The 224,892-nt window shown below is 38.6% G+C and overlaps 2 protein-coding genes, 1 non-coding gene and 2 pseudogenes across 3 annotated transcripts; all 5 read right to left on the bottom strand.

Annotated features, from left to right (window-relative positions):
• Window positions 1-3,581: 3,581 nt before the first annotated feature.
• Window positions 3,582-3,688, bottom strand: LOC128578754 (U6 spliceosomal RNA). The gene has a single exon (XR_008377887.1). It is a non-coding gene; the product is annotated as a U6 spliceosomal RNA (small nuclear RNA).
• Window positions 3,689-29,161: 25,473 nt separating this feature from the next.
• SYTL5 (synaptotagmin like 5) lies at window positions 29,162-157,922 on the bottom strand. Its single transcript, XM_053579914.1, has 17 exons — window positions 157,804-157,922; window positions 131,023-131,232; window positions 112,847-112,962; window positions 109,904-110,012; window positions 106,950-107,084; window positions 91,039-91,180; window positions 86,740-86,869; window positions 75,485-75,591; window positions 63,405-63,497; window positions 62,707-62,772; window positions 59,432-59,610; window positions 57,372-57,471; window positions 55,596-55,757; window positions 37,872-37,980; window positions 36,503-36,650; window positions 33,230-33,438; window positions 29,162-32,171 (listed from the first exon to the last, which is right to left on the bottom strand). Exons 1-17 carry the CDS (start codon window positions 157,920-157,922, stop codon window positions 32,029-32,031), a joined length of 2,277 nt encoding a protein of 758 aa, XP_053435889.1. The 3' UTR covers window positions 29,162-32,028.
• Window positions 157,923-203,120: 45,198 nt separating this feature from the next.
• On the bottom strand, window positions 203,121-203,570 carry LOC128578489 (huntingtin-interacting protein M). Its single transcript, XM_053581139.1, has one exon. The coding sequence runs from the start codon at window positions 203,558-203,560 to the stop codon at window positions 203,186-203,188; it is 375 nt and encodes a 124-aa protein (XP_053437114.1). The 5' UTR covers window positions 203,561-203,570; the 3' UTR covers window positions 203,121-203,185.
• Window positions 203,571-205,232: 1,662 nt separating this feature from the next.
• On the bottom strand, window positions 205,233-207,384 carry LOC128576771 (heterogeneous nuclear ribonucleoprotein L-like; annotated as a pseudogene).
• Window positions 207,385-207,447: 63 nt separating this feature from the next.
• On the bottom strand, window positions 207,448-213,165 carry LOC128576770 (N-alpha-acetyltransferase 25, NatB auxiliary subunit-like; annotated as a pseudogene).
• Between the last annotated feature and the right edge of the window lie 11,727 nt (window positions 213,166-224,892).

Raw genomic sequence — 224,892 nt, 5'->3', positions numbered from 1 at the left:
CAAACCCACTGCCGATATCGTATTGAATGGAGTTAAATTGAAATCATTCCCACTCAGATCAGGAACCAGACAAGGCTGCCCATTGTCTCCACTGCTCCTTAACATTGTAATGGAAGTTTTAGCCATCACAATTAGGGAAGAAAAGGCGATCAAGGGTATCCATATAAGGTGAGAAGAGATCAAACTTTCTCTCTTCGTAGATGATATAATTGTATACCTGGAAAACACCAGGGATTCTACTACAAAACTCTTAGAAGTGATCATGGAATACAGCAGCTTCTCAGGTTATAAAATCAACATTCATAAATCGGTAGCCTTTATATATATCAACAATAGTCAAGCTGAAAAAACAGTTAAGGACTCTATTCCATTCACAGTAGTGCCAAAGAAGATGAAATATTACGTGAAAGATCTGTATAAAGAGAACTATGAAACTCTAAGAAAAGAAATAGCTGAAAATGTTAACAAATGGAAAAACATACCATACTCATGGCTGGGAAGAATCAACATTGTTAAAATGTCCACACTACCCAAAGCAATATACAATTTTAATGCAATCCCTAGTAAAGCTCCACTGTCATACTTTAAAGATCTTGAAATAATACTTCGTTTTATATGGAATCAGAAAAAACCTCGAATCGCCAAGACATTACTCAGAAATAAAAACAAAGCAGGAGGAATTACGCTACCTGACCTCAGACTATCAGACTATACTATAAATCGATAGAGATCAAAACAGCATGTTACCAGCACAAAAACAGAGAAGAAGATTTCTGGAACAGAGTAGAGAACCAAGAGATGAATCCAGCTACTTACCATTATTTGATCTTTGACAAGCCAATTAAAAACATTCAGTGGGGGAAAAGATTCCGTATTTAACAAATGGTGCTAGGTGAACTGGCTGGCAACCTGTTGAAGGCTGAAACTGGACCCACACCTTTCACCATTAACTAAGATAGACTCTCCCTGGATTAAAGATTTAAACTTAAGTCTAACTAAGGTAGACTCTCACTGGATTAAAGATTTAAACTTAAGACATGAAACTATAAACATACCAGAAGAGAGTGCAGGAAAAACCCTTGAAGAAATTGGTCTGGGCGAGTATTTTATGAGGCGGACCCCCAGGGCAATTGAAGCAACTTCAAAAATACACTGCTGGGACCTGATCAAACTAAAAAACTTCTGCACAGCCAAGAACACAGTAAGTAAAGCAAGCAGACAGCCCTCAGAATGGGAGAAGATATTTGTAGGTTATGTCTCCGAGAAAGGTTTAATAACCAGAATCCACAGAGAACTCAAACGTATAAGCAAGAAAAGAACAATTGATCCCATCACAGGCTGGGCAAGGGACTTGAGGAGAAACTTCTCTGAAGAAGACAGGCACATGGCCTACAGATATACAAAAAAATGCTCATCATCTTTAATCATCAGAGAAATGCAAATCAAAACTACTTTGAGATATCATCTAACTCCAATAAGATTAGCCCACATCACAAAATCCCAAGACCAGAGATGTTGGTGTGGATGTGGAGAAAAGGTAATACTTCTACACTGCTGGTGGAATGCAAACTAATACATTCCTTTTGGAAAGATGTTTGTAGAACTCTTAGAGATCTAAAAATAGATATTCTATTCAATCCTACAATTCCTCTACTAGGTATATACCCAGAAGAGCAAAAATCACATTATAACGAAGATGTTTGTACCAGAATGTTTATTATAGCCCAATTCATAATTTCTAAGTCATGGAAAAAGCCCAAGTGGCCACTGATCCACGAATGGATTAATAAATTGTGGTATATGTACACCGTGTAATCTTTATGGAGCCTTAAAGAAAGATGGAGACTTTACCTCTTTCATGTTTACATGGATTGAGCTGGAACATATTCTTCTTAGTAAAGTATCTCAAGAATGGAAAAAAAAGTATCCACTGTACTCAGCCCTACTATGAAACTAATTTATGGCTTTCACATGAAAGCTATAACCCAGTTATAACCTAAGAATAGGGGGAAGGAGGAAAGGGAGGGGAGGGAGAGGATTGGTGGGCGGAGGGAGGGTGATTGGTGGGATTACACCTGTGGTGCACCTTACATGGGTACATGTGAAACTTAGTAAATGTAGAATGTAAATGTCTTAACACAATAACTAAGAAAATGCCAGGAAGGCTATGTTAACCAGTGTGATGAAAATGTGTCAAATGGTCTATAAATCCAGTGTATGGTGCCCCATGATCGCATTAATGTACACAGCTATGATTTAATAATAATAATAAAAAAGAAATAAAGTAAGGCTTACAAAGAAAAAATTAAAAAAAAAAACATTCACTTAAAAAAAAAAAAAAAAGAATCCCAGGAAAATCTTGGAACTTTTGCTCCATTTTCAGAATATCAGTTTAGCTCACAATCTATTCCTGAACAAAATGACTAAATGAATGATAGGAAATGCAAAGTACAATATACAAAGGATTAAAAAAGGAAGTAGATTTGATGATTTTTTTTGGAATATTAGGCAGAGAGACTGCTAAACTGTCACAAATATGATGTTTTTCCAAAAGCATACTGGAAGGCACTCATTGACTCTGTCTCCTCTGGATGTCCTTGATAAAAGTCAATGGTATGCCTAGTAGAGAAATGTCAAACAGTGAACACTTGGAAGCCATGAAAAGTTCAAGAGATCATTTGTCACAATTAACTAAACACGTATCAGCCATGTCAAAGCTCTCTGTCTTTGAAAAGCCAACCTGTACACTTTGATTCAGGCTTAAAGGTGCAAGCCTTGAAGATGAGCTGACATTTAAGGAACTGCTCTGATTTGTTCAAACCAATCTTCCCAATGAACTTGGAATGTTACATGTACTTTGTCCAAAAAGAAAGATACATAGACTATTTGAAGATGAATGAATGTGCTGTGATATTTAAAAATTAAATACACTACATCACAATTTGGGGGCATTTCTGAAGATTAATTAATAAGCTCTTTCTAGAGAACTGGTTGCTCACTGGAAATCTTGCAGGACTTTTCCATGTACCTTTTAGACCTCACAAAAACAATCTGCAGTTCTCCTGCTCACCCTGGTACATCAGAACTTTGTGTGTGTGTGTGTGTGTGTGTCCAGGGATGGGAGAGGCAGTTAAGTGGGCTGAACTCAAAGGGAAAACCTGTCTCCCTTTTTGTAGATGGCAGATGAAGACTCAGGCTGGTTCCTTTAAACTAGCTGGACTGCTTGGAATCTGTCTCCACTCCCAGCCGGCACATGCATGGTTCAGCAGTCAGTCAGAATTGTAGGGAGCTTATATGCAGAATTTGAGGCTTCCCCATCAGGCTATCTCTTTTCTCAAATTTCCCTCCTCACTTCTCCATTGCTATGTTTGCTCTTACTTTCTCCTCCAGTTCTTCAAACCAGTAAGACTGCAGATTTTTGATATTTAAAACTCCCACTTCCCCTAGCCCTAACATGGTACATACTACAGCCTGCCCTTAGGCAACTCCCCCAAAACATGATGAATCAGGTTTATTTGCCTTCTGCCAAGTGATGACTGCCTTCTAGGATCTGCCTGTGTTTTGTTCTCTCTCCAATGTCTTCAGGAATGGAACTCTTCATGAAATCGCGTGTCATTCTTGCATAGGGGCCATGCTAATCTTTTCTGTAACATTCCAATTTTAGTCTATGTACTGCCAAAGAGAGCACAGTAGGTTTTTTTTTTTTTTAAACTTTAGCCAGATGTAGTTGTTGTCTGTGGGAAGTTGTTCCAATAGGAGTCATTATCAGAAAGTTAGTGAAAGATGAACCAAAAGATGGAAGAGTCTAGGCCATTCCTAGAGAACTCCATACTTCGCCTCTACTAACTCTCAACTTTTGAGCTTGAGACTAGATAAGTGGTGGGATATAAAGAGAAGAAAGGCAATGAGGTCATTCAAAACACATTGAATAAAGGATTAATGCACAGGATGCTGATATCTGTATAAATCATCTTGCATTAAAAATTACCTCACAACATAGTGGCTTAAAACAACAGCAAACATTTATTATCTCTTACAATTTCTGTGTGTCAGGGATTGGGGAGCAGCTTAGGTGGCCAACTCTGGCTTGATGTCTCTCAGTTGTAGTCATATGTCAGCTAGGACTGCAGTCATCTAAAGGCTTGACCAGAGCTGAAGGATTGATCTACTTCCATGGTGGCTCACACACATGACTAGCAAGTTGGTGTTGACTGTTGGAAGACACCTCCATACTTTCCCAGATGGACTTCTGTGCAGAGTGTTCTTATAACATGCAATTGGTTTCTTCTGGTGGAAATGATCCCAGAGAGACCAAAGTGGAAGCGCAGTATCTTTTATTACAGAATCTCAAAAGACATACACTGTCACTTCTAGAATATCTTTTTTTTTTTTAATTTTTTTATTAAATCATAACTGTATACAATGATATGATTATGGGGCATCATACACTCACTTCAGAAACCATTTGACACATTTTTATCACAGTGGTTAACATAGCCTTTCCGGCGTTATCTCAGTTACTGTGCCAAAACATTTATATTCTACATTTACCAAGTTTCGCAAATACCCCTGTAATATGCACCACAGGTGTGATCTTACTGGTAACAGAGGGCAGCTCTATTCAACATGGGAGAGGACTACAGAAGGGCATGGGTACCAAAAAGCAAGGATCGCTGGGGCCCATTTTGAAGACTGTCTTCCACTGGGGCCCATTTTGAAGACTGTCTTCCACTAGTTGCCACAGCTTGTGGCAACTTCTTAATAGGGAGCCATGGCTTCTTGATAATAGTGAGTTTGAAATGCTTCTTGAATAAACAAATATAATTGTGGCTTTCCCAGCCTTGTAGGCAAATTCCTAATTTTATAGCTTCTTGGAAGCCCTTTTGCCAGTCCCTGGTGCTTTATGAAGTTGTTCTTGGGAACTCAACATATAGTGTATTTTTTTAGCCCTCCACCAGATAGGGAGAAAATCTTTTTTTAAAACTAGCTGGTGGCAGTTCTAGTTTCTGCAATTAAGCTCTAAGTGACACAGACAGCAAAATTAAAAGTCTAGTCTTTGAATACCAGATTTCTTGGGGTTTCCTTCCTAGCAATTCTAGAGTTAATAGAGATTTTTTTTTTTTTAAAGACAGAGTCTCACTTTATTGCCATCAGTAGAGTGGCATGGCATCACAGCTCACAGCAACCTCCAACTCCTGGGCTTAGGTGATTCTCTTGCCTCAATCTCCCAAGTAGCTGGGACTATGGTGCTGGCAACAACACCTGGCTATTTTTTGTTGCAGTTTGGCCAGGGCCGGTTTCAAACTCACCACCCTTGGTATTATGGGGCCAGCGCCCTACCCACTGAGCCACAGGTGCCACCCAGAGTTAATAGATATTCAAGTACCTCTTGGAGAAATGTCTTATAAGCCATGATGAAATTAATTCAGTAAAATTGATCATTTTCTTCAGAAATGCTTAGTCATCATGTGGTGGAATAGAGAAGGGATATTTGACGAAGAACTAATCTAGGGCTGGATGATTATAGAAAAGTTGTCCTGGCAAAACAAAAGTGAGGGAAATGATCATAGGATTGAAAAAATGGATCATCTGATGATCCACAAGGACCAGGATCAGCCTGAAGAGATAAGAATAGTAGTGGGGCCAATAGATTGAAAAATATAGGGAAGAGAGAATGTGGTTGAAGAATGAGTATAATATGTATAAATACAGGAGAAATTTGGAAGACAGGAAGAAAACATCATTGTAGTTGGGCTGTTAGGGAATAGAGTGAGCTATCTACCTGGATGATGAGACCTTCCAGGATACTGGAAAGAGTTAAGGCACAGAAGATGTGAGAATCAGGTTTCAAGGACAAATATCAGAGGGGAGGAGAGAACTGAATGGAGATAGGTGACTATAAGGGGAGTGTGGTGGAGCGCAATATGGTAGATGGCAGGAACATCAGACAGGGTCTTATGCTTACACTGGGAAAGAATGATTGATTAAGAAGGGCCAGTGGCAACATTATACGGAATGATGAAAGCATTCCACCTAAGAACTGTAACAAGACAAGGGTGCCCACTGTCACCCCTTTATTCAACCTAGTACTGGAAATTCTAGCCAGAGCCATCTGACAAAAGAAATAAATAAAAGGTATTCACATTGGGAAAGAACAGATTAAACTATTGCTTTTAGCTGATGATATGATCTTGTATCTAGAAAATCCCAAAAGTTCCACCAAGAGACTACTGGAATTGATAAATAAATTCAGCTAAGTTTCAGGTTATGAAATCAATTTACACAAATCAGTAGCATTTCTATATACCAATAACTGTCAAGCTGAGAGTCAAATCAAAGACTCAATGCCCATTTTAACTTAATTACCACTTTAAAGGCTCTCCAAGTATAGTCACTTGGTAGAACTTCAACACATGAATTTATTTTTGTTTATTATTCTATTATTATATTTTGTAGAGATTAGATCTCACTATGATTCCCAGGCTGGTCTTGGACTCCTGGCCTCAAGCAATTATCCTGCCTTAGCCTCCCCAAATTCTGGGGTTATAGGCATGAGCTACAACATCTGCACAATGCATGAGTTTGGGGTGGTGGCGTACACAAATAAGCCCATAACATTGTCACATTTGGAAAAACTTCTCCCAAATTTATGAGCTAAAATATTTCAGTGTACATTAAAATTTTCCCTGTGCAGTGATTGATCTTAATTACCGAGAGTTGCTAACATTTTAACTAGTTTTGTGTCCATATCCTCATTATCTTGGTTTGTTGCTTTATCTTTATAGATGTCAAAGCAGAAAAAAGGGGATACATTTTCTTATAGTTTATTTTTCCTCATTCTTTAGATTTTCAAATAATCCAAGCATCTGCTATTACTTCTATTTGAAATTTGTCACTTTCTCTTAATGAATTACTACTTTGGGAGTCCTAATGCAATATGAATAATATCCATATAAGGAGTGGAGATCTGGACAAAAACAACACAGAGGAAGAGCCATGCAAGCACAAAGTAAGGAGCCTTCCATCTGTGAGCCAAGGAGACGGGCTTTAGAAGAAGTCAAATCTGCCTAACATGTTGATCTTGGACTTATGGGCTCTAGAATTTTGTGAAAATAAATTTCTGTTGTATAATTCACCCAATCTGCTGTAATGTTTTGTTACAGCAGGCCTAACAAACTAATTCAGACAATAATAAAAAAAAAATCACTTAATGTCTCCATTAACAAGTCATGAAGCCAGAAGAAATTTCTCATCTATCAACAATAAACGATAAACTTCAATCAACCATACCAAAGACCAAAGAGTCCTTCTATTCTCTCTAAATATAAATCATACTAGTATGAACCTAATAAATGTAAAACAGAAAGTGTTAAAGAGCTGTGTAGGAAGGAAATTTAAAAAAAAATTATTAAGAAAAGACTCAATACCATTCTCAATAGCTACAAAGAAAATAAAATACTTAGGTATATTCTTAACCAAGAAGGTGAAAAATCTCTACAAGAACTATGAAAAATCACAGATGACACAAACAAATAGAAAAACATATCATGCTTATAGATCAGTAGAATCAACATTGTTAAAATGTTCATACTGCTGAAACTGACTTATAGATTCAATGTAATCCCCATAAAATTACCAAATCATATTTTTCATATCTAGAAAAAAATAATTCTATGTTTTGTTTGGAACCAAAAGAACCTGAATAGCCAAAGCAGCAAAAATAATGAATCTGAACACATGCATCACATTACCAGACTTCAAAATATACTACAAGGCTATGGTAACCAACATAGAGACATAGACCAATGGAACAGAACAGAGAACCCAGATGTAAAACCACCCACCTATAAGCAACTGATCTTTAACAAAGCAGACAACAGCATACACTGGGGAAAAGAAAACAGACTATTCAGTAAATGGTGCTGGGAAAATTAGATAGCCACCTGCAGAAGAATGAAACAGGATCACTATCTCTCACCACTCACAAAAATTAATTCAATATGGATAAAAGACTTAAAAGAAATTCATAAAACCGTAAGAATTTTAGAAAAAAAACTTAGTAAAACTCTTCTACATTGGCTAAGGCAAATAATTTATGACCACGACCCTTAGTAGCAATTATAGAAACAACAAAAACAAATAAGTGGGGCTTGATTAAATTAAAAAGCGTATGCACAGCCCAGGAAACAATCAACAGAACATATAGACAACCTTTACAATGGGAGAAAATATTTGCAAACTATACGTGCAATAAAGGGCTGATATCCAGAATTTACAAAGAACTCAAACAAATTAGCAAGAAAGAAAACCAAACAACCCACTAAAAAGTGGGGAAACGACATGAACAGAAGTTTTTCAATAAAAGATAGACAAATGGCCAACAAAGATGTGAAAAATGCTCAAAATCATCAGGGAAATGCAAATTAAAAGCATAGTAAGATACCATTTTACCCTGTCACAATGGCTACTATCAAAAAGTAAAAAAAACAATAGATGTTGATTTGGATGTAGAGAGAGCAGAAAGTTTATATACTACTACAATCTCAATGGAAAATAGTGTGGAGTTTCCTTGAAGAACCAAAAGCAGATCTACCATTTGATCCAGCAATCCCACTACCAGGTACTACCCAAAGGAAAAGAAGTTTTTCTGGTTTTTTTTTTGTTTGTTTGTTTGTTTTGTTTTTGAGACAGAGTCTCACTATGTCTCCCTCAGCAGAGTGCAGTGGCGTCACAGCTTGCAGCAACCTCAAACTCCTTGGCTTAAGCAATTCTCTTGCCTCAGCCTTCCAAGTAGCTGGGATTATAGGCGCCGGCCACAACACTCAGCTATTGTTTTGTTGTAGTTGTCATTGTTGTTTACCTGGCCTGGCCTGGTTTGAACCCACCAGCCCCGGTGTATGTGGCTGGCGTCCTAGCTGCTGAGCTACAGGAGTCAAGCCAAAAAGACGTTTTTATCAAAAGACACTTGCGCTCGTTTACTGAAGAGCAATTCACAATTGCAGTGACATGGGATCAACCCAAGTGTCCACCAATTCATGAGTGGATCAAGAATATGTGGTATATGTATACCATGGAGTACTAGTCAACCATTAAAAAAATAAATTAATGTCTTTTGCAGCAATTTGGATGAAACCAGAGACCATTATCCAGTGATGTATCTCAAGAATGGAAAAATACACAGGACCTTCACTCCCTAATATTAAAGTCAAACTAATCAATGGGCACATAGGAAGTAAAAATTATCAGAACCAAGTGGGGGAGTAGGAGGGAAGGTGCAAAAATCTACCTATTTGGGTGATGGGCGCCCTAATAGCCCTGGCTCAAGCATTACAAAAGCTATCTATGTAACCAAAACATCTGTATTCCTGCAAAATTCTAAAATGAATACTGTAAAATAAAATTAAAAAATGGTGGAAAATGCATTGTACTTTGGTAAGCACAGAAATTATTAAAAACACATGTATTTAAGGGTCAAAATTTAATAGTAATAAATTTTACTGTTTCATCAGGGACATTCTTAAATAAAACTGGCATTTTATATTTTTGCTGTGAGTGCATGATGGTAAATAAATATGCTGCCTGAATTCATTCAGTTTTGTGCAGTGAAAAGAGCAAATAAAAAAAGATAGTTTTGTGGCGGAGCCTGTGGTTCAAAGGAGTAGGGCGCTGGCCCCATATGCCGGAGGTGGTGGGTTCAAACCCAGTCCTGGCCAAAAGCTTCAAAAAAAAAATAAATGAAAAGATAGTTTTGACTTTGCTGACCCCTTGAAAAGATCTCAAGACACCGAGGGGTCTGAAAACCAAATACTGTGTTGCTTTAAACTGAAGAGCACTGATTGTTAATTTGATTCTGGAATGGTAATGGAACCTTGAGTAGAAAGGAATGGAAGAAAAAAAGATTGGCTTCTTGCTCAACTCTGGCAGAATTCGTGGAGACTGTCTCTGTAGCTGTGTGCCTTTGTACAGACCTCGTATGAAGAGAAAACTTCAAATTTGCTGTATCTGCTCCCATTCTCTGCAGCTATCTTCTTTTTATAAGTTAAAAAATTAATTAGCTAAATCAATCAGAAATGAATGGTATTGGTGAGTGATTCTTTGCCCCATCATGAATCCAAACTGTAGGATAATCACTTCCTGTTGTCTCCTAATCAGCTGTGTTCTTTAAGGTAAATCATTCACTTGTCTCCCTGAACCTCTCCCTGTCATTTCGACTTCCTTGAATTGACTCAGAAATTAATTGTCCGTAATCAATTGTGTTTTCAAACTGATTTAATTATCGATTGTGTTTCTCTGCCTGACTCAGTCATCAACTATGTGCCTTGGAACGACTCAGTAATCAGCTGTTTTCCCTGAACTGACTGGATCATCAACTGTGCTCCTCAGACTGATTTGGTCATCAACTATGTGCCCTAGAATGACCCAGTTGTTGACTGTGCTCCCAGGACTGACTTAGTCATTGACTCTGTTGCCTAGACTGACTCAGTGCTCAACTCTTTTCCTTCGGTTGTCAACTGTTTTCCTGGGATTGAATCAGATCATGTTCCTTGAACTCATTAAGTCATCAATATATCACCTGAAATGGCTACTTTTGTCAATTGGTTTGGTCATCAACAACTGTTTTCCTGGGATTGAGTCTGACTGGGTTACAGTGAACTGATTAGGTCATAGAACTATGTGCCCTGGAATCACTCAGTAATCAACTATGTGCCCTGGACTGATTCGGTCATCAACTATGTGCCCTGGAATCACTCAGTAATCAACTATGTTCTCTGGACTGACTCAGTCATCAACTGTGTTCCCTAGAATGACTCAGTTGTTGACTGTGCCCACTGGACTGACTTGTTCATTGATTCTGTTGTCTGGACTGATTCACTACACCACTGTTTCCCCTGGAATGACTCCCATGTCACCTGTTTTCCTGGGATTGAGTCAGATTGTGTTACTTGAACAGATTCAGTCTTTAACCAGGTGCTGTAGAATAACTCAGTAATCAACTATGTTCCCTTGACTAACTCAGTTATCAATTGTGCTCCCTGGACTCATTTGGTCATCAACTATGTGCCCCATAATGACCCAGTTGATTGTGCCACCTGAAATGACTTGGTCAATGACTCTGTTGCCTGGACTGATTCAGTACCCAACTCTTTCCCCTAGAAGGACTCAGTTGTCTTGTTTTCCTGAGATTGAGTCATACTTGTGTTACTTGAACTGATTTGGTCATCAGCTCTGTGCCCTGGAATGACTCTGTAATCAACTATTTTCCCTGGACTAACTTGGTCATTGATAGTTTCCCTGGACTGATTTGGTCATCAACTGTGTATTCTGGAATCACTCAGCAATCAACTGTTTTCCCTGAACTGATTCAGTCATCAAATGTGTGCCCTAGAATGGCTCCTACTCAACTCTTTCCCCTGACATGAGTCTGTAGTCAATTATGTTCCCTGGTCTTACACACTTGCTATGGACCATGCTCCCTGCCTATCATTCCACCATCACCTGTTTTCCTGGCAGTGACTCAGTTATGCATGTTTTATATACTGGGGACATCTCCATGTCATCCCATCATCAAATTTTTCCCTGGACTGACTGGGCTATCTATAGTTTTCCCTGCACTGTTCACAGAAACTCTCCTCTGTAATAACTCAGTGGTCACTATTTTCCCTGGTGTGACCCAGTCATTGCCTTTTAAAAATAAACTTGGAGGATCATTGCCTAAAAAAAAAATCCTAACTGTAACACTGCACTCACATTATCTCATTTAATCTTCACAAGCAGTTACACATATTTTTTCTCCTCCCATCTTCCTTCCTTTCTTTTTTTTTTTTTTTTTTTTGCAGTTTTTGGCCAGGGCCGGGCTTGAACCTGCCACACCCAGTGTATGGGGCCGGCACCCTACTCCTGCAGCCACAGGCACCACCCTTCTCCTTCTATCTTCACTTTCTTTCTTTTTTTTTTTTTTTTGGCCAGGGCTGAGTTTCAACCCACCACCTCCGGCATATGGGGCCAGCGCCCTACTCCTTTGAGCCACAGGCACCGCCCTAACAGTATTAAAGTTGGGACTTACACTAACAGAAGACGGGACGCTGAGAGTTTCTTGTACGGCTGTGCCCTAAGGGTTACCATAGTAGGAAGGGCGTCTGTGCCAACACCACCTGAAACCATCACACCATTCCTCTCAATACCCTTCATGTCTTAATCTTGTATGTGCCTGGAATTACCTTGGGGAGCTTTAAAAAACACAAATGCCTTGGTGTTACCTCTGTCCTCCAGATTGTGATGTAATTGGTTCAGGTGCAGATGGGGTTTAGAGGATGTTAAAAGGTTCCAAGAAGATTGGGATGTGTAACCAAGGGTGACAACAATTGTTATGGGTGAGGGTAGAAAGATGATGGGTATAATCAATGACAGGAGCATTACCATCCTCCTTTGTAGAAAGATGTACCAGTCATTGCTTCTCTCTGCCTTTGGCCAATATTTAATGTTTGTATCACAAAATTAGAATTATGCTCTACTCATTTAAAATATAGCACATGTTTCTTCTTAGGAAAATGGTACCTAAATGATGCAGAGGTACCTACCTTTGTTAACCAGAGCCAATTTTACTGGCGAATGTGCACTGTGCAGATGCATTGCCATTACTATGGTGTCATTTCTGAAGATGCTTAACAGTCTATGGGTCTGTCTCCCTGTTTTCTCTATGGCTGCCTTGGAGCTTGAAGGAAATTTAATTTCTGTGCACAGTGTTTGGAATTTAGTGTTTTCTTTTTCTCCAAGTATATCAGAAATGGCAAGTTTCCATGAAAATTGTCCTGTTCTGGGTGGCACCTGTGGGTGAGTAGGGTGCTGGCCCCATATGCCGAGGGTGGTGGGTTCAAACTCAGCCCCGGCCAAACTGCAACAAAAAAATAGCCGGGCGTTGTGGCGGGCACCTGTAGTCCCAGCTGCTTCGGAGGCTGAGGCAAGAGAATCGCCTAAGCCCAAGAGTTAGAGGTTGCCGTGAGCCGTGTGACGCCACGGCACTCTACCCGGGGGCGGTACAGTGAGACTCTGTCTCTACAAAAAAAAAAAAAAAAAAGAAAGAAAGAAAATTGTCCTGTGCTTAGGCAGCAGTGCTCTGAGACTAACAAATTGATTTCACATGGAACTCAAGTGCTATCACCTGATCACACATCAAATTTAATTCTCTCTCGAGTATCTTCCAATGTGTATCTCTGTTTCATGAAATTCAATTTGGCTCTTAGGCAGCCTGATAAGTGGATTTCTGATGCCCTCTGAGACTAAGAAAGGAGTTACTTTTCTCTTGGAAAACGGGAAAAGAAAGAAATTCTTTTATTTCTCAACAAGTGGCAGCAGTTTATAAGGCAAACTTGTGAAGAGACTGAACTCTAAGACCCTCTAGCCATGCTCCTCGGAGTGTGGTCTCTTACTGGTTGCTGGTCCATGGACAATTTGTTCCTGGTTCACAAAGAATAAAGAGCGTGGCCAAGAATGTAAATCAACAATGTCAATAAAAACATTTAGTTCAGCTGTATTTTTGAATAGCCAAACTCTCAGTAAAGATAGCATCACATCAATTTGCATTCTGATGACAATTCCATACCTTCTCTTGGGCCAGCACTCTCAGTAGTATTTTTGCTAGAGGAGGGCCAGAAGTGAGACACTTGTTTCTTTGTCTCTATAGGGATAATCAGGATATTAGGAATTAATAAAGAAATTGGTAATAGACTTTCTCTTTTTTTTTTTTTCTTTTTGTGGTTTTTGGCCGAGGCTGGGTTTGAACCCACCACCTCCAGCATATGGGACTGGTGCCCTATCCCTTTGAGCCACAGGCGCTGCCCATGGTAATAGACTTTTTCAAAGGTACAGAGGCTCTTGTAGGCTGAGAAGAATCAGTCATTACTGTTGTTTTCTGTAATAAGACAACTTATGCAGTTCTGATAAGTAAGCAGTTTTGCTAAAAGGTTGGCAAGTTCTAGACAGGCAGCCTGGACTGCTACAATATAATGTCTTAGAAATAAAGGTGGTGGGCGGTGCCTGTGGCTCAGTGAGTAGGGCGCCGGCCCCATATGCCGAGGGTGGCGGGTTCAAGCCCAGCCCCGGCCAAACTGCAACAACAACAAAAACAAATAGCCAGGCGTTGTGGCAGGCGCCTGTAGTCCCAGCTGCTGGGGAGGCTGAGGCAAGAGAATCGCGTAAGCCCAGGAGTAGGAGGTTGCTGTGAGCCGTGTGACGCCACGGCACTCTACCCGAGGGCGGTACAGTGAGACTCTGTCTCTACAAAAAAAAAAAAAAAAGGAAAGAAAGAAATAAAGGTGGTAAGGAAGACCCATGTCTTTTAAAAATCTGGCTTGGCTACAATATCTTTTTTTCTTTTTTCTTTCTTTTGAGACAGAGTCTCACTATGTCGTCCTCAGTAGAGTACTGTGGTGTCACAGCTCACAGCAACCTCAAACTCTTGGGCTTAAGCGATTCTATTGCTTCACCCTCCCAAGTAGCTGGGACTACAGGCACCCTCCACAACGCCTGGCTAATTTTTTGTTGCAGTTGTCATTGTTGTTTAGCTGGTCTGGGTCAGGTTCAAACCCACCAGCGTCGGTGCATGTGGCTGCCGCTGTAACCACTGTGCTACGGGCACCGAGCCATCAGCTACAGTATCTTTCAGTGGTCTCACAGGGAAGTGAATGTGAGTTACTACAACCCCTGAGGTATTTGATGTGTTCCCAAATTGGTAGAAAGTTCTGAACTCAGTCCATGAAGAGTCATAAACAAAAATAACTTACATTGCTTTGCAAAAAGCAAAATTGTACCCATGTTTGTAACATTTGCTTTGGAATTATCTCATTTTATAAAAAATGGAATGACTAAATAGCATTTCAATGTTTTGGCCCTGATATAACAACTAGGAGTCCTGGGAAAGGCCATGACTTTCTCATTAGTCACCAGAATCATGTCTGAGAAAGAGCATTGAAGTACTTAGGAAGAAGCAGTATTGATTCTGATGTCTGAAGTTCATTCTGAACAACGCTTTATCATACCACTACTCTACATTGGTCTTTGAGATGAGTTGCACTGTGGCTGCTAGCCCCTCATTCTTTTTTCTTCAGGAATATATGGCCAACTAGCATAGTTAATTGATCCTAAGGTGAACATTTTTTTTTTCTTTCACATTTTAATATCTCAGAAGTGGGGAGTGTCTTACAATGAGTGATATTCTTATAAATCAAGGTCCTGATGGAAAACATCACAGAATTAAATGTGAATCGAGGAGGAAATAATTAAAGGATTATTTATAATGGCAGCATGGTAAAAATAACTCAGTGAGTGGTGTTGAAACACTTCAAAGCTAGGAACATCAGGGCACATTTTCCACCCTAGGCCTGAAAGGTAAGGGGAGCAAGTGATTACTGGAACCCAGAGGGAACTATGGGTATAGTTTAGGAGGGAGCATGGGAAATAAGTGCCTGCCCTTTCTCTTCTTGTCCTCTGCTCCCCTGCTATTGGCTGAAATTGGTCAAACTCAACTTAAAACCAGAGGGCAAAGGAGGGAAGCACAAAGCAATTTGGAAAATCATGAAGAGTGGGTCTGGTGGGGCAAACAGAGAATATCTACCACAGTTCATCCATTTCACCCTATCTACTCTTCTCTTTTTTCTGAATAAAAGTCTCATGGCCCCAGTAAAGGGAACACAGAATTTCCCCCTCATCTGCTTCAGAAGTCAGGAAACTACAGCCCACAAGCTGGCCATCTGTTATTGCAAATCAAGTTTCAACTGGAACACAGCCAGGCACATTCTTTTATTCACTGTTTATAGCTGCTTTTGTGCTGCAACAGCAGATATGGGTAGTTGTGACAAAGACCACATGGCCCCTGAAGCCTGAACTATTATATCCTTGCCAGGTATGATTAGTTCCATTATACCCCCATGAAACCTAAAACTTTAGCTACCACCAGTTCTTTTCACATACAATAGCTTGGGAAGAAAGAGGTTGGAAGAAACAGTTAATCAATATGAAACAGAGATGTTTCAGTCTCGCTTCTGTGTCTGGTCATGGGATCTGAGCTGATAATCATTTCATATTCTCCTTTACTCTCTACCAGTACTTTAGCTAGTTAAATTTCTTTACTTGGGGGACTGACACAAATCTTTATTCCTGTAATACACAATTCATTAATGGCCTTGTTTTTAATGGTTTCTGCAGTTTCCCACTGACTAGGATTATTGATCAAAGGGGTAGTAAGCGATAGCTCAGTAAATAACCTGACCTTTAGACATAGTACTCCTTGCAATCGTTATGTATGAACAACCCAATTTCCTCTTGATAATCACTCCAGAAAATAAAGGAAACTATTTCTCTACCTGTCAGTTCACTGGCATGAAGAATCCAAAATTTTTAAGAGGCATTTTCAGATTCCAATGAAATAGAGTCATGACTGTTTCCTACATAAACATTCCTTCCTTGGATGCTGGAACACTTAGACTCATTGAACCCAAGTTTATGGAGATAATGTAGGAAAAGTTCCTTAAGTAGACTGTTAGGTATAATCATAATAGGGCCCATTTCCAGCTCCATATCTTAGTTTCTGAACCCATGGTTTTTGGCTGTGAGGGAGACAGCACTATATATTGACTTCTGGTTTAAAGCATATACCTCATCAGATAAGTTATCACCCCAGCCTCACTAAGTATTTTCTATAAGCTGATTTTGTAACTGAGATTTGAGCAACCCATTCCATTGTTCCATTAAACTATCTATTTTTGGGTTTTGAGGCATGAGGTAATGCCAATGAATTCCACAGCATGAACCCACAGATGTGCATTCTTCACTGCATACTGAGTTTCTTGGTCACATGCAGTATTATGTAAGATATTCCTTGGATCTAAGTATGGTGGTGCATTCACATGATAGGGAGAACAGTGTATTTTCTTTCCTTGCTAAAGGCCTATCATCTCTCTTGCTCTTTGTTACAATGTACTCCAGAGGGAACTTGATTGTCTTTACATAGAGAAAAGTATGCTGATTCATCACGTTGATACGAAGTTTATTATGGTATCTTTACTAGAGCAAAACAATAAAGTCTCTAGTACATGGTGTCCATTTATTGACTGGGAAAATGCTTTCTTTTTAATTCTCATCAGCAAAGATAATCAGAATCAGGATGTTTGATTTAGAGACCACAGAAATATTTTTGAGGGAATATGTCTTTAAATGATTGTCTTTTGATTTTGGGCTACCTGATAATTCTTGCAGTGAATACAGGCACTGAGATTGAAAGAACTTTTTCCTTTCAAACAAACTAACATTTACTGAACACTTAGTACTGTGCCAAGTGCTATGAATGCTTCTCAAATATGTGAAAGTACAATGTAAAATTGTATTTTGAGAAGCTGCTTCCTAGGAATACTTCTCATGCAAATTATCTTGTCAATTAAGGGTCCAGAAAGAAACAAATGGAACACAAACTGTGGCTATGGCATTGGGGAAGGTTAACAGAAGGACTATTTATAAAGATGTGTTTAGAGTTGGCTTGGTGCCTATAGCACAGTGGTTAAGGCACCAGCCACATACACTGAAGATGGAGGGTTCGAACTGGCCTGGGCCAGGAACCCGGCCGGAGCCAGCTAAACAACAATGACAACTGCAACAAAAAAATAGCTGGGCTGTGGCGGGCACCTGTAGTCCCAGCTACTAGGGAGGCTGAGGCAAGAGAATCACTTAAAGCCCAAGAGTTTGAGGTTGCTGTGAGCTGTGATGCCACAGCACTCTACTGAGGGAGACATAGTGAGATTCTGTCTCAAAAAAAAGGTATGGTTAGAGGTAAGAGAAAGTGATGAGGGATGGTGAAGCTATCTACAGCTGGGAGTCTTTACCACTGTAGGCCTGAAGGGGTGAAGGGCAGGAGTGATTACTGTAGCTCTAGGTGTAGGACACTGTTTTTCAGCCTTTTAAATTTTTATCTCACAACACACTTGAACCTATAGTTAAACTTCCATGGCACACTTAAATTATGTTGATCAAGAAAAGAGTTGGAAAAAAAGAATATACTTACTATGCTTTGAACTTTTTTTTTTTAATGAGATTGAGTCTCACTTTGTCATCTTTGATAGAGTGCCGTGGTGTTGTAGCTCACAGCAACCTCAAACTCTTGGGCTCAAGTGATTCTCTTGCCTAAACCTCCCAAGTAGCTGGGACTAAAAGCACCCTTCAAAATTCCTGCCTATTTTTAGAGACTGGGTCTCACCGTACCTCAGGCTGGTGTCGAACTTGTGAGCTCAGGCAATCCACCCACCACAGTCTCCCAGAGTTGCTAGAATTACAGGCGTAAACCACCATGCCCAGCCCATAGTGCTTTGAACTTCTTTAGAAAATAATTTAATTAATTAACCTTTACATTTTTTTGTGGCACACCTAAGATCCTTTCATGGCACACCAATGTGCCGCAGCACACCAGTTGAAAATCACTGCTGTAGAAGGCCACCTGACAAGAACTATAGTTCTGAGTAGAGGAATGTAGCCATTGTTATTGTCTGACCTGGCAGGAGCGAGCCAGGGGAATAACTATATCAATCTCACTTTCCTCCCACCATTCAATCTCCTACTGGTGCCTTCATTTGTCCAAACCCAACCAAAATCCAGAGGGTAGGAGAGCTCTACTGAAGCAATTCAGTAAAGGGGACTAGAACTATATGAAGAAGAGTTAAGAGAAAATATGCAGGGATGAGGAATAATATCCAGAACAACATCTTACAATTATAATTGGCAGCATTTGTTTCTTTCTTAGTGTTACGTAAAGTAAGGCTGCATCTTACAATCATCTATGATGTTTAAGAATCAATGAATTCTATCCAGCATGTGTTAGAACTCTAGAGCATTTAGGGAACTTGGATGTCATCTAGTGCAAGTCCCCCATTTTTATGATGAGAAAACTGAGGCTCAGAGAGAGGAAATGTGTTGCTCAAAATCCATAGTAAGTAGCAGATCTCGGGGAAGGAGTTTGTTTGGTCTCTTAACTATTATCCCAGTGCTTTTTTTTTTTTTTTTTTTGAGAGACAGAGTCTCACTTTGTTGCCCTTGGTAGAGTGCCATGGCATCATAGCTCACAGCAACCTCAAATTCTTGGGCTTAAGCAATTCTCTTGCCTCAGCCTCCCAAGTAGCTGGGACTACAGGCACCTGCTACAGCACCCAGCTACTTTGGGGTTGTAGTTGTCATTGTTGTTTGGCAGGCCCAGGCTGGATTTGAACCTGCCAGCTCCGATGTATGTGGCTGGCGCCCTAGCCACTGAGCTACAGGCGCTGAGCCCCCAGTGCTTTTTATAATGCATGTGAGTTACCTTTGTTCAAAGTTGGATTAACCAAAATGTAGTCCTGAGTATCAGCCTTACATTTTTAACTGGCCTAAGCCAAGTTGGTATCCAAATGCTTTTCTCTAAGAGTGGTCATCAGTTGCAACACAAATGCTGAATCTTAACTGAAAACAGAAGATACAATCTAGGAAATGTTTTATTAAGATTACAGAATAAAGCTTTCATAATAATGATTAGTGTTGGAGAATAAAGGCTCTATTTCCTCAGGTTTAGAAGATATTTTATGCAGATTTAGTTGGTCCTAATTGTATTCGGCAAGTTGGAAGAATCATTTAGAGTAAACAATATCCAGGTCTTTTATTCCAAGTACTCTAAAACAAGATAAGACTATACACCAGTGATGTGATGTCTTCAGGATAGTCACAGGAGAACACACACACACACATGCACCCACACACAGGACATTAGTAATCAAGCATGTATATGTGGGGAGAAATCAAAGAGGACCAAAGACTGTCAACTGACTGTCAAATGGGATTTCTTGGGCCAATGTTCACATCAACTAAAACTAACGGGCAATAGTCTAAAGGATCAAGATCAATTTTGCCACTTTCTCTACATAAATGCTTCCCAAACTTCATTTTCCTAACTTATCATAATGAGTATTCAGTTCGGTGGTTATGGGATGGGGTCCCCCATTCTGCATTTCCTAGCATGGATTAGCTCTGAGGTAATGCTAATGCTGTTTGCTCATGAATCCTACTTTGAGAAATAAGTTTTCAGATCAAGACAGGCATAGAATATCTATCTGGGTTGCAATTTGGTGGAATTCAAGAGAACAGGTTCTGGGATCTGAACTAGGAAGCTCCGTGCGGAGTGATGCTCTATTAATTAAATACTCTTTGCAATCTCTCTGAGCCTCTTAGGTCTTTTGTAATCTTTTGCCTTTTAAAACACAGCTTTAAATGCAATAACAAATTGTAAAGCACTTGACACATAGTAGGTGCTCAATTAATGTCACTTTTGATCAGTTCTCTTGTCAGTACCCATGTGTTACTGAGGGGAGGGCAGAGGGAGTGATAGTGTCAGAGCTCAGGCTTGTGAGAAGATAACAGAGCAGAAACTAAAATGATTAAATACCTGAGCACTGAGAAGAAAGTTGTTCAATCTTATTCTAGCCTTAGAACCAGAAACCAGATGCTCATTCAGTCTATGTGTCAATCCAGCAAATGTGCTTTCCCCCAAAGACAAATAAGGATAAAAGCAGGAGGAATGGGTGACACATGTCTTCAAGGATATAGAATCTATCTTTAAGAGCTCAGAAATAATTCACAATGGAACATATTAGAGATATGATGACAGTGAATTTAATGAAAAAGTCATTACAATTTACAGCAAGTACAGGGTGGCACAAAGTTTTGGGTCGTCACAGTAGGCATGGTAAGCATTAAGTATTGCTACTAATTTTGGACTAAAAAATGGTGAAGCAAGCAAATAGGAACAGTTGTTTGTAGCCAGCAATAATAAAAAACAGCTAGTAAAATGAATGCAGACTTTCTATAACCTGTTGGGACTTAAAAAATTGTTACTCTTTTTCCTCAAAGTTTTTCCATTATTCCCTGTCTTTCTTAAAAACAAACAAAAATTCTCCATTATACACTTAAACATTTTTAAGAGAGTAGATCTCATATTCAGTGTTCTTACCACAAGAAAAAGGAAATGAGCACACAAGCCACAAAAGGAGACGTGGAGAAACCCACAAAAAAAGATGTGATATGATATGTTAACCAGTTTGATGTAAACATTCCAAATTGTATATAAAATCAGCACATTGTATCCCATAAATGCAGTAATGTATACAGTTATCATCTAATACAAAAATCAGATGTGATAAATTAAAAAAAGCAAGCCTGAAAAGGCTACATACCATATTATTCTAACTATATGACATTCTGAAAAAAGGCAAAACAATGGGAAGACTAAAAAGGTCATCGGTTGCCAGGGTTTAAACCACAGGGGATTTTTAGGGTAGTGAAACTATTCTGCATGATAATGTAATTGCACATATAAGATAGAATGCATTTGTCAAAACCAGCGGAACTATAAAACTCAAAGAATGAACCGTGATGTAAACTATGGTTTTTAATTGATATTAACATTTCAACATTGGTTCATCAGTTGTAACAAAAGTACTAATGCAAGGTGCTAATAACTGGGGAATCTTGGGGGGTAGTATAGGAGTACTCTTTGCATTTTCTTCTCTCTTTTTTTTTTTTTTGGTAATCCTAAGAAATAAATCCTATTAACTAAAAACAAAGACAACCAACCAACTTTCTGTAAAAGCAAAAGTTGAGGAGGCAGCTGAAACAGGGTGCTGAGAGACAACAGAAATGAACAGACTCGTGTAGGTGACCCAGCCTATGGCAGAATTTGGAAAATTACCACCTTTTTTTTTTTTTTTTTCTTACCTCTTAACGGCATCAGGAACCCAGGCTTTCATTTTTCTATACCACCATTTTCAGTACTGGTTTCTTTTTTTTTAAATTAAATCATAACTGTGTACATTGATGCATTTATGGGGGTCAGTGTACTGATTTGATATACAATGTGAAATGCTTACATTGCACTGATTAACACATCCATCACAATTATACTCATTTCTTAATAGTTTTGAAATGTACCATTGCATCATGCACATTAGGTGAGGTCCCCCGACTCTTATTGATTCCAAAGGAATGGCCCTATTCCAACGTCCGAGTGACCCAGTGATTCTTAGATGTTCTTAGTTATTAAAAGTGTGTCTTTCTTGTCTTGCCCATTAAACCCTTGGACTCATCATCAGGCCTCAAAGAAAAACCCAGTTTCTCAAAACTACTCAATCCAGGAATGGTGACCTAGCACATCCACAGAGCTGGGCCAATACTTGGGCTCAAGATGTGGTGAGCTTCTCAGATGCTCTTTAGGTGTTTGTTCAATATTTACTTTGAGGTACATCTAACCTACCTGGAGGAATGGACACAAAGGGAAGTCCCCAGTGAAAGCAAAGTCCCCCTTTTCCTATGCCCTTAGAAATTCATGTCTTGCTCAAACTAGCACTTCATATTCAGTGAAGCAAAAGCCCCACCTCCAATCAGGCCTGTTCTTAGAAGGCAATTTATCAACCATCAATTGCTCCTCAAGTATGGGGTCTCACCTCATTTATCTAACTCAAGCAGACATTATTTCTTCCTGCTAATACCATATTCTCCTAAGAGTTCTCCACCTCATTACATTTCCAGAGATGTTTAGTCCCCTTATAATTTGGCACCCTAGGAAGCTGCCAGGGCAGCCCACTACTCAACCTGGCTCTGCATATTCAGATGCTTTGCAAGCAAATGACTGTAGCAGAGCTAGGTTTGGAGGTGACAGGAAGAGCTGAAAATGAAGAACAACATTTCCATACCCATGTGGAAAAAGCATTAAAGATGCTTCCTAAGGTTTAGTGTATACCCCATCAGCCAGAGGAACAATGTAAGAAGATATTTAAATATTATGGAAGACAATTTAATTGGGAAAGGTGGGGAAGGTCAAAAGTAAAAATATTCAAGAAAAGTCCAAATACCTCTTTCTTCAACTGAAAGCCAATGATCTGTTTTCAAAATCATCCATTTATGAGTAATGAATACTGAGACAGGATAGAAATGAAAATATATTCCCAATCCCCAATTATTTCAACTGAAGTTCAACCATAAGTGATTGACATAACTGCTCTGTGATGGTTCCTTCCCTTGTTTCCAAATGAGAAAGTTTTTTCAAAAAAAGTTTTATTGTGGGTACTCATCAGTTTCTGTGGATTGGCAGAATAAGTTTCCACTTTCTGAAAACAAAATGAACCATTGGCTAAGTAGAAAAAAATGGTTGGAAAGAGCAATCAGATTCCTTCCCAAAAGTAAGTGTACCCAACAATAAAGAGGTAAAAATAAAATATACAGATTTAGACACAGATTTAGTTCTTTGGCCTCTTATAAGGAGACATTATTTTTCCACAGTAAATTCCAATGATTTTAACTTTTGCTTTAATTGCTTTAATAAAATATTTTATTTAAGTGTCATATTAATGTTTGCCTTATTCAGAGAAAAAGGAAAGCAGAGACAAGCCTTGCGCTGAAATACTAGAGAGAAAAGTACTCTCTTCTATCTCAAATGAGTGTTTTGACATTTATAGGTGATACTAACTGTATTTCTGTTTTCCTTTTCCAAATATGAAAGAACTCTTCCCCCAAAATAGTTTGATAAATTCCAGTGAGGTAAATGAAGTACAGTTGACAATCTTTGAAATGTTATGCATTACTCATAGTGGCAATAGGAATTTGTGTTTTTACTTAATGTGTTTTGACGGAATGGTAAATTTCCTTCTGTAGAATTCAGAACAACACTCCTATGAGGAAAGCAGGTTTCATCTCCCTGATATAAGGAATGGACCATAGAAAGATATGGTCATTACACTAGAAGACAGTGTTGAAGAAAGATGGTTGGCTTGCAGTTTCCACAATCTGTGGACAAAAACCTGCCCACTGTTTTTCTCCCATTAAATTATGTAATCAAAATGTGTGTAGTGTTATAATATTATTTTTTTTAAAAGACCTGGGGCTATTTCCTCTAAGTCCAAGGTTAGACTCTTTCCTCCTCACCATGGTTATATCCTGCAATTACTATATTTTGCCATGTATAATGCACTCCCATGTATAATGTTTACCCATGTTTTGGGTCTAAATTTTCAGGAAAAAGAAACTTTTAATTTTAATATTTAAAGGAGGGTGGAAGTGGCCATGCAATGGTGCCTCCTTTCCTTGAGACAGGCAAGAGGCACAGAGGTTGCCTTTATGGAGAAGCTGGGAGGGAGCCCAGGCAGCAGGTGAGAGTAGCCTGGATGACTTGAGGGCCTGACCTCCTCCAATGTGTCCCCTCCTGGCCCACTCTCATCACCACATACTCTCATTTTCTATTCCCACTCTTGTCTGTTAGTGGTAATGTGGCCATGGCCAGAGCCCTCTGTTGAGAACTCTGGCTTTCCTAGGAAGCAGGTGTGGGGCCAGGGATGGCTCTGCCTGCCCTGGGCTTCTAATGGTAGATCCCTGCCCTTTTTGAGCTGCCTCATCTCTCACATGGCCGACCCCATTCTGAGCCCCCTCCCCACCAGCTGAGGAGGAAGCCTTCCCTGATGATACCTTTAGTGACTACATCATGACCTTCTTGAACCATCCAGAACTTGGGCATTCAGTAGTGGTTGCTAAGGGCTCTTTCGGGCTTGACACCCATCCTGTTGCCCTAGAATGTTACAAAGTATAATGCTTGCTTGCTAACGAGCTACCAATCTTATCTAAGCATGAAGTTGCTTGAACGCTTGTCTCTGGGCTGCAAAACATCTTCATGCCGGCTAGGAGATTGTCTGGCTCCCAGCACCTTCTTCAAGTGCCAGTGGCCGCTTCCATAAGCCTGATGCTCAGTCTCTTACAGGACTAGTTAAAATGGGACTCCCAAACCACATCTAAATATATGGAATCAATTCTCCCAAGAGAAAGACCTGGGCATCCATTCCATTAACAAGCATCCTCGATGGTTCTTCCTACTAGCAAAGTTTGGAAATTATTCTAACTCAACACTTTGGGAGTTTGGACAAGTTATAGACTCAAAATTATAATGTACAGGCTCAGGTATCTCCAAGTTTTATGCTTCACTGCCAGGTACCCTCGCAGACAGAAACATCATGGGGAATGAGGCTCAAGGACACAATAGTGGGCTACTAGCAGCACCAGGTCTCAGAGCCCAGATCTCTCAGAACCCATCTCAGGGATCTCCCTTCTTAACATAGTGTCCTGGGAGTCTCAGAATGGGGTGAGCTGCTCAAGAGACGAGGCAACCCAGAAAGGGCAGGGATCTACAGTCAGGACTCCAGGGCAGGTAGGGCCAGCTCTGGCCCCTCACACCAGCTTTGCAGGAAATAAGCCTACTGGGGTTCTCAGTAGAGTGGTCATGACCATGTTGCTACCAATAAACAAGGGTGGGAATAGGAAATGAGAGGCATGGAAATGAGGGTGGGCCTGAGGGACAGTTGGGGGACGTTGGTTGTCCATGTCCTCCAGGCTACTCTCACCTGCTACCTGGGCTTCCTCCAGACTTCTCCTTAGCAGCTGGCTCTGCCCCTCACACCTCTTATAAGAGGAGGTATCACTGTGTGGCTTCTGCTGGTCTTTCACCAAGTCCTGACGCTAACCATCACATTGTTACCGTCAGTGGTATGTCTGCTTCCAAGATGTTGTGGTAGTGGTGTCTTAGTTACAAGATGGGAGGCTCCTGTAACTAAGGTGCCTGCCCAGTGAGGGAGCGGTCAGGGAGAGGGAGTGTGGAGGGGATGCAATGACCATATTACAGGTATTATTTTGTATATGGCTATCATTACTGCTTTCTAGAGTTATACTTTTAACACATGAGCTTAAATAAAAAATTAAAACATCGTAGAACTAGTACTACTCATGCATAATACACATCCTTGTTTTTCCCTCAAAAATTTGGGCAAAAAAATCCTTATTATGCATGGCAAAATATGGTCATAATCTCTAGGTTATCGAAAATAGGGACCATTCCAAAACCAAATTCAAGCAACTGTCATCAAGTAGAATTGGTCTGAATAATACAGTTGAGATAATTTGTTCTCTAATGCAGTGTTTCTCGAACTATGATCCCATTGTATTAGAATCACTCAAGAAGCTTGATAAAAATTATGGAGATTCCTGGAGATTTTGTTCAGTAGGCTTGGAACAATGCCCTGAAATCACTGTTAAATTTATATATCACATGATCTAGATACTCCTTTGGAATCCTTGTTATAGTGCTCCTTCCCTGGCTATTGTTTAAATATGGCCAGATCCAAATGTTATTAGGCCTTTGCCTGTGTAATCTTCTTACTATTTCTTTTCTTTAATTTCAGAGACTAAATGACACTAGTGTAGGAGGAAAACCCTTCTGCCAACTTCTAGAGGCAATGTTTTGTTAAATGTGAAATATCTACATGGAAGAAAAACAAACATTGATCACAACCCAAAATGCTACAGTTTCTCACTCTTACATGCCTCTGGGACATGATATTTTGATCCGTTCTGCTTCTACAAGGGGGCTTCACCCTTATTTCTTCTGTGACTTTCTCCTCTCCCACGAACTGGAAACTTGAAGTATCTAGTGATGATAGGACTACTGTTACTGTGTATCAGATGGGCAGAATCCATTTATTAGTTACTTATGTACTTAACGATCATTAGTAACACATTTGTGTATGTTGCTTAAGAAAAAGAAGGCCAAGGATATGAATTTCCATCAAAATAATTTTGCTTTTGGTGTTTTCTGACCTGGAAGATGTACATCTTGATGAATCCAGTGACAGTAGCAACGTAAGTGAAATGGGAGATGATTATCTGAATCTTCCATGGCCTGCTATTTACATACTGCATGGATAAAGTCAGGCTTTTGAACTTACCTGTGTCCCTTTATAACATGTTTGATTCATCTGAGGGAAAAAATGAAAGTTGAGTACCATGTTCCAGGCAAGGCCAGAGTCTCTTCTTCAGAGAAGCTGACATTCTGGGCTGGAGGGAGAGCAATCATTCTACAGTATTTGTGGAATGATACTGTAGAATGATTGCTTTTTAAAAATTTCATTTACTTTTAAACTGCCACATAAAAATTACATACACCATGGGGTATGATATGGTGTTTTGATACCTGTGTACATTGTGCAATGATCAAATCAGGCTAATTAGCATATCTGTCACCACAAATATTTATCATTTCTTTGTGGTGAGAGTATTTAAAATCTCTTTTATCTGTTTCTAAATATATAATACATTATTATTGCCGAACAATCAGCACGCGAATTCAGAGATTTTTCTTGATCACTTGAACAGTTTCCTTATCTGTTCATTGGGAGTTAATATGTTAATTGGGAAAATTGTGGTTTCTAAAGATGCCTTACTGATCTAACATTCTATGCTATCACTTTTTGTTTTCACTTATTCCACAAATATTGTTGATTACCTACTGTGAGCCCAGCACTGAGGATAGAGCTGTGAAAAATTACAAATATTGTCTCTGTCCCTCTGAACCTTGCATTCTAAGGACATGGCAGGGAGGTAACAGATATAGACATTAATGTTGTCATTACATGAAAATTTTATTATAATTATGATGTGTGCAGTGAAGGAGAAATAGTGGCAGGCTGCTATGACCTAATTCAGCAGAAGGGTAATCAGGTGAGGTTTCCCTGAGGCGGTAACATTGGAGACCTGGTTGTCCATGGGAATCAGGCTGATGAAGAGAAAGACCAAGAGAATTTCCAGCAAGGGCCATGAGGTGGGATTAAGCCTGGCACAACTGAGAAACAGAAAAATGCACTGTGTGTCTGAAGAGAAGGGGAGGGGAGGTATGGTTTTGAGACAAGCTAGTGAAGAGGCATTGGCCAACTTATGCAGGGCCAAGAGCAAAAATTTATATCTTATTCTCTTAAGAATGGCAAGCCATGGTGGTTCTAAAGATCACTCTGGGGATGGACAGAGAGATTGATAATGACAAGCAAGTAGACTCAAATGCTAATGATGGAGCTGAATTTAGGTGGTGGGTATTAGGGTGTTCACTACAAAATTCTTTCAACTTTTCTGTATGTTTGAACATTTTTTTTTTTTTTTTTTTGTAGAGACAGAGTCTCACTTTACTGCCCTCGGTAGAGTGCCGTGGCGTCACACGGCTCACAGCAACCTCCAGCTCTTGGGCTTATGCGATTCTCTTGCCTCAGCCTCCCGAGTAGCTGGGACTACAGGCGCCCGCCACAATGCCCGGCTATTTTTTGGTTGCAGTTTGGCCGGGGCTGGGTTTGAACCCGCCACCCTCGGCATATGGGGCCGGCGCCCTACTCACTGAGCCACAGGTGCCGCCCTGTTTGAACATTTTAAAATAACATATTGGGACAAATCCCTCTGGCTATAGTAGGAAGAATGGATTGAGAGAGGACCAAACTGGCTCCATAGATAGCAGCTAGGAGACTGTTGTAATCATTGAGGGGAAGGGTGATGGTGGCGTGGACTAGAGTAGTGTCATGGAGATGATGAGAACTGGACAGGCCCTAGAGATATTTAGAATGTAGAATTGATATGATTTCCCAACCAATTTTGCCTCAGGGTCAGGGAGAGGCAGAAATCAAAGATTACTATCATGTAATCTGGTTTCTATAACTGGGTAGATGGTAGTACCAGGTACAGAAAGACGATAAACTAGAGCGGAAAGACACAGATGTGAAGGAGAAGCATATTTAAATATGCTTAAATATAAATTGTGCTGGTGGAGATACCATATGGGTAGTTGGATCTGATTTAGGGGCAGATAGGAAGGGTCTGGGTTGGAGATGTAAGTTTGAAGTTCTAAGTGTACTGAAATCATGAGAGCATGGTTCATGATAATGCCTGGAAGGCTGTATGATGTGAGGAGGAAAGAAAGGACGAGCACTGAAGAATCTAACTTTTATTAGTTGTGTGAATGAACAAAGAAAGAAGAGAGAAGGAGCATCTATGAAACAGAAAAATCAGAAGCACGTTAACATTACACAAAACCTCTGTTGATGGGCTTTTGAGTTGTTTGCAATATCTTGTAATAAATGCCCTTGTATGTACTCACTTCTCATACATGCATTTCTCTTTGTAAGGTAGATAGCCAGAATTGAAATGGCTGGGTAAGATATATATATTTCATGTTGAATTTCAAAGTGTTTATTTTTGAAAGAAAAGATTACTTAGAAAAACCACCGAATAAGTTAGTCATGTTTAATGTGCCAGTTGGTAAGACTAAATAAATAAATTGGATGCATCCTTATAAAGTAACATCCTGTAGCCATAAAGACAGAATGAGACTTTCAATATATTCTGATATGGAAGGGGAAAGAATAATACTTACTTTTTACAATTTTGAACTATTTGAACTCTGTGCCATTCACACACATTACCTACTCTTAAAAATATTATTTATATCTCTATATTATTCTTCATAAAAGACAGTTACCTAAATACTAATTTGCTTTTTACTTCCAAGAGCAACACCAACAGGTATCTGGTAGACTTTTGCATACTTGGGTTTTGTGTTACAGAAACACTTAGATGTTGGATTTTATGAAACCAGGAATCAGAGAATGGTTCTAAACCATGATATGAAGATCTGAACACATCATGCTCTGCTTGTGTTCAAGTCATAAACTTTGAAATTTATTCTTTTGCTACATTTATTATTAGTGAACAAATATACTTTCCTGTGTCTACTTCAGAGATAATCTCCAGACTTCACCATCATCACCCTCTCACCATCCCTAAAAATGTCACTGAAGATGTAACGAGTTACCTTAAGTCTAATTTATTTTTGTGTTTGGGAAGCAAGTAGTGATGATCTAATAGTTTCAGTTTTCTGTTTATAAAAAGGTAAGAAAGGGATATGAGCATCAGGTTTTTTTAAAAAATGGTCATCATACCTACTAAGCTACAGTAGACCAACAATTTAATTTTTTAGAATTAGATGACCTATTTCTGAATAATATTGAAGATGGATTGCTTATTCCCTCACTGAGAATATTACTAAATATATTCCTAAATCACTTTTTTTTAAATTGAAGAAATCTAGAAATATAGAACAACTAGCTAGAATAAGCCTGAAGTTAATTCTAGCTCTTCTAATACTAAAATTCAGTTTGTATACGTTTAAAGATTTTTTTATGAATTCAAGTGAAAAAAAATGAGCTGAGGAACTAGAATGTGACTCCAGAACATACCTGAGTACATTATGTTCATGCTCAAGTAATCAGACTTGGTTCCACCTTTCTTGACATGTGCCCTCCTATCTACCTGCTAAGCATAGGATCGTGCCAAGGACTGCAGTGGAAAGAACACTTGCCTCAGAATTGCACCCTGGATTTAAGTCTTGATTTAATCACAGCCTCTGTATAACCTTGTGCAAGTCATCTCGGCTCTCCTGGCCTTCAGGTTTGGACTCTGTCTCTTCTAGTTTTAACCACCTTTGCATCTAAGTTTCGTGGTTCAAATATCTGGAATTCCAGGTGACAAAAGGTATCAGAGACTGAACTACTGGCCTCAGTTCTTCATCCCTAACTGTATTCTTACTCAGTCACGGCTTCACTGTGGGGAGAGCATATAGCCCTGCCTCTTGATTTGAGCGTGGTTCTGACTTTCTTTGACCAATGGGGTATCAGTGGACATGACACAACCTGGGGCTCAAAATGCACTTGAGCAGTGGGGCTCATCTTAACACACCTGCCATCATCATTCTGTGGCTATTCCTTTGGCCTAGAGAGGGTGAGACATGAGCAGCCAACCTAGACTCCCAGGCCTGTAGCAGGAAGCAGAGATGCCCTAGTCAATCTCACAGGGGTCCTCAAACTTTTTCAACAGGGGGCCAATTCACTGTCCCTCAGACCGTTGGAGGGTCGGATTATATTAAAAAAAAAACAACTATAAACAAATTCCTATGCACACTGCACGTATCTTATTTTGAAGTAAAAAACCAAAACAGGAACAAATACAATCACACCACCTCATGTGGCCCGCGGGCCGTAGTTTGAGGACCCCTGCTAACCATGAGAAGAAAGGATTGCTATTTCAAGCCACTGACATTTGGGGTGGTTTGTCACTCAGCGTTATCATGGAAATAGCTAAGCACTGCAAAAGGAGATAACACAACTCAGGGAAGGAGAAAATAGGGGAGAGAGTGAGCAAATAGAATCTATGACTCTCTCATAACTGGGCAGAGGAGGGGCAGAGGTGAGACAGCAGAGTATCTCCTTTTCATTAAACTAGTCTTGTCAAGGAACAGAATGCAAAAAGGTACATCAATTGACCATTATTTCTTATTCACTTTGGTTAATGGCTTAGAACATTTTATAAAATAAATCTTTACAACAGGGCCCTCTAATAGCTAGGATATCATTAAGGTGACCCTACATCCCAACATTCACAGGTCACAGGTTAGTTCTAGTTTATATCTGTTGTTCTGATATAATTATGTAGCTCTCTTCACTAGCAAAAATAGGCTGCTTTAGATATAAATCTATAGTCGCCACAGAAAGTCCTGTCAGTCCATCTTGAGACATTACTTGGTTAATTCAAAAGTTTGCTATAATAACAAGACCAACCCCTTGCACTAACAACCATCCCCACCACTCATCCTTGGATCACAGGATCCCTAGGGAGAAAAGGGTGGCCAGTATCCTTCCTCTTACTCTTCAAGTGATCTATCTTTTCAGTGATCCTCTTTCTCCTTAAATCATTTGAGAAAATATAAAGTAACTCATAATTTGATAAAGGATAGGGACCTCAAATCTCAATTGTAGGTTCAAATAAACTCACGCCATTTCTCTTATGGTTTAAACCATATGAGCCATTGCACAATTTGCTCATTGATAGGATGGTGTGGTGCACATGCTATCATCCAATTGAGAAAGTGTTCACAGGCATATAGAGGTACATGTAGTTGTAGGCACTCAGCAAGATCTTAAATGTTCATACTGACATATGTTCCCTCACGTCCCAATACTGTCAGGTGAGAAATGGCGGGGTAGCAGAGTTCTAGGTCCTAGCCTGCTGCTGGTAGGAAATGGAAGCCAGCTAGTCCCCAGAGGCCTCATTCTTGGAGAACTGGTTCCTTCAGAGCCTACACTTTCCCATGCTAGAACGCAGCATGAGTACACCCTTGATGGGAGTCCCAGGGTTGTTGGCCATCATTTGCCAAAGGCGTTGCTCTTCCCCCTGGGAGTCCATCCAGTCCACGTTCTTCCCATGGCTCATACCTGAAGGAGGGAAAGGGGAGCATTACACTTCACACATGAAATGCTTTGATTGCCTAAAAGGCATCTATGAACCTCTGATGGGGCCTTCCCACCAGAAAGCCTTTCATTGGCTTGTTCTCATTAGTGTATCTGGTAAGTGGTTTTAGAATGGAATCAATCCTTTGCAGCCTGCACTACTTTCTTCTGCCTAGATGATGTGAGATAAATCAGGATGGCCCTGCTGACCCATTTCCTCCCCGTTTTGGTGGTTTAGCTGACAGCTGGTTCATCTGGACTGAATTAACATGACAGAAAAACAGGCTGAACTGGGCTCAGAGGCTCTCTTTTCTTAACAAGGCCACTTTTCTGACGTGAGGGGGGGTTCATTTTAGAGGCATAGATATCCCTGGCTCCCCTTAATCTACAAATAAGTAAAGAATCATAGGGATGGGGTATTTCTCAGCAGAAATGGTGACCTTCGTATATGCAGACCATCTATGTCTGGCCTAAGCCATGGGGTAATGAGAGTTTGGGAGGCTACATGTGGCCTACCACAATAAGACCATGTATCTAATGAATCCAATATTAGATTCATGTTGAGGAATGAATCTAAGGAAAAAGAAAAGGGTTTCCTTTCAATTCAACCAGCGTGAATAATAGCTGCAAGTGCTGAACAGAACTCCGAAAATGACGAAGTCAAGTTGATCTTGCAAGTTTATCTCTCCCCTGTCAGAAGCCTGTGCTATCTTGGTGATCCTCTCCCAAGCAAAACCTGAAACAAGGCCCAAGAAAGTACCTGAAATTCACTTAGACTAAAGTGTAAATGGTTAGTCTATGAAATATAAATATAAACATTATACTCACCAAACTTGTAGCCTAAAGACACGAAGTTCCAGTAGTCATGTTTATATTTTAACAATGAACAGATCCTTAGCTAAAGGAGTGGAGCATCTGTGGGAGTTCTAGGATTCAGGTACAGCTGAAACTACAGATACATCTACTGCACCTCACACCTGCGGGAATCATGCCCCTGCCCCATGCCCAGTCGCGGACCATCCCAGAGTCCCCAAATCCCTCACCGCTTCCAGAATTCAAACGAACTCCTCCCAGAAAGATGTTGCTTGAAAAGGCCTCCTTGTCCCAGATGGTGAGTTCTAGGCAAACATTCTTTATATCCTGGGGATATAGGCCACGGAACATGAAAGTATGATTCCACTGAGGGTTAACGCTCTTTTTTATTACCAGAGTTTTGTGCTTGGTGGCTTTGTTATCATCGGGGAGCAGGTAGCTGCAGGAGAAAACAAATCAAGTCACCAGTGCGACGGCAGGCAGGAAATGTCATCCTTGAGTAGTCATTTGTATTTCCTGTAATTCCTAGTGTGTGCAAGTGTGATGTGTGTATTTGATTGTCTCTTCTAGGTTCATGTACACTCAAATCTGGATTTATTTATAAGAATGGCTTATACTTTCTTTCAAGAGGAGCAAAAGTAAAATGAGTTCCTTTCAAATCCTATCTCGATCCTTCCCCCATCTTGAAAAGAAAAAGATCTCCCGTGATAGGCACTATTGGATGCTCTGCTCGTATCTTCTCGGCCCTCCTGTGAGTGGATTTACACTACAGCCAAGGTAGGTAGTTCCTTGCTGGCATGATTTCAGTTGCCCAACTCAAGCACCTGTGTCTCTTGTCTTCTCTAGTTAAGGACCTGACACTGTGTGAGCTGGCTCAGCCTACGTGCAGGGAACTCAGACATTGAATGCCTCTACCAGCAACCTATAAGCAATGAATTCTGTAATTTGGTGGATGAGTCCCCTAGCTTCCCTGCCCTTCAAAGGAATAATCCCAAGGTACCTTCCACAAAGTTCCTCATTGCTTCCCCAGTGGAATTGAGCCCCCATTGCCCACAGTGGTAACTTTCCCATTAACATATCTTTTTATCAGCTTCCCTCCTTCCTTCATTGTTTCATTTTCTCCGCTCTCTTGCTGGTGTTCCCTAAAATCTCTTCTCAAATAAAATGCCTGTATCCCAGACCTTCTCTACTATTGTTGAAATACTGTACTTATCTCTAGGTATGTGATGAATATGATCTTTTCCCCTCTTTAGGAAGCACACTTTATGGTAGAAGCCAGATGTGTGTATGGAATAATACACGAAACAAAAATGAAAAATCCCACAAGCAAATGGCTTTACAATAACAATCTGTTAGGTCACGTCAGATTTCATTTCATGTAGCAAGCAGAGACTGATTATCTCCTAATATCCATTCACCCCTTATTTTTCTCAAAAAAAAAAAATCACAATATTTCTTTTAGGCACAAGGTTGCCCAGAATAAAGACTATGTCCCCCAGCCTTCTTTGCAGCTAGTATCCCCATGTGACTGAGTTCTGGCCAATGGGATCTGAGAAGTATTTCTGTGTAAAACTTCAGGGAAGTGTTCTGCCAGCTGGAATTTAGATAGAATAGCTGAAACTTGAGCTATCCTGGCCCAGGAGATGGATAACATAATGAGATAGCAAAAAAACTGGGTCCCTGATAATCATGGTGTCATGATGCTTCCCTAGCTGCCCAGGATACCTTACCTTCAGTCTGCGTCTACATGTATGAGTGAAAAAAAAAACAAACCCTTTTGTCTTGTTTAAACCACTGTTATTTTGGCTCACAGACATATGTAATGTTAATTGACATATTTTGTAATATTAAACTTTACAGAAGGGTCTATTCTTGCTCTCTTACTCTTTTTTTTAATCTCAGGTCTTTTTATTTATGTTTATTTATTTCTGAGACAGAGTCTCACTTTGTCACCCTCTGTAGGGTGCTGTGAAGTCATAGCTCACAGCAACCTCAAACTCTGGGGCTCAAGCAATTCTCTTGCCCCAGCCTCCCAAGTAGTGGGGACCACAGGTGTCTGCCACAACACCCGGCTATTTTTACAGATGGGGTCTCACTCTAGTTCAGGCTGGTCTTGAACTCATGAGCTCAGGTGATCCTTCCACCTCGGCCTCCCAGAGTGCTGGGATTACAGGCATGAGCCACCATGCCCAGCCCTCTCAGGTCCTTTCAAATCACCTTAACGTTTAAGTATAGCTAAAGAGAGAATTAATTAGAAAAAAATTACTGGCTTGGTTTTTTTTTTCTTTCTAGACTAAAGATACTGCCCTTCATTTTTTTCCTGCTTCATAGAGTTTCAACGTGATAAAGCAAAAACTGTTTTAGAAAATATTAAATACGCCTGAAAGCCTCAGGGAGGCCACAGGCTAGGAACCATGCCCTCATCCCACCAGACCATGAGCAGCAGCGGCCTGAACTGGATGGTGGGGCTGCTGAAACAAACTGCAGCCGCAGGATCCAAACAAAGCTTTTCCTCTATGCTTATGTCTACTGCAAGGTAGCATGAAGCCCAGATGGCCTGGGATGCAGGCCTGGAAGCCTCCCAGACATCTGACTCTCTCCTCATTGTGGGCTTTACCAAAGTTAAAACAGGTGAGGGTAAAGGCTTGGCTCATCTTCTTGTAGAGAAAATATATGTTTCTAAGACAGCTTGAGGAGAGGAACAGTATCATCAATGGACTCAAAGAATGAACCTCATGGTGTAGCATCATGGGAATCTGTTTTACCCGATGTGCTTTACAGTGTTCTGTGAGGGCAGGGATTATATCTTATTTAGTTTTGAAACCACAGCACTTACTACTTGGTACATATGCATTTGTGTGTTTGTTTGAATGAATTTAAAATATCCTTCCAGTCCTAGTTCCTCTAATTCCAAGAGAAAAATCTCCAATAGTCAGAGATCAAGAGGGATTTGCTGTTTGGCTTGCCTATAATTGGGCAAGGATATTCGTTTAAGGGGCTGTATTCCCTCAAGTAACTGCACAAATGCTCAGCAGGCAGTCCCAGAGCCTCCGTAAAGTGGACAAGTCCAGGGAGAATGCTTTGACACCTCCACTTTTTACAATTTTCCCCAAGACAGCAAAACATCAGAGATATTTTGGTTGTTGTTGCATATTGCCAGTACTAAATGACGACAACGCACAACATCAAAAATTACATGTAAACAAACATACGCCCCCCTCCCCCACCTTTGAGAAATGAATCTCACGGGAAAATTCCCAGTCTTGAGGGTAAGAGGGATGGGAACTCCTGAAATATGCTGGAAACAGTGACAGCTAAAAAAAGGATGTTCTCGCCACACTTGTATTGTTTTAGATGTCAAAGCCAACACTTAAGGCTATTTCTCTCCTGAAACATTTCCAGTAAGCAGAACATAGAAGTCTCACAGCCACCATTGGCTTATGAATCACAGATCTTTTCATCTCCCATTAAGTATCATCTGAAATGAGCTACAACAAAATTACCCCTTCACAAAGCTATCGGAAGTGCCTCCTGACTTCACTGCTGTCAAATTCTTTGCCTCTTTGATGAACACTTCTAATATTCCTCCAGAGACTACAGGCAACTCCTTCTTCTTTCCCTTCTTAAAGGTCTTCTTTCCTTTATCAGCCACTGAAATGAGATTGAGGTGGAGAAGAGAGAGAGAGAGATCATGGGTTCGATTTCAAAAATCTACAAAGATCATCTCTGAAGATATACTTCACTTGCTGACCAGAACAACCCTTTACATTGTATATTTTTTTATTCATGGAAAAATTTTACCCCATTGGCTTCCTTCTGGATAAGTCTTTCATTTGTGTGTGTTGAAAAAAAAATGAACAAAAGAATTTCAAAGTTTAAACAATTCCCCAGAAAGCACATATTTTCATAGGGTGTGAGAGTATGGAATGCAAAGGACCCTAGGAGTTTCTAGGGCACCATTTCTACTCTTAGAAATGGCTATGATGAAAGCCACACACAAGTGTCAAAACTCCAAAAGAGAAAATTTCTTTCTTTTTTTTAATTTATCTTTTTCCCTCTCTCTGCTCTTCCTTTCCCCCACCTCTCCCTTCTTCCAAAAGAGAAAATTTCTTAACATCTTTCTTTAATATTTTAGTCTTGTAAGTTGTAAGTTTCAGTTAGGACCAGCTCTAGAGGCTACAACCCAGGAACGATGACATTTTAGGGCGATAGAAAAGTCTTTTCTACCACTTGACATTTTTATTCTGATGAAATATGCTTAACATGAATAACGTCAACCACCACCATGACTGCCACCTTTATTTGGTACTGTCTTAAGCACTTCACATGCATGAACCTATTAATCCTCAAAACATCCCTTTGAGGTGAGAAAAGTGAGGCCAGAAGATAGCAAGTTACTTGCACAAGGTCAAACTGGAAGGTGAAACTGAATGGGAAGACTGAGGAGGCTGCCTGTGGGAGCTGATGGAAAACTAAGGGCAAGAGGGAGTTCTAAGTTTATTCTATATGGAATTTTCCTTTGCATTCTATGTTCTAGGTCAACTACTTCCCCAGGCCTCCCTGAATAGCTGTGAATGTCATAAATCCATGCAGCAGCTTCCTATACTCTGCTCCCAGAAGACTGTCCCCACATGCCAGGGAAGACCTGTATCTCTGGACTAACAGAAAAAACTAAATCTTGCCATCAAACCTGCTTTCTGAGTATGAACTTTGTCTATTCCTTGCAAGAATCTTGTACTCTTCCCTTATATACTTATGTAATTATATACTTATGTAATGCAATAGCAACATAGTTCAATCAATCTCTGATCCAAATTCCCATACTTCTAGAAACAGAATGCCATTGATAAAAGTCATTAATTTTTATACTACCTTGACATTGTTCTAGTGGAAGCATCAGGTTCTCTTCTGGGGGAATGTAACGTAAAACAACTGTTAGTTCTCCTTTGTACTGAAGGCCAATATCAGGAGCAAACTCCACCTGGCCAAGGGAAGACAGTTGAAAGCAAAAGAATAAGAATGCTTGGCTTAGTATTTTGCAGTCCTCATGAGAGTTCACAGTATTTATTTGGTGGCCTAAATGTGACAATTCATCCCTATCTCAACGAGGTTGGCTCTTATTAGTTTAAGAGATGCCTTAGGTAGGAGAAAAGAAAGGCTGAAAAGCTCCTGGAAGGCATTTACATATAACTTTTAACAAGAAAAATGGATTTGAAAGAAGACATATAACACAAATTTGGTCAGTTAGTAGATGTTGAGTGCCTATGTTGCCCTGAAGACTGGGCCTGTCACTGAGTGTGCACATATAGTTTGGTGTAAGAGCAGAAACGAAGAAGCCACTGAAAGTAGCTCCAGAAGTTACTTCTCCCTGTTTATCCTGATGTCTAAAAACTTTCCTAAATAGCCAAGGGGTGGGGAACATAGGTAGCAATGCTTGATTCATGCTGGGCTGTCAGACACTGGTTATTAAAAGCAATATTGGTACTTCACATCATCAAATTTCAACGTGCAGAAAGTGATTTACTCAAATATTGCTGGTGGAGATGTAAAATGGTGTAGTCTCTCTGGAAAACAGTTTGCAAGTTTCTTTTAAAACTAAACAGGCAACTACAATCCAATTCAGAAATTGTACTCTTGTACATTTGTCCCAGATAAATGAAAAATTATCTGTAAATGAAAAAACTTATATACTAACATTTGTGTGAGATTTATTTGTAATAGTAAAAAACTAAAAACAATTCTAGATGGCCTTCAATGGTGCATGGTTAAACAAACTGGGATATATCTGTACCATGGAATTCTACCCAATAACACAAAAGGAACAGAATATTGATACATGCCACAACTTGAATGATTCTTGGGAGAATTATGCCAGCTGACAAAAGCCAGTCTTAAAAGGATATATACTGTATGATTCTATTTATGTAACAGTTTTAAATGGCAAAATTATAGAGCTGGAGAATAGATTAGTAGTTGCTAGAATCTAGGGAGGGGGGAAGTGGAAGGGAAGGAGTTTTGGTTATAAAAGTTCAACCTGAGGAACACATTTGGAATTGTGCTGTGTCTTGACTATGGTGATGGTTTCACAAACCTACACAGGTGATAAAATTGCCTAAAACTACATATACACATACAAACGAGTACAAGTAAAACTGAGACACCCGAATAAGACTGGTGGATCATATTAATGTTGATATCTTGGTTGTAATTTCATACTACAGTATTGCTATATGCTACCATCGGAGAAAACCATGATCTCCTTGTATTATTTCTTATAATTGAACGTGGATTTATAATCATCTCAAAATAAAAAGTCCAGGTTAAATTCAATGTGCAAATACACTCAAAGCTTCTGTTCCATAGGTCTCCCATTTGCCACTGAGTCAATTATACTTTGAGCTTTCACAGATAGAGTAGGAAATCAGGCTTTTCCTTTGGAGATCCAACTTCTGAGTCAAGGGCAGAGAACTGCTCTCCTCTGAGAGAGGGCAGATGGAAAGAGTTCTGAAATCCAGCCACTCATAGCAAAGCCAGAGGCAATTCAAAGCTCAGCCATAAATAAATAAGTAAATATTAAAAATAAAGTAAGTACTGAAACTATTACCGATAAAAGGAATCCTTGCATGATATTCATTCCTGTTGGTGGTGGTGGTAAAATTTATTAGTCAGGGTGGTAAAAGGACTTGAAATATTATATTTGATCTTCTTACCAGGTTAAAAATAAGATTGGTGATATGGTGAAATAGACTATCCATGTAATATTTTCTTACTTTGATTATTTTAGATCAAATTCCTTGTAAAAGGGCTTTTATTTTTAACAATTTTAGTAAATTTTAGTTTATATGGATGCCATAAATAGAAAATGATAATGTATATTATGGTATATTCATGATGCCCATTACTTTTTGGTACTATTATCAATGAGACGTGGAGTATTTGTCCCCTATTTTTGGGTCTGAGTGGGGTCTATGATTGATTTAATTACTAGGAGAATATGAGAAGTGACAATGTGCCAACAACACACAAAATGGTGAAGAGACAGTCTCTTCAATAAATAGTGTTGGGAAGACTGTCTTTCTACACGCAGAAGAATAAAACTGGACCTTTAACTCACACCATACATAAAAATCAGCTCAAAATGTATTAAAGACTTAAATATAAGCCATAAAACTGTAAAACTGATAGAAAATACAGAAGGAAAGCTCCATGACATTGGTGTGAGCAATGACTTTCAGGATATGATTCCTAAAGCACAATTAACAAAAGCAAAATTAGGGTGGCACTTGTGGCTCAAGGAGTAGGGCACTGGCCCCATATACAGGAGGTGGTGGGTTCAAGCCTGGCCCTTGCCAAAACTTCAAAAAAAAAAACAAAAACAAAAAAATCAATAACAAAAGCAAAATCAGACAAATGGGATTGTGTGAAACTAAAAAGCTTCTTTGTACAGCAAAGGGAACAATCAAAAGAGTAGAGAGAGAAAACCCATGGAATGGCAGCTAATATTTGCAAATCATACATATGGTAGAGGGTTAATATTCAAAGTACATAAGGAATTCAAACAACTCAATAGTAAGAAAACAGTCCAATTAAAAATGGGCAATGGATCTAAACATACAGTTCTCAAAAGGAGATATACCATAGCCAACAGGTACATGAAAAAATGCTCAGCATCACTAATCATCATGTTAATGCAAGTTACAACCTCAATGACACATCACCTCACACTTGCTAGAATGGCTATTATCAAAATGAAAACATACAAGTGTTAGAGAACATGTGGGGGGAAAGGGAATCCTTGCACACTGTTGGCGAGAATGTAAATTAGTATGGCCACTATAGAAAACAGTATGGAGGTTCCTCAAAAAAATCAAAAATAGAACTACCATGTATATGATCTGTGAGGAAATGAAATCATTATGTTGAAGAGATATCCAAAGCTCCCCATGTTCACTGCAGCATTGTTCACAATAGCCAAGATATAGAATCATCCTAAGGGGTCATCAATGTATGAATAGTGAAAATGTAATATATACATACAATGAAATACTATTCAGGGGGGAGGGAGACAAGATGGCGGACTGAAGCCAGCTTTCAACAGAGGCTCCCGTCCAGAAGGAGAGTTAAGGGACAGGAAATTAGTAAGTATCCTGGTGGACTTGAGCCTCACCAAGAGAGAAGGTTGAAGAACGCACGTCGCTGAGGCAAGCTGTGATCACAAGGACGCAAACAAAAGGTACAAAATCCACCACCAAGCAGACGGGAGTCCCCTTCCCCCATGAGACCGGCTCAAGAGCCCCACAATTAAACAAGCGGGCAGAAATTAAAGGCCCTCCCACTACACTCCGGGGGAGAGACCTTCTAAAAACTGGACCTACCTCCCCTACTGGGGTGCCGTGGCGTTCTCCTGCCAGGCATAAAACTGAATAAAACTTTGGGAATCCTTCGCCGGCAACCCTCCCGGTGCTCCCCTCCTGCCCCCTGAGGTCTGGAGGCCTGTCCCCCAGGAGTTCGGATCCTTGGGTGATTTCTCAAGGGGAGTGGACAGTCCCCGAGTTGTGACTGGTCAGCATTGACTCTGAGGCGCGCGAGTGAGGAGAGGGCACCGGGCTGAGGGGGAGTCACGCCTCGCGGCACTTCCCTGCGGTGCAGTGCAGCAACCCTCCCCGGGCAACATTACGGGGCACAAGACTGAATAAGACTCTAGCTTCCCCGCTGAGAGCTGAGAGCCCCTACTCTCACTCGGGGTCTGAGGGCCTATCCCCCAGGAGTTCGGATCCTTGGGTGATTTCTCGAGGGGAGTGCACAGTGCCTGAGCTGCATCAGGTCAGCGCTGACTCTGGGACACGTGAGCGAGGAGAGGGCACTCTGCTGAGGGGAAATCAAGCCTTGGCAGCACTTCCCTGCGGTGCAGTGCAGGAGCCCTCCCCGGGCCGTATTGTTGCGTAAAACTGAATGAAACCCTAGCTTCCCCCCCCCACTCTCAATCGGGGTCTGGGGGCCTATCCCCCAAGTGTTCTGATTCTTGGGGGATCTCTTGAGGGGTGTGGACCCAGCACAAACTGCGGCCGCTCAGTGCTGACTCTGGGGTGCGAGACAGAGGAGAAAAGGGTCACCTGAGTGCCCACACCAGAGCAGCAGTTCCCTGGAGGTAGATCAACAGCCGTTTTTTCTTTAACGGCAGAACGCTCACTTCTGGATATTCTGAGGCCACACCCCCTGTCTCCCTGGGCAACCAGAGGAGGCCACCAGTGAGCGGGGGATTTACTGACACTGCTCACAAACCCGGGAAGCTTCCAGGGCGAGGCCGAGCCAGAGAGGTGATCGGACGCAAACCTCCAACAGCAAAGACGTTTGAACTCAAAATAGCCCGTCTTCTGTAGGCGATTTCGACAGGAACAGAGACAGAACCCCGCAAAGTTGTCTGTTCTGTTCTGTTCTGTTCTGTTCTGTTAGCAGCATCCATCAGGGACGGGGCTAAGCCTGAGTGAACACCTCCTTCCCATCACCTGCATCAAACACTCAAAGACGGCAGGCCCCATCTCCTCCTGCTAGATAGTGGCAGTCTGCGGGGGCCTGGCAAACTTCCTTGTGATTCAGGCAGGTGCAAACCCCTGGAGTGTCTGTTCACTGCAGGCAACTGGGTTAGCCATCTGCGGAGATACCAGTGACTGGGTCCGACGGAGGGGCAAAGTGGGGAAGGAGACATCAACCTTCCCAGACTGCTCTGTTTGCTGGGAGGCTCCTCCTGACTCCACGCTGCACTGGGGTGAGCCGTGTCAGAGGATTCACCAGGCCCCTGTGATTCAGTTCCCAGAGACCTCTTGAACTCTCCCACGCGAGACAGGTGCCGATTGAGACAGGTGATTTGGACCTTTTGAACTGGGCTAATAGACTGAGGACGTTTCAGGTGGTGCCCTGGGTGTGTGGTTGTAGGAAGGTTTGATTCTCCTTTTCCAACTGGGGCCAGAGGTGGGCAGGCGGGGTGACTTAATTGCTGATTTTTCCACACAGCTGAGACTTCAAGCCAGAGTAGAAGTTGCAATAGGATCGAACAGAAACCAGCTGAAAACAAGACAGAACCACTTTGCTCCACCACACCAGACAGGGCCCCAGTTTCTCAGGCCACAACACTGTACGGGCCCTCGATAAAACCCCAGGGAAAAAACAAAAGGGAGTAAAATAACCATGGGGCGGAATCAGCGGAAAAACTCTGGTAACATGAATAACCAGAATAGATCAACCCCCCCAAGAAAAGATACGGCAGATGTGATTGAAGATCCCATTCATAAACAACTGGCTGAGATGTCAGAAATCAAATTCAGAATTTGGATGGCAGACAAGATTAATAAAATGGAATTAGGAATTCGAGGAGAAATTCAAAAATTGTCTCAAGAATTTAATGAATTTAAAGACAAAACCACCAAAGACTTAGACACACTGAAACAAGAACTTACAGCCCTCAAAGATATGAAAAATACAGTAGAATCCCTCAGCAACAGAATGGAGCAAGCAGAAGAAAGGATTTCTGACATTGAAGATAAAGTCTTTGAACGCTCCGAATCTCTCAAAGAGGAAGAGAAATGGAGAGCAAAAACGGATCACTCACTCAGAGAACTCTCAGATTAATTCGAAAAAAAGCAACAGAAGAATTATAGGGATTTCTGAGAACGATGAAGTGGCCTCCAGGGGCACAGAGGCCCTTCTGCATGAAATTATGAAAGAAAATTTTCCAGACATGCCTAGAGAATCTGAAATTCAGATAGCAGACAGCTTCAGAACCCCAGCACGATTCAACCCCAATAAGTCATCCCCCAGACATATCATAATTAGCTTCACTAAAGTTAACATGAAAGAGAAGATTCTCAAAGCAGCCCGGCGCAAGAAAACTATAACGTACAAAGGTAAGAATATTAGAATAACTGCAGATCTCTCTGCTGAAACTTTTCAAGCCAGAAGAGGCTGGTCATCAACTTTTAATCTCCTAAAGCAAAAAAACTTTCAACCCAGGATCTTGTATCCAGCTAAACTGAGTTTCATCTATGATGGAGAAATTAAATACTTCAATGACATTCATATGTTGAAAAAATTTGCCATAAGTAAACCAGCTCTTCAGGATATTCTCAGACCTATCCTCCACAATGACCAACCCAATCCTATACCACAAAAGTAAACTCACTCAGAAACTTCGGATCAAACTCCAACTTCCACACTAGCGAAAGGATTAAAAATGTCCACTGGACCTTTGAAAAACTCGATACCCAAAATTCCACCAGACTTATCAATACTCTCCATCAATGTGAATGGCTTAAACTGTCCTCTAAAGAGGCATAGGTTAGCTGACTGGATACAAAAACTCAAGCCAGATATTTGTTGCATACAAGAGTCACATCTCAACTTAAAAGACAAATACAGACTCAGGATGAAAGGATGGTCATCCATATTTCAGGCAAATGGTAATCAGAAAAAAGCAGGTGTTGCAATTTTATTTGCAGATACAGTAGGCTTTAAACCATCAAAAGTAAGGAAGGACAAGAATGGTCACTTCATATTTGTTAAGGGTAATACTCAATATGATGAGATCTCAATTATTAATATCTATGCACCCAACCAGAATGCACCTCAATTTATAAGAGAAACTCTAACAGACATGAGTAACTTGATTTCCTCCAGCTCCATAAACGTCGGAGATTTCAACACTCCCTTGGCAGTGTTGGATCGATCCTCCAGAAAGAAGCTGAGCAAAGAAATCTTAGATTTAAACCTAACCATCCAATATTTAGATTTAGCAGACATCTACAGAACATTTCATCCCAACAAAACTGAATACACATACTTCTCATCAGCCCACGGAACTTACTCCAAAATTGACCACATTGTAGGTCACAAGTCTAACCTCAGTAAATTTAAAGGAATAGAAATTATTCCATGCATCTTCTCGGACCATCATGGAATAAAACTTGAATTGAGTAACAACAGGAATCTGCATACCCATACAAAAACATGGAAGTTAAATAACCTTATGCTGAATGATAGCTGGGTCAGAGATGAGATTAAGAAAGAAATCGCCAATTTTTTGGAACAAAATGACAATGAAGACACAAACTATCAGAACCTCTGGGACACCGCAAAGGCAGTTCTAAGAGGGAAATTTATAGCACTGCAAGCCTTCCTCAAGAGAACGGAAAGAGAGGAAGTTAACAACTTAATGGGACATCTCACGCAACTGGAAAAGGAAGAACATTCCAGCCCCAAACCCAGTAGAAGAAAAGAAATAACCAAAATTAGAGCAGAATTAAATGAAATTGAAAACAAAAGAATAATACAACAGATCAATAAATCAAAAAGCTGGTTTTTTGAAAAGGTCAATAAAATAGATAAACCTCTGGCCAACCTAATCAGGAAAAATAGAGTAAAATCTCTAATATCATCAATAAGAAACAACAAAGACGAAATAACCACAGACTCATCAGAAATCCAAAAAATCCTTAATGAATATTACAAGAAACTTTATCTCAGAAATATGAAAATCTGAAGGAAATAGACCGATACTTGGAAGCACGCCACCTTCCAAGACTTAACCAGAATCAAGTGGAAATGTTGAACAGACCCATATCAAGTTCAGAAATAGCATCAACTATACAAAACCTCCCTAAAAAGAAAAGCCCGGGACCAGACGGTTTCACGTCAGAATTCTACCAAACCTTTAAAGAGGAATTAGTACCTATATTACTCAACCTGTTCCAAAAGGTAGAAAAAGAAGGAAGACTACCCAACACGTTCTATGAAGCAAACATCACCCTGATCCCCAAACCAGGAAAAGACCCAACAAGAAAAGAAAATTATAGACCAATATCACTAATGAATATAGATGCAAAAATATTCAACAAGATCCTAACAAACAGAATCCAGCAACACATCAAACAAATTATACATCATGACCAAGTTGGTTTTATCCCAGGGTCTCAAGGCTGGTTCAATATATGTAAATCTACAAATGTAATTCAGCACATAAACAAATTAAAAAACAAAGACCATATGATTCTCTCAATTGATGCAGAAAAAGCTTTTGATAATATCCAGCATCCCTTCATGATCAGAACACTCAAGAAAATTGGTCTAGAAGGGACTTTTCTTAAACTGATAGAGACTATCTACAGCAAACCCACAGCCAATATCATATTGAATGGAGTTAAATTGGAATCATTTCCACTCAGATCAGGAACCAGACAAGGCTGCCCATTGTCTCCATTGCTTTTCAACATTGTAATGGAAGTTTTAGCCACTGCAATTAGGGAAGAAAAGGCGATCAAGGGTATCCATATAGGGTCAGAAGAGATCAAACTCTCGCTCTTCGCAGATGATATGATTGTGTATCTGGAAAACACTAGGGACTCTACTACAAAACTCCTAGAAGTGATCAAGGAATACAGCAGCGTCTTAGGTTACAAAATCAACATTCGTAAATCGGTAGCCTTTATATACACCAACAACAGTCAAATTGAAAAAGCAGTTAAGGACTCTATCCCATTCACAGTAGTGCCAAAGAAGATGAAATATTTGGGAATTTACCTAACAAAAGACGTGAAAGATCTCTATAAAGAGAACTATGAAACTCTAAGAAAAGAAATAGCTGAAAATGTTAACAAATGGAATAACATACCATGCTCATGGCTGGGAAGAATCAACATTATCAAAATATCCATACTACCCAAAGCAATATATAATTTCAACGCACTCCCTATTAAAGCTCCACTGTCATATTTTAAAGATCTTGAAAAAACATTACTTCATTTTATATGGAATCAGAAAAAACCTCGAATAGCCAAGACATTACTCAGAAATAAAAACAAAACAGGAGGAATCACACTACCAGACCTCAGACTTTACTACAAATCGATAGTGATCAAAACAGCATGGTATTGGCACAAAAACAGAGAAGTAGATATCTGGAACAGAATAGAGAACCAAGAGATGAATCCAGCTACTTACCGCTATTTGATTTTTGACAAGCCAATTAAAAACATTCAGTGGGGAAAAGATTCCCTATTTTACAAATGGTGCTGGGTGAACTGGCTGGCAACCTGCAGAAGACTGAAATTGGACCCACACCTTTCACCATTAACTAAGATAGACTCTCATTGGATTAAAGATTTAAACTTAAAACATGAAACTACAAAAATACTAGAGGAGAATGCCGGGAAAACCCTTGAAGAAATTGGTCTGGGTGAGTATTTCATGAGGAGAACCCCCCGGGCAATTGAAGCAGCTTCAAAAATACACTACTGGGACTTGATCAAACTAAAAAGCTTCTGCACAGCTAAGAACACAGTAAGCAAAGCAAGCAGACAGCCCTCAGAATGGGAGAAGATATTTGCAGGGTATATCTCTGACAAAGGTTTAATAACCAGAATCCACAGAGAACTCAAACGCATCAGCAAGAAAAAAACAAGGGATCCCATCGCAGGCTGGGCAAGGGATTTGAAGAGAAACTTCTCTGAAGAAGACAGGCGCACGGCCTTCAGACATATGAAAAAATGCTCATCATCTTTAATCATCAGAGAAATGCAAATCAAAACTACTTTGAGATATCATCTAAATCCAGTGAGACTAGCCTATATCCCAAAATCTCAAGACCAGAGATATTGGCGTGGATGCGGAGAAAAGGGAACACTTCTGCACTGCTGGTGGGAATGCAAATTAATACATTCCTTTTGGAAAGATATATGGAGAACACTCAGAGATCTAAAAATAGATCTGCCATTCAATCCTGTAATTCCTCTGCTGGGCATATACCCAGAAGACCAAAAATCACAACATAACAAAGATATTTATACCAGAATGTTTATTGCAGCCCAATTCATAATAGCTAAGTCATGGAAAATGCCCAAGTGCCCATCGATCCACGAATGGATTAATAAATTGTGGTATATGTATACCATGGAATACTATGCAGCCTTAAAGAAAGATGGAGACTTTACCTCTTTCATGTTTACATGGATGGAGCTGGAACATATTCTTCTTAGTAAAGTATCTCAAGAATGGAAGAAAAAGTACCCAATGTACACAGCCCTACTATGAAACTAATTTGGGACTCTCACATGAAAGCTATAACCCAGCTACAACTTAACAATAGGGGGAAGTGGGAAAGGGGGGGGCTGGTGGGTAGAGGGAGGGGGATCGGTGGGATCACACCTGTGGTGCATATTACAGGGGTATTTGCGAAACTTGGTAAATGTAGAATGTAAATGTTTTGGCACGGTAACTGAGATAACGCCGGAAAGGCTATGTTAACCATTGTGATAAAAATGTGTCAAATGGTCTATGAAGTGAGTGTATGATGCCCCATGATCATATCAATGTATACAGTTATGATTTTATAAAAAAAAAAAAAAGAAATACTATTCAGCCTTACAAAGGAAGGAAATACTGTCATTTGTGACAGTGTGAATGACGCTGGAGGATATTATGTTGACTGAAATAAACCAGTCACGGGAGGACAGTATAGCATGATCTTCCTTATATGTGGCATCTAAAAATGTGAACTAACAGAAGTAGAGAGTAGAATGGTGCCTATTAAGGGCTGGGGTGGGGTGGGGGTTGGGGGTGGGGTGATGTTGGTTTAACTATATAAAATTTCAGTTAGACAGGAGGAATAAGTCTGAGAGCTCTATTATACAACATGGAGACTACAAGTAATAAAAATTTTTTGTATTCTTGAGAATTACTAAGAGAGTAGATTTTATATGTTAGCACCAGAAAATAAATATTTAAAGAAATGCGTATCAGGTGGTGCCTGTGGCTCAAGGAGTAGGGCGCCAGCCCCATATACGGAGGTGGCAGGTTCAAACTTGGCCCCGGCCGAAAACCTGAACAACAACAACAAAAAGAAATGCATATGTTAATTAAATTGAGCTAGCTATTCCACAGTGTACATATTTCAAAACAACATGTTTTATATGATAAGCATATGCAATTTTTATGTGTCCATTCAAAGTATTCATGAACAACATTAAAAATAAAAACAAATGCATTTGACACATGTTTGTATGTGGGTGATTTCTGTGACTTTCTCTATTAACTGACCTATTATTGGTCATGATGGCTGGGAGAAGAGAATTTCTACTGCACAGAAAGTTCAATGTCAGAGAAATGGTGACGGTTGCTCCAATATAAGTACAAAGAAATTACTGTAGGAAGGAGATTTGTCCAAATTGGTGTAAGGAGGTGGCCCTTGCCTGGTCCTTAAAGGATGGGATCTGAAGACAGATGAAGATAGTTGGGGGAAAGGTTACCCTAAGTCAAGAAGGCTGCATAAGCACAAAATACTGGGGACTATGTTAAATGTGGTTATGGACTGGTAGAAAGTCAGATGTGATTAGGGAGGAATGTGTGTAGGGAGACAGTAGTAAAACGGGTGGAAATAAGGTGTCCATGCTGGGTTCCCTAGAACACTCTAAGACATGAATTTAATTTCTTTTTTTCTTTTTATTAAATCACAGCTGTGTACATTGATATGATCATGGGGCATCATTCACTAGCTTCACAGACCATTTGACACACTTTCATCACACTGGTTAACATAGCCTTCCTGGCATTCTCTCAGTTACTGTGCCACACATGAATTTAATTTCTAATGATTTTTTTTTTTTTTTTTTTTTTTAGAGACAGAGTCTTACTTTGCCACCCTTGGTAGAGAGCCACGGCGTCACAGCTCACAGCACCCTCCAGCTCTTGGGATTAGGTGATTCTCTTGCCTCAGCCTCCCAAGTAGCTGGGACTACAGGCGCCTGTCACAACACCCGGCTATTTTCTTGTTGCAGTTTGGCCGGGGCCGGGTTTGAACCCGCCACCCTTGGTATATGGGGTCGGCGCCCTACTCACTGAGCCACAGGCGCTACCCCAATTTATAATGATTTATTAGAAAGATAGTGGGGAACTGTGACTGACAGTGATGAAGGCTTAAGGGTGCGATATAAAGCAAAGTTCTATGGAGAGTAACTTTTATTCAGTCCACAGGGGAACTCTGGGGATATAATAGATCACCTCTCAGAGTTGTTCTAATCAGAGGCAAGGGAGTTGGGGTGTTCATGCTCTTTCACCCATCAGTCATTTATCAAGGGCTCTGCTCACCTCCAGGAGACTTAAACATCTAGACCTCTCTGGCTGTTTATTCCCACAGACCACATCCATTCCAGCAGCCTGAGGACTCTCCTCCCGCAATGACTGGCAGGGGTTGGCAGATGTGTGTGAAAGCTATGGGAGCCATGTTTGCATGGGTAGAGCACTGACATCCTTGGTTGCTCCAGAGGGCTGGGCCATATCAGGGGAGAACTGAGTGCCAGGTGATGGTTAGCATTTATTCAAACCATATCCAAAAACAATAGGTAACATTGATATTATCTGAGCAAGAGTGTGAAATAAGCAGATGAATCCCACTATCTCCTGCTTTCTGAAAAGCGAGCCACTTTCCTTTGTTGTAAGGGAGAGACCTCCAGTTCATTTACAGGGGTAAAGTGGAGTAAGAAATTACAAAAGTCTACCCAAACTGCCAAATAAAGATACAGCCTTTAATCTTGCTAATAATTCCACAGAAACTTACATTTTCTCTCTGCCTAAAAGCAGAATAAAAGAATGTTTCCCTGGAAAAACAAGCTTGCTGTTGATTTTCAAAAGTCCTTGTTTTTATAATATATTATGGGAAAGCATGAAAAGCAATTCATATTGACAAACCCTTCTTCTCTACCTACTTAACATGCCTTTCAGAAGGATAACGAGTTATAGCTAATAAATAAACCCATGTCGTACAGTAAAATGGAAGTTACACTGTGAAGGTACTTTACAATACGTTTGGTATCTTGAGTTCTTTCTCTGTCTGTATCAGCCTTCTCACCTGCCTAGTGTTGTAAGCCCTAACCCATACAAAGGTAGGTATTGAGAAACTATCACTGACACTGACTCAACAAGCAATAAGGCCATGTGTCTTTCCAGCACCCCTTTTGAGCTGCAGAAGGATGCCAGTATTTCTGAATGCTTAAAGACTATTAATTCCAACTGCCTATTACTTGGGAAATCAGCCCTTGTAGTTCACACTTCACCTCCTCAACTGCATAAGCTACAAGAAATGTCATGTCTCAGGATGGCTTGCAGTACATCTGCAGCTGATGGAGTGACTACTGCATTGAAATGACTAAGACAATAGACTGAGACTGAAGTGAGACTGAAGTGTCACTGCACATAGCTGGCTGATAATGAACTGCACAGAGCCGAGCTCAGCCTGGGGATGAGGCAGCAGAGACAGCACGCCTTTGCGCCTGCCCTCCCCATATTTGGAAGACCCGGTATCTAAGCAAGTCTCAGTCTGCAGCCTTTTCCCACGTGGCAGAGGAAGCTTGACAGAAGAAGATGGTGAGGATTAGAGACATTAACTTCTGTTGGGTTTCCCAGAAACCAGTTCTGAGGTAAGGCTTCTTATGCAAGTGATTTATTAAAGAAGTGCTCACCAGAGAGACCAGGGAAGGGGTGGGGGAAGCAGGACAGGGATGGGCGCAGTCTTGGGCAAAGTTCCGCCAGTTCGGCCTGCTCTGACAGGCGCACTCTGGGTTTTCCCACTCTCGGTAAGGGAAGTGTGTCTTCATACGCCCCCACCTATGACTTGTTCACTAAGGGTTACCTTGTGGCACAGAACACAACTCCCAGGACTTTTGGCTCTCTGTTCATGTGAACAAGAGGCTGCAGTAACCTGAAGGCTGGCTTCTGAAGAGAGTCTGAGGTGGAGGCTGTCGTGGCAAATCTAACAGACACAGTTGGGAGTCTGAGGGGATCTGCCAGAGGACTGATATTGTTCCTTAGTGAACACACTCAGAACTTCCTACCGTCAGCAGGCTCAGAGAGCCCCAGAGCTGCTTCCCTCTCATGGTAGAATGTGAATAACACAGTCATAATGTGGAAGTGATTCCTATGGAAAATTGTTGGTCCCTGAGCACAAAAGAGGCCTGGGGGAGAGGTCTGGGAGAGCCTACATAATATTCCAGCAAAATCTTTTGACCATTTCCAGGAAGCTGACTGGAAAGGTACTATTTTTCTTTCCAAACTGGTTTCCAAGAGCCCCCATGTGCTTTAACGTTAACCTTATGACACATAAATTAGTGTTGTGTACTAAGATGCATGTACTGTGTCGTGCATCATATGACTTCTGACAATTAAGTTTGTGAACTCATCCTAGAAAAAGTGGTACGTATTTCATTGTTGATTGTCACCATGGCAACCTTTAAAGTATTCCCCTCAGGAAGCCATGCACAGATACCAGCTTTGAGTTCACCCTTCAAACTAATTTTGAAACTTTTTTTGGAATAACCATCAGAGGTGTCATTCAAAGGTGTCTAGAGTGACATTCAGCAATGAGGCATATAGCACTTTTTCTAGGATGATTTTGTGAGCTTAATTGTTAGTCTGCATTATGATGTCTTGGACATTTTCTAAATATGATGCTTGTTGATATTACACAAAGGAAATGACTAACAGGAGACTGCTAAGTTATATTAAGTGCTACCTTTTACAGTGAGGATTTTCATTCAATTCCAAGACACTTGATGCTTTGATGGCTAAATCATTTTTATATAATGTCAGGGAGATATACGCTATTGTGGACTTGTTTATTTTTAATACTGCACTTCCTATCTCCATCACATTTACGTCAGTCATGGTCTTGCAAGTTCCCTTATGCTGAAGGAATTTTTTAAAAATTTTATTATCAATCTTACCCATAGCCTAAACATACCACCCCAAATTTTCCATGAGTTATTTACACCAAGTTTAAAATTAACAGTTACAAAACCCCACCAGCAAGTTGTACATAACTTTTGAGTCTCAGTTTCCTCATCTATAAAATGGGACTAACGATACTTACCTGATAGGGTTGTTGTAACCATTAATTGAGAACAATACTGCTGTTGATAAAATGGAGGGAATCGTTTGTTTTTGCTGTCTAGTATCCCTCACCATTCCTTTAGTTCCTGGGCTCCCTTTGGGGCAATCCACCTTCACGACCATGGTACATCCTCTTTATCTTAAGCCAGCTAATGCAGTTTTCCATCTTGGCCACAGTCATTAGGCTCAGGATAGAAATTTTGTAATTAGAATTAGGAGAACAAGACCCAAGGTGCTGGTTAGAATTTTGGAGGAGAAACTCTCTCCTCTCTTGGACAGTTGGTGCAAGGATGAAAGGCCGGCAGCCCCTTAGCCGTTAGAGCCCAGGAGAGGCAAGCCTGGCGCTAGTGAGGAAGGCCAATGCTGTGTGGAACTTGAAAATGAAACCAACAAAGAGAAAAGGAGGAGAGACCAAGAGACTATAGGGTCTTGCTAAGATTTGAGTATCTGAGGTTGACCACAGTGGCTTACTCCTGTAATCCTAGTATTCTGAAAGGCCAAGACAGGAGGATTACTTGAAAATAGGGTTCAAGACCAGCCTGAGCAAAGTGAGACTTCCATTTCTACTAAAAAATAGAAAAGTTAGCCTGATGTGGTGGCACGTGCCTGTATTCCCAAATACTTGGGAGGCTGAGGCAAGAGACTGCTTGAGCCCAGAAGTTTGAGGTTGCTGTGAGCTAGGCTGCCATGGCACTTTAGCCTGGGCAACAGAGTGAGATTCTAAATTAAAAAAATAATAAAAAAAGATTTGAGCATCTGGATCAAGTCCTATCTGATTACTGATGGCCAGTAATTCCCCTTTATTTTTTGAGCACTATGATCTGGGCTTTCTGTCAATTGCAGTACAATGACTCCTAAGTAAAATGTATACTACCTAACATTTATCAAGAGCTTACAATGTTCCTGATAGAATGCTGACAGTCTCATGTAAAAATGCTTATTCAAGCCTCACAACAGTCCTAAAAGCTACATCCAATGATTATATTACAAATGAGAACACCAAGGCCTAGGAAGTTAAGTAATTTGCCCAGCATTGCATAGGCAATCATGGAACCAAGTAAGGGTGATTTGAGTCCACAATCTTTATCATAATGTTCTTTTGCCTCTCTGTATATAAAGAACAACATTTGGCTGCATAAATGTGACCATTTTTACCTCCCTGTGTCTTTAAAAATTCCTGTAAAAAGAATGTTCATTGCAGCCCAATTCATAATTGCTAAGTCATGGAAAAAACCCAAGTGCCCATCGACTCATGAATGGATTAATAAATTGTGGTATTTGTACACCATGGAATATTATGCAGCCGTAAAGAAAGATGGAGACTTTACCTCTTTCATATTTACATGGATGGAGCTGGAAAATATTATTCTTAGCAAGGTATCCCAAGAATGGAAGAAAAAGTACCCAATGTACTCAGCCCTAATATGAAACTAATTTATAGCTTTCATACGAAGGCTATAACCCAATCTCAGTAGAAGAATATGGGGAAGGGGGCAAGGGAGGGGAAGGGAGGGGGAGGGAGGGTGGAGGGAGGGTAATTTGTGGGTCCACACCTAGGGTGCATCTTGGAAGGGTACAGGTGAAGTTTACTAAGTGTAAAGTATAAGGGTTTGAACACAATAATTAAGAAAATGCCATGAAGGCTATGTTAACCAGTTTGGTGAAAATATTTCAGACTGTATATGGAACCAGCACATTGTACCTCATGATTGCATTATTGTACACAGCTATGATTTAATAATAATAAAAAAAGAATTGAAGGCATAGTCCCAAGCTGACTTTCAGGTGGTATAGGGCTACCATCATGATGACTCCAGTCTGGAATGCACTACACACGGGGTGTGGGAATACAAGCTCTGCCATGAGACAGGCTTGAGCTCAAATCTTGGCTCTGCCACTTACTAACTGGATGACTTCTTTGGGTTCCTTATCTTCTCTGGGTGTCATTTCCTCACCTGTAACATTGGGTACTACTCACATGGTTATTATGAGGATTAAATAACATAATGGTAATAAAAGGCTTAGCATGGTAAAAAAAAAAAAAAAATTCCTGTAAAAAGAGAGACCTCAATTGCTTAGAGTGAATCCAAGGCACGGTTGGTCTAGATTAGAACATGCCATACAGCATTATCATTTAATTTCTATAGCCAGCTCTCAGTATTTTGTAAATATAACTCAAGACCTGGGTTAAGTATACCAAAGTAGAAATGTAAGAAATCAGATACTTTAACCATGAGTAGTATTCATCCTGCTTGTAGTGTGAAATGTAGAGAATGAGAAATAGAGATAATGTTTTGAGATTGGTCATGTTCTATGGATTTGGTTTTGCCTACCTGAACTAAAGCCTTTCTCCTTCCATTAGGATCATAAAATCCATTCCTTTTGTTTATCCATGGAGAACATCAAATGATTAATAATTTTTTCATGAGAGAAAATGAACGATTATGTGACTTGCATTATACAGACAATCTATATTGACAAAGAACTTACAAAATTCCAAAACAATGAATTTATAGTTATTATAATATTATTCCAGAATTTTCTGCACTAATCTTTGTTGATCATCACTTGAGATTTGGAAGTCTTCAGATTCTTAAGACCGTGACATAAATTTCACTCCTAACTTGTCTCATTGCATAATTGTTTGACTAATCTGGAAGCATTTCCTACCTTAGGCTGAAGCACAAACCACTCATCAGTTGGATTTTCAAAGTTCCATGAGTCAAAAGGAATCTCTACCTCCCCAAGGAAGCTGTTACGTCCAAATCGATCGTAGTGCCAGACTGAGAGCTGAAGAGTTCTTGTTTCCAGCTGGGTATGGCTGATGGTGTACTGCAATAAGATTACAACATTATACTCCACAAAAGAGGCTATATCCAATTTTAGGACGGGTTGAAATTTACTTCCAACATCTTTCAGATCAAACAACATAAAGAAAAGATTTCCTTTTCCTTTGTTTCTGCTATGATTGAGGTCTATTCCATAAACTCGTTTGGTGCCAAACTTAGCACTGAAAGGTATATAAACACATTATGTGAGGGGGAGTTAAACTCTGGATACTGTATAAATAGTGTTAGGGAATGAAGTTTATCCTCTTTCTAATTTTACCTGTTTTTCATTTGCCTAATTATTTTTTTCACATTTACTTTGTAAGCTCAAGATTTACTGTATCAGCTCTTCAACTTCTCTGTCTTAATCATAATGAGAATCCTCAAATCTAGCAAAGTATTAACAATGAGGAATTTGCAAACCCTGGATTTCATAAAGTGAGTAAGTGCAGAGGTGAAAAGATGTACGTGTATAATGAGCAGAAAGAAGATATTGCTGGGCTAGTTTTTCCTTTTCCAACAGAATGTTATCCAGGGCCACATGCCCATACGCCCTCCATCCTTCTGCTTGTTCTATGCAACCACCATCTGGGATGTACTTCAGACTTACAGATTCCTGATTTTGGATTTGTGTTTCTTCCTGTCCTTACTGTTACTATCATGATTAACCTTGGCTCCCCGCTTCCTGAATCTACCCTCTCGCTGTGTTTACCTGTTTGTTTGGCTTGAGCTCATCTCTGCTAGCCAGTTATGGCAGTTGAATTTGCTTACTACCTGTATTTATTCATTTTTAGTTTGATCTGTCTTGATATTGGCTCCTGCTTCCATATGTGCCCCCACTGACACATATGACCATAGGGCTTTCTGCTCTCACCAACTTCCTGCTATGGTGGACTCTGACTATATTCCTCTGGGGCATTAAGCTCATAAATTTCCCTAGGATTGGTAATCACTTCCACATTCCATTCTCGCTGGATCTTTCTTATCAGGCTAGATTGGCCCAGGGTAAGAGAAAGGGGTTGTTACGTGGAAGCTCACTGGCTATGGAAATTTCTATAGGAATAGGTCATATTTTTTTCTAGACTATTCTCTTTGAGATTTCTCAAATCTGACCCCTCAACTACACAGTTCATTAATCATATGCCTAAATTTAGCCAAATTCTGAAAACTCAACAAGAAGCAGCACATATCCCTGCTGTGTTAGCAGAACAATGAATATGTGGTAAGTGGCTCGTTAAGTTGGTGTCAAAACTGTGAGAAACTTCTTTTAAGGTCAAGAAAAGCACAGTTTGCCCAAGGGTGAAACATACTTTTTGACAAGCTGCATCAGCTGAGATGTAATATTGGTAGATCATTGCTACTTAAAATACAAATTCAGCAGCAGCAGTGCCCACAGAGAAGTAAACAGAATAAGAGTGGTTGGTTTACATTATTTTTTTCCAAAAGGTGTTAGGAAAGCCAAGGGTATTATGCACATATGATAATTTATTCATATTCCAATTTTCTAAAACATATACAAGCCTTGACATGCAAATCAACGATTCTCTGTAGTTACTTCTAAACCAATGAGGTTGTGAACAGTATCACATGGGGTTATGATGACAGACTATTAATTTACCTTTAGTGTTTCATTGAATTCTGGATTGGTGCCTGTTCTGATTTTTGTCTTGCGCTTATTGTTTCGAGACTTATCAGGAAGAAGGTATGACTTGACATAACTGCAGATGATAAAATATGAAAGTAACTATCAGGGAACATCTATTTGTAAGAAATGCTCAGAGACTTCAGTAAATAAAAGAGGCAAATGGCCGGTGATCATAAGAAACAGGACCAAAGCTTAAAAAGTTAACTCTGGGACTTACAATAAGAGAGAAGCAGTAAAGTGCCCCGGTAAAAGAGTGTAGGGTCTAAACTCAAGTCAACTGTTTTGAGTCGTTCCTTGCCTCATAGGTTTTGGTGACTTCAAGAATGTACCTAACCTTCTTGTGGCTCACTTTCCTCATCTGGGAAAATAACAATATCTAACCCATGGTATTGTGAGGATTACATTAGTTGACACAAACATGGAGCTACCATATTGTACTACTCAATAAATGTAATCTATTATTATTATTATCATTATTATTATTATCAATGGTCTCCTAAATTCTCTGGGGTTATATACCTCTCTTGTCTTACCATCCTGTCTTCCAATGTCTGGAAGTGGAGTCAATGGTAGTGGGCAAACAAAAGAAAATGGTGAAATAGAAGGAATAGAAAATAACAACCTGAAATCAAGATGGAAATTCTATCCAACACCTTACTTTGAACTATCTCAGGAGCCCATTGGAGTAGGGGCTTCACAGTAGACTCAGAAATACATAAGATGTACATAATTGAAATGCACAAAATGTTACTAGAGTTTGGAACCATATCTTCTGGAGTTTTAGATGTCATCTTTCTATGCCAGTTAGAATAACCATATTGGTCTCATAGCCCTCTGAAATTTAGTTAAGGAGGCAGGTGGACCTATACGTAGTCAGAGTTCATTTATTTGTTTATCTTAGGAACCAGCTTCACTGAGTTATTTATTGGACCTAGGTCATGTATTGTACAGAAAAGAGTGAAAGTGGGTACCCTTCTAAATACCTATTTGCAAGGTTTGGGCCTTGCAATCCTTGGTACCAGACACCACCCAAGAATTTGGTGGGGGTGTGGTCCTAGCATTCCCAGAACGGACAAAAGTGGCTCACTGTGCCCAGACTGTTTGTACAAATAGTGTGACTTATGCTGAACATGTTCTTTCCCTCTGGGAGATTGGTAATACGGTATGTGATGAGCTAAGTTTCCAACAAGCTTCCCTGGTAGACAGAATTTCACACCAGTTGTCACGACTTATTGCTGGGGGGAATTAAATGCATCCTAGGTGACTTAATTGGGAAGGACCTTTAGAAACTTGAGCCTGGTTTCTTCAGGACTTTGGTACATATACCTTTTCTCTTTGCTGATTATAACTACAAGCAGAGTCCTGTGAAAACTAATGGATCATTGAACCTGACAGTGGTCTTGGGGACCCCAACACCTCTTTATATCTAGCTTCTCTCTACTGTGCCATGGTCCATACTGCCTCCTCCTGTTCTTTGAAGGCTTACCCTTAGAATCCTAAGAACCTGATTATTGGCCGTTTGAATTGTTCAGTTGGGTAACACCATGGTAATTTTCTCTGGAGGATTTTCCTCAACAAAAATCAATAGACGGGTGGCACCTCTGGCTCAAGGAGTAGGGCGCCGGCCCCATATACCGGAGGTGGTGGGTTCAAACCTGGCCCCGGCCAAAAATTACAAAAAAAAAAAAAGAAAGAAAGAAAAAAGAAAAAACATCAATAGGATACTTTTGTACATCCTGGGTGTGCCAACATGTCAGCTTTCTACCTTAAAGAGCTGCCTCTTGTGCGAACTACAAATATATCAGTTCCAAATCATGTTGAGTAAGGGCTTTTAAAAAATCAGGTAACCAAGGACACAACCATTATACATGTACTTTAGAGAACATTTAGAAGTGGGGGATAGGAAGAAAGTGACAACTCTCTGAGTAGGCTTTGAATCAAGAGGACCACTAAGACTTTTCTGAAAAAGAAAAACACATACAGACAAAGAAAGCAGTGATTGAAATAGTCTGAAGAACATGTTATATGCTTACGCATCTGTCCTCTGTTTCTTTTCATCTCCTATGGCCAGATTTCTACAATTCTTGACAAAAATGGAGAGCCCTCCGGTCTTGTAGCAGTAGCTGATATGGAGAAGGATTTCACCACTGACTTTCACGTTGCCATAGTCTCCTGTTTCACTGTAAACACTCATCATGCTGTTAAGGCTGGTCTGGAAAATATAAACAAGATGAAAAGAAGGCATCCAGTGTTATTCCAATGATCTCTTCACAGAATCAACCCTCTTAATTCAATTTTAATTCCTGTTCTTTATAATAAGCAAGGAAGTCTAGGGTAAGGAAAGAAAGCAAAAGTCACTTGTTTTGCTTGTATTGTATAAAACTCCAGCCTGAGACAAGATAACAGATTTAGTACTATTAATAAGGAAGGCAGGAAACTTGCTGAGAGGGAAAGCATTGTCTTTCTGGTTTAGTGAATAGCCTTTGTTTATTCGCTTCTAATGAATATGGTGTCACTGAGGCATATCCAATCCCACTTCTCCTCCATCCCTGTAGCTTTTTCCTTTTTTCACTGGTAGCCTTGAGTTCAATCTACTTTAAGGTCTAAAATACATTGATCAGCACAAAGAATATCTGATCTCATATTCTGTGCTAGCAGGAGCCCCACACACCTACAGGGAGCATCTTATCTGTCTCTGGGGAGCCCTGGCTGCTGCTTTAACAAAGATTTGCCAGAAGAACATCTATACACAAGAGTGCCGTGATTTCCCCTCAAAGGAGTAGTTGTGTGGCCACCTAAGTGGTATAAGACCAAGCCTTTGTAAATCTCTGCAAAATTGCGACCCACAAAATATAACACTAAACAATAAAATCACGCACCAAAGAATCAACAAAATAATTTTAAAAAACTGGTCCAAATCAACCAAAATGAATGAAGCTTTTGACAAGGCACTAATGATATGAAATATATTTTAAATTATAGTAGTTCCCGTTATCACATAGTCTCACTTTCCATGGTTTCAGTTACCTGTGGTTACCTAAAGTCCAAAAATATTAAATAGAGAATTCTAGAACTAAACAATTCATAAGTTTTAAATTGTGTGCTCTTCTGAGTAGCATGTGCCATCCTGCTTCACCCTGCGCAGGATATGAATCATCCCTTTGTCCAGTGGATCCATGCTGTCCCAGCCATCACCTTGTTGTCTTGGTTATCAGATCAACTGCCCTACTTTCACAGTGATTGTGTTCAAGTTATCCTTATTTACTTAATGATGACTCCAAAACTCAAGAGTAGTGATTCTAGCAATTCAGATATGTCAAAGAGAAGCCAAAGGGTGCTTCCTATAAGTGGAAAGGCGACCTTGGAGTTCCTTGGTTAGGGTTCCCTACTATACATGGTTTCAGGCATCTATGGGGAATCTTGGAACATATTCCCTGCAGATAAGGGTAACTACTGTAAATGTAATAAAATCATCCTTTAGCTCTAAAAGCAAACATTCTGTATCTTATTAACTGTCACAAAAGACCATCTTGGAAGCTTTCATGAATGACCTCTTAGCTTCAAAAGCCCTCTTCTATGAACAACTGGGAAGAAAGGACTATGGTGAGGACAAAGGCAACTTAGACTTTTTCTTTCTTTCTCTCTCTCTCTCCCCCTTCCTTCCTTCCCTCCTTCGCTCCCTCCCTCCCTCTTTCCTTCTTTCTTTTTTGCAAAAGACATTATGTTCCTCTAATTGCTCAGAGTTGAGATTGGTCAAACAACTCATGTGGATGATGTGGCTTGTATCTCTTCTAAGCTTAAGTCAAGGGCAAGAACAAACAAAAAATTCCATAATCATTTGAAAACCACAGCTTTAAGAGAGCCAATGAGAGGTCTAATTTTTCTCTCTTATTCCGAAAACAAAGAAATAGAATGTTCATGTTTAGCAGGTGACTTTGAGTAGTGCTTTTCAAACTTTAATTGCATGTATATTATCTGGGGATCTTTTAAAAGGAAGATTCTGATCTCTTTAGTCTGGGGTATGGTCTGAGCTTCTGCTTTTCTAAAAAACTCCTAGGTCTGCAGTTCCCAAACTGTGTTGAGGTACCCCAGAGTGCTACAGAAAACTTGCAGGGTCACCATAGGATATTTAAAATTTTTAGGGAAACACAAGGACATCTATAAGACACCATGCAAACTACTAACTAATAGTTCACAATGTTAACATTGAACCACACTTCATTCTCTTCAGTGAAATCATATTTAAGTGAAGCTGAGTTTTTGGCATTTACTACAACCAAAAGCAAGTATTGCATAAAAATCAATATAAAATAAGAAATAAAAATGGTGATGTCTGATCAGATGGTAATATTTAAGAAGCTCAGTAGGCACACATACATAAGTAACAGGGACTATTTAAGAATGAAATAAAAATTCAGTGTACCTGTATTATTATTTTCAAATGGCTACAAAGTTGTTAGGCTATAGGTACTTATTAAATTATTTTGATCTATTCTTAAAGCCTTTGATACTCCAAGCATTGCCAGGTATTACTTTTGGCCTAGAAGTGCCATGACAGAATTTCTGAGATGCTAGGGGCTTTATGAACTATGAAAGTTTGGGCATTTCTGTTCCAGGTGATGCAATGCTGCTAGTCCATGGACCATGTTTTGAGGATCAAAGGCTTTAAGAATAAACCCCAATCTCTTCGTGTATGGGGAAACTCTGGCTCATACAAATTTTTGCCAGTTTCAAGACATAAAGCAAGATGTCCAGGTTTCTAGTTTGAGGACCTTCACACCATACCTCACTACCTCTTTATATCACTGACTTATGTCTACACTGCATCTCCTCTGTAGCCACATCATCAAAGAGGATCCTCTGTAAACAGAAGGCCCCTACTGATAGAAGAAAGTTTAAGAAGACACAGATGCTGAAGTTTGTGAGAAATTAAGGCAGTTGTGGAAATTTTACTACTAACCAAACTTCATACTCTTATCCAAGCCAAGGCTATGATTTAAAATAGAGATATTTACTCCAAAGGTCTTATTAGAGGTAAGTCTTGTTAATGGTAATCCCACGTATCTTTTGACTGGCACTCAGACTCTTAATATTTAATGAATTGGAATACTCGGGCTCTGATAACTGCATTAATATTTTCAAAAAGAACCTCTGGTCAATTATACACTAGTGAGAAAAAGATAAGTGTGGGAAGAATTGCCCACCTACTCATGTTTTCCAGACCATGAAATTTATCAAGTATGGTTAAAAAGAAAGAAATTTATCAAGTATGGTTAAAAAGAAAGAAAAGGAAAGGTTGAAAACTCACAGTATCTGAGTCAGCATCTGGCACATTTAGATAGGTCCACTTCTTGTCAGAGCATGCTTGAGAATTCTTTAAAAAGGTCACCCAAAGATCAAAAGAAAAAGAGTATTAGAGCAACAGAAATCAGAGAAACCAAGGAAAAGACTTACAGGCATATGTAGATAGATATGAGGATACAGGGGCTCCTAAAGTCTTCCTTTCAAAAAGGGCCTTGAACACTAAAGTAAGAGGTAAGCAGGCAGTGGTAAGCTATAGATGATCTGAGTGGGGGAGAAACCTGACTGTGTATGTGTTTTAGGAAAATGACTGGTAGTGGTGTGGGGGACAGCTGGGCAGTTAAGAGAATGGTGTCAGGGAAATTTGTCAGCAGAGAAGTGAAATCATTCCCAGGCTTCAGCTGACTGAACCTGAACTAGGGAGGGGAGGGAGGGGAAGGAGGGGAAGGGAGGAGAGAGGAGAGTTTAAAACCTGGGTAAGGACTGTGGAAGGAGAAAGAAGAAATCAGAAGCCTTAGAAAAAGCCCACACAAAATGAAACTGAAAAGTACTCAGTGGACAAAGTGCAAGCAGGAGCCTACGATAACTTTTAACTTATCACCACACATTTTCCTGAAAACATTCATCTCTCCTTTGGAAATGCACAGAAAATCAACAAGCAAAAGAAGGAATTTTCTTTTCTGCCCGTGCTAGAGAACTGCTTACGGTTGAAAGGCCACTTGCCAGACCGTGGGTGTTTGTGGAAAACCGAGAGGACACTAAGGCATTAACACCTTTTTCAGTTTCTTCCAAGGAGTCCTAAGAACGGAAGGAGAAATCAATGATTTGGTTTATTTCTTTCCTAGATAGACTTTTCAATTGAAAAGCTGCTTTCTTTCATAAATATCTGAGAATCCGATAAAAAATATTAAGAAATCACTTCATTTGTAGGTTTTGCTCTTTTCCCCTCCAGTCCATCTTAATTATACCTTCAGAAGAGTGAAGGTGGGTGGAGGGTGAGGTCTTCTTAATGTATGGTGCTTGCTTTAGGGAAAGGACACTAAATTTGGAATCATACAGACCAGGGTTTAATTCCTACCTCCTTGACCTCTAAGGTGACATATGTTGGAAATGTACTTATTTTAAATTATTTTTTAAAATTTTGTGTGTGTATACATGCACACATTTACACTGCCAAGATGGCAAAATATGTCTCAAAATTTTCTTCAATAGTATAAACTGGAAACTGGACTTTCATCCAAATTTCTTTTTTTTATTTTTTTAAATTTTTACATATACCTGTGTTTATTAGGTTTCCATTTCTTTTGCCTTCACAAAATTTAAAAGGCTTAAAATTTAATAACAATAATAATGTTTAAGATAAGGACTAGAAACAAAAACTTCTTTATGATAAAATCTTTTATTTCTGGTTATTAAGTGACATATTTTTATGACAAAAAATCTTAAGCAATATGGATAAATATAAATTAAATACTTAGCTCTCCTATTAACATAATAATGACTGAATTTCAATATTTTTGATGGCATATATATTGTATATATAGAACACAAACACATTTATATACATAAGTAGATTATATAATGCATACTGTTTTTAATTATGAACAATTTTTTGCTTCTCCCCTCCCTTCCCCTTCTCTCATCCCCAGGTGAAACTAATATTTACCATCTGCTCTACATAGAGAGGGTGCCAAAAAATGTATAGGTATTTTAAGAAAGGAAAAAATGGTATTAATATTGTAATACTCAATATATACTGATAAAATTCATTATCTTGTATATTGTATTTTGTATCTCTTATAATTGCAGAGGTCAATATTTGAGCATTACAATTTTAATACAGTTTTTTCTGTTCTTGAAATTTGTATACATTGTTTTGGAACCTTCCATATTACATTCCATGTTTTTCTCCTTGTTTATGTGAAAAATCATACATTATAAAACAACCGTACCACAAATTTGAGTAGGCATTCATGAGAATATCTTTCAACTACTGTTTTAAAAATCAGTATTGTTATATATAGTTGTGCACTTTGCTTTTAATAGCAATCCCCCCCAAATAACCTTACCAAAATGGGCAAAGGAACTGAATAGATATCTATCCAAAAGACAAACAAATGGCTAATAGGCATTGAAAAAAATTCTTGACATCATAAGGAAAATGCAAATTAAAGCTATAATGAGATATCGCCTTACATCTGTTAGGATGGCTATTATCAAAAACCAAAAGATAACAAATTTGTGTTTAATAGGTACACAGTTTTTGTTGGGGAAGTTGAAAAAAGTTCTGGGGAAGGATGATGGTTATGGTAGTGTGAATACAACACTACAAATGTAATTTATGCCCCAGAACTGTACAATTAAAAATATAGAAAATGGTAATTTGTGGGCGGTGCCTGTGGCTCAAGGAGTAGGGCACCGGTCCCATATGCCGGAGGTGGCGGGTTCAAACCCAGCCCCGGCCAAAAGAAAAAAAAAAAAATGGTAATTTGTTTGTTGCATATATTTTATCATAAGAAAAAGTTTGCACATGTATAATATTTACAATAATATCTTTAAAAGTTTCATAGAGCTTGCCAGTAAAGTCATGTGTGTCTCAATTTTTCTTTGTACTGTCTGCTTTTATTTCATTCATCATGTCAAAAAAATTCAGGTTTTAAAAAATTTCTTCTTGAACCAGTTTCGGCTAATTGTAGTTTTCTAGAAATTTGTTCATTTCATCTCTGTTTCCAAAGGTTTTCACTTATAATTGTAAATATTAACTTTTAAATCTATTTTATCTGTACTTAGGTTCCATTTTTCATAATATTATTTATTTTTTTCCCTGTCTTTTTCCTTAGTAATTTTCTCAAAGATTATCTGTTTTGTTAGTTTTTCTTCAAAAACCAACATTCGTTTTGTTGTTCTCTATTTTACCTTTGTTTTTAATTGTACCTTTCATTTAACTTCAAGTTTAGTATGCTATTCTTCTCCTAACTAAAAGTTAAATTCAAAATGAATAGTTTTTGATCCTTTCTCCCGTCACATGTAAATATTTAAAACTATAAACTTTCCCTTGAAGTAAGACTACATCATGCATAAGTTTTTTGTATTATTTTTATTTTCATGTAGTTCTAGGTTTTTCATATATTCATTATAATTTGTGCTGAAACCAATAATTATTTGGTAGTGTGTTTTCAATTCGCAAACTTGGGGGAATATTTTTAACTTATACTCATGTTATTAATGCCTAACATACTTGTGCTGAGGTAAGAGAACATGTCAAGTATGATTTTCAACAGAATTTAAAGTCTGAGTTATTGTGCATATGTCCCCCTTTTCACTTCTTTGACCTTAGATTTATATTTATTAAGATGACAACTTTATGTAATAATCTTTACTTTTTATATTCCTTGCAACAGCTCCTGGATTTCTTTCTTTCTCTTCTTAAGCATTTCACCCAAAACTATTTTCAATGTGGGTTTCTGTGTGGCACTCTTTTCAAGTGGGTATAAAATTCTATGTTCAAATTGTTCTCCTTCAATACTTTGAAAATAGTACTACTTTTTCATCTTGTATATAGAGTTGCTATGAAAAACTCTGATATTAATTTTACCCTTGTTTATTTGTATGGAATAGAATTTGTTTGTAGGCATTAAAAATTTTTTTCTTGTTTGTCATGTTCTTAGATTTCAGTATAATATGTTTAGGTGTGAGTTGTTATTTATTTCTCATCTTTGACACTTTTAAAATGAGACTTTTTTTGAATTCTGAGAAACATACCCCTATTATTTTTTTTCAAATAATCTCTTTTCTATATTTTTATGATTTGCTTTTTCTGGGAATGCAATTACCCAGTGGTTAGTGCATAAACTACTAGTCTTCATGTTCATTAACTTTCTTTTAAAAAATTGAATATTATGAAAACTTTCAGTCACAGAAATAGAAGAAATAGTATCATAAACGATTTTAACTGATCATCCAGCTTTAAAAATCATCAATATTTTGCCAAACTTTTCCCAGCTATTTTCCTGCTATTTACATTTTCTCACAAGTTATTGAGGTATAATTTACATACCACAAAATTTACCCATTGTATTTGTATAATTCAGTGATTCTTAGCAAATTTACATTGTGTAAACATCAAGGTACTTCAGTTTTATCACATTTATACCAATTTATTAAGTTCCCCCATGCCTGCTTGCAGCCAGCACACATGTAGCCATCCCTAGTAACCATTAATCTGCTTTAATTTCACTATCTTTTTTCTTTCTTAATGCTTTATATAAACATATTTAAGTTTCTTTCATTTAACATAATTTCTTTTTTTAATTCAGTGCTTCATTGCTTCATTCCTTTTTTTTTTTTGTAGCTGAATAATACAACAGAACATTTTATCTTTTTTTTTTTTTTTTTTGAGACAGTCTCACTTTGTCACCCTCGGTAGAATGCCATGGCATCATAGTTCACAGCAACCTCAAATTCTTGGTCTCAAGTGATTTGTCTTGCCTCAGCCTCCCATGTAGCTGGTTCCTGAGTTTGTTGATGTGCTTTCTTTCTGTTTTTCGAATGTAGGCATCTAATGCGATAGATTTCCCTCTTCAGGTGGCTTTTGCTGTATCCCACAGGTTTTGGTAACTTGTGTCTTCATTGTTGTTATGTTTGAGGAATTTAATGATTTCTTCTTTTATCTCTTCCTGAAGCCAACTATTATTCAGCATAAGGTTGTTTAATTTACAAGTCTTTGTGTGGGTGTGAACATTTTGGTTGGAGTTGAGTTCCACCTGTATTGCTTTGTGGTCTGAGAAGATACAGGTATAATGTCTATTCTTTTAATTTTGCTGAGGTTTGATTTATATCCTAGGGTGTTGTCTATTTTGGAGTATGTACCATGGGCTGATGAGAACAATGTATATTCCTTAGATTTGGGGTGGCGTATTCTGTATATGTCTATTTATCCAGTTTGTTCTAGGGCCATATTTAAGTCCTTTGTGTCTTTGTTTAGTTTCTATTTAGAGGATCTGCCCAGTTCTGTCAGAGGGGTGTTAAAGTTCCCAACCATTATGGTATTATGGTATATCATATTACTTAGACCAATCAAGATTTGTTTCATAAATCTTGGAGCATTTAAGTTGGGTGCATAAATATTTAAAATTGAAATGTCTTCTTGTTGAATTGTTCCTTTGACCAGAATAAAGTGTCCATCTTTGTCTTTCTTAACTTTAGTTGCTTTGTTAAATCTGCTTGTATCTGAAAATGAGATTGCAACCCCTCCTTTCATCTGATTTCCATTTGCTTGAAATACTGTTTTCTGTCCCTTAACACTGAGTCTTGATCTGTCCTTTAAGACTATGTGTATCTTCTGGAGACAGCATACGGATGGCTTGTGCTTTTTTATCCAATCAGCCAGCTTGTGCCTCTTCAGTGGTGAGTTCAGTCCGTTGACATTAATTGAGAGAATTGATAAGTGTGGTGGAGTTCTATTCATCTTATTTTGTGAAATTCTGTTGTGTAGTTTTATCCTTTGTGCCATTGTGGAAGCTGTGTTTTGACATTTAGCTTCTGGGTCTTTACTTTGCTGGTGGTCCATTGTGGTGGTCAGTGTTGAGAATAGGTCTAAGTATTTCCTGTACAGCCGGGTCTTGTTGTGGCAAATTTCCTCAGTGCTTGTATATCTGCAAAAGACTTGATTTCTCCATCAATTTTGAAGCTTAATTTATCAGGATACAGAATTCTGGGCTGGAAAATTGTTTAATTTAAGAATGTTGAAGGTGGGTGATTATGCTCCTCTGGCTTGGAAGTTTTCAGGTGAAAAGTCTGCTGTCATCTTAAGGCTCTGCCTCTGTAGGTTAGTTGGTGCTTACTCTGGCTGCTTGTAGAATTTTTTCTTTCATCTTGACTTTGGACAGGTTCATCAAAATGTGTCCCGGAGAGGCTTTGTTTGTGTTGAAATGACCCAGTGTTCGTTATCCATCTGAAAGGAGTGTGTTTGCGTATTTAGTAAAACTTGGGAAGTTTTCCTTTATGATGCTCTCCAGTAGGGCTCCATTCCTTTAGGACAATCTTCTTCCCCTTCAGGAATCCCTATTCTTCATATATTTGAACACTTGATGGAGTCTTGTAATTCTCTAAGTGCCTGTTCTGCTTTCTCTCTTTTTTTGCCTCTTGAACTACTTAATCTTCTAGTTCTGAGGCTCTTTCTTCTCCATGGTCTAACATATTTTTGATACTTTCTACTGCATCTTTACATTCCCTGATTGTCTCCTTCATTTCCTTAATCCACCATATCCTTCTATATTCTACACATCTCTTGTCTAACTTTTGGTTCTGTCTTTCCATTTACGTGTCCATTTCTTTTATTGTCTTTATCATCCATATTTAAAATTCCCTGTCAAGTCCATTAATTCTTTATAGGTGGAGTCTTCTGCAGTAGCTGCCTCATGATCTTTTGGGGGAGTTCCTCTATTTTGGTTTTTCATGTTGCCTGAATTTGTTTGTTGGTCCCGGCCCCATGTGTTCTTTCTTCTTGTTCACTTCCTTGTCCTCCTTTTTACTTCTCACTGCCTCTTTTGTTTTAAACAGACATCCTTGCTCTTGATGATGGTATATTGCAATATATCACCCGGCCACCAGGTGGCTCTGTGGTTTTTTTAAGGAGAAAGCACAGCCAGCAACCTCTATGGCCCTCATTCCAATCTTAGTTGCCTTTGGTGATTGCCTGATTCTTTCCTCAGCACTCAGACCCCGCCAAGTTGGGGTTTTAATGCTCACAAGAATCCTTCAGTGGCAGGCCTCACAGTACCCCCTTATTCCAGTTCCTGTGGAGTGTGGGAGTCCCTCACCCTGTCCCAAGAGTGGCATTCTTATCCCGGCAGGCAGAATTAAGATGGCTGTGCTTTAGGCCCCTCCTAAGACCTTCTCCTGACCTTCCCACAATGGCAGCCCCCGGCCTCCAAGACCTTCCCTATCTGGCTGCCTTACCAGCCACCAAACCTATGGCAAGTCCACACCAGCCGGTAGTCAAGTCTGGTTACTGTATAGTGTTTGAGTCTGCCCACTCTTCTAAGCTTTCCACTTAACAAGCAGCTTCCCCCAACAACTGAAAACTCTGGATGGCTTCTTCCTGTCCCTGGCCTCTAGGGGCAGCCAGCCAATCAATTTTTTTTTGAGACACAGTCTCACTCTGTTGCCCAGACTAAAGTGCCATAGTGACAGCCTAGCTAACTGCAACCTCAAACTCCTGGGCTCATTCAATCCTGCTTCAGACTCCTGACAAGCTGGCACTGCAGGTGCCCACCACAATGCCCTGGATAATTTTTTTAATTTTTAGTAGAGATGGGGTTTTGGTCTTGATCAGGCTGGTATCAAATTTCTAACTTCAAACAATCCTCTCACCTCGGCCTCCCAGAATTCTATAATTGCAGGCATTAGCCACTGTGCCCAGCCCAGATGGAAGATTTTATTTTTTATTTTTTTTTTTATTAAATCATAACTGTATACAATGATATGATTATGGGGCATCATACACTCACTTCATAAGCCATTTGACACATTTTTATCACAGTGGTTAACATAGCCTTTCCGGCGTTATCTCAGTTACTGTGCCAAAACATTTACATTCTACATTTACCAAGTTTCACAAATACCCCTGTAATATGCACCACAGGTGTGATCCCTCCGATTCCCCTCCCTCTACCCACCCCCCCCTTTCCCACTTCCCCCTATTGTTAAGTTGTAGCTGGGTTATAGTTTTCATGTGAGAGTCCCAAATTAGTTTCATAGTAGGGCTGTGTACATTGGGTATTTTTTCTTCCATTCTTGGGATACTTTACTAAGAAGAATATGTTCCAGCTCCATCCATGTAAACATGAAAGAGGTAAAGTCTCCATCTTTCTTTAAGGCTGCATAGTATTCCATGGTATACATATACCACAATTTATTAATCCATTCGTGGATCGATGGGCACTTGGGCTTTTTCCATGACTTAGCTATTATGAATTGGGCTGCAATAAACATTCTGGTACAAATATCTTTGTTATGTTGTGATTTTTGGTCTTCTGGGTATATGCCCAGCAGAGGGATTACAGGATTGAATGGCAGATCTATTTTTAGATCTCTGAGTGTTCTCCATATATCTTCCAGATGGAAGATTTTAAATAACTTAATTCAATGTCTTTACTTATAGATCTCTCTTCAGATTTTCTATTTATTTTTTCTTTTCTTTTTCTCTTTTTCTTTAGTCTGTTTTGGTCATTTGTGTCTTCCCAGGAATTTGTCCATTTCATTTGATTTGTGTTGGCATACAGTTCTTCATAGTATTACTTTATAATCATTAAGGGATCTGTTATGTTGGTAATGGTATTACCTCTTTCATTCCTGATTTTGGTAATTTGTGCTTTCTCACTTTTTTATTGGCCACTCTAGCTCAGTGATTTTCACCTGGGAGTGATTTTTGTCCTACAGGGAACATTGGTAATATCTGGAGACACTTGTAATTGTCACAACAGGAGGACTGCTACTGGCACATAGTGGGTAAGGACAAGGGATGCATCCAAATATCTTATATTACATAGGACAGCCCCTCACAACTAATCATTGCAGCCCAAAATGTCAATAGTGCCAAGGTTGAGAAATCCTGGCTAGCTAAAGTTTGGTCAATTTTGTTGATCACTTCATAGATCAACAAAAGATAGAGTTGCCTTCATAAAAACTCTGAATTCTGATTATTTATATTCCTGAGGGTTGCTGTTGTTGCCTCTCTGCTTGTTTGGTTTTGGGTTTCTTTAGTAACTTCCCTGGACTAATCTGTAGAATCTGTTGTCTGGCTAATTTATGCCTAGTAATGTCTCTGTACAATTTTTTTAATTAAAAAAATTAAGCCAGACTTCTTATGAATCACCCCTGTATGTGCATAGTGTAGTGGCTAGTTAATGATCATGAATAGATTGTGCTCAAACACCTAAAGCCACCCTCTTTCAAAGGATTTGTGTGTTGTTGTTAGAATGCCTTCAAAATCAGGCATTTTTCAAGTCTTGCCAGCTGTTAGTTCCCACTGGGAATTCACATATCTTATTTGTGCATGTGGTCAGGCTCATGGTGAGCCAGGGGTGCCTGAATAGTTTGCACCCACCAGTTTTTGCCTTTCCCCCAACCCCTGTAATAAATGCAGGGAGAGCTTATCAAGGCTGTGTATGACTGTATTGATTGGATTTCCTATTAAATTTCTAGCCAGTTCACAGGTCTACTGCTTGTCCCCAAAAGGACTACAAACTCAGATTATTTGAGCTTTTGGTATTTCCCAAACCTCTTCTTAATTCTAGTAGATTTTATTACTAAATTACCTAGAGTTTTCTTGATATACCAGCAAAGTATTAATAAAAAGTATTAATTTCATATCTTATTTAATATTTATAAATATCATTACATTTTATTGTTTTACTGCATTTTCCAGAACCTTCAGAACAATGTTGACTAGTAATACTAATAATGACAGTCCCTGTTTTGTTCTTGATTTTAATGGGAATGTCTTTATCATGTTAATAGTTAAAATGACATCTACTGTGGCTTTTTTGATACTTAGCATTTTGAAAAATGTATTTAAATGATTTATATTCATTTTCAATTTTTAAATCAAGGATGACTATAAAATATTATCTAAAGTTTTCAGCATCTATTGACAGTTTTCATTTTCTTCTTTAATATATTAATATATTAGCATATATTCTTATATAGATAAATTCTTCCATTCATACCTAGAATAAAATTTACTTCTTATTGCAGTTTTTTATTCACTGCTAGATCTTACTTGATATTGTATTCAAATTTTGCATATATATTCATAAATTAATTTGATTTGTAATTTTATTTCTTAAGCTAATTTTAAGATCAGGTGTAAGTCTTAAGATTATACTGGATCATCAATGTACACAGCTATGATTTAATAAAAAAAAAGATTATACTGGATCAATACTATAAATTTAAAGATTTTAATTGTTTTCTAAGATCAAGAATAGTTAAGTAACATTAGAATTAGCAGTTGAGAACAAGTAAACTTTAAAACCACTTGATTCCATTGTCTACCTCCCTTGTTTTTAGGGTGAATTTTAACTTCCCACTTTTTTATACTGTAGAAAGTAACATTTCATTTTAGAACTCTAAATTTCCTGGTTTGAAACGTTAATAACATTTTATTTGTGCTATGTATTTCTTCCAAGGAGTTCAAATTTTATTATATCAGTTATAGAAAGCAGAACATCAGTATATTACCATGGGAAAGAATCTTAACGATAATCTAATTTAACCTTCTCATTTTATAAATGAGCTCACCAAAACATTAATTTTCACATAATTTAGTCTCAGTTGAGAAGTTTATTGGAAGTAGCTGGAGATAGAAAATTTTTTACATAAAATATATAGTAATATAAGTCTAGTAATAAATATTTGGCTTAGGAAATGTTGTAATCTGTTGTCTCCAAGATTTATATTAAGTGATGAGTTTTTATATAAAAATTGAAATCTTTAGCAGGCTCTTAAGGATAATCTTCTTTCACTATCCTGATTACCTGTAGTCTTTTCTTAATCATTCTCTTTTTATACATGGAAAAACTATGTAAATAGTTGTACTATACTTTTTATTTGTATTGTTTTTCATTGTTATAGTTATTTCTTTCATTAAAAAGTTTAAAATATTATGGTAGTACAAATGTTTTTGTTGCATGAATATCTTTTATAATGCTTAAGTTGGGGCTTTCAGTGTGCCATCACCAGAATAATGTTCATAAAAGCTAATGGATAAATTTTTAACCTCTCACTCCATCCAACCTCCCCCTTTCTTGGTTTCCAATGTCCTTTACATCTCTTTGTGCCCATGCGTGCCCATTGTTTAGATCTCAATTATTAAAGGGTACATTTGGTATTTGTTTTTCCAACCCTGAAATTAACTTAGGCTTACGGTCTCCAGTTGCATCCAAGTTGCTGAAAAGGACATATTTTATTCCTTTGTGTTGCTAATTGTGTGTCTGTGCACACTCACATTTCTTTATTCACTCCAGAACTGATGAGCACTTAGTTTGATTCCACATCTTTGCAATGGTACATTAAGCAATAAACATTCAAATGCAGGTGTCTTTTTGATAAAATGACTTCTTTTCCTTTGGGTTCATACTCAGAGGTAGGATTGTTAGATTGAACGGTAACTCTATATTTACTTCTTTAAGACATCTTATTCTTTTCCATACAGGTTGTACTATTTGCAGTCCCATCAACAGTGTATAAGCATTCATTTTCTGTGCTTCTATGTCAATATCTATTATTTTTGACTTTTTTAAAGTTTCAGATTAATCTGAGGTACATATGATTAGGTTACATTGTTTGCATTTGTAAGGTAAAGTCTAAGTTGTGGTGGTGCTTCACCCAGGAAGTGTGCCATATACCCATGCATTGTTCCCGGTAGCTGATGATCTCATATCTGGATATCTGAATCTCTGGTGATACTGGGGATGTTTTTTTCCTAATAATTCCCTTGAAGGAATTAGGTTTTCCATCCTTTTTTCTTTTTCCTCTCTCTTTCAGGGATCCCTATAATTCTTATTTTGGCCCACTTTGCATAATCCCATAGTTCTGAGCGATTGTTCATTCTTCTTTATTATCTTTTCTGCATTTTTTTTTTTTGTAGTTTTTGGCCAGGGCTGGGTTTGAACCCGCCACCTCTGGCATATGGGGCTGGTGCCCTACCCCTTTGAGCCATAGGTGCCGCCTACTCTTTTCTGCATCTTTGAGTGGGTTAGTTCAAAAGCTTATTTTGAGCTCTGAAATTCTTTCTTTTCCTTGGTCTATTCTGTTGTTTAAGGTTTCCACTGCATTTTGAAATCCCCCAAGTGACTCATTCTTTAAATTCTATTATATCTTTTCTTATGTTGTCTATCTCTTTAGTGAATTTTTCATTTTTTCTTTCATGTCCCAGAATATTTTTTGAATATTTATGTTGGTTTTTATCTTTCTCTTCAATTCCATTTATCTTATTTGCCATTCACATTCTGAACTCCATCTCTGACATTTTGCCAATTGCCTTTGGGGGGTTGTTCATTGCTAGAGACCTACTGTAGTTATTTGGGCATATTAAAATAGTATTTTTATGTTTTCAGAGGATTTTTATTCTGTTTCCTTCTTATCTGAAATTTCTTCTCTCAGCTTAAGACAGAAAAGCTTGCAGTGTAACTGTTCTCTTCTGCAGGGAACTCTCCCACTTAGTGCAAAGAAGTACAGGTCCCTGCATGATGTAATTATATCCTATTCTGGAGGATTGACCAGGCATGAGATGGGTGGAAGCACTGTGATCATCTCGTGCCTCACCTTTCCCCTGTGGTTGTCAGTGGCAGCTTCCACATTGCAGTGAGTCAATGCCACACCTAGTTCCACTAGCAGAGGCAATTGTCAGCCTGACTCTGCTTGCCAGGTGCTTTACTCAGATATGTGATCACAGCCCTGCCCATGGTTATTATATGCTGTGGGAACTTTCCTACTCTGATCTGTGGGTGGCAGGATTTGTTGCCCTGTGTGACTTGAGCATAGTCCTGCTTGTACTCTGAGGCAGCAGTAATTGTCAGCCCACATGAGCTTGAGAACTGACTCATTCCTTAAATCATTCACTCAGTTGCTTTTATATGTTAACTGTGAAACTAATGGGAAGATGATTGTATATTCTCACTGTAGTCTCAACTCATCATCACCTAAAAGTGGAACCACTTGGAGCAAGATCATACCCTTCTTTTCTCATATCATCAGATTCCCTTCCATATCTAACTCACCAAGTCTTTATCTAAAGCTCCAGGGACAGATTTGCTTCTTACACTTACAGCATCCTCTAAGTCTTCTGTAAATGATTCACTGAAGTCTAACTCAGATTGACTCCAGTCTGGAGGGAGAGAAAAAAGAAAGGCATGAATCAACTTATTTTGGTAGAAGATTTCATTTATCACTGCAAATGTTTCATCATTATTCCAATTCTTTTTAGGCATACAGTATAGGAAATGTTATGAAAGCAACAGTCAGTCAGTAACTTCATCCTGTTTATGTTAACATGTTTCCATTTTTATAGCATTTTGGAAATTGCCTTGGACCGAATTACTAACACATACATGTTTATTTCTCCTTTGAGCACAGGAGGTAAATGCTGTACCAAAAAAATGCCAAATTTTAAAATGTTGAAGACTTCCTTTTTGCTCCTAGATTAAAAAAAAAAAAAAACTCTCTTAGAATGGGCTTTTAAGATTGGAAAAAAGACCCAATAACCATTTTTGGTTTCAACATTTAGAGTATTCACTATGTTTTTATATTTGACATAAAATGCAAGTCCACCAATTATAAACTGCCACTTAAAAATGATATAGGATGTTCCTTTCACACAAGAAAGTAACAGCTATAAATAAATTGAGAAGATTTTCTATTCCATAAGGCACTAGAGCATTCTTTCATCAGAATAATATCTTGCTTTCAGTTTAAACATATAAAACTGGAAGCATGTATATGGAGCAATATATCCCTCAGTAATGCTATGGGTAGCTTACCAAGACAGGTAAGTTTATAACCACACAATAGTCACACACCAAAGCCCTACTGAAATAGATATATTTACTTATAAATAAGAAAGATAAGAGAGAGTAATCAAGTTTGTAAGTTTGAAATGGTAATGGAAATAATGCAGAAGTGCTTAGCATAATGCCCAACAGGAGCTGTTGGGTAGAAGCAGGAGAAGCAGACTCTATGGTGTCATCTTCTAAGCTAGTTTATAATTTTTCATTTAACAAGTGAATTGCTTTTCTACTCCTGGGAAAAATACAGTAATGACAAGAGACATTTAGAAAACTCTGCGGGAGCTGACTGGCTAGAAGAGACAGCTCAACTCAACACATAGACTCTTGCCTTAGGCTTTATACGAATATCATCATCTGAGAAGATTGAACTTCTTAATGTCAAGGATTTTATCATGATTTTAACTCTATATAGGGTGGCCATTATGCCACTGACCACACGCACCAAGGATGGCAGGTTCAAACCCAGCCCAGGCCAGCTAAACAACAATGACAACTGCAATAAAAAAACAGCAGGGCATTGTTGTGGGTGCCAGGCAGGGCATTGTTGTAGTCCCAGGTACTTGGGAGGTTGAGGCAAGAGAATCGCTTAAATCCAAGAGTTTGAGATTGCTGTGAGCTGTGATGCCATGGCACTCTACCCAGGGTGACATAATGAGACTCTATCTAAAAAGAAAGAAAGAAAGATGGACAGAAGGACAGACAGACAGAAAGAAAGACACACAGACAGACAGAATGAAACAAAGACAGAAAGACACACAGACAGATAGAAAGATGGACAGATGGAAAGACAGAATGACAGACAAACAGAAAGACAGATGGAAAGATGGACAGAAAGACAAAAAGACACAAAGAAACACAGAAAGATGGACAGACAGAAAGAGAGAAAGACAGAACAACAGAGACAGAGAAACAGAACAACAGACAGAAAAAAAAGACAGACAAAAAGACAGAAAGACAGAAAGAATGACAGAGACAGACATACAGATGACAGAAAGACATACAGATGACAGACAGAAAGACAGACACAGTCAGAAAGACAGACAGATGGAATGATAGACAAAAAGACACAAAGAAAGACAGAAAAGAAGATGGACAAACAAAGACAGAAAGACAGGAAGACGGACAGACAGAAAGAAAGACAGACAGAAAGATGGACACGGCTATGATTTAATAATAAAAAAAGACAGAAAGACAGACAGATGGAAAGATAGAAAGACACACATCTGTCTTTTTTCTGTCTTTCTGTCTGTTTCTCTGTCCTTCTATCTTTCTGTCTGTCCTTCTGTCTGTCTTTCTGTCTGTTGTTCTATTTTGCTGTCTGTCCATCTGTCTTTCTTTCTTTCTGTCTGTCAGCCCTTCCATCTGTATGTCTGTCTGACTTTCTGTTTGTCCTTCTGTCTGTATGTCTTTCTATCTGTCCTTCTGTCTGTCTTTCTGTCTGTCCATCTGTCTTTCTGTCTGTCCACCTATCTTTCTGTGTGTCTGTCCTTCTGTCTGTCGCTGTCTGTTGTTCTGTCTTGCCGTCTGTCTGTCCATCTATCTTTCTGTCTGTCCTTCTGTCTGTCTTTCTATCTGTCTGTCCTTCCATCTGTATGTCTGTTGGACTTTCTGTCTCTCCTTCTGTCTGTATGTCTTTCTGTCTGTCTGTCCATCTGTCTTTATTTCTGTATGTCCTTCTGTCTGCCATCTGTCTTTCTGTCTGTTCATCTGTCTTTCTGTGTGTCTTTCCTTCTGTCTGTCTCTCAGTCTGTTGTTCTGTCTTTCTGTCTGTGTGTCTTTTTGTCTGTCTGTTGGCCCATCTGTCTTTCCGTCTGTCTGTCTTTCTGTTTGTTGTTCTGTCTTGCTGTCTGTCTGTCCGCTGGTCTTTCTGTTCATCTGTCTTTTTGTCTGTCTGTCCTGTCTGTCTGTCCATCTTTCTTTCTGTCTGTCCATCTGTCTTTCTGTCTGTTCATCTGTCTTTCTTTCTGTCTGTCCTTCCATCTGTATGTCCGTCTGACTTTCTGTCTCTCCTCTGCCTGTATGTCTGTCTGTCTGTCCATCTGTCTTTATTTCTGTCTGTCCATCTGTCTTTCTGTTCATCTGTCTTTCTGTGTGTCTGTCCTTCTGTCTCTCTGTCTGTTGTTCTGTCTTGCTGTCTTTCTGTCTGTGTGTCTCTTTGTCTGTCTGTACTTCTGTCAGCCCATCTGTCTTTCTGTTTGTCTGTCCTTCTGTCTGTCTTTCTGTCTGTTGTTTTGTCTTGCTGTCTGTCTGTCCATCGGTCTTTCTGTTCATCTGTTTTTCTGTCTATCTGTCCTCTGTCTTTCTGTCTGTCCATCCGTCTGTCTTACTGTCTGTCTTTCTGTCCTTCTGTCTGTCTCTCTTTCTGTTGTTCTGATTTGCAATCTGGCTGTTCATCTGTCTTTCTTTCTGTCTGTCCTTCCATCTATCTGTCCATCTGACTTTCTGTCTGTCCTTCTGTCTGTCCGTCCATCTGTCTGTCTTTCTGTTTGTCTGTCTGTCTGTCCATCTGTCTCTCTTTCTGTCCATATGACTCTGTCTGTGTGTCTTTCTGTCTGTCTGTACTTGTCTGTCTGTCGGCCTGTTGGTCTTTCTGTCTGTCTGTTGTTCTATCTTGCTGTCTGTCTTTCTGTCTGTATATATTTCTGTCTCTCTGTCTGTCTGTCTTTCTGTCTGTCTGTCCTTCTGGCTGGCTGTCCATCTGTCTGTCTGTCTTTCTGTTGTTCTGTTTTGCTATCTGGCTGTCCATCTGTCTTTCTTTCTGTCTGTCCTTCTGTCTGTCCATCTGACTTTCTGTCTGTCTGTCCTTCTGTCTGTTGATCTGTCTTGCTGTCTATCTTTCTGTCTGTTGTTCTGTTTTGCTATCTGGCTGTCCATCTGTCTTTCTTTCTGTCTGTCCTTCCAACTGTCTGTCCGTCTGACTTTCTGTCTGTGCTTCTGTCTATACGTCTGTCCTTTGTCTGTCCGTCCATCTGTCTCTCTGTCCGTCTTTCTGTCTGTCTGTCCATCTGTCCTTCTGTCTGTCTGTGTGTCTTTCCATCCTTCTGTCTGTTCATTGTATGTCTTTCTTTCTTTCTGTCTGTCCATCTTTCTGTCTGTCTTTCTGTGTATCGTTCTTTCTGTCTGTCTTTCTGTCCTTCTGTCTGTCAGTATGGGTGTCTTTCTGTCTGTCAGTTTGTGTTTCTGCCTGTCTGTCGTTCTTTCCCTCTGTCCATCTTTCTGTCTGTCTCTGTGTCTTTCTGCCTTTCTGTCTGTGTGTCTGTCTGTGTGACTATCTGCCTGTCTGTTGTTCTTTCTGTCTGTCCAACTTTTTCTGTGTCTGTCTTTCTGTCCGTCTTTCTGTCTGTCTGTCCATCTTTCTTTCTGTCTGTGTGTCTTTCTGTCTTTCTGTCTGTTCTGTCTTGCTGTCTGTCTGTCCATCTGTCTTTCTATCTGTCTGTCCTTATGTCTATCTGTCTTTCTGTTGTTCTGTTTTGCTGTCCATCTGTCTTTCTGTCTGTCCGTCGGTCTGTCTTTCTGTTGTTCTCTCTGTCTTTATGTCTGTTGTTCTGTCTTGCAGTCTGTCCATCTGTCTGTCCTGTCTCTGTCTTTCTATTGTTCTGTCTTGCTGTCTGTCCATTGGTCTTCTGTCCATCTGTCCTGTCTGTCTATCCTTATGTCTATCTGTCTTTCCATATGTTGTTCTGTCTTGCTGTCTGTCTGTCCATCCATCTGTCTTGCTATCTGTCTGTATGTCTGTCTTTCTGTCGGTCTGTCTGTTGTTCTGTCTCTCTGTCTTTATATCTGTTGCTCTGTCTTGCTGTCTGTCCATCTGTCTGTCCTGTCTCTGTCTTTCTGTCTGTTGTTCTGTTTTGCTATATTGCTGTCCCTGTCTTTCTTAATATCTGTTGTCTTTCTGTCTGTCCTTCCGTCTGTCTGTCTGTCCGTCCTTCTGTCTGTGTGTCTGTCTGTACATCTGTCTTCCTGTCTGTCTGTGTGTCTTTCTGTCCGTTTGTATGTCTTTCTGTCGGTCTGTCTTTGTGTGTATCGTTCTTTCTGTCCTTCTGTCTGTCGGTCTGTGTTTCTGCCTGTCTGTCATTCTTTCTCTCTGTCCATCTCTCTGTCTTTCTGTCTGTCTGTCATTCTGTCTGTATTTCTATTTTTCTGTCCTTATGTTTTTCTGTCTTTCTGTCCTTATGTCTGTTTGTCTGTCTTAATGTCTGTCTGCCTTTCTGTCTGTCTTAATGTCTGTCTGTCTTTCTGTCTCTGTATGTCTATTGTTCTCTCTCAAGGTCTTTCTGTCTGTCTGTATTTCTGTCTGTCTTTCTCTCCGTCTTTCTGTCTGTATGTCTGACTTCTGTCTGTGTGTCGGTCCATCTGTCTTTCTGTCTGTCTTTCCATCTGTCTGTCCATCTGTCTGTCTTTCTGTCCTTCTGTCTGTTTTTCTGTCTTGCTGTCTGTCTTTCTGTCTGTTGTTCTGTTTTGCTATCTGGCTGTCCATCTGTCTTTCTTTCTGTCTGTGTGTCTATCTGTCTTTCTGTCCTTCTGTCTATCTGTGTCATTCCCTCTGTCTGTCTGTCCATTTGATGTCTTTCTTTCTATCTTTCTGTCAGTCTGTCTTTCTGTGTATCGTTCTATCTTTCTGTCTGTCTTTCTGCCCTTCTGTCTGTCAGTCTATGTGTCTCTCTGTCTGTTGGTCTGTATTTCTGCCTGTCTGTTGTTCTTTCTACCTTTCTTTCTGTCTGTGTGTCTTTCTATCTTTCTTTCTGTCTGTCTGTGTCACTTTCTGCCTGTCTGTTGTTCTCTCTTTTTGTTTGTCCAAATTTTTGTCTTTCTGTTTGTCTTTCTTTCTGTCCATCTGTTTGTCTTACTGTCTGTCTGTCTTTCTGTCTTTCTCTGTGTCTTTCTTTCTTCCTTTCTGTCTTTTTGTCTATTATTCCACCTGTCTTTATGTCTGTGTGTCCTTCTGTCTGTGTGTCTGTCTCTCCATCTGTCTTTCTGTCTGTATTTCTGTATTTATGTCTTAATGTCTGTCTGTCTTTCTGTCTGTCTTAATGTCTGTCTGTCTCTATTGCTCTGTCCCACTGTATTTCTGTCTGTCTGTCCATTTGTCTTTCTCTCTGTCTTTCTGTCTGTATTTCTGTCTTTCTGCCCGTCTTTGTTCTGTCTTTCTCTATGTCTGTCTTTCTGTCTTTTACAGACAGAAGTACAGATAGTAAGATGAACAGACAGACAGACAGAAGGACACACAGACAGAGAGACATAGAGACAAAAAGACACACACACAGAAAGACAAAGAATGAAAGACACACAGACAGAATGACAGAAAGAAAGATAGATGGAAAGATAAAAAGACAGACAGAAAGACAAAAAGACATAAAGAAACAGAAAGATGTTCATACAGAAAGACAGAAAGACAGACAGAAAGAAAAACAGACAGAGAAACAGATAGAAGGACAGACAGAAAAAAAGACAGACAGAAAAAATGACAGAGACAGAAAGACAGACAGAATGACAGACAGAAAGGCAGACAGACAGACATAGAGTCAGAAAGACAGACGGAACGATAGACAAAAAGACACAAAGAAAGACAGACAGGAAGGAAGATGGACAAACAGAAAGAGAGAAAGACACAGAAAGGCAGGAAGACGGACAGAAAGAAAAAAAGACAGGCAGAAAGATGGACAGAAAGAGACACAGACAGAAAGACAAAAAGGTGGAAAGACAGAATGACAGGCAGAAAATCAGACAGACAGACAGACAGAAAGACAGACAAAAGACAGAAAGATAGACAGAGAGAAAGACAGAATGGCAGATAGGCAGAAAGACAGAACAACACACAGAAAGAAAGGCAGACAGATAAACAGAAAGACAGATGGAAAGATAGAAAGACAGACAGAAAGACAGTAAGACACAAAGAAAGATAGGGAAAGACGAGGAGATGGACATAAAGACAGAAAGACACACAGAAAGAAACAGAAAAGCAAAAAGATGGACAGACAGAAAGACAGAACAACAGACAGAAAGTCAGACAAAAAGAAAGACAGAAAGAAAGATGGACAGACATATAGACACACAGACATAAAGACAGAGAGACAGAAAAACAGACACACAGAAAGACAGAAACATGGACAGACAGAAAGACAGAATGACAGAAAAATCGACAGGAAGACAGAAAGACAAACAGAATGACAGACAGAAAGACAAACAGCCAAGGACAGGAAGATGGACAGAGAGAAAACATCACAGGAATGGAGAAGCATTTGTATTAATCTGGATGGAGGTGGAACACATTATTCTTAGTGAAGCATCACAGAAATGGAGAAGTATGAATCCTATGTACTCAACTTTGATATTAGGACAATTAATGACAATTAATGACATGGTGGAGCATGGGGGAAGGGAAGAGCAGACAGAAGGAGGGAGGGGATGAGAGAAAGGAAAAGAAAAAAAAAAAGAAAACAGTGACTAATTCTCATATAAATTGGATTTAATTTTGACCAAAGCACATTACTTAAACATTAATTTTTAATGTTTCTGTCAGTCTGTCTGCCTTTCTGTGTATCGTTCTGTCTTTCTGTCTTTCTATCCTTCTATCTGTCAGTCTGTGTGTCTTGCTGTCTGTTGCTCTATATTTCTGACTTTCTGTCGTTCTTTCTCTCTGCCCATCTTTCTGTCTTTCTGTCTGTGTGTCTTTCTGTCTGTCTATGTGACTTTCTGCCTGTCTGTTGTTCTTCCTTTCTGACTGTCCAATCTTTTGTCTTTCTGTCTGTCTTTCTGTCCGTCTTTCTGTCTGTCCATCTTTCTGTCTGTGTGTCTTTGTCTTTCTGTCCATATTTGTCTTACTGTCTGTTCGTCTTTCTGTCTTTCTGTGTGTCTTTCATTCTGTCTACCTGTCTTTGTGTCTTTTTGTCTATTGTTCCATTTGTCTTTCTATCTTTCTGTCTGTCCTTCTGTCTGTTTGTCTTTCCGTCTGTCTGTTCTTTCTGTCTGTCTGTCCGTCTTTCTGTCTGTCTGTTGTTCTGTCTTTCTGTCTGTTGTTCTGTCTCTCTGTCTGCATTTCTGTCTGTCTTTCTGTCTTTCTGTCCGTCTGTCTTTCTCTCTGTCTTTCCGTCTGTATTTCTGTCTTTCTGCCTGTCTTTGTTCTTTCTGTCTTTCTTTCTGTCTGTCCTTCTGTCTGTCTGTCTTTCCATCTGTTCTTTCTGTCTGCCTTAATGTCTGTCTTTCTGTCTGTTTCTGTCTGTTGTTCTGTCTCTCTGTATTTCTGTCTTTCTGTCTGTCTTTCTGTCCATCCATCTGTCTGTCCATCTGTCTTTCTGTCATTCTGTCTGTATTTCTGTCTTTCTGCCTGTCTTTGTTCTTTCTGTCTTTCTGTCCATCTTACTGTCTATTCATCTACCTTTCTGTGTCTTTCTTTCTTTGTGTCTTTTTGTCTATAGTTCTATCTGTCTTTCTGTCTGTCTGTCTGTTTTAATGTCTGTTCATCTTTCTATCTATTGTTCTGTCTTTCTGTCTCTGTCATTCTCTCACTGTCTTTCTGTCAGTCTGTCTGTCTGTGTCTTTCTGTCTGTCCATCTTTGTCTTTCTTTTGTCTTTCTTTGTATCTTTTTGTCTATCGTTCCATCGGTCTGTCTTTCTGTATGTCTTTCTGTCTGTTGTTCTGTCTTTCTGTCTATGTTTGTCTCTTTCTTTCTGTCTCTCTTTCTTCTGTCTATTGTTCTGTATTTCTGTCTGTCTGTTGTTCTTTCTGTCGGTCCTTCTGTCTGTTATTCTGTCTTACTCTGTTCATCTGTCTTTCTGTCCATTGTTCCATCTGTCCATCTGTGTTTCTGTCCATCTGTCTGTACGTCTGTCTTTCTGTCAGTCTGTCTTTCTGTGTTCTGTCTTTCTATCTGTCCGTCTTTCTGTTTTACTGTCTGTCTGTGTCTATTTCTGTTGTTGTGTCTCACTGTCTTTCTGTCTGGCCTCTGTCCTGTCTTTCTGTCTTTCTTTCTGTCCATCTTTCTATCTTTCTGCCTCTTTCTTTCTGTCTGCCCATCTTTCTTTGTGTCTATTTGTCTATTTTTCAGTCTGTCTTTCTGTCTCTCTGTCCATTTATCTGTCTGTCATTCAATCTGTCTAGCCATCTTTCTGTCTTTCTGAAAGATGGACAGACAGAAGGACAGACAGAAAGACAGACAGACAGAAAGATGGACTGACAGACTGAAATACAAATGGACGGACAGACAGGCTGAACGATAGACAAATAGACACAAAGAAAGATGGGCATACAGAAAGACACACAGAAAGACAGAAATATGGACAGACAGAAGGACAGAACAGACAGAAAGCCAGCCAGCCAGACAGAAGGACAGACAGAACAACAGATAGAAAGAAAGACAGACAGACAGACAGATGATAGACAAAAAGACACAAAGAAAGACAAAGAGAAAGACAAAGATGGACAGACAGTAAGACAGACAGACAGAGAGACAGAACAACAGAAAGATAGAGAGAAAGACAGACATAAATACAAACAGACAGAAAGACAGTGAGGCAGAACAACAGACAGACAGACAGAGAGAAGGACCGATGGACATTAAGAGAGATAGAAAGACAAAAAGACAGAACAAAGGCAGAATGACAGACAGAGAAAGACAGATGGACGGACAGACAGACAGACTGAATAATACACAAGTAGACACAAAGACAGACAGACAGAAAGACACACAGAAAGACGGACAGACAGAAAGAAAGACAGATGGAAAGACACACAAACAAAGAGAAAGAAAGTTGGACAGACAGGATGATGGACAGAAAGACAGACAGAGAGACAAAAAGAAAAAATTGGACAGACAGAAAGACAGAATAACACAGGAAGAAAGTCACACAGACAGAAAGACAGAAAGACACACAGAAATAAAAACAGACAAACTGACAGAGAAAGACAGACAAACAGAAAGACAGACAGAAAGACACACAGAGAGCAAGAAAGAAAGACGTATAGACAGACAGAAAGACGGATAGAAAGACACACAGACAGAAAGACAAAAAGATGGACACACAGAAAGACAGAACAGACAGGCAGAAAGTCACACAGACAGAAAGATAGAAAGACTGACTGAAAGGCAGAAAGATGGACAGAGAGAAAGACAGAATGACAAACAGGCAGAAATACAGACCGACAGACAGAAAGACACAGACGGACTGACAGAAAGATGGACAGACAGAAAGAACGACACACACAAAAAGACAGACAGACAGAAAGAGTGAAAGACAGACAGAAAGACAGATAAAAAGACCCAAAGAAAGACAGACAGAAGGACAGAAAGACTCACAGAAAGACAGACAGAAAGGCAAAAAGATGGACAGAGTAAGCCAGAACAAGAGACAGAAATACAGACAGAGAAAGACAGAAAGACAGACAGACAGAAAGACAGACTGACACATGGACAGACAGAAAAACAGAATGACAGACAAATCAACAGAAAGATAGACAGATTGAGAGACAGAAAGACAGACAGAGAGACAGACAGAAAGCTAGACAAACAGCCAAAGACAGGAAGATGGACAGATGGAAAGATAGAAAGACAGACAAAGACACAAAGAAAGACAGACAGACAGACAGACAGAAAGACACACAGAGAAAGAGAGACATACAGACAGAAAGACACACAGATGGAAAGACAGAAAGATGGACAGACAGAATGGCAGACAGACAGAAAAACAGAAAGACAGAAAGAAAGAATGAAAGAGAGAAAGACAGACAAACAGAAAGACAGACAGGCAGAAAGATGGACAGACAGAAAGACAGAACGACAGACAGAAAGAAAGAAAAACAGATGGAAAGAAAGACAGAAATACAAAAAGACACAAAGATAGACAGAAAGAGAAACAGAAAGACAAAAAGATTTCATGATTATAGCAAATTTTAATAAAGAGTTTCCTTATACATAGGTAATAAAATATCAAAATAAGTAATACCTGCTTGAGAAGACTGTTGTGATAATGAAGCAGAATATACATAGGAAGGTACTATACAAATGGAAGCAGCAGTTATTAACACCTTAATGTTGTTTGCAAATAACTTCTTATTTAAACCATGGAATGTTTTGTCTGGATATTGGGAACTTTTGACCACCATATAAATTCAATTGCCATTTCCTTGAACTCTGGACAAGAGTTCTTGTTTGTCATATCAAACATATTCCCATTTGTATTCCCTATACTACTATACAGATAGTCTGATATAGCACTGAAACTTGGCAATGATGCCTAACAAGCATATACACTCTGTGTTTTTTTTTTCCTTTTTTGAATGCAGGAGGCCCAAAGCATCACCTAGGTACATCTTCAAGCAGTTCTCATGGTGCGGGCCTATAACAATAAGTCAAAGAATAGATGCTTATATTTTTAAGGCAGACATAGCCATTTAATGCCACAAAGAACAGTCAATTCCATCTGGTTTAGTAATTTGATTTTTGCAACAGGGTAGTCATGCTATAAATACTCACCTGAAGAGAGGGAGGCTCCAGATACTGCTATGGAAGGTGTGCCTGAAATGTTTCTGTGATGGCGTTTTCTGAGTTCCTCAGAGGTGCTTTCATCGGTAGCCAAACCCACAGAATTTTCAAAACCATGTTCCTTCTCACAAAGTAAAAGTGAAAAAAAAATCAACATTATACTGTCTAGAATCTACTTTAAATCTTACCATATAAATATAATTTAGTATAAACATGTATAAATATAATTTGGTATAAACATCTCCTTCTCTCTTTGGGAGACAGTAATTGACCTTTGAAGGATCTTCAACAGGAGTCCATATAACTCCAAAACTTAATATCATCAATAATTCCTATCTAAAATCTATTCCAAGAGGCTTCTTAATTAGCACAAAAGGTGTCTGAATTATTTTTATTCACATAACAAGTGAATGTTCTAATATATATGGTTAGCAAGAAAGGTAATGCAAGTACCTCCAAATCTTATATGAACTATGTATAAGAATCTGTCAAGCTTTCCATCCTCAGAGTAGCACTGAGGCTTAGAACTCTTTTATGTATTTGATTCTATGTTTGTCCCCACTGTCAACATCCCCTCTTATATTTTCTTTTTTTTTAATTAAATCATAGCTGTGTACATTAATGCGATCATGCGGCACCATACACTGGTTTTATAGACCATTTGACACATTTTCATCACACTGGTTAACATAGCCTTCCTGGCATTTTCTTAGTTATTGTGTTAAGACATTTATAGTCTACATTTACTAAGTTCCACACGTACCCTTGTAAGATGCACCGCAGATGTAATTCCACCAATCAACATCCCCTCTTTTCAACCACTCCTTACGTCCTCCACTCCTATTTGACAGAAGATCATGCAGCTTTTCTATCTAGAAGGCTGGCTGATCAGAATATGGTTGGTTATATCTACGATGGAGTGATACTTTCATGCCTGGTGCTTACCAATGTTTATAAAAGGATAAAGAGTGGGGACCTCCCCAGTTTACAGGAACAGGTGTTTTTGTCTGTTTTGTAGTGTCTTCTTATTATTTATTAATGCTTGTAAATGTGGCAGAATTCAGGCTGAACTTGCCTTTATTGTAACCCATGATATAGGAAAACTCTGTCCCAACTGTGCCCACGCCCACAGGGCCTTGACTGCTACATTATCTCAAGCTTGCTTTAGCATTAAGAAACTGATTTTGGACTGTTCAAAAACTTGGCTGAGATTATATATCTATGCAAATGATATGATGTGGTAATGATCAAACCTAAAAGAGACTTTTCAATTTTCCTTTCTGCAAACAATTAAAAAGTGTCTTTCAAAGTGCCACAGGAAGGAACCCCCTATGAGTTGCCCACATCTGACATTCAGAAATACTTTGATGAGCTCACTCCAGAAAGATATGCTCTTACTTGCTTTACCTGCTAATCAGTTCAGCTTCAGTGTGATTACTTTTAGTCTGATTATTCTCCAACACCATAATACCTGCAGCAGGAGGTATAGCGTTCCTAGCTCCTCTAATTGCCATAGACTACCTAGGTTTATCAAAAGAGTGTGACAGAGGTCAAATTGCTAAATTAGTTTAGGTCAGTTTTTAACAGCTCTCGTGAAGCAAGACCAAGTTCCTTAAGACAATTATGTTGATGGCAAATTTTCCCACAGGTGATTTGGGAGTATCATTAACATTGAGCACTCATCAGCCAATTAATATTGTATAGTCATTAACGAGAAATGCATGTTCTGGAGGTTCAGGATGTCAAGCCTAATATTAACAGATTATGTCACAGTAGAAAACAGGTTAGAGATCTCCATGTTCTCTCTTCTATGTTAAAAATTATTTCTTCTGTGCTAAAGCAGAGAAGAACATTGAAACAAACAGATGTTAGGAAATGAGAGAAATTGAGAAGTTGTTACCTTGGTCATCATCTAACAGTATATGCTCTTTCCATTCATCATGAAAGAGCAAATGTTTTTCATAAACTATTGTGCTGTCTTCTTTTTATCCAACAGAAAATAGTTATCTTTATTTCTCTTTTGCTCTTAAAAAAATGTCATCTTGGACTAGCTAGAATGCAAGAGCGAGGTCAATATAGGCACTGCCTATTTATGTACATATCCTTAACTCAATTGCAGGGAATTTCTGTTGGGGAGATGTAGTTGTTTAATAAAGAAATATTCAGGTAGGGGCTGTTAATTTTGAGGGTATTAGCACATAACAAGGGCGAATTTTCCCCCTAATAATATCAAATGGTAGTTGGGAAGATAATCTTTGTTCTGAGAACAAACTTGATTAAGTTAGCGGTTATAGATTATCAGCTGCTACCCATTGAGACAGTTGTACCAGCTGTTCAAGATTTTTTAAATACTTCTGTGTCCATTGATAAAAATCACTACTCCAGGCCACCCTCCTTTCCTGTTCTCTTCCTCATCCACAACCCGAGTTCCCCATAATCCAGGTTAAGCATATGGTTCATAAAAGAGCACCCAAGGTACTTCCCTAGACTTGTGCCAGTGTTTATTGCGGCTGCTCTATGCCCCCTGCCATAAATATTTTGAATATAATTTCTTTTTAGTTTGTCAAAGAAACACATGCACCTTTCTGGTCATTGAAAAGAATTTGTTTGTGAACTTAGCATAAATTTGTATGAAATTTTAAATATGACTTTATCTCATCAACAACTACAATTTAGACTGCAAATGTTTAAATAAATGTATTACTGTTACTCAATCTGTCTGAATGCCTTTTAGCTCTTCCTTAAACACATCTACAGAATCTGACTGTTCACCACCTCCAGTACTATCTTCTTATTCCAAAGCTCAATCTCTTGCCTGGCCTATGGCAATGGCCTTCTAATTGGTCTCCCGCTTCCACTCTTATTCTCCTACAGCTGCTTCTCAGCACAGCCCCGTGACCCTGCTTAAACAGAAGCCAGATTGTGTTACTCTTCTGCTCAAAACCCTCCAACTTCCCTCTTCTTAATCAGAGTGAATGCTGAAGTGCCTACAACCATCTTCAATACCCTATACAGCCGTACGATTTCTTTAAATTCATTTCCCAGTACTCCTCTTTGTTCACTCCCAACAGCTGCATTGATCTTGTTCTTTCTTAAATATAGCAGGTATGCTCCTGCCTCAGATCTTTGTACTGGCTGTTTCTCCAGAGGCATTACAGATATTTTAGAAATTAATTGTGCAAGGGCACTGACCATTCAAGATGGAGGCCAGCTGTAAGTTAGTGGAGCAGCCTTCTCCATGTGTACTTGCCAAATATCAGCACTATCTCTGCCTGGAAGAACACTTTGTCCCAAACATCCACCTGGCTAATTCTTTCACTACCTTTAAGTCTTTGCTTAAGCAAGGCCTGTCATGTAGTAAGCTCTCATTAAATATTGGCTGAATCACACAGTTGTGGTTCATATATAATGATTTCTTAAATATAGATGCCAGCAGTATGTATAGTTTCCTGCTTAATCAAAAAAATCTAAGTAGGTGCTAATTCATTCCAAGGATGACTCCCAACAGAATATTTAGCAAAAGAGAATATTTTCCATCAAATACTTTTTCCATCTTCTTTCTTAAAAGAGAAATCCAACAAAAAGTATAATTTATCATATATAATGCGATTTAAGTCTTCACTATGTGTTGACCCCTTATTTTAACAGATTATTTTAAAGAATTCAAGGTTCTAGTTTTCCAGATTTAAATCCATTTGGGAAAACTTTTGTGCAGTCAACTTCTCTGAGAAGTAACATGTAGGATCAAAATCTGAACCTTTAAAACATTCTGTATATTTGTTTAAACCGCATAGCTATTTAACACCCCCACCATACAAATGTTGACCTTGAACCTGGTCTTTCCCTTTCTTTTTTACTTTGGTTCCATGCCAGAAGCAAAGGATGTAAGACACTCAGTCCTGATAAAGAAGTTTCTACCATTAAATAGCATAAACAGGGGTGGCGCCTGTGGCTCAGTGGGTAGGGTTCCGGCCCCATACACCAAGGGTGGCGGGTTTGAACCCAGCCCTGGCCAAACTGCAACAAAAAATAGCTGGGTGTTGTGGCAGGTACCTGTAGTCCCAGCTACTTGGGAGGCTGAGGCAAGAGAATCACCTAAGTCCAGGCGTTGGAGGTTGCTGTGAGCTTTGACACCACAGCACTCTACTGAGGGTGATAAAGTGAGACTCTGTCTCAAAAAAAAATAGCATAAACATGTGCTCTGAGATATGGAGAGTTCAAACCCAGTCCCACTGTGCTAGCAAGGCTGACTCCAAGAGGCTGGATATCCTTTTACAATTGTGCACTTACTCTAGTGCTGACTGAGGTTACACTGAGGGTGCTTGGGACTGGCGACCTCTGAGTACCTGGGGTTACATCACTGCTCCAGCCGCTCTTCGGGGTCCCAGGACCAACATCACGGTCATTGAGATCTGATGAACCAATGCTTCCCCTAAAAGAAAAAGTATACCCTGACTTTAACCTGGAAGGAGAGCAGCAACCAAAGACACAGGCAGGAAAAAGCTGACAAGGGAAACACTGAAGATATGTGAACCACACCAAGTTCATAAGAGCCACTGGAACTGCTCAGCAACTATCCATGTGACCCTTCTCCTCAAAGCCCTTCTATACCTCACTAGGTTTGACCCCATTTGCCTGACTCCAGGGACGTTGCCATTGAACTTTACCCTGTCTTTCTTTGTTTCCTTTGCTTACCAGCATTCTCCCAGCCAATCCAGGTTCCATACTATTGTCTCAACTCACCGTGTTTACTTGCACCTCCTAAGATCTTTTGCTCACTTTCTCCCCATTTGATATACCCTCTTGGCCACTCTCCATCTATGGAAATCTACCCCAGCCTTCAAGGGCAGATGAAGTCCACCCTTCCCCATCAGGTCTTTTCTGTCAAAAACAAGCCTTGTTAACCTCTGCTTCATGTAGTTCCTATTGACTTACAGTCTTTGCCAAACTACTGTGTTTAGTACTTGGCTACATAATGTCTTACTTGGCTTCCTGAATGATCCATATATGTGGGCTCTGGTGCTTCTTTCAACTGTGAGTTCCTTGGCAACAGAATTCATGTCATATTTACCATGTATCTCCAGCACCTTCATAGTGTCTTGGTCCAAAGAAGACACTCAGTACATGTCTATTCAAAGATGGGGAATTATGTTGCATTTCTCTGTATTGCTTTAGTGTCTGACTCATGGTGCACATTTAATAAATGTGGTATAAAGATAATAACATTTGGTAAATGGACTTGAATCACTTTCATGTTTGCTAAAATGATTCAATTCCATTCAATAATAATAAATGAAAAACACAGTTTCTGCCCTTCAGGTGATCACAATTTTCTTATTAAATGAAGTTTCATAAGTAAACATAGGTTTTGACAAATTAGAATTTAAGAGAAGTGTTAATTCTGATTTTATTCCTTATCCTCAGTAAGCACAAAATATGCTAAGTGGTAAAATATAAGCTTTAAGTTTCATTGTCTCAGTTATGATCTGAATAAGTTACAAGCGCATCTATAATAATAAACATCTTATTGGTAAAGCACCCCATATGGGCTCGGCTCAGGAGGGACCTTTGGCTGTATCTGAGTATATCTTCACTCTGACAAGAGAATATAATTTTGTGATTTAATACATTGATACAATTGATTATTTAAATTAAATTAGATTGACACAATAGATTGCTATAACTGATACAATTTGGAATTCTAAGTTCCTTGATTTTCCTAAGCCCTCCTACTTCAGGTGATACTTTTCTACACTTGATAACAGTTAATCATATTTAAACCATTCCAAATATTTCTCTTTTTTTTCCTTTTTTAATATTTAAAACAATTCAGAATATTAGGGGGTACACGTTTTGTTTACATACTTTGTTTTTGTACACATTGAATCAAAGTTATAAGTGTTCCCTTCACCCAGATAATGTACACTGTACCAAATAGGTATTAATTTACCAATCCTCTCCTCAGTTTGGTTTTCATTGAGATTTACTTTGATATGTGCCTCTAAGCGTTAGATTAGTTACGATTAGTTGTGATTTTGTATTGAGTACATGAGTTTGTTTCTCCATTCTTGTGTTGTTACACTTAGAAGAATGATTTCCACTTCGATCTAGTTGTCACAAAAGATACTAGATCACCACATTTTTTACTGCTAAGTACTCCATGCTATACATATACCACATTTTATTAATCCATTCATGTATTGGTGAGTACTTGGGTTGTTTCCACATCTTTGCAATTGTCAGTTGTGCTGCTAAAAACATTTGAGTGGAGGTGTCCTTTTTATAAAATGACCTTTTGTCCTTTGGGTATATACCTAACAGTGGGATTGTTGGATCAAATGGTGGGTCTGCTTTAAGTTCTTTGAGTTATCTCCATACATAGAGGTTGCACTAGTTTGCAGTCCCACCAACAGTATACAAATGTTCCATTCTCTCTGCATCCATGCCAGCATATGTTGTTTGGGGACTTTTTAATACAAGCCATTTGCATTGGAGTTAGTTGATATCTCATGGTGGTTTTGATTTGTATTTCTCTAATGATTAGAGACACTGAGCATTTTTTCATGAGTTTTCTGGCCATTAGTATATCTTCATTTGAAAAGTTTCTATCATGTCCTTTGCTCACTTTGTAATGGGATTGTTTGGTTATTTTTGCTCATCTCAGAGGTCCTACTTAGGTGGGGCACAGAGACATCCCCAGTGATGCTGCACAGTGACCATAGGCTCTCTGCTCTCAGAACAATAATACCACAAAAATATCTGTAACTATTGTTTTAGGTAAAATCTCCTTGATAAAGAAAGGCTAGGGGTGAATCTTGTAGAATGAGCCAACAAGTTATGAACCAAAGGGATGGACATGTGAGTGTTTTGTGTTTGTCTGTGTGATGAAAGGCCTGCTAGCACCAGGTGGTCCTGATAAATGCCCCATCATGAATTGGCCTTGGTGAAACTAAAAGTCCTATTTATGTAAGAGCTTTGGCAGAAGTTGATTAATTGCGGTGATGACATTTAAAATGCTATCCTGTAATAAGGAAAAAATTCTTGTGATTATAAGTCAGCTACTGTAAATTATTGTTGCCACAGCATTATCTCAAAAATGACATATACTTTCACATTTGTCCCTGGCATTTACTGTGAGCCTCTCAAAAATATTTTCCTTTCAGTTGATTAGTCTAATACAAGGTTTACTCTTATGACACATTTCCTCATAAATATTTGGGTGCCAATTTTCCTAGATGTTATATAAAATGTGACATAAAATACGTGAACCATTACCACTTAGGAGGACGGTAAATGAGTCTAAATTAAAGTTGGGGAGTTTAAGGTTCAATTAAGAAAAAACTATTTTTTTGATTCAGATATCACGTAACCCATATTTATATAAGAAGCATTAGAAACCAGCGCCAATAAACCTTCAAGCTAAAATGTGGTTAAGTAAAAATTGGCAAGAAAGAGAAACATTTATCCCATTCTAATAGGGCCCAAGTGTAGGTATGTGACACTGGGAAGCTTGGATATTGTGAGTTACTGAAAGAAACACTTTCTGTGTTTAAAAAAAAAAAAAAAGAGTTATATACTTTAGCTTATAAAATATACTTTTAAAACCCTTCCAGTTTGTTATACCTAATTCTATACTGCCCCAAAAATCTTAATAATAACTTCCAAGATATATATATTTTAGAAAGAGAATCCAAAGATAAGAAAGAAGAGACTACAATTTAATGAGTTGTTTTCTGGGTTACATAATAATCTCCAGGAGTTGTAGCTGGGAAATAATTGTCCAGGATCTTACCTTCCCAAAATGGCTGACAATGTTGAGCCTGTGCCTGCGTGGTTAAATGGCTTCTCCCCAAAGGCAGCACTGACCTGACAGATCCTAAAACTCACAGAGACCATGAAGCTAATGACTAGCATGACACAAGGTCGATGCACAATATTCTTTAGGAGATTTATGAACTTTCCCAACTTCTTTTAGTTATTTCAGGTCTGAAATGAACATGTAGGAAAGATGGGCAAGGGAAGGTTGTGGTTGGAAAATGAGACAATCCTGTTAAATGGTAAAGAGACAAAAAATGAGAAAGAAAAGGGGCCAGGCATGGTGGCTCATGCCTGTAATCCCAGAATGTTGGGAAGACCAGGGTGGGAGGAATTTCTTGAGGCCAGAAGTTTGAAGCTGCCGTGAGCTACACAATTGATCCTGCCACTGCGCTCCAGCCTGTGAGACCCCATTTAAAAAAAAAAAAAAAAAAGAAAAAGAAAAAAGAAAAGAAAAAGAAATAAGAAGGAAAAAAAAAGAGAAAAAATCGAATGTTGCTCAACTTTCTGGTCTTTGGTGATCCCCAAATCCTATGTCTTTGTCAATAGTCTTATGTGAGATGAGTAGCCTTCACCCTTGGCTGAACAATAGAAACACTTTGGAGAGGGCTATTAAAAATCCCCATGTCTAGACCATATCCTAGACTAACTACATGTGACTCTTTGGGCATGGAACCCAGGCATTAAAAATATGTTAAAACTCTCCAGGTGATTCCAATATGCAGCCAAGGCTAGAAAACACTGTGCTAACCTATGGATATAAGTTCATTGAGCTCAGATTTCTCTCAACCTACATTGTCCTCTCCCTTTCTACCACTATTTTCTTCATTTAGCATAGTGCTCACATAAGACAGTCTCACAACTCAGATTGTGATAAATGGAAGGGCACTTAGTGTGTTAGTGAATGAATATGTCACTGTAGGGGTTAGTAAACAATAGTTTTTACATTTTTAAGTGGTTGAAAAAATAAAAAGAATAATAATATTTTGTGACATATGAACATTATAGAAAATTCAAATTTCAGTGCTCATAAATAAAATTTTATTAGAATGCAGGCATGCCCATTCATTTATATATTGTCTATACTGCTCCAATAGATTTGAATAATTGAGACAGAGACCATATGGCCCACAAATGTCAACTATCTTTACGTTTACATAAAAGGTTTATTGATGTCTATGTGTGTATGACCATGCACACCAGTACATATACATGTTTCCATTTAAAAACCAAATCCTTTAGAGAGGCTAACACATCCCAAAGAAATGAATTTCGGGTACTTTGTGTGTGTGTGTACGTATGTATGTGTCTGTATATGTCTTAGGTCTAGGTGAACTGTCAGGGGAGTTCTTGAAAGCAGAATTAGGGAAGCAGAGAAATTAGGAAGACATGGAAAGTCATGAGGCAGCTTTTCTCATTGCAATGTACTCTTAAGTCACAGGCCCTCTACTGCCTAATTTCACATATCTTCTGTCCTTTTTCTCCTTTTTGGAGAGGGGACAAAGTGGTGGGTGCTTAATGAAATAGTGTTGAATGAATCTTAGCATTGATTATATAAATAACCTTTATATAATAAATTTTATAATTTGACTTAATAAAACAAAAGATGATTTTGTTTGGAAGTTTTAAAATGTTTAATTTTTCCTTAATGAATCTGTTTCTTTAAGAAGATTCCCTCTACAATGGAGGAGACAGTTGCCACGAGGGAAGGTCTCTGGTTGGGTATGAAGAAAGAGAAATTAAGAACAGATAGTACTGTCAGTGTGATAATATTTTTGGTCCATTAGAATAACAATAAAATTCTAATTATGAGTCTTATTTCTAAATAATGATAACAAGTCATTTGGCCGATAGAGGTTAGCAGCCATGAAAAATCTTGGGTCAACTACAAGTCAAGGGCAAAAAGAAAGCTAACAGCCTCCCTCTATATACACAAAGAAAAGCAAGTGTTTGCTAGAACTCAGCTTTCAGTAACTAAACGGAACAAGTACTTACTCTGTACTTAGTATTTCAGATTTGCTAAACTCTTGTTCTTCCTGAGATGTTACCTTGCATATAAGAAGAAAGTTATCAAGGTATCCAAATCCATCCACATTCTGGTCCAACTTATCTCTCCATCTCAATTCTTATATACCACACTTCAAATTTTACACTCTAAAAACCCTGAATAGTTTGTTTTCTAGTACACACAAGGTTGCTTTATTCTTTTATACTTTTAATTCCCTCTGTCTAGAATGTTCTTACTATCTTTCTTCATCTGGCCAAGTCCTCCTCATTCCTTCGGAGTTTCTTAAGGGTCATCTTCATGAAGATTCCCTGAATCCTCTAGAAGAGTAGATGTCTGTCTTTGATTTGCCACAGCATCCACACAAAACATATGTGTATGTGTGTGTGTGTGTGTGTGTGTGTGTGTGTATTTATTGTACTGATGCAAGGTTCCCCCTTTCAGGTCTAGACAGGGACTCCCCCATTTTCCAGGCTTAAGCAAACAGAGCTTTTTTCTCCAAACCTCACTCTCTGAATATAAGCAAAATAGGAAAAAAGCAGTTTGGCTAGTATTTCACATAGGAATAGGCAGGCCATTCCTGAAGTGGAAAGTATACACCCTGCTGCTTGGCCCAAAGCTAGAGGGACTGCATTCATTTGTTAATATACTCATTCCCTAATCAACATTGGGAAGCTATTTTCTGTTTGCCAGCTCCTGGCTAAGTGTGATTTTTACTCCTAAGACCTCCCTGTTTACAAATGGTATATAATCCCCTAGACCCACACAGGGTTTCCCACTTGGGTCTCCCCCTCTCCTTTGCTGGAGTTCTGTTGCCCTTCATTCTTTCTGTATTCCTTTCTGCCTAATAAATTCTGTCCTGTCACTGATCTATGTATGAGGTTTGTGAATTCATTTTTCAAATCTCTGAGATTAAGGACTCCCTGCTGAAAGAAATTCCACCAAAAATACTATCATATTGTATTCAAATTATTTGGTCATTCCATCTCCCTGCTAAATTGGATGTTTACAAAGGGGTGAAACAATATCATTGCCTAAGAACTTCCAGATTGACCATTTGGTTTTATGTATGTTGAACCATCTTGCATCCCTGGTATGAAGCCCATTTGGTCCTGGTGGATGTTCTGTTGAATTTAGTTTGATATAGTAAGTACTAGATAAAAAATGCTGGCAGGTCTGTGTGTTGAATTTATTTGTATAAATAAAATGCTTAGGTTAGCAAGTCATGTAGCTCTAACCCAACGATTTGCAGAAGAAAGGCCATCTATTGTATCTTGGCTAGGTTGAGAATGGAACACATAACATTAGGTAGCAATGAGTAAAAGAAACATTTACTACATTGGAGGAAGGAAATGTGTAGACTTAGTTCATAGAAATAGATTATTCCAAGGCAGTGAATCCATAGGAAACAAGTGAAGGAACAGACAAAATAGACTTATAATCTATAATCTATAATAGACTGATTAGACTTATAATCAGTTCACCACAACACTGAGGCAAGTCAAAAATCCAGTTGTAGTTCAACGAAAGTATAGAGTCAAGGGTGTGGCTGAACTACTTAGATTGATGACATTATAATGAGGAAATTCACATGCATATAAGGTAAACAGAAATCAGGGGTTGAACAAGTGGTGGTCTGACAAACTATACTTTTAAAGGAGGTCTGAGAGCAGTTTGGGAGGGATGTTGTTGCAGACCTCTGTCAGTGTCCCTGCCTATTTCCCCTCAGCACTCATCTCTACCCACAGACCCTTGCTTACTGGGAACACCCACAACTCCCCCCTGTCTGAGAAATTTTTTGGATCCCAGGGGCATGAAGCTCCTGTTAATATACCAAGTCAGATAATATACCAAGTCAGAAAGGCCTGGGAGTTTATGCCCCAGAAGCAGCTCTCAACCAATGATGAACAGGGATCTTCTATAAAAATATCCCAGATTCCTCATCTTTGGACTGGATAACTCTGAGGTGTGTTCTACACAGTTTCCTAGCACTGTCCATTGAGACCAAGTTGTCTGCAGTAGCAACTGTCTTAATGATACACCCTTTTTGCCTTCTTTCCTTTCCCCCACTCACTTCCCCACTCTCCTATATCTGTTCCCCTACACTAGATTCAAAACAAATTGCTTTCTCTTGAATCCTTATTTCAGGGTTTTCTTCTAAAGGAACCCAAATCAAGTGTATATAGATGCATTATGGTGGGCAATGGTTGAGTTTTTAAAAGGATGGTTATTAATAGATTTATTAATAGATTGACTTATTAATAGAAGTTTCTAGATAAGGAAGTTTTTTGAAACTCCAGACCTTGTCTATCCTCCACAGATAAGGTCATAGTCCGACTAAATTAAGTACTCTGGTGAATCCATGTTTCTCACCTGTTCTATAATGTGCCTGTTGCTTCATGGAAGATTCACTTATCTTGGGCCACTATGGTTTTTTGAATTGCTTTAGTTTGTCAACAACTGTGACAGCATGTGGTTTTGATTGCCTACTCCTTGTTGCCTCTATGGAGGGCTGAGCTTACTCAAAAGAGGTTAAAATAGAAGAAAAGAAATTAGCAGCACTGAACAAAGGAAGTTAAGGCACAGGAAAAGGGTGACAATTTTCTTTCAGAGGAAACTTTTTATAGCCTTTATCTTCTTGAGTCATGAAACTATCATTCATGGCAAGTATTATGGAATAAAATTTACAACCTTTCAGAGATATACTACAAGTGAGAACTTTTTTTTAAAGCTTGATAAGGAAAAGAGTTTGCTAACAGCTTTAGCAACAAGTTATATAGTGTTTTATCTAATACACAAAACAAACCAGTATTGACTTTGTGGATGCGGTCCTGACTCAGAGCTAAAACACTTCTATTTTTCTACATTCAAAAGATTTGTAAGAGGCTGCTGCCAAATTGGCATCTTTATTGCAAAGATGTCGATGAAAATGACATTCAGAGTAGGGAAATAATTTTATTTCTAATGGAAAACAGAGAAAAAAGGAAGTATCTTTTAAGGATGAAATGCGTTTAACAAACTCACTTTGCAAAAATAATAGATACCAGAAAAGAATGATTTTTTTTGTCATCATGGTGCCAAAAACACCAAAAATCCCATATTTTCTAGTGGGAAGAGGGGGTGAGAAAGAGAGAGGAGAGATAGAGAGAGAGAGAAAGGGAGCTCTTGAAATGAAGACAAGAACTAGCTAAGGGCTGGCTTGAATGGTGTTGTCTCTGTTGTTGCATTCAGAGCCAAGTACAACATCTTGTGAAGCTTCAAAGAAACTGTGACAATCAGCCCCAGGCCTCTTGGAGAGCAATTAAGAATAACCGGATAAATAAATAAATAGGACATAATCAAGCTAACAAGCTTCTGCTCAGCTAAGGGTACAACAGCTAACACAAACAGACAATCTTCAGAATGTGAGATGATATTTGCCCACTATGAATCTAACAAAAGCTGATAAATAAAGTTTACAGAGAAGTTAAGCTAATCAACAAGAGCAAACAATCTCATTTACAAGTGAGCAAAAGACATGAACAGAACCTTCTCTAAAGAAGACAAATGGCCAGCAAACACATGAAAAATGCCCATCATCCCTAGTCATCAGAGAAATGCAAGTCAAAACCACCCTGAGATATCACCTAACCCCACTGAGAAAAGCCCACATCACAAAGTCTCAAAGCTTCAGATGCTGGCATGGATATGGAGAGAAGGGAACACTTTTACACTGCTGGTGGGATTGCAAACTAATGAAACCCTCAGGGAAAGAAATATGGAGAATCCTCAAAGAGCCAAAAGTAGACCTCCCATTTATTTGATCCTTCAATCCCATTACTAAGTATCTATCCAGAAGAAAAATAAAACTCATTTTACCATAAAGACATTTGCATCCAAATGTTTATAGCAGGGTAATTCACAATCACAAAAGATGTGGAAACGACCCAAGTGACCATCAACCCATGAATGGATTAAATAAATGTGCCATATGTTTACCAAGGGGAACTATTCAGCCACAAAAAGATGGATCTTTTGCATGTATTTTCCTGGATGAAGTTGGAGAACATTCTCCTAAGTAAAGTATCTCCAGAATGGAAAAGCTTGCATTGCATGTACTCAATACTAAGTTGAAACTAGTACATCAACAACTACAGGCCCACATGAGAGAAAAACATAATTAAATACAAGAATGGAGAAAGGGAACAGGTATCATGTAGGGGCATATGGCACACCTCCTGGGTGAGGACTCAACTACAACTTGGACTTTACCTTACAAACACAAACAATGTAACCTAATTGTATGTGTCCTCATATTAATTTGAAATTCTAAAATGGATAAAACTGGTGTGGGGCTGGGGTAAGGAAGAGAGAAGAACGATGAGAACCTAGCTGGCTCTGAGAATGAACAAAGTCGCATAGTAAAAGGCTTACTATATCCTCCAATCACATGATCGAGACCATTCCGTTTCTACTGAAGAGAATACATTTTAGGTTCAAAGTTCTACATTTCCTCTGTTTTTTTTTTTTTCAGGGAATATTGTTGGTATCTCACTAAGATCCCTTTTATCAGACTCAGTGCTTGTAGCTCAGCAGCTAAGGGGCCAGCCACATACACCAGACCTGGCAGGTTGGAACCCAGCCTGGGCCTGCCAAACAACAATAACAACAACCAAAAAATAGCTGGACATTGTGGTGGGCACCTGTAGTCCCAGCTACTTGGGAGGCTGAGGCAAGAGAATCACTTAAGCCCAAGAGTTTGAGGTTGCTGTGAGCTGTGATGCCACGGCACTCTACCAAGGGCGACATAGTGAGACTCTGTCTCAAAAAACAAACAAACAAAAGATTCCTTTTACCAGCTCTGGATGCCCCTACCTAGGTTCTGAGTGCTTTTCTGCTAATGGCTCACACCTACCACCTTGGGAGATTTGCCCTTTAGCACGGGAACTAAAGGCCTAGAAATTCCCTGAAATTTGTCCACTCCTCTTTTCCCCCGAGTAAAATTGTCAGATAAAATACAAAACTCCCAGTTAAATCTGAATTCCAGATAAACAATAAATAATTTTTAAGTATAAGAACCAAACATTGCATGAAACATACTAAAAAAACATTGTTTATCTCATTTAAATGTACTGGGTATCCTGTATCTTTCTTTACTAAGTCTGGAGACCCTATACAAGGAATGTGTTGTAAATAATTGACTGGTGTAGGAGTTCCACAGTCCAGCGCCTTAAAATGGAAAAGTCTCAGGGATATAATCTGTGCTAAGGAGTCTCCTGCAGTATCAGGCTGAGTACTCGGAGTTCACCTGCCATGGCACCAATGCTTAGCTTATTATCCTACTCTGTTCTGGCTCTGCTACTCCCTTACTGGTTTCTCTTGGAATAACATGATTAATAAATCACTTGCCTATGAATTCTTGCTTGAGAGTCAGTTTCTGGGAGAGCATGGCTTAAGATAGTGATGTCACAAATCATACCCCAGCAACAACTCATCACAACTTAGAAGTGATTAAGAATCACTGCCTTGCATAGCATTCTGTTATTTAACTATAATTCACATTTATAGTCTTTAAAAAAAAAATCTCCTTTTCTCCTATGTCAAGTCCCTAGCAACCAGTGAACAGACATTGGACGTGCTCTTCTGAGAGGTTGCTGGGCTTTTCCTAATGCATTCATACTTTCCCCTCCTTTGAAACTACTGAAAAGAAATAAAGCCAAGCAGACATGTGATAAAACATCATTTCTTCTCTCATACGATATGAGTTTTTAAAAGGAATGCCCAAGCCCAGCTGCTCCCGGAAAGGATCAATGAGCCCTTAAAAAATGCATTGTACTGGAGAAAAGGGAGTAATTACTAAGCTGGGCAATAGACCACAGAAACTAGGATCTTACAATCTCTTTAGATGATTGGAATTAAGAAAAGATGGGCTACATCCTGCCCCAAATTTCTAAGGACTCATTTTTGGATAATGGAATTCATTTCACTGTGACAGTCCATTAATGAGTCAACACTGTGATAAATACATGTTCCAGGAAAAGGAGATTTTGCTCTACTGATCTACCAAGCATCTTTATTCTCTTTCTTAATGGAAAAACATTGTTATTGGCATGCATAAGCCAAAGCATCCTTAACTACTATATTCTGATTATCTCTAAACCATTTCAGGTATTTACAATTTAAAGTCTACTAAGGGACTTTCTTCCACATTACAACAAGAATGACAAAATCCTGGGTCAACATGCCAGTATTTGGTGAAACATGTCCGTATGGCTTTACGGCTTTATTTTATACCTAGCAGTAGATAAGACACAGGGAGTAAACCCAAGCAGACAGAGTCAATAATGGCACAAAGACTATGCTACTGGAAAACATGTATTGTACTCTTGTTGAGTAACTGTAAATAAAATAACTTAAAATGTCATGATTTAATGTTGTTTGTTAGGCTAGAAGACTTTTTCTAAGATAAGAAACTCTGTCTTCTCTTCATATGTATTGTCTCTCTTAAATGCTACTCTGAAGTATAATCCAAGATGGTTTACCAATAGAGACCCCAGGAGGCTGAGCAAAAAGATTAACACCAAAATAGCTGCTTATCATCTCAAAATAATTTTGATCACTATTAAACTAGAGTCAGGAGTCCAACAATCAAAAAAAAAAAATGCTAAGATTCTTATAGAAAGTTTTCCTGGGGCATGTAAAGCCAAATAAAACTATTTCAAGGACAAAGACAACTCTGGCTTAATTCTTTTTTAATTACTAAAGGAATATACTTGCATTCTTGAAAATTAGGAAAATACTGAATACAGTGATGATATTTTGATAGTGGTTATAGATAATTTATTTTATGCTTTCCTATAATTTTTTTCTGTACAATTTTATACGAAGTGACTTGCTTGCAGGAATGCTATAGGAAAAAGAGAAATCGGTATGGAGAGTCACCATAAAAATAACCCAAACATCAAGGTGACCCCTCTAGGGAATTTTTTTGGTTTATATTAAAAAAATTGTAGGGCAGAATGCAATTCTGCTTGAAGAACTTAAGGAGAAAAGAAAATCTAGTAGGTGCTGTGGCTCCCGCCTGTAATCCTACCACTCTGAGAGGCTGAGGTGGGTAGATTGCTTGAGCACACAAGTTCAAGACCAGCCTGAGCAAAAATGAGACCCTATCTCTACTAAAAATAGAAAAACTGAGGCAAGAGGATCACTTGAGCCCAAGAGTTAGAGGTTGCTGTGAGCTATGACATCACAGCACTCTACCCAGGGTGACAGCTTGAGACTCTTTCTCAAAATAAATAAATAAATAAATAAAAATAAAAGAACGAAAGTCTGCCAGTTTTATTGCCTGGCTTAGCAGAATTACTACTGCTCCAAGAAAACAAAAGGGAGCTGGCAGTTGGACAAACCAGTGAAACACAATTTTTGATCTTTATTTTTTCATTGCTAGCTTTGATAATACACTAATCATAACAATCAGCCTTGATCATGCCCCAATAGGATATAGAAAATCAATTCTAATATGAAATGACTTATGCTCTTGTCCTTTTTATTTCTCCTTACATCTCTTGACAAGTAATACATAGGGCATTCTCACTTGGCCCCAGTGATAATCAGTTAGATGAGGTAGAACTAGAAGAAAATGAAGTTTATGAAAAATTACCTGATCAAATTTGAATGATAAAATTATTAATATTATTATTATTATTTTGTGTGTGGTTTTTGGACGGGGCTGGGTTTGAAACTGCCACCTCCAGCATATGGGACCGGCGCCCTACTCCTTGAGCCACAGGCGCTGCCCTGAATGATAAAATTATTAATATTATTTTTAAAAGGTGCATCTCAGGATACAAAATCAAAGCCCCCAAATCAAAAGCCTGCATATATGCCAATAACAGTCAAGCTAAGAATAAAATAAAAGACTCTATAACTTTTATAGTAACTACAAAGAAGACAAAATACCTGGGAATATATTTAATAATGGACATGAAAGATCTCTATGAAGAGAACTATGAAACCCTGAGAAAAGAAATAGCACAAGATACTAACATATGGATGAATATACCATGTTCATGGCTGGGAAGAATCAACATCGTTAAAATATCCATATCCCCAAAGCAATCTACAGATTTAATGCAATCCCCATCAAAGCACCAATGTTATACTTTGAAGATCTTGAAAAAATAGTACTTCATTTCATACGCAACCAGAACAAAACCTGAATAGCCAATACAATTCTTAGAAATAAAAACAAATCTGAAGGCATCACGTCATCACGTCAGGTTATACTACAAGTCTATAGTGACCAAAAATCATGGTACTAGCATAAAAATAGAGAAATAGATCTATGGAATAGAATAGAGCTGTGGTTCTCAACCTTCTTAATACCATGATGCATTTTCATTGTTTCAAAGGGGTTGCGACCTACAGGTTGAGAACCACTGAAGTAGAGAATCTAGAGATAAACCCAGTCACATATCATTATTTGATCTTTGATAAACCAAACAAAAGCATGCACAGGGGAAAAGAATCCCTATTTAATAAATGATGCTGGGTGAACTGGTTAGGCCCATGCAGATGACTGAAATTGGACCCATACCTTTCACCATTGATAAAAATTGATCCTCTCTGGATAAAAGATTTAAATTTAAATCATGAAACAATATAAATTCTAGAAGAGATTGTGAAGAAAACGCTTGAAGGTGCTGGCCTGGGAAATACTTTATGAGGAAGACCCCCTTGGCAATTGGAGCAACACCAGAAATAAATAAACTGGATTTTATCAAGCTCAAAAGCTTCTGCACAGCTAAGGGTACCACAACCAAAGCAAACAGTCAGGCTTCAGAATGGGAGAAGATTTTTGCATGGTTATGAATCTGACAAAGACCTGATAATTAGAATATATATAGAACTCAAGTTAATCAACAAGAAAAGAACAAACAATGCCATTTAAAAGTGGGCAAGAGGCTTGAATAGAAACTTCTCTGAAGAAGACAGATGGCTAACAAACACATGAAAAAATGCTCATCATCCCTAATCATCAGAGAAATGCAAATCAAAACCACTCTGAGGTATCACCTAACTCCAGTACAATTAGCTTACTTCACAAAGTCCCAAATCTGCAGCTGCTGGTGTGGATGTGGAGACAGGGAGAACACTTCTACACTGCTGGTGAGATTGCAAACTAATACAACCTTTATGGAAAGAAGTACATAGACTTATTAAAGAACTAAAAATTGACTTTCCATTTGATGCTGCAATCCCATTCCTAGGTTTCTACTCAGAAGAACAAAAATCATTTTACTACAAAGACATTTGTACCAGAATGTTTATGGCAGCTCATCTCACAATTGCCAAGTTGTGGAAGCAACCCAAATGCCCATTAACCCAGGAATGGATTAACATACAAACAATTATATGTCCACACGAAAGATCAAACACAAATGTAGTCTAGCAAGGGAGAGGGGAATGGAGAGGAAAGGGAGGTGGAGGGGGAGGTTGATTGGTGAGAGGAGGGTGGGTGATGGGCGGGATCTCATTTAATGTGCACAATGTGAGGGTGTTCAGCACATCCTCTGGGCCAAGGGCTCTTCTACAACTTGAACTTTCCCTTGGAAGTGAGAACAATGTAACCTAAAAATTTGTGCCCTCATATTAATTTGAAATAAAATAAAATAGATTATAATTGCAAAAAAAAACTGTAAGCTGCAAGGAATATATATGACATTTAAAGGTTTCTTTTTCAGGAGCTTAACCAGAAAAAGATGAACAAGCCAATGAAATTAATTTGCTGGCCTTGTACATCTCCATTTGAACTGTTGCCTCAAGTACCAGAATGTAAAGTCTCCTTCCTGAAAGAGACACAGACAGTTCCAATAGCTATAACTCCAAAAGGAGGGTAAGTGTGTTCCATTTTCAACTAAAAAATATCCTCCTGATTTTTCACACTAGGTATTAAGAGTCTCCAAGTGGTAATACTTTTGTTTATTTATTTATTTTTTAATTTCAGGTTAATGCGAGGGTACAAACAACTAGGTTGCAATATTTGCATTTGTTGGGTAGAGACCCTCTTGTAGTTGTGTCCTGCCCCCAGTTATGCCCTATACCCTTACATCGTGCCCATTAAGTGGGAGCACACCCATTCCCCTCCCTCTTCCCCTTTCTCCCCTTCCTTGTTCCCCCCTCCCCATCTAGAATTGAATTGAGTTTTTCTCTTATGTGGATGTGTATGAGATCATCTGATGGCTTCATATTAGTATTGAGACATTGGATGTTTGCTTTCCCACTTTTGTGATACATTACTACATGTGGTAATACTTTACAGACACCTAGAACCCTCTTTTGGATGGGAATGTATCAACTTTATCCTCAGGCTATATCATTGTCCAGTCTGTATGTCTCTTACCTGTCTGAACGGGGGGCTGACTTCAAACTCCGAAAATTTTGGCTGTCTAAGTCCAAACTGTAGCTCCGTCCACTTTCAGTTTTTGGACCTATGATTTCTCCTCTGGTTGCTGATCTGAACTTGCTAAGAAGAAATCTGAAGTTGTATACATAAATGTATACAAGTACGATAAAAAGAGAAAGCATTAAAAGATTGCAAGAATACAGTTTTTAACACTTTCAACAATAAAAGATGCTTCGGTAAAGGAGTCTTGGGATGGAGAAGTTCTTGGGAGTTCCCAGGGCCTATGCAGTATAGTGTCAAGGGTAGTAATGGAGGAGGTTATGACCTTCTGCAAAGACCAATACCACTTGCTGGTAATGCAGGCCTCTGTCCCTGCTAAGCAAAAGACAACCAATTTGGGAACTCACTCCTGTGACCAGAGAATGGAGAAATATTCCCTGACCATATTTACAGGGATACTGAGAATAGGGAGCTTGAACACACCTTACTTAGAGAGGGAAGTTAGGATGATCCTCTGGGACAAATTGAGGTAACCTTTTATTAGACTGCAGCTCCATGTTAACAGTTACTGTGTCTCCCATGTCCTCTACCAGGTTCCCTGAGCCTAGAATGATGCCTGACACATACTATAACTCACTCAACTCTTTTGGAATGAATGACTAACCTCACGTGGTAGAAGCCATCTTGATATTGTCCATGACACTTCTCCCTGAGGTAATAAAATTTGAATAGTGCAGTGCCTCATGTTGGATAAAATCTGACTGATTTTCACTAAATTGTTTGAAACTTATGCAAAATTAGCCTTTCTGGAACCTAGACTAAAGTTCTGATCTGGAATACTGAGTGCCCAAACCGTGACTGTTTCTAATCACTCTTTAATTTAAAAAAACAAAACTGTATATACACCAGTGATGTCACTGGGGGAGAACAATTCATTTCCTTTATATTTGACAGTTTTCTAGAGGAAAAAAATGGATTCTAAAGATACTGGCACAATCTTAATAGAATCTGCCAACTTGTCTCTATTTCAAAGACCCCTGGAAGATAATCATTGTCAAAGTGTCAGAAGCTTCAATCTACTGGAAATTTACATTTTTTTGTGAGACTAGAACTTAATATACCGTCAATCTACACTTCTCGGAGAACCATCTCGTGCATGTTCCCCACCTCTGCACCTCTATTTAAGGTGTCTCCTCTGCCTGAAATCACTCTTCTTCCTCTGGCTATCCTGAACCTCACATATTTCAAGCTCCTCATCAAGTCCCACTTACAATTTGATGCCTTTCTGGATGGCTCCTGTCCCCAGGTAGCATTTATTATCTAGCCGCTCATTCAATATTTAACCACTTATCGCCTTATGACATCTCTTCTGGTTAATTAACACCCCGCTTTATTTTAGAAAGCCTTTCAGGTACTTCATAATGTCATCTTACATTTTCCTGAAATTCTTTTATATTTACTAACTTTTCAGGTACGTACCTATTCTCTCCAGCTCGATGTTATATTCCTTGAAGATTGAAAATCATCACATCCCAGCTTTCAGATCCAGCAGGGCTCAGCCTAGTGCTATGACAGTTTGAATGATCCGGGATTGGTATAATTCATTGCGCTGGCGAGTTCGTTATTGTCCCCCAGTCCCAAGCATACTCTTCTGTAACCTACTCTGTGATACCTGAGCTGAGGTCTGCAAACTATAGTTCCTAGAAGCATGTGTGGACTTGGAGTTACTTATTAAATTAAGACATCAGTTGTTTTTGATGTGCCAGGCACCATGCATGATACTGCAACACAAAAGCAAAAAAGCCACCGGTTCAGCACTAAAGGAGTTTGCAATGAAATGTGCATGTGTGTGGCGGGAGGAGTGGTGTGGAGTGGCACAGATTGCAATGTGATGCATGATGCATAGGTGTAAGGCATTGTGGAAGCCCCGAGGAGTGAAAAATGGATTCAACATGGTAGAAAGGATCAATACATGGAATAGGATGCATAGGACACTAGTCTAGGCTGTCTTGCCCATTCATGTCTGCTAATTAATGAAGACATGGTTTCTCATGAGAGACATTTTAGGATTCACTTCACACTCACAGGTGAGGACACTAACTCTAGACTTATTGTGGAGCCAGATAAAGGCTCAAACCCTCTCATGTTGCCTTCTGCTGAGAGAACAAAACAATGCTGCCTGGAAAGGACCATCAAGTGACTTGGTGCACATTAAAACTCTCCCTAAATTGGCCATAAAAACTGGCCAAAATAGCTGCCTGTGAAAGAAAAACCTGCAAAATGCAGGGCTATAAAGCTGCAGTTTGCCTTTTGGTCTTCGTAGCCTGTGTTCTGGGGGCCACTTTTCTCCCCTGATAGAACCTTTCTGCCCTTGGTGCCAGGGCCATCTGGCATCGGGTTCCCTTATGTACCTTCCATGGTTCTCAGTACTCAACACACACATTTGCTCACCAAATTGTTATTGTTAGCTATTGGGGTTGTCAAATGTTATATTTTTTTTCCCTCAAGGAAGTCTAAATTTTAAACAAGGGATATTATGCTTGAAGCTCAATTAATAAATTGTTAATTTGGATATTTTATATATCATCATACCTGTTGAAGAAGACAGGTACTGATATTCTACAACAAAAGGAATTTTCACCTCTTTATAGACAAGAATGGCCCTGACATAAAACCTTCTACTTATAAGTAACGGGAAATATATATAACCAGATAGGTCAAATGAAAGAAAAACTCTAACTTGCTGAAGTCAGAGGGGATGTTTATTTCCATGTTGAAGGTCATTAAAAGTGCATTTCCTGAGGAGAATGATAAGTAAGTGTTACCTTCATTGAATTTCTGGCCTCCTCAGCGTCACTGAAGTGAAATCAAATTTGAAAAACTGAGGAGACTTTATTTTAAAGGTGTCTGGAATAACTGTCAAAAATTCTCCTGGAGAGGTTGTGTCTTACCCTTTTCTCTTGGGCCCGTCATGGCTGGCCTTCTGCCCAGCAGAAGGTGAAGTGTCTGACTTTTCCACATCCTGACATGTTTGCTCTTGGCTTTGTACTTCCTCAGCTCCTCATTAAAAACAATCAGAAGACAAATTTGCATACAAAATGTCTAGAAGTGACAGTAAATTTCAATTCTACATTCACTTTCTTAGATCTGCTTAGGACCAAGAAGTCTATAACAATTGGCAATGCTGTTTCAATCCTAACTTTTCCAGTCACACAGTTATTTCTAATTTGTTGAGTGTTCCACAGTTAACTGAGGACTAAGATCCAGAACTTGTCTACAGGAGGTTTGCTAAGATAAGCTTTCTAGGGATTACTGTAGTGGAAGAATGAATTCATCATCTATCCTTCAACTGATTTTTTAAAATTTTGTTAATTTCAGGTTAATTTGAGGGTACATAGAAATGGGTTACAATGTTTGCATTTGTTAGATAGAGTCCCTCTTATAATTACATATTGCCCCTAAGAGGTGTGACATACACCCTAACATTGTGCCCATTAAGTGGGAACACACCCATCCCCCTCCCTCCTGCCCTTCCTCCCACCCTCATTCCCCCTCCCCCGACCTTGAATTGATTTGAGTTTTCTCTTATGTGGGCATGTATTAGATCACCTACTGGCTTTATATTAGTATTGAATACATTGTATGCTTGCTTCTCCACTCTTGTGATACTGTACTAAGAAGAATATGTTTCAACTCCATACAGGTTAATACAAAAGATGTAAAGTCTTCATCTTTTTTAATAGTCGACCTTCCATTTGATCCTGCAATCCCATTTCTAGGTATCTACCCAGAAGGACAAAAAGCATTTTACCACAAAGACATTTGCACCAGAATGTTTATTGCAGCTCAATTCATAATTGCCAAGTCGTGGAAGCAACCCAAATGCACATCAACCCACGAATGGATTAACAAATTGTGATATATATATATATATATATATATATATATATATATATGCCATGGAGTACCATTCAACTATAATAAAAGATGGAGATTTTACATCTTTTATGTTTACCTGGATGAAGTTGAAACACATTCTTCTTAGTAAAGTATCTCAAGAATGGAAAAATAATATCCAATGTATTCAATACTAATGTGAAACTAATACATAAATAATTATATTCTCATAAAAATGATAAAACAGAACAATAGTCTAGCAAAGGGAGGGGCAAGGAAGAAGGGGGAGAGGTGGGGGAGGGTAGTTAGAGGGAGGAGGGAGGGCATTTGTGGGATCTCACCTAATGTGTACAATGTGAGTGTATTCAGCACACCCCTTGGGTGAAAGGCTCTTCTACAACTTGAACTTTACCTTGGAAGTGAGAACATAATAACCTAAAAATTTATACCCTCGCATTAATTTGAAATAAAAAAAGAAACCCTGTAAAGAGATTTTCTGTAACAGGGAAAAATGTTACCCTAGTTTTTGTTTCCTAGGGTTAATTCATTTCCTTCCTCACAACCCTTTACCCTGGACTAATTTATAAATGCTTAATCAAATAATATCACTTTGAGTAAAAAGCTATGACTGAAAGAAAGGAAAGTTATAGAAGTGATATACTGGTTTCTGAATATATAAGTCTGACTTCCTGGGAGAGCAGGCACTTATATGCATACCTTGTGACTTTAGAAACAGTCTATGCTTTGAAGGTGCTGAGATTTGAGTGGAGGAAGAGGCCAAAGATGACTGCCTAGTTGTAATTCCACTCCATTCCTCTGTGGTACCATACCTGCTGTTACCTATCTGGAAAAGCCCTTCCTGGTTAGTGCTACATTCAGTAGTACTGGAATCAGTTCCAAGCTTCCTAGTCTTACCTTTCAGACTTAAAAACAATGGCACTTATCTCCTGTGTAGAAAAGATAAGATGGCCTAAGAACAGGCCAAAAGATGCCTGTTCCATTTTTACTGTACCATATGTGAGAAACCTGCTCATAAACATAAGTTTCACTCAATATATAACCAATTATCAGCTGTTAGAGGGTATAGGGAAAAAAGTAGTCAATTAAATTATAGTTTGAATGTACTGAAAAGCATTCTCAAAATGGGGTTGTCATTTGCATTTGGTGCCAGTGAACAAATGACTGTTCTGTGCTACTTACTCAACTCAATCATGTGATAACCAGAAATGCCCCCTTGCATTTCCAAATGCTTCTGTAAGGGGGCAGAGTACACAATATCAATTCTTAGTAGAATTAGAAAAAGTACTATTTAAAAGAAATCTGAAGTAAATACAGTTGAAAATCAAGGATAGCTTTCACATTGTGAATCATGTAATTCATCTGTTTTATGTAGCTTTTTTTTTTTTTTTTGAGACAGAGTCTCACTATGTCACCCTCAGTAGAGTGCCATGGCATCACAGCTCCTAGCAACCTCAAACTCTTAGGCTTAAGAGATTCTTTTGCCTCAGCCTCTCAAGTAGCTGGGACTACAGGTGCCTGCCATATGCCTGGCTATTTTTTGGTTATAGTTGTCATTGTTGTTTGGCAGGACTGGGCTGGGTTCGAACCCACCCGTTCTGGTGTATGTGGCTGGTGCCCTAGCCACTGAGCCACAGGCGCTGAGCCGTGTTTTATGTAGATTTCTTTAATATTTATTAAAATATTGGAAGAACCATCTATGATGATGGAGATGATGATAAATGGTTTCTTTGAAAATCTCAGTGTGTTAAATAGAAAATCGTGATGTATGGAAAATCACGATGAATTTTACTTTTCACTGACTTGCTCTTCCCTTGTATGAATTGCAGATTTAGATTTCATGCTACGAAGTTGTGAAAATGATCTAAAGGATTCAGGAAATTCAATTGTGCTCATTTGCTACATAATGCAGGGAAATTATTTAGCCAGACAAAATGAAGATTAAAACAGTTTTGAAACCAAATAATTTCTTTAATTACCTGGACTTCTTCTTAAGATGGATTGTCGGATAACATCAGTGCCGAGAACATTGACTTGTTTGAAACGTTTTGCCTTTTCTTCAAAAAACCATTCACCAGTCATAATCCTTAGCTGCCTACTCAAGGGAAGAAGGAGAACATTAAAATTCAATTATTTAGCCATATAATTAACTCTCAAAAATTTCTAATTAAGTAAAAGAAGCTGTTTATTTATAGAGTCCATCTCAATCTGTGGAGTATTTTCTGGTGATAATGACCATTATTAATTCAATATATACTATCTCCTAGGTATTTCCTACTTGTTCTTCATTCTTCATATACTTTTATCCATAGAACAACATTATGTAACATTATTATCCCATTTTATAGATAAGGAGACTGAGGCTTAGAGTAATAAAATGAGGTGCCTCATATGACACAGCTGGTGAATAGTATAGCCAAGATCACATCCTAATAAGTCTGGCCTAGGGCTCAAGTTCTTTTTTTAATATAAAATAGTATAAATGTTTATTTTTTGTATGATTTACTTAGTTGTCCTGTTTTTACAATATAGACAAGTGTATTCTTTGAATGGCTCTAGTAAATATAAATTTAATCTTTCTACTTTGGGATATAAATAGAGCTTAAAAATTACACACCCAACCCTCCCTGAATAGCTTTTATAATTGTTGAATTAATGTGGCTACTCCTCTTGGTCAGCCATTTGATGCAAATGCCAAAATACAAAAAGTTGTTTAGTAAGTACTACACAGGAAGGAAATGGCTTAACATTTTAGATAGCTTCTTGAAAGTCAGACAAATTAGTAGCGTTTGATTGCACCTTCAAATTTTTACAAGCAAAACATTCTTAAGCAATGCCATCATACGTAATCTACAATTGTAATTAAAATTTCATAAACATTTTCTGTACACTGTATATAAATATACATCATAAGGGTGCAATTAGAGTTAACACAGAATATGTACAAAATGGACAAAGTTTAGGTTTAGACCAAAAACTTAGTGTAATCTTTTGAAAAATAACTTGATTAGATATTATTTTATCCTCTTACATGTATTTACATTTATACAAATTCTAATTAAACCTAATAGATTGAGGTGCTAAGAATGTTTGCACTATCTACATTTAAAGTTACTGCATTTCCTACAAGGACTCTATAGTTTGTATGTAGTGTGTATATAAGTTCATATGAACATGCAAGATATAGGTAATAGAAATTAAGAGATCCAAAAAAGGATTCCATTATGTATTAAAGTATCTTCCTTTTGAAATGGGGCTCAAGTTCTTAACCACTGTGTTAATGGGTAAACGATCATCAATGCAAGCAAAGGGCAACAACTAAAGATTTTGAATGAGAAAGGGGCCATGTTCAGACTCTATTTTAGAAAGATTCCCTGGTGTAACATGAACACTTGAGTGTCAAAGGAATGGGACAAAGAGACAGGTTGGCCATTGCAATAGTCCAGGAGAGAGATTTCAAGACTCATGATAGGACAATGGTAACACTAACAGAGAGGAAGAGATAAATTCACAATGCGGATGGTAGAAGTGCTTTCCTGGATTTTGCAATCAATTAAATGTTAAAGGTGAGAAAGAACAATCCTTGAATAGTCATATCCATCTTTTAAGCCTCACCTGAAATGGCTACATCAAACCACCTTCTGGGGGCAAGACATGATTGCAAGAGGGACTTTACCTAACAAATGCAATCAGTGTAACCTGGCTTATTGTACCCTCAATGAATCCCCAACAATAAACATAAATAAATAAATAAATAAAACCCACCACCCGTCCCCATCCTCCTTCCTGAAATGCCTATAACACTCTTCTTTGTCTGTTCTTCTACCATTCTCCAGAGTTATTTCAGCCCTGTCCCTCTCCTGTCTATTGGGCTACAATCTCTCTGAGGGCCATTCTCTCTCTGATCCATCATTTTCTCCACTTGTATCTACAAGAGAGTCTTTCACAGACTATGCTTTTACGTTTAAAATGAAGAATTGACTACTTCCCCATCACGTTAGCACATTACCCCCTTTTTTTTTTTTTTTTTTTTGTAGAGACAGAGTCTCACTGTACCGCCCTCGGGTAGAGTGCCGTGGCGTCACACGGCTCACAGCAACCTCCAACTCTTAGGCTTACGCAATTCTCTTGCCTCAGCCTCCCGAGCAGCTGGGACTACAGGCGCCCGCCACAACGCCCGGCTAAATTACCCCCTTTTTTATATCCTCATAGCCCTCATTACAATTAGTGACACAAATGCAGGAGCTTTGGTTGAGTGGTTCATCATTTCTAGGATTAGCATCTGGCTCTGCATTCACTAAATATTTGTAGAATGAATTAGGACATCTAGAGTTCAACCTATATCAGCTGTGCTGCCACAAAGTTCATTTTCAGGCTTATAACAAGGATTTTAACTACTATAGAAGTTATTTAGCAGCTTAAATATATATCTAATTAAAAATAAAGAAATTATTTTAGCTAATTAAGATGAGCATTTCTATTCCAACACCTCTATGGAGCATGTTCTGAGCATGGTAAATAGGCCTGTGTAACTAGGGTAAAGGGTTTGTGGAAGAGTCTAGTGGAAAATGAGGTTGAAAGGTAGAATTAGGGCTAGGTAATGAAAATTGTTGAATGTCATGCTAAGAAGCTGGAATGTCATCCTGAAGGTGACGGAAAACTCTGACTATTTTATAAAAGTTCACGTTGAATCATATATAATCTCTAGAGAAATATATGGAGAATATTTTTTTCCATTCCTGAGATACTTTACTAAGAAGAAATGTACTCAGTACTACTGTGAAACCAATTTTTAATCACTGACACTTGCATATGAAAAATGAAACACAACTATAGCCTAGGATGAAGGAGGGAAGGGGAGGGAGAGGGGAGAGAAGGGGGATGGGTTGATAGAGGGAAGGTTAGTAGGGGGACCACACCTATGGAGCACATTGCAAGTACAAGTTGGATCTATCAGGTGTAGAACACAAATGTCTTAATGCTGTAATTGGGTGAATGAGGTGAAAGCTATGTTGATCAGTAGGATGTAAGCACTCCATTTTGTACAAATAATCAACACATCGAATCCCATAATGGCATAAATGTATTTATGATCTATGTACAAATGACTTAATAAAAAAAAAAGAAAGGAAGGAAGAAAGAAATATATGGAGAAGAGAAAAACCAGAAGCAGGCAAGCCCATTAGAAAGTTATTACAATACACACACTAAGAAATAATGAAGATGCAAATCAGCATATCACATAAGAGTGAATGGCTGACAATTAAGGACACAGTGGGGGTGGGGAAAGGTGAGATCAGAGAGAGAAAGAAGGAGGGAGGGATTGGGGAAAGGGATAGCAGAGAGAGGGAAGGAGGGAAGGGGGTGGGGCCTTGGTGTGTGCCACACCTTTTGGGGGCAAGACACGTTTGTAAGAGGGACTTCACCTAACAAATGCAATCAGTATAACCTGGTTTCTTACACCCTCAATGAATCCCCAATAAAAAAAAAAATAAAACTTAAAACAAAAAAGAGTGAATGACTACAATAATTAAACACAGAAACGTGTTTGTTCTAATACTCACTCAGGAAATGACTTGCATAGGTCATCACAGGGTAAACAAGGAAAATTTAGAAATGCTATAGGACAGATGTAGGCCTGTGGGCCAAATCTGACCCACCATCCATTTTGCACAGCCCACAAGCTAGAAATGGTTTTGACATTTTAAGTGGTTGAAAAAAATCAAGATAAGAAATTTTATGTTATGTGAAAATTATATGAAATCCAAAATTCAGGGCACATAAATAATAGTTTTATTGGAAGAGAGTTACGATCAATTGTTTATTATTTTCTCTGGCTGTTTTTGTGCTATAACCGGAAAGGTTAGTAGTTATAGCAATAGACTATATTGGCCCCCAAGATCTCAAATATTTATTCTTTGGTGTTTTATTTAAAAAGAGAAGTTTACAAACTTCTGCAATAGGGCAAAGAATTTACACAAAACGAAACAAGAACAAGGGGGGAATAACACAGTTCATTGATTGAAAATCATTTGTTGATGTCATGCCAAGATCTTAGCTCTCTTTTTCTGTATATTTTTGGAATAGTGATGGGACGGATAGCATATTGACGGCACTTTCATGTGTCACAGGAGAGAGTGGACATATTCGGTCTACATTCCCCAGGAAATATGTCTCCAGATCACCTTTACCACATACACGTAGAACTGCCAACACCTAACACAAATAAGATCTTCCCAGAATAGTTAGTCATTACTTCTTGCTATCCTTGTGAGAACAATAACTATAAACCTGGTATTTGCTCACCCCGGATATGCACTTGAGTCACTTGTCATTTTAAAGTTTGGAAACATCAGAACAGTCTCTTGAAATTATACTTTTGCTACCCTCTAAGGTCCTGGAAATAGGCAGAAGATAGAGCTGAAAACTAGTACTAAGTGAGTGCATACCAGGTACAACATAATGTCTATAATCCTCACTGTAAGCCACGAAGTAGCTATTATTCTTCTCAATATCTTACCCCAAATAAGAAAAGTATTATGGCAAAGACAAGATGTATGTAGAAGCCCAGATGCCTCATATTTGGCAAAATTGTCAGAAGAAACCTCACACATGTCAGACATAAGAAAGACTTTGATACTTTGAGAAACAGTGAATGCCTACAGCAGCCAAGGAATAACACACAGCATTTTATATGATTGGTTGCTGGTGTGTGGTGTGTGTGTGTGTGCGCGCGCGCGATGGTTTTCTAAAGTCTGAGAAAAGTAGGACTCAGACTCAGAAAAATAGTCTGAGTCTATTTCGACTCAATTTCCTCTAAATCATATTCTGAAGAATGAGTTCGACTGAAATTACAATGAGATATATTCGTTTGTGAATAATGATTAGTGACCATTCAGAATTTGTAAGGCTCTAACTACCTTTAACATTAAACTCTGGGGACTTTGAACCTTCACTTGGAAGCTTATATAAATGTGAAGTCATGGGGATGGTCTCATTATATTCATAGGAAAAAATAGATAATCTTATCCTAAAAAAGTGACTAAAAATTCCAATTTACTCCTTTAACTTCTATTAACTCTTGGAGATAATGAGATAAGGTATGTTTATTAGTTATGCTTAAACATGATACTAGATCCCTTCTATTATTCATAAGGAAACTAAGTCAAATTATTCATAGATTTATTTGTTACACAGCCAATATTTGTTGCATTCCTTCTATGTTCTAGGGCTATGCTAGGGTTAAGAATAAACAGATTAAGAAGACAAAGACCCTGCCATCTAGAAATAATGGTTTAGATTTATTCCTTTTCCCTTTCCCAAGAAGGAAAAGTGAAAAAAAAAATCATAGACACATTACAATGAACTTAGAAAACACTACAGACAGAGATCATCTTAAAAATGAGCTAGGGAGAAAAAAACAAAAACAGATTTACAGTGGTTCTCAACCTTCCTAATTGCGGCCCTGTTACAAATGGAACAAAGGGGTTGTGACACACAGGATGAGAACAGCTGAATAAGGAAATGACAGAATGGCAGTTGACTTTTAACAGCAATAATGAAATCCAAAAGCCACTGAAATGGTATCTTCAAAGTTCTGGGAGAAAATAACTATCCAGAGAAACCACTGTTCAACAATAAGGATGAAATAAAGAAATTTTAGCAAAATAAAAGTGAAATAATTTATCATCAACAAATTCTCAGTGAAGGAACTTTTTTTTTTTATTAAATCATAGCTGTGTACATTAATGTGATCATGAGGCACCATACACTAGTTTAGCTCACTTCCAGGGTAAAGTTTCATTTGAAAACATTTTCTTCAAGGAAAAAAAAATAAATAAAGATTATACCTCAGGAGAAGATGAAACAGATCTGAGTTATAAAAAGGAATAGTGAACACTGAAATTGATAAAATGAAAATAAATCTAAAATAAATATGTATAAATAAAAATTATAATATAAACATTGTTGGATTAATCAATAAAAGATGTCTGAAACACAGGACAAAAATATCATAGACCAGTCAGGAAAAAGAAGTTTAAGAATGACATGTTCCTTTTATTGATTAGAAGAAAGATTAAAAGTATTGATTTGCAAAGTTAAATATGAATGTTGCAATTTCTAAGGTAACCACTAGAAGTCATAAAAAACAAATGTATACCTATAATGTCTGTACCGGTAGAAAGGATAATATGGAATGATAAAAATATACTTCAATTAATCTATAGATAATATAAATAAATGCAAATATTATAGTAAACATGTGTAAAGAGACTAAACCATATAAGAAAAATAAAATATTGTCAGGTTAAAATTTAAATTGCACGTAATATATATTTATATTGTGTATCTATAGATACAGTGCATATATGGTATACATAGCATGCACAGCTACTGTTTTTATTGTTCTTACTTTTTGAGAGAGAGTCTCACTCTGTTGCCATGGTAGAGTGTCATGCTTCATAGCTCACACCAACCTCAAACTCTTGGCCTCAGACTATCCCCTTGCCTCAGCCCCCTGAGGAGATGAGACTACAGGAACCCGCCACAATGCCCAACTACTTTTTCTACTTTTAAAGTAGAGACAGGGTCTTGGTTTTGGTTCCCTCAGGCTGGTCTCAAAAGCCTGAGCTCAGGCGATCCACCCACCTCGGCCTCCCAGAGTACTAGGATTACACATAGGAGCCACCCTGGCCGGCCATAGCAGATATTTAAATATGTATAACATATACAGTAGTTTTAAATACCATATATGCCATATACAAAAGAATCAACTGAAACATATCAACACAGAAAGGTTGAAAGTCAAATGGTGGAAAAATATGTACTATACAACTATTTTTTTTTTCTCTCTCTCTCTTTTTTTATTGTTGGGGATTCATTGAGGGTACAAGAAACCAGGTTACACTGATTGCATTTGTTAGGTAAAGTCCCTTTTACTATCATGTCTTGCTTCCAAAAGGTGTGGCACACATCAAAACCCCACCCACTTCCTCCTTCCCTCTCTCTGCTCTTTCTTTCCCCCACCCTCCTCCCTCCTTCTTTCTCTCTCTGCTATTCCCTTCCCCAATCCCCACCATGTCATTAATTGTCATTAATTGTCCTCATATCAAAATTGAGCATGTAGGATTCATGCTTCTCCCTTCTTGTGATGCTTTACTAAGAATAATGTCTTCCACTTCCATCCAGGTTAATACGAAGGATATAAAGTCTCCATTTTTTTTAAATGGCTGAATAGTAGTCCATGGTATACATATACCACAGCTTGTTAATCCATTCCTGGGTTGGTGGGCATTTAGGCTGTTTCCATATTTTGGTAATTGTAAATTGAGCTGCAATAAACAGTCTAGTGTTAAGTGTCCTTATAATAAAAGGATGTTTTTCCTACTGGGTAATGCCCAGTAATGGTATTGCAGGATCAAATGGCAGGTCTAGCTTGACTTCTTTGAGGTTTCCCCATACTTCCTTCCAAAAAGGTTGCAGTCCCATCAGCAGTGTAAAAGTGTTCCCTTCTCTCCACATCCACACCAGCATTTGCAGTTTTGAGGTTTTGTGAAGTGGGCCGTTCTCACTGGGGTTAGATGGTATCTCAGGGTGGTTTTGATTTGCATTTCTCTAATAATTAGGGATGATGAGCATTTTTTCATGTTTGTTAGCCATCTGTCTCTCTTCTTTAGAGAAGGTTCTACTCATGTCTCTTGCTCATTGATATATGGGATTGTTGGCTTTTTTCATGTGTATTAATTTGAGTTCTCTATAGATCCTAGTTATCAAGCTTCTGTCTGATTCCAAATATGCAAATATCCTTTCCCATTATATATATATAGTCAATTTGCTTTGGCTGTTGTCTCCTTAGCTGTAGAGAAGCTTTTAAGTTTAATGAAGTCCCATTTGTTTATTTTTTTATTTTTTTCATTATTTATTTATTTACTTTTTATTAAAATATAGCTGTGTACATTAATGCAATCATGGGGCACCATATACTGTTTTTATAGACCATTTGACATATTTTCATCACACTGGTTAACATAGCCTTCCTGGCATTTTCTTAGTTATTGTGTTAAGACATTTATATTCTACATTTACTAAGTTTCACATGTACCCTTATAAGATGCACCACAGGTGTAATCTAACCTATCACCCTCCCTCCGCCCATCTTTCCCCCTCCCTCCCCTCCCTCTCCCCCTTCCCCACATTCTTAGGTTATAACTGGGTTATAGCTTTCATATGAAAGGCATAAATTAGTTTCATAGTAGGGCTGAGTACAGTGGATACTTTTTCTTCCATTCCTGAGATACTTTACTAAGAAGAATATGTTCCAGCTCCATCCATGTAAACATGAAAGAGGTAAAGTCTCCATCTTTCTTTAAGGCTGCATGGTGTACACATACCACAATTTATTAATCCATTTGTGGATCGATGGGCACTTGGGCTTTTTCCATGACTTAGCAATTATGAATTGGGCTACAAGAAACATTCTGGTACAAATATTTTGGTTTATTTTTGTTGTTGTTACAATTTTCACAGCAGTCTTCTTCATGAAGTCTTTCCCCAGGCCAATATCTTCCAGTGTTTTTCCTATGCTTTCTTTGAGGATTTTTATTGTGTCATGCCTTAAATTTAAGTCCTTTATCCATCTGGAATTAATTTTTGTGAGCGGAGAAAGGTGTGGGTCCAGTTTCAGTCTTTTATATGTGGCTATCCAGTTCTCCCAGCACCATTTATTGAATAGGGAGTCTTTCCCCCAAGGTATGTTCTTGTTTGGTTTATTGAAGATTAGGTGGTTGTAAGATGTTAGTTTCATTTCCTGATTTTCTATTTGATTCCAAATGTCTATGTCTCTATTTTTGTGCCAGTACCATGCTGTCTTGACCACTATGGCTTTGTAGCACAGCCTAAAGTCTGGAGTGCTGATGCCCCTGGCTTTGTTTTTATTACTAAGAACTGCCTTAGCTATAGGGTTTGTTTTTTTTTCTGGTTCCATACAAAATGCAGAATCATTTTTTCCAACTCTTGAATGTACGATGTTGGTATTTTAATAGGGATGGAATTGAATTGGTAAATTGCTCTGGGAAGTATGGACATTTTAACAGTGTTGAATCTTCCAAGCCATGGTATGTTCTTCCATTTGTTAATATCCCCTGATATTTCCTTTGTTAGGATTTCATAATTTTCTTTATAGAGGTCCTTAACCTCTTTTGTTAGGTATATTCCTAGGTATTTCATTTTCTTTGAAGCTATGGTGAAAGGAGTTGTGTCCTTAATTAGCCTCTCATCTTGACTGTTATTGCCATATTTCAGAAAGGTTGAAATTCAAATGGTGGAAAAATATGCACTATACAACTATTAAACAAAAGAAATTTGATGTAATTATATTGATAACAGACAAAATAGGCTTTAGGGCAAAGTGTTTTTAGAGATGAAGGTAGTCACAAATTATACTTTAAAATTATAAGAAAAAGACCAACAACCTAACAGAAAATCATTCAGTACACATAAATAGTCATACCACAGAAAAGGAACCACAAGAGGTCAATAAATACATGAAGAGATGTCTACTCTCATGAGTAAACGGACTGAATGCAAACTGAAATGATAGGGAGATATCCTTTGATATCTATTGGTGTAGAAAAAATAATTTTGTGATATCAAGTGTTGGTAAGATCATAAAGGAAACTTTTATATAACCCTAAAGGAATTTATATGAAAAACATTAACATTATTTTGTAAAGCTGCACATCCTAATAATATTTGTCCTGCAATTTCATGTCTAGGTGCACATCCTAACGTGTCTTCTCAAACACTTTTGGCAGAGGTCACAGTAAGAAATACATTTTGCATTACACTTTAGAGCATAAAAACATGTGTGTGTGTGCATGCATAAGTACATGAATACGTATGTGTAGATTTATATGGATACTAAACGTATTCTATTCTGTTTCATTTTTTTTTTTCTTTTTGTAGAGACAGAGTCTCACTGTACCACCCTCGGGTAGAGTGCCGTGGCGTCACACGGCTCACAGCAACCTCTAACTCCTGGGCTTACGCGATTCTCCTGCCTCAGCCTCCCAAGCAGCTGGGACTACAGGCGCCCGCCACAACGCCCGGCTATTTTTTGTTGCAGTTTGGCTGGGGCTGGGTTTGAACCCGCCACCCTCGGCATATGGGGCCAGTGCCCTACTCATTGAGCCACAGGCTGGTCACAATCCACCAATGGGTCATGACTAGCACATTTAAAAATTCCACGGGGGTTGTACACACTTGCACATGTTTGTCCGGCCATGTGTACAAGAATGCCATAGCAGCATTTCTGTAACATTATAAAATGAAACAATCTATATGTCCATCAATGAGAAAATGGATATATTAAAGGAATATGATAATAACAGTGAAGATAAATGTAATCCTATTCTCACAAACATGGACACATTTCATAAAAAAAGTTGAAAAAGTTGAGCCAAGAAAGTCACAGAAGAATATATACAGTATTCTATTTCCATAACATCCAAAATGCATGTTTATATATTATTATGGACACAACCAAATGCATTAAAACCATAAAGTAAAACCAGGGATTTAAAAATAAGAATGTTTTTGGCCAGGGCCAGGTTTGAACCCACCACCTCCGGTATATGGGGCCGGTGTCATACTCCTTTGAACCACAGGTGCTGCCCCCCACCCCATCGTTTTTTTAAGACAGAGTCTGACTCTATTGTCCAGGCTGGAGAGCAGTGGTGTTATCATAGTTTACTGCAGCCACCAATTCCAGGGCTCAAGCGATTTTCCTGCCTCAGCCTCCCATGTAGGTGGGACTGTAGGTGTGCACCACCAAGCCCAGTTGATATTTTATTTCTTTTTGTAGAGACACAGTCTCAGTATTTCCCAGGCTGAAGAAAGTTCCAATTCTTAAACTGAGTGATGAATGAATACACAGGTGCTCTTTTAATTATTGTTTAAACCACACATATGTATTATAGAGTGTCTTTCATATGTGTGATATATTCATATTTAAAAACATTTTACTAGTTTGTGTAGGTATTAAGGTACCATGCCCACAGTGAACAAAGCAGTAGCGCCTCCATAGCTGACCACCTTCCTACACTGACCACCTCCTTAACTTGACCTAATTTTCACAGACCAGACATGTACCACATGTAGGTATTAGGACAGTAGGCCTAGCTCCTTATGTTGACCACAACTATATGTTGATCAGTTTGTTACCATCCCATCAATGGTCAATTTACAGAGGTTCTACCGTAATTGCTAGATGATACAAAATAGCAAGCCTAGGAACTCAAAATAGCTTCTAACCATTCCAAAAATCTCTGGGTCAGTGTGGGATTACTGGGATGTGAATCTCTTTCTTGCAGTTGGATTTTAGGAATTTGCTAAACTTGAGGTGATTTTGAAATGACTATATACATATAGTGTATTGCCTTACACCCTGAGCACACCCAATCTCATCTGAAAAAACTAAGCAGCAACTGTCAATACTCACGAGGCCAGTGATTACCAGGAATTCATCTATGGTTGATCAAATTGAGATTTTTGCCCACTGCAATGAAGGAAAACACACATCATGAGGAATCATGATGAGGAGTCTCATTTGGTAAGAAGTTATTTAAAAGGATTTTCTATAGGATTTAGGTTTATGTTAGGTAATTCAAGGGAGCAGGAAATCTTCTCAGGATTAGATAATGTCAGGAAGTAGGAACAATTCTATCATTGCTATCTTGATATGTTTTATCTAGAAGGGTGGACTAGTCCTAGGCTGAAGCTTTCATTGGTAAGGAACCAGCAGGTTATTCACATTTGCCTACAATGAGAGTATTTGATACTTTGTGTCTTGAAAGCTCACCTTGTTCTTCTCAGTGCTTAGACAAAATATGAAGTGTTCTTGTTTTGTCTCATTTTATTATGGCTGTAGAATGATCTAGTGGGTTGCTGGTGCCCTGACATGGTTTACGTCCAACAGTTGACCTACCTATGAGTACCAGGTCAGCTCCTAACAACATCAAGGTCTACATACATGTTGTCCATAATGGACACCCTGTGTAAGTCTCACACCAGTTTCCAAATGTCAGGAGTTGTAGTTCTGTTTCTCATACATTCCTTCCTACACTATGCAAATTCTATCCATTGCTACTATCTTTTACAAGTTAACTGATAGAACCCCTTACATTTTATCTATTTAAGTTATATTTCATCTATTGCAGTGATCATTTTATCAATTCATCAAAACCAAAAGTTTCAGGCTCCTCCTACTTTAAAGAGACAAAGAGTCTCACAAGCAGCATATAGCAGCATAAAATGTTGCAATGAAGCATGAACAAAAGATTAATCCATCAATACCATATTTGAAGTATTTCACTTCTTGGTTCCCTCTCATGTAGCTTTTATCTTTTAGGTCTTTCTGAGTTCAATGAGGGTGCTAATTAGAAAAATGATCATCATGACTGTCTCTGAGTTAGGTGGCAACTACCTTGACTATCATAATCAATGTGGAATTCTGTAGGTCTTATTAAGATAGCAAATTTAATTAACTAGGAGGGTCAAGGTCCCTTTCATTGTAATGCTATTGAATTAGTTTAAAAATGAGACCTATAGCAGCCAACTTATTACAATCATAAGAGGTTGGAGAAAATGTCAGGGGCTCCTTAGCCCATTATAACTGATAGCCTCTCTCTAACAGTCCTTGCTGTAATTGTTACAGTGCTACAGCAATAAAACCTCTTTACTTTTATCCAATCCAAAGTAAATGACAATAAAGGTTGTTCTTCCAACTGATTAGAGAATGAGTCACCTTCTGACGCATCTCATCTCTTAGAGGTCAGGGTGGAAATTTCAATTTTATGGTCTATTAAACATGGAGACAGCCCAGTGAGGCTTTAGCATTCTCTCACAACAAAGGGTGTTCACTGCCAATAAAATATCATTCACGCTTCCTTTTGAAAGCCACTCCATGAATAGCAAACAAGATACTTCTAATACTGATAGATAGTTTGTCTCTGAGAGCACACAGACTAGTAGTGAGAATATTGGAGAAGCTTTAAATGTGAGAAGGAATTGTGATAGGTCAAATTAAACATTCATCACATAAATTTACAGCTGTCACAAAAGGATATAACTATAAGTTGTTGCACAGAACTATAAGAATCATACATCAAAATATGTTTCTTCCTTGGGATATTTTAATGCATCAAGACAAAATTTCTTTTGTGAATGAAACAATAATTTAATAAACTGATTCTCCTCCTTAGATTGTGAAACCACTGAGGGTAGCCATGTTCCATTCAATGTGGTTTCCTTAAGCTCTGTTTACCAACAGGTTATCAGTAAATGTGTAGAAGGGAGGAAGTGAGGGATGGATAGATTGATTGGATAGGTGGATGGTTGGTTTTATTCAATTATTGTTTTGTCAATAAAAGGGTATCACTGAGTCGGAAATTCTGTATTTATTGAAGCAGAAACATTTCTCCAGGAAGTCACAGAACTTACTTTGTTACTATTTATTCTTATACCTCTTGACAACTTGTCTTATAGTTATATCTTTCTATGACAATTAGAAATTTACTTTGTTCAGAGGTCAAATGCATTTGGTATGACTTACTTTTTTCTTTTTGAGACAGAGTTCTCACTATGTCACCCCAGTAGACTGCCATGGTGTCGCAGCTCACAGCAACCTCCAACTCCTGGGCTCAAGAGTAGCTGGGACTACAGGTGCCCACCACAATGCCCAGATTTTTTTTTTGTTTTAGCAGGCCCTAGCTGGGTCCAAACCCACCAGCTCTAGTGCATGTGGCTGGCACTCTACCCATTGAGCTATGGGTGCCATCCAAAACCTAAATGCTTTAAGTAGAAGCTGGTCACTCATTCATCCATTCATCTGTACATTTATTAATCTATCCATCTATCTATCCATTTAACAAATATTGATTGAGTACCTACTATAATATTCTTTTAGGCACTAGAACATCAGTAAACAATATAGATAAAACTCCCTGACTTCATGGTTACTAAGTTTATAATATAGTGGAGGAAGATAGATATGTATCAGGGAATACATATAGGAAGGGGCTGTATTAGTTTGGGTAGACTAGGTTCTATAACAATCTCCGAATTTCAAAGACTTATCATGTTAAAAGTTAACTTCTAATTAATACAATCCAAAGTTAATCTGACAAGATTTAGGGAGAAAGTTTGAGTGAATTAGACCTGCTCTTACCATCCATACTAATAAACCAATGAGTTGATGAGAAAATGTGTGAATACACAATCCCCTTGAGTTTTGTATTAAAAAGTATGCTTCAGTAATTGCAATTGGAATTTAGAAGTTAAAGATCCAATTCCTCTCCCTATACAGAAGCTTGAGGCAAGTTAAGACAGATTGAAGGACTCTGAGTCACAGTCTGCAGTTGCTGTTGTCTGAATGAATGAGATATAAAGAAGAGGATGAACATAAATGGAAAAAAACTAAGGGTTAAATACTAAGGGTCAAATAAAATGGTAATGCATAAGAATTAGAAAAATTGTTAATGAGAAATTCCCCATCAGTTCTTAGATTCTGCATTTGGAGGATCAGTAATTTGTTAAAATTTCATTTCCTTATTCATTACCTTGAAATGGAAAACCTCACCTTGGCAGAGTCTGGTGGAAAAACATCTGGATGAAGAAACACATATAAATAAACAAAACTTTGATATTCATCCCAACTTTACCAATGCACATTCTAACTCTTAGTGTTCTTGTTTCCACTGTCTATAAAATATAAAATCAATTGCCTCTCTCACCTAATAACTATGTTATAAGACCCTGAAGGACTATTCCCTAGGAGTAAATGTGATCCAGAAAACAGATCAGGCCTCATAGGCACGGAGGCCCCAGTTTTTGAATTAATTTAATCTCTGACTTGATTAAGGTAATCTTAAATTGCAGTAGCCCTATCCTAGCTTCTTTCCAGAAGAAAATGTATATTCTCAGTAGATTCATATTAGATAAATTCTCAATAAACTTTACCATTTTTCATAAACATTGAACATCAATCCAAACCTACCAAATTTATGGTAAGAGAGGCATGACAAAAACCAAGAAAAAGAACAGACAATACAAATAGTCCCATTGGAGACTCAGATAATAGAGCTATAATTCAGACTTTCAAATAACTACAAATAATTATTTCAAGAAATTACAAGGAAACAATGAGAAATTCTTCGGATAATTGGAATACACAGCAGAAGTAAAATAAAAATTCTAAAAATGAAAAATACAATAAATAGACGTGTTTAACAGCAAATCAGATATAGCCAAAGGCTGGACTTGTGGACTAGAAGATAGGTTAGAAAAAAAAGCACAAACTAAATTTAGAGATATAAAAGGATAAGAAATACAGTAAAGAGCATAAGAGATATGAAATAGTTTGAATATTATTAAGATACATATTTGGAATACTTGGAGTAGAAGAGAAAATAATGAGGAAAAAGAGATAGCATTTGAGAGATTTTGAAATATGACAGAAGATACTAAGATAGTAGATTCAAGATGCTCTAGGAACCCCAAGGGGGTTGAATTGTTGAATACATACAAGGAAATCAGACTTAGCCATATTATAGTAACTTGAAAACACTACAGAAAAGAGAAAAATACTAAATATGGTCAAAGGAAAGTATGACCTTCAAAGGAACAACAATGTACTAAGAACTGATTTCCTAACAGAAACACTGGAAATCAGAAGCCAGTAAAGTATTCAAATCACTGAAAGTTAATAACTCTAACCTAGGATTCAATAACCAGTGAAAACATAATTGAAAATTAAGAGTGAAATAAAGACACGCTAGGAAAAACAAAAATTGAGGGTACTCATCCCTAGCAGAACTACACTAAAGGAAATACTAAAGGGTACCATTTAGACAGGAGATTATTCCAAATGGAAGCATAGAGACATAGCAAAGAATAAAAAACAATGGAAAAGGTAACTATGGAGTACATCTAGAAATATAAAGCAGATATAATCATTATTAAAAAGATAAATAGAAAATCCATCATAACTATTATGGGAGTTTAGCATACCTCTCTCAATATGCAGGTTAAAAAGTAGGTAAAGATAAGGAAGATTTGGGAAACACAATTAAACATTATTTAATAGACATATCTAGGATTCTCAAATCAACCACTGCATAACACTCAATCAGTTCTTAACTCACATCATCCACAAAAATAAGTTTCAGGTAGATTCTAAGTCTAAAGGTAAAAGATAAAACAATTACAAAAGATCACATAAAATATTTTCATGATTTGAGAGTTAGGGATAGTATTCTTTAAAAGAATAGAGAAAAAATATCACTAATCATATAGGGAAAAAATAACTAATGGAACTACTAAAAAAGAAGAGATTTCTGTTCATCAAATGGCACCTTTAGGAGCATGAAAAGCCAAGTCAGAAGTGGAAGAGGATGTCTGCAGTATAGGTAATCAATATAACTTGTATGCAGATTACACAAAGATCTCCATCAAATCAGTAAAAGGCTACACTGAAACCCACATGTCTATTTCATCAGTATTCATCCTCATAGGTCTGGCAAAGGATGTTTGCTAATGATAGGAAGGAAGCATAAAATATTTTTTTTCTTATGTGGGACAAAATATTGAGGATGGTTGCTTAAGTAAATCAAAGTAATGTATCTAAAATTAGTGCTGAAGAACTCCAGCCGTGCAATCAGTTAACTCATGGTACTGATAAAATGAGTAATGAAAGAACTTAAACGGTTCATTTCTTTAAAACGGTTTATCTCAATCCAGTGTTGAGACACAGTATGAATTGCTCATTGCTATGTTCTGGATTACCGTTATGAAACAGAAAAATAACATTGCCCACGTAAAGCAATCACTGAATATAGGCATCTTTGACAGATCAGTAGTTCTCAGAGAAGGCAGAAATTAAAGGTCATTTTTACTGCACACTATTCTCTTTCCATCCTAAGACAGCTTCTTAACTCCTATAACAGGATGAGTTAGAGGAAAAATCCAACCAAGCCAAACCAATATTGGAGTGATGCTTCCCTCACTTCAAGCATAGGCAAGATAGATCTCATTGAGTTGTCTTAAAATGACATTATAAGACATTTCCCAGAGTAGAGGAGACAATGTTATGTTAGGAGGGAAAAACATACCAGATGACTGAGTGGAGACTTCTTGAAAGGATGGGAGTTTAGAAGGCCCTAGGAGAAGTAGAAATTGAATCATGCTTAGATTCCGATTTAATGTAACTGAGAAAACTATGATGCTTGACTTGCACTCAAGTTGGTGAAATGAAATTCAGGCCCACTACATGCCCTCAGGCTAAACAGAGAGGTCAATGGAAAGGTTTTCTCCCTTTTTCATTTCTCAAGGAGAAAGTAGGTTTGGAGGAAATTCAAGAACTTCTCTAGCTTAGCCGCTCATCTGAGGTACAGAGCAAGCTAGACAGTTGATACCCCCTTGCTAGTCACTCTGAGTGTCTAAGGATGTATCAAATGAATTGTCTGTGCCTTCTGAGAAGACTTGTGGAGGCAAGGGGCTGTAAGAGAGGAGAGATAATGGGTGGTTTTCAAATGTAGAAAGAGACCTGATTCTGTGAGGCTTTTGATTTTACTGTGCTTCATGTTTTTTTTTAAACTCTGTCTCTGTGTCCCCCTGTCTCTCTTGCTCTTGTGTGCATAGGCTCCTCTCTCTCCCTTTCTCCCTCTCCCCCCTCTCTCATTCTCTCTCTCTCTTCCCCACCCCCCAATATACACACATCCCAGACCATTGCCAGGGAAGGTATTGCTGCGCCTGTAGTTGGGCTGTACTTTTAACCCCTATGCTCAATCCCTAAATTTAAGACACCTATAGTGCATCTTACAAGGGTACATGTGAAACTTAGTAAATGTAGAATATAAATGTCTTAACACAATAACTAAGAAAATGCTAGGAAGGCTATGTTAACCAGTGTGATGAAAATGTGTCAAACGGTCTATAAAACCAGTGTATGGTGCCCCATGATCGCATTAATGTACACAGATATGATTTAACAATAAAAAAAAAGAAAAAAAAAGAAAATACTCTTTTTCTTTCTTGCATTCCCCACTCCAATCTCTTCAGTCATCAAATCTCCACTTTCTATGAAAGGCAAGAAACTCACGCGACTTTGGTACAGACAGTGCACTTCCAGCTGCCATCAAGGCCTGTGACCCGACACTCACTGCACACCCTTAGTGAGCAGGCCTGGCATGGGTCTCCACGGTCAAAAATTAGGCCCAGGTTTCTCTGACAGTGAACACAGACTCTGCTGGCCTCCTTTTGAGTCTTTCCACTTCTACATTTTGCTTCTAAGAGTTCATTTTTCAACTTCCTGGAAGGAAAGAAAAAAAAATCACTTAAAAAACAAAAACAGAGGAGCAGCACTACCTTTAAGAGACAGTTTCACTTAGAAGAATATTTGAGTGAAAGAATCAGAGCTAAATACTTTCAGGAAATACAATTTCTCCCTCCAGAATCAATAATCCTTTGATATCAGTAGTTGAAAATTAAGACATTTGTTTTTACCTTTGAATTTTCGCATCCTTCACTAGCACTACTATTTCACTATTAGTATACATTCATTCTGACTTCTCCAGATTATCTTTGACACGATAACACTGAGGCATGGCCCTACTCTAGTTGTATGCACGATACCATGTTCTTTACCTGCCTAGACACACTGCATGAGGCAAGAGTGTGAAATCAAACTCAGAAACATTGCTAATTTCCTTAAGTGATCCCATGAAGATTATGCCTGCAAAGACACTGCCCACCAATTTGGATCTAAATGTTTCTCCTTAGTTGTTGAAAGTTTCCAACAATCTCCATTAACCTATGGCTATGCCTATCTTTGGATCCAGGTTCTATCATGAATTAACTGTCCAACAATAGGCAATGATATACCATGATATATCAGTCTCTGCATTTCTAAAATAAGAGTAACAGTATTCTCCCACAGCTGTTTTTAAGATTAAATAATATATGTGAAGTTCACAACATGGTGCCTGGCATATAGATAATAAACAAATCTTAGTTCCATGTTCCTTCTTTTGCTACTTGACATGTAATGTATATATCTAACCTTTGCAAATTTACTATTCCAAGTGTGGACCTTATTCTAACACCATAAGCATCACCTGGGAACTTGTTGGGACTGCAGACCCTCGGGTATAACCTTAGACTGCATTTTAACAAAATTTCCAGGTGATTAAAGTTTGAGGAGCTTGGCTTTGGGACATTAGTTCTCAAGTTTGGCTATGCATTGGAATAACTTGGAAAGTTTAAAAAATACTGATACCCAGGCCTCACTTCCACAGATTCTATTGTAATTAGTGTGGGATATGGCTTAGGCAATGGTATTTTTTAAAGCTTCCCTATTTATTCTAATGTAGTGTACTGCTGAATTTGGAAAATATAGTTCCAGAAGATAGATTCTTCCCCATTTAAATGCTTCACAGACATGTCATTTCTTTACACTATTTATCTTTAATCCCTTCAAAACAAAAACTTTAAGTTCCAGAAAAATATTCCAGATTCATCTCATATAATCACCTTTTACATGTATAGTACTAAACTGTGTCATACCCATCTAGACTAGCATCTTCCTAAAGGTAGGAATGATTACTTTAGTACCTTGTATATACTGTTCAGAATCCAATTCCATGCAAGATTATACAGCAGATGAATATTTAAAGCTATTTATTATTTCTTTTGATTCTTAAAACTAACTTGTGGGGCATTATTAGTTTCATATTAAAGATAATAAGCAGTATAGATGGAGGCAGAAACTGGGTCTTTTAATTTCCAGACTAATGAGAGATTCATAATTGGAGAATTTTCAAACAGTAAAGTTTCCAAAATCTGTGAATCATTGTTTAATTCGTCGATCCATAAAAATGAGTGAAAACAGGATATTTACAAAGGATTACCCTCACCCTTGATGTTAGTCAAGAAGAAAACAAATAACACACGTACATCCCCACACTCTTGTCCATCTAAGCACAAATGACAAGAACAAATGGCACATTTTCCTAATCCCTAATGTAAGCTTACAAAATACCCTTATGTTCTCAAAGAGAGTACCCGGCTCATGAAATTGGGTATAAGGAAAGCCTTTCACAATTTATTTTTGAAAACTTATAAAAGCTACAAGCTTTAAAATAACAGAGTTCATTGTGATTTAAAGACCACAATTGTATTAATTGTAGGATCACAACAGATGTTTGAACACCTCACAGCACAGGAGGACTAACACGTTGCCTAGTCAAAGTCTACAAAAAATTATGCAACAGTGATAAAAAAACAAAGTGATTAAGATGAGTAAAACAAAGCCAGCACCCCTAGATAGCAGCCCTATCTGAATAGGTTGGTGTGCCAAAGAGTAATAAACTAAAAAAATGAGGGGATTGGGTGATATTTCAGAGGCAAATTCTCTCCCAAAGAGTCCATGATCAGGTGCCTGAAATTTAACCACTTAGCAGCTCCTTAAACTACAGTGGCTGAGACCACTTGGAGAAATTATTACTATAAGTTAGTCAAACATTTCTATCACATCTCTCTTTGTGCTCTACTTGACAGGGCTTTATTTAGCAATCACCTTTCACACAGTTCACAGTTTCAGAGTCTGAAAGAGCCCAGTATAGATCAGGTCACAGGAAAGCAAGAATTAAGACTCTGGTTGAGCAATTTTTAAGGCAATTGGTGGTAATAGTCACAAATATTCTGGCAACTATTTCTGAAATATGTAGGGGAAAGCTAAGAAGAATTCCATAGGCTGGAACAAAATATTAAACAGCTTAGTGATTTTTCAGACCTGTCTGAAAAATTGTCCTAATTTAATCACATCTAGGAGACTCTCCATTAATTGGACACAGCCATTTTTAGACACTCAAAAGGCAGAGCAAGGGCAATAGGAGGGAAAAGAAATGCATGGTTAGAGAAATAGTGCCAAAGGGAAAGAGAAGTACAAGGAACTAAAGGAGAGAAACAGATTGAGAAACGTCTCTGTCCTCAGTATTATCAGCTAGCACTTACAAAGTAGGGTGAGCCATTTGGTTCCTGCATTGCTGGCCCAGCCTCAGGAAGGTATCTGGGGAAAGTGAGGTTCTAGGCTACAAGCACAGTACTCACTGATACATCTCATAAACAGGAAAGCCATCACATAACTAGAGTTGTTTCTCGTTTCAAGTAACAAGCTTAAAATACAGGTTTCTTCCCCCCACACTTCCTAGAACAAGAAATCCAGAGTTAGGCAGTTGCTTGCACTAGTTCTGTTGCAAAATAACATCACTAGGAAGTCAGTATAACTTCCATCCCCTGTGCTCAAAGTGTGGTTTATCGTATGAAAAAGGCTAGGCAGTTTCAGTATAACATTCTTATTTAAGGCAGAAAGAAAATGGAAAGGGCACCAGCTGCATCTGTGTCTTAGCAGAAGAGCAAAAGCTAACCCAGAAGTCCTCCCATCAGACTTCTCTTTAGGTTTCCTTGCCCAGATAGTGTCACATCACACCAGCTGCAACAGAGGCTGGGAAAGTGACATGTCAACCTCTATAAGGGAAGGAGGCAAAGGATAAGGGTTGATGAATGACTCCACCTCCTGGGGGATTACCTTACACAGCATGGATTCTACAGAAGGTAGTAGTCCCCCTTTCTTATGGATAACAGCTAACTTTAATACATTCTACTGCTCATTTCACATCATATTCCTGTGCTCACTTTATAGGGAAAAAAATGCTGAAAAAATATATGGCTCCATATTACAAAAACAACCAATCTTAGCAGTCTTCATTGCATGCATGACCCAGTTTCTTTTCAAAGCAGGCATAAAACTGAATAAAACTGTATATATTCTCTACCTGCAATTCTGACCTCCCAGCACTCCCCTCCCCTCTCACTCTGAGGTCTGGAGGTCTGTCCCCCAGGAGTCCAGATTCTTGGGTGATGTCTCGAGGGATGTGGACAGGGCCTGGACAGCAGCTGGTCAGTCCTGATTCTGCAGCACGGGAGTGAGGAGAGGACAGTCAGCTGAGAGGGAACCATGCTGGAGCAGCGGTGCCCTGAGGTGAGGAGCAGCAGCCTTTTTGGCAACAATAGGGCTCACCCCCGGATATTCTGAAGCCATACCCCCTGTCTCCCTGGGCAACAAGAGGAGGCCCAATCTTCTCAGGTGGCAACCACCACGGAACAGATCTGGGACTGAAACGCAGACCCCGTGAATAAAGGGTTTGCCTGAGGCAGTACCGGCCTGGGTGGAGCGTGGGGACTAGAAAATGCATGCACAGAGCCAGGAAATTCCCAGGGCAGGTCTGACCCAGAGGACCACTTTACTGAGCCTAAGATGTACCTGGCCCTTAGGGGATCATCAGCCTATAGACAAAGGAAGGCAGGAGGCTAGAACTGATAGATAACCAGGCTGTGAATACAAACCTGCAGGAACAAAGACAGGGCCTGAGGCGCAGGTTCTGGGAACTCAAAACAGCTTCTCTTCTGCAGGAGAATTTAGCAGAGACAAAACAAAATCCTGCAAAGTTGTTCTGTTCTGTCAGTAACATCAATCAGGGGCAGGGCTGGAACTGAGTGAACACTCCCCAGCCTCCATCAAGCGCCCAAGTTTGTCAGGCCTCACCTCCCACTGCTGGACAGAGGCAGAGAGCAGTGGCCTGGCTGAGCAGATAAAGATTTTCTTTGTGATTCAGGCAAGTGCAAACCCCTGGAGTATCGGCTCATTGGACGCAACTGAGTCACAGTCCTGTGGGGCTATCAGTGACTGGGTGTGACAGAGTTGCAAGGTGGGGAAGAAAGCATCAACCTTCCCAGACTAATCTATTTGCTGGGTGGGTCCTCCTGACTTCACGGAGCACCAGAGCTAGTCATATTTGAGTTGTCAGCAGACACGTGCAATCCAGTTGCCAGATACCTTTTAAACTCTCCCACCTGAGACAGATACTGACTGAGACAATTGATTTGGACCTTTTGAACTGAGCCAATCACCCAAGGACTATCCAACTGGTGCCCTGGGTGTGTGGTTGTAGGAAGGTTTGATTTTCCTTTTCCAATTGTTGCCTGTGGGGGGCGATGTGACTTAATTGCTTGTATTTCTCCACAGCTGAGACTTCAACCCACAGTAACTATTTCACTAGGGTCGGACAGAGACCAGCTAAAAAAAAAGACAGAACCAATTAGCCCCACTACACCAAACAGGTCCCCAGTTTCTCAGGTCGTAGCACTGTACGGGTCTTTGACAAAGCTCCAGGGGAAAAGTCAAACAGTGTGAAATAATCATGGGGCAGAATAAGCGGAAAAACTCTGGTAACATGAATAACCAGAATAGATCAACCCCCACAAGGAAAGATATGGCAGAGGTAACTGAAGATCCCATTCATAAAAAGCTGGCCGAGATGTCAGAAATCGAATTCAGAATTTGGATTGCAAACAAGATTAATAGAATGGAGGAAAATTTGGAATTAGAAATTTGAGGAGGAATTAAAAAGTCGGAATTAGAAATTCGAGGAGACATTCAAAAGTTGTCTCAAGAATTTAATGAATATAAAGACAAAACCACGAAAGATTCTGACGCACTGAAGCAAGAATTTGCAGCCCTCAAAGATCTGAAAAATACAGTAGAATCCCTCAGTAACAGAGTGGAGCAAGCAGAAGAAAGGATTTCTGACATTGAAGACAAAGCCTTTGAACCTCCCAAACTCTCCAAGAGGAAGAGAAATGGAGAGCAAAAACAGATCATTCTCTCGGAGAGCTCTGGGCTAATTCAAAGAAGGCTACTATCCACCTCATTGGAATCCCTGAAAGTGATGAAGTGGCCTCACAAGGCACAGAGGCCCTTCTCCATGGAATTATGAAAGAGAATTTTCCAGACATGCCAAGAGATTCTGAAATTCAGATAGCAGACAGTTTCAGAATCCCAGTACGACTCAATCCAAATAAGACATCCCCCAGGCATATCATAATTAACTTCACTAAAGTTAATATGAAGGAGAAAATTCTGAAAGCCGCCAGATGTAAGAACTACATTACCTACAAAGGGAAGAATATTAGAATGACTGCAGATCTCTCTGCTGAAACTTTTCAAGCCAGAAGAAGGTGGTCATTGACTTTTAATCTCCTAAAACAAAATAACTTTCAACCCCAGATCCTGTATCCAGCTAAACTGAGTTTCATTTATGATGGAGAAATTAAATACTTTAATGACATTCATATGTTGAAGAAATTTGCCATAACCTAACCAGCTCTTCAGGATATTCTTAGACCTATCCTCCATAATGACCAGCCCAATCCTCTACCACAAAATTAAACTCACTCAGGAACTTTTGATCAAACTCCAACTTCCACAGTGGCAAAAGGATTAAAAATGTCCACTGGCCTTTCAAAAAACTCAATACCCAAATTTTACCAGACTTATCAATATTCTCCATTAATGTGAACAACTTAAACTGTCCTCTAAAGAGGCACAGGTTAGCTGACTGGATACAAAAACTCAGGCCAGATATTTGCTGCATACAAGAGTCACATCTTATCTTAAAAGATAAATATAGACTCAGGGTGAAAGGATGGTCGTCCATATTTCAGGCAAATGGTAATCAGAAAAAAGCAGGTGTTGTAATTCTATTTGCAGATACAACAGGCTTTAAACCAACAAAAGTAAGGAAGGATAAGGATGGTCACTTCATATTTGTTAAGGGTAATACACAATATGATGAGATTTCAATTATTAGTATTTATGCACCCAACCAGAATGTGCCTCAATTTATAACAGAAACTCTAACAGACATGATCCACTTGATTTTCTCCAGCTCCATCATAGTTGGAGATTTCAATACTCCTTTGTCAGTGTTGCATAGATCCTCCAATAAGAAGCTGAGCAAAGAAATTTTAGATTTAAACCTAACCATCCAACATTTGGATTTAGCAGACATCTACGGAGCATTTCATCCCAACAAAACTGAATATATATATACTTCTCATCAGCCCATGGAACATAACTCCAAAATTGATCACATTTTAGGTCACAAGTCTAACCTCAGTAAATTTAAAGGAATAGAAATTATTCTTTGCATCTTCTCAGACAACCATGGAATAAAAGTTTAACTAGGTAACAACAGGAGTCTGCATACTCATACAAAAACATGGAAGTTAAATAACCTTATGCTGAATGATAGCTGGGTCAGAGATGAGATTAAGAAGGAAATTGCCAAATTTTTGGAACAAAACGACAGTGAAGACACAAATTATCAGAACCAGTGGGATACTACAAAGGCAGTCCTAAGAGGGAAATGTATAGCACTGCAAGCCTTCCTCAAGAGAACGAAAAGAGAGGAAGTTAACACCTTAATGGGACATCTCAAGCAACTGGAAAAGGAAGAACATTCCAACCCCAAACCCAGTAGAAGAAAAGAAATAACCAAAATTAGAGCAGAATTAAATGAAATTGAAAATGAAAGAATTATACAACAGATGAATAAATCAAAAAGTTGATTTTTGAAAAGGTCAACAAAATAGATAAACCTTTGGCTTACCTAACCAGGAAAAAAAGAGTAAATCTCTAATTTCATCAATCAGAAATAACGAAGACAAAATAACAACAGACTCCTCAGAAATTCAAAAAATCCTTAATGAATATTACAAGAAACTTTATTCTCAGAAATATGAAAATCTGAAGGAAATTGACCAATACTTGGAAGCACATCACCTAAGACTTAGCCAGAATCAAGTGGAAATGTTGAATAGGCCAATATAAAGTTCTGAAATAGCATCAATTATACAAAATCTCCCTAAAAAGAAAAGCCCAAGACCAGATGGCTTCACATCAGAATTCTACCAAACCTTTAAAGAGGAACTAGTACCTATATTACTCAACCTGTTCCAAAAAGTAGAAGAAGAAGGAAGACTACCCAACACGTTCTATGAAGCAAACATCACCCTGATCCCCAAACCAGGAAAAGACCCAACAAGAAAAGAAAATTATAGACCAATATCACTAATGAATATAGATGCAAAAATATTCAACAAGATCCTAACAAATAGAATCCAGCAACACATCAAACAAATTATACATCATGACCAAGTTGGTTTTATCCCAGGGTCTCAAGGCTGGTTCAATATACATAAATCTATAAGTATAATTCAGCACATAAACAAATTAAAAAACAAAGACCATATGATTCTCTCAATCGATGCAGAAAAAGCTTTTGATAATATTCAGCACCCCTTCATAATCAGAACACTTAAGAAAATTGGTATAGAAGGGACATTTCTTAAACTGATAGAGGCCATCTACACAAAACCCATAGCCAATATCGTATTGAATGGAGTTAAATTCAAATCGTTTCCACTCAGATCAGGAACCAGACAAGGCTGCCCATCGTCTCCACTGCTCTTCAACATTGTAATGGAAGTTTTAGCCACCACAATTAGGGAAGAAAAGGAGATCAAGGGTATCCATATAGGGTCAGAAGAGATCAAACTTTCGCTCTTCACAGGTGATATGATTGTATATCTGGAAAACACCAGGGATTCTACTACAAAACTCTTGGAAGTGATGAAGGAATACAGCAGCATCTCAGGTTACAAAATCAACATTCATAAATCAGTAGCCTTTATATATACCAACAATAGTAAAGCTGAAAAAACAGTTAAGGGCTCTATTCCATTCACAGTAGTGCCAAAAAAGTTGAAATACTTGGGAGTTTATCTAACAAAAGACGTGAAAGATCTCTATAAAGAGAAATATGAAACTCTAAGAAAAGAAATAGCTGAAAATGTCAATAAATGGAAAAACGTACCATGCTTATGGCTGGGAAGAATCAACATTGTTAAAATGTCCATACTACCCAAAGCAATATACAATTTTAATGCAATCCCTATTAAAACTCCACTGTCATACTTTAAAGATCTTGAAAAAGTAATACTTCATTTTATTTGGAATCAGAAAAAACCTCGAATAGCCAAGACATTACTCAGAAATAAAAACAAAGCAGGAGGAATCACGCTACCAGACCTCAGATGATACTATAAATTGATAGTGATCAAAACAGCATAGTACTGGCACAAAAACAGAGAAGTAGATGTCTGGAACAGAATAGAGAACCAAGAGATGAATCCAGCTACTTACCGTTATTTGATTTTTGACAAGCCAGTTAAAAACATTCAGTGGGGAAAAATTCCCTATTTAACAAATGGTGCTGGGTGAACTGGCTGGCAACCTGTAGAAGACTGAAACTGGACCCACACCTTTCACCATTAACTAAGATAGACTCTCACTGGATTAAAGATTTAAACTTAAGACATTAAACTATAAAAATACTAGAAGAAAGTGCAGGGAAAACCCTTGAGGAAATCAGTCTGGGCGAGTATTTTATGAGGCGGACCCCCCAGGCAATTGAAGCAGCTTCAAAAATACACTACTGGGACCTGATCAAACTAAAAAGCTTCTGCACAGCCAAGAACATAGTGAGTAAAGCAAGCAGAGAGCCCTCAGAATGGGAGAAGATATTTGTAGGTTATGTCTCTGACAAAGGTTTAATAACCAGAATCCACAGAGAACTCAAATGCATAAGCAAGAAAAGAACAAGTGATCCCATTGCAGGCTGGGCAAGGGACTTGAGGAGAAACTTCTCTGAAGAAGACAGGCACACGGCCTACAGACATATGAAAAAATGCTCATCATCCTTAATCATCAGATAAATGCAAATCAAAACTACTTTGAGATATCATCTAATGCCAGTAAGATTAGCCCTTATCACGAAATCCCAAGACCAGAAATGTTAGCATGGATGTGGAGAAAAGGGAACACTTCTACACTTCTGGTGGGAATGCAAATTAATACATTCCTTTTGGAAAAAAGATGTTTGGAGAACACTTAGAGACCTAAAAATAGATCTGCCATTCAATCCTTTAATTCCTCTACTAGGTATATACCCAGAAGACCAAAAATCACATTATAACAAAGATATTTGTACCAGAATGTTTATTGAAGCCCAATTCATAATTGCTAAGTCATGAAAAAAGCCCAAGTGCCCATTGATCCACGAATGGATTAATAAATAGTGGTTATATGTACACCATGGAATATTATGCAGCCCTAAAGAAAGATGGAGACTTTACCTCTTTCATGTTTACATGGATGGAGCTGGAACATATTCTTCTTAGTAAAGTATCTCAAGAATGGAAGAAAAAGTACCCAATGTACTCAGACCTACTATGAAACTAATTTATGGTTTTCATATGAAAGCTATAACCCAGTTATAACCTAAGAATATGGTGAAGGGGGAGAGGGACGGGAGGGAGGGGGGAGGATGGGTGGAGGGAGGGTGATTTGTGGGATTATACCTGCATCTTACAAGGGTACATGTGAAATTTAGGAAATGTAGAATATAAATGTCTTAACACAGTAACTAAGAAAATGCCAGGAATGCTATGTTAACCAGTGTGATGAAAATGTGTCAAACGATCTATAAAACCAGTGTATGGTGCCCCATGTTCACATTAATGTACACAGCTATGATTTAATAATAAAAAAAGAAATTGCTTTCATTAAAATTCCTATCACATTTATGTGGCATTATTTTTTTCTTTTGTTAGCCTGTCTAGACAAAATTTTACTGAAAGCTATTTTGCAGCAAATAAGGTAGGAATTTTAGAATCGAAACAATTAGCCACTTCAAAGAGGAAGTTATGAATAAACAAGTTATAAAGCTTCCTTGATTCCTTGATGCTTTTAAACAATCTGAGCTAGCACAGCACATTAAGGTCCAAGGGAGATAATGAGCAAGCAAGGATGACATAGTGGCTCAGTGAACAGTGCTCCGAAGTCAGACTTCTTTAGTTCCAGTCCAGGATATGCCACTTATTTCCTCTGAGACCTTCAGGCAATTACTTAACTTATCTATATCTCAAGACTCAAGAAGACTTAACCTCTCTCTGTAATGTAATACCCCCTCTGTAAAAATAATCTCATAGGGTTGTTGTGAACTTGAGTAAGACAATATTGGTAAGTATTTAGCACAGCTTGACACATAGTAATTATAGGATAGACGCTTCTGGTATGTCTCCCAACATCTATTCTCTTTGTCTAGTTAGGCTTATAGCCACTCAGAATAAATACTAGATTTCTCAGTGTCCCTTGCAGTTAGGTTTTGTCATGAAACTAAATGTTGGCCAAGTGAATATGATTACAAGGAATATGTGCAACCTCTAAATTATGCCTTTAATGAGATAGGGACCATCCCATTCCCTTGACCTCTTCTTCCTTCACAAAGGGTGGGATATGAACATAGGAGTGAGTCATCCTGAATTAAGACCTAAACCCTCAAGATGGTGGAGCAACAAAAAAACAATGAGCTCAGAGCTCCCACAATAATACCACAAAACTGTCAATCAACCCAGACTTTTACATTAGAGAGAAATACATTTCCATCTTAATTCATTGTTATAATGTATCTCTGTCACCTGAAGCCGGACCTGTTTCCCAAGAAATACGATAAGAATTCAGTAAATGTTAGTTGTTATTATGTTGTAACTTACAGAAATGTTGCTATCACGTTTTGCTTCAGCCTCTGCTTTAATGCTTGTAAGCTGAATACTTCTAGAGATAAAATTTCATATTCCATTAAGAGAGCAAAGCCAGAGTGACTGATGAAGTATATTGTCGAGCCAAAAGCAATCAGACAAAATTCCTGGAAATAATATATGCAGGCAGAATAATGCCACAGCAGCCTGATGCCTATGGCTGCACATCTTTTAGCGTTCCCATCTCTTGTTCCCATTCAGAGGCAATGTCATCAACACTAGTGCTATTTCATATTTGCCTGAGAAAAGTTCAAGGCTGACCAGACTGCCTTTCTGTGCTCTGGTTACAAAAATCTTACCATTTCATTTTGATCGAAGCTTCTGCATGCAGAGCCTATTATTAAAACCCAAACAGCACAATATTTAGCCACGTAACGACAGGCACTCTGCTTTACATGTCATGTCATTAAACTTTGACAACAACTGATGAGAAAAGAATAATGTGATTCACATTTTGTGGATAGGGAAGTGGGATCCCGGAGAGGCAAACTGAGGGTTTGTTGTGAGTCACAGAGCTACTCAAAGGTGCAATCAGGATTCAGACTCAGAATTTTGTATATCAAAATCTGGACTCTTCCCACATTCCAGAGGCCTCTTGCTGGCTCCTCATCTATTTAAATGTTTTCACTGTGAAAGGACATTGCATTTATTAATGATTATTTCCTACTTGCACAAAGCCATGCTAAGGACACTCAAAGTTATGCCTCAGTAAACATGGAAAGTTTCTTCTGCCTGCCCTGCTTCTCCCACCATATGACATCTGCCCACGTTGGAGCATTTCACAAAATCTCTCAAACAAACTTTGCCCAACAGAGCTGTTCTTCAACAAGCACAACTCTGACCCTAATAAACTTTATAAAGCTTTTGATGAGTTTTCATATCAAAGGCTGTTAAAAAGAATCAAGACCCTCTGAGAATTGGGAAAAAGGTTTTGACTGAATAGAAAGCTGCTTCAGACAAAGAAAGAGCAGGCATGAAAGAACACTTATTTGTCTAGATAAAAAAGTTTTGTGAATTGTGCAAATTTCATGCTTAGCGATGGTCTTTATGAAAGAGGGCATTGTGAAATCTTCTTATCTGTAGATGATACCAACCACTTCTTGGTAGTAAAACGTTTGGCTCACAGGAGATCTCAAAAAGCTATATGAACGCACAGGCAATTAACAAAATAATATTCTCTCAACCAAAAATAAAACAAAAAGTGGAGCAATAAAACTGAAAAATAATAGTCTTAGGTAAAATAATTAAAACACAGGAATACAAGGAAGAGCCTAACCAACCCATTATAACACAAGAAAGTAATCAATGAATTATTATGGACTTTTGAGAAAGATTAAACAGCCTCCTTTTTAGAAAAGACAACAAATACGGCAAACACTATCTGTTCCTGTGAAATCATGCTGAATGTTCTTCTGCCAAACTTTGCCTGGCATCCCACCCTTACTTGGCTCCTTCATCTTCCCTGTCTTGCTTTCTTATTAATACTCTTTGGTTTCTCTTGAATAAATCACTTGCATACTGATTCTGGGCTCAGGGTCTACTTCTGGAGAACTAAACCTAAAAGAGGGATCTCATAAATCATAGAGAAGGACAACTCATTATTCTAAAGGAGTTAGGAATCAGTGCTATTTTTCACTTTGGTGTTTATTAAGTATAGTCTTAAAATCATAGCAGAACGTGATCTCACATGTAATTAACAAACCCAGTTTTCTAAATGGGAATACCTTAAAGGAACTATTGTTTCAATTTCCTGGCCCATCAAGAACAAGGATGTGCTTTGCTAATCTGAAACCCAAAGGGTACCTCTTTGAGTATCAAAACCAGCAGAAAGCTCCATTGTCAATAAGATAAATTACTCATACAAAGTGGAGGTGGAGATAGAATCAGTACAGCAAGAAGTAGAAAGCTGCATTTCTTTTAAAAAAGAACAAGGATAATAGTGGGCTTTTAAAGACTATTGCTATGACAATTCAATGATAGAATTGACTTGATGGAGGGAAATAGGCATTCATATAAAAAAGATACTTTAAAGAGAACACATTGCCCTTGAAAAATTCTTTGAAACCACTTCTGCTGCTAAATACAGGCACATACTAGAGCAGTGGTTCTCAACCTGTGGGTCGTGACCCCTTTTAACTGCATTAAAGGTTTGCGGCATTAGGAAGGTTGAGAACCACTGTACTAGAAGGTTTTAGTTTAAATTTTTATAGGTATATAGCTATAAGTTTATTTCTAAAAATGTCTCTGAATTTGTGCAAACTAAATTATTTAAAATGTAGCAAGGAATGAGTTATATATTCTGGAAAGGCAATTATCAATTCTGGACTTTTCCTGTTTCATTTTTTTCAGGTGATGTTTATGGGGAGCCCATATTTTCATATGTGAAGGTTATTATAAAGTATACTTCTAGCAGTTTTCTTAGTTGTAAGTATTAGCATATGATAAAATAAATGTCCAGTCACTATTTCTTTGATATTTATAGAGGATAAATATAAACCTTTTATATGCTATTTTTTCTTATATGCTTCATTGACAACCATCAGTGACAATCAAATACTTTCAGATTCTATAAAAGGAAGATGAGATTTATGCTGAGCAATAAAGAAATCTGATCCATAACATGGTTGATCTTAATTGAATCCACTATCTTTGTAAAGATCTTTTGCTGTAGTTAAGTATATTCCTGGGGTATTTTATTTTCTTTGTAGCTATTGTGAATGTTACTGAGTCTTTGATTTGACTCTCAACGGTTATTAGTGTATAGAAATGCTATTGATTTGTGTACATTGATTTTGTAACGTGAACTTTCTGAATTTATTTTTTAATGTTAGGAGTCACTTGGTGGAGACTTTTGAGTTTTTCAAAATAAAATATCATATAGTCAGTAAAAAGTGTAGTTTAACCTCCTCTTTTCTGATTTGGATACTCTTTATTTCTTTCTCTTACCTGATTGCTCTGGCTAGGACTTCTAGAACTATGTTGAATAGAAGTGATAGTGGTAAGCACCCTTGTCTTTTTCCAGTTCTTAGGGGGAATGGTTTCAACATTTTCCCATTCATTAAGATGTTGGATGTTGTTTTGTAATACATGGATTTTATAATTTTGAGATATATTCCTTTTATTTATTTATTTATTTTTGCAATTTTTGGCCTGGGCTCAGTTTGAACCCACCACCTCCGGCATATGGGGCCAGCACCCTACTCCTTTGAGCCACAGGCACTGCCCGAGATATATTCCTTTTATGCCCAGTTTTTTGAGAGTTTTTAATCATGAAAGGGTGCTGAATTTTGTCAAATGCCTTTTCTGTACCTACTGAGATGATCGTATGCTCTTTGTTTTTGCTTCTGTTTATGCAGTAAATCACAATTATTGATTTATGTATGTTGAATCCTGACTTGAAACCAAGCCAACTTGGTCATGGTAAATTATTTTTTTTGGTGTGCCAATTAATTCAGTTTGCTAGCATTTTACTGGCAAATTTTTTCAGCTATATTCATAAGGGATGTTGGTCTGTAGTTTTCTTTGTTCCTTTTCTATCTTTGGTATCAAGGTTATGTTGGCTTCATGGAATGAGTTGGGGAGGATTTCCTCCTTCTTAACATTATGGAATAATTTATGCAGTGTTGGTACCCATCCTTTTTTTTGGTAGGCCTGTAATATGGCTGTGAATCCATCTAGCTCAGGGTTTTCATTTCTTGGAAGGTTTTTTATTACTGCTTCAACCTCATAGCTTATTACCGGTCTGTTCAGGAATTCTATTTTTTCCTGATTGAGTCTTGGAAAGTTGTGTGTTTCTATCAATTTGTTCATTTCCTCTATTTTTTTTTTTTTTTGGCTGGGGCTGGGTTTGAACCCACCATCTCTGGTATATGGGGCCAGTGCCCTAGTCCTTTGAGCCACAGGTGCCACCCTTTCCTCTATGTTTTGTATAGATACATGCATAGAAATTGTCATAGTATTCACAGATAATATTTTGCATTTCTGTGTATTAGTTGTCATCTCCTTTTTCATTTCTTTTTTTTTTTTTTTTTTGCAGATTTTGGCTGGGGCTGGATTTGAACCCACCACCTCTGGTATATGGGGCTAGTGCCCTACTCCTTGAGCCACAGATGCTGCCCACCTTTTTCATTTCTGATTGAGCTTCTTCATGTCCTTTTTCTTCTTTTTTGGTTAATCTAGCAAGAGGTCTATGGAATTTTGTTTATCTTTTCAGATAACAAACTTTTCGTTTCTTTGATCCTTTATATTTTGTTTGTTTGTTTCCCATTTCATTTAGTTTTGCTCTGACCTTGCAAAACATGGGGGAAAGAAATAACAAATGATACAAACAAACAAAATAATATCATACTTATGGATCAGTAAAATCAACATTGTTAAAATGTTCATACACTTGAAGTGATTTACAGAGTAAATGCAATCCCCACCCAATACTATGTCATGTTTTGCAGATCTACAAGAAAATAATTATATGTTTATTTTGGAACCAGAAAAGAGCCTGAAAAGTCAAAGCAATCTTAAGCAAGAAGAACAAATCTGAAGGCATTACATTACCAGACTTCAAACATTACTGCAAGGCTAGTAACCAAAACAACATGGTATTGTCACAAAAATAGTGACATAGCTCAATGGAACATAATAGACAACCCTTATATAAAACCATACACATACAGCCAACTGATCTTTTACAACTCACACAGCAATCTGTACTGGGGAAAATAAGCCTTATTCAATAAATGCTGCTGTGGAAATCGGACAGCCACATGAAAAAGAATGAAATAGGATCCATGTTTATCACAACTTACCAAAATAAATTCAAGATAGACAAAAGACTTCAATGTAAGTCATGAAACCATAACAATTCTAGAAAAAAAAAAACTTAGGAAAAACTCTTCTAGACATTAGGATAAGTAAAGAATTTATGAATAAGACCCCAATGGCTACTACAGCAACAACAAAAATAAATGGGACTTGATAAAATTAAAATGCCTTTGAATAGCTAATCAAATAATCAACAGAGCAAATAGACAATATGCAGAATTGGAGAAAATAGCCAAGGCTACACATTTGATAAAGGACTACCCTGTTTCCCCGAAAATAAGACATCCTCTGAAAATAAGACCTACTTACAGGAAAGATAAGATGTCCCCTGAAAATAAGACCTAGCACATCTTTGGGAGCACACCTTAAAATAAGACACTGTCTTATTTTCGGGGAAACAGGGTAATAACCAGAACATACAAATATCTCAAACAAATCAGCAAGAAAAAAATCAAACAACCCCATTAAAAAATGGGCAAAAGACATGCAGAATCTTTCTAAAAGAAGATAGATAGGTGGCCAATGAACTTAAGAAAAACTGCTCAACATCTCTAAACATCAGGGAAATGCAAATTAAAACCACCATAAGGTGTTACCTTACCCCAGTTAGAATGGCTTTTATTAAAACATCCAAAACCAATGGATGTTGGTATGGATGCAGAGAGAAACGGACGCTTACACACTGGTAGGACTGCAGGTTGGTATGACCTTCATGGAAAATAGCACAGAGATTCTTCAAAGAACTAAAAACAGAGCTACCATTTGATCCAGCAATCCCATTACAGGGCATCTACCCAAAGGAAAGGAAGTCATTTTATCAAAAAGACACCTGCATTTGGATGTTTATTACAGCACAATTCACAATTGCAAAGATGTAGAATCAACCAAAGAGCCCATCAATTCATGAGTGGATTAACATAATATGGTATATGTGTTCCATGGAGTGCTACTCAGCTTTAAAAAAGGATGCATTAATGTCATTTGCAGCAATTTCACTGAACCTGGAGATCATTATCCCCAGTGAAATATCTCAAGAATGGAAAAACATTACATGTACTCACGGTGCATACACATGCATAGAGGAGAGTAAAACTTAATGGAAATCAAGCAAGGAGAGAGGTGAGGAGGGGATAGGAGAAAACCTACCTAACAGACCCAATGAACAGTTTGGGTGATCTGCACGTTTATATCCATGATGCAAGCATTATACACCAATTCTGGGTACAGACATCACACAAGGAATGGAAGGATACTAAAACAGGAATATGTGGAATAGTCAATGATACACAATTGACCCTTGAACAACACATTTCTGAACTGCTTAGGTCCACTTATACATGGATTTTTAAAAATAAATGCAATGGGCCCAGGCCCTACTTATCTGTGGGTTCCATATTTGAAACCAAATGTGGATCAACACAATAATTAAGTAAACGAGTTGAGGTATATATTAACCAGTGTGATGTAAGCGTTCCTACTTCTGCATGAAATCAGCACATTGTACCCCTTAAGTACATTAATGTATACATGATCTATGCGTTTATAATTTAATTAAAAAAATAAAAAATAAAGTATCCCCTCCCCAAAAATTACAGAATTCCTGGGTTGTGAAACCCATGTATACAGAGGTTTGACTTTTTGTCTGTACAAGTTCTGCAGGACTGACTGCAGGGCTTGATTGAGTATTTGTAGATTTTGGTATACACATCAATCTTGGAACTGATCCCCCGTGTATACTGAGGGATGACTGTATACATAGATAGACTCTCTTTATACATATATCTATAGGTCTATCTATAGTTCTCTTTATTTTTATATATAATCTATATATTTGAAATAATATGAATATCAATACCATTAATAATATGAAATAATGTAGACCTACATAGAGACATATATAGAGATACAGATATAGATTCAGACAGAAAACAATCTTACTTATGACTATGGTGACCTATTATTTCAAACAAACAAAAACGTTCTGGCAAGTATAGGTTTATTTATTTGGACAATCCAATGTTTGATGTGTCTTCAAAAATCACATATTTTGTGGCCCTGTGATTATGGTGAACCCTACAAGTAGGAATTACTTGGAGGTAAATGCTGTAGAATCAAAATTTAAAGTTAGTTTTCCTGTATGTGTGTATATAATGAAGTTAGCAAGATGTTTGGTAGGAAAATCCCCAAAGTTTTCAACTTGTTTAAAGGAGAGCTGTGTTTATTTTTTTTTTTCATTTCTCTGTGACACATTAAGAGTTTACATTCTGTTATGGAGCCAGTATGTTCATGCTGGGAGATTCTGTTAATCCATTAAGAAGCTTTGCAGCAATTCTATTAGGATTAAAACAAAATGTTTACCAAACTCAGAGTCCAGTCCAATAGTTCTGCTGGTGTTGTATGGGGACAGAGGGTCTTTAGGCTTTTGAGAAGGTCAAACTAATTTTGTTCCTAGTAGTAGAGTGATAAGATTTGGAAAAACAAACAGCTCTGCAGATCAAATATTTGTAGTGAATTAGGAGAATGTTATTTTTTGGCACTTACTGGTCTTTCTGACTGCTAGGCTAAATGTATAATTCTTAAAATCACTTGAAATCCACTTGCACCAAATATTTAGCTTATCTGCAGAATTTCAAATAGCTAATTTGAATATACAATACTTCACCCTCTTACTTTTCCTTTCTTCTCTTCCCTCAGCACTGAAATAATGGAATCAGACATATTAACACAAAACTATATGGAGAATGGCAGTTTCTAGGCTGAGGTCTGTGCTTCCTTGATATTAAGTTCTGGCTTGCTTAGTGGCTCAGTTTAGCTGAGCTAAGTGTACAGAAAAAAAAAAAAACATAATACATTTCCACTTTGGTTTTCAGTCAGTATAAAGAGTAGAACAACTTAAGAAACTCTTGTTAGTTTTTACTGTGTAAGTACAATGGTTCTATAGAAACCATAGTAACTTTGCAAAATGCTATAAAGCTTATAGGTCAGAACTTTCAGTAAATGTCTGGCTAAAGAAATGTTTTCTGTTTTGTTCCATTTCTCTGACAGCTATTGGTAAGGCTGTGGGTGGGCTTTCGACAGGGTCAGAATAGGTATAGTTATCACATAAGCATCATAGCCTAGAGGAAAGTGTAGCAGTATAGAATATTAATGAGATTTCTTTGAGTACATATTAGGAACCACATACACCTTTATGGTAGTCTGAGTTCTTCCAAAGTCAGAAAAATCCAAGGTACAATGTAATCAACAATGATTTCTATTTCATGCTTCCACACTGTCAGTATTTTTTTCCCATTTACAATCACTATTGATAGTTCAATTTTCTTCATAACAGTCCTTCCATTTTTCTTCATTGCACTAAAGCTGTCAATAAATCTGAGTGACTTGTTCTCCATGGAGAACATTTAAAATATTTGTACTTTCTAGCAGTCAAATCTTGTATCTAGTTATCTCATACCACTTCTTTCTTCTTGGTCTGAAGAAGAAAAATATACATAAATGTATTTGAGCCTCTTGAATAAACCTAGAATGCAGTGGGTAGTGGGTAGATACCCCTCTTCCAGCCTATGATTTATGCCTGGAGGACTGCATTAGTCAGGGTTCTTCAGAGAAACAGAACCAATAGAATATATGTGGATAGATAGATAGATAGATACATACATACATACATACATACATACATAGTTAAAGATATTTATTGTGCAGAATTGGCTTATATAATACAGAGGCTTAAAAGTCCAGATCCACGAGAGCCGATGGTACAGTTTCAGTCCAAGACTAAAGGCCTGAGAACTAGGAGAGCTGATTCTGTAAGTTCCAGTGAGAGTTGAAAGGCCAAAGACAGAGAAAACTGATATCTTAGCTTGAAGACAAAGAGAGAGAATTCTTTTCTACTCAGCCTTTTATTCTATTACTACCTTCAATGGATCAGACAAGGCTCACACACACTGGTGAAGGCAATATGTTTTACTTAGTCTACTTATTCAAATGTTATTCTTATTCAGAAACACTTTCAAAGAAACTTCCAGAAATAATGTTTAACTAAATATACGGACACCCACTGGCCTAGATATGTTGACACATATAATTAACCATCTCAGGGGTTCATATAAAGTTGGTTGGAGCCTCCCTTCCCACACTTTTGTGAATTTCATAGCTAAGCCCATCACTGTCGAACTCACTACCCTTGCATCTCACCACTTATGGCTATTCCCTGCTTTGTTTTTGCAAGATCAGATAGGGAGCTTATTCCTTTTTTATTGATATCCTCCAAAACCATTAACACAAGAAATTTAGACATGTAACCAATTTTATTAAAATGGCAAAATCTTTGGTGCTAGTTATTGCCATAATTGCTTTCACTGTACTACAGAGGTACAAATTGATATTTTGGGAAACTGTAGGATAAGAAGTAATCAATTATGAATAAGATACAAATTGAATAGGTCAAAGACAAGATTAAGAAGAAATCATTAGATTTCTTGAACAAAATGATAAGCCACAAGATATCAAAACCTATGGGATACTGCAAAGGCAGTCCTAAGAGAAATTTATAGCATTAGATGTCTTCATCAAGAAAACAGAAAGAGAGCAAATCATCAACCTAATGGGCCATCTCAAGCAACTGGAAAAGGAAGTGCAATCCAACCCCAAACCCAGCAGAAGAAAAGAAATAACCAAAATTAGAGCAGAATTAAATGAAATTTAAAAAAGAGAATCATTCAGAAGATCAGTGAAACAAAAAGTTGATTCTTAGAAAAGATTATTAATACAATTGATAAACCCTTGGTCAGACTAACCAGAAACAGAAAAGTAAAATCGCTAATAACTTTAATCAGAAATAATAAAGGGGGAATAACAACAGATACCACAGAAATACAAAAGATCCTCAATAATTACTACAAAAAAACTCTATGCCCAGCCAGGTGCAATGGTTCATGCCTATACTCCTAGCATTCTGGGAGGCTGAGGTGGGTGGATTGCCTAAGATCACAGGTTCGAAACCAGCCTGAGACGGAGTGAGACCTTGTCTCTAAAAATAGCTGGGCATTGTGGCAGGTGCCTGTAGTCCCAGGTGCTTGGGAGGTTGAGGCAGGAGAATCGCTTGAGCCCAAGAGTCTAAGGTGGCTGTGAGCTATGAGACCATGGCGCTGTACCAAGGGTGACAAAGTGAGACTCTGTCTCAAAAAACAAAACAAAAACAAACAAACAAATAAAATAACAACTCTATGCCCAGAAATGTGAAAATGTAGAGGGAATGGACCAATTCCTGGAAGCATGCCATCTTCCTAAACTCAGAAAAAATTAGAAATTTTTGTATCAAGCACTGAAGTAGCATCAACTATACAGAATCATCCAAAAATAAAAATCTCTGGACCAGATAGTTTCACACAAGAATTCTACCAAACCTCCAAAGAGGAGCTAGTTCCTATATTGCATAATCTATTCCAAACCACAGAGAAGGAAGGAATCCTCTCCAACATGTTCTTTGAAGCAAATATCACCCTGATCCCCAAACCAGGAAAGGAACCAACTAAAAAAGAAAACTATAGACGAATATCTTTAATGAATTTTGATGCAAAAAATTCATTAATAGCAAGCAGAATACAGCAACACATTAAAAAAGTTATACACCATGATCAAATGGGTTTTATCTCAGGGATTCAAAGTTGGTTAAACATATGTAAATCCATAAATGTAATTCACCACATAAATAAAATAAAAAACGAAGACCATATGATTCTCTCAATTGATGCAGAAAAGGCTTTTGACCATATCCATCATCCTTTCATGATAACAACACAGGAAAATAGGCTGTGTGGGACAGGACATTTCTTAAACTGATAGAGGCTATCTATAACAAACCCTCAGCCAATATAATATTGCATGGAGTAAAACTGAATAATAATAAATAGTGCTGGGAGAACTGATTAGCCTAGAAAACTGAAACTGGACCCACACCTTTCGCCATTGACAAAAATTGATTCTTGCTGGGTAAAATATTTGAATTTAAGACACAAATAATACAAATTCAAGGAGAGATTGTGGGGGAAACACTTAACACTATTGGCTTGAGAAAAGATTTTATAAGGAAGACCCCTCTGGCAATTATAGCAACACTGAAAACAGATGGCCTTCAGAATGGGAGAAGATTTTTGCATGTTATGAATCTGACAAATGTCAGATAACTAGAATCTACAGAGAACTAAAATTAATCAATAAGAAAACAGCAAACAACCCCATTTATAAGTGGGCAAAAGACTTGAATAGAAACTTCTCTGAAGAAGACAGATGAATGGCCAAAAAAAACATAAAAAAAATGCTTGTCATCTTTAACCATCAGAGAAATACAAATTAAAACCACTCTGAGATATCACCTAACTCCAGTAAGATTAGCCCACATCGCAAAGTCCCAAATCTGCAGATGCTGGTGTGGATGTGGAAAGAGGGGGAACCCTTCTATACTGCTGGTAGGATTGCAAACTAATATCAAATGTATGGAAGAAAAGTGTGATAAAGTCTAATGCAGCCCCACTCTGTCCGACCCAGGATGTGAGTCCTCCCTTTGTCCAGAGTATGCATGATGCAAACACTATCTGCCTGTTAGTCACTCACCTAGTTGCCCTTTGGGTCATCAGATTGGGGGGAAAAATAAAAACAAAAAACTACGTATTATGTATAGGGTGTGGTGCTATCTGTGATTTCAGTCATCCACTGTGGGTCTTGGTATGTATTCCCGATGAATAAGGGGGAGACTAATGCTCTGTCTACATTTATAATTAAAGAAGATGCTGAATTTCAGTTAAGACTGATAAAAAGAAATGTACAATTTTCCCCAATTCATGTTCACAGAGCCCCTGAATTCTATACTGGGAGGGGTTACCTTTTCTTTTGTTTACCTTGCCTTTCTCTCAAAGTCTAGCCTGGTATATAGCATAAGGCATATGATTAAAAAAAAAATACTTTGGAGAATTTAATTGTGATGCAGACCTACTGGGCCAAAGGGAAGCTACCCTGAACTGATTTAAGTTGTATTTAAACTCATAATAAAGGGAGAGAGATTAAGAAATCTATAGAAAGTCATTCTGTCTGACCAAGATGCTTAAGCCTGGGTTATAGTGTCTCTTTTTTTAAATTTACCAGTATATAAAATTCAATGATTGTGATAAAAATATATTTGGGAAGATCTTAAATGATACATCACATGAACCCAACATCCTTTACTTTAATGCTCACCCCAAGACTTATTATACTTACACTTCCCTTGAAACTATGTTAAATTGCAATATCCTCAGTAATAAAAGCTTTATAGTGTCCCAGGCTGGGTTTTCTAGAAACTGATTCTTCAATGTGGGTTTGTGTGCACACATCTATGGATTGCTCTCAAGAGAAATATGGAAGGAAGGAGGAGAAACAGGAGAAGGCAGGGGGGAGAGGAGCTAAGCAAAGGTGTGATTTTTGGGGTGAAGTTCTGCCTCAGAATGAGCTCATGGGAAGCTCTAGAAATGAAGGTACATTTCAGAGTCTGTCCTGCCTTGAAGCAAGGGGCTCCTGTACCTGTCAGCCATTGGCTTTGGGCTGCCTGATTTAAAATCCGATTTATCTGACACTTGTGGCCCTGTGTCTCTCTATTATGGAGAATTCCAGTCACCCAATGTAATCCTTTAATGAGAATAGAAGGTGAAAGTCCTTAGAAGTAAAGCACATGGAAACTAGGAACTGAGAGGGACCTCGGGGATCAGAGTAGAGCACTAACAATGTCCACTACAACTAGTAAATCAAGAGCAACACAAACCAACAATAGGGCTAATAATCATAGCCAGCAATTATTGAGTGCTTCCTATATCCCAGCACTTGCTCTAAGCTCTTTATAATATTAGCTCATTTATTCTTTACGACAATTTTACAAGGTAGTTAATATTATTTCTGTTTTGCCAAGTGAGAAAACTACATTTATCTATGGGAGCATCTCGTCTAAAGTGACACAAAGTTTTCATGATACAACTAAGATTTGAATTCTGGATATGTGATACATACACTTGAAACACCATGCCACCCACTTTGGTATGATTCCTCAATACACAAATTTGTTAAGAGTGGCAGAGCTTGAATCATGTGGTCTGAGTTCCTATCTCAGGAGCTCAGAACAAAACAAGGTAAAGCATTTAATGCAGTCGGTGCAGACCAAACAATAAATACTTGCCACTTGTTAAGAAAGAAGGGAACAAGCTATAGCTTTAAAAAATATATGTTCTATATGCCTACATAAGAGACAACTCCAATTAAATTCAAGTGGGAGGAGGGAGAGGAGAGAGGGGAGAGAACAAAGGAGGGAGGAGGAATGGTAATCTCTCACTTAAGGGGCACAATGTAAGGGTATATGCCATATCTCCTGGGTGAAAGGCTCAACTACAACTTGGACTTTACCTAACAAATGCAAACATTGTAGCCTAATTGTATGTACCCTCATATTAATCTGAAATAAAAATATACATTCTTTTAAGGTATCTCTTGGGTCTGCAAACACCTTTCCTTTGCTAGTCTCAAAAAGGTTAAAGAGCCAAAGAAATCAATGATTTGACAGCTCTGTTGTATACCACACAATTTGGCTAAATTTACTTATAGGGAACAAGGAAAGAAGATAAATGTAAATGTGGAATGTAAATGTCTTAGCACAATAACTAAGAAAATGCCAGGAAGGCTATGTTAACCAGTGTGATGAAAATGTGTCAAACTGTCTATAAAACCAGTATATGGTGCTGCATGATCACATTAATGTACACAGCTACGATTTAATAAAAAAAAGAAAAAGAAAAATAGAAAATGGAAGATGGAGTAAAACAATTATTACTAAAAGTTATTGATGATGACAGAAACAAATATTCCGAGAAAAGTCGTATCCATTGTACTTCAGCATTCACAAGGATCTGGTTATTAAATTTCTCCTTCTTAAAGGGAGTGATTTTTAATTTCTCTGAGAATGTCATCAATTACTAGTTAATATTCCATCTGCCTGTAAACAATATAACTTTTTGCAGGGCATTAGACAATTTAGCCACTTCTTATGACCAGACTACTAATGTCAGAAATGTTATTTCTGATTGCTTTAAAATCATTAACTGTATTTTATTGCTACCTGAATTCTGGGGATATGAAAAGCTTTTCATCAAAAACTTTGTTTCATGGGTAGGCACAGTGGCTCACACCTGTAATCTTAGCACTCTGGGAGGCCAAAGTAGGAGGATGGGTGAGGCTAGGAGTGATCAGTCTGAGCAACATAGTGAGATCCCATCTCTAAAAAAACTGAGAAAAATTAGCCCTGCATAGTGGTGCATGCCTATAGTCCCAGCTACCAAGGAGGCTGAGACAGGAAAATTGCTTGAGCCCAGGAGTTTTGGGTAGCAGTGAGTTATGATGATGCCACTGCACTGTAGCCTGGGTAACAGTGTGAAACTCTGTCTCAAACTCCCCCAACCCTCCAAGGAAAAAAAACCCTCTATTCCTCCAAGATTGGTTTAATGTCTTGGAAAAGCAGAAATGAAGCTTCTGAACTCTTACCTATGACATGATTATTAACAAAGAATATTACATTGTATTTTCAGCTCTAAGGATCCTAGTTGTTTCAGGCACATCAAAGATTTTTTGTAACATGTGAAAATAATCTAAGTTTTCTCCTCACTTGAAATAAATACAGGCTTCTGATTGTAGTTCAGGGAGCCATAGAGGACACAAATGCCACACATTGCATAGTTGGCAGCCACAAAGGAGGGAACTTAATTTCAGCTTCTTTCTTCTGGGGTGAGAAGTAATAACCAAATGTATTTAAAAACCAGGACAGTACAGACAGCAACCAATCACAATGGATGTTGCAACCAATGGGAACAATGATAATGACCAGATAAGATGACCCAACCAATCAGAATGAAGCTTGCTGAAATATAGGTGAAGTCATACCTGAGGAACCAGATAAACATCAGGCCTGCCTACAATGGATGTAAAACTCTCTGTGCTCATATTATTCAACTTTCTTCACACAGAAACTTATTTTAAGAAATGTCAGTGATTTCTGGGGTACCATGGAAAAATTTCATTCCCCAGATCCTCTTCTTCCCCCTAGCTATGGTGGAGACAAATCTCCACTAAGACTGATCTGAGGAAAGCATTACAAATAGATGTTAGTTCGTGTTTATTGAACACTCAGGAACTGCACAGGTTTTATCTTCCTTAATCTTGACAACAATCCTACGAGGTGGATACTGTTATTATCCTTGTCTTACTCATGAGGAAACCACACCTGGCCTTCATCAACACCATATTATTAGCTCAATTCTATCTTCCTGAAGTTCTGAAGATGTTTTCTAAAATTTGGGCTAATGCTGGGAACCCACAAAGGACCAGCATCCATCTTCAGTGTGGTTGCATTTGAGTTATTTCTGATCTAAATTGCTTCAAACAAACAAGAAAGCAGACAAGGAGGGCTGAAAAGATAAAAAAAAAAAAATACTACCTTATTCTCTTGTCTTCCACTTTTTTCAAATATTCATCTCTCTTTAGGACTCCCAGGATCATTTCCTTCTCATGATCTAATAAAAATGACAGATTGATGAACTCCGAGTTCTTAGACATGGTATTTCAACAGCAGCTCTAAGCAGCAGCGATTGAATCTTTCAGAAGGTAAATTGATAGCTACAGCTGTTAAGGCTCCTCCTGACCAACCCAGAGTCACTTGGTTGTTTGGTGTAGAGTAGTTTTTATATGGTCTCTGCAGAATCGCTGATGGTGGCTAGGTACTTTTTCAAACTATACAGAAAACAGGCTCCGCTGGCATTACATTCCAAAAAAGTCATTATTGTTTTAACCAAACAAGATTTCTAAAGCCTTTTGCAGTGATATGCAGTGAGACAGCAGCTGAGTTTCACTAATGATGCTCAACTTCAATCCTTCAGAGAGTGCTACAGAGCAGGAATCAGATCCGCTGGGACAGAACACAGAAGACCCTGAAAAGATGGAGAAACAACAGAGAGAAAAATTAACTAGGCCATTTTTTCCCATAGCACTTGCCTAAGTTTTGAAATATTGATGTACCTATCTCAAAAAAATTGTTCTTTAAATCAGTATACATACATTGATTAAATATTTATTTTTGTGGTTTTTAAAAATTTACTGTGAAAGGTTATTAACATTTAGTTGATTCCTGGTTCTCTATGCAAATGTAGTTTCCTTTATTATAATTAGCTTCCTCTGTCAGCTGCATGCCGCTGCCACTCTTGCAGCTGACCCATGGGGGAATCAGGTCACCACTTGGGGATATTAAGTGCACAGTCTGGACTGTCCACAACAGGTCAGGGCCCTTAAGTGGCTCCCTCCTTCTCCCTTCCTCCCTTCATCCCCATAACTAGGACTATAGCTTAAAAAGCATGGCTGGTTAACAAACATAAACCATAACAAACATAAACCAGTGCTACATGAATCAATTTAAATATCCTAACAATCCTGAATGAAAAAAATGTATGTTACAGAAGAATTCATACAAAATGAAAGCATATGTTAATATATGAATGATATAACTTCCCACAAATATTATACCTAATTTATTTTAGGAAAATTCATGGGAAATTAAGGATCATGATTACCTCTGAGTGACAGAGAGAGACAATTGGAAAACACGAGCTTCAACTATGTTGAATGTTTTACCCTCAAGATGGGTGTTATATCCCACGACATATACGGTTTGTGAATTATTCTGCATAGGTATATGTTACATACTGCAAATCAGATGTTTTAGAACTACCCCCTTGTCAGCATAAGAAAGTTGCCAGGCCATATTCCTCCTTCTAACTCTTGAGCACATTCCTTCATTGGTTTGGTACCTGGATTCTCTCTCCTCAGCCACTTAGGAATGATGACTCTTAGGGTGATCTATTTGGTTTTTGTTGCTGGGCATCATCCCATGATACTGTCCTTCAGCTTCCCCTTAGGTCTAAGAACTACAATCTACATATGAATTATACTTGGTTTGCTTGGTTCTAGCTAGGCCTCCAGGCACAACTAGCTCCACAACCAAAGGTTGCTTTGAGGCCTCCCAGTAACCATAAGGTCAGACTTATTTCAGAATCTCAGGAGATATGAAAGGATAAGATCTTGGCCAGAGCCTCCCCAACTTCCCAAGGCCCCCATGTGTTTGTTCTATACAGTGTAAACCAAACCAGAACTTTGCCGAAATGACTCAGAATTGAAGCGCACTCTATATACCAAGAGTTAGTTAGCCTCCTCTAAGGAAACTGCCCAGGTCATTGCAGATTCTCTGGATTTACTCCAGGCCTTTTCCCCATCACCAAAGCCCTACAGGCAGAAGCATCAGAGGTTTCCAAGATTGAAAATAACACAAAACAAGGTCAAGAGAAAAAGGGCTCTTCCGAAAGGTTAATGGTTTGGTTTTTGCATTACTGTCAACTGCGATCTCTTCAGATAAAGAACACAGTTGTTTTTTCTACCCTTTGTGTGTCTCATATAGTTTTAGACTGAAATGGAAAAAAATAATTGGAAATTCAGTGAATGACTACTATGTTATCATTACCACCAGGTTCACTGAAGACATATTTTGTATTTGAAATGTCAGAGAGTGCTACTTGAATATTCTGTAGAATTATCTTTAGAAATTAAGAAAGGAGTTGGGAAATATAAAAGTGCTTGACTTGAAGCTTGTGGTTATTCCTGCCTTGGGAGGTAAAAACAAGTCTGCCTTCTAAAAATCCAGGAGTCTGCCCTACGAGGAGAGTAAAGGGAGGGAAGTTACACTATGAGTAGTGCATGAAGATGACACAGAAAATAGGAAAGCAAGCAAGGATACAAGAGAAATAAAATTTCCTGTTGAGAATTTAATTAGCAGAATTATCCTTAAATGGATTTTTAGCCATCATACCTGTACTAACAGACTAATAGCACCTGAATTATTATACAAATGGGTGGCCAAGGATATCAGAAGTAACAAAAATTCTACCAAGAAAATCAGGATGATTCCTGCAGAAAGAAGGATTGGATTGTGTTTATAATTTAGTACAATGGAAACTAATTGAGGATAATAAATTCTCCTGGTGAAATACAAGGTGGAAAAAAGTAGACAGTGAGCCTAGGCATAGAGAAGGGGGATTAAAGGAGCTAGATGCTGATGGTGCCCATCCAGATTCCAACCAGGGAAATGAATGAAAATTAAAATACAATAGAAGTTCCATAGTGACCACTTCTCTACATTAGCCACCTCCTTACATTGACCTAATTTTTACAGACTGGATAAGCACCACATGTACATATCAGTACAGTAGTCCTCGTTCCTTGTGTTAACCACCTCTGTATGTTGACCAGTTCATTACAGTCTCTTGGGTGGTCAACATGCAGAGGTTGTACTGTAACTTGTTTGTTCTCTGTGGCACATGTTCCATGATGGGTGATGGAACAGTCTGGAAAATTTTCATACTATCTATTATTACAATCATACACTTGTAGGCAAATGTTTATAGCAGCACAATTCACAATTTCAAAGACATGGAAACAATCCAAGTGCCCACAATGCAGTTATGTACGCTATGGAGTACTACTCAGCCATAAAAATGGTGATCGAGTATCTTCTGCAACGACCTTGAGGGAACTGAAAACCATTCTTCTAAGTGAAACAATATAAGAATGGAGAAACAAGAACATGTGCTCAACCAAATGGAACTAATCAGTCAACACTTAAGTGTACATATGGAAGTAAATCTCAGTGAAAATAAATCTGAGGGGAGGAGGGAAGAGGGGATGAGTAACTTCACACCTATTGGTTAAAATGTATACTATCTGGGTGAAGTGTATGCTTATATGTATAATTTTGACTCAATCTGTATAAAAATAAAGTATGTAAACAAAATATGTGTGCCCCTAACATCATGAAAGAATAAAAAAAATCATACAACTAATTCTCTTCCTCTCGGACAATTCTTATTATAAGTTGGCTTCCCATGGAGTTCTCCCTTCAGGGGTGAATGTTCTCCTCCTGCTTTCCACAACCAGTTTTAGTTTGAACCCATGTCAGATCTGTTTGCTATGTTTCAACCAAATCAAATTTCACTGAGGAACAGCATCTAAGCTGTTGTGTAATGAATTCACCTAAGAATGTACTATCACTTGCTGTCTCTTTTCAGCTAGTTCATAACTGAAAAAAATATCTTACCTACTACATGCACACTTTAATCAAATGGGAAAAAATGAGTTGAACCTAATTCTTTTTGTTTGTTGTGCCCAGTAAACACTTGACATATTTGGAGGGTGATATTCATTTCTTTTTTTTTTTTTTGAGACAGAGTCTCACTTTGTTGTTCTCACTAGAGAGCCATGGCGTCACAGCCCACCGCAACCTCAAACTCTTGAGATTAAGTAATTCTCTTGCCTCAGCCTCCCAAGTAGCTGGTACTACAGGTGCCCACAACAACGCCCAGCTATTTTTTTAGAGACGAGGTCTTTCTCTGGCTCATGCTGGTCTTGAACTTGTGAGTTCAGGCAATCTACCTGCCTCAGCCTCCCAGAGTGTTAGGATTATAGGTGTGAGCCACCACGCCTGGCCTTGTAATATTCATTTTTATTTTATTTTTCAATTCCTTAACTTAAACATATCTCTCTCTTTAAATATTTCAGATGTGGATTTTTTTCCTCTCTGGCCAGTAGCCTCACTGAACTTTAAACTATTTAGAAAGATGACAAGATGGTTTGTATATTACTCTGAAGCTTTTCAGCATAGATTGCTTTAGACAGGTCCTTAACTTCTGACCATCAAAAAAAATGCAATAATCAAAAATTCTTACAGGAATACCTAGAGGCATAAGTTAAAAAAGCATCTGTTTTGAATAACACACACTTAAAAATAATAGGGGTCAATATTTGAGTTAAAGGAAAGGGTACATCTGAATATACCTCATTACTGGGTATTTGAAAAGCAGCTTTAAAAATACAATGTTTCTCAAGTGCTCTTAGGGTGAAATTAATAAAAATAAAGTTAATTTCCTATTTGCCTTTTACTGTGTGATGACACAACGGTGAGATGGATTGTCAGCCCATCTAGAGGGATGTTTAGGATGCTTGGAATACAAGGTAAATAGCATATGCAACATTTACTTAAAGATGCCTTTCAAACAGATGTGCAATCATCCTGTATGGCAGCTGTAATTATAGCATCAAAAGCACAAAAATCCACATGACTGTCAAAAGGTGAGAACTGGGTGATTCCAGAAGAAATAAGAGTGTGGCATGAGCATGGAGAAGCAAAAGAAAATAAGGAAATATGTGACCAAGAATGGAATGCTTAGTCTCAGAGATCTGAGGCTTAAAGAAAAGGATAGGTAAAAACAAAAAAGACTTTTACATGTCAAACGGTCTATGAACCAAGTGTAGGATGCCCCATGATCATACTAATGTACACAGCTATGATTTAATAAAAAAAAAAAGACTGTAATCCTACCACTTGGGAGTCCAAGGTGGGTGGATTGCCTGAGCTCAGGGGTTTGAGACCAGCCTGAGCCAGGGCGAGACCTAAAAATTTCTATTCTATTTCTAAATAGAAATTTCTATTTCTAAAAACAGCCAGTCATTGTGGCAGGCGACTATAGTCCCAGCTACTTGGGAAGCTGAGGCAAGAGAATTGCTTGAGCCCAAGACAAGAGTTTGAGGTTGCTGTGAGTTGTAACACCACGGCACTCTAGTGAGGGTGAAAAAGTAAGACTCTGTCTCAAAAAAACAAAACAAAACAAAACAAAAACGCAAAAAAGGAAAGAAAGATCCCAGCATGCTAAAGAAAGAAAGAGAAGTCTCCCAACACTCTTCCTGCTTATTCATCCAATATAATACAAAACTTTACTTCAAATTATTCTCCAAGGTGATAGTCACCAAAACAATATGGTACTGGTATGAAAGTAGACAAATAGATCAATGGAGAAGAACAGAGACCCCAGAAAGAAAATTACAGACCTACGACAAACTGATGCTTGATGAAGCAAACAAACAAATACTGGGAAAAGTACATTCTACCCAATAAATAGATAGTCACATGCAGAAGAATAAAAATAGATCCCTGTCTCTCACAACATACAAAAATTAACTCAAGATGGATTAAAGTCTTAAATGTAAAACCTGGAGCCATAAAAATCCTAGAAGAAAACATAGGAAAAACTCTTCTGCACATTGACCTAGGCAAATGATTCATGACTAAGATGCCAAAAGCACATGCAACAAAAACAAAAATAAATAAATAGAATTGAATTAAATCAAAAACTTCTACACAGGAGAAGATATAATCAACAGAGTAATAGACAGCCTACAGAATGGGAAAAATATTCACAAACTATACATCTGGTAAAGGACTCATCCAGAATTTATGAGGAACTCAAACCAACAACAACAACAAAATCCTATTTAAAAGTGGGCAAATGACATGACATATTACCTCAGCTTCCAATATCATAATATACAACGCATATACCTGCTGATTATCATGCTTGGCTACTGAGAAGGAAAAGAATACTGGTAAGTGGTGGGGATGGGGGAAGGGGAGAGTAGAGAGAGAAAGAAGGAGGGAAGGGTGAGGAAAGGAAGAGCAGAGAGAGGGAAAGAGGAAGGGGGCTGGGGCCTTGGTGTGTGCCACACCTTTTGGGGGCAAGACATGATTGCAAGAGGGGCTTTGCCTAACAAATACAATCAGTCTAATGTGGTTTATTGTACCCTCAATGAATCTTCAATGATTAAAAAAAAAAGAATACTGGTAGAGTCATAACAGCATTGAAGTTAATAAATCTGTTTTTTAAATAATGCTTAATTCACAAAGGTTTGTTCAGCCTGAAAATAAATGAAACCAAAGAACAGAAAGAATGAGTTACAAAGCATATACATGGCTCATGTCCATGCAATAAACATATATACACAACCAAGTGTTACAAATCATGTTGGATTTAGGGGATACATACATGAAGAATGCATGGATTCTGTTCTCAAGGGGCTATTTTCCAGTGGAGATGGACATAAACATAGAAACACAGTCTTATAAATCCCACTTTGACTTTGAAAACACACAAACAAGAACAATTAGGAAGAGAGTTGTCATTCAAGATTGTGAAGACAGCAAGTAGAGAAAGGTCTGGAGTTTGAATTAATGGTGGAGAGGTAAGAGAAGGGAGATGCCAGGGTGGGACATACTTTGTATGCAAATGAAGACTTTGTATGCAAATGAAGCATGCAGACTTTCTCCAGTGTTTTTCAAACTTTATCTTAAGAAATGTTTTCTTAGGAAATACAACAAATGAGTCTCAGTGACCAAGCCCATGACACCAATCCCCTGCTTCAAACTAAGCACCTTTGTTTTCATCTGTTCTATAAGTTGGATTCACTGGTAGTATTTTATTTGAAGAAAGAGTTCCATGACCTTAAAGAGTCTGAAAACTGCTCCCATGCCATCACTGTTTGTGGAATGCCTTTAAGCCAAACAATAACATCAGAAGATTCCTATTTTAGGTGTCTGTATTGAAAGATCACCACTCAGTGATTGGATGAAAGAGAGGGAAGAGGTCAGGCAGACAAAATGAACAGGTTCTTGCAGGAGTGCCATAAAGAGTTTAGGAACTAAAGGTGTGGTAGTGAAAAAGGAAAATAAGAGGCATTTTTTAGATATTTGAGAATAATCTCAATAAGATCCATTGACCCTGTAGATGTGGTTGGTATGGAAGAGGAAAGAGAGTAGTGACTGATGTTTCCAGCATGGAGAACTGTAAATGTTCTTAAATTTTAGTGTATGCAAGAATATCTAGAGGGCTTGCTAAACGTACATATCTGGGGTTCCATCTCCAGAGAGTATGATTCAATAAACCTGAGGTAAATCCTAGAAATGTTGATGATAATACTATTAACAGAGAGGGGAAAAACAATACTTAATTGCAATTTAGAGATGTCAAGGTCAAGGCACTGATAATACAAGCATCAGCAAAGGTCTATCCAAAAGGGAATTCAGAGTATGGAACTTCCAGTAAACTATTTAGAGCCTACCAGATAAGTCTACCGTAGAGGCAGTTAATTGGGAATCATTGGTGCCCACATGGTGGATGGTGACTGGTGCCATGCAAATGAGATGACCAGGGAGAGAAGAGAAAAGGGCCAAGAATAGGACCTCATGGAGCAACAATATTTAAATAACAGAGCAATAAATGAGATAATGAAAGAGACTGCAAAGGGATAATCAAGAGAGTAGGATAAGCAGTTGAGTCTAATGAGCTGGGAGTCAAGTATATCACTCAGAGTCAATGATATACGGCATTGTTAAGTTCAGATTTCAAGTAACAAGTCAAATAAACTGTTGCAAACACCTCCAGCTACCAGAAGCATCACAATAAATCCAGAATCTGGAAAATGTGCCCTACTGATAAATTCAGCCCAATCCAGTGTTATAACACATCTTCTTTGGCCTAATACCCTAGGTTTCTAACAAGATAAAGAAATCAATCTTGAAATTATTTTTGTGTATAGTATAATTCTTTCCAAGTCAGCCTTTGCACTTGTTCCCCTGGACCATTCTAAAATCTGAACACAGTTATGGGCCTTGTAATATCAAGAGTTGTTTGAAAGTAGGAGGTAACATCAAGAATGGGTAATCTATTGCATAAAATAGGCCTAAAAATCAACCATTAATTAGGAGATATAAAGTTGCCATTGACTAAGACCAGAGGAAACAACAGCTCAAGGTGGATATCTTAGGATCTAAGTCCATGACTTCATGGATGCCGTGCAACAGAGCACAGCAATTCTGCTGCAGAAGACCCCTTGAAGCCTGGAAAGAAAATTTTGAAGTCATGCATTTTCAGGCTTTAGTGTAGTGCAGATTCTTTAACATGGGTCAAAATGAGTTAGTTTTGGAAAATAAGTAGAAGTACGTTCCTATATATGAAATGTGTGGTCAGACAACTCTTGAAAGTTCAGCGCTCTGAACAAATACCTTAAATGTAACTAGCTTGAAGGCTGATGTAAGAAAATGCAATATTATACCCACAAGTTTGGCTAATGAGCATCCAACCCCAATTAATCAAATTCTCTATGTGGACTGCAGATTACTCCTAGGGAATCTTGCATCCAAGTTCATAGAGACATGACCTAGCTGAGAAGGTATGAAGGTCCTTTTTGGACACCTATACACACTATCATCCAGAGTAGCTTGCAAGGTCCAAGAAGATCTATTTTTAAACTAAACCTGAAGTTGATTCCTACCTGCCCAGACCTCTCTTCTAGAGGAGGAATTACCCATAAATAAAGCCAACTTGCTATCTCTCATAATTAGTTAGGATTCTTACTATTCTGATTGGTAACATCATGTCTGCCACATGTAGCAAGGCAACTGTGGTGAGTAAGATGTACAACATTTCTGCTTCTTAAAGGTACCTTTACACTATGGTCTATGTCAGGGGCTGGCAAACTTTTTCTATCAAGGGCAAGCTAGTAAATACTTTAGATTGTGGGGTCTAAGAACCAAAATTCTAGCTAATTTTTAGACACTTATGCATCAACCAAGAAAACAAACAATTAAAAATATTTTATTGACAGAATTAAAAATATAATAATATTGGGCACAGATTTTTTTTTTTTTTGTAAAACATAGATCTACTAATGAGAAGAATAGAATTTCAGGACTCCTAAGCTTTTATGAGAGGTCTAAAGTTAATGTTATTACCATGAAAACTGATGATAGTGGATCTGGCCCCATTCCAGTCCTACTGAATCTGAATGTAAATTTTAATAAGAATCCCCAAATAATTGGTGTGTATCTTAAAGTTTGAGGACAAACTGGTATAGGATTCCTTAATACTTTCTTGGCTACATTTTTATCCCTTTACAGAAGACAGTGAAAGCTGTAGATCACAGACAATATTCACAAACCGTTTGAAGTTAGTTCAAGACTACGAAAGGACTATGGCCTCCAGGTTAAGACCCCAGGGAATCTGTTACCAGAGTCATGCCAGGATGACAATGTTTTAAAATTAGAGTGTGGTGATGGCTAAACACACTGGGAATAGACTAAATAATAAGCCACTGAATGGTACACTTCAAATGGGTGAATTGTATGGTATGTCCATTGTATCTCATTAAATATTTTTTAAAAAATTCAGATTCTCTGAGTTTTGGTTTCAGGCATTCCTTTTTTTTTTTTTTTTTTGTAGAGGCAGAGTCTCACTTTACTGCCCTCAGTAGAGTGCCGTGGCATCACACGGCTCACAGCAACCTCCAGCTCTTGGGCTTATGTGATTCTCTTGCCTCAGCCTCCCGAGCAGCTGGGACTACAGGTGCCAGCCACAACGCCCAGCTATTTTTTTGTTGCAGTTTGGCCGGGGCTGGGTTTGAACCCGCCACCCTCGGTATATGGGGCCAGCATCCTACTCGCTGAGCTACAGGCGCCGCCCCAGGCATTACTTTTATAAAACTTCCCATGGGCTTTCAAAGGACAGCTCAAGTGGAAAATTACAGACTCCAAGTTTTGGTGTCAGGAAGCTCTGAATTCAGATTCCAGATTTGCCAGTTACTGTGTTACACAAATTAAGTTACTTAACCTCTCTGAACTTGTTTTTTTAGGGAATGTGAAAATAATAATACTCATCTCCCAGGGTTACTGGGAGGATCAAAAGGAACCTCTAAGGCAAAATTCCTAGAAAAGCCCCTGTCATGCATCCCTTTCTCATGCAAAATTATGGGATCCCTTAGACATCGAATACAAAGTCAGAAAGAAATTATCATATACCTCACATAATGCAAGTCATAATTAATCATACATGTTCTATTATCCATGTTGTATTTTATATTGGATTGTGTATTTTCTGCTCCATTATTACACTTACACTAGCTGCTTTTCTTTATGGCTCACAGTAATAATAATTGGAAACACATAGCAATTATACACAAGAGTCAGACCTTGTTCCAAGGTTTTGGTTTACATATATTAAATAATTCAATTTTTACATCAACACTGAATTAGTTGCTTTCATTATTCCCATATTACAGACAGGAAACACCAGGTAGAGGTGGCTAAATAGCTTACCCAACACAACATACATTGTAAGTGGGGAAGCTAGGATTCAAACTAAGGCAGTCTGCTTCTAGTGACTATATTCTTGATATTGTACTATAGAATTAAATATACATGTGCATAAATGTGTACACATTTTAAGAAAGAAAATACTGTATCAAAATTATAATACTTGATATATACCAATAACATTTTTTATATGGCATATTATATCTTTTATTTCTTATGATTGCAGAAGGCAAATGTGACTTGAGTATTAAAATTTAAATACAGGGAGGTGAAACAAGATGGGGGACCAAACGGATTGTTCAGCTGAGCTCTCCTAGAACGACTGGGGAAAAAGAGAATGCCCAGCCCTTCCTGGCTTGGGGACCTTATCCAGAATCATAGCTGGGGGAGCACAAGTGAAGAGGTAGTGAGCTGGATGCAGAATATGATCCAAGTGGTGGAAATCTGATGACCTATACAAGTGATTGTGACCCATGGGGATCATCTGGCCCCCAACAGAAGTCCAGGATGGGAGGAAGCCTTTCCAGAGTTTTCAGTGGTTGGGGGAAGCTATGCATTCAGTGGAAAGCTTGGAAGAGTGGGCAGACTCAAACTGTATACAGCAAACAGATTTGAATAACCACTGGAGTAGATTTGCCATGGGTTTGGTGGCTGGTGAGGTAGCCATACTAAGAAGGTCTTGGTGGGCAGAGGGCTGCCATTGTGAGAAGGTCAGGAGAAGGTCTTAGCAGGGGCCTAAAGCACAGCTGTCTTAATTCTGCCTGCTGGTATCAGAAATACACTCTTGGGACAGGCTGAGAGACTTCTGAACCACACAGGAACTGGAGTCATGGGACACTGTACACCTGCCCCTGAAGGATTCTGGAGAGCTTTAAGATTTCCAACCTGGCAGGATCTGAATGCTGAGGAGGCAATCAGGCAATCACCAAAGGCAAATAAGATTGGAATGAAGACCATAGAGGTTGCTGCCTTTGTCTCCATCTCCTAAAAATCACAGTGCCACCTGTGTCCGGGGGACATATTGCAACATACTGTCATCAAAAGCAACAATTCCTGTTTTTTTGGCCAAGAGGAAGAGTTTGGTTTTGCTCAGGCTGAGGCCACTTCAAGACCTACGTTCTAAGACAAGGTAATTCAAAGCAAAGGAGGAAATGACAAGGAAAAAGGAAGACAAGGACATGAACACATGAGGAGGAACCAACATAAACATTTGGGTAACATGAAAAACGAAAACAGAGCAACTCTCCCAAGGGACCATGAGGCAGCTACTGCAGAAAACTCCACCTATAAAAAAATTATTGCATTTGACAGAAATGCAATTTAAAATATGGATGATAAAGACAATAAAAGGAACTGACAAGAAAAGGGAAAGACAGAACCAAAGATGGGCAAGAGATATGTAGAATACAGAAAGGATATGGCAGAGCTTAAGCAAATGGAGGAGACAATCAGGGAATCTAAAGATGCAGTAGAAAGTACCAAAAATAGGTTAGACCATGGAGAAGAAAGAACCTCAGAGCTAGAGGATAAAGGTTTAGAGTTAACCCAGGTAGTTAAAGAGGCAGAAAAGAAGAGAGAGAAAGCAGAACAGGCACTTAGAAACTATAAGACTCCATGAAGTATTCAAACATACAAATAATAAGGATACCTGAAGAAGAAGAAGATTGTCGCAAAGGAATAGAAGCCCTACTGGACAATATCATAAATGAAAAATTTCCAAGTTTTAAGAAAGATCCCAACATACTCCTTTCAAATGGATATTTAACCCTGGGTCATCCCAACTCAAACAGAGCCACTCCATGACACATTGCAATGAATCTGCCCAAAGTCAAGATGAAAGAAAAAATTCTGCAAGCAGCCAGGAGTAAGTGCCCACTTCTCTCCTAGAAGCAGAGCCATTAGGGTGACAGCAGACTTTTCAACTGAAACCTTCCAAGCCAGAAGAGAATGGCCACCCACCTTCAACATTCCTTTTTTTTTTTTTTTTTTTTTTTTGCAGTTTTGGCCGGGGCCAGGCTTGAACCCACCACCCCTGGTCCCCTGGTATATGGGGCTGGCATACTACTCCTTGAGCCACAGGAGCTGCCCTACCTTCAACATTCTTAAACAAAACAATTTTCAGAATTCTGTTTTCTGCTAAACTAACCCTTCAACATTGATGCAGAAACCAAATCTTCTGCAGATATACAAACACTGAGGATATTTGGCACAATAAGACCATCTTTACAAGAAATACTTAGAATACATCCTAGGATACAAATCAATAAAGGTGGAACTCAACTCCAAAATAACTTATACTGAATGATAGTTGGGTTCAAGAAAAGATGAAAGAGGAGATCGTTAAATTCCTCAAACATAACAACAATGAAGACACAAGTCACCACAAACCATGGGATAGAGTAAAAGCAATCTTAAGAGGGAAATTTATCACATTAGATGTCTACATTCAAAAAACAGAAAGAGAGCACATCAAGACACTTATGAACCATCTAATGGAAATAGAAAACAAAGAACAATCTAATTTCAAACCCAGCAAAAGAAAAGAAATAATCAAAATTAAATCAGAGTTTAATGACATTGAAAACAAAAGAATCATTCAGAAAATTAACAAAACAAAAAGTTGGTTTTTTGAAAAAATAACTAAAATTGATAAACCTTTGGCCAGATCAACTAACCTCAATCAGAAATGATAAAGGGGAAATAGCAACAGATACCACAGAGACAAATGAGATCATCTCTGAGTACTACAAGAAACTCTAGGCCCAGACTTCTGACAACGTGGAGGAAATATATCAACATCTGGAATCATATACTCTCCCTAGATTTTATCAAGAAGAAATAGATCTCTTGAACACACTGATTTCAAGAACATAGATCAAAGAAACAATAAAAAAATCTCCCAACAAAAAGTGTCCTTGTACAGATGGCTTCACATCAGAATTCTATCAATCCTTCAAAGAAGAGCTTATACCCCTACTGCAGAAACTAATCCAAAATATTAAGAAGGAAGGAATCTTCCCCCACTACATTTTATGAAGCAAACGTCAACCTAATAACAAAATCAGGAAAAGACCCAACTAAAAAGGAGAATTTCAGACCAATTTCACTAGGGAATTTAAATACAAAAATTCTAGATAAAATCCTAGCCAACGGATTACAGTTACACATTAAAAAAAATCATTCATCAATGATCAAGTAGGTTTCATCCCAGGGATGCAAGGCTGGTTTAACATACCCAAGTCCATAAATGTAATTCACCACATCAACAGAAGCAAAAACAAAGACCATATTATCCTCTTAATAGATGCAGAAAAAATATTTGATAAAATTCAGCATTCTTTTCTAATTAGAACACTTAGGAATATAGGCATAGGTGGCAAATTTCTTAATCTGATCAAAGCCATCTATGACAAACCCACAGATAATATTATACTGAATGGAGTAAAACTGAAAGCTTTTCCACTTAGAACTGGAAGCATACAAGGCTGTCCTCTATCACAACTACTATTCAACATAGTCCTTGGAAGTTCTAGCCAATACAATCAGGCAAAAGAAGAAAATGAAGGGCATCCAAATGGGGGCGGAGGAGGTCAAATTCTCCCTCTTTCCTGACAATATGATCTTATACTTAGAGAACCAAAGACTCAATCACAAAACTCCTGAAGTGTTCAAAAAAGACAGCAATGGCTCAGGATATAAAATCAACGTCCACAAATCAGTAGCCTTTATATATGCCAGTAACAGCCAAGATAAGCAAATCGAGGACACAATTCCCTTCACAGTAGCTTCAAAGAAATGAAATACCTAGGAATATTCCTAACAAAAGAGGTTAAGAACCTTTACAAAGAAAATTATGAAACCCTAAGAAATAGCAGAAGATATTAACAAATGGAAGAACATACCATGGTCATGGCTGGGAAGAATCAACCTTGTCAATTTTCTATACTTCCCAAAGCAATCTACAGGTTCAATCCAATCCCCACTAAAATACCATCATCATACTTTCAACATTTGAAAAAAATAATTCTTTGTTTTGTATGGAACCAGAAGAAACCCTATATAGTCAAGGCAGTTCTTAGTAATAAACACAAAGTCAGGGGTATCACTCCATCAAACTTTCAGCTATACTGCAAGGCCAGAGTGATCAAAACAGCATGGTATTGGCACAAAATTAGAGATATTGACGTTTGGAACGGAATAGAAAACCATAAGATGACTGAAATTGGACCTGCACCTCTCACCACTTACAAAAATTGATTTAAAATGGATAAAAGATTTAAATCTAAAGCATGAAACAATAAAAATCTTCAAAGAAAGTGTGGGAAAAAAGCACTTGAAGATATCAGCCTGGGGAAAGACTTTATGAAGACAACTCCAGTGTCAATCGCAACAACAACAGAAATAAACAAATGGAACTTAATTAAATGGAAAAGCTTCTGTACAGCTAAGGAGACAACAACCAAACAAATAGACAACTTTCAGAATGGGAAAGGATATTTGGATATTATGAATCGGATAAAAGCTTGAGAACTAGCATCTACAGAGAACTCAAATTAATCAACAAAAAAACGCTAACAATTCCATATATTATTGGGCAAGAGAGATGAATAGAACCTTCTCTAAAGAAGATAGATGAATGGCTAGCAAACATATGAAAAAATGCTCATCATCCCTAATTATCAGAAAAATGCAAATCAAAACCAGCCTAAGATATCACCCAACCCCAGTGAGAATGGCCCACATCACAGTCTCAAAGCTGCAGATGCTGGCCTGGATGTGGAGAGAAGGGAACACTTTTACACTGCTGGTGGGACTGCAAACTAATACAACCTTTTTGGAAGGAAGTATGGAGAATCCTCAAAGAACTCAAAATAGACCTCCCATTTGATCTTACAATCCCATTACTAGGCATCTACCTAGAAGAAAAAAAAAATCCTTTTATCATAAGGACATTTGCACTAGACTGTTTATTGCAGCCCGATTTACAATCGCCAAAATGTGGAAACAACCTAAATGCCCACCAACCCAGGAATGGAACAGCTGTAGTATATATATACCATGAAATTCTATTCAGTCAATAAAAATGATGGAGACTTTACATCTTTTGTATTAACCAGGATGGAGAAGGAATGCACTTTTAGTAAAGCATCACAAGAATGGAGAAGCAAGAATCTGATGTACTCTATTGTAATATGAAGGCAGTAGATGAGCTAATACAAGGGGGGTAGGGGAATAAGCAAGTGGGGAGAGTAGAAGGAGGAGGATGATGGGGGGTTTACAGTGTATGTCACACCTCATGGGTCACAATTATAAGATGGATTTTATCTAACAAATGCAATCAGCGTAACCTAATTCTTTGCACCCTCAATGAATCCCAAACAATAAAACTAAAGAAAGAAAGAAACCCAGGAGAAATGTAAAAAAATTGTTTTCAATACAGTTTTTTTCTTTCCTAAAATGTGTATGGTGCCCTCTGTATGTGTACACAATAGCAATATAATTACAACATGATATATAGGATTACACACAGATATGTGTGTGTATAAATTTGTCTTAGTCAATCTTATTACAAGTGCCCAGCACTCCTGCTTTGGAGCATATACATTTTTACATACCAAAGGGCTGTGCAGAGATGCATAGCTGGACATACAGGCACACCTAAAAAATAATAATGGACTGCAATAAATCAATATTCTCTGGTTCCCTTGGTTCCTGAGAAAGGTGATCTCAAGGATAATTCTACTCTAAAGTGGCCCAGGAACTGGTGCTGGTCTGTTACTGGTCTGAGACAAGATAAGTATAGAAATTGAGAATATTTAGACAATTTTGTGAAATTAATAAAAAAACAATTGTGTGGTAATTTTACACTGACACAACAAAAAAAGTGCAATCATTGGGCCCATCTCATTGTAAAATGTATTTTAAAATAGTTTAAAGTAGTTTGGGAAATTAAAGCAAAAAACACTGATTTTTTTTTCTGCCACAGATAATTAGAGAAACACCACTGTAAGGTAAAGTTCAATATGTTTTCTTTCAATGTACTTCAAACTAGCATTCTTTCTACAAAGAACAAAGTTTAGAGGTCTGAATATAGCGTTTTGTTATACGACAGTGTAGGGAGGATGTAGGACATGACATCAGAGCAGATGCCCCAAGTGAGAAAGGAAATAAAATCTTCAGCAGTGGTCAGAGTGTGGAGAGGGCACAGGGGAATGAAATTGGGAAGGGCTTGATGCTACTTGGCTCCTATGAGCAGAAACTGGGGAGCTAAGCTTGGGGAGGAAGAGTTGCAACTGTTGAGAAAATGGGAATGCTAGACGCTGTTAGCAACAATGAGGGGCCCAGAGAATTCAGGGCCCCCTTAATAAAAGACCACAGAGAGAAGGCCAAACAGAGAAACCCTGAGAACAGGGCTGTATCAGTGACAACTTCGCAGATACTAGCACTGACTGAGTGAGTCTGAGAACAAAAAAAAAAGTAGAAATTGGGGCATCAGGAAAAATAAATATCCTAAGAAGAAGATACCTTTAGAAGTAACTTAACTTGACCAAGGTGATCCTGGTACAGAGCAGAAACTCTGGTTCAAATTCAGGGTCTGACATTTGTTAGGGACGTGACTGATCCTCTGTATTCCTTGGTTACATTGAAAACACTTGGGAAGTCCTTGAGTTATGGAAAATCCTGAGAAAGTGTGAGCAGTTACTATCATTATTATTGGCAGTATAGAGCCTACACTTTAAGTTTGCTGACCCAGGTTCAAAATTTTTCCTAGTATAATCAATCAGAGATGACCACCAGATTTTATCCATATTGTTCAGAAATCTACTCTATAGGTCTGAGTTGAGCTAACATTTAGTTATAACCTATTGTACTTATGTGTAAAGCAAACAATGACTATTACTTACTAGAACAGTGAGAGTCAGGCAGGAATTCATCTAAAAGAAAATCAGTAGCTGGGTGGCGCCTGTGGCTCAAAGGAGTAGGGTGCCGGCCCCATATACCAGAGGTGGCGGGTTCAAACCCAGCCCCGGCCAAAAACTGCAAAAAAAACAAAACAAAAACCAGTAGCTGTTTGGTTGGCTGTGCATAATTGATGTAGAAATAATCTTCCTGTGTTTGGAGCTCAAACTCTGTAATAGCCAATAAAATAGATGAGAGCTGTGACTAGTTTGAGGTAAGTTAAATTCTTCCTCCTTGAACATGGCTAATGCAAACAGAATATCCCAAACTCTTTTTTTTTTTTTTTTCCATGTTAGGGTTAGGGTTAGGTTTAGGGTTAGGGTTAGGGGCTGGACTTCCTTATAGTTAAGATCAATAGTATTTTCCCTGGGCTGGTCTCTCAATTAAAGGAAAGTGATTCTTTTTTTACAAAATGGGTTTTTAGTACATAGTAAAAATATGCAACTTAAAAAGTATATGTTTGTGGGCACAGGCATCTTTGGGTATACCATTATCTGTGGAAAGTTGTAAAAATGCCTGTTTTGGAAGAGACTCTTACTGCTTTGTTCGCAATCATCCTGGATATCACATCATTTGATTTAATGAGATAAATTTCAAAAATTATTTTTTTCTTTTTATTTTATTTTATTAAATAAATTTCAAAAATTTTAATCATATACTAATTTTAGTGTGACTTCACATAAGGAAACTGAAGACTTTTGCTTTCTATGCAAAGCTCTTGGGAAGGTGTTTTAATGGATTTGTCCGTACTATGCTACTCAAATGAAATAAGCATGTTTGATATGATCTCTCTTGGTCTGTGTTTACAAAGTGGGCTGTTGCTGAACTTCCACTTTTATAATTCAGATAAAAGTATGCTTAGATTTAAAGTCTATTTTAGAAGGATACAAGATCATTATTTGATTGCTATGTTCTGAGTTTAATTTCTCTACATACACACCCCCATATTTTCTGACAAAATCTATCTCTCCCTTTCTTATAAACATTGTTAGTGTTAAATGACTTTTAAGAATGATATGTATCTCAGAGTTGCTTTTTAAATCATTTTCTTGGTTTCCTTCCAAGTCGTAATATTCCCTTGGAAATATTTTCTGACTGCACAACACCAAAATGAAAATACTACTGAAGTCTATTTACATGAACCACAAACCCTTAAATGAGTCAGACATGGTCTTTATGTAGGAACAGAGTGTTTCCTGGCATTCTGTTAGAAAGATTAAATCAAATTAGCCTGGATAAGTCAACTGTTACAAGGACTGGAAACTGCTAAATTAAACTTTAACAGCAGTTACAAATGGCACTGTGCCTACTTGGAAATGAATAAGGTTATTAAGTGTTCAGCAAAGATAAGTTTGATTTTAATATTCTTATTCAGTGAAGAAGAAAATTAAGTAAAATCCCATTAAATTATTATTCTAGCTCATAGTGCTTAAAGTAAAAATAAAGGAAAACCTAAGGTAAGAGAACATTGAAATGAACAATAGTTAAAATAGGAAACAGAAACAATGGCAACTCCAAAAATTTAGACTTGAACTTTTGAAACAGCAAAGAAAAACACCAAAACTAACCTATACCCTCCCCCCTCAAATAACCCAGGGCTAGCAGCATCAATTAAAATACTGCTTTAAAATACTGCAGGGTAAAGCAATATAATATACTGTCTAGGAAAAAGAATCAGTATTTGAGGCCTTCGTTTGATGTTTAAATAACAGAATCATAGGTGAGAAAATCAGACTCTTCTTGCACAGCAGTATTGGAAATTGGGATACTTAGTGTAAATTTTATTTAAGTAATTTGTATCTATTGAGAAAAACTATCAAACACGTAACACCACTTCTCAAGGAAAACTGGACCTGCAACATGTAACAGCAGCTCAAGACTCCAGAGCATACCCTCTTGACCACAGGCTAGAGCATGGAGTTGCAAGAGGTTAGTACTCAATGGCTGAGAAAATTGGCTCTGGTGCTGGACTTGCCTAGGTTTGGCACCTGTTCCAATTACCACTTAACTGCATAATCTCTGTGATACTCAGTTTATTCTTATGCAAATGGGATTATGATGATGATAACGTCTATTTCATGTGGTATTTGCAAAGATTAAATGAGTTTAAAAATTCGAAGCATTTAAAATACCTCCTGGACTATTCTAAGTATTATTTTTTTCTTAACATGAAAACAACGGCAATAAAAACCTTCATCAAAGTGTGTCAATAAAAATATATACTCTGGACAACAATGCTATAACTTGAGAGGAATGATATTACTAAGGTCCCTTACACTCTGAAATGCTATATAAGCTTATGTTAGTTAAAAAAAAAAATAAGGCATTTCTAGAATACAGAGGACAATTGAGTCTGCTTTCTCAACATTTGGACATTTGAATACTGACTTTTTGATTCCATGACAAAAACTGACATTATTTCATGACACTAAAAGGCAAATTACCTAACCTTATTTTTCTTTAACCAAACAATGTGTCCGACAGACCCTTATCCCACCCTTTTGCCCCAAATGATTGCTCAAAATGTTCATGCCTCCTTGATGTACAATTTTTTTCAATTCTGAAAGATGGCAGGATCATTTTTTGATCTGAGTTACGAGGGATTCAGCTAGGTACAGGTGTCCACTCTGTTATTCTGTGATTCCCTCCTTGCTATATCTGAGCCCCACCCCGTGGCTCAGTTCTAGTAACTGTCTTCCACCTGGTATCCACACCAAGCCCCACTAATCCCTCCCTCTCTCCCACCTCTTTCGCACTTAGCGAGCACTTACTATATAGCAGGCACTGTTTTTAAATATTTTACATTTATTAACTTCTTTAATCTACAAAATTCCCATGAGTAGACACTATAATTACCCCCATTTTATAAATGAGAAAGCTCAGGAACAGAAAAGTTAACTAAATTCCCCCAGTTTCACACAGCTGGTAAGTGACAGAGCTGGGATTTAAACTCAGGTCATCTCACTGTGGAGTCAAAGCTTTCAACTCCCACGCAATATGACCTCATTAGTTAAGACGTGGGGCCTTGGTACCTACCCTTGAGTTTCTCTTCTAACAACGAATCTTACTTGAATTTTCCTACATGTACAATGCTTCACAGTTCAAAATAATTTCACCTCCTTGATCTTATTTATTTCTTGTGACCGCTTCGTGAGATTGGATGAGTATGAGGAAACTGAACCTCACAGAGAACGTACAGGAAGCAGTGAAAGGTTGAACCGGAACTTAAATCTAGCTCTGTGGCTGTGTTCTTCCTACCACTCCCGTGATTTTGTTCCCAGGGTTTAGAAAAAGAAAATATCTAGGAAGACATTTAGAATGGAGGTGAGGCCTGTTGAATTCTAGGCAGCTTTTAGACTGACAGAGGAAAGGATGACAAAATGGAGACTAAAAGAAGAATAGTAACAGAAAATGGAGATGAGAAAGGATAGCTGCTACATACATTATAATGAAAGAAATAAAAGAACTTGGTAGTGGTTTGGGTATTGAGAGTACACGAAAAGTTAAAAGCAAAATTGGCTCCAAGGTTTCAAATGTGAGAAATCAATTGATCATTTATGCCATTTTCAGAAACATAGATGAATGAGGAAGTAGCTTAACGTGAAAGACAGCGAGTTTGGCCGCAATCATTATCAATGTCAGGACAGTTGGACAAGTGGGAAAACAGATAGCAATGGAAAGATAAGAGCTAGAAATGGATACCTTGGTGGCATCCCCTTAGCAGTGATATTTAAAACTATGGGTTGATGAGAAAGGATGGCAAAGGACGTAGATTATCAGCTAAATATTAAAACTTTGAGGGAAACCCACCCTTGGAGGGAGAGGAGGAAAAGGTAAACAAGATGGATAGTGGTGGAAAAATAGATGACTAAATAGTGTAGAGTCATGTACAATAAGGACACAGAAAATTCAGGAAGTGGGAATTGCTCATGGACATGAGCAGGAGAGATGAAAACTAGAATGAGGATTTGAAAAAGTATTCTTCATAGCCCTTATCATAATTGCAGTGAATTGTGTGGATAAGTTAACACCTAACTAGACTGAAGATACAGAAAGCCAGAACTAAAATGTTCCCTCCTCCTCTAACTCCAGTGTCCATCAGTGCCCAAAGCACAGCTGTCACTAAACAAATATTTATTAATGGATGAATGAAGAAATGTCATTTCCTAACAGCAGTACAGTGACTGCTGGAAGTACAATGTTCATAAAGTGATCGAGATTGATTTTATGTCATAGGGTAGTTTGAAATGAAAGACTTTTTTAAAGAAAGTAAGCCGGTAAAGGCATGTTTTATTAACCACCTTTCAAGAAATGTTATTGCTGAAGAAGAGAACCATAGTAAGTGAATTTCCTATCCTAGTACACTACCAATTTGTCACATTTTGTTGCTCTAACTGCTCTGCCCTCCTTCTAGGTGTTTTTCTGGAACTTCAGGTAGCTGCTACAGTTGCCAACTTTAGTAGTAACAGAAGCAATGAAACTTGCTTTATTACTATGTTCAGGGGAATTAGAAGTTCATAGGGTAGGCATGATGGAGGACGTGGAGAAACAGAGGTAACAAATAAATGTGATCCTACCCACAGAAAGAAATAATCAGGAATGGGACTAGGTTGGAGAAGAACTTAAAAGAGTTCTGTGAAATAATAAAAAATGTGCGAATGTGTGTAGGGGGCAGTGAGAGAGTAAGAGTGTGAAAGGAACACATGTAAGTAGCATATGGGATATACAAAAACAGAGTTACAAGCAGATTCTAAATAGACAGCTTTAAAGATGATTAGCTAAGTGTTTACATATGCTGGCAAAATAGTCATAACACATGCCATCATGGAGAGCTTAGGTCAAACAAACAGCTCATTTCACATATTAAAGCCATATTTCCTTTTCCTTCCTTTAACATACTAAATAATGTAAGAAAGCAATTGCAACAAAAATATTAAATTTGCCTCCAGGACAAAAGATGTAGAAACCAAATAATTTTATTGTTTTTTTTGGGGGGGTTCTAAACCTATTAGAATACCTTTACTGGACCTGAATAAATTGACAGATAATCTCCAACCTTAAACTAGCAGAGAATTTTAGGAAATCATAAATACATAGGAAAAAAATAATTCACCAACTATAAGACCAATAAGATATTTTCTCACCTTTTCCTTTATCTGTTTCCCTGATATTAGTCACATGTCAATATATGCATATGTGTGTATGTATGTATGTATATTTATATACTGAGGGAGGTAAGTGACCTATTTAAAGATTTAACTAGAGCCCAATTAAATAGCTTGATACACTTAAATCCTGGGGTATGAATTTTAACAGTCTTGTGTGTAAACTGTTGTCTAAACAACATATACACCACTTACCATAAAATGAAAAAAAGAACACAGCACTTAATTCCTGTGTTTTAAAGATTTTCTAAAGAGGCTAGTAGTATTTAAGGAGCTTTTAAGTACATGATCATATATAAGTAATCTTCTTCATGGACTATTTTGAATGCTTTAAATATGTAGCCTGTTTTCTGCAAGCATATAGTCTGATATATCCCACTGAAAAAATATAATTTTCACTTAAATGAGGAAGATAGCATTGCTAATTAAAATAGTCTACATTAAAGGGAAATAAAGCAGCCCTAATGCATCTTTCCAGTGTATATTTATATTCACAGTCAGCATGTCATTTCCTTGTACTATCAAAAAATCATATTCATGTTGGAATTATTCCCAGGTTTTAGCAATCCTTCTACTGAATATATATCCATACTGGATATTTGCCCATATCAAGGATGGAACTGAATGCAAAAAAAAAAAAAAATCAATAATTCCAAATGAGACATCTGGCTTTTCAAATAAATGAAAGAAATTCAGAGCAAGAGGACTGTCTATCTTATATGGGTAAATAGAGGTATGAGAAATTTTTGGGAAAATGACACAGTACTAATTCTGCTGTGAATTTGATTTTTTATGTTATCGGGATGCATGTTTGTTCCTGGTGACACTCATTGTTCAGTGGGATCTAGCACAATGCTTCACTTTATAGATTGAATTCAGTGCTAGAAACAAGAAGATATTTAACATTTCCCTGCCCAAACCATCAAACTTAACAGCAACCCAATGAAGAAACTGTCACTTCTGTATATATTTCCCTTTCCCTCTTTTTATTATAAAATCCATTATCAGATGGTAAAAGGAGTTGTTTTCTTCCTGATCAGCAAACTCCATCACCATAAACACACATAGAATACAAAAATCACAGAAAGCAGATACCATACCAGAGATCCCTAAACACAACCGTCTTACCTCACTCTGAAGGTTAGAATGCTTTTGTGGGTTCACTTTTCATTCAGGCACACAGACTGTAGATTGCTGGACTACTTGATTCTCATGAAGTAATGGGACCAGGAACTTGCAAAACCAGCCTCTCATGTTCCTACAATCTATTTACACACTGAACACACCCAGTAGCACACAGTAATGTTTATCTGTGGTAGACAGCTATTCCAAGAAGCAGGCAGTATCTCCACAGCTGAGCTTTCAAAAAGGAATGTCTCTGTTGATAAGTAGAGAGAAGGTAATAGGTTTCATCTTCTAAAACACATTTCAAAATATTTTATTTTTGAGACAGGGTCTTGCTATGGTATTCAGATGCAGTGGCATCATCATAGCTCACTGAAACCTCAGACTTAGGTGGTGGGGAACAGCTTCAGGAGAGATGGGATAAATTAGTTTTCTGCTGCATACTTCATCTTTACCTAGTGTCTTAGTTTATTTAGGTTCTCTTGGAAGCAGGTACTGAGGCAAAAATTCAGGTGGAAGCAGTTTATTTGGGAGGTTATATTAGTTTCCAATGACTTCTGCAACCAACTATCACAATCTTAATAGCTTAAAACGATACACATTTATAGTCTTACTGTTTCTGATTTAATAACTTAAGTTTTTTTTTTTATTTTGCCTACATTTATAACCCATAAATTGTTCCTAATGTTGGCAGAAATGAATGAGAACTTGATTTTAGTGTCTGATGATCTGGAGATCTCTCTATAAGGAGTTATTGTTTTAGAAATCAGGAATCTGGGGCTGAGCACAGTGGCTCACACCTGTAATCCTAGCACTCTGGGAGGCCAAGGCAGGTGGATAGCCTGAGCAAAAGTGAGACCTCGTGTCTACTAAAAATAGAAAAGAAAGCTGAGGAAAGAGGATCATTTGAGCCCAAGAGTTGGGAGGTTGTTGTGAGCTATGATGCCATAGCACTCTACCCAGGGCAACAGCTTGAGACTCTGTCTCAAAAAAAAAAAAAAAAGAAATCAATAATTTGTTGAGTGAGCGACAACAGATAATACAGTTTGTCGATCTTTTTGTTTGTTTCTATATTTCTATATTTTTGAGTTTGAGTTAATTAAGAATTTCATATCTTCTGGAAGGAGAAAAGTTTTTTGATATGTAGACCAGTGAATTTTTCTGTTTGTGTGTTGACTCTTGATACATGGCAGAAATTGTAGAATTGAATTTATAAGCTCTGTTTCTCTTTGCCTGCCTGCATGTCCCTGTGTCTGTAATTCAGAAATGATTTCACTGCTGATCGTGTGAGTATGTAATGTTTTCTTAACCTCTGGGTTACATTAAGATATTAGATCACAAAATCTTTTAATTTATAGGAACTCTGTTTTGATTGACATAGCTAATAAATAATTATATAAATTGGATATTCTTAAAATTCCCTAAAAATAAAGAAATTTAGCTATGATATTTTGTTTTTTTTCTTTTTTTGCATTTTATGTTTTTTTCTTTTAATTAAATCATAGCTGTGTACATTAATGCATTTATGGGGTACAATGTACTGGTTTTATATATAATTTGAAATACAGCAAACTGGTTAACATAGCCTTCACCACACTTTCTTAATTATTGTGTTATGACATTTATACTCTACACTTAGTAGATTTGACATGTACCCTTATAAAATATACCATAAGTGTGGTCTGACCAATTGCCCTCCCTCCACCCATTCTCCCCCATTTCCTCTCCTCCCCCTCCTCTTCCCCCTTCTTCTTGGGCTGTAGTTGAGTTATAGCTTCCTTATGGAAGTGTGGTTGATTATATATTGGTTTCATAGCAGAGCTGAGTATATTGGATATTTTTTCTTCCATTCTTGAGATACTTTACTAAGAAGAATATGTTCCAGCTCCATCCATATAACCATAAAAGAAGTAAAGTCTCCATCTTTTTTAAAGCTGCATAATATTCCATGGTGTACATATACCACAGTTTATTAATCCATTCGTGGATCAATGGGCATTTGGGCTTCTTCCATGACATAGCAATTATGAATTGGGTTGCAATAAGCATTCCGGTGCAAATATCTTTGTTATAAAGTGATTTTTTTGTCTTCTGGATATATACCTAGTAGAGGAATTGCAGGATCGAATGGCAGGTCTATTTTTAGATGCCTAAGTGATCTCCAAACTTCTTTCCAAAAGGAATGTATTAGCTTGCATTCCCATGAGCAGTGCAGAAGTGTTCTCTTTTCTCCACATCCATGCCAACATCTATAGTTTTGGGATTTTGTTATGTGGGCTACTCTTATTGGAGTTAGATGATATCTCAAAGTGGTTTTGATTTGCATTTCTCTGATGATTAAGGATGATGAGCATTCTTTTCATGTGTCTGTAGGCCATATGCCTGTCTACTTCAAAGAAGTCTCTATTCAAATCTCTTGCCCATAATGAGACAGGATCACTTGTTCTTTTCTTGCTAATATGTTTGAGTTCTCTGTGGATTCTGGTTATCAAATCTTTATCAGAGACATAACCTGCAAATATCTTCTCCCATTCTGAGGGCTGTCTGCTTGCTTTCCTTACTGTGTTCTTGGCTGTACAGATGCTTTTTAGTTTGATCACATCCCAGTAATGTATTTTTGCTGTTGCTTCAGTTGCCTTGGGGGTCCTCCTCAAGATGAAGCTAGATTTAAACACTCTTTATTCTTCCAGAAACCAACTTACAATCATTTTAAGAATGTAAAATCACATAACTTAGTAATTCATTAGTAAATAAAGCTAGCTTAATATTTTGAGGTTTATAATAGTTAATTTTATGTGTCAACTTAACGAAGATAAAGGATGCCAAGGTGGCTGGGAAACCATCATTTCTGGATGTGTCTGTGTGAACATTTGTGGAAGAGATTAGTATATGAATTGGTGGACTGAGTAAAGCAGATGGCCCTCACCAGCATGAATGGGCCTCATCAAATCCATTAAAGGCCTAAATAGAACAAAAAGATGAAAGAAGGGCAAATTCACTCTTTCTGAGCTGGAGCATCCATCATCTCCCACCCTCAGACATCAGCACTCCTTGGGCCTCGGGACTCAGACTGAGACTTAAACAATTACTCGTCCCTCCCTTGTCAGGCCTTCAGACTCAGACTGAATAACAAATACCCCATAATTTCTTGATTCTACAGCTTGAAGTTTATGGGATTCTTAGTCATTAGAATTGAGTAAGCCAATTTCTATAATACAGTAGTTCTCACAGGAACTGTATTAAAGGTCGGGGCATTAGGAAGGTTGAGAATCATTGCTATAATAAAATACACACACACACATACACACATACACACATCCTATTGGTTCTGTTTCTCTGGAGAACCCTAAATAGGTTTTATAAAAACAACTATATCTTCACTAACTTATCAGGGTTGAGTATAATACAAACACATTTTCATGCTTCTTGGGGACATTTTTACTAAATTTATATAGTTTCACCTATCAAATGAACTCGAATTACTTCTACTAAAAATTTAAGATTCAAAAGTCATAAACTGATTTATTTAACCAATTGAGTTATTTTTCTGACAAACTTGTATTTCCCTGATAATGAGGTTTTGAGATATGTCAGTTGATAACATTTCTAAAATCTTTAGAAAACTGAAAATCTTGGATGATATTACAGTGAGTTATTGGATATTCAATGAATGGCTTGATTAGTTTGCTGCCACACCCGTGATCTTTGCCTGGTATTTTAGAAGTTTGGGTTCCCAAAGACGCAGATGCTGAAACAAGGATTCAGGGGGAAGTAGTTTATTTATCAGTAGCTCATGAGATAAAATACTAACATAATGATTACTAAACATAGTTTTACTTTATATACTTGTGTTAATTATTTGTATATGCTACAAAGAGGTGAATTCTTTGAGTTTGGCTATGAAGATATTCATTTCTGCAACACTAAGAAGTTATATAAGGCATGTATGTTGTTGCATAGAGGTAGCTTAGGTGTATTTCATTAGCAGGTCTGATAAAATCACAGACATCACACAATTCTGGACCCCTAGTCTTCTCTGTGAAATGGAGGTGACTTGGCCTAAAAGTTATAATTTGTATAAGTGCAAGAAACTCTACTACGGATCTCAAGATAATGCGGTATGTTTTGTTGACTAAGGGAAAAAAGAGAATGTTCCTGATCTAGAGCAATGAGGCCTATTTTTTTGGCCAAGAGGAAGAGTTTGACTTTGCACAGGCTGAGGCCACTTGAAGATCTAAGCTCTGAGATAAGTTAATCTAAAGCAAAGGAGGAAGCAAGAAGGAAAAAGAAGGACAAAGAGGTGAACAAGAAGAAAGAGCACATGAGGAGGAACCAACAGAGAAGTTGGGGCAACATGAAAAATCAAAACAGAGCAACTCCCCCAAGGGACCATGAAGCGGCTACTGCAGAAGACTCCATCTATAAAGATTTAATGGATTTGAAAGAAAGGAAATTTAAATACAGATGATAAAGACAATAAAAGGAATGGACTAGAAAATGGGAAGACAGAACCAAAAGTCAGACAAGAGATATGGAGAATACAGAAAGGATATGGCAGAGCTTAAGGAAATGAAGGAGACAATAAAGGAATGGAAAGATGCAGTATAAAGAACCAAAAATAGGTAGGACCATGGAGATAAAAGAACCTCAGAGCTAGAGGATGAAGTTTTAGAGTTAACCAGGCAGTTAAAGAGGCAGAAAAGAAGAGAGAGAAAGCAGAACAAGAACTTAGAGAACTACGAGACTCCATGAAATGTTCAAACATACAAATAATAGGGATTGCTGAGGGGAAGAAGATTGTCCCAAAGTAATGGAAGACCTACTGGAGAGTATCATAAATGAAAACATCCCAGGGTTTACTAAAGACCCAGACCCACTCCTTTCAGATAGATATCAAACTCCAGGTGATCTCAGCTTAAACAGAGCTTCTCCAAGACACATTGTAACGAATCTGTCCAAAGTCAAGACAAAAGAAAAAAATCTGAAAGCAGCCAGGAGTAAGTGCCAACTGTCCTACAGCGGCAGAGCCATTAGGTGTGGAGGGTGGGCTGCGAGGCTGCAGGGCCCCCACAGCCTGGGGAACATTCAGGGAATGAACCCCCAACTGCTTCTCCTCTTTTTCCAAAACAACCATATTCCTTCTTTCATGCTCTTCCTACCAGAAGTCACATAACTCTTTCTTCATCTAGTTAATTTTTAAGAACTATGCAGAGATCTTTGTGATCTTTCCCTTCATACTTCTTGTCATATGTTAATGAAGTTGAATAGAAACATTAACAACATAATTTGTCTCTATTCAAGTCATTTACGTTTTCCTATCATACCATAAGAACAAAAATGTGTCTTTTGTTTATGCTACTTCCCCATATTGCCTACTTTACTTGCCCCTAGACAATCCTATACAGATACTATAAAATAAAGCTAATTTTGTGCTTTGGGGATGGCTACAGCCATCAGTTCAGTCAGACCTCCTGATCCCATCTTTCATCTCTATGTCTTCTGTTGTGCAGTATTTTTCTCAATCCCCACCAATTCCAGTCTAGTTTGCCCCCCTTCCCTGTGGTGGTTCGTGACAATTAGGATAACAGAAAACTTTTCAAGTGAAATCTTCCAAGCCAGAAGAGAATGGTAATCCACCTTCAACATTCTTAAACAAAATAATTTTCATCCCAGAATTCTGTATCCTGCTGATCTAACCATCAAGATTGACGGAGAAATCAAATCATTTGCAGATATACAAACACTGAGGAAATTTGGCATAATAAGAACAGCTTTACAGGAAATACTTAGACCTATTCTCAACACTAACCATTACAAAGGACCACCAACAAAGTAAACACCCAGAAACTAAAAGTCAAAATTTAGCTTCCACAATGGTGCAAAGGATGAAACTACACAACAGACTCTCACGAAATAAGATGAATAGAACTCCACCAAATTTATCAATTCTCTCAATAAATGTCAGTGTATTGAATTCACCACTGAAGAGACACAGGCTGGCTGATTCTATAAAGAAAGCACGAGCCATTCATATGCTGTCTCCAGGAGACACACATAGTCTTGCAGGATAAACCAAGACTCATGGTTAAGGGATGGAAAACAGTATTTTAAGCAAATAGAAATCAGAAGAAAGGAGGGGTTATAATCTTATTATCAGATCCAAGCAGATTTAAAGCAACTAAAGTCAAGAAAGACAAAGATAGACACTTTATACTGGTCAAGTATAATGTGTCAAAAGGAACAATACAAGAAGAAGACATTTCACTTTTAAATATTGAGGCACACAACTTAAATGCTCCTAGATTTATGAAACAGACCTTGATGGGTCTGAGCAATATGATATCACATAAAAGGTAATAGCCAGGGACTTTAAGACCCCTCTGACAGAATTGGACATATCCTCTAAACAGAAAACAAAAAAAGATACAAAAATTTAAATGTGACCCTAGAACAAATGGGATTAATAGACATATACAGAATACACCGTACCAAAGCTAAGGAATATACATTTTTCTTGTTAGCCCATGGTATGTACTCCAAAATAGACCACATCTTAGGATACAAATCAAACCTCAGCAAAATTAAAACAATAGAAATTATTTGCCTGGCACCATGGCTCATGCCTATAATCCCAGCACTTGGGAGACTGAGGTGGGTGGATTGCCTAAGCGCACAGGTTCAAGACCCCTGCCTGAGCCAGAGTGAGAACTCGTCTCTAAAAATAACTGGGCACTGTGGCAGATGCCTGTACTCCCAGCTACTAGGGAGGCTGAGGCATGAGAATCGCTTGACCCCAAGAGTTTGAGGTTGCTGTGATCTATGACAACACAGCACTCTACCGAGGGTGACAAAGTGAGACTCTGTCTCAATAGAAAGAAAGAAAGAAAGAAAGAAAGAAAGAAAGAAAGAAAGAAAGAAAGAAAGAAAGAAAGAAAGAAAGAAAGAAAGAAAGAAAGAAAACCTCATATCTTCTCAGACCACCAAGCAATAAAGGTGGAACTCAACTCCAACAAAAACTTCCATCCCTGCACAAGGAATTGGAAATTAAACAACCTTATGCTGAATGATAGTTGGATTCAGGAAAAAGAGAGGAAATTGTTAAATTGGTCAAACATAACAACAATGAAGACACAAGTTACCAAAACCTGTGGCATATAGCAAAATCATTCTTAAAGGAGACATTGATCACATTAGATGACTACATTCAAAATACAGAAAAATCAATAAATTTATGAACCATATTTTGGAATTGTAAAATGAAGAAAAATGTAATAAAAAACCCAAGAGAAAAAAAGAATTAACCAAATTTAAATCAGAAATTAAAAAAATAAAAATAATTATTCAGAAAATTAATGAAACAAAAAGTTGGTTTTGGAAAAAATAAATAAAATCAATAAACCTTTGGTCAGATTAACTAGAAACAGAAAAGTAAATTCTCTAATTACCTCAATCAGAAATGATAAAGGGAAAATTACAACAGATGCCACAGAGATACAAGAGATGATCTCTGAGTACTACAAGAAATTCTCAGCCCAGAAATTTGGTAATGTGAAGTAAAGATACCAATACCTGGAATCACACCCTCTCACTAGACTTAAGAAGAAATAAATCTCTTGAACACACCAATTTCAAGAACATAGATCAAAGAAATAATAAAAAGTCTCCCAACAAAAAATGCCTGGGTCCAGATGGCTTCACACCAGAATTCTATCAATCCTTCAAAGAAGACCTTATACCCACACTGCAGAAACTTGTCCAAAAATTGAGAAGGAAGGAATCTTCCCCAACACGTTCTATGAAGCAAACATCAACCTGATAACAAAATCAGGAAAAGACCCAACTAAAAAGGAGAATTTCAGACCAATTTCACTAAGGAATATAGATGCAAAAATTCTAGCCAACAGATCACAGCTACACATTTAAACAAATCATTCATCACCATCAAGGTTTCATCCCAGGGATGCAAATCTATGAACATAATTCACCACATCAACAGAAGCAAAAACACAGATCATATTATCCTCTTAATAGATGCAAAAGAAGCATTCAATAAAATTCAGCATCCTTTTCTAATTAGAACACTTAGGAATATAGGCATAGGTGGAAAATTTCTTAATCTGATCAAAGCTATCTATGACAAACCCACAGCTAATATTGTATTGAAAGGAGTAAAATTGAAAGCTTTTCTTCTTAGAACAATAACCAGACAAGGTTGTTCTCTATCACCACGACTATTCAACATAGTGCTGGAAGTTCTAGCCAATACAATCAGGCAAGAGAAGGAAATAAAGGGCATGGAAATGGGGGCATGGTATGTCAAGCTCTCTCTCTCTTTGCTGATGATAAGATCTTATACTTAGAGAACCCCCAAGACTCACCCACAAGACTCCTGGAAGTGATCAAAAAATACACAAATGTCTCAGGATATAAAATCAATGTCCACCAAGCAGTAGCTTGTGTATATGCCAATAACAGCCAAGATAAGAAGCTAATCAAGGACACAATTCCTTTCAAAGTAGCTAAAAATAAAAAAAAATGAAATACCTAGGAATATTCCTAACAGAAGAGATGAAGGACCACTACAAAGAAAATTAAAAAACCCTAAGAAAAGAAATAGCAGAAGATATGAGCAAATGTAAGTACATACCATGTTCATGGCTGGAAAGAACCAACATTGTGAAAATGTCTATGCTTCCCAAAGCAATCTACAGATTCAAGGTTATCCCCATTAAAATACCATCATCATACTTTTTTTTTTTGTAGAGACAGAGTCTCACTGTACCGCCCTCAGGTAGAGTGCCATGATGTCACACGGCTCACAGCAACCTCTAACTCTTGGGCTTACACGATTCTCTTGCCTCAGCCTCCCGAGCAGCTGGGACTACAGGTGCCTGCCACAACGTCTGGCTATTTGTTTTTGTTGTTGTTGTTGCAGTTTGGCCGGGGCTGGGTTTGAACCCGCCACCCTCGGCATATGGGGCCGGCGCCCTACTCACTGAGCCACAGGCGCTGCCCCCCATCATCATACTTTTAGGATTTGGAAAAAATAATTATTTGTTTTATATGGAGCCAAAAGAAATCCTGTATAGGCAATTCTTAGTAATAAAAATAAAGCCAGGGGCATCACCCTACCAGACTTTAGGCTGTCTTACAATGCCATAGTGATCAAAACAGCATGGTATTGGCACAAAAATAGAGACATTGACGTTTGGAATCAAATAGAAAACCAGGAAATGAAAGTAACATCTTATAGCCACCTGATCTTTGATAAATCAAACAAGAACATACACTGGGGAAAAGAATCCCTATTCAATAAATGGTGCTGGGAGAACTGGATAACCACATGTAAAAGACTGAAACTGGACCCACACCTCTCACCACTCACTAAAATTGACTCAAGATGGATAAAGGATCTAAATCTAAGGCATGAAACAATAAAAATTCTCAAAGAAACTGGGGAAAACACTTGAAGATATCTGCCTGAGGAAAGATTTTATGAGGAAAACGTATGTGGCAATTGCAACAACAACAAAAATAAACACATGGAATTTAATTAAACTGAAAAGCTTCTGTACAGCTAAGGAAACAACAACCAAAGCAAATAGACAACCTTCAGAATGGGAAAAGATATTTGCCTATTATGAATTGGACAAAAGATTGATAACTAAGATCTACAGAGAACTCAAATTAATTAACATAAAAAGAGCCAACAATCCCATATATCACTGGGCAAAAGATATGAATAGAACCTTCTCTAAAGAAGACAGACAAATGTCTAACAAACTTATAAAAATATGCTCATTGTCCCTAATCATTAGAAAATTTCAAATCAAAACCAGCCTGAGATATCACCTAACCCCAGTGAGAATAGCACACATCAGAAAGTCTCAAAGCTTTAGACACTTGCATGAACGTGGAGAGAAGGGAACACTTTTACACTGTTGGTGTAAGAACTCAAGAACTCAAAGAACTCAAAATAGACCTCCCATTTGATCCTGTAATCCCATTACTAGGCATCTACACATACCCAGAAGAAAAAAAAAATCCTTTTATCATAAGGAAATTTGCACTAGACTGTTTAATCGCAGCTTAATTTACAAATTGTTGAAATGTGGAAACAACCTAAATGCCCACCAACCCAGGAATAAATTAACAAGCTGTGGTATGTGTATATTGTGGAATTCTATTCAGTCAATAAAAATGATGGAGACTTTACATCGTTTGTATTAACCTGGATGGAGGTGAAACACATTCTTCTTAGTAAAGCATCACAAGAATGGAGAAGCAAAATCCAATGTACTCAATTCTAATATGAAAGCATTAGATGAGCTAATATAAGAGGGGTATGGGAATAAGCAAGTGGTGTGAGGGGAGGAGGGAGAGGGAGGGGGAGTCATAGTGTATGGCATACCCCTTGGGGGCAGGACACAATTCTAACGGAACTTTATCTAACAAATGTAATCAGTGTAATCTAATTCTTAGTACCCTCAATGAATCTCAAAAAATAAAAAAAAGAAATCAAGAAAAAAATATTAAAATATTGTTGACTAAGCATAATTTGAATTTTATATAATTTCTCTTCTTATTGTACATGCTCCAAAAGGGGTAAAGTTTGGGGTTTTTCAATGAACATGTTCATGTCGGCCACATTGAGATGGTATATAAGTGGAGGTGAAAAAAATCCACAGTTATTCACGTCTGCATTCTGAGTGAAATAAATGTGATTTTGCTTCAAAGTTATAATTAATATACATAACTGAGATTCTACTAGGAATCCCAAAATAATAACACATGAGTTGTTTGTTTTGATTAACAGCCAAACCAAGAATATTTCTATTTTTGAGTACAGTGACTTATTGGTTCAGAATATAAGATAGGATGTTGAAGGACAAAACCTGAATGGTCATAGAAAGCCATAGAAGATTCATTTAAAAAAAAATCTTAAAGGAAATATAAAATTATTTAATTTTTTTTCCAAATCTGGTTTAGCTTTGATGAGTTGGTTCATAAGATTTTCAAAAAGAAATGGAGGGTCCTTTAGAATCAAACGTTATATTGGAAAAAAAAACAAAACAGAATTTACTTCATTCTTTGTGAAAAAGCCTACATTTGGCTGCAATGTTGTTCTTTCTTTTTACTATTTCAAATTAATATGAGGGTACAAATGTTTAGGTTACACTGCTTTCAATTGTAAGGTAAAGTTCAAGTTGTAGTTGAACGCTTCACCCAAGCAGTGTGCTAAACAGCCTCACATTGTGCACATTATTTTTCTCTATTAGTTTCCTACAGTGGCTGTAAATAACTACCCTAAACTCGGTGGCTTAAAACAACAAACATTTATTTTCTTACAAATCGGAAATCCAAAATCAGTTTCACTGAGCTAAAATCAGTGTGTCAATAAGGCTGCATTAATTTTGGAAGCTGTAGGGTAAAATCTATTTTCTTGCCCTTTCTAGTTTTAGAGCTGTATTATTTGTGACTCACAACTTACTCGTGCATCTTCAAAGCCAGCAGTGCGCAATCCTGCTTTAGTTGTCAACATTTTCCTCGGCATGTCACTTATAAGGACACTTTAATGCATTTTGGGCCAATCCAAAGTATCTATGGTAATCTCCCCAACTCAATATTGATAACTTAATCACACTTGTAAAGTCCTACTTCCAAAATATAAAGTAACATTCATAGATCATACTGCGGACTACCACATAACCTTATGACATATTCTGCCCAAATAGCAGCTATTCTCTCTCACCTGAATATCCCTGTGTTTTAACTTCATCTTACCATTTATTTTTCTCTTGAAAATAAAAGAACAAAAATGTTCTGCATTTCTAAAGTCTTAAAGACCCTTCTACATTTATTTAAATATTGTCTTTCCACTGAATGAATAGATAGGCAAGCTATAGTTGATAATGTTCTTGGGCTCTCATGATTCTATCTTAAGTGATCACATGTACAGGCAATTTTTAATTCTAGCATTTCCAAAATTGAAACCTAAACAAAAATTGAAATAACATAAAAGCCTTATGGTATCTTGTGCACTTAAAACTGCCTTGGAGATGTCTCACAGGACCCCTGGCAAGTCATAAGCATTTCTTCTTTTATTTTATAAAAAAGAGAGGTATTCGAATTAATTAAATTATTTTATAAAAAAGAGAGGTATTCGAGTTAATTAAATTTATCTTACATGTTAATGTTGATGAGTGGCAGACACAATTGTCAAATTTAAAAAGGTGCTCAGAATTCCTAAGGTGAAATATGAATAGAGAAAATGTTGATATAAATATTTTAGAAGCTCTCTAATGTACAGGAAGTTCCTAGGGATTGGTCAGTGTCCTTACTGTCCATGATGTGCTTAATTATCAGAGTCATGCTGGGGCTTTCCCTGGTGATCTAGGCAATAAAACTATAATATTGTCAGTCCTATACTCAGTTTCTACTTTTAAATGTCTGGTCAGAAACTTCTTTTTTAAGTTTATATCTAGTATCTTCTAGATTAGTGTTCTCCAACCGAGACTATACCTCAAACCTGACTGTAGAGATGGATAAATTTTATGTGCCAACTTAGCTTGGCCATGGTGCCAAGTTGTTTATTCAAACACTAGTGCAGATGTTGTTGAGAAGGTCCTTTTTAGATGCGATTAATATCTACAAACAGTACACTAGAAGAAATGGAGATTACACTTAATAATATGGATAGACTGTAACCAATTAGTTGAAAGCCTTAAGAGCAAAAATTAAGGTTTCTCTGAGAAGGAATTAAATGTCTCGCCTGACCTTCCAGCCTGTTGATCTGCCTTAAGGATTTCAGACTTCTTAGACCAGATAACTGCAAAAACCACTTCATATACATATAAATATATTTTAGTTTTTTTTGAGAACCTGATTAATACTTCAATGAGTTTTATTAAAATATAGATGTTTAGAACCTATACTACACTTTGTTGAAATAGGCTAAATGCTAAAGCTTATAGATTTTTTTTTACATTATAATCTTCTTTTGCACATCACGGTAAAAAGTAATTTTACTGTCAATTGCTTTATTCTTGTTATGCCCACCCACAAGATTTTCACTTGTGAAAGTTATACATTATTTCACTTGTGGTAAGTTTAAGCACACCCTTTTCAGTCTCTGTCTCCTCCAGATTGTCATTTGATTTACACTGATGGCTTCATGAAGACCATACAATTAGCTAAAGCCAGATATCTTGTCTTTAAAAACAAGGACAGTTTCAGAGCCCCCAGAAAAGAACAGTACCTCAGGTATCTCAAAGAACAGGCTCCTGGGCACAGACTTTTTGTATCATCACGTAAGCTGTTTCAGACACTGTCAGGGGACAGAATCAAAATCTCCAGAACACCTTACTTGAGAAGCGTTTTGTGTTCACGATACAGTTTAACACTATATGTCCAGCAGAACAATGCTTGGGTTTGCAAAAGTCCAAAGACTTGTATGGGCAGTCCCATAAGTTACAAGCATCTGACTTACGTATAACTTGCACTTATGAACAGAGGCTACTACAGGTAATAGGTACATGTAGCTGTTCCAATGTATGTACAAGTTCAACTTCAGAACACACCTACAGAACGTATCTAGTTAGTAAACTTGCAACTGCCTGTATTATAGCCTCAGCCCTTTTCTCCTGGCTGGCAATCAGCAAATACAAACACAAGTGAAACCTTTTGAGAGTGAGTTGTTGACTGCTTTTCTGGAAATCCAAGACACCCTAATGCCTCAACATTAAAGATTTGAGCTTCATTTTCACAGAGGAGAATATTCAAAGCTTTCTGTCCCATTTTCAGGATGAAGGAAAGAGCCTCAACAACAAGTTAGGAGGGCCAGATTGTCATTCCACTGTGCTGCCCACTTGTTGTGTGATCCTGGGACAGCAGATACATCATTGTGCATTGGTGGTCTCGGATGTAACTTGGAGACTCTAGAAAATTGCTGTCCCCTCAGACCCATTTATCTATGGTAGTAGAGACTTTTCATGGGAAAATATCATAGTATGTAATTGGACACTTCCAGCAGTCCTTTGAAATAATTTGGTCCAAACTGGCCATTTTACATCCATGCAAGCTATTGGGACCCCAAGGAAACTACCCTTCAGGAGAACAAAATCCAGTTCTCCTCCTTCTTCTTTCACCATTTCTCCCCTTCATGGCATGAAGACTCCCTTCCATAGCTGAGTTGGCAAATCCCTTTCATCTTCTATTCCAGAGATCAAGTGTTTCATAAACATAGTATCTAACCTGCTTCTCTATTGCTAATTGCTCTCTGTTAGATTTTACTTTCAAGGAACCAAGTTATTCTAGAGCCCTAGCTATGAGATAGAGCTTTTAGTTTCATGAAGGCTCTTAAAGAGCAGCTCTTGGATTAATGCCAGTTTCACATGCTGCTCCTTACAACTGAAGGGTCATGAGTATAAAGATACAGTTAGATAAGAAGGAAAAGATCTGGTGTTCCACTGCACACTAGGGTAGCTATAGTCAAAAACAATGCATTGTATACTTCAAAGTACCAAAGAGAAAGCTACTTAAAGTTCTCAACACAAAGGAATGAGCAGTGTTTCAGTTGATAGAAGCGGCAATTGCACTGACTGATCATTATACAACATACATACCAGTACTGAAATATCACAGTTGACTGTGTAAGTATGCCCTATTATGATGTATCATTGAAAGGCAAAACTTATTTTAAAAGTTGTTTAAAAAAATAAAATTGTGATTATGGATGGAAACAGCTAACTCAGGTATTTTTAAGACCCATGAAAGTATGGAAAATAAGTTAAGTGGGTTAGTATGGAAAAGGGTGGCAGGGCGGTGTCTCCTGTGGGAAACAGGAGGAGCCCAGTATTAGTAGGGCTGCAGCTAATCCTCTTCATCTGCTTCTAGCTGCCAGGGTGTGCAGACATTTTAATTTACCAACAAAATCCAGACGTCAAAGGATTCTGGTAAAATCATCCAGATTTTTAAATGTTGGCAGGCAATAAAATTTCTATGAAAAACATCACTGTTGTCCTAATGATCCCATCTGCTGCCCAGATTGGGCATGTAAGCTACTAATTTGTAATTTTTGCTTTAGGGAAACGATGCATTTGATTTTCAAAACAGGAACCCTCTTTTTAGAATCTGATTTTGGAAGTAACAAAGGCCCTTTCTAAAGAGACAGGCCATCTCCCTGTGGCCACATCCTGCAGTACCTGACACATTCAGGGACCAGGAGCCTGGGCCTTCACAATTCCTCTGTTCCGAAAGGATGCTCCTAGGGGAGGCCAGCCTCCTCACCAGGCTGTGTGTTCTGCCAGCACCAAGCAGGCATTACCCTCCAAGTTCCCCACCCCAGCTCAGCTATTGTCTCATCTCTTCTCACACCTGATGTTTCCCGCCCTGTTGACCCATGTCTCATCCTGGCCTTCCCTGACCCTGCCTGTGATCACAGGCCTGCTTGGCAGCCACACCCTCCCCAGCTTCTGTCTTCACTCACTGGGGATTTAGGGTTTCCACTCTGACAGGGCAAGAGTGTCCACACTAAGGGGAACCCTTCCTCACCACTCCTCTCCCACCTCCGAGGCCTAGACGTGGGTCTTGGGTTGCCTCATACCTTCCCACAGCAGTGAATCTCCTTCTCTGCCTCCCTGTGTCCTCTGGCAGGGAGATTTGGCAGGGGCTGGATTAGGCTGAAGCTCTGCTGGTCCTGGCCCCCATGTTCCTTGTGAGACCCACAAACACAGCTGAGCACGATTCTTAGAGGGATGGCAGTGTCTCTCTGCTGACTCTCCCCTGCCCCCCTGGGTCTGCAGACGGCTTGTCAACCTGGGCTCATTCACCCTCCAAACTCCACCTCACACATCAGAGGGTCTGAAAGAGCCCAGGAAGCCTGACTTCTTACAGGGACACAGTGACCATGAGCGTCAAGGAGCACATGGACTGTAAGGTGACCACCTCCCCACACAGAACTGCTAACCCAATGTGGCTAATCTGCATTCTGCCCTTGAATGAATTCCTCAGATGTACATTACAATGAAGTATCCAGGAGTCTATGTTTCGTGTTCCCAGCCAGAGTCACAAGCCAAAATAGCTTTTAAACATCACACAGCTGTTTATTCAAGATGTCAAGATCTGAACGAACAATTGCCTGGCATTGCTCATGTTAGAGGCACCCACTTTAGACGGAAGGACAGGGGTCTATAAGAAACCAAGTCATGGACACGAAGACGCTTCACTTCAGGGGTCAATGGGTCGATGATGTCACCATCAAATGATCAGGTGCAGGTGATTCTGCACCGCAGGTTGTAGCCTGCTTGCTACTCAGATGCATAGAGAAGAGGCAGACACCCCTCGGCTAATCCTGGGAGGGCTTCACAGCTCTCCTTCGGGGTCACACATCTCTGGGTGGGCAGCTTGACGATGAGATATCTGGAGATATGAGGTTCACTGGGCATCATGTGGCAAGAAAGCCTTCTTCAGTTTGGACAGCACGTCTTCCAAAAAGCCCTGAGAACAAGGCAGACACTATTCCTTCATTCCCAAGACACTCCTGAGGATTAACCAAAGTCTAGGCCGATTCCTTCTCCTTAGACAGGGGCAGAGAGAGGATGAGTCACCAGAGAGGAGCAGACAGGAAAGCAGAGTGGGGACAGTTTGCCCGTCCCTCTGCACTTTCTTCTTCCCCATCTGGCCCTCTCCTGCCTCTGCAGATGGTCAGATAGGCTGCAGTTCTCACAGCCAGTGCCCAAGTGTCCAGCAGTCACCTGAGAACCAGGCCCAGCTGCACCCTGAGGAGGCAAGCCTGTGTGACTGGGGTTGGAGGAGGGGACAGAGGCAGCTGTTGTTAAGGGTTCCTCTGTGCCACGCATTGTGGGGGGGGGCAGCAGTTTACAGGCACAGGGGACTGAATCTTTGGGAAAATCAAAGATGGAGGGACTCTTATCACCCCCATTGTTACATGAAGAAGTCTCCTCAGAGGGAGTCAATGAAGGTCCAAAGTCATGTGTCCAAAAAGAGGGGAACTGGGGTCTGGAACTCAGGCCTCTAGACTCCCCCAGGCAGCCTTGGACAGTCCCCTCTGAAAGGCCAGCAGGCAGCTCAGGGTGGCCCTTGAGAGTACAAGGAACAGTGAACACCTCTAATGTGGGCACTGACAGGCTAGGGGACAGACTGCTGTAACACTTGATGTGACACCTTTGTAAATAGTACAGAGCATGGAGGTTATTGGAGTGTCCTAAGTGCTTTTCAGTCCCTCTTTTAGGACAGGATCACACAGGTTCTTCTTATCCCTCTCAAGGCATATACTTGGCCACTGATAATCGCTTGTTGCTCTATCTGGTATATGATTATTAATATGAATAGGTGTTTTATCTGAAAATTACTTGATACTTGTGTTTTAAATGAAATATCTTTAAAAGAAATTTCATTTATTTATAATTAATAACCATTAGGAGTATCTTGAATCTGTCTTGGGCCAGATTATACATTTTGTGTATTATTGTGATTTACCAGTGTTGGCAAGGTAAGACAGAAAGATATATTCACAGCAATCAGCAGCAATTCCTATCTCAAGTCCTTTTATGGAATCAGTGTATTAATAAGAAGACAAATAACACCTGATCATAATCCCTTTTTTGTCCATTTCCTTAAGATTTCACATTACTCCTCAATCCCCATGTAGGAACCCATATCTCAGTAAGCTCATGCCAGCCAGTGAGCCCCTGTTCCCCCACCTCTGTTGCATCATCGAGCTCTGATTTTCATCCTTCTCCGCCATGAGTGAAGCCGTCCGCAAGTAAGTGAGTGTCTTCAACCCCATTAAAGTTCCTAGCTGGGAGTTCTTCATGCTTGGGAGGGCCCAGGCATGTCCCTGGCCTCCCAAGGCCTTCCTTGCTCAGACACAATGAGAAAGTTTATCTCCCACCCCTCAGGGAGCTTCTCCCACCAGGGCCACTGCCCTCAGGTCACCATTGGAAAGTACACCTCTGAATCTCTGATTCAAACACCCCCCGCCCCCCCCTTCACCGCCCCACCTCGCTCCCCCTCCGCCGCCGACCATGCCTTTCCACCCCCAACTCTCTGCGGGATGGCTGCCCCAGTTGGTTCACAGATCCCTCCTACCCTAAGTGACAGATAATGAAAGGAGTCACGAGCATTATCATGGATTTAAACCCTTTATTAGCATGGAGGAAGCCTGGGATCCTTCTTCGGTGGTAGTTTTGGAGCTGGATGAAGCTGCTGCTGGGGTCCCGCCAGGCTCAGAGACTCAGGCGCCAGTACTTTTTCCTGGGTTGGGGCCTCTCCGCAACCTGGGAACGGGTGCCATTCTTAAAGAGGTAGCTGAGCTGCGGGTCTAGGTGCAGGGCTGTCTCCACGTGCTCAGGGGTGATGCGCACCCTGCGGTTGGTTTCTGCCTCCTTGCCCGCCAGCTCCAGGATGTTGGAGGTCAGGTACTCGAGGACGCCTGCAAGGAAAATTGGTGCGGCCCAGCTCAGGCGCTGGGCATACCCACCCTCTCTCAGGAGGTGTTCTACACGGGTAACTGGAAACCTCCGCTCTTGGCTCCTGGACTGGGAGAGGGTCTGCCTTCTGTGCCTACGGGAGCATCTTCTGCATTTTCTCCCAGGCATGTTTGGTGGATTTTGCACCAGTTAACAGGGCTTGGTCTTTCAGCTGGTGAGAGTCTCTGAGGATGCTAGTGCTTATTGCTGTTTATTGTATTTCTGTGTTCCAGCCTCTCATTGGTCGGTCAGGGCCTGCCTCCTTGACACCTAATCTTTGTGATGTCATCGGTATCCATGGCTCCTCATCAGGCCTCAGCCTAGAAATGTCCATAGGAGGCATCTGATCACCCTAATGTGGACTCTCTTTTTGAGAAAATGCTAACTTTCTATTTGACTTTAACTTTCCAGCAAAAATTTGTGTCAATATAATCACTGCCCTGTCTTTAAGATACCATACCAGGTTCTCTGATTCTAGCCTTGTGTTGCCTGTAAGCACATTTACACCCCTCTGTAAGCCGAACATAACTGATACACATACCCCTGTTGCATGCCTTGCCCTGTAGAGGTCCATCTGTTTCCCCTCTCATGTCATACTAAAACCACATTTGCCTTCATTTATGCATTTATTTAAATATGTGTGATTGACGTTTCTATGTCTGTTCTTTGAATTCTCTTTTGGACTATACCTGCAGTTGCAGGGGAGAGCCCTGCTTGCTACTCAGATGCACAGAGAAGGGAAAGACACCCCTTGGCTAATCCTGGGAGGGCTTCACAGCTCTCCTTAGGGGGTCACACATTTGTGGGTAGGCAGCTTGACATTGAGATATCTGGAGATATGAGGTTCACTGGGCATCACGTGGCAAGAAAGGCATCTTGGATTTGGACAGTATGTCTTCTAAAAAGCCCTGAGAACAACCCTGACACTATTCCTTCATTCTCAAGACACTCCTGTGGATTAGCCAAAGTCCAGGGGGATTCCTTCTGCTTAGACAGGGGCAGAGAGAGGATGAGTCACCAGGAAGGAGGAGCAGAGTGAGGGACAGTTTGTCCATCCCTCTGCCCTGTCTTCTTCCTCTTCCAGCCCTCTCCTGTCTCTGCACAGGGTCAGATAGGCTGTGGTTCTCACTACCCAAGTGCCAAGCAGTCACCTGAGAACAAGGCCCAGCTGCACCCTGGGGAGGCAAGCCTGTGTCACTGGGGCTAGAGGAGGGAGACAGAGGCAGCTGTTTGTTAAGGGTTCCTCTGTACCACTTGTTGTGGGAGGCAGCAGTTTATAGGTACAGGGAACTTAATCTTTGGGAAAATCAAAGATGGAGGGACTCTTATCACCCCCATTGTTACATGAAGAATTCTCCTCAGAGGGAGTCAATGAAGGTCCAAAGTCATGTGTCCAGAAAGAGGGGAACTGGGGTCTGGAACTCAGGCCTCTAGACTCCCCCAGGCAGCCTTGGACAGTCCCCTCTGAAAGGCCAGCAGGCAGCTCAGGGAGGCCCTTGAGAGTACAAGGAACAGTGAACACCTCTAATGTGGGCACTGACAGGCTAGGGGACAGACTGCTGTAACACTTGATGTGACACCTTTGTAAACATAGTACAGAGCATGGAGGTTATTAGAGTGTCCTAAGTGCTTTTCAGTCCCACTTAGGACAGGATCACACAGGTTCTTCTTATCCCTCTCAAGGCACATACTTGGCCACTGATAATCGCTTGTTGCTCTATCTGGTATATGATTATTAATATGAATAGGTGTTTCATCTGAAAATTACTTGATACTTGTGTTTTAAATGAAATATCTTTAAATAAATTCCATTTATTTATAATTAATAATGATTAAAAGTCTTTTGAATTGCTTATCTTAGGCCAGATTATACATTTTGTGTATTATGATTTACCAGTGCTGACCAGGTAGGCCAGAAAGTTATATTCACAGCCCTCATTAGTAATCCCTGTCTTAAGTCTTTTTATGAAATCAGTGTATTAATAAGAAAACAAATAACACCTGACCATAACCCCTATTTTGTATTTTTCCTTAAGATTTCACGTCATTCCTCAATCCCCATGTTTGAGTCCATATCTCACTCAGTAAGCTAATGCCAGCCAGTGGGCCCCTGTCCCCCTGCCTTTGTACATCATCCCGATCCGACTTTCATCCTTCCCCGCCATGAGTGAAGCCGCCCGCACCTAAGTCAGGGTCTTCCGCCCCAGTGAAGTTCCTAGCCGGGATTTCTTCATGCTTGGGAGGGCCTAGTCAAGTCCCTGGCCTCCCAAGGCCTTCCTTGTTCAGAGATAATGAGAGAACTCCTCCTCCGCCCCTCAGGGAGCTTCTCCCACCAGGGATACTGCCCTCATGTCACCATTGGAAACCACCTCTGAAATCACTGATTCAAACACCCCCAACTGCCCAATATCTTCTATCTCCAACTCTCTATGTGATGTTTCCCTTTCATTCCCTCCCGCTCATTCCCTCCTCTTCGTTCCCTCCCATTCCCTCCCACTCCCTCCCTCTCATTCCCTCCCACTCCCTCCCTCTCATTCCCTCCCTCTCATTCCCTCCCACTCCCTCCTACTACCTCCCATTCCCTCCCACTCCCTCCCTCATTCCCTCCCATTCCCTCCCACTCCCTCCCATTCTCTCCCACTCCCTCCCTCTCATTCCCTCCCATTTCCTCCTTCTCATTCCCTCCCATTCCCTCCTTCTCATTCCCTCCCATTCCCTCCCACTCCCTCCCTCTCATTCCCTCCCATTCCCTCCCACTCCCTTCCTCTCATTCCCTCCCATTCCCTCCCTCATTCCCTCCCTCATTCCCTCCCATTCCCTCCCATTTCCTCCCATTCCCTCCCATTCCCTTCCTCCCATTCTCTCCCATTTGCTCCCTCCCATTCCCCCATAGCCCCCTGCTTCCCAAAGCGACAGATAACAAGAATCAGAGCCATCATCAAGGATTTACATCCTTTAATAGTATTTTTTGATGACAACAGCAGGGTATTTTCAGCTATGAGCTGTTTGGCTCTAGCTGACACTTGGGAGGATTCACTCCCTCCAGCTTCTGAATTTCAGTCTTCATCCAGTCCGCCTGGCTCCGGGCATCTCGTCAAACAGAGAGAAGGGCTTATCCATCGAGGAGCGAGAAGGCTCACGGTTGTTCGATTCTCTTCTCTCTCCACCTTCTGAGTTGTTCATTAAGTTGTTGCTGGCCTCGGTGCCCACCATTTCTAAGATGTAGTCAGTTAAGTAGTCGAGCATGGCAAGGAGGAAATCTGATGTGGAATAATTCACACATTGTCCATACTGTTCCTCCTGTAGAAGTTGGTCCACGCAGCTCACAGGTATCTGTAGCTCTTCTCTAGAAGAAGCGTCTTGAGTCTGATTGGTACGCCCATCAGAAGTCTCCTGGTTTGCCTTCTCTGCCATGTTGTTCGCTGGATTTGGCTCCATGTCAGCTCTGCTTGCTTGCCCCGGTGGACTAGGTCTCAGAAGACTCAGGCGCTGGGTGCCGGCCTTATATGCCCCTCCCTTGCACCTCATTGGTCAGTGAGCTAGCTGCCTTTGTGACGTCAGAGACATGGGGGATGTCACTGGTATCCAAGGAGCCCTGATCAAGTCTCAGCCTAGAAACGTCTGTGACTGGAAACTGGTTGCCTGGTAACTTGGCCCCATTTTTGACAGAACTGTAACTTTCCACTTGACTTTAACACTGTAGAAATAAATGTTTTAATGGAAAACTTTGCCCTGTCTTTAGGACACTGCTCCAGTTTCTAGCCTTGTATTGTCTTTGAGGTCTTTTAAACCTTTTGTCAGTTGTAGTCACTGAAGATCTTGTAAAATATATTCCCTAGTTGAGTTTCAAGGGTCTTTCTTCACACGGTGTAATCAAACTAGTTTTGCCTCTACTTACACATTGATTTAATACTCCTAATGAATAGTCCCGTGTCTGCTCTTTAGATTCTCTTTTGAACCAGTTACAGTGTCTTTCTGTTTTAACATACGTTCATTTCATGTTTTTATGACTGTCATTATTTTACCCTGTTTGAAAAACATGTTTTAATCATTTGGGGAGTAACAATAAGACACTCGATGCTTAATGGGTTCACCTGTGAGAGCCAGCAAAGAGACGACTTCCTGCTCAGTTCAAACTCAGATATGTCTTTCTTGGCTCTCCTATGTGAAGCCATACACCAAGGTGTTGCTTCTTTTATTGTATTTAATTTTCTTCTTCACTAATTTTGTGTTTCACCTTTGTTTTCAGTTCATTAACAGCCAATAACTTTCCTATTCTAAAGGGAGAAAGTGATTGGAAGAAAAGGGTAGCTAATCCAAGCAATTTCAAATCCAACTAGACAAAACTCCTTTAGTTTTCAAGTCCTGGGAATAATCTTCTGTGGCTTGAGACTCCTCCCTCTAATCACTTTAATACTGAGACTTCACTAGGGTCCATAACTGTGCCTTTTGGTTCAAAGTTCTGCCCTCAGAGTCATCTTTTCTTTGTCTTGAATGGTAGGACATGTTTGAGCATCTTAGCTATTATGAATAATGTTTCTATAAATATTCATACATAAGTTCTTATGTGGACATATTTTCTTTTGTCTTGAGTACATAACTAGGAATGGAATTACTGTATCTTATGAGAGCCCTATATTTAATCTTTTGAAGAACTTCCAAAATGTTTTCCAAAATGGCTGTACAGTTTTACATTCTTACCAGCAATGCATGAAGATTCTCATTTCTCCACATCTTCACTGACATTGGTTATTTTCTGGGGTGATTTTATTTATGTATTTATTTATTTTATTTTCCAAACAATTTTAGTGAACTATGCCAAGAGTACATGGGCAGCACAAATGTATGAACAGGAAAAAACAAAATCACATGTACAATAATTTTTTTTTTAAATGAAGGTTAATCTTGGGAGATATCAGTTCCCCTACCCACCCTACCCCCCACCCACCCCCGACTTCCAGAGTTTCCATTATGGTTAAGCTTCTACTAACCTAGCATTTAAAAAAAAGGAATACAAGACCTTTTGGAGAAAAAAAAATGAAAAAACAAAACAGCATAAAGGAAAGAGAAACGTTTTCCTGCTCAGATGGGATTCTTTCTAGGCACTGAATTAGGAGGCGGGCTGAGCGGTGGAGAAACACCACTTCAGAGTGTAAGGGTACGTACTGTTTGGGCTTTTCATCTGGTAGTGGTTCAGGAAGCCCAATGTCTCAAGGGCATGGCTCTTCGATTCCCACTGTAGCAGCCCAGAGCAGCTGCGTTCACTTTAGCCTGAGAATACTTGTACCGAAGTTGGCCGCTTGACCCCCAGCTCGCCGCAGATCTCAAAGTTCTCCTCAGTCACCTCTAGCGGAGCGTTGAAGAAGTGTAGCACATTACTTGGGTGCTGGATGTGGTTCTTCGCCGCCTGATTTGGGTGGAGAACCTATTGTTTCTAGATTCACTAAAGTCTTTGTAACTGCAAGACCTTCTTCCAGCCCATATGACTGACCGGGCACGATGGCTGGCTGCTTGGAGACACAGACCTTCAGCTTCTCCCCGAACATGAAGTTGTTCGGTTTTTTTACAAGATTTCGTCATTTGTAGTCACTGAAGATCTTGTAAAATATATTCCCTAGTTGAGGTTCAAGGGTCTTTCTTGAGAGAAAGGGTAATGGCCCTGTCAACGGCATAGCCATCAGCCATTTCCACCATGGCGGCCCCCGGTTTGCTTTTCATGAATTTCACCTTCTCCACATTGCCATATAAGCAGAAAACATTAAAAACTCAGTCACAGTTCATCTTGATCCAGGGCATAGACCATAAGCACAGGGCTGTCAGCGTGAGGGCCATACTTGGATGGTGGGGGAGGAGGTGGGGCGTGACCGTACTGGGGGCCATATTGGGTTGGTCCCCGACGGTGACCCCCCACTGGTAGACCCATCCTTCTCCCTTCATAGTGAGGTGGTGAGACCCATAGCTCTCATCATGGTAATGGCTGTGGTACCCACTGTGGGGGCTCTCCTGGCGGGTAGGAAGGAAAGAGAAGGAGGACAGGTGAGAATTTGTGAGGCGGGCGGCTGGTGGCCGGCGGGCAGGGGCACATGAGCCACGGGAGTCCAAGGAAGGGAATTCCCTGCCTTTACCATATTCTGCAGGATGGTCTCCCAGGAGAGAGGGCTGCCTCTGGCATTTGTTGGGGTTGCTGCCAGGGTCACCTTGTCCACTGAGGTTGGAGGTTTGTAATCCCAAGTATCCTGATCATTCTTGAACACATTCAAGCGCGTAGGCTTCCCATATTCAATCTTCAGAGTGCAACAGCCAGAATAGATGTCAGCCCCATTGAGTGAAGCCTTAGCCCGCTGGGCACTTTGAACAGAGTCAAATTCCACCATAGCCTGCACTCCATTCTTCCAGAAAATGACAATTCTCTGGACAGGGACACAAGGATTACGGATGGTGTACAGAACATCCGTAGTAATAGAGTAGATAGGATTCAGGATGGTAAAGAGAAGCACACTGTTGACTCTCCGGGAGTCATCCAAGTCCCCAGGGTGAGAGATATTCTGGCTGGTCGAATAGTTTAGAAGGCTGGGTGACCAGCATATAGATTTGGTTGTCAGCTGCGTAGTTCACGGCATTGCAAGCCCCCAAAACATCTTTGAATTCCACCAGTGCTTGCCTTTTTCTTTTCTTTTTTTATTTTATTAAATCATAGCTGTGTACATTAATGCAATCATGGGGTACAATGTGCTGGTTTTATATACAATGTGAAATATTTTCATCAAACAGGTTAACATATCCTTCACGGCATTTTCTTGGTTATTGCGTTAAGACATTTATATTCTACATTTAGTAAATTTCACATGTACCCTTGTAAGATGAGTGCTTGTCTTTTAGGCATTACCACCACATAGCTCATGGGTCCAAACACCTGCAAAGCCTCCACAAGGTCAGCTTCTACCACACTGTCAATCAGGCCCCTGATGTGGACAACCGGGGAGGCAGGGGTTTGTGCGGGTCATCGTAGTTCTCCGCATAAACCTGTCTTCCTGTTTTCAATGCCCACAAAAATGGGGGACATATCCAATTCTAGGGGTATATCCTCAAGTAAATGAATTTCTGCATATGGACAACAGTGGACGTTAAAGAGATTGAATTGTTATTGTACGGAATCCATCGCCCAAGAGAGGACAAAGCTAGCTACCGCTCATGGGTTCGCGCTCCTGCCGCTGCCCCACCCGCCCAGGTCTGGCGGGGGAGGGGCGGGGGAGAGTGCTCATGCGCACGGAGCCGGAGAAGAAAATGATAAGAGAAAAAAAGCTGCTTGGCTACGTGCCCGCCCCTCACAGGGCAGTCTGCGGCGCCTGCGCAGTGCCTTGCAGCGCGGGCAGCTTCCTCCGCTCCCACTTCAGCCCGCTTCGAATTGTGCGCACGCGCAAGCGCCTGTCCTCGCGCAAACCCTGCCGTTTACCCGACTCTGGGGTGATTTAATTTTTATTTTAATGTCATTCGAGTAAATGTGAAGCTGTATCCCATTGTGGTTTGGAGTTGCATTTCCCTAATTACTAATGCTGTTGATCATCTTTTTGTGTACCTGTTGGCTATTCAGATTTCCTTGAATAAATGTCTGTTGAGAGCCTTTACCCATGATTTAATTGGATTATTATCTTAAGTTGCATTATAAAAGTCCTTTCTATATTCTAGATATAAGTTCCTTGTCACCTAAATTATTTGCAAATATTTTTGCTCATTGTATACATTATCTATGAAACTTAAGAACCAACTGCCAAAAAGCCATCATAAAGATTTACTCCTGTTTTTTTGAAAAGTTATATGGTTTTAGCTCTTACATCTTCTATGTATTCTGAGTTAATTTTTATGTATAGTCTGAGGTAAGGGTTCAATGTCATTCTTTTGCATGTGGCTGTCCAGTTGCACCAGCACCGTTTGTTAGAAAGGACTATTCCTTCCCCCATTGAATGGTCCTGGTACCCTTGTCAAGATTCTGTTGACCATAGATGAATGGATTTACTTCTGAACTCTCAATTTGATTCCATTGATCTATATGTCTATACTTATGCCCGTACCACTGTCTTGATTATAGTTGCTTTGTAATATGTTTTGAAATAGGAGAATGTGAGTTTTCTAACTTTGTTTTATTTAACATTATTTTAGATAGTCTGAGACCCTTGAAATTTCTTATGAATTTTAGAGTCAGCTTGTCAATTTCTAAAAAGAAATAGACTGAGATTCTCGTAGAGATGGATTTTGTTGATTCCATTATGTCAATTTGGAGAATAATACCAATCTAACAAAATTAAATCTTTTGATCCAAGAAAATGAGATGTTTTTCCATGTATTTAGATCTTTATTTTTTCAAAAATATTCTGTAGTCTCAGAGTATAGGTATTGATATTATTTTGTGATATTTATTCCCAAATATTTCATTATTATAGATGCTACCAAAACTGGATGTTTTTAATTTTCTTTTCAGGTTGTTCATTAGAAGTATATAGAAATACAATTTATTTTTGTATGTTGATTTTTTTTTTATCTCATGAACCTTCTAAAGTCACTTACTAGTTCTAATAGAGTTTTAGTGGATTCATTAGGATTTTCTATATATAAGATCATGTCAACCATGAATGGAGATAATTTTACTTTTTCCTTGCCAATCTCAAACTCTTTTATTTCTCTTTCTTCTCTAACTGACCTGGCCAGAATCCCTAGTACAATATCTAATGGAAGTGGCAAGAGCACACACCCTTGTCTTCTTGCTCCACCCTCCGTGATCCCTCTTCCTTCCCTTTCTCTGCTCTCCCCATCCCCCACACCCCACCATGTGCTGAGTCATTAATTGTTCTCATATCAGAATCAAGTTATTTTTAGAATGTCAGTACTAATGGTCCCTTTTCATTCCTGATTCTAGAAACATGAATCATCTCTCTTTTTTCTGCCTAGCTAAAATTCTGTAAATTTGTCATCTTTTCAGAGAAAAAGCTTTCATTTTCTTTAAGTTTTTCTATTGTTCTTGTATTTGTGATTTTATTAATTTCTGCTCCAGTCTTTATTATTTCCTTTCTTCTGCTAGTTTTATGTTTAGTTTGCTCTTCTTGCTCCAGTCTTTTAGATGGAAGATTAGGTTACTGATTTGAGATCCTCTCTCTTTTTAAATATAGGTATTTATAGCTATTAATTTCAATCTGAGCACTGATTTAGCAGCAGCCCATAAGTTTTGATATGTGGTGTTTTTATTTTCATTCATCACTGAGTATTTTCTTTTCTTTTCTTTTTCTTTCTTTTTTTTTGGAGACAAAGCCTCACTTTGTCACCCTCAGTAGAATACTGCAGCCTCACAGCTCACAGCAACCTCAAACTCTTGGGCTCAAGTGATTCTCTTGCTTCAGCCTCCCAAGTAGCTGGGACTACAGGTGCCCGCCACAATGCCCGGCTATTTTTTTTTTGTTGTTTGTTTGTTTAGCAGGCCCAGGCCGGGTTTGAACCCACAAGCCCCAGAGCATGTGGCCAGCACCCTAATCATTGAGCTACGGGTGCCCACCCCACTAAGTATTTTCTTTTTTCTTTTTTTAATCAAACAATCTGTTCACTCTTTATTTTAGTCTGTACATTTTTACTGATGTGTGAAAAAGTTACTTTAAAAACAAAATTATTGGCTGGGGCGCCAGCCACATACACTACAACTGGCGAGTTCAAATCCAGCCCAGGCATGCCAAACAACAATGACAACTACAACCAAAAAACAGCCGAGTATTGTGGTGGGTGCCTGTACTCCCAGCTACAGGAGGCTGAGGCAAAAGAATCACTTAAGCCTAAGAGTTTGAGGTTGCTGTGAGCTGTGATGCTGCAGCACTGTACTGAGGGTGACATAGTGAGACTTTGTCTCAAAAAAAATAAAATAAAATAAAAAAATAAAAAAATGAAAACGCAAATATTTTATTGTTTAAGTAAAACCCCAAAGCTGAGTTGCTGGGACAATTAAAACATCACCCAGGATGATCCAGTTCAGGATTACTGGACTCAATGGCCTACTCTCAGGGACTAGTCAGACTTTAGAAAGATTTGGCTCATAATTCATTAGGACAAGTCTCAGCTTGAATCTAATTAGATAGTTTGTAATCCTCTGATAAACATCCTTGATGAGTGGCAGGATTGTTAGCTATTGAAGTCATCCTCAGTTAAAAAGTTGGGGCAGCAAAAAACTACCTCTCTCAAAATTTACATAGGAATAAAAAACTCAAAGCACAGCTTTAAATCCTTAGTCTCACAGAACAATGACGACCTTATCACTACTAGCATTCCAGTAGCATTCCTGTGAATAGATAATTTTACTATTTGGGAACCAAATGAGAAGATCTAAGATTTTCAAACACACCCATCAAATAAAACTGTTCTGAAAAAGTTATTTGTACTAGATTCATGGTAGCAACCCTTCAATGAAACTCAGTTAAAGGCAACATCAAGTGTTCTGCTAATGCAGCCCTGTCACTTGATGCTTCTTCAACTTATAAAACTGTAAGCACTGTATGACAAGGTCAGTTGTGGCAAACTTAGTGAATGAGTTTCTCTCACATGGTTTTCTACATTCTGCTTATAACCCTTGTGTGAGTAAATATGAAACTCACACAATATGTTAGAGAATTTCGAGGACTAAAGATCTTTTTCTCAGTGGGTGCTCCAGCCTGTAATCTTAACTCCCTGGAAGGCCAAGGCAGGTGGACTGCCTAAGCTCAGGAGCTCCAGACCAGCCTAAACAAGAGTGAGACCCCATCTCTAATGAAAATAGAAAAAACTGGGTGGCACCTATGCTCAGTGGGTAGTGTGCCAGCCCCATGTACCGAGGGTGGTGGATTCAAACCTGACCCTGGCCAAACTGCAACAAAAATTAGCTAGGCGTTGGGAGGCTGAGGCAAGAGAATCCCCTAAGCCCAGGAGTTGGAGGTTGCTGTGAGCTGTGTGACGCCATGGCACTCTACTGAAGTCCACAAAGTGAGACTCTGTCTCTACAAAAAAAAAAAAAAAAAGAAAATAGAAAAAACCATCTAGACATTATGGCAGGCGCCTGTAGTCCCAGCTACTCATGAGACTGAGGCAAAATAATCAATCACTTCAGTCTAAGAGTTTAAGTTTGGGCTGAGCCCATAGCTCAGCTCAGTGGGTAGGGCACCAGCCACAAACACTGAGGCTGGCAGGTTCGAATCTAGCCCAGACCAGCTAAAGCAACAATGACAACTGCAACAGAAAAATAGCCAAACATTGTGGTGGGTGCCTGTATTCCCAGCTACTTGGGAGGGGGAGGCAAGAAAATCTCTTAAGCCCAAAAGTTGGAGGTTGCTGTGAGCTGTGACGCCACCCTACCCAAGGCGACAGCTTGAGACTCTGTATCAAGGCTCGGCACCTGTAGCTCAAGCAGCTAGGGCACCAGCCACATGCACTGGAGCTGGAGGGTTCAAATCCAGCCTGGGCCCGCCAAACAACAATGACAACTACAACCAAAAAATAGCTGGGTGTTGTGGTGGGACGCCTGTAGTCCCTGTGACTTGGGAGGCTGAGGCAAGAGAATCGCTTAAAGCCCAAGAGTTTGAGGTAGCCATAAGCTGTGATGCCACAGGACTCTACCCAGGGCAACTCTGTCTCCAAAAGAAAAGGTCCTCCAGGTGAGACTCGAACTCACACCCTCAGTATTGCTCCCCCTGCACTGGCATATCAGTACCATGTGCTAACCAATTGCACCACTGGAACCCTGGCTACCCTATTGCTCAGAGGAGTACTTCAGTTGGTCATAGCCACATGACCTCACTGGACAGCTCCGCCTTGTGTTGCATATGCAAATAAAAATTTAAAAAAATAGCTGAGCATGTGGCGGGCACCTGTAGTCCCAGCTACTTGGGAGGCTGAGGCAAGAGAATCGCCTAAGCCCAAGAGCTGGAGGTTGTTCTGAGCTGTGACACCACGGCACTCTACCCAGGGTGATAGCTTGAGGCTCTGTTTTTGTACACTGTGTAGTGGGCAAAAGGTCAACAAAAACAACAAGGTTTATCCCATAAACTTTTTACAATACTGGAACATTAATTCTTCTGGATCACCCAGTTTATACTCATCATTACAACCTTGACTTCGTAAACGCCTAATCAGCTCCAGTTTAGCTAGATGTGGTCCTCGAAGATGTCGAGAACTTTTAGATTCTTCTGTTCTGATGATCTTGTATAAGCTTCACAGCTTCTTCTGTGGAATAATGTACTTCCCTTTCTAAAGAATGTTCACCTTCAGCAGGAGGAGTCCAGGCTTATTCAATCAGTTGAAAGACAGAATTGAAATAAGTCAGATAGAACTGCCAGTCATCTGAGTTTTTGAGTAAGAGGCACCTAAAAAGGGCATTGCACTCTGGCCACTTGCTCAACTTCTTGTACATAGCCACGCATTTATTTTCTCGACTCTGAATCTCGCTTGTCAATTTCTCTCCCAATTTCCCTCTGATGACACCCAAGGCTTCCTGGTACTTTCCTAAACGTTCCAGGATCATATAATAAAGTTCAACTTCAGCCTCAGCTTCTATTTTGTCCTCTTTCACCATTTTTCAACCATCCTCTCGGCAAGCGGCAGAAACATTGTTTTTGAGAGGTTTTCATCCTGTGCTGATAGAGATTGCATAATTAAGCTTGTCACAGACCAAAAGTAGTAAGGGTTTTTAGGGACAATCTTATATAAAGCCATGCCAGCCCGTTGCATTTTCTTGTATTCACCCACTCTGTCACAGACCAGGAAAAGGTGAAAGTGATACTCCTCACTATTGGGAACTTTCTTCACAGCTGCCTCATAAAGTTTTGTTAACTAACTCTGGTCGATGCATCTCCCGGTAAAGAATGGTCAGTGCCTGCAGTGAGTTGTCATCTGTGGGTTCAAGAGCTGCCACCTCCTGTGCCAAAGTGAAGGCTTCTTCTTGCTTTGCAGTTCTCTGTAGACCAATTGCCTTTAAGACCGTAAACTGGCCAGAGGCGCCTGTCGTTAGGGTCCTGCACGTGGCCCAGCGTCGCCATGACGACAAGGGCAGAACCGCACTGCGCACGCGCGAAACAGTAAGTATTTTCTAATTTCCCTTTTGATTTCTTCTTTGACCCATTGTTTATTTAGGAGTTTTTATGTGTTGTTTACACATATTTGTGAGTTGCTTATATTTCTTTATATTATTTCCAGTTTCATTCCATCATGGAAATAGAAAATACGTTGCATTATTTCTATCCCTTTAAATTTATGAGGTTTATTTTATGATGTACCTATGGTCTATTCAAAATGTTCCACGTGGGCCACGCCTGTGGCTCAAGGAGTAGGGCACCGGCCCCATATGCTGGAGGTGGCGGGTTCAAACCCAGCCCCGGCCAAAAACTGAAAAAAAAAAACACACAAATAAACAAACAAACAAAAAAAAAACAGACGTCTAAAAAAAAAAAAGTTCCACGTGTTTCTGATTTATACTAACTTAATTCCATTGAAATACAGAGGCATTGCCTCTACATAGCTCTAGTCACATCCCCTTTTTTTGTGGTATTATTGTGACATATATATATACACACACACTCTTATATATATAATCTATAAATTCCACAAACCCAAAAATACATTGACATAACTATTACTTCGTATAATTTTATGTATTTGAAAGAAGCTGAGAGAAGAAGAGAAAACATATTTATAGATTTAGTTAATAGTTATATTAACTTTGCTATTTTTGGTTGTCTTCATTTGTTCCTATGAATTCCAGTTATTATCCAGTTATACATTATATACAGATTGTTCTATACAAATGACTTTTTTTTGGCCAGGGCCAGGTTTGAACCCACCGCTTCTGGTATATGGGGCTGGCACCCTACTCCTTGAGCCACAGGCGCCACCCTGTACAAATGACTTTTAAAATTAATTAAGAGAAGAAAGGAAAAGAAATATGCATTCATACTGTCCCTTACAGTTACCGTCACCCATGCTTTTTGTTTATCTTATCTATTTATATTTTTATGTGAATAAAGTAATATATATTTTATATAAATAAAATAAATGGGTCTGAATTAGTGGGTGGGATGATTAGATTTTAGCCTGAGGAACTTTTCTTTCATTTTTCTTCATTCTTTTTTATTTCTGTTCTTAAAACTGGGCAATCTCAGTTGACCTATCATCAAGATCACAGGTTCTTTCTTCTGCCATTTGAATCTGCTAATCAACCTTATATTAAACTTTTCATTTTAATTATTATAATTCTCAACACCAGAATTTCCATTTCCTTGCTTTTTATAATTTCTATGCCTTCGTTTGGTAAATTCTATTTGATGTGACATTGACTTGCCTTCCTTTAATCATGACTTCCATTAGTTCTTTGAAGTCTTTCTCTGTTAAATCCCAATCTAATTGCTCTCACAGTTTCTTTTGCTTACTTTTATTCTGGTGCATGAGTCATACTTTCATATTTCTTTAAATGTCTCATTTTTTTCTTGAAAACTGAAAATTTTAGGTAATATGTTATAGCACCACTGGTCCCCCAAGTGCTTTTAATTATCTACCTGTTTATTTCTTTAGTGACTGCCTAGATTATTTTAGTGAAGTCTATCCCAACCCTCTTCCCTGTCCCTTTCAGTGTGAAACCTTTGATGTTGTTCTTTCTGGAGTGCAGGCTTGGGTATGACCATAGTTATGCTGAAATAACATTGATTTTGGCAGAGCTCTCTATCTCTTTCCCTGACCATACCCAGCTGTTTAACTCTATTAATTACTGGGTGATTACTCTATTGTTTCATTTCCTTAACAATGTTCTAGGGCACAAATTGCTCCATAGGCCAATCCAATCAAATCTGGCACTTTTAATGGGTTAGTTCCCTAGGTCAATGTTTAAGGTTTGTTCTGTCAGGGGTGGAGAAAGATTGTGGACCAGAAGGATTGTTTGGCCGAGATTTCCTAGTACAACTGGGGGAAAAAAGAGAACTAAGCCATACCTGGCTTGGGGACCTTAACTGGAGTCATAGCTCAGGGAGCAAAAACAAAGTGATGGTATGTGGGACACAGCATGTGATCCAGAGCAGTGGGGATCTCATACATTAGGCAAGTGACTGGAAGCCAACAAGAATGGCTGCCCCTCCCCAACACACAGAGGTACAGGGATGGGAGGATGCCTTTCTGCTTGTTTTGGGGGGAAGTTGCCCTGCTCTGAGTAGAAAACTTGGAAGAGTGAGTGGACTCGAACACTATACAGCAAATAGATTTGAATATTGGGTGGACTGGATTTGCTGTTGGTTTGGTGGTTGGCGAAGCAGCCATATTGGGAAGGTCCAAGCTGCCAGGTGACTGCCTTTGTGGGAAAGTCATGAGAAGGTCTTAGCAGGAGCCTAAAGCATAGCCATCTTTGTTCTGCCTTCCTGGATCAAAATTCCACTCTTGGGACAACCTGGGCACGGGAGGAAGCCTTTCCAATTTGGAGGGGAAGCTGCACATTGATTGGAGAGCTTGGAAGAGACTGGGCAAATATGAACAGTATATAGCAACCAGATTTGAATACCAGGTGGAGAGGATTTGCCATTGGTTCTGTGGCTGATGAGGCAGCCATACTGGGAAGGTCCCAACTGCCAGGGGGCTGCCATAGTGGGAAGGTCATGAGAAGGTCTTAGCATGGGGCCTAAAGCATGACAGTCTTTGTTCTGCTTGCCTGGATCAAAACTCCACTGTTGGGACAGGCTCAGGATGGGAGGAAGCCTTTCTGCAGTTTTCGTTTTTTTTTTTTTTTTTTTTTTGTAGAGACAGTCTCACTGTACTACCTTCAGGTAGAGTGCCATGATGTTACACGGCTCACAGCAGCCTCCCACTCTTGGGCTTACGTGATTCTCTTGCCTCAGCCTCCTGAGCAGCAGGGACTACAGGCGCCCGCCACAACACCCGGCTATTTTTTTGTTGCAGTTTGGCCGGGGCTGGGTTTGAACCTGCCACCCTCGGCATATGGGGCTGGCGCCCTACTCACTGAGCCACAGGCGCCGCCCCAGTTTTCGGTTTTTGGGAGAAGCTGCACATTTGTGTGGAGGGCTTGAAAAAATGGGAAGACTTGAACACTATACAGCAACCAGATTTGAATACCAGGTGGAGGGGATTTACCATAATTTTGGTGGCTCATGAGGCAGCCATACTGGGAAGGTTCCCGTTTCCAGGGGGCTGCCATTGTGGGAAGGTTGTGAGAAGGTCTAAGCAGGGGCCTAAAGCATGGCTGTCTTTATTATGCCTGATTAGCTCAGAACTCCACACTTGGTACAGGCTGTGTGGCCCCCACACCACCCTGGGAACTGTTTTTTGGGGGGGGCCGGGACACTGCAGGGTCTGAGTGCTGAGGAAACAATCAGGCAATTATCAAGGGCAACTAAGTTGAAAATCAGGTCCATGCCTGGAAATTAGAGAGTGGTTATGAGCTGTGTTTTCTGTCTTCTAAAAAAATCACAGCGCCATCTGGTGTTCTGGCAACATATTGCAATGTATATATATTCCTATTAAAGTTGGTCTCTTCCACTATATATAAAATTGTGGTATATGTATACCATGGAATACTATGCAGCCTTAAAGAAAGATGGAAACTTTACCTCTTTCATGTTTACATGGATGGAGCTGGAACATATTCTTCTTAGTAAAGTATCCCAAGAATGGAAGAAAAAATACCCAATGTACACAGCCCTACTATGAAACTAATTTGGGACTCTCACATGAAAGCTATAACCCAGCTACAACTTAACAATAGGGGGAAGTCGGAAAGGGGGGGGGTGGGTAGAGGGAGGGGAATCGGTGGGATCACACCTGTGGTGCATCTTACAGGGGTATTTGCGAAACTTGGTAAATGTAGAATGTAAATGTTTTGGCACAGTAACTGAGATAACGCCGGAAAGGCTATGTTAACCACTGTGATAAAAATGTGTCAAATGGTTTATGAAGTGAGTGTATGATGCCCCATAATCATATCATTGTATACAGTTATGATTTAATAAAAAAAAATTAAAAAAAAAATAAAAATAAAAATATATATATATTTTTAGTAACTTCTTTCTTCTTTTCTTTGTTGCTGAGGTTGCTACTGTTTTTGGCTATTTGACCTTTTTTTGTTTTGTTGTGTTCGTTTTTGCTGTTTTTTTTTTTTTTTGGTTGGTTCTATTCTTAACTTTCATTTTTACTTTTATCAAGAGCAATGGCTCCTGTATTTTTGGTTCTGATATTTTAGCCTCATTTATTATCTCTCTCTTTTTCACTTCTCCCCACTCTCTCTTTTAATATAAATTCTTCTACTTCTATCATCTTTCTCACCTAAATCACTCATGCAACAGTGAAGATAATCCTGTCCTTTTTTGGGACTTAGTTCTTTCCTTTTTCCTCTCTCTCTCCTTTATTTAATATAATTGTATTTTTAATTTGCTTTATTCATTTTTTTTTCTCATTTTTTTCTTTCTTTCTTTCTTTTTTTTTTTTTTTTTTTTTTGCTGAGTTCTAAGGTGAAATGGCTGTGGTCTGGCAGGGAGGTCATGCCTGTAGTGTGACTCAAGGAGGCAAAGAGATCACAGTCTAGGGAGCTCCTCTACCTTTACACCTGGAAAGACAGTATTGGCAAATCCACACTGCAGAATTTTTCTATTTCTTTTTCATTTTAAAATTTTTTCCTTCTTTTTTGTTTTGCTCTTTTCATTCTCTTCCTATTTTTGGCAGAGGAAGAGTTTGACTTTGCTCAGGCTGGTAAGGAGCTCCTGATTTCAAGGAACTCACCTAGCACAGCCCCTGAAAATCCTTGAGTTACAGGTGTAGCCTTAGCACTGTGTTGATCAATACCATTCCTTCTATCATTCTTAACCTCTCTTCCTGTCTTCGTTCTCTACTTTTCTTGAATTCTTTTCTTTCATCACCCCTCATTTTATTTTTTTTGTTGTTTTCTTTTTCTCTACCCATCTTTTTTTCTTCTTTCCCTCTTGTTTCTCCCTGCCCACTCTTCACCCTTCTCTTCCTTTTGGCCTTATATCAAGAGGCCACTTCAACACCTAAGCTCTGAGACAATGTAATTTGAAGCAAAGGAGGAAGTGAGAAGGAAAAAGGAAGGCAAGGAGGTGAACAGGAAGAATGAACACATGAAGAGGAACCAACAGAAAAAATTTGGGCAACACGAGAGACCAAAACAGAGCAAGTCCCTCATGGGACCATGAGGCAGCTAATGCAGAAGACTCCACCTATAAAGAATTAATGGATTTGACAGAAAGGGACTTTGGGCTCTTCAAGATAGAGCAGGCACCAAAAATTTTCTTTATTTGTCTCTAGTGTTAGATGCAAATAAATGTTAAGAAATTATTGGATGACTAATAAAACAATTGTAGGATTTTAAAATCTAATTATTAAAGTCTTTCTTTTTTATGGGACTGGCAATGGGGGAGATGATTTATTATTATCAGAAGATGAACACTTGACCATTACTAAGTGAGATTCATTCAGGCCCCAGTGATACTTTCTGTTAAATTTAATAGTCAAGAAGAAGCAATGTGACCTCTGTGGCTCAGTCATCATTAGATAATCAAGTAATAGAAATGAAAATAACTAAGGCATCTCATTCTCTCTTCCCAAAAAATCAAAGTTGGAAACTATAGGTCACAGTGTCTTCTTCTGTTTTGGCCAGTTTGCTTATGAAAGGGATAAGAAACCCTTCTCATCATATAATGTCAAGTATTTCCATCTTTCCTTAAAACCACTAGAAGTCCATAGTTGCTAACTACATCTAAGAATATGCCATTTGCAATATTTTATTGAGACTTAGATGACAACCTAGAAGATAAGCTTATTATGACAAGAGAAATAGTATATCAGATCACATTTCATTCATTCAACAATTATTAATTTAGCATCTATTATGTACCACTCAATACACTGTGTCCTGCTTATATATTTACAAATCTCTCTCCCCATGTAATTCTCTGAACTTTGATGACAAGGACCATTCTATATGTATATAATACCCACTACTATGTATTGGGTTGGCACATGGATCCTGTGCTGAAGGAGATTTAGCCTCATGACCCTGTGGAGATTACTCATTATCTAAAGCCTGGAAATCTTGAAAACAGGATGATAAAAATGTAAATTCCTATACTGAGGTTAACAAAAATCAACCACCTAAGTACATACAAAGAACAGAACCAGCTTGAGAGCACTATAATTCCTACAAAAAGTTAGGATCAAATATTTTTTAGTTCAGAGTCTTCGTGTAGTATGCTAATAGGTTTACACAATTGGTATGGGAAACACAAAAGGTCAAATTCCCAATTTTTCTCACAGCTTCCATACTCAAACTACTCTGTGGCCACTGGAGGACCAGAGGACTGGTTGCATGACAAATCCATGAACGTCAACTTTGATCAAGTTCTCAAGCCTACATGGCAATCATGGCAATTGATCATATGTTCCCTAGTTGGTTTCTTTGCCCACTCCAAACTAGCATCACTATTTTGAAAAACCAACACTCACTTAAAACCATGTTTTCCTTCACTTCCTATCTCATCATAGCAGACACTGCCTATGCCCTCCAACATTCCCTCAGGCCACACCATTCCAGTACATGGCAGTTTCACCTCACTGTAAGCATCTGCAACTCTCAACTGAAAACTCCTACCTCAGTTGACCTGGGGAAAACTAGAAGTCCTGAGAGCAGCTCTCCATCAATGAAAGATGAGAACTAGAAGATAAAGATTCTAGTTCCCCTGCCCTTGAAATGGGATAATTCTAATGTATTTTATGCTCTGTTTCCTAGCACTTTCAAGTGGGATTGTACCCCAGTTGCCCATAGAAGAAACCAGCTTCATACCACCAATATATGTACCATATATTTTATTGACTTCCCTTCCCTGTCAAACTTCCTTAATTATCCTTATGGTGATTGTTGGAATTAATGTCTGCATAAACTATTATGTGCCTACAAACTCTCAATGTCAGCTTCTGGGAGTATAAAACCATGACATTTTCTTTCATTGGAAGCATTTAACTCTTACTACACAGAAAGAACAAAAGGGACAGTGCCTGTGGCTCAGTCAGTAAGGCGCCGGCCCCATATACCGAGGGTGGTGGGTTCAAACCCGGCCCCGGCCAAACTGCAACCAAAAAATAGCCGGGCATTATGGCAGGCGCCTGTAGTCCCAGCTACTTGGGAGGCTGAGGCAAGAGAATCGCTTAAGCCCAGGAGTTGGAGGTTGCTGTGAGCTGTGTGAGGCCACGACACTCTACCAAGGGCCATAAAGTGAGACTGTCTCTACAAAAAAAAAAAAAAGAAAGAAAGAAAGAACAAAAGCTTCACACCCCTAGCCTGGGAAGAGGTGATCTCATGACCCTGATGCTTCAGTTACAAACCTAACTAAATCATCACTCATACTTTCCACATACCCTACAACTTCAGTAGAATCATTGCCTATTCTTTTACTTAAGATTAATCCCCCAATCTGTTGTTTTATTTTGAAGTAACTTCAGAGTTATTAGAAAATACACTAAAAAAAAATACAACTAGTTCCATATTCAACCAAGTGTCCCAAATGTTAACACTATCACATTGACTTCATCATTTTCATTCTCACTGTTTTTGTAAATTATTATTATGGTATAATTGACATAACATAAAATTCACCATTTTAAAGTGCACAATTCTGTAGCCTTTAGTACATTAAAATATTATGAAACCATCACCCCTACCTAAGAATAGGACCTTTTATCACCCCAAAAGGAAACCTGTTACCCAAGCAGTCATTTCCAATTCCTCTCTCTACTCAGACCTTGGCAATCATTAATCTTCTTTCTGTTTTTATGATTCTACCTATATTGGGTATTTCATATAAATAAAATAATATAATGCATGGGTTTTATGACTGGTATTCTTCACTTAGCATAATGTTTTCAAAGTTTGTTCATAGTATGTATTATCACTCTATCCCTTTTTATAACAGTATATATTCTATTTATATATACCACCCTTTGTTTGTCCACTCATCAGCTGATAAATACTTATTTAGCAAATTTCCAGGATACAATGATATATTATTAACTATAGTACATTAGATTTCTAAATTTATTCATTTTATATATAACTGCAACTTTTTACTCTTTGACAAGAATTTTCCCATTTCTGACTTCTGGTAAACCCCATTCTACCCCACATTTTTGACTTTTTAAAATTCTATATATAAATGAAATTATGCAGTATTTTTCTTGCTGTGCCTGGCTTATTTCACTCAGCCTTACAATTAAGTCTGTAATCAATTTGATCTTTGATAAAGTACAATTATATTAGAGCAAGCTTTATATTGCTCCCTCTGGTATTAGTAAGCTGCATGAGTATGAGGGTTGATATTTCAATGATAGCCACCACTGAGTGTATTTAGGAATATATTCCAGAGTCCTTGCAAAAGGCTGATTTTGACAATTTATACCCAATTGCTACTTTAGCAAAGAGACAAGATTTTGGAATGCCCTACTCCAGTAATTTTGGTGGCAATTTTGGATGATGCATTGTTAGTAAAAAATGTGACTGTGCATATGTATGTATTAACCCTGTACTTGGTTTTCAAATGCTTCTTCCAATCTGTAACCAGGTTTTCCTACCTGTTTTAAAACAGTACTTCCTGAGGGGTCAGAGAAAGATGATGGACTAGAAACATCTCCTTGCCCGCCACTATCTGTGAAACAGGGGACAAAAGATTTTGGCCTCTTCTGGCTGAATAAACCTACCCAGAAACGTCACACAGGGGACACAGGCAGTAGGAGACTCCAGGAGCCAATGAGGAGGTATAGAGCTGAGGAGGACCAGCATAGCAAGTAGGTGCCAGGGTTTGGGCAGGGGTTGATCAGTGGCCCTCCTGTGGAGGACTGGATGTGGGAAAGAGCTGTCCTGCAATTTTAGTTTTTGGACTGGACTGCTCCCTAGACTGCCTTGGAGGGGCTTGGACTAGCTGAGAAACTCGAACAGCTTCAGGGAGCCAAGATTGAGGGCCGGGTGTGGTGAAGCTGCCATCAGCTTGGCTACAGCCAGACCACCATTGTGTGAAAGCCATATAGGAGAAACAGACTGTAGGGTCCTACTGCACAGCTGGCTCTGATGCACCTGTTGAGCTCAGGTAGTTGGGGTGAGTTGAGAGCCCCACCCTGGGAAAAACCACTTTGTTATCAGGTGGCACTGTTTGAAATGTCAAGACCTGAGAGATCTGGTTGAGTGCTTTGGGATCCTAATTCTGTGGGGATTGACCGCTGGCAAAGTAACAAGCCTTGATTGAGGGCAAGTAGGTCAGGAGGACAGGTCCAGGTTTCCTCTGAAAATGGAGAGTGGCTTCTGCCCCCCCACTCCATATTATACAGCAAAGACATTGGTTGTTCCCCATCTCCTAACACCACAGTGGCACCTGGTGTCCAGGAAACATATTGCAATGTATAAATGTGAGTTACATATATATGTACGTGTATATATGTACATGTATGTGTATATATACTCACATATATATATTTCTTTTTTCCCAATTTTTCCTTGTTTCTTTTTCTATTGCTGCTGTTGTTTTTTGCTTTGTTTGATTTGGTTTGGGTGTATTTTAATTTTTTCATTTTTACTTTCTTCAATAGCATGGGCTCCTCCATTTTGGTTATGGTTTCTCATCCCCTTTATTTTTTCTTTCTTTCCTTTTTTTCTCTTCTTTGGTAGAGATTTTTCTGCTTTTCTCATATACATAAATTTTTCATACAAAAACTAAGATATTCCTTTTTTTCTTCAGTTGATGTAATTGTATTTTTAATTTTCTTTAACTTTTTTTTTTTTTCATTTCTCTGAGGGCTGGGGATTATGGCATTGGTCTGACTGAGGGAATCACTGAATTGGTCTGAGTCCAGGAGGCCATGAGCTCATAGTCTAGGGTGTCCTTCTAGCTTTGGACTTTGGAAAAAAGATATTGGTAAGTCTCCACTGCACAATGATACTGATTTATATATATATATTTGGTGGAGGTGGGGTCTAATTTTTGCTCAGGCTGGGAAGGAGATCCTGACCTCAAGGGACCCACCTGGCCTGGACACCCAAAGTCCTGGAGTTGTGGATGTGGGTCAAAGTATCCATCCAAACACCACCATTAATCCTGTTTCTCTCTTTCCCTCTTTCTATCATTCTTCTCTCCTTTCTTCAACTATTGCCTTTCATCCCCTTTCTTTTTTCTTCTGTATTGTTTTCCTTCTTTTCTCTTTCTCTTTACCCTTCTTTTTCTATTGGCCAAATGCCTAAAGACCACTTCAACACCTAAGCTCATAAATAAGGTAATTTAAAGTGAAGGACATAGAGAGAGGAAAAAATAGGGGAAGGAAGTGAACAAAAAGAAAACACATATGAGGAGGAGCCAGAAGAAAAATTCTGGCAACATGAAAATCCAGAACAGAGCAACTCCTCCAAGGAATCATGAGGTAGCCACCACAGATTGTTCCACCTATAAAGATTTAATGGAAAATAACAAAAAGGGAATTTAAAATATGGATGGCAAAGGCAATAAAGTGAATTGAAGAGAAAGTTGAAAAACAGAACCAAAAGATTATGAAGAATATAGAGAGGATACAGTGGAGATTAAAGAATTGAATGATTCCACCAGGGAAGTTAAAGATGCAGTAGAAAGTATTAATAACAGATTAGACCATGGAGAAGAAAAAAATCTCAGAACTTGAGGATAAAGCTCTTGAGGTAGTTAAAGAGGCAGAAAAGAAGAGAGAGAGAAAGCAAAACAGTTGCACAGAGAATAATGGGACTTCGTGAAGCATTCAAACATATGAATTATAGGTATCACTAAAGGAGAAGAAGAACATCCCAAGGAATGGAAGCCCTACTGGAGGATATCATAAATGAAAATTTCCCAAGTTTCACCAAAGATTCTGAAACACTCCTTTTAGAGGAATAGTGAATCCCAGGTTGTCTCAACATGGATAGAACATCTCCCAGACACATTGTAATGAAACTGCCCAAATTCAAGATGAAAGAGAAAATTCTGCAAGCAGCAAGGAGTAAGTGCCAATTGCCCTACAGAGAAAGATAAATCAGGGTGCCAGATGATTTTTCAGCTGAAAATTTTAAAGATAGCAGAGATTGGTCATCTACCTTTAACCTTCTTAAACATAACAATTTTCAGCCCTGAATTATGTATACTGCTAAACTAAGCTTCAAAATCAATGAAGAAATGAAATATTTTACTGACATGCAAAAATTGAGGATATTTTCCACACAACCAGCTCAACAGGAAGTAATCAGACCTATTATCCACTATGACCATCACACTGGACCACCAGAAAAGTAAAAACCCACAAACTAAAGGACAAAACTGCTTCTACAATGACACAAAGGATAAAACTAACCATCATATTTTCACAGAATAAGATGAATATAACTCCACCACACTTATCAATTCCCTCAATTAATGTAAAAGACTTGAGTTCCCTACTACAGAGGCACTGGATGGATGATTGGATTAAAAGGTACAAGCTATCCATATGCTGTCTCTAGGAAACACAACTAACCTCGAAGGACTAAACAAAACTCGGGGGGAAGGGTTGGAAAACAATATTTCAGACAAATGGGAATCAGAAGGAGGGGTCACAATCTTATTTTCAGATATTAGTGGATTTAAAGCAACTAAAGTTAAGAAAGATAAGGATGGCCACTTAATACTATCAAGGGAATAATACAACAAGAAGATATTTCAATTTTATGAATTTGTGTACCCAACTTAAAT

The sequence above is a fragment of the Nycticebus coucang genome, chromosome X (genome assembly GCF_027406575.1).
Source record: "Nycticebus coucang isolate mNycCou1 chromosome X, mNycCou1.pri, whole genome shotgun sequence".
NCBI classification, from domain to species: Eukaryota; Metazoa; Chordata; class Mammalia; order Primates; family Lorisidae; genus Nycticebus; species Nycticebus coucang.
The sequence above is the reverse complement of the archived record's forward strand: the minus strand, read 5'-3'. Positions and strand labels throughout refer to the sequence as shown.

What these genes read in the sequence shown, in the direction of transcription:
- SYTL5 (XM_053579914.1), bottom strand. Translation starts at nt 157,922, where the DNA reads ATGTCTAAGAACTCGGAGTTCATCAATCTGTCATTTTTATTAGATCAT. An exon ending in CATCTTAAGAAGAAGTCCAG is followed by an intron (nt 110,013 to 112,846) that starts GTAATTAAAGAA and finishes GTTTTTAATGAG; the next exon opens with GAGCTGAGGAAGTACAAAGC. An exon ending in TCCACTAGAACAATGTCAAG is followed by an intron (nt 36,651 to 37,871) that starts GTAGTATAAAAA and finishes ATCTCATTTCAG; the next exon opens with TGGCTGATAAAGGAAAGAAG.
- LOC128578489 (XM_053581139.1), bottom strand. Translation starts at nt 203,560, where the DNA reads ATGGAGCCAAATCCAGCGAACAACATGGCAGAGAAGGCAAACCAGGAG.